The 284,843-nt window shown below is 38.5% G+C and overlaps 25 protein-coding genes, 5 long non-coding RNA genes, 4 other non-coding genes and 4 pseudogenes across 57 annotated transcripts; 21 read left to right on the forward strand and 17 right to left on the reverse strand.

Annotated features, from left to right (window-relative positions):
- Nucleotides 1-16,923: 16,923 nt before the first annotated feature.
- LOC126633907 (WAT1-related protein At2g39510-like) lies at nt 16,924-24,535 on the forward strand. Of its 2 annotated transcripts, XM_050304441.1 has the most exons (7): nt 16,941-17,262; nt 17,367-17,429; nt 17,582-17,698; nt 18,310-18,547; nt 23,007-23,168; nt 23,773-23,924; nt 24,284-24,535. In XM_050304441.1, exons 1-7 carry the CDS (start codon nt 17,063-17,065, stop codon nt 24,402-24,404), a joined length of 1,053 nt encoding a protein of 350 aa, XP_050160398.1. In that variant the 5' UTR covers nt 16,941-17,062; the 3' UTR covers nt 24,405-24,535. The 2 variants fall into 2 exon arrangements, with proteins under 2 accessions (XP_050160403.1, XP_050160398.1); XM_050304446.1 differs by lacking the exon at nt 23,007-23,168 and having other exon boundaries at nt 16,924-17,262.
- An 8,265-nt stretch (nt 24,536-32,800) lies between these two features.
- LOC126623410 (uncharacterized) lies at nt 32,801-38,042 on the reverse strand. 5 transcript variants are annotated; one of them, XM_050292306.1, is made up of 7 exons: nt 37,911-38,042; nt 37,494-37,703; nt 35,337-35,373; nt 33,835-35,306; nt 33,672-33,740; nt 33,153-33,351; nt 32,801-33,067 (listed from the first exon to the last, which is right to left on the reverse strand). In XM_050292306.1, exons 2-7 carry the CDS (start codon nt 37,494-37,496, stop codon nt 32,997-32,999), a joined length of 1,851 nt encoding a protein of 616 aa, XP_050148263.1. In that variant the 5' UTR covers nt 37,497-37,703; nt 37,911-38,042; the 3' UTR covers nt 32,801-32,996. The 5 variants fall into 5 exon arrangements, with proteins under 5 accessions (XP_050148263.1, XP_050148280.1, XP_050148289.1 ...); XM_050292323.1 differs by having other exon boundaries at nt 35,337-35,389; XM_050292332.1 differs by lacking the exon at nt 35,337-35,373 and having other exon boundaries at nt 33,835-35,290.
- Nucleotides 38,043-47,312: 9,270 nt separating this feature from the next.
- On the forward strand, nt 47,313-48,211 carry LOC126621550 (zinc finger protein ZAT12-like). Its single transcript, XM_050290105.1, has one exon. It carries the CDS (start codon nt 47,439-47,441, stop codon nt 48,027-48,029), a length of 591 nt encoding a protein of 196 aa, XP_050146062.1. The 5' UTR covers nt 47,313-47,438; the 3' UTR covers nt 48,030-48,211.
- Nucleotides 48,212-68,469: 20,258 nt separating this feature from the next.
- Nucleotides 68,470-69,186, reverse strand: LOC126628054 (uncharacterized). The gene is made up of 2 exons (XM_050297666.1): nt 68,968-69,186; nt 68,470-68,799 (listed from the first exon to the last, which is right to left on the reverse strand). Exons 1-2 carry the CDS (start codon nt 69,043-69,045, stop codon nt 68,710-68,712), a joined length of 168 nt encoding a protein of 55 aa, XP_050153623.1. The 5' UTR covers nt 69,046-69,186; the 3' UTR covers nt 68,470-68,709.
- Nucleotides 69,187-71,803: 2,617 nt separating this feature from the next.
- TRNAC-GCA (transfer RNA cysteine (anticodon GCA)) lies at nt 71,804-71,875 on the forward strand. Its single transcript has one exon. It is a non-coding gene; the product is annotated as a tRNA-Cys (tRNA).
- Nucleotides 71,876-71,997: 122 nt separating this feature from the next.
- On the reverse strand, nt 71,998-77,479 carry LOC126625400 (elongator complex protein 1-like). Its single transcript, XM_050294507.1, is given in 6 exon segments — nt 71,998-72,738; nt 72,839-72,937; nt 73,395-74,503; nt 74,505-76,438; nt 76,726-77,062; nt 77,181-77,479. Coding segments are annotated over 6 exon segments (3,954 nt in total). The 5' UTR covers nt 77,340-77,479; the 3' UTR covers nt 71,998-72,422.
- Nucleotides 77,480-79,898: 2,419 nt separating this feature from the next.
- On the reverse strand, nt 79,899-80,966 carry LOC126595389 (probable WRKY transcription factor 24). The gene is made up of 2 exons (XM_050261715.1): nt 80,396-80,966; nt 79,899-80,283 (listed from the first exon to the last, which is right to left on the reverse strand). Exons 1-2 carry the CDS (start codon nt 80,839-80,841, stop codon nt 80,103-80,105), a joined length of 627 nt encoding a protein of 208 aa, XP_050117672.1. The 5' UTR covers nt 80,842-80,966; the 3' UTR covers nt 79,899-80,102.
- Nucleotides 80,967-85,550: 4,584 nt separating this feature from the next.
- LOC126621360 (uncharacterized) lies at nt 85,551-97,769 on the reverse strand. Its single transcript, XM_050289801.1, has 18 exons — nt 97,302-97,769; nt 96,385-96,464; nt 94,786-94,836; nt 93,576-94,097; nt 93,185-93,442; nt 92,728-92,793; nt 92,465-92,644; nt 92,323-92,374; nt 91,932-92,213; nt 91,386-91,496; nt 90,914-91,105; nt 90,207-90,482; nt 89,286-89,909; nt 88,147-88,634; nt 87,792-87,852; nt 87,625-87,693; nt 86,253-86,878; nt 85,551-86,146 (listed from the first exon to the last, which is right to left on the reverse strand). Exons 1-17 carry the CDS (start codon nt 97,542-97,544, stop codon nt 86,792-86,794), a joined length of 3,642 nt encoding a protein of 1,213 aa, XP_050145758.1. The 5' UTR covers nt 97,545-97,769; the 3' UTR covers nt 85,551-86,146; nt 86,253-86,791.
- A 1,658-nt stretch (nt 97,770-99,427) lies between these two features.
- On the reverse strand, nt 99,428-109,645 carry LOC126632827 (enoyl-CoA delta isomerase 1, peroxisomal-like). 3 transcript variants are annotated; one of them, XR_007626845.1, is made up of 2 exons: nt 102,672-102,730; nt 99,428-99,798 (listed from the first exon to the last, which is right to left on the reverse strand). XR_007626845.1 is itself a non-coding variant. In XM_050303332.1 (2 exons), the coding sequence occupies exon 1, from the start codon at nt 109,535-109,537 to the stop codon at nt 108,821-108,823; it is 717 nt and encodes a 238-aa protein (XP_050159289.1). In that variant the 5' UTR covers nt 109,538-109,645; the 3' UTR covers nt 99,428-99,689; nt 107,982-108,820. The 3 variants fall into 3 exon arrangements, 2 of the variants coding, with proteins under 2 accessions (XP_050159289.1, XP_050159283.1); XM_050303332.1 differs by lacking the exon at nt 102,672-102,730 and adding an exon at nt 107,982-109,645 and having other exon boundaries at nt 99,428-99,689; XM_050303326.1 differs by lacking the exon at nt 102,672-102,730 and adding an exon at nt 107,982-109,645.
- An 803-nt stretch (nt 109,646-110,448) lies between these two features.
- Nucleotides 110,449-111,437, reverse strand: LOC126618897 (enoyl-CoA delta isomerase 1, peroxisomal-like). Its single transcript, XM_050287116.1, has one exon. It carries the CDS (start codon nt 111,290-111,292, stop codon nt 110,576-110,578), a length of 717 nt encoding a protein of 238 aa, XP_050143073.1. The 5' UTR covers nt 111,293-111,437; the 3' UTR covers nt 110,449-110,575.
- Nucleotides 111,438-112,141: 704 nt separating this feature from the next.
- Nucleotides 112,142-116,293, reverse strand: LOC126618869 (zinc finger protein GIS2-like). Of its 5 annotated transcripts, none has more exons than XM_050287074.1 (4): nt 116,148-116,293; nt 113,952-114,080; nt 113,001-113,093; nt 112,142-112,884 (listed from the first exon to the last, which is right to left on the reverse strand). In XM_050287074.1, exons 1-4 carry the CDS (start codon nt 116,153-116,155, stop codon nt 112,347-112,349), a joined length of 768 nt encoding a protein of 255 aa, XP_050143031.1. In that variant the 5' UTR covers nt 116,156-116,293; the 3' UTR covers nt 112,142-112,346. The 5 variants fall into 5 exon arrangements, with proteins under 5 accessions (XP_050143031.1, XP_050143038.1, XP_050143055.1 ...); XM_050287081.1 differs by having other exon boundaries at nt 112,142-112,866; nt 116,148-116,291; XM_050287098.1 differs by lacking the exon at nt 116,148-116,293 and adding an exon at nt 114,749-114,913 and having other exon boundaries at nt 113,952-114,147.
- Nucleotides 116,294-116,361: 68 nt separating this feature from the next.
- LOC126618863 (ACT domain-containing protein ACR9-like) lies at nt 116,362-119,512 on the reverse strand. Its single transcript, XM_050287063.1, has 6 exons — nt 119,253-119,512; nt 118,924-119,145; nt 118,697-118,802; nt 117,460-117,811; nt 116,910-117,194; nt 116,362-116,833 (listed from the first exon to the last, which is right to left on the reverse strand). Exons 1-6 carry the CDS (start codon nt 119,404-119,406, stop codon nt 116,687-116,689), a joined length of 1,266 nt encoding a protein of 421 aa, XP_050143020.1. The 5' UTR covers nt 119,407-119,512; the 3' UTR covers nt 116,362-116,686.
- A 599-nt stretch (nt 119,513-120,111) lies between these two features.
- LOC126618906 (histone H4) lies at nt 120,112-120,714 on the reverse strand. The gene has a single exon (XM_050287124.1). The coding sequence runs from the start codon at nt 120,639-120,641 to the stop codon at nt 120,330-120,332; it is 312 nt and encodes a 103-aa protein (XP_050143081.1). The 5' UTR covers nt 120,642-120,714; the 3' UTR covers nt 120,112-120,329.
- Nucleotides 120,715-121,040: 326 nt separating this feature from the next.
- On the forward strand, nt 121,041-123,150 carry LOC126618914 (uncharacterized). The gene is made up of 2 exons (XR_007621887.1): nt 121,041-121,907; nt 122,561-123,150. It is a non-coding gene; the product is annotated as an uncharacterized LOC126618914 (long non-coding RNA).
- Nucleotides 123,151-135,095: 11,945 nt separating this feature from the next.
- Nucleotides 135,096-136,920, forward strand: LOC126615178 (NEDD8-conjugating enzyme Ubc12-like; annotated as a pseudogene).
- A 341-nt stretch (nt 136,921-137,261) lies between these two features.
- On the reverse strand, nt 137,262-139,660 carry LOC126615098 (ankyrin repeat protein SKIP35-like). Its single transcript, XM_050282875.1, has 2 exons — nt 139,482-139,660; nt 137,262-139,387 (listed from the first exon to the last, which is right to left on the reverse strand). The coding sequence occupies exon 2, from the start codon at nt 139,102-139,104 to the stop codon at nt 137,500-137,502; it is 1,605 nt and encodes a 534-aa protein (XP_050138832.1). The 5' UTR covers nt 139,105-139,387; nt 139,482-139,660; the 3' UTR covers nt 137,262-137,499.
- A 1,352-nt stretch (nt 139,661-141,012) lies between these two features.
- On the forward strand, nt 141,013-143,009 carry LOC126633972 (ATP synthase small subunit 6, mitochondrial-like). Its single transcript, XM_050304478.1, has 3 exons — nt 141,013-141,230; nt 141,377-141,422; nt 142,770-143,009. The coding sequence occupies exons 1-3, from the start codon at nt 141,110-141,112 to the stop codon at nt 142,771-142,773; spliced, it is 171 nt and encodes a 56-aa protein (XP_050160435.1). The 5' UTR covers nt 141,013-141,109; the 3' UTR covers nt 142,774-143,009.
- A 506-nt stretch (nt 143,010-143,515) lies between these two features.
- TRNAK-UUU (transfer RNA lysine (anticodon UUU)) lies at nt 143,516-143,588 on the forward strand. The gene has a single exon. It is a non-coding gene; the product is annotated as a tRNA-Lys (tRNA).
- Nucleotides 143,589-143,668: 80 nt separating this feature from the next.
- On the forward strand, nt 143,669-148,220 carry LOC126621408 (methionine--tRNA ligase, chloroplastic/mitochondrial-like). The gene is made up of 11 exons (XM_050289923.1): nt 143,669-144,270; nt 144,453-144,602; nt 144,911-145,078; nt 145,364-145,488; nt 145,806-145,899; nt 146,268-146,366; nt 146,652-146,832; nt 146,934-147,049; nt 147,263-147,418; nt 147,651-147,779; nt 147,868-148,220. Exons 1-11 carry the CDS (start codon nt 143,833-143,835, stop codon nt 148,033-148,035), a joined length of 1,824 nt encoding a protein of 607 aa, XP_050145880.1. The 5' UTR covers nt 143,669-143,832; the 3' UTR covers nt 148,036-148,220.
- A 257-nt stretch (nt 148,221-148,477) lies between these two features.
- Nucleotides 148,478-152,068, reverse strand: LOC126621414 (UDP-glucuronic acid decarboxylase 5-like). Of its 6 annotated transcripts, none has more exons than XM_050289958.1 (14): nt 151,855-152,068; nt 151,437-151,472; nt 151,176-151,265; nt 150,956-151,042; nt 150,753-150,840; nt 150,288-150,379; nt 150,118-150,182; nt 149,948-150,036; nt 149,678-149,755; nt 149,477-149,570; nt 149,290-149,356; nt 149,122-149,185; nt 148,996-149,036; nt 148,478-148,888 (listed from the first exon to the last, which is right to left on the reverse strand). In XM_050289958.1, the coding sequence occupies exons 3-14, from the start codon at nt 151,254-151,256 to the stop codon at nt 148,706-148,708; spliced, it is 1,029 nt and encodes a 342-aa protein (XP_050145915.1). In that variant the 5' UTR covers nt 151,257-151,265; nt 151,437-151,472; nt 151,855-152,068; the 3' UTR covers nt 148,478-148,705. The 6 variants fall into 6 exon arrangements, with proteins under 6 accessions (XP_050145915.1, XP_050145894.1, XP_050145902.1 ...); XM_050289937.1 differs by having other exon boundaries at nt 151,176-151,268; XM_050289945.1 differs by having other exon boundaries at nt 151,176-151,268; nt 151,982-152,062.
- Nucleotides 152,069-153,371: 1,303 nt separating this feature from the next.
- TRNAH-GUG (transfer RNA histidin (anticodon GUG)) lies at nt 153,372-153,443 on the forward strand. The gene has a single exon. It is a non-coding gene; the product is annotated as a tRNA-His (tRNA).
- A 2,106-nt stretch (nt 153,444-155,549) lies between these two features.
- On the forward strand, nt 155,550-158,108 carry LOC126632668 (uncharacterized). The gene is made up of 2 exons (XR_007626786.1): nt 155,550-155,866; nt 157,914-158,108. It is a non-coding gene; the product is annotated as an uncharacterized LOC126632668 (long non-coding RNA).
- On the forward strand, nt 156,773-156,849 carry TRNAV-CAC (transfer RNA valine (anticodon CAC)). Its single transcript has one exon. It is a non-coding gene; the product is annotated as a tRNA-Val (tRNA).
- A 391-nt stretch (nt 158,109-158,499) lies between the features above and the next one.
- Nucleotides 158,500-160,280, reverse strand: LOC126632610 (CASP-like protein 4C2). Its single transcript, XM_050303044.1, has 3 exons — nt 159,675-160,280; nt 159,201-159,336; nt 158,500-159,061 (listed from the first exon to the last, which is right to left on the reverse strand). The coding sequence occupies exons 1-3, from the start codon at nt 159,878-159,880 to the stop codon at nt 158,840-158,842; spliced, it is 564 nt and encodes a 187-aa protein (XP_050159001.1). The 5' UTR covers nt 159,881-160,280; the 3' UTR covers nt 158,500-158,839.
- Nucleotides 160,281-162,466: 2,186 nt separating this feature from the next.
- Nucleotides 162,467-166,219, reverse strand: LOC126632614 (ubiquitin-conjugating enzyme E2 7-like). 3 transcript variants are annotated; one of them, XM_050303059.1, is made up of 6 exons: nt 165,947-166,219; nt 165,749-165,851; nt 164,995-165,092; nt 164,800-164,900; nt 163,488-163,565; nt 162,467-163,391 (listed from the first exon to the last, which is right to left on the reverse strand). In XM_050303059.1, the coding sequence occupies exons 1-6, from the start codon at nt 165,999-166,001 to the stop codon at nt 163,287-163,289; spliced, it is 540 nt and encodes a 179-aa protein (XP_050159016.1). In that variant the 5' UTR covers nt 166,002-166,219; the 3' UTR covers nt 162,467-163,286. The 3 variants fall into 3 exon arrangements, with proteins under 3 accessions (XP_050159016.1, XP_050159025.1, XP_050159032.1); XM_050303068.1 differs by having other exon boundaries at nt 162,467-163,364; nt 165,947-166,174; XM_050303075.1 differs by lacking the exon at nt 163,488-163,565 and having other exon boundaries at nt 162,467-163,364; nt 165,947-166,186.
- Nucleotides 166,220-166,347: 128 nt separating this feature from the next.
- Nucleotides 166,348-168,121, forward strand: LOC126632659 (uncharacterized). Of its 3 annotated transcripts, none has more exons than XR_007626784.1 (3): nt 166,348-166,469; nt 166,569-167,836; nt 167,912-168,121. It is a non-coding gene; the product is annotated as an uncharacterized LOC126632659 (long non-coding RNA). The 3 variants fall into 3 exon arrangements; XR_007626785.1 differs by having other exon boundaries at nt 166,569-167,460; nt 167,723-168,121; XR_007626783.1 differs by having other exon boundaries at nt 166,569-168,121.
- A 3,102-nt stretch (nt 168,122-171,223) lies between these two features.
- LOC126632630 (uncharacterized) lies at nt 171,224-172,032 on the forward strand. 4 transcript variants are annotated; one of them, XM_050303081.1, is made up of 3 exons: nt 171,224-171,457; nt 171,558-171,635; nt 171,737-172,032. In XM_050303081.1, exons 1-3 carry the CDS (start codon nt 171,301-171,303, stop codon nt 171,868-171,870), a joined length of 369 nt encoding a protein of 122 aa, XP_050159038.1. In that variant the 5' UTR covers nt 171,224-171,300; the 3' UTR covers nt 171,871-172,032. The 4 variants fall into 4 exon arrangements, with proteins under 4 accessions (XP_050159038.1, XP_050159042.1, XP_050159049.1 ...); XM_050303085.1 differs by having other exon boundaries at nt 171,227-171,442; XM_050303092.1 differs by having other exon boundaries at nt 171,242-171,457; nt 171,558-171,625.
- Nucleotides 172,033-172,998: 966 nt separating this feature from the next.
- LOC126632591 (uncharacterized) lies at nt 172,999-175,628 on the reverse strand. The gene is made up of 2 exons (XM_050303026.1): nt 175,505-175,628; nt 172,999-175,018 (listed from the first exon to the last, which is right to left on the reverse strand). Exon 2 carries the CDS (start codon nt 174,762-174,764, stop codon nt 173,268-173,270), a length of 1,497 nt encoding a protein of 498 aa, XP_050158983.1. The 5' UTR covers nt 174,765-175,018; nt 175,505-175,628; the 3' UTR covers nt 172,999-173,267.
- A 12,768-nt stretch (nt 175,629-188,396) lies between these two features.
- LOC126632601 (geranylgeranyl transferase type-1 subunit beta-like) lies at nt 188,397-191,550 on the reverse strand. The gene is made up of 11 exons (XM_050303033.1): nt 191,183-191,550; nt 191,021-191,096; nt 190,828-190,892; nt 190,550-190,689; nt 190,399-190,454; nt 190,227-190,303; nt 189,912-189,957; nt 189,425-189,549; nt 189,194-189,261; nt 189,026-189,113; nt 188,397-188,660 (listed from the first exon to the last, which is right to left on the reverse strand). The coding sequence occupies exons 1-11, from the start codon at nt 191,339-191,341 to the stop codon at nt 188,511-188,513; spliced, it is 1,050 nt and encodes a 349-aa protein (XP_050158990.1). The 5' UTR covers nt 191,342-191,550; the 3' UTR covers nt 188,397-188,510.
- Nucleotides 191,551-192,720: 1,170 nt separating this feature from the next.
- LOC126632653 (uncharacterized) lies at nt 192,721-195,221 on the forward strand. The gene is made up of 4 exons (XR_007626782.1): nt 192,721-193,123; nt 193,207-193,328; nt 194,091-194,149; nt 195,031-195,221. It is a non-coding gene; the product is annotated as an uncharacterized LOC126632653 (long non-coding RNA).
- Nucleotides 195,222-196,394: 1,173 nt separating this feature from the next.
- LOC126632587 (heat shock cognate 70 kDa protein 2) lies at nt 196,395-199,243 on the reverse strand. Its single transcript, XM_050303017.1, has 2 exons — nt 198,912-199,243; nt 196,395-198,325 (listed from the first exon to the last, which is right to left on the reverse strand). The coding sequence occupies exons 1-2, from the start codon at nt 199,123-199,125 to the stop codon at nt 196,590-196,592; spliced, it is 1,950 nt and encodes a 649-aa protein (XP_050158974.1). The 5' UTR covers nt 199,126-199,243; the 3' UTR covers nt 196,395-196,589.
- A 12,683-nt stretch (nt 199,244-211,926) lies between these two features.
- Nucleotides 211,927-214,388, forward strand: LOC126587884 (uncharacterized). Its single transcript, XM_050253014.1, has 4 exons — nt 211,927-212,264; nt 212,347-212,440; nt 212,527-212,607; nt 214,186-214,388. Exons 1-4 carry the CDS (start codon nt 212,261-212,263, stop codon nt 214,334-214,336), a joined length of 330 nt encoding a protein of 109 aa, XP_050108971.1. The 5' UTR covers nt 211,927-212,260; the 3' UTR covers nt 214,337-214,388.
- Nucleotides 214,389-219,645: 5,257 nt separating this feature from the next.
- LOC126625707 (uncharacterized) lies at nt 219,646-220,908 on the forward strand. The gene is made up of 2 exons (XR_007624452.1): nt 219,646-219,856; nt 220,304-220,908. It is a non-coding gene; the product is annotated as an uncharacterized LOC126625707 (long non-coding RNA).
- Nucleotides 220,909-223,151: 2,243 nt separating this feature from the next.
- Nucleotides 223,152-225,099, forward strand: LOC126623397 (dof zinc finger protein DOF2.4-like). Its single transcript, XM_050292322.1, has 2 exons — nt 223,152-223,522; nt 223,693-225,099. The coding sequence occupies exons 1-2, from the start codon at nt 223,469-223,471 to the stop codon at nt 224,671-224,673; spliced, it is 1,035 nt and encodes a 344-aa protein (XP_050148279.1). The 5' UTR covers nt 223,152-223,468; the 3' UTR covers nt 224,674-225,099.
- Nucleotides 225,100-242,542: 17,443 nt separating this feature from the next.
- LOC126606270 (CASP-like protein 4D1) lies at nt 242,543-243,634 on the forward strand. Its single transcript, XM_050273668.1, has 3 exons — nt 242,543-242,721; nt 243,120-243,240; nt 243,422-243,634. The coding sequence occupies exons 1-3, from the start codon at nt 242,543-242,545 to the stop codon at nt 243,632-243,634; spliced, it is 513 nt and encodes a 170-aa protein (XP_050129625.1).
- A 2,484-nt stretch (nt 243,635-246,118) lies between these two features.
- On the forward strand, nt 246,119-248,740 carry LOC126614527 (chloroplast envelope membrane 70 kDa heat shock-related protein-like; annotated as a pseudogene).
- A 126-nt stretch (nt 248,741-248,866) lies between these two features.
- Nucleotides 248,867-249,755, forward strand: LOC126630865 (heat shock 70 kDa protein 4-like; annotated as a pseudogene).
- Nucleotides 249,756-250,062: 307 nt separating this feature from the next.
- LOC126614536 (heat shock cognate 70 kDa protein-like) lies at nt 250,063-265,019 on the forward strand (annotated as a pseudogene).
- Nucleotides 265,020-284,843: the final 19,824 nt, after the last annotated feature.

Consider the following 284,843-nt stretch of genomic DNA (forward strand, 5'->3'; position numbering starts at 1 on the left):
GCGTCTTGCGATTGCGGCAGAGAAAGGAACACGTCTCGGCCTCTTGGGCTCTCGAACCTGAAGACAAGGTTACTATTCTTACGAAGTTCAATATCAAATTCGGCTTTCAATGTGCCGAATGTAATAACTGTAACACCTCACTTCGCCGAGAAGGCTGATGAGATGACCTCGACCAATAAGGATTTAGAAACCCTTCTCGACCGAGACTTGGATAGGTAATCAATCGTTCTCGCCGCAGTGCTGTTGATGCCAACGGAAGATACTGCGAGACCGACTGACTCTACGGTGACAGAGCTATCTATGCCGACTTAAGATATCACCGGTTGCTTCCACAGTGCTGTTGATGCCAACGGAAGATGTGTCAGCAAAAAAGAAAATGAAAAAAAATCTCAAGTTGTTGAGAGTTTGCGCAGGGCAATTTTGTATTGATTTGCAGGGGCTTTCCTTAATGCACAGCTTCCCCTATTTATAGCGCTGGTCCTCGAGCCCGAGTTACAATCCTATTCGGACTAGGTTTCCCTCTCTGGATCAACATCACCTCGACCAATCCTATCTCCACTAGGACTACGAATCTAGTCCTTAACTGAGCCAGATTCGCTTTCTGGATTACTGATCCCGTCGAGAGTCCCTATTGTACTAGGACTCGGCTTGCGTTCTGATTTAATCGACCTAGGCTTGGAAGCCCATGAGCTGAACGATCCATGGTCATTTCGCCGCACGGCCTCCCGGGCCGAGAGTGATCCTACCCTCGGCCCAAACTATTATTTTGGGCCCAAACATTGCCCCCTCGCTTCTGAGGTCCTCGGCCTAAATTCTTTGGCCGAGTTTCGGCCTTGAAGAAGCGAATCTACCACTCAGAACCTTAATGCCCGAGTTCCAAGGCGCATTTATTGAACATGATTGCACGATCTTGATCCTGCTAACCAAACTCGCCACGTGGCGTCCTCCAACACGGCCAACCCCAATGATGACGTCTAAGGCGTGCGGCTGCCTGAACCGTCAACTTAACCACTACCTCAATTCGCGAGCCACTATCTCAATCCGTGAGTCCACCTGTCATCGTGCAAGCGTCGAAACGTCTTCCGCCATTAATTTCGCCGTCACACGCGATCGTGCGCCCCTAAAACCTGAAACCTTCGGTCTTCTCAACTGCATTTCCCAAATGTTCATCATGATCAACGATTCCTTCGGTCGATTTTGCCCTTTGTTTTGAATTTCGAACGATTGCTCTTCCCTCCACAACTCTATAAATACCGAAATTCTCTCATTTGCACTTTACGCTCTCAAAATTTTCTGAAATCTCTTGCCCTTCTTCTCCAGCACATTTCTTTTTCCAGGTCTTCGTCTTCAAATCCCCCAACCCAGAAAACCTTTTACGCCGTGCTTCCTTCCTATAATGGCGTCTTTCATCTCCAAGCTTTCCAGGGAATGTGAACAGCACCAGAAAATCCTTGATCGGAGCTCGATCAAAACCATACGGTTTGAAAGTGACATGAGCACTGTCCACCAAATCTTGGGTCCTCTCTTCAAGGCTACAATACCGTCGACCATTACTGGCCTTCTCCAGGAGCACTGCCTAACACCCTTGTTCCAAGGGTTTGAATGGTCGAGATGGGATGCGGCGAAACCCCAAGGCTCCTGGCCCTCGACGACCACAACCTGGGCAGCCTGGGTCGTTCGAATGGAACGGCTCTTCGGCGAGCAGTGGAGAGCCCTCGGCATTTACGACGCCATCCTTCTCTCGTCAATGGATGTCATTCTCGACAAGGAGCTTCTCCTAGCCGCCTTGTGCTTCTGGTGCTCGGCCACCAACACCCTGGTTCTTCCTCTTGGTCCCATCGGTCCCACCATCCTTGATGTCACTGCCATTCTGGGGACTTCGGCAACCGGGATCCCTATCGACGCGGCCCTCTCTGGGCACCCGTCGAATATTGATCTGAAAACGCTTTTCGATCGACGAGCCTTCGAGACCTTGAACCGTGACGGTCAAATCCCGTCGAAAGAAGACATTCAGAAGCTCCACAAGAACTTCTTTAATTACAACACCCTCTATCTTCACTTCGCCGGCCGAGGAGAAGAGGACCTGCGAGAGGGAGAGCATGAAGCCTTCCTCTTCTATTGGTACAACAAATACATTTGTTGTACCAAGTCGAACAAGTGTTTGGTCGAGAACATGCCGGTAGCCGAAGCCTTGGCTAGTGGTCACGTCCTGGCACTGAGTTCCAACATTCTCGCCCATCTCTTCCGTTGCCTGGCCGAGGTGACCCTCCACAAGGTCGACCCACACCAGAATGGTCCCCTCTGGGTCTTCCAGCTCTGGTTACAAGTGTACTTCGCCTCCCTTCGGCCGGCCATAGCTGACTTCTCGCCAACGGAGGCTCTTGGACCTCAGCTGGCCTCCCGACCGACACCTCATCACCAAGCCGAAGAGGTATTTTAGTACCTCTTCGCTCTTGATGATCTCTCCAACGACGAATTCTTGATATGTCGTTGTCGGGACTATCCTTCCTCCATCAAACTACCTACCTCTGTGTGGGGCGCGGAGGAGGATGCCGAGCTTCGTCAGACTTGGGGGTCGTTTGTGCTCGCTCGCGACCTCCCTCTCGGCTGCGATGGGAAACGGTCGGGTTGGGAAGTGTACCATCCGAACTTCCTTGCCCGACAGCTCGGCTATCTTCAGGGCTGCCCTGTTCCCCTTCTCTCCTCCCGAACAGTCCTAAGCCGTGGACGTGAACCTCGTTCCTCGGAGAAGGAATGTAAAACTGCCGCGAGGGAGTTCCAAGAGTACTGCCAAAAATTCCGCCTTCGACCGGCCACCCCAGAAACCCTTTGCACCGACACCTTCGGTGAATGGTGGGAAAATTACACCCAGGAGTTCTTTGGTGCTCCGGTCGAAGAGGTGCTGAACAAACTCTTCGGTGACCGACCTAAGAAGGCCTCGGCCCCCCAATCTTAAGGTAATTGTTCATTTCTCCTATTTTCTTTCAACTCTGCATACTGATTTGCCTTGCTGAATTGCTTTTATCTTCTCAGGTAGTCGGCCTTCAAGAAAAGCGGATGCAGTTGCCGCTGCTACGGCCGAGAAAAAATCGGTCGTGGCCAAGAAGGACAACACTGCTGGTCGGGTCGTGCTGATCAAACGGCCTCGCCCAGAGGCCGAGCCGGCTGTCGAGTCTCCCCCGCCTGCCAAGCGGGTAAAAAACTGGCGAAGAAAGGTGCACGAGAGATCCACGTCATCTCCAGTCATACTACGGGGACGACGACTCCCAGTGCTTCCCCTTCTCCCGCCGCCAGCCATTCCTTGGTCGAGAAACCGCCAGCTTCGGTCGCAGAGATAGTTCAAGCGTGGCCTGTCTCTGGGGCCGGCGCACCAGTCGTGCCTCCCTCCGTCGTGGAGGCACATGTCCCACAAAAGGCGGTTTCTGCGACCGATGACACCTCCCCCAAAAATCCAAAGCCCTCGATCTTCGTTCTGGAAGAGAGTGAGGGGAGCGACGAGGTCCTGCTGGCACATCGTCCTCATACTCGCCGACAACCTCCTCCAGTGTCCGAGATGGCGGTTCAAGCCGGCCCCTCCACGGTCGATCGTGGCAAGCGTCCGGTCGAGGAACCAACGGCGGTGTCCGAACCCCTTGCTCCTTCTCAGGACCAGGGTGTTCCTTCCTCAGAAGCAGCTGTCCCGGTCGGCCCCTCCACAGCCGACCGTGGCAAACGACCAGTCGAGGAACCCGAGGCAACGGCGGAATCGCCCGTTCATCCTCAAGACCAGGGCTTCCACATTCCTCCGCAGGAGGCTACTTCGGACTTCGTAAGTATCTTCCACCGTCTTTCCTTGATTGCTTTTCCGCTTTAGAATTCTAAACGAGGAAAATACTAAATGTCAGGTGCCTGTACATTCTTTTCACCGACAATTCTACGCGCCGAAGGGCGTTATCTATATTTCTTGGCCGCCTCAGTGGCCATCAAACGTAGATAACCTCCATCGGCCGCGTGAACTGAGAAGCAATCTGAGACACTGGGCTCGGCCATTGAGTTCTTTAGGTTCGAGCAACGATCCTGGGGACATGGCCGAGGTCTCCTCTCGGCAGGTTAAAAAAACGAAACCTTCTTTGCTATTCTTGCCCTGCCTTCCTTTAAGCCTAAACTGATTTGTATGTGCAGGCTTCGTGGGAGGTCGAATTCAAAGCCCTCATCTCCAGCACAACTGCCGAGTCCGGCCCTTCGGCTGCTCCGACTGAGGCTGCCGATCCAACCGCTCTAACCCAGCTGCGAGAAGTTCTGTCGCTTTCAGCGCCGCAAGTACTCGAGCGCAACGGTCTTGATCTGCTTGGCATGTGTCTGAACGATCTTGGGGCCGACGGTCGCCTGAGCGGAAATGCCATCATTCGGGCATCGTCTGCCTTGGAGCGGGTTCCGGAGACATTTAGTGTCTTCCAGACCGCTCTAAAGGCCGAACAGGACCTGCAAGCTGCCACGGCCGTTCAAGACACTATCCGTCCGAAAATCGACGCTCTAAGGGCAAAAGGAGAAGTATTAGCCGAGCTCGACCGTCAGATGGTCGAACTAGCAAAACGTCGGTCGGCCATCGCGTCTGAGCTTGCTAGAGACTTCGAGTCGGGCAGAAAGGATCGCCTAACTGAGTTCGCGGCGACAACAAAGCGGGTCGAGCGGTTGAAGCTGGACAAGAAGAATCGGCAAGCTGAAGTTATCATGGCCGAGGTGCGGTGGTTGGAATTGAAGGCCCTTCTCGGCACCCTCTTACCTTCTTCCCCTTGAATGTACTTAGTTTTAACCTGACTGACTTACTTAGCTTGTACATGCTCATCAATCTTAATGAGATGGTTTTGTTTATTCTCGCATTTCCCACGTTACCGGGTAGTACTTTTTCAAAAACTTCCCGTTGATTGGTAATTTGTGAACTGAACCGGTCCGGTCTTGAAGATGATACGCCCCTTTTCCGTATACCTTATGTACAACGAACGGTCCTTCCCAATTTGGCGACCACTTGCCGAACCTAGGGTCTTTTAGCCCTACGGGTAACACCGTTTGCCAAACCAATTCACCTTCACCGAATGTTTTCCGTCGCACATTTTGATTGTATGCTCGTTCGGCAATCCGTTTCTGTGCCACCAGTAAGTTATAAGCATCAAGTCGCACTTCTTCCAAATCTTCTAATTCTTGTCTCATGGACTGATTGTATTCGACGCTAAACAAACTACTTTGTTCAATTAATCGCAACGAATTTATGCTTAACTCGACTGGTAACATTGCATCGTGTCCGTAGGTTAATGCGTATGGGGTTGTCGCGGTCGCCGACCGGGGCGTCGTTCGGTATGCCCATAATGCCTCGTTCAACTTCAAATGCCATATGCCAGGCCTTTCTTTTATTATTTTTTCGAGGATGCCGATCAACACTTTATTACTTGCCTCGGCCTGCCCATTCGCCTGTGGGTAGTACGGTGTGGACTGTTCCAGTCGAATTTTCAAATTTGCCGTGTATTCTTTAAACCTTTCGGCTGTGAAGATTGTTCCATTGTCGATTATGATCGTTTCCGGTACGCCGAACCGGGTCACAATATGTTCCTCCACGAAGTCGCAGACTTCTTTAGATGTTAGCTCGGCATATGATTTCGCTTCGACCCACTTGGTGAAATAATCAGTTGCGACTATTATCCATGCATGCTTAGCAGCTCCAGAAGATGGCGTGATTTTGCCGATTACGTCCATGGCCCATCCTCTAAACGGCCATGGCTTAACGACCGAATGCAGTGATTCGGCCGGGACCCTTTGTATAGGCCCATGGATTTGGCACTGTACGCATCCTCGAGCAAACTCGATACAATCTTTCAGTATTTTCGGCCAGAAATAGCCGTGTCGTCGGAGTAGCCATCGCATTTTCCGCCCGGATTGATGAGCTCCGCATATCCCTTCATGAACCTCTGTAATCGCCCGGGCACTGTCTTGGGGGTCGAGGCATAGTAGTAACAAACCATCTTCGCCCTTTCGGTACAACTCGTTCTGGTACATGACATAGTTGGTGGCGTGAACCCGTGTCCTGCGACTATGTTTCCCATTGGGGTTGTCAAGGTACTGCATAATGGGCTTCCTTCAATCATCTGGTATTACCTCGGCCGCACAAATTTCTATAGAGTCCTGCCGATCTAACAACGAAGGTAGGGACATGACCCTGGTGCGTATCACGTTGTCTCGTCGGAGGATTTGCTGATTAACCAAGGCCGGGTATAACTGTCGCAATACTGGTATCTCTCGGCCTAGCTTGCCCCCCAGGGGTTGTGCACCGGAGGCGATTTGAGCCAACTCGTCTGCGTCGATGTTACGAACCCGAGAAATATGCTCGAATGTAATACCGTCAAAGGACTCGGCCAAATAGCTAGCGACCATGTGGTAGGGCGCCAGAGTACAACTCATGCAGCGAAAAGCCCCATTAAGTTGGTTAATTACCAATTCTGAATCACCGAGGACGAGAGCGCGGGTGGCGCGCAGGTCAAGAAGGAGACCAAGACCAATGACAAGGGCCTCGTATTCGGCCTGATTATTGGTGCAGTCGAAATCCAATTTGAGCGAAAAATACCAACGATCGTTGTAAGGAGATTGAACGACGATGCCAACGACGGCCGAAGAGGAAGTGCTGGAACCGTCAAAATACATCGTCCAATAATTATCGCGAGTTACCACCATGCCGATTTCGACATCGGCCTCCCCGAAATCGTAAGGTGAAGGATGTTGAGCAAGGAAGTCGGCAAATGCCTGACCTTTAACAGCTTTCTGCGGCACGTATTGTAAACTAAACTCGGACAACACCATCGTCCACTTCCCAATTCGGCCCTTTACGATTGGTCGGGTGAGCATGTACCGGATAACGTCCGTCTGGGCAATGACTTGGGTAACCGACGGAAGCATGTAATGCCGAAGCTTGGATGCGGCGAAGAACACGGCGAGACAGAGCTTTTCAACGGTGAAATAATTGATCTCTGGGTGACTGAGATTGCGGCTAAGATAAAAGATAGCCTGCTCCCGTCCGGCGTCGTTATCTTGCGCGAGGAGGCAACCGATGGACTCTCCGGCCGCCGAGATATAGAGCTTAAGAGGCTTACCGCGCTGAGGAGGGACCAGGACAGGTGGGTTTGTGAGGGAGACCTTGATTTGTGTAAATGCCGCCTGATGCTCTTCATCCCACACAAATTTATCTGAGTCCTTGAGTTTCAAAAGTGTGGAGAACGCTTTCATTTTACCTGCCGAATTAGCAATAAATCGGCAGAGGAAATTGATCTGGCTGAGTAAGGACTGTAGCTGTTTCTTCGTCATTGGAGGTGGAACGTTGATGATTGCGCGTGCCTTATTCACATCGACCTCAATCCCACGGTGATGCACGAGGAAACCCAGGAAATTCCCGGCCGACACGCCGAAGGCACATTTGGCAGGATTCATCTTGAGGTTGTGCCGACGCATGCGGAGGAAAGCCTGTCGGAGATCATCCAGATGTGTCTGTCGGCGTTTCGATTTGATGACTACATCGTCGATGTAAACTTCGACGATGGTTCCAATTAAATCATGAAAGATGGTGTTCATTGCCCGTTGGTAAGTGGCGCCGGCATTCTTGAGGCCGAATGGCATGACAACCCATTCGTAAGTGCCGAGTGCCCCCGGGCAACGGAAAGCAGTTTTGTGCACATCGGCTTCGGCAATGAATATTTGGTTGTACCCGGCGTGTCCATCCAGAAAGGATAAGATCGCATGATTCGCCGCATCATCGATTAACAGGTCTGAAATCGGCATTGGATACTCATCTTTGGGAGTTGCCAGATTCAAATTTCGGAAATCGATGCAGATGCGTAGCGCGCCACTTTTCTTTAAAACAGGAACGATGTTTGCCAACCATTCAACATATCGAGCCGTCCGAATGAACCCGGCGTTTAAAAGCCGAATCAATTCGTCCTGGATGACGAGTTGCACTTCTGTTGAGAATCGCCGAGGGGGCTGGCGGAAAGGCTTACATCCGGGCTTAATACGTAGTTCATGCTCGACTAGAGTACGATCTAAGCCGGGCATTTCATGATAACTCCAAGCAAAACAATCTTTGAACTCTGTAAGCAAGGCATGCAACTCGTCATTCATTTGCTGAGGAAGTAAAGCGCTAACAAACAAAGGCAGTGGGTCATCGGCCGTCCCAACATTAATTTCTTCCAGAGGGTCCTTAACTTGGGGCCGATGATCCTCGAGCTCGGCCGGGGCGGCTCGGACTTTATCAAGGGATAGGACAGGACCATGATCTTCTTCGGCAAGGAACTCGACGAGGTTAACGCCTGAATTTGGTTGTCGAGATATAGTATACCAATGGGCCAGCAGTCGTTCCATCGTAGATGAAACCGCGGCCTTACGTTTATCCTGATCGGTGTCAGACATCAGACTCGGGGAGGAAATTGGCTAATCCGAGTCTCGCCGAATCCTGGTGGACAGTCTCGGCGCCAACCTCGATAGCTTTCTAAACCGAAATCTGAGTCGGCCGTCCGTCTTCATTGAAACCTTGCAACGTAATGTAGCCGACGTTATCATCATAATACCGTGCTTGGATCATGTTAGCTTCAAATGGCTGGCTATCGGCCGGGTGAACAGTGACCGAGTTGCCGTCCCAAAAGACAAGCACTTGATATAATGAGGAAGGAATACAGCTAGTTTGATGGATCCAGTCTCGACCGAGCAGTGCATTATACTCGGTTTTGGAATCAACCACGAAAAAGGCGGTCATGTGGGTGCGACCGGCAATATTCACAGTTAACGGAAGTACACCTTTGGTTTGGGATTTATCACCGACGAAACTACTCATTGTGATTCCTAACGGAATAAGCTCGTCATTCAAACGGCGTAAGGCTTTCATGATGTTCAGAGGCATGATATTGACGGTAGCTCCACAGTCGACAAAAACTTTAGAACTAGATATCCCTCGATGTGGGCCGTCACATATAATGGCTTTAAATGGTGAAGCTTGGCTGATGATGGACGAGGGAACAATTCGGCCAAGGCGGCCTTTAGACCATCAACTTTTGTTGTTGACTCAACTTCAGCAATCGACACAAAATCAACATGGCCGGGTTCTTCGGCCACCACATCTCCGTCGAGGAAATTTGGTTGAGCCGTGCTTGATTGAAAATCGGCCGGTAACACATGGACTATACTGATTTCCATATTATCCAAGACTGACTGGCCCATTGGGTCAATACCCTCCTCGCTCGGTTGGTCAGCGATTACGGACTCCGTTGCCGTCAGAGTCGGACAACGAGACGCTTCTGTTCCTTCTTTGATGGCTTCATTCGGCGGTGCTGCATCGGCGATTTGTTGGTCTTGCGTGACCGCCTCAGGTAAGGTTGAGATTGACGGTGCACTTGGGGTCAGAACCTGAACCTGCTCTTGGTATTGTAGCCGGGCATCCCTGGTGTCGAGATAAGCATTGAAACGTGCAACACGTGCGATTTCATCGGCCGTAAGGCCGAAGAGAGAAACAGCTGAAAATACTTCGAAGTGATATCGTAAATACTGAAGGTCCTCCGTTGAGAAAGGAAGGTCGGCTGCATCGATATCGGTGTACGGGTCAACTTCAAATCCAAGGACACGAGCTTCTCGTATATGCTGGAACCTTGCTTTCAATCCTGGATCTGAGGTCTTCTGAATGATTCGCTCGGCATCCGGACAAGTCAGGACTAGATCAATGGTGTCCTGGCATGCCTTCGGTAAACCATACAGATCGTTGGCCGAATGTTTCTTATGAAATTCTCGCATATATTCTAAAGCCTCCCCAAGAAATGGTGGATGCAAGTTCCGTCGAATTCTGATCAAAGGTTCTTGTATAGCTGGCGGAGGAAATTTGCTTTCGGCCTCTTGCCTGAAATGCTCGAGGCGTGCCTTCATCTCCCCTGGTCGAAAAAGAAGTTTGATCCGTTTATCAGCCTCTTCAAACGTGGTCTCGACATCTTGGTCGACCAGCCGTTTCCCTTGAGCCAACTCTGTCATAATTGCTGGAGGTGGTCGCTCATCATCAGTGGCAACTATGTTCTTCGGCCGCCACTTCGGGGCCGAAGTATCTTGGGCTGCTCGTCGGCGGGCCATGCAATCTATCCTTTGATGCCGGCGTTTTTGAGATTTGGACAACGCGGTGTAGACCCCCCTCGAAGAATGATATGTATACCAACGTTGATCTCTAGGCTCGGGAGGCTTGAAGGTCTTTGGGCTCCGTAATGATTCTGAACTGCTAGAATTACGCTTATAGTAATCATCGTCATAGAATGAAGCATCAAAATCGAGGCGCCGCCTGACTGGGGGTGTCTCTTCCATCTGTACTTTAGGACCGAGCCTCTCAAAGACCCCATGATGTTGGCCTTCATTGGCTACCTTTTGCCGAGTTGCGGCCACAGGTTGCGAAGAGGGCTTCTCATCTGGTTCACTGTCGACCTTTTCTCTACATTTCCTGCACAAAACCGCCGTCCCACTGTCTTCATCAGTGCTATAATCCATCATAGGTTTGACAATAGCGGGCCCCGTTAAAGCTGTAGGTGGTTTGTTTGAACGAAAATCGGCCATGAACCGTGGCCGAGAATTCTGATTCCGCAGGCGTTCAACCACTTCGGCCTTGCCTTTCCCTTTGTCCTTGGGTAGGTACGCATCGACCATGTTTACTGTTGCCGTGGGGAACGGATCAGTATCAACACTCATCTTCTTCTCGGGAAACTTCAGTTTGCCATTATCAATCCAGCTTTGGACGTTGTCGCGAAATACGACGTAATTGTTTGTCGTATGTTTGCTTGAATTGTGGTATTTGCAATACACCTTTCCTTTAAGTTCTTCGGCCTTAGGAATGTTGTGACCAGGCCGAAGCTTGATGATTCTTGCTGATAACAGTTGGTCAAAAATTGCGTCCGCCTTGGTAATATCAAAAGTGTAAACCTTTGACGGTTTCGATGTTCCTTCAGTGGCCGAGCGACCTTTGGCTTCTCTAGAATCAACCTGAGTCAATGCCTTGCAAACGTATGGCTTATCTATCACTATCTCAGCTGCATCCACACTAACACATTCATCCTCAGCTGATGCATAATTGACAGTAGGATTCTTGTAAATCGTCCCCCGAGTTGGAGCTTTCGAAGTCTTTTCCTCGCGGAGCAAATAATCATACTGTTCGACATGTTGGGCTAATTCGTACATATCCCGAAAGTTTGCCCCCAAGAATTTCTTTTTGTATTCGACGTCGAGGCCGTTCAAAGCAAGCCTGACAAATTCGACTTCGGGTAAAGGCACCCGGCACCAATTCCTGGCTGATTTAAACCTGGTAAGATAATCCATTGGTGACTCATCAGATGCCTGAGCCATCCGTGCTAGCGAAGAAACTGACATCTCCATCCCTGGCCGATAAAACTGCTCGTGGAATTTCTCGACCAACTCCTCCCAGTTTTGGACGGAATTAGGAGGGAGATTGATATACCAGGCAAACGCCGAGCCGGTCAATGAAAAGTTGAACAACCGTAATTTATGGAAATCACTATTAACGTCTCTGCATTGTGCGGTGAAACGAGCCACGTGTTTCAACGAAGACAGGGATGACTCACCGGCAAAAAGACTAAAATCTGGGATCTTGAAACCTTTCGGGTATCCAAACGTTTCCACGTAAGCCGGGTACGGATGAATAAACTTAGGAAACTTCGGCCCTTTCTTCATGGCCGAGTCGATCATCCGCTGAACTTCGGTCATATCAACAGGTGTTGCTTCGACCCTCTGGTCGGTTCCGTCTGACCTACTATTCGACCCTCCTCCTTTTTCCAAGTCAATTGGTTTGAGCTGAGCAGGAATAGGCTCGGTCGGTACAATTGGTATCGGATTGTTCCCTGGTAGAAAATGCTGAAGAAGGTCGAAAGGCCTGCTGCCACTGACTTTACTAACCAGCATCTCGAGCAGCCTGGTTTGTCGCTCATTGGAACTGAGTTTCACGTCATGCAGCTTGTCAATGCCTCGACTAAACGTCTGCTCGACTGACCAAGACTGCTCGTCTAGTCGTTTTCGAAGAAACGACCTTGTTGGTGGATCAGATCCTTCACCACCATCCTCGTCGCACTCCTCTACTATCCCTTCAGTGAGAACGCAGGTGTTCCTGTTAGGGATTTCTAGACCGCGTAGTTGACTGCCGAGATTAACTTCTCTCTCTCGGCGAGTCGCGCTCGTGGACTCAGGTGTCACAGCGCTAAGGGGATTCTGCGCCCGCGGCACACTTTGTCCTATGCTTTGATTCGGCAAATCGGCTGTCGACTTTCCCATAGTTGTTTTCTTTTTTACCGATCGTGTTTCCATTGGCATGAACTTCGTAGTTTAGCACTGGGTCCCACTGGGCGTGCCAAAATGTTGACCCTAAAAACTATAAAGCCTACGTGGCGCGCAGGCCGAATAATTAATGAGCTAACTACGTCCTTCGGTGAATGCGGGGCGTGCCAACTCGTCGGTCAAGCTTGGCCGAGGAGTAAATTTGTTGATGTTGCGTTGGGTCGCGCTACTGACTTCTGCGTCTTGCGATTGCGGCCGAGAAAGGAACACGTCTCGGCCTCTTGGGCTCTCGAACCTGAAGACAAGGTTACTATTCTTACGAAGTTCAATATCAAATTCGGCTTTCAATGTGCCGAATGTAATAACTGTAACACCTCACTTCGCCGAGAAGGCTGATGAGATGACCTCGACCAATAAGGATTTAGAAACCCTTCTCGACCGAGACTTGGATAGGTAATCAATCGTTCTCGCCGCAGTGCTGTTGATGCCAACGGAAGATACTGCGAGACCGACTGACTCTACGGTGACAGAGTTATCTATGCCGACTTAAGATATCACCGGTTGCTTCCACAGTGCTGTTGATGCCAACGGAAGATGTGTCAGCGAAAAAGAAAATGAAAAAAAATCTCAAGTTGTTGAGAGTTTGCGCAGGGCAATTTTGTATTGATTTGCAGGGGCTTTCCTTAATGCACAGCTTCCCCTATTTATAGCGCTGGTCCTCGAGCCCGAGTTACAATCCTATTCGGACTAGGTTTCCCTCTCTGGATCAACATCACCTCGACCAATCCTATCTCCACTAGGACTACGAATCTAGTCCTTAACTGAGCCAGATTCGCTTTCTGGATTACTGATCCCGTCGAGAGTCCCTATTGTACTAGGACTCGGCTTGCGTTCTGATTTAACCGACCTAGGCTTGGAAGCCCATGAGCTGAACGATCCATGGTCCTTTCGCCGCACGGCCTCCCGGGCCGAGAGTGATCCTACCCTCGGCCCAAACTATTATTTTGGGCCCAAACTATTATTTTGGGCCCAAACAACTACATATAGAGGAAAATTATGTAGGAGAAAGAAACAATGAAAAGGAGGGGGTTTGAAGGAATGATAAAACGTAGAGAAGAAATGCGTATGGAATGACAAAATGGAAGATCAAATATTAAAAGACAATTTTAAGTTGTTTTTACTTTCAAGATTTTGTTTTTATGTAATCTTCATTTAATTTCTCCCTCCAACCACCTCTCTTCATACTTTTCAATTCCTCATTTCTTTCGTACTTTTTCATTTATCTCTAGCATAAAAAATCAAAATTATAGCCTAAAAACAAAATAGTTATCAAATAAAACATAAGTTGTCACGTTGCGTATCTCTTATTTCTCCATTATCATAATGTGAAAATTTTTCTGTTTATTTCTCTCATCGTGTGGCTACCAAAAAGAGAGTGACATAGCCAAAGATCATGAAAGGTTTCATGTGTAGAGTATTTTCTTTCAAAAATCTAAAGTCAATACGTGTGCATGCATGCGCAGCGGCAACCTGCTGGCAACTACTAGTAGAGTTGGCAAAAGTATTTTATTTTAGTATCAATTCGATAAGGAAGAAAGCAAAGCACAAGCCAAAAGCAGTGCTTAATGCGCACGAATCTTTATGCATTTTAATTTGGACATTCTTAGCACATATTTTGGTTCAAGTGCTATATACTGCTATGTTACATGTATAATGAAGGACCTGGTGGTTGTCAAATGATCTAATAATTTAGAATTAGGGTTTTAAACTTTTAATCATTAAATTGCACACGGAAAATGCAAATGTGGAACTATGAGATGGACAGCATATGTATTTAGCTATTTAATAAAGTTTAAAGTAAAATATTATTTCAACACCAGCTACTACTTTAATCTAGTGCAAGAAATTAAAGAAATTTGCCATTAATTTCTTGCACTTAGCTCCTAAGCTCCGGAAAAGGATTCTCGTCGGATTCTTTTTTTGGGGATCCCGGATTCCCGGGGATTCCGTGATCGTGACCATTCATCGTATATTGTGTTATTAGTTTTTGTTAGATACTTTTAATACGATATACGATGAATGATCACGATCACAGGATTCTCGAGATCCCCAGAAAAAGGATCCAACGATGATCCTTTTCCCTAAGCTCCACGATTGGATTTTGGCCAGAATGAAATTAAGAAGTTTTTAAGGAAAACTAATGAAAATGGTTTGAAAACTTTAAGTTTTAATGATATAGACAAAATAAAGGGTAAAGTGAATGGTACCATAATTGACTTTTTAATGTAAAAATATAATTTTTCGTTAAAGTGAATAATACCGAATTTTTTTCGTTTATTTATTTATTTTTTAAATAAAGAAGCATATGTTATTAAATTAAATAACATATGTTGAAAAACAAATGCTTTTTTTTAAAAAAGCGAGTTCTAAGCTCGATCGTGCATAATGGAGGAGAATCAGAATAAGTCACTACTTCAAAACAAGGAAGCTTGTCAAATCTGATATCTGATTCGGGTAGTCTGGCAGTGATGGGATTCATCCCTGTTTTCCGGAACCGGATTCTCTCCGGATCCAAGGGAATTGAATTCAGTGATCAAATGATCTAGATCATTGAAATTTGATACAACGGTTATAATTATTATAATTTTTAGAGAGCTTATATTTTGTAGCCGTAAAATTAAATTTCAATAATCCAAATAACTTGATGAATGAGTTAAATTCCTTTGGTCCAGAGAGTATCCGGTTCCCTGTTTTCCATCTCGGCAAAAGTAATAATGAAAATGATGGCTTGATTGAGACATTGTGCTCGATTTGGACAATAAATTATTCTCCAATTACATATGCATCCATGAGATCCCTCAAAAGCTGGAGCGAAATAGGAGAGTAACATGATCGAATAAATACTATTTGTAGAGCAAAAAATATTCAATACGTGAATTTTTAACAAAAGAAGACAAAACTACTCTTAGGGCATATCAGGATTCCTATGCGTAAGCAGCAGACAATTATTCCCCAACCAAGTCAAAAGTACCCAATTGGTATCAACTTAAAACCTAATTTATTCATATATTTCCTATTTCATTATTTAGCTAATCAATTAGCTAAATACTATACTTATTTCATAATTCCTAAAACATTCCTTCTAAAATAATAATAAATAGCTATTTAATGGGTTAATTAGCTAATTATTCCCTTAATTAGCATTTAGACCATTCACTTTATCCTAACTCTCACAAAAAGGCCGGCCATCTTTCATATCCAAAAGAAATCAGCCTTTCCTTCTACCTTTTTCCTTGGTATGACAAATAATTAGCCAAGTTAATTAGGGAGTTATTTTATTTTGTAACTCCTAATTAAACCCAAAAAACCCTAGCTAGGCCGGCCACCTCCTATCCCTATAAATATACTCCCATTCTTACCAAAAAGCCAATTACAACACCTTGGCAAAAATCCCAAAATTCTCTAAACATTTTTTCTCTCTAAATTCTAACTTTGGCATCGGAGGTTCTTCGGCCAAAGCCCCCCCAATTCATCATGGGCGCGTGAGGCTCTTGGCCTTTAACCTAAGGTGTTAATTGTTTTGTAGGTGCAAAATTGTCCAAGATCAAGGAGGAAGAAATTTTCATCCACACTATCCACAAAGAAAAATATCTAAAGGACTACGAAGAGCAAAATTGTTGAGAATGAGTCTCACATTGATGAGAGGAGAGATCTTGCATGGACTTTTAAGAGGTTGGGATATTCCTTATATTACCAATTGGTTTTATAGTGGAATCCCAACTTTTTTCATGGTATCAGAGCTAGGTTGTCTTACGTGTGAAGCCAAAGGGTCACATGTCACATGTGAAGCCAGAAGGCCACATGTACTCCATGTCACCCCGTTGTGTTGTTCACGTGTTAGACTCATTGAACTACTCTTCATATTATCAATTATTTTTATGGTGGAACCCCAACTTTCTTAAAAAATAACCACGTAAAAATTTGCTAACGCTGCATATTGTAGTGCGCAAACGTCATAAGTAATCTTATTCATTTTTACCTAACTAATTGTAATTTGAATCTCTTATCTTACCCCATCGCAGGGTGAGGTCTCTCATCATTAAAGTCATTTCAGCAATGAGCGTGCTAGTAATCAAGAAAGATCAAGCTAATAGAAAACGCTTCTACGTAAGATACTTTTATAACGTGAAAACGCTTCTACAACAAAACTATACTATCGAGATGGAGTCTATAATAATTATGTATCAAACTCATCATAAATATATATTAAGTCTTCTAAGTGTAGTGAACATGATATATACATCCTCTAACAACTGGAGACAACTACCGCTAAGACCTAACCCTAGTTGGGAATTAAAGTAAATTCCATTTTCAGCACCTCTTGCTCTCTATACACTTTTGTGATATGAGTCACGTACGTTTAAGCCAAATTTTGACTTAATCACTTGGAGCGATGATTTAATTACTGCTTGCTTAGTAAGATATGAATCATATAATATGATAATGAAGGATAATATTCGATGTGTTGAAAAGAGGTACTACAGGTTTTGATGCTTAACTTGGTGACATATGGGTTCTCTTCACAGAAAGTTACCGTTTCAGCACACCTTATCGTGGAATCCTAAGAATACCAAGATTGAGATGTACATAATTTACTATGCCTATAAGTAACTGCTTCTGCTTCTCCATTTTTTCTCATCCCTGATCATCACTCACTAGCAACTAGTTTTAGAACAAGATCAACATGTCTAAGTGCTCCACGGCTCAGATGCTCATTCGGCTGATGCCGTTCATGGCTGTCACCTTACTGCAATTTGGGTTCGCAGGTTTGTTCATAATTTCAAAGTTTGCTCTAAACCGTGGGATGAGCCCGCAGGTCTTCGTAGCCTATCGGCACGCTGTGGCCACTGTTTTTATAGCTCCTTTCGCCATTATCTTCGATAGGTGCGTCTCCCTGTCACCCTCCTTTTCTGTATGTCGTAATCTTTTTTGCATTTGACATGTTGAGAGATGAAGAAAACTAATCCACTGAAGTTATTCTATTGCAGGAGAGTAAGGCCAAAGATGACCTTATCTATTTTTTTTAAGATTGTTTTGCTTGGCCTCTTAGAGTTAAGTACCGTGACCACTAAGTCACATATTTTTCAGCTTATTTCTGAGTTTGAAAAAAATAAAGTTTTAATTATATAGTACTGTTTTTCTTTTTAAACATATTGGAAAATCAAACTAATCAAGTGATGATCTCACTCTTAATTATTATTAGGCCTGTAATGGACCAGAACTTGGCCTATACCGGGATGAAGCTTACAACAGCAACTGTTACATCTGCTCTGTACAATGTCCTTCCTGCTTTTGCATTCATAATGGCTTGGGTTTTCAGGTATATTTAATTAACACACACACACACACACACACAACACACCGTATATATTATATATATATATATAGTAAATTGTAGCAATGGTCCATCAACTTTAATCAAATTGAAGCAATGATCCCTCAACTAAAAATCCATTACTATTGGTCCCTCAACTTATCAAAGTGTGTAGCTATAGTTCTTTTCATCAATTTTGTCAAAATAAGTTATGTTGAAATAACCATTTATATAATTAGGGTCCCTCAACTCATCAAAGTGTGTAATTATGGTTATTTTCGTCAACTACATCAAAAATTTTGTCAAAACGAGTTATGTTGGAATGACCGTTGCTACAATTGAGTTAAAGTTAAGGGACAATTTCTTTAGTTGAATTAAAGTTGAGGGACCAATGATAATGAATTTTTAGTTGAGGGACCATATCTACATGCTTTAATGAGTTGAGAGACCAATGGTAATGAATTTTTGATTGAGAGACCATTGCTCCAATTGAGTTAAAGTTAAGGAATCATAGCTACAATTTACTCATATATATTCCTACTGTATATATTGCTCTAATTTGTTTGCATAGTTCAGGAAAATGTGGAATTATTTAATTTGTCTGGTATTAATGTTAGGCTTGAGAAGGTTAATTTGAGAAGCCTGCATAGCCAGGCAAAAATATTGGGGACCATAGTGATGGTGGGAGGAGCCATGCTTATGACTCTAATTAATGGACCCATGTTGAATTTTCCGTGGACAAGAAGAAATCCCCATCACGAATCTACAGTTTCCACAGATCATCAAGATCATATAAAGGGAGCTATCATGGTTGCAGCGGGATGTTTCTGCTGGGCTGGTTTCGTCACTCTCCAAGTAAGTCTCTAAAGTTTAATGCAACTTTTTTTTAATCAACTGAGATTATCAGAATTCGAGCTTGAAATATCTTTCAACATTAGAAAAAAGTATAAGTAGATTGAGAGTTGATATTTTACTTGGAGTAACATGCAAGTAACAACCACGGCTATTGATGTGAAATCCTGTTCCTGAATTTTACAGTTATAACCTACGTATTTGTATTATTGAGATTTTATATTATTTTTCGGGAATTTATATTAATTTAGATTTTAATTAACTAGTTACGAAGTTTGAAGTTCGGAAATTAATTCTTTAAAATTTGTTGACCTTTCGAGGTCACAATTAATGTTTTCGAATAGATCTTGAAACCACGAGCGTATAGGCGAAAGCTGTTTGCGAATCGGGATTATAACGGAAAAGATACGGTTGTCCAAAATCGTTTTCTTTCTTTTATTAAATTTTAGACTAGAAATTAATTAAACTCCCACCTACTAGGAAAGAGGACCAATCAGCCTATTGTTTAAGGACCAATCAGAAATTAGCGAGGAGGGGGACCAATCAGGAAGGGAGAGAAAAGACATCCCCTTCCCGTCGACCCAGACACCTGCACCCAACCTGTTCGACCCGAAGTGGTTTCCAGCCACTTCCGCCATTTTTTTCAGGCCAAACTCACCAATCTACCACTTGCAACCTCTTCCACAACCTCCCCTCTACCATTCCCGCTCAAGATCGAAAGGTTTTAGGTCCAAAATCTCGAGGAACTTCATCGGAGCACCGGAGGTTTTTGACGGCGATCCTGCCGTTCTGGCGAGTTACACCACCCACCACCACCATTAATCAAATCCCTTTGGACCCAGGAATGGTAGGGGCATCGGAACACCGAGGAAGGAGAATCAAAGTTTACCCATATTCTAGGGTTTCCAACGAGTGCGAGCCAATTTGGGGTATTTTCCGACCAAATTGGACTTGGTCACATGTATAGAACTTTCTCTATGCATTGAGATCTTCATTTCTGTAAAATTTGGTAATTTTTGGAAATAGTTGAATTTTCCAGCTAGTCGAAGCGGCGCGTGGGCCGAGACCCCACTTGCCCTTCCTAGACTAATTTGGATACCCTTATTTCATATGTGACATTTGATTGACGAAATCTTGTCGTATGACTATAGTTTTGTTACAGACCGCCTCTTGGACATTATATGAATTGACAACCCGACCGTTGAATCATCACCAAACCTTGATACGTTATAGTACGTAATATTTGAGGACTATAGGAATTGATAAATTGGAAATCCGACATACGGATCTTCCCAAATTGAATTGCTAAGTTTGTAAAACCAAACGTTGATAGCAACTTAATTCTAGCAATTGGCAGAGATCTGACCGTTGAATTGTTCCGAAATTTTAGAATATTGTTCTAGAAGATAAATAAGACATTGGGAAGTTACATATCGGAAATCCATGGGCGAATGTTCAAGATTGACTTGTATAAGGTTGTGGACCCTACCTTTGATAGAGACTTGACTTTTGGCTAATATGCTACAAATTGATCTTTAATATTAAAAACCAATATTACTAGAGACTATGTAGGGCTTAGTGAGCCTTTATTGGTTAGTAGTTATCCCAGATTATATATACATCGATTTATGTGTATGAGACGTCATATTGTGATGTATATGTGTTTATTTATCTTCTTAATAATGTGAAGGCTTTTTAGCCAAAATGGTCCATGAGATTTGCATAACACATCACTTTGGTCCCTGAGATTGAAAATCAATATAAATGGTCCCTGAGATTGTCCACCATCCATTATATTGGTCATTTCGTTAAAAACTCCGTTAAGTATTCCAGAGCTTTTGGCTGGAAGTTTAGGCAATTTTCAAAGCTTCGTAACTCAATTGTTTCTTAACCAAATTTGACCCATAATATATCAAAATGAAGATAGGAAAGTGTAGAACAAGATTATACCTATTTCGAAGCCCAATGATTCTGGAGATGGCCGGAAAATAGCCTAAAATGTGATTAGTCTGCGGGGAGAATTGGAAAACTCGTTGGAAACCTGGTAAATTTTAAACGTTCATAACTTCTTCAATACTCAACGTAATCAAGTGATTCAAAAATGAAAATCATACTTATCAATAAGACGAAGAGAATGGTACCTTACTAGATGGTTAAATCACCGTGGTTTGGCCAGAAAACAGCTCGAAAGTGGCTAACTCGAGACCAAGACATCCACTTTCGAGCCATTTTTCGGCCAAACCACGGTGATTTAGCCGTTGAGAAAGGTATCATTTTATTCGTCTCGTCGAGAAGTATGATTTTTGTTTTGAATCACTCGATTTTGTTGAGTATTGAAGAAGTTATGAACGTTTAAAATTTACCCAGTTTTCGGCCAGTTTTCCAGTTTTCCCACGGACTAGTCACCTTTCAGGCTATTTTCTGGCCATCTTTGGCAACCATTGGGCTTCCAAATAGGTATAATCTTGTTCTACACTTTCCTATCTTCATTTTGATATATTATGGGTCGAATTTGGTTAAGAGACGATTGAGTTATGAAGTTTTGAAAATTGCCCAAACTTTCGGCCAAGAGCTTCGGGACACTTAACAGAGTTTTTAATGGAAGGACCAAAATAATGGATGGTGAACAATCTCAGGGACCATTTCTATTTATTTTCAATCTTAGGGACCAATGTGATGTGTTATGCAAATCTTAGGGACCATTTTGGCTAAAATGCCTAATGTGAATGATAAGTATGATAAATGTTATGACAATGTGATCCTAGAACCCTATTAGATGTATTATGTAGAACTTATATGCTTGTGTGACATATTTGTTGGTGGCCATGAGCAGTTGATGGTATAGGTGACTACGTTGCAACTCATAGGGGTTGAGGTATGGATAGGTGGTGTGTTGAATTTATTACACTATGTAGCAGTGGTACATGGATGGTCCTGCTTGGTATATTTGCGTTGGGGGACCATATGTATTTCAGGGGTGATCATGCTTGGTATTTCCGCATTGGGTGATCACTACATGCACGATGAAATTATGCTATGGTTCTGCTTGGTATATCCACGTTGAGGGACCATATGCTTTACAGGAGTGATCATGCTTGGTATATCACCGTTGGGTGATCACTACCTAGAGTTATATGATACAATCCTGCTTGGCATATCCTCGTTAAGAGACTGGTAGGGGTGATCATGCTTGGTATATCCGTGTTGGGTGATCACTGCCTATGCTATTAGATTATGCATATGGTTCTGCTTGGTATATTCGTGTTGGGGGACCATACGCATTCGAGGGGTGATGAGGATTAGTTGTACTTGGTACATTCCGATAGGCGATTATATTTCGGTGGGATTTCGTTGAGAGGTCCGGAACCCCTACTCTTGCTCATTTCCATAAAGTTAGTTCGACCCTAGATTCGAGTGAGTAGGAATTGCTCACAGTCGTTATGTGTATAAATTAGAATTATCATGTTATTACTTGGAATCCAAGTAGGGAATTATGTAGAATTCCTTTATTAAATTTTGTGCATTGATATGTGATCATGTTGACCAATTAATGTAGTTAAATGTTAATATAGTGCATCTCTGATTCTTAGGACTGATTAATTGAAGTGATTGTGGAATGATGTTGGATATGATTGTTATTAATACGATTAGATTAGTTGATCAATGTGACTAGAGAATAATATTGTGCTTTGTTGATTCTTTGATATATTACATGCTATGAATTGCGATTTTATGTTGAAACATAGTGATTTATATGATAGATGAATTGGAAATCTTGATTGCATGTGGGTTGTTATGTAGCCCTAAGTCTAGTAATTTCATGCTTGCCAAGTTCTAATAATTAATTGAGGAATGTTATGCCTTTTGGCTTCAACGGACTGTGATATATGTTGAATTCTAGTGAATGAACTACGAATGACTTGATTCTTGTTTAAGGTACGTAGGCAGTCTAATGAGGAGGTTAGATGCAACCATAAAGTATACGAAAAATTACTACGCTTTTGGATCGTGAGTTGTGTTTGGCCCATATCACGAAGGTGGGGTATGATAGACGGGTATTTGGTGATGTCTTGGGTTGATCCTGGACGTATGTCGGGATCGGGACGTGACAATTGACATAAGTAACTATGCTAATACATAATTATCACTCTCATTGTCATACTTGTTAGAGTATATGTTTGTAGTTATTATGATTGAGACACTTGTTAGAGTATGTGTGTAGTTATTAAGATTGAGACACTTCTTACAATTTTAGAGAATCAGTTGGTTGATGTACTTGTATTGTTGAAGACTATGTAAGTCTAACCTCATGTATTACTTCTTCACTAAGAGTCAAGATTGTTCTTCTTCATTCTCTCTCTCTCTCTGAAACTCTTTGCTGTTCTTCCTTTCTTTACAAAGATTACAAGTACAATATTGATCAGGGGATATAGCTTAACAATACTAATCACGGCTTTTGTAGGCGATTACACTAAAGTCATACCCTGCTGAGCTCTCCCTAACAGTTTGGATATGCTTGGCGGGCACGGTTCAAGGCTTTGCGGTGGCCCTAGCTTTCGAATGGAATAACCTTACAGCTTGGTCCATACACTTTGATTCTAAGTTGTTAGCTGTTGTTTATTGTGTAAGAACTTCGTAATTTAACCCCAAGCTTTCTGATAAAAAAATATTATTGCAGACTACACACTCGCGCACACACGCGCGCGCACACAAACGCACACATATACATATATATATGCAAAGGATCCCCATTGTTGAAAAAAAAAATGGGGATAGGTGTGGTGTCCACTTCACATCGAATTTAACAATCCGAACCATATATTTTGTAAGTCTTGACTCATAGATCATCCTTGCAAAAATTCAATTCAATCCGAATCATTTGTCTATTTAATTATCAAGATAAAATTTCATTGTTTCTTATAACAAAATATTCGTTGATTTTTTTGAACCCAATTAGATGTTTTAAATATTTATGATTTGGCTAATATTTTGCAAGGATGATCTGTGAGGTGCAACTTGAAAAATAAACGGTCCGGATCGTTAAAGTTCAATGTAGTTTGGACTCCACAACTAATCTCCGTTTTTATAAAAAGAAATGAAGAAGATCCATTCCTTTAAAGGCTCTCTCTCTCTCTCTCTCTCTCTCTCTCTCTATACACACACACACACGCATACATACATATACTTTACCAGTTTATATATTACAGCCTGAAGATCTTTTGATGCAGGGAATAATGTGTTCAGGGATCGCTTTTTACATTCAGGGAATAGTAATGAAGGAAAGAGGACCTGTTTTTGTGACTGCTTTTAATCCCCTAAGCTTGATTATTGTAGCCGTTATGAGCTCCTTCATTTTAGCTGAGATCATGTATCTGGGAAGGTAATTTCGCATCATCTCTCTTTTCTACTAGGAGCACCTTGCATTTATTTACCTTTTTCAAAACGAAAATACAAAATAAAGGAGAATAAAAGGGAAAATGAAATATGTACAAATGGAACTGCATTATTACAAACTTTCTAACAAACAATAGAATCAAGGGACACTAAACATACAATAATTAAGTGGTATGTAAATCGCGTGTAGTGCTACTTTTTTGCCTGGTTATTGTCCATGCGGGTTTAAACTATTAAAAGTGTTTCTTTATTCGAAGATTAAAAGTTTATAACTTGTTTAGTTGTGCATATTTTCCTACAGAAAAAAAAATGTGGAGTTAACAAAGCAAACTTGTATTTTGACAGAGTTATAGGAGCAATAGTCATTGTGATTGGCCTTTATATGGTTCTATGGGGGAAAAGCAAGGATCAACTTCCATCTGAGTTAGAAAAAAATGATAAAGTGGAATTGGATACGACTATTTAACAAATACTACATTCATGGAAAGGACACTGACTTCAGATATCTGTGGCCATTGATGTTACTAATAAGAAGCTGATATATTTATCTTAAGGAGGAAGAGCAAAACACTCTATAATAACTACTTGGAATTTGAATTTCCAATCTGTAACAAATTTCATGCAAGGCCAAAAGTTAATTTAGTATAATGTTACATCCCTTATATATATATGTATGTATCAAACCCAATATATGCATGATTGAGTCCATGATTATTTCATGTACAGCTGGCAATTTAATACCGATATTACTAAAGAATCAGTAATATCAATTTTACGTGATAAGAGATAAGCACACAATAGATTTTTTTCAACGAGTAGGTCAAGTCATGCTGAAGTGAATTGTTAGCACTGCTGGAACCAAAGGGCTCCTGATATAGATTCTCAATAGGCGCTGCAAATGCACTAAAATGTACAACAATAAACGTTAGTACCAGTTTTGGTACAATCAAATAGGAAGGCCTAACGGGCCACCGAAGGAAGAGTTTTATCCCAAATATATGAAAATGAGCAACCAAATAACCGACACTAGTTATAGCATCCGCTAGAAAATTGGCTTCCCTAAAGACATTGCTTCTAGCAAATGTCCTCAAAAGTTAAATGACTTAACTAATACTAATGATGATAGTTGATTTGAGACGACTAGCCAGTGCATTGGTGTTTGCTTGCACTCTTCAACAAGCAAAGCACAAGACCTATTTTAATTGCCAAAATTGTGAGGGGTTAACCAATCCAAGCTCCTAGGGATTCGACGGATTCTACGTAGTATTGCCTCGAAAAGTCGATAGAATTAATCCTCACATATTTACAACTTACAAGTAACTTTATCAAAGTCTAGCTAGTAGTTTGGTGTGAGACGATCAGAATCATAGTAGATAATGAGTAGTTTAATTGATTATGTAACAGGTGTATAAGAAACTTAGGGCATGTTTTTTTAACAGAATATAGGAATTGAAATGATTTTGATTCTTTAAGTTCCATGCGTTTAGTAAATATATGAGTATGAAAATTGATCATTTCACTTCTTTACTTTCCCTTTGCGTTCACCTAACACACAAACAATTAAAAAAATGTGTGAGATTCCCTAGTAATCAATAATCAAATATCAAAAAATAAGGATCACATCAACTAGGAGCTTATTTGATCCGACTTCCTACTTCCTATACTTCTAATTTCTCGGATTTTCATATTTGGAGGGTTGAAATCCATTTGTTAGGGGCGGGGAGGAAGCCGCTACTCACTAGTACAATGCTTGTACAACTTCTTTGTATACTATTATTATAGGTTGGAAAGCATAAAACCCAACTAAATCTCTGACTTGGTTGCCATAAATTGCTCAGTGCAGTTAACTTTTCTTCCCCACTAACAATGTTTTTGGACAATCAAAATTTGGCAAAGTGCCAAAACCCTACCATATTTTCCGATTTCGATGTTATGCAGAAAATGGAGTTATATCTTTCTTAAGAAATCGTTTTAGAATTCACTGCATCATTGAGTACTTGAATTTGAAAAAGGTCTCAGGCTAGGAGTCTATATAATGAATCGTTTATGGCCTCTACACCTTACATAGCTCATAAGCTTTTGTTTCGTGATTTGATTAGAGAGACAAAACCAGATTAGGACAATGTTTAGTGAGTCTTTGGTTAACCTAATCTGTTGGGCAAAGCTACTCATAGCTGTGATTCTCTTGCAGTCTGGCTATGCCGGTCAGAACGTAATTGCTAGTCTTGCTCTAAACCAGGGAATGAGCCATTTTGTATTCTTATAGTCTATACAATGGCTATTGCTGCTCTTATTTTGGATAGGTTTGTTTGCTCTCTCGATATGCATGCACAACAATCTTCTGTTGTTAGACAGTCATGTTTAGAAAATATTACCAATCGTCAAGATTAATCACCAAGAAATTGCGGCCGAACATGACCTCGCGAGTAAGATTCTTAACCGTTAAGCGTAATGTTAACGTTTAGCTAAGCGACTCTAAACGACCATAGTTGAAGTATCCACATCTGCCACGGCCACTGGTTTCTATACAGTTCATTTGAAGGAACAAAGTGAGATTGTACACAAAGCGGTACAGAAGGAGCCAATTGAGTTTCCCAGTTGAAGTCTGCCATACTTACCGAAAACCAAACAATGACGTGTTTATATATCTTCGTATAACACTGTCTGAATTTTTGTGTCCTCAACTTTTGTTGATTCAAATGGTGGTTTTTCACCGTGGTATGCCATGTAAGCGAGAGCGGCGTCTCGGAGAATAAGATCTCTTTGTTTCTTAATGTGGTGATCAAGTATTTTGAGAATAATGTCAAGCTGCTTTATATTAATGACACAAGGTTGGTTTGGCCATTCCGGATGATAATATTTTTTTTGGATCTGTTTTTTTTTTTGTTATTTCCCGCTATATATTATGATATAATTGAAATATTTGGTTAAGCATGATTATATTAATTCGAAGTTTTAAGTCTTGTCTTTTCCACTCCCTGAATTTCTTTAAATTGATGTCTTCGGCGGCATGTATCTTACACCAGAACAAGAATGTGATGACGTGCAAATGACTCGAGTAAGTTGCTCAAAAATAGGCATGGTTAAGGAGGTAAACTAAGGGCATGGTTAACAACAAAATTTATAGGGGCATGCTTAATGAGAAAATTTATAGGGGCATGTTTGATAATCAATTCGTTTAAATTTTAGTCTTCATTTTTATTTTTTTTTTTTGCTATATACATAGGAAAATCATTATAGGTTTAGGATCAAGAGAGGTATTTTTTGACACACATTTTGTAGTCTACTTCGTAGTTTTTTTCAACAATTTGAATCATTTAATATTTTAATTCATTATTCATAGTCATGCCTACCAAAAATCATTTAAATCCAAATTATATGACCCTTGAATTAAATGATCATCATTTTAGTATTTATTTTGCAAAATTGTATTTTCTTATTTATGCTATATACAGTGGAAAATTATGTAGGAGAAAGAAACAATGAAAAGGAGGAGCCGGGTTTGAAGTAATGATAAAATGCAGAGAAGAAATGCGTATAGAATGACAAAATGAAAGATCAAATATTAAAAGACAATTTTAAGTTGTTTTTACTTTCAAGATTTTGTTTTTATGTAATCTTCATTTAATTTCTCCTTCCAACCACCTCTCTTCATCCTTTTCAATTCTTCATTTCTTTCGTACTTTTTCATTTATCTCTAGCATAAAAAATCAAAACTATAGCTTAAAAACAAAATGGTTATCAAATAAATCATAAGTTGTCACGTTGCGTATCTCTTATTTCTCCATTTCTATCATAACGTGAAAGTTTTTCTGTTTATCTCTTTCATCATGTGACTACCAAAAGAAAGAGTGACATAGCCAAAGATCATAAAAGATTTCATGTGTAGAGTATTTTCTGTCAAAAATCCAAGTCAATCTGAAAAATCAAAATTTCTTACTACTTGTAGTAGTATACGTTTGCATGCATGCGCAGCTGCAGCCTGCAGGCAACTACTAGTGGAGTTGGCAAAAGCATTTTATTTTAGTATCAATTCGACAAGGAAGAAAGGAAAGCACAAGCCAAAAGCAGTGCTTAATACGCACGAATCTTTATCCATTTTAATTTGGACATTCTTAGCACATATTTTGGTTCAAGTGCTATACTGCTATGTTACATGTATAATGAAGGACCTGGTGGTTGTCAAATGATCTAATAATTTAGAATTAGGGTTTTAAACTTTTAATCATTAAATTGCACACGGAAAATGCAAATGTGGAACTATGAGAGGGACAGCATATGTATTTAGCTATGTAATGAAGCTTAAAGTAAAATATTCTTGCACTTAGCTCCTAAGCTCTAGAAAAGGATTCTCGCCGGATCCTTTTTCTGGGGATCTCAAGGATTTCGTGATCGTGACCATTCATCGTATATCGTACGGTCAATTTTTGTTAAATACTTTTAATACGATATATACGATGAACGGTTATGATCACGGGATTCTCAGGATCCCCAAAAAAAGGATCCAGCGATGATCCTTTTTCCTAAGCTCCACGATTGGATTTTGGCCAGAATGAAATAAGAAGTTTTTTTTAGGAAAACTAATGAAAATGGCTTGAAAACTTAGTTTTAATCATAAGGACAAAATAAAGGGTAAAGTGAATAGTACCAGAATTGACTTTTTAATGTAAAATTTTGATTTTTCATTAAAGTGAATAGTACCAAGAGCATGAAAAATTTTAATGTAAAAATTTTATTATCTCTATTAAAAAATTTTAATGTAAAATTTTTTAATGTAAAAACAAAAATACAAAATAAAGGAGAATAAAAGGGAAAATGAAATATGTACAAATGGAACTGCATTATTACAAACTTTCTAACAAACAATAGAATCAAGGGACACTAAACATACAATAATTAAGTCGTATGTAAATCACGTGTAGTGCTACTTTTTTGCCTGGTTATTGTCCATGCGGGTTTAAACTATTAAAAGTGTTTCTTTATTCAAAGATTAAAAGTTTATAACTTGTTTAGTTGTGCATATTTTCCTACAGAAAAAAAATGTGGAGTTAACAAAGCAAATTTGTATTTTGACAGAGTTATTGGAGCAATAGTCATTGTGATTGTCCTTTATATGGTTCTATGGGGGAAAAGCAAGGATCAACTTCCATCTGAGTCAGAAAAAAATGATAACATGGAATTGGCTACGACTATTTAACAAATACTACATTCATGGAAAGGACACTGACTTCAGATATCTGTGGGCATTGATGTTACTAATAAGAAGCTGATATATTTATCTTAAGGAGGAAGAGCAAAATACTCTATAATAACTACTTGGAATTTGAATTTTCAATCTGTAACAAATTTCATGCAAGGCCAAAGGTTAATTTAGTATAATGTTACATCCTATATATATATATATATATATATATATATATGTATGTATTGACACATCCCGACCCGTAATGTCTACTAGGACTCTGAATCGAGCTTTGCTGGCCGACACCTAGAAGGTGACGAAGCCATAAAGGATAGTGATGTAGAAAATGTGAATAAATTTGAACCTAAAAGTGCCTAAAGACAAGAGTGCGCTGTGAGTGGGAATGAACTCATTTCACACGCGATGTCAGAGCATAAGTAAATTACAGTAGTGTGGGTAAGGATCTTACCCTCAGAGGTAGCCACCTATATTGAGATTCGCCAAGAATCCTCGTCGATACAAACTTTCAGCAACTAACCTGGAAGGGCGAAAAACAGAAAACTTGAGTGGGCAAAAACAAAACTTTTTAAAAACATTTCTCTTTCAAAAAATAATAACCCCTCACCGTAAAACCTGTATAATTTTTCAGAAAATAATAATACATACGTATATAGAAATCAGGCTCGAAAGCAATGAAAACCAAAGTATGTGCCATGTCAAGTATCTCAATGATAAATATGTAAGCCAGGTGATGTAAATCAATATAAAATGATATATCAGTCGGAGTCACCTAATGTGACCTATACGGCTAAATCTATAGCTCATAACCAATTCCTGCACACGAGTTGGAACCACCTAATGTGGCCTGTACGACAGGCTGAGTGTAAATAAATACGCTCAAGTGCTACGATCACGTGAAGGCTGTGCGAAGCATCGCAAGTCACCTACGAGTCGAAACCACCTAATGTGGTATGTACGACAGGCTAGCACCTACCTTGGATCCAAGGTGAGCGTACAGTGCGGGAGGTGAACGATCATGTGAAGGCTAAGCCCTGGCCTCGGGCAGAGCACTAACATCGAGGTGCATGATAATGAACTCTAAATGCATCTACGCATAACCATACACAATGCAACCACTATCATCATAATGTACTCACCTGAAACTTACATGGGCCTCTGCAGCATCATTCCATATTATGCAAAACTATACTCATGCAAATACTAAGATATAATGCATCCTGGACATGGCATTTAATTCATAAATTCATTTAAAAATAGTTTCTGGAAATCGTAAAGCATATATACGTATATATAGAAAACAAAAGCCCACTCACCTGGAGTCCAAGCTACAACTCCCTAACATGAATATTGAGACGTCCCGAACGATCGGCACCTAGAACAATTATCAAATCTCATCTCATAATTCTTATTGCTAGAACATGTAACTTATGAAAAACATATCCCTAAGGGCGTTCTAGAATGATTTGAGATCCATTGACCAAAAGTCAACCGTCGGTCAACGATCGACGATAGGGTCCACAACCCTACGTAACTTGATCCGGAAGATCCGCTCCTCGGATTTTCATATAAATTGCTCAGTGCAGTTAACTTTTCTTCCCCACTAACAATGTATTTGGACAATCAAAATTTGGCAAAGTGCCAAAACCCTACCATATTTTCCGATTTCGATGTTATGCAGAAAATGGAGTTAATCTTTCTTAAGAAATCGTTTTAGAATTCACTGCATCATTGAGTACTTGAATTTGAAAAAGGTCTCAGGCTAGGAGTCTATAATGAATCGTTTATGGCCTCTACACCTTACATAGCTCATAAGCTTTTGTTTCGTGATTTGATTAGAGAGACAAAACCAGATTAGGACAATGTTTAGTGAGTCTTTGGTTAACCTAATCTGTCGGGCAAAGCTACTCATAGCTGTGATTCTCTTGCAGTGTGGCTATGCAGGTTAGAATGTAATTGCTAGTCTTGCTCTAAACCAGGGAAGGAGCCATTATGTGTTCTTAGTCTATAGAATGGCTACTGCAACTGTTCTCATTTCTCCTTTTGCTCTTATTTTGGATAGGTTTGTTTGCTCTCTCGATATCCATGCACAACAATCTTCTATTGTTAGGCAGTCATGTTTAGAAAATATTACTAATCGTCAAGATTAAGCACCAAGAAATTGCGGGCGAACATGACCTCGCGAGTAAGATTCTTAACCGTTAAGCGTAATGTTAACGTTTAGCTAAGCGACTCTAAACGACCTTATTTGAAGTATCCACATCTGTCATGTTCAATATTTTCCTGCAATTGCATTTGCCACACACGGACAAAACGCACAGTTTAAGCAGATGAATTTATAAGGGTTTTGCAGGCTTGAGAAAGTGAACATTAGGAAACTTCATAGCCAAGCAAAGGTAGTGGGGACTATAGTCATAGTTGGGGGAGCTATTATATTGACTCTGGTGAAAGGACCGAAACTTAATTTTCCCTGGACAAAGGGCAAACGTCTAAACTAAGTTCATCACCAATTGCGAAGTGATTCAAACCCTAAAGACCTCATTAAGAGTGCCCTCGTGACTGCAGCATCTTGTTTCTTCTGGTTTTGTTTCATCATTTTGCAAGTAGGAGCTCTTAAATCTACACCATAGATCGCATTTTTATCCTTTTCTGGAAACTGTTATTAGCATTCCAAAATTCTTCTTTTATTAGCATTCCTAAAAACCTCATTAAAAAGTAAAATATGATGGTGAATTCTAAGCAATGCATGCTTTTACGCTAAGATCATATCCTTGTGAGCTCTCCCTCATAGCTTTTACAAGCTTTTGGGGTCTGGTCCGATACTTGCCATTTTCATGGAACAGAAAACCCCTAATGCAGTCTGGTCTATACAATTTGACATCAAACTTTTAGCATCTTTTTAGGGGGTATGAAAATTTTTTTGCAACATTCAAAAAAAAAAAAATTTGAATCAATAAACTGTGATTTACATTCACAGAATTGGTTTCGCCGCAGGCAATACTCTCTGGGGATAATTATTATATCATGGGAGCGGTAAACAAAGAAAAGGGACCTATTTACCATTCTTCTTTTAACCCCTTAGGCACAGTAACTACTGCAATTATGGGTTCCCTTGTTTTAGCTGAGCAGATGTATTTCAAAAGGAGACCCATAAATTTCAGAGAGGAGACATAAGTCAAAGTAGAACGAATTTTAAGTTTCAGAGAGTAGAATGATGACTTTAGAGTCACAGGAGGCAAAGTAAGATCAAAATAGAGTTACAAAGATGTTTCTAAAAATAAGCCATAAAAGTATGTAATTGGAAAACTTTCATGCCCTTGGTCTGCTAGACCCAAAGTCACGAGTAACTAGTTTACCACTTAGCATAATCAGTTCACTTGTTATAACATAAGTGGACAACGAGTTTATACTTTAGGATGTCAATAAATATCCAACACACTAGTGTTATAACACGTGATATGAACCTCAAATATATTTAATTAATGGCAAGACTAAGATAACCCACAAACAATAGTTGGCCTCCACAGAGAGGCTGCATCATCTATCAGCCTGAAGATAATGCTTCTTCAATTGGAAAGCGGCCAACTCAGCGTGGTTTCTTAAAAAAAAAATTCAGAGAGCAAAACAGACATTCACACAATATCAAGTAATAGAGAATAAACTGTCCAAAATCCAAAATTCTATTTTTATAAGAACCGTTTCAAATAGCGAAAATACCTGTAAACCATCCACCAAATCCAGTATTTAAATTGAGGTGTCTATAACTTAGTAATTTACTATAATCTGTATGCTGCATTGCTGCTATGCACGATCATATCTTAATTTAACCCCAGAAAGTTGATGAGGAAGATTCCGATGTCAAGAAGGTACAGTGGTTTCATCTTTTCCATAGATACGCTGAAGTTCTCGGGTTGCAGCTTGATATGATGCTGAAAAAGGCAAAAATAGAGATTGTATGAGAGAAATTGTATTAAGCAGGTCACTCCAAAAAAATCATCTAAAATTATTCATCACCTTTCCAGATGCGGAAATTCTTCTGATTAATAGGAGACCCTGTCACGGTTTGAATGACCTCAAACAGCATGTCCTGAGGAGTGTTCTTCAGCTCTTGGACTACTGCATAAATGGTCTTTCCGTTCTCAAAGTAGATGTGATTATTGGGATGTTTGGTCTTGGCACCAGCATGACGCTCAAACTCATAAGCATTAAGAGACTGCATGATATAATTAAACGTTCGAGCTAAGTTACAAATCGCAGATTGAAAGCTAATTGATCAAAGTGGGAAGCTCCATTAGACCCATAGATCATGGAACAAATACGGTGGGAGGCCCAACCACCACACTACAAGTATAGACACAAACCCCCCTTACCATACGTGCGACTCTCACCGCATATGGCTAAATGAAACATTTTCTTTTTAATTTTTCTACACATGTTTATAAAGCACTTCCCTAAGTTACAATTTTGAAAGATATGAGGATAAATTCGTTGTGTCTTACTTCAAAGCAGTTGAATCTAACAAGAGTTCATTACCTTTGTGTGATTGCATTGATCGCAGGAACATAGATACCCGGCCCCTTTTATGGTTGCTTTGAGGTTTTTCTGCAGATAACATAAACAAGTCAAATCAAGGAATTATTACAGAAAATTAATCACCTGTCAAAAGAATCAGAACGATCAATAGTTATCAGCTTACCTCCCGTGACCAGGAAACATAATTCACCGGAACGCCATCAAACATACCAGTCGATAACAAACTTTTGACATTTGAAGGGAAGTTGTTTGGAGGAGCTTTCCTAGCAGTCCTTGGCTCTTTATTTTTTGGAACCGTATCAGTTTTAGAATCAACTTGCAGAGCTTCACCTACATTTGGATCTGTATGTGACTGAACTGGATCCTTCAGGCCAAGTTCTTCTGACTGCGGAGCCGTGTTCTGACTACTCGTCAGCAAATCATAGCTGCTGATGATCCCGCCAGAAGGATTTGTCTCGGGTTCATCATGGAAACTTCCAAAAGAGATGGTGCTGCTGTCATTCTTATTGTAATTATGACTCATAGAATTGGTAGCTCCTTTATCATAGGGAGGACCAATTGGTACAACATTCGAATCAGCCTTGTCATAGGTCGGACCCATTGATGTAATATTATCAGTCTGTTTATCATAGGTGGGAGCCATTGAGATGAAATTCTCATTTGCCTTACCATATGTTGCACCCATAGAAATAAAATTCTCATCACCTTTGTTGTAGGAGCTACCTAACGATATGAAACTGCTATCTCCCTTTTCACATGACTGGCCTATTGATATAAAACTTCCATCGTCCTTGTCAAAGGGCGGACCCATTGATAAGTTACTATTGTTGCCCTTGTTATAATTTTGAGCCATCGATATGAAATTCCCATTTCCCTTACTGTAGGTGTGACCCATTGAAATGAAATTGCCATCTGCTTTATTAAAGGCAGGCCCTATTGAGATTCTGTTCTCTTCGCCATTATTATAAGTCGGACCCAAAGATATGGTGTTGTCATTGCTCTTATTATATGCAGTACTCACTGAAATTGTATTGTTGTCTCCTCTAATGTAGGAGTGCCCCATTGACGCAGACATGACGTTCTCAGAGTCCCTAACTTCATTGACCTTAACTTTTCTGAGTCCACCAAAATTGAGACATGATGATTGGTCTTCAATAGAGTTAGACATTGACAAACCCACTGACGGATCATTTCGATATTGATTCTCAAAACCCTTTCTTCCCAAATTCATATGTCCATTTCCAACAGGTTGAATGTTCCTCTCACCTGGGTTGATTGTCCGTACTGGCTCAGATCCGAAAAGCCGATCAGAGAATGGACATGGAACTGACTGAAACCCTGAAGTATTTTCCCACGGCGAAATAGCCAAATGTGGAACTCCTGAAACTGGCCTGCCATTAGCAGCCTCCATTGCGTGCTTCTTGTTGTTGAAGAGCTCCACCCCATTGGAATCCACAAACCATGGGTGACCTTGCTTTGAATCTAATCTGGAAGGATTGTCATAACCCATCTCTGAAACTGGCCTGCCATTAACAGCCTCCATTGTTTGCTTCTTGTTGTTGAAGAGCTCCGGCCCATTGGAATCCATAAACCACTGGTGACCACGCTTTGAATCTAATCTGGAAGAATTGTCATAACCCATCTCTCCATCAGTTAAACAGCTAGAATCTCTCGGAGTCCACAAACTTTTGGGTTGGAAAGACTGACAAAGAAAATTACTGTTTAGATTGAATGACAAAATGTTAAAATAAGAACAGTAGCCTTCTAAACACAAGCATATTCATTAAAATAATAGTATCTGAAAACAGAGGAGACATGTATATGAAGACAGAAGGATAAACAGATCGTTCTGCAGACCACTTAATGTTGCATTTTAAGAGAGATCAAAAGAAATTACACGTGACTCATATCTTCCAAGAAGATACACACACGATTCACTAACAGCTTATTTTTATAGATTTTTGAACTCCCACCAGAGATGCTTTCCTAGACAACCAAATGCATTTTATCATTTCACATATCAGTGGATTTCACAAAATGGACTACCATAAAATTAATCCCGTTCAGAAGAATAGTGGCAGTGGTGCTAACAAACCAGGTCCTGGCTGTAACGATGAAAATATTAATAATTTCTTATGTCTGTCCAAATCAGTTATGCTCTGAAGCATTAAATCTTTTCCTCCATAATGCAAAAGGACTTGGAGAGAAATCATTTTATGATGGAAGAGAAAGAAAATTTTGCCTTACGGAGCTGTAGGCAATTCAAAGAGTCAAAGAACAACTTCCTAATATGCATGGTTTCCAAAACTAATTGTTACAAAAATCATTTTAAAATAACAATAAGAAACAACGTACTTGGTATTAATAACAACAATAGAGGCTGGATTTGGCAAAAAGAACAGCAAGTTGCTGTTAATCGTGGAAACTCTTCTAAGGAAATTATTAGGCATTTATTTGATAAAGCTTTGTATCACGTCGGTTCCCATTAGATAAAGCTTCCTGAGCTAGTATGATATACATCTAACCATGATTAGATTTCTTCACCGATATGCTAAGTAAAATAATTTGTTAAGAAAAAAACATAACCATCAAAGCATAAATATGCGCTTCTTAAGTAAATTATATTTCTTACTAGCTGTACTTAGCAAGCTATGAGAAGAAAATTCCTTCAAAAAGTAATGAAATGAAATATCAATAAATGCAGAAATCCTATGTTAGCTCGTATACTTTTAGCTAATAAGTACAAGACACTAGAATCTTGATACGAATTGATCTAATATACTTCTAATAATCCAATGTTAGCTCACTTTTTTTTAATTGTTTTTACAAATTTAACTATAGAAGAGGTAAATCTTTCAGCGCTTGATGTTGATCCCACACACTTAGCGGTCTAAGTTAAACAAGTTATTCTATAATCCAAAGTTGCAAGGATGCTTAACTGGTCACTGCAAATTTATTCTAGTATTCTGATCTTACTATTACTCAACATAACTGGTATCAAACTTAAACTCTTGAAAGCTGCTTTCTTCTTCAAAAAAAACTCTTGAAAGCTGCTAACTAAGTTCTTTTTTTTTACTTATAAATGACAATTTCTCTCAATAATGTTTTTTAATAAGTTTGACATTATAGCAAATTACAAAGAAACATTATGCAATTAACAGTCCGTAATAACCAATAATGTATTCTAGTAAGAGAACAGATGGTCATGGATAATGCATATCTAGTTCTTTTTGCTCGCCCAAATGCGAACGTTGAGGTCCAGAATCACTGGATATAGCTACTGACATACCCACCTTACCGTCACAAAAGAATCCATCCTTTAAATTGAATTCTATGAATGTAAATTAGTAAATAATATAGCAAGGAAATTAAAGATCATTTTCAGTCTGATCACCAAAAGTCAAGCGTGTAGAGATCAAATACCATAACTCTGTACAAAAAGCACATGGCTTTCCATTTGGCGTATAAGCCAGTCGTCATTTTTCATTAAAAATTTCACATTTTCAAACAATCAAAACAAGATTGGATTCCCAGATCAGATTGAAAATATGAACAACGCAAAGATACGATTATTTAATTCTCAAAGAACCAACGCACACGAAAACACCCATTTTACAAACACAAACAAGATCATTGACCGAAAATAGATAGAAAAAAGTAACAACCACACAGAGCAAAAAGCTGCAAAACAGGCAGCACCATGATTTATCAAAAGCCCGATACCTCTCAGGTGCAATTGTATCAAAAACCCCAAAAAAGATAAACCGAAAATTTCGACACGACATTGGCATCAAAAAGCTTCAATCAGAGTTCAGAGTCTACCATTTTTGAAAAAGGCTCACTGAGTCACCACAGCACAACTCAATGAACTCGCTTCCTCACTGTCCACCTCAGATTTTCCCACACTCCACTCTCTGTCAAACCCAAACCACCTTATACGACGCCTGTTCACCTGTAAAACGCCACTGATTAAAACAAAAAGCAATCCATGCAACTCCAAGCTCCAAGCTCAGGGCTCGACCAATCTGCACACTACAAAACAAAAACCCGAAAAAATTGAGCTTCGATCACAGAGAGCGCGCAGCGACGACACAGAATGAGAAAAATACGCAGAGATCAAAGCGATCAAATTGAATTTTCAATAACCTATACATACGCAAATTATATGTATACAAGCACGATACACAGAAAAATGGGGGCCAAAACCTAGAAATTGAGAAGAATGAGAGGAAAGAGTACCTTCGCCGGTGCGATTTTCCCGCGCCGGAACACAGAATTTCCTTTTCTTTTACTTTTTTTTCTTCTGAGAAATAAGAGAGTGAAGGACTGGTGGGGGGGTATGAGAAATATTGGTGAGCTTTGGGTTTTAACTGTGGCAATGTCTACTACGGAGCTCTCTACCGTTATGTTTATAGCCCTGTTATCGTCACCGTACACGTGGCCAGTTTGGCTCCTGATGGGTTTTCTCCGCGAGCTCTCTGTTATTAGGGGACGTTGGATATAGGGTGTCAACGATGCGGATGAATAACGTGCACATGGTTGCCGGATTTGTCATATCCACTATTTCTTTATTTTTAGCTTTAAATTGAATAAATGGAACGAAAATCATCAATATAAATAGGATAATGTTAGGGAGATTCAATTTGAAAACTAAATTTGCAAAAACTAAATGATGTGTTACCAATAGAAATAAGCACGTTTATCAACATTTAAGTAATAAATCAATCATCAATTTTCATGTATTTTAATTTCCAAAACTTTGTCTATAAATTTAATCTATCTAGCAGTACTCATATAAATAATACAAAATTCTTATCCCATTTGTATTATATTCTAAGAGTAAACTGCTGATTTTCTTGTTGAACTTTCACTTAGCTTTCGATTTCCTCCTAAACTTTTAAATTGGAAAATTAAGGACTCAAACTAGTTTTTTTTTTGCCAATTTCCCCCATGCTGTTAACTTTTCATTCATTTCATTCAAATTTATGTTAAATGGAAGTATGTGCATAACATATGAGGGTAGTCTGGTCGCTTTGTTCTTTTAAATAATTGAAAACCTTATATTTCTAAAATATTAACCTGTGCAAATTTGTGTAATTATATAGCTTCTATATTTAAAGGTCTAGTGAAGTGACGTTTTTGTCTTCAAATGAGAGTCATGTGATGTGCATATGATAAGAGATAACGATAATTTGAATGGAATATATGTGAAACTAATGGTAAGAGTAAATCGGCAGTTTACCCTATTTCTAATAAAAATGAGACTCACATTTATGTTAGTAGGCCCTCTTTTATTAAAGATGCAGTATGAAAATTGTAATAAGTGTAGTATTACTTAATTAAATATAAATGTAATAAAAAAATATAGAGCTTGTTTATTATTTTTCTTCTCACACATATTCATCGGGTATTCTTGATAGCCATGCTAATCGAAAACCATATTTCCCATCGATTAACGGGAGACTATGATTAAAAAAAATATATCGTTTATTAAAGTATCAAGATATCCACGTCTAAGAATAAAAGATATGATTAGGGAAAACAATTAGTATTTAAAAAAATATATTTACATTGTGAAGTCAGACTTCCACTTTGAGTCGGATGTTTTTGGTTTCCAAAACAAATAAATAAATAAATAATATATATATTTCCTTGTTTGGAAATGCTGTGAAGGTCAATAGCATTTCTCTAATGAACAGTCGTTTATTTCCATCCCATATTTGTTTGTGTAGTAAAGAAGAATGAAAGTCTGTTCGACTTTCGAATATTTTCCTTAAGAAAAGGAAACACCCAGAATATTTAGGGACAAAGTTGTAGTTTTTAGTACTTAATCAGGACAATTAATGATGAGATAAGAAGAAAGGTTAGCTACTCAAGGATGAGTAAGAACTTCTACTCAAAACTCTTCATGTCTAAATCATAGAACTTTGTGTTTATGATCAAAACCGTTCATATTATGAATTATACTGTAAATATCATATATGCAAAAAAATGAATTAAAATTAAGGTCATTTAGTCAATCTTTTATACCAAATACATAGACCATTTATTATACTTTTACAAATTCCGTTCATCTATTTTTGTACAGTTCGATGTCTAATGACCTTAGTTTTAATTAATTTTTTGTAGAAACAATCTTTATAGAGTGATTTATAATATGAACGATTAATTATCATAAATACAAAGTTCTATGAGGGTGCGTTTGGTACGTGGGACGGGACGGGACGGAACGGGACGAGGCGTTCCGTCCCGCGTTTGGTGCGCCAAAAATGGGTGGAACGGGCTGTTCCACGGGACAGATTTTGGGTGTTTTTGCGTCCCACCTCCCCCCTGGAACGGGTTTGTTCCACGTCTGTGGAACACAATGTTTTACCATTTTAAGACAAATATACCCCATGTCTTTTTCAAAAATTACACCTTCGTTCCGTCCCGTCCCGTCCCGTTCCGTTCCGTTCCGTCTGCGTACCAAACGCACCCTGAATCCACAACGAACAATATTGAGTAAGAACTCCTACTCATTCTTTGGGTAGCCAAATATTATTCATGAGATAAATCAATAAATGGTTTCAGAGGTAAGGAATGAGGAATTTTTGAATATGTCAAGAACATTATCCGGTATCCTAAGTGTCATAATACAATTAGTTTGAGTTTTTTTTTTATAAGTTTCCAACCAATTGTATTATACTAGGTGTACCATGCCGTATTCGTAGCACACTAAAAAATCTCTCATAAGGGACAAGCGAACCCCCAAGGCCGGGGATTCAAGGGAATAGAGTTTCATACTCATTTCCAAGGCTCTAATATGCGAAGATGTACTCCATTGCAACTTAATTGCAGGTGCTGAATAGTATTAAATTACCCAGTTATATGTTAAAATCCTAGGGTTTTGGCTTGCCAAACAATCAACAGAAAAATTGCTAATTAGATTGAAGTCAGATACACAGCTCATCTCATTCTTTATCACAGAGGCTCCAAAAGGATCAGAAAGTAGATGTCTTATTTGGTGCTAAAACAAACATATACTGATATGCAAGACAGAAAGAATGAGATCAGCTGAGGGCCAAGTGCCAAAGGAAACCCTGACACATCCTACAAAAGAAACACAACCATCACAAGGCATATCCATCGTTATAGGATGCCAAATCAAAATTTTCTAGCTAGAAAGCTATTCATAAGATATAGAAAATTGATCGTTCCTGGTGGGTAATTAAGCGGAAGAAAGTATGAAAAAATGTCCTAATGCCCTCGATATCCAGTTGCAGAATAAGGGCTAGTCCGAGAATAAAGAATGCATGCTCTTTGGCGTTTCCTTTCTTGCGGCTAGAGGGTGTTCCATGCTGAAAGGAAAACAAAGTGCTAACTCAAACACTACACAGATAGATGTTTAAAGAGAGAAACATATAGCAGCTCAATCAAAGGAACGGCCAACAGTGTAATTCTACTGACCTAATTCTACAAACAGGAAACTGCTTCCTCTCTCTCAATGAAATCTGTGCAGGAGTTCTCTCAAACAAAAAAAAAATTGTGCACAAGTAAGGGAATTAATTAGTGTAACTTACTAAAAACCTATGTTCTTCCCAAGGATTTCGTGAATGGTTATTTTATGACATGAATCAGGAAGTTACTTGTTTTCTTGATTTTTCAAATTTATTTACTCGTAATTGACCAAAACCCCAACCCTAATTAAACGCCCAAGAACTCCACAATTGAAACCCTAAAGCTGCACATCGAAAAATATTTCCAAATACCCATCTTTCACCAACGCATAATCATATCCCAAAGCCTCCAACTATTGACACAAAGCCACTTCGCCAGCTGGTTGGATTGCGGCTGCAAGGTTTGACGAAAGTGAGGGCAAGATTAGAGAAGCGAGACGATTGATTCAAGAAGGGGTCGAGCAGTGCCCAATAGCGAGGATGTGTGGTTGGAGGCGTCTAGGCTTGCGACGAGCCGCGAGGAGAAGTGGCTTGCTGCGGCCGTGACTGCTACCCTCGAAACCCTCCAAGAAGCTTATGCCGCCACTCCCAATTCTAAAGAAATTTTGCTTCCTGCTTCGAAGCTTGAATTTGAGAATAAAAAACCTGAGAGGGTTCGAATGCTTCTTGTCAAGGCGCGACAAGAGGGAGAGGGGGAAAGAGTGTGGATGAATCATCAATTGTGTTGGGAGAGAATTAGGGAACTTTGATGAGGAAAGGAAGTTTGTGGACAAAAGGGTTGGAGCTCTTCTTCGTTCTTCAAGTTGTGGTTCATGCATGGATAGCTAGGGGAACGACTTGATAATTTGGGAAACGCCAAGGAGGCTTGTAACTTGCATCTCAAACAATGCCCCAAGTCTATACCGCTTTGGCTTTCTCTTGCTAGTCTTGAAGAGAGGACGAACGGGCTGAGTAAGGCAAATGCATGCAGTTCTTACCATGTCCCGGAAGAAGATCCCTAGAATCCTCAACTGCGTCTTGTTGCCGTTGGCACTGAATTGAGGCATGGCAATCACAAGGAAGCTGATATTTTGATGGCAAAGGCTTAATTTGCAGGAATGCCCCAATAGTGGTACCTTGTGGCTATTGAGATGGTACTGCGTACCCAAAGAAAAACCAAGAGTATGGATGCTCTCATGAGATCTGATCGTGATACGGTTTGTTGTTGCTGCTGTGGTTAGTGGACAAAGCTAGGGATTTATACTAGTTTGAACTGTAGCAGGGGAGAACCACAAGGATGTGGTTAAAAGATGTGTTGCGGCAAATCCAAAGCATGATATGAGAAATGGCAACCTGTTTTGAAAGCCGTGGAAAACGCTCACCAACCGACTGAAGCTCTCTTGAAGAAACTGGTGGTTTCTCTAGACAAGGATATCAATAGAGTGCAGCAAAAAATGGTAAAACTAATTCTTCAACTGGCTTCTCTTTTTTCAGAATTCAGGTTATGCCACAAAAGATTAATTTATTTACCAATGGCTTATATTGTTTCACTTGTTTTATTTTCAACAATTATCTAGCACATGTTGCTCCATTATGGCCTGGCTTTGCTCAGTTTCCTTCCTTTCATTTCCTTCATGAAATATATCATCAGTGATTTCGATAATGAAACTACCAGTATTTACTATTCATCAATTCTTTTTATTTTTGTTTATAATTATTTGTTTAATTTCAAAAAACTAAAATGAACACAATACTTTGTAAGTTTCTTTTTTATTCTTGCGAATTAGACAGAAAAGAATAGGTTGACTAGAAAGGTTGGGGGAATGATGATAATTTTGAGGAAATGGGAAGAAAGGTGTTTATGAAGGGAAGGGTGAAGTGGAACTTAGCAAGTACGGAAAGATTGAAGATATTGGTGGGTTTGATGGTACGTCGAAAGTGTAGGGGAACTGAGAGACTAATGGGGTTGGTGAGAAGGAGGAAAAGTCGAGGAGGAGTATCTAAAGGGGTGGAAAGCAACTGCATGTGAGGATGGGAACTAGGGTACAGGCAGGAGATGAACAAGTAGTAATTAATTCTGATGACACTGGTAATTAGGAGAAAGAAAGTATTGGGAAGAAGTAAACAGTGGTCATTAGTGCTATAGCCATAGTTTGTTCATATTGTAGCCATACGCCATTGTTCAAGCATAAAGTTCTTCAAAAGCAGGAAGAGCCAAAGTAAACTAGCAATCCAAAAGATAAGAAATTTGTTACTCTGTTTATACATTTTGTTATCACTGTATATGTGACTTATGTACTTGCTGACTGTGGTCTTTAACAGTTTGTTGATGAGCTGTCCTTGATGTGCCATCAATGCCAGAAGAGAAGAGTGACAAGGAGGTTCGCTGCAAAATATGTAACGGGAAAGGGATTTTCTGTTCCTTCCATATGGAACTGTCATGCATTTATCTGCTCACACTTATTCATTTCTGGTTGCTAACTTGTAGAAGATGTTAGATTTGTTTGACTAAACCCACATCAATTTATCTGAGTTTATCCCAGTAAAATCCAGAAAAGTTGTGATCTTAGATTTGATTTTGAAAAGACGGAGGGGGATAATGTGATTTCCTTAATGTTTTTAATTATACTAAAGGGCTTTGAACATTGAACCTGTCCTGATCCTAGTTCATCGCCCCACCCTCTTTCACGGCCTCCCCATTTGCACGAACCTCCCAAGGGTTTAGGTACCCTCTCTCCCGTCGATATAATATATATGTTTCTTTGGCTACTAGATATGTTAAGAAATTGCTCTAATGAATATAGTAATAACTGAGGCATGTGCCAACATAAAAGAGTGTACGGATCATCAACCATATATATATCCCCATTTTTTTTTAAAAATGGGGATCCCTCCCCTTAAGCAATTCCATATATATATATATATATATAGGATTTTTAGCCAAAATAGTCCATAAGATTTGCATAACACATCAATTTGGTCCCTGAGATGGAAAATCAATACAAATGGTCCTTGAGATTGTCTACCATCCATTATTTTGGTATTTTCGTTAAAAACTCCGTTAAGTGTCCCGGAGCTCTTGTTAGGAAGTTTGGGCAATTTTCAAAGTTTCGTAACTCAATCGTTTCTTAACCAAATTTGACCCATAATATATCAAAATGAAGATAGGAAAGTGTAGAACAAGATTAGACCTATTTGTAAGCCCAGTGGTTACCGGAGATGGCAGGAAAATAGCCTGAAAGGTGGCTGGTTGGCTGGAAAACTTGAAAATTAGCAGGAAATTGGGTAAACTTTAAACGTTCATAACTTCTTCAATACTCAACGAAATCGAGTGATTCAAAAATGAAAATCATACTTCTCAACGAGACGAAGAGAATGGTACCTTTCTAGACTCTAATTGGCCGTGGTTTGGCCGAAAAAAGGCTCAAAAGTGGCTAACTTGAGACCAAAACAGCCACTTTCGAGTCATTGTCTGGCCAAACCATGACGAGTTAGCTGTCAAGAAAGGTACCATTCTCTCCATCTCATCGGGAAGTATGATTTTTTTTTTGAATCACTTAATTTCGTCGAGTATTGAAGAAGTTATGAACATTTAAAATTTACCTAGTTTCCGGCAAGTTTTCCAGTTTTCCTGCGGACCATTAGCCTATCAGGCCATCTCCAGCCACCATTGGGCTTCCAAATAGGTATACTCTTGTTCTACACTTTCCTATCTTCATTTTGATATATTATGGGTCGAATGTGGTTAAGCAACGATTGAGTTACGAAGCTTTGAAAATTGCCCAAACTTTCGGCCAAGAGCTCCGGGACTATAACGAAATGACCAAAATAATGGATGGTGGACAATCTCAGGGACCATTTCTATTGATTTTCAATCTCAATGACCAAAGTGATATGTTATGCAAATCTCAGTGACCATTTTGGCTAAAAAGCCTATATATATCTGGAAAAAAAAAAACCTTTATACATATGGAGATATTATATAAATACTCCAAATCGATTATTGCCAGAGTATTTAGATCATTGGTGTGTCCAATTGACCATCAGATTGGGATAGACTTCTAAAACGCGTAAAGCTAAAAAAATAAAAGAAAAAAATTAAAAAAGAAGGGCAAGTGTAATGCATATACTGGAAGTCTGAGAAAGTAAAAAAATATATTTCGTAGTTGACTGGCCGCCGGCGGTTTATTTTCTGTTTATTGGCATGGTCTTTGAAAATTAATACAGCACTAAAAAAAAGTAGTTAAAATTTGAAAAACACCTTTTCAGTCACAGACTGCATGCCATGCAGCACGAAATTTTCATGACAGGAAAATTATTTGCAAATTAAGCACCATTAATTGGAGTTTATTTAGCTGAAAGCAACGGTCATCTTTCTTAAGTTTCACAGAAACAATCTAACAATCCCCCCACAACAACTACTCCATTGTGGCTAGGGTTTTGGTCATCAGAGAAGACTTTTTATATTCTCGTATTATGAAGAGATAAAGTTTCCGCAAGTTGATCAACTTTGACACCTCTGCATGCATATAGTCAGTCAGTCAGACTCATGGGATTTGGCTTTCAGTTCACACAATTTCCCAGTAATTGAGTATATTTAAGGCGATGTTATAGCTGATATATCCATTTGTGTTTATATCTGCAGCCACGTAAGCAGATGACATTGGCGGTTTGGCATATATTTCCCCCTAATTGCGGGACACGTATGTAAAAACAGAAGAGAACACTCTTTACACGATAAGCCAACCTCAACACTAAGTTAGGGATGATGACTAATTAACAACCACATTAAGCTAAAGCTAAAGAATTTCATATATATCACCTCAACCTTGACATAGAGTCTTGAGATAAGCCCAAATACAAAGAACCGCGTGCAGATTACTCATATTAATTAGATATTAACCATGTGTGAAACGATTTTTTATCAAGCATATTTTAACTACACTGAATAAGAATAATTGTATTTAGAGTAGCTATATGAACATGTTGAATAGTGAAATAAGTAAATAGTTGGTGATGCACATTATGCACATTAATTAGATACTAGCCACGTGTGAAGAAACTTTCTTACCATACATATCTTGATTACAATGAACAAAATTAATATATTTTAATTGCAGTGGCAATGTAGAACATGACATACGTGAATATATTAGTCGCGATGGGTGAAATATGTCTTTTTATTCCTTACAAAATTGCTTAATTGTTTTAATTTTATTGGTTTTACCTTCTTATATAAATGGTTTACTCTTGACATTTTAATTAATCAGATGCATTTTAAGTGTCTTTATTTATTTATTATTTTTGTATTAGACGATAGTAGCAGGGGAGGATGAAATTGAACTCAACACCTCGAATGCAATAATCTTCTTAACCAATTGAATTTTTCCCCTTAAATTTTATGATATTACGAAAATCTAATCATAAATATCCTAATATATGTGAATAGATTTTAGTATGCAATACTCTAAAAAAGCATAAGCAAGATACATGTGGAGTATGAAAGGCACTTGCGATTTATACATCATATATTGATTCACGCATCGACAATTATTTATTCGGTTTATTCATCCAAACATGAACATGCATCTATTTATGTAACATTTCCACTACTAAAGATGTATCAAAATGCAAAGTTACCAATTAATTACCAAGCCCAGATACTAGTTATAATTATCGTATAAATTTTAGTCCTTTTTTAAATTTATAATTGTCATTAATTAATTTCTCAGACTCTTTTTCATTGTTCTGGATTTTCTCTGCTGACTCAGGCTCATCGTGGATGCTTCATTTTTCTTACTATATAACCAAAAATACAGAGAAAGCAAGAAATTTGCCAGAATCTTCTAGAAGTTGAAGGTTCTAGGAAAGACACGTATGTGTGGCCGTCACTGCAGACTAGTTCTCTGCGTACTTCTTGCTATATGTAGTCATGCTTACATGGTCAGTTACGTCGTTCTATTTATAATCCATATCCTGCTAGCTATCTCCTTTTCACACCAAACCACTAATTAACCCATCACGAAACTTTTAAACCCAATATTTTTATTTCCTCAATTCCCCATTACTCTACTCTCCTCTTTGTTTTTAGAAGATTTCTTATCCAACAAGGAACAACGACTTTATTTTCACTATTCTGAATTGTCAACCACATATATCAAAGTCAAAAATTCATCTCACTGATCAACTTACATACCAACTAGCATACCCAACAATATTATAAATACCAAACCCCCTAAACCCAAAAAGTTCCATTCCTTTAATTTCATTTTTGATTATCCAATCATCACCAACATTCCAAAAAGTTCATGCCCTTTTGTTCAATCATCTCGTTTTACACAATCTCTTGTGCATGAACATGAAGAGAAGCATCACAGATATGAGAGAGCTTGATCACGGCCTAACCATGGCCAACTGTTTGATGCTACTTTCCCGTGGCATCAACTACAACGCTAATCAATATGACTCCTTCTCTGTCTCCCCTAACCGGGTTTTCGAGTGCAAGACCTGCAATCGCCAGTTCCCTTCGTTCCAAGCGCTTGGAGGTCACCGTGCCAGTCACAAGAAGCCCAGGTTAACCGGATCATCAGGAGAAGGAAACAGCAATAGTTCTGATCAGAGTCTGTCACAAGGTTCACCACCAAAACCTAAGACGCATGAGTGCAACATATGTGGCCTAGAGTTTCCTATAGGGCAGGCCTTGGGGGGTCACATGAGGAGGCACAGGGCAGCCTTGAGCGGTAGCAATACTACTAGCAATGTTCATGAGCGATATTCAAGTTCGAATAGTCTAAATCCTCAGCCTGCGCAAGTATTTCAAGTTTTGAAGAAGACGAATAGCGGTAGGAGAGCTATGTGTTTGGATCTGAACTTAACGCCATTAGAGAATGACTTGGAGACTCTTCAGCTAGGGAAAGCAGCTCCACTTGTTGGGTTTTTGTAATTATATATACAGAGATGATCAGTGCGTTAATTCATCGGCATGATTGTAATTAATCACGTAGGGTTCGCTGATGAGGTTTTACCACGACTCTTCTCTTTTTGGTTACACCGATAGGTCGATCCATCAGTATTTGTTCATTGTAGAATTTATATTTCTATAAGATATATCCCTTTGTTTTGTTATTGGTTTTTTATTTATTTGAGAAATGATTTCCAAACACTTTATTTCTCCTCATGCACACCACTCTTTATTTTTGACTTCTGATCGAATAAAGCAAAGGAAAAAACAGAAGATCAAAATAGACAGGAGTACGCATATGATCATTTCCCTATTATTTATGAAATTTATGAGTTTATGGATGAACAAGACAAAAGAAAAAAGGTATTGAGTAGGACGATCATTATCAGTTGATCAAAGCATGTTAATTTCCTCACATAATTTGATCGATTACCAGAATTACTTGGCCTGATCTCTTGAACATATTGATCAATGTGTAATTTCTGATATGAAAACTATTTGTACCATACTTGACAAATCCTGAAACTACTGAACACCGGTCAACGTTATACCGTCAAGGACTCAGAAGAGTTTCCCTCCAACCAGGAGGCCAATCATAGCGCGACATGTGTCGACATCAGAAGCCAATCATAGCGCAACACGTGTCAACATCAGAAGCCAATCACAACACGACACGTGTCAATGTCAGAATGAAACTAGAAACTCTCTTCTATAAATAGAGATCATTCTCTCACAATATTTCCTAATGTCATTTGTACTAAATCATTCACTAGTACTCACTAAAGGAGAGCTTGAACCTATGTACTTGTGTAAACACTTCACAATTAATGAGAACTCCTCTACTCCGTGGACGTAGCCAATCTGGGTAAACCACGTACATCTTGTGTTTGCTTCCCTGTCCCTATCTATTTACATACTTATCCACACTAGTGATCAGAGCAATCTAGCGAAGGTCACAAACTTAACATTTTCTGTTGTACCAAAGTCCTCACTGATTTTGTGCATCAACATTTGGCGCCGTCTGTGGGAAATGACACTTATTCCCACTCTCTTCAGCTTTGTCAAGCTGGTTTCCACCATTCGTACACTCTATTTTGACCAGGCATCCCTCTCCAACATGGGGAGCGAAGGAAGCCACAACACATAGAATGGCACCCCTCTTGCACCTAGTGCGAAGCAACGAAAGAAAGAAGGAAAGAGGGTTGCTCTTCAAGCTAAAGTCAATGAGCTAGAAGCTCAAAACAACAAGATAGCAATGAAGAATGAGGTCCTCCAGGAGCAGTATGAGAAACTCTTTGAGACGCTCCATGAAACTATGCGTACTCAAACATGCGAGCTTGTTGCCCCTATGGACATCAACCATCATCTGGGTGCCCGCCAACATGGAGGGTCACCTTCCTTTGACATGGATATCCCTGATGAGGAGCGAGCTAATCATCAAAACATTGATCAACATGAGACTTCTCTCAACCCAGCTGCTTCGACCCAAAGCAGGAGAAGTGGAGGAAGACACCTCCTTGCAGAAGGGTTGGAACAATCAAAAGCCATTTATCGTGACTGCCGAGACTTCCTAAAGCAACGTCGAGAGAATCCTCTCCACATATGCTCGAAGATCAATGACCCAAGGGTTAATGAAAGACTCAGTCCCCTCCTACGACCCAAGCCAGCTGCCAATCTAGGGAAGGAACGACATGTCCTAGAAGAACATGAAGGTACAGGGGACTCTAAGGTATTCCGACAGACTCGCCTTAGAAGTCAGTACGGCGAGTCCAAGGAAAAATCACATGCCCTTGCTCAAACTTTCCTACTTCCAAGAGGCGATGGAGACTTACAAAAGAAAATCCCAGTGGTACATGACTTCACTCAAGATCCCCTTGTCCTACAGCTCCTTAAGGAAGTAAACAAGTTGAAGGTCGAACGTCAAGCCGAGATACCTGACTGGAACCAACCCAGGCCTGGCCCTCTCACAAGGAGGATCCTCGACACCCCCATTCAAGCGAAGACAAAACAAAAGCTTGGTTTACAACTCTATACTGAAAGGGAGGACCCAATTAAACACCTTAACCTCTTTGAGTCCACCATGGCATATCGGATGCACACCGACGAAAAGCGATGTCTTCTCTTCCCCTCCACCCTCTCTGGCGGAGCTCTAAACTGGTATTGCTGTTTTCCACCTGAAACAGTAGACTCATTTGAGGAATTGAGAAAACTGTTTGTCTTTCAACACATCTTCCAGACCGATCGCTTGCATTCTGTAGATGACTTGTACACTATTCGCCAGAAGCCGGACGAGTCACTACGAGAGTATGCTGGTCGTTTCAGCAATGAGTATTCTCGCTGCGCTGAGGCAGATGACAAGACCGCCCTCAAGGCCTACGTGATTGTTTCTTTAAGTATATGATCAATGCCAACACTTGGAAGACTTACTCTGAGGTGATGGCACAGGCTTACAACCATGCTTCCGCCGAGGCAAGGACATATCAAGGGAAACCCCCCACAACCACCCCTTATCAGCAAGTAGGGAGTGGAAGCCAAATCCAACCAAATGAGAAGACCTCGACCTTCCAAACAGTAGCAGTGCCTCCCCCTACCTTACTTAATACTTTGCCAAGTCAACATACATATCAATCTCAGGGCAAAAGGAAAGATTTCCATCCTCACCAGTCTCATTTTAGTAAAATGAGTAAGGGACACTACCACGATAACCAAGGGTATCGCCATGATAATCCCCGACCCCAGGCAGTCAACACAGTGGGTCAAGCACGTGTTAAGACAGCCTCTACCCCGAGGTATGAGGCATACACACCTTTGAACGCCAGCATAGCACACTTGATACCGAAGCCAAAGCTAAGGCACCCAGATTACAAGCCCATGAAGAACACGGGCACTTTTTGCTGCTACCACGAGCATAACGGCCATGACGGTGAGAAGTGTATCACCCTTCGTGATCATATTGAAGCTTTGGCACGTAAAGGAAAAATTGATCAATTCCTTCTTCACCCTCCAAGGGGTAACTGTAACCAACGCCAGGTAAATGTGATATATTCCATAAGTGGTGGCATACCCATATTTAAATCTTCCAACAGGGCCATGAAAAATAGTGAACGAGCTTTAAGGTCTGGCCACCAAGTGTTTCACGTGGAAGACATCAGGGGAGGTAAGTATCAAAAGCCTAACTGGGATCCAATATGTTTCTACCCTGAGGAAGAAAGAGGTATCATCCACCCTCATAATGACCCACTGATCATGAAAGCTCACATAGCCAACTTTGAAGTACAACAAATCCTGGTAGACACGGAGGCTTCGGTCAATATCATGTTTGCTGAAGCTTTCAGGGCATTTAATGTAGCTGAACACTTGCTCGATTGCTCAATTTCCCCTCTGATAAACTTCTCCGGTGATATCGTGCAACCTTTGGGGAGCATACACTTACCTTTCACCATTGGTACAGACCCTTACACAGCTACCATTACCACTAACTTCCTGGTGGTTGATTGCCCAACGGCATACAATGTCATCTTCGGACGCACATGCATCAATGATCTCAAGGCCATGGTATCCACACATATGTTGTTGATGAAATTTCCAACCCCCTACGGCAATGGTTACATCAGAGAAGATCAACTTAGTGCACGATCATGTTACAACATTTCGGTCAAGCAACAACACCTGCATGTGCCCAAGAAAACTCTTTCTATACATGATCAAGTCATAAATACCAGCCCAGACGAAGCCAACTTGGATCTTCACGGTGGCAATAGTCAACCCGACGATCCTCGAGATGACTCTTTCACCCAGCAAGCACAACCCGGTGAAGAGTTGGAGAAAGTCTCTATCTCAAAATATTATCCGGATCGCATGGTAAAGATTGGCACCACCTTGTCACCATTCATTCGGTTGGCATTGATCTCGTTTTTGCAAAAAGAACACTGAGGTCTTTGCCTGGTCATACAAGGACATGCCAGGCATCTCTCCCGATATCATCTGTCATCGCTTAAGTATTGACCCCAAGACCACGCCAGTGAGATAGAAGCGAATATCTTATAACGCTGAACGATACAAGGCAATGAAGACAGAAGTTGAAAAACTCAAAGGCATAGGCTTCATCCGCGAAGTCAATTATCCAACGTGAGTAGAAGATGTTGTCCTTGTTAAGAAGAATCCGACCAATGAAAGTCTCCTACTCCAAAAGGTCTTGTGGAGAATGTGTGTCGATTACACCGACCTAAACAAAGGATGCCCGAAAGATAGCTTTCATCTTCCTCTCATAGACAGACTTATAGACTCTACGGCAGGGTGTGAACTCCTGAGCTTCATGGATGCTTACTCAAGATACAATAAATCCTCATGAACCCTCCGGACCAAGAACACACAGCCTTCATTACTGACAGGGGACTATATTGCTATAAAGTCATGCCCTTCGGCCTAAAGAATGTATGAGCGACTTATCAGAGACTGGTCAATTCAATGTTCGCCGAACAAATTGGGAAAAGCATGGAAGTTTACATTAATGATATGCTAGTCAAGAGCAAACATGCTGACCAACACATCACCAACCTATCTGAAACTTTCACCATTCTGAAGAGGTATCGAATGAGGTTGAACCCCAACAAATGTGCCTTCGGCATAGGCTCTGGCAATTTCTTAGGCTTCGTGATAAGCCAACGAGGCATTGAGGCTAATCCTGAGAAGATCAAAGCAATTCTCGACATGAAGGAACCGGTAACTTCAAAAGACATCCAGAGCCTTACTGGCAAAGTGGCAACCTTAACTAGGTTTATCTCTAAGGCCACCGACAAATGTGCTCCTTTCTTCAAATCACTTAAGGGAAGTAAGAAGTACATTACATGGACTGATGAATGTGTTGAGGCATTCAAGAACCTCAAAGACTACATGCGTAAAACCCATTTGCTCTCCAAACCTGAGGTTGGTGACACTCTCATTATCTATCTATCGGTATCGGCTTCAGCAGTAAGTTCCGTTCTCATTCGAAATGATGGTAATGTTAAACGGCCTGTCTACTACGCTAACAAGGCCTTACAAGATGCGGAGACACAATACTCCAACATTGAGAAATTGGCTCTAGCATTGGTCATGTCCGCTCGAAAACTTCGCCCTTACTTCCAAGCACACTCCATCATCGTGCTTACCAATCATTATCTTCGACAGATACTCCAAAGTCCTGACACTTCCGGGCGAATGATCAAATGGGCGATAGCATTGGGTAAGTTTGACATCTCCTACCAATCAAAGCCAGCTGAGAAGGGCCAAGCAATGGCAGACTTCATCGCCGACTTCACATATCTTGTTGACATTGTTTATATGCCTAAAGAAGTGGTTTCATTACCCTCGGAAGCTCAGAAAATATAACCAACAGCCCCAGCATGGAGTCTATATGTTGATGGCTCGTCCAACCAACAGGGTTGTGAAGCAGGACTAGTCCTTACGACCCTTGACAAAGTGGCGATTGAGTATGCTCTTCGTTTCAAATTCAAGGCGTCGAACAATGAGGCCGAATATGAAGCCCTCCTAGCAGGCTTACGTTTGGCCAAACACTTGGGGTTAAACGAATTGATATCTTCAGTGACTCCCAATTGGTGGTTAACCAGGTCACCAATAACTTTGACGCTAAGGATAGCTCAATGGCAGCATATTTGGCACAAACATAATTGTTGCTCAAGCACTTCCACTACTAGATCACCCAAATTCCTCGAGCGGCAAACAGTCATGCAGATGCTTTGGCTTGCCTCGCTTCAGCGGTGGAAGACAAGATTGGGAGAAAAATTCAGGTCGAATTGTTGGCAGCACCAAGCACCATGGCTGAGGAAGTGTGCAACTTACAACAAAGAGATAGTTGGATTACCCCGATTTATAGATTCCTTGCTCATGGCACCCTTCCAAATGACAAAGTCCAAGCTAAGCAGATTCGATACAAGGCTACCCGTTACTTGATCATTAATGACCAACTCTACAAGCGGGGTTTTAACCTACCATACCTAAGATGCCTTACGCCCGCAGAGGCAGAAACTGTCCTTCGAGAAATACATGAAGAAGTCTGCGGAGATCATGCTGGATCTCGATCCCTAACACACAAGGCTTTTCGCCAAGGATATTACTGGCCAACACTCCACCAAGATGTCATCAGAATATCCTGATTATGTGATAAGTGTCAACGCTACGCAACTATTCCTCACTCTACTCCCGAGCCGCTCACTCCTATGATCAGCCCTTGGCCCCTCGCTCAATGGGGACTTGATTTGATCGGCCCAATGCCTACAGGGAAGGGCAAGGTTCGCTATGCAATCGTTGCAGTTAACTACTTCACAAAGTGGGCCGAAGTAGAACCCTTGGCAACCATTACTGAGGAAAAAATAGAAGACTTCGTATGGAAGAACATCTTTTGCAGATTCGGCATTCCCAATGCGATAGTCACTGACAACGGGCGATAGTTCGACAACAATAAGTTCAAGATGTTCTGCTCTATGTTCAACATCAACTTATGTTTTGCCTCCCCAGCTCATCCCCAGTCTAATGGACAAGTTGAAGCCATCAACAAAATAATCAAGCGAACTTTGAAAACTAGCTTGGACAAGGCTAAAGGTTGTTGGCCAGAATTTGTACCCCTAGTTCTTTGGTCATACCGCACTTCGTATCGGACATCAACAAGAGAAACCCCATTCTCACCTGTCTTTGGTACAGATGCAGTTGTCCTAGTTGAGTTTGAGCAAGCAACGTTCCGAGTCCAGAACTACGTGCAAAGCGAAAATGACAAACAACTTACCCTCCACTTAGATCTAGTCGAGGAACATAGAAACCATGCTCACTTGAGGAATGTCGCCTACAAGCAGCGCATCTCCAACTACTGTGACTCAAGGGTCAAACCTCGTTCTTTCAAAGTGGGGGACTGGGTATTGAAGAAAAGATTACTCTGCGACAGAGTCCCAAGTGAATGAACACTTAGTCCAAACTAGGATGGACTGTTTGAAGTTGTTAGCATCAGTCGCTCTGGCTCCTACAAGCTTAAAAGCTCCGATGGCAAGACTCTTAGCCATCCATGGAACGCTAATCACTTGAAGTACTATTACAAGTAAACTCACATTGTACAAGTGTTAAGCTTCAGCCATTCAGCATCCTATGTAACGAAGACTGTTTGGCATGAATTCAATAAAGAGGTGATTTAGACAACTTGATCCTAATCCTCTTACATTCCTAGCAATGAAACACTCGGGTTCAAAACTTCAACATGAATGCTTCTAAAAACAAAGTATAAGTGTATGTCAACAAGACTATACAAATAAATGAACAGCTTCACAGTATATTTGTTCAATCATACATTCTAACACATTCATACATAAGCCAACTGTGCTTTGAAAGGGTTCAACATATTTTGTCTCATTCGACACTTGCTACAATGTGCCTAGACACCTTGCCCTTATTCTCACCAACCAAGTGACGAAATGTGAAGAATGAACTAATCTTCATGCCACCAACCAGGTGATGAAATGTACAACCCGTACTCTCCTTCATACCACCAACCAGGTGATGAAATGTACAACTCGTACTCTAATATCATTTGGCAACTTGCCACTCATGCCACCAACCAGGTGAAGAAAGAACTCATCTTCATACCACCAACCAGGTGATGAAATGTACAACTTGTACTTTCCTTCATGCCACCAACCAGGTGATGAAATGTACAACCCGTACTCTAATATCATTTGGCAACTTGTCATTCATGCTACCAACCAGGGGAAGAAGGAACTCACCTTCGTACCACCAGCCAAGTGATGAAAGCAACTCACCATTCATTCCACTTACCAGAAGACGAGTGGTACAACTTGTACATGTGAACTCCTAGCAATCATAAATAATAAAAAAACCCTCAAGCTTGACAACTCAACTAGAGGAACACTTATGCCAAACAAGATTTATAGTCACCAACAAAGTCTTATTGCAAGCCAATAGCAACTTCAGTGCATGGCATACGAAGATCAAGCTATTCAACTCTCTTGCATCTGCTTCAAACATTTCCCCTCTGTAACAATGCAAACACTACAACTCGTAGAAAGCTTCACACACTCTTGATCAAGACAGTGTGAAGCAAATCCAATTTATGGTGCTAACAAGAGCTTCATCAATAGATGGCAACCACAATTCTCAAAAGCTTCACACTCTTAATCAAGACAGTGTGAAGCAAAACCATATTATGGTGCCAACAAGAACTTCATCAATGGAGAGCAACCACAATTCTCAAAAGCTTCACACACTCTTGATCAAGACAGTGTGAAGCAAAACCAATTTATGGTGCCAACAAGAGCTTCATCAAAGGAATTCAACCACAATTCTCAAAAGTTTCACACACTCTTGATCAAGACAATGTGAAGCAAAACCAATTTATGGTGCCAACAAAAGCTTCATCAATGGAGGACAACTACAAATTCTCAAAAGCTTCACACTATCTTGATCAAGATAGTGTGAAGCAAAATCAATTCATGGTACCCAAAAAAAAGCTTCAACTCCAAAGCTTCACCTACAAAGCTTCAACTCAAAGCTTCACCTACAAAAGCTTCAACACAAAAGCTTCACCCACAAAAGCTTGACTCACAAAAGCTTCACCTACAAAAGCTTGACCCACAAAAGCTTGACCTACAAAAGCTTCACCCACAAAAGCTTGACCCATAAAAGCTTGACCCATAAAAGCTTCACCTACAAAAGCTTCACACTATCTTGATCAAGATAGTGTGAAGCAAAATCAATTCATGGTACCCAACAAAGCTTGACCTACAAAAGCTTCACCCACAAAAGCTTCACCCACAAAAACTTGACCCACAAAAGCTTCACCAACAAAACCTTCACCTACAAAAGCTTGACCACAAAAGCTTGACCCACAAAAGCTTGACCCATAAAAGCTTTACCCACAAAAGCTTCACCTACAAAAGCTTAACCCACAAAAGCTTCACCTACAAAAGCTTGACCCACAAAAGCTTCACCCACAAAAGCTTCACCTACAAAACTTCAACACAAAAGCTTCACCTACAAAAGCTTCATACTATCTTGATCAAGATAATGTGAAGCAAAATCAATTCATGGTGCCCAAAAAATCTTCAATCTCAAAGCTTCACCTACAAAGCTTCAACACCAAAGCTTCACCTACAAAGCTTTAAAATATATATATATATATATAATTTTTTTTTTCGGAAATTCGAAAATTCAAAAATTCGGAAATTCAAAAAAAAAAATTTGCCTAGACCTCCTCTTCTTTAGGCCTAACAACTTTCATAACAAATATATATGAAGAAGGAGTTTTGGGCTACCACTTAAAAAGGAAATGCCTCATTCGTCAACTCCCTCGACCGGAAACTTGGGGGACTCCTACCATATGCTACTGCACCTTGATACTCGGAAGTCTCACGACCACTCAGTGACTTAGATTTTTCAAGTCTCCAAACGAGAAGTTTTCCTCACTCGATAAAGTAAGGGAGCACTACCTCAACCTACATGCTTCACTCACAAAGTTTCAACATACAAGCTTCAACAAAAGAAAAAATTCAAAGAACTTAGTGAAGAAGGTCTTGGTGTATTTAACACAATACGTTGAAATGAAGCAAAGCTTGTTTATTGATATCTCCGATAAGTTACAAATATGTACATATACATGAATCAAAATAAACAAACAAGAGGGAGCCTTCACAAAGGTTGCTCAGGAGAAGTCTCAGCAGTCGGCAGAGCCCCAGATCGATGAGGCACCAGAGGGTGATTATTCGGAGCCTCAGTACTAGGCAGAACCCCAGAAGGAGGAGGCACCGAATGTGATCATTTGGAGCTTCATTATGCGGTACAGCCCCAGAAGACGAATGCAATAAATGCCTTTGGAACAAACCCACAAACCTCTGATGATCCAGTAAAATCTGATTATCAGATTCCTGCAGCTGGTCAAGCTTCCTCTTTATGTTTGTAGCATAGTCATGTACGAGTCTGTGCAACTGTTTATTCTCATGCTTGAGCCCTCTGATCTCCTGTTTGAGACTTATCACTTCAGCTCTAATTATTCAACTTGGTGGGTTCGAGCAAATAGGTGTTGGGCCATATTAGACACAGAACCTGCACACTGAACACTGAGAGCCAGAGAATCCTTAACAGCCAACTCATCAGACCGTTTGGAAAGTAGTCTGTTATCTTTGGGAGTAAAAAGGTTCCTGGCCACCATCTCAGCAGTCATATCATTCTTCATCACAAAGTCCCCAACGGTAAGGTGACCAGTAGGGGATAAGAATGATGGGCGCCATATGTTGTCTTCAGAAGGCATGGCTGCATCTTCACCAAAGTTCAAGTCAAAACGACAGTCGGATGGACCAGACATTCTCAGAAATGATGAAGGAGAAATGAGGTGCAATAAATCTCTGAAGTAAGGGGAAAATTCCTACAAGCAATAACTCTCTGAATGTACTCCTTGCACACAATTGGTGCCCTTATAAAAGAAATGACAACAGGGCCGTTGATTCAAAAATCGAAGTGGCACCACTATCTGGATTCCGAAGAGGCATCACTCTCCGGATTCCGAAGAGGCACCACTTTCCACACGCAACATCAGCTCCTCGGGTACCACAGATAACTTTTCCAAAGATCTCTAACAAAGTTTAGACACATAAATTTTGAAGGTCCAGCTACCCTACTATTACCTACAAAGGTAAAGGAACAGCACCACTGCTTGATAACTAAAAAGTCCCAATGTGTGTTAACCTCTATGCTCCGTGGCAAGGCAGACTGGTAAAAATGCCCAACCTTTACTCACATTCGAGAAAACACTCCCAACAGGATTGCTTTCTCAAAAATCGAAGAGGCACCGTTCTCTGAATCTCGAGAGCCAAATCCCCGACAGGATTGCTTGTTCAAAAATTGAAGAGGCACCACTCTCCGAACTTCGAGAGCCAAATTTCCTTGGATAAAGCTTGTCTGTAATCTTCACACGCAACATCAGCTTTCCAGATACCACATACCATTTTTTCAAAGCACTCTGACAAAGTTAAAACATGTGAAGCTTGCAGCTCCCACTACATTACTATGACCAAGAAGGGTAAAGGAATAACATTATTACTTGCTCAAAAATCGAAGAGGCACCACCCTCCGAATCTCAAGAGCCAGACTCCCAACAGGATTACTTTCTCAAAAATCGAAGAGGCACCGCTCTCCGAATCTCAAGAGCCAGACTCCCAATAGGATTACTTTCTAAAAAATCGAAGAGGCACTGCTATCCGAATCTTAAGAGCCAGACTCCCAACAGGATTGCTTTCTCAAAAATCGAAGAGGCACTGTTCTTCGAATCTCGAGAGCCAAATCCTCAACAGGATTACTTGTTCGAAAACTGAAGAGGCATCGCTCTCTGAACTTCGAGAGCCAGATTTCCTTGGATAAAGCTTGTCTGCAATCTTCACACGCAATATCAACTTTCTAGATACCACATACCACTTTTTCAAAGTGCTCTGACAAAGTTAAAACACGTAAAGCTTACAGCTTCCACTACATTGCTACGACCAAAAAGGGTAAAGGAATAGAATTACTACTTGTTGTTAGGGAGACTTCTATAGACAGGCAGACTTGCAAAAATGCTCAACCCTTCCTCATATCTGAGAGGGCACTCCTAACGAAACCTCTCGAAATATTCAGCTTTCTTCCCCCCCCCAATAATACCTATGCAAACCAGCCACACCAGAGCAAGAGTATCTCATATCATCAGGGTTAAAAGCAAGAGTATCCCATATCATGCTTTTTCCTTGTCTTTTCTTTGGCCTTGTTCTTACCTGCAAGAAAGGAGAAAGAGAGCAATCAGTCAGCACTTGGAATTAAGCTTCCAGTCAGGAACTGACTACCTGGAACCCCTTGCCAGATTACTTACCTAGCATTGCTCTCGAGTACTCATCTTCAACATCTTATGCTTCCAGAGACGATACCACATCTGCCTGAGGAACAGATAGGGCATATAGGGCAAGTAAGAATGATACAAGGAAGCATGTGGAGACAAGCATAACAGAACACGTGCCGATACATCCACTACTTTGTCAAAAGCAAAAGTATCCCATATCATCAGGGTCGAACGTACTCTAGACTTGATGGACTTGTTTTGACCCTCAAATTCTTGAGTCGGCCTTATACTCTAGAGGAAACCAGAAAACCCTCCAGCCCAGTTCAAGAATAAGCCTGTGGAAAGTTACTTCTTCATAAGCAAAAGTATCTCATATCATCTCTTCTCCATTTGCTTCTCCTTATCCTTGTTACTGTTTACGACACAAGGAGAATGAGAAAAATCAACCGGAAGCCGAAGTCGAACCTCCGATCCAGGTTGCTTGCTTGGAAGTCTGATTGCTTACCTTGTCTGTTACCTCTTTCGGCAAATCTCCTAGCTCGGCGACTTAGGGGACTCCTACTATAGGGTTTTGTATCGCACTTGACCAAGCCCGAAACTACAAGTAAGCTTCAAGTGAAATTGATACATTACCTTGTGCATCTTCATCGGTTAAAGATACCACCCCTGGATGGAGGAAAAGTACTTCCAGAGAAGATGCCACATCTACGTATGAGACAGATAAGGCAAGTGAAAATGATACCACACTTCGGTACTTAGAAGTTTCGTGATTACTCAATGGCTTGGATCTTGCAAGTCCCCAACCAAGGAGCTTCCCTCACTCGGGAACTTAGGGGAGCACTGTTTGTACCATACTTGACCAATCCCGAAACTACTGAACACTGGTCAACGTTATACCGTCAAAGACCCAGAATAGTTTCCCTCCAACCAGGAGGCCAATCACAGCGCGACACGTGTCGACATCAGAAGCCAATCATAGCGCGACACGTGTCAACATCAGAAGCCAATCACAACACGACACGTGTCAATGTCAGAATGAAACTAGAAACTCTCTTCTATAAATAGAGATCATTCTCTCACAATATTTCCTAATTCACTAGTACTCACTAAAGGAGAGTTTGAACCTATGTACTTGTGTAAACCCTTCACAATTAATGAGAACTCCTCTACTCCGTGGACGTCGCCAATCTGGGTGAACCACGTACATCTTGTGTTTGCTTCCCTGTCCCTATCTATTTACATACTTATCCACACTAGTGATCGGAGCAATCTAGCGAAGGTCACAAACTTAACATTTTCTGTTGTACCAAAGTCCTCACTGATTTTGTGCATCAACAAAAACAATCAGAGTAATAAATAAAATTTTGTTAATTAGTTCAATATTGTTTAAGGCATACCTATAGTACATACACATGTATCAAAACTGATTCAAAAAAGCTGTTGATGCACTACATCTGGTATTTATTGGTTGAGATTCTTTCTTCAAATAATCAATTATTCGTGTCTAAAGCAGCAGCCATTTTTTATGTCGTAAGTCCCAAATTGTGAGGATGTGAAAGTAAAAGAGTCTCACATTGATAAAAGGAAAAACTTTGTAAGGGCTTATAAGAGGTTAGGCTACTCCTCATATTGTTAATTGGTTTTATGGTGGAACCTCAACTTTCTTCATGGTAGTTCACATGCTTCACATCACCCAATTTGTGTTGTCCACATGTTTGGCTTGAAAATTCTTCACACGTGAGGGGGTGCATGAGGATGTGAAGGTAAAAGGAGAAACCATGTTGTCCACGTGTTTGACTTCAAAATTCACTACATGTGAGGGGGCGTGTGAGGATGTAAAGGTAAAAGAGTCTCAAATTGGTAACGTGTTTGACTTGAAAATTCACTACATGTGAGGGGGCGTGTGAGGATGTAAAGGTAAAAGAGTCTCACATTAGTAATTCACCATACGTGAGAGGGCGTGTGAGGATGCGAAGGTAAAAGAGTTCTACATTGGTAAAAAGGAAAAACCTTGTAAGGTCTTATAAAAGGTTGGACTACTAAAAGAGTCTCACATTAGTAAAAGGAAAAACCTTGTAAGGGGTTATATAAGAAGTTAGACTACTCCACTGCCAATTAATTTTATGGTGAAATCTCAACTTAAGCGGTTAAGAGCATTCTGTATTGATCCATAACTCTTCCATTTTAACTGGTAGTAGGAAGCAAGAAATTCTGAACCCATGTCGCTTCTCTAGAAGTTAAGTAGGAGGATTAAGTTTCAAAAAAGTCAAACCATGATGCCGTATCAAGAGATATATAAAGGAAATATTCTTATCTTAGGGTTCCTTTCGTGCAAGTCTTTTTTAGGATCGCTTCCTATTGTCGACACATTATTTCAACATTAATGATTTGCTTAACGTTTTAAGAAGATAAAGAAGATTTTTTGTCTCGTATAATTAATATGGATTTCCGAAGAGCTTCTAGAATTTGGAAATTTTACTGGGTGCCTTTTGTTGAATATGTATAAGATTTTCGATATATGCGTATTGTTCTTAATTATTTGAGTTGCATATTCTACTTGAATAGTAATTTAGTGCATGCACATGAATTTGTTTATAAAATAATACTATTCCAATATATAGTTGTTCTACAAGAAAATGTATCATATTAATTAATTGACTGCTACATCTACTAAATGCATGGATGCGTGTAAGTTTTGCAAATAAAGCAGTACCAGAGTCAAGCTTACCAAGAATTGGAAAACGAGCTGTCGATGAATCCCCCCAAACCCCCCACCCCACCAAAAAGAAAATAAGAAAAACGAGTAGCACTTCAAAAATATTACTTCCATCACATTTTTTATACCACATTTTAAATATATATGAGACTCATATGTATTGGCAGACGTACCTCTACTAGAGTGGTGATAAAAATATAGTATGAAAATGTGATAAGAGTAGCATTACTTGTAGCACTTATTAATGTTTGATGACTCCCCCTTTCCTTGGTACATAATAACATGGGCAAAATAGTCTAAAGGTTCTTTGATAAGCTGAGCTTACTTGTTAGACAGTATGAACAATACTTAATTGCCTTTGACGACTTCGCGTAAAAACAAATTGTGTCTTCCATCATCACTAACCTCACTTTCCATCTCCCATCACTGTCATCATTCTTCATTATATAGACCTCAAAATCTGGTCACGTAAACTATAAACTCCAAGGAGAAGAAGTTACTTTGTTCTAAGCCCATGATCTATTAGTATTAAGAGAAGGGCTAGGATCACCGGCGTAGGTGGAGGTTGATTATGGCCGTTCTTGGGTCTTACAAGCATGAATACTAAAAAATCAATCATGTGATGAGTTAATCTTAAGGCTCATTTGATAATCATTTTGTTTTTAGTTTTAGTTCACTTTTATGTGTTTAAAATATGAAAAAGTACATGAGTGAAGGGATGAAAAGGGTGATAGGAAGAACTAAATAAGAATGTGAATGATAGAAACAAAATTTTGAAAGTGAAGGATAGATTTTGGTTTTTAGTTTCATTTTGTATGCCTTTCCCGATACATTTCTTTTACATCTGCTACCATCCTTCCTCCACTCTTCTATATCCCTCATTTCTCTTATGTAATTCTCTTATATTTACACTATAGGTTGGCCAAACTTAGTTCTCTCGTACTAGAATTGGCTCCTCTCAATTGTACCTTTAATAAGAGTAAATAAAAGAACATATCTATTTCACGATGTTCTAAACTCAACTCATGTACTACTTGAATTAGAAGGATACAACACAAAGAAAAAAAAATGCAAAGAAAAAAAAAATGATCATTTAAAGAGCCTTAGCATTTCTCTAATATTGATGTTATGTTTTAACAAGTTTTCCCACGCAAGTCAAGTTAAAACTTAATTTCTAGAATGGTGATGAGGATGGTAGCTCAATAGTTGGTGCAATTGGAAACAATTTTGGTCCAACTTTTCCAAACAAAAGAAACGTGTCGAATATGTGTGCAAGACTCCTACTAGACCTGCAGTAAGATTGGATCAGGTTGAAATTCCTTAATTGGTGTGAACTTGATTTGATTTAGGTAGCAAACTTTTTTTGGAAACATTTAGGTAGCAAACTTTTTCCATGCATATATCTATAGATAATCTGCCAACAGTCTACAATATAATATTATGAGTAAATTTGTAAATTTGAATCACATATTCAAGGAAAATGTAATCAACTTAACGAAGTGTCTAGATCACTAACATACGTATTTTAATATTACCTAACAGGGAAAAAAAATTGTCCTTATATACAAGTATATAACAATACTATGTGTGTGAGCTACATGCGGGCATATTATATAACTTTATTTGCAAAAGAATTCTACTTATATAAAATAATCTGACCAGAAACAATATGCAAGGAAACATGTTAATGGAGTAAGTGATGACATATGCGGAATATATAAATGAAATTCTAATGTATTATGTATAATACATGTAGTGTCAAGATTAGTTGCAACTCAATTCTAAGCACACCAATACTGACATAACTTAACGTACCGTCCGAAAATGTTTGGATTTTATTAAAAAATACCTCAATACAATTTATTTTGTTGAGTTTCCGAACATAAAATTTCATTCTTCAACGCATAGTTGGCCAAGTCTACAAGTAATTGGTAATTGAATTTATAACCTTATAGTCGCCATGGTGACGTCCCGAAAGTTAATCCTCAAGTGCACTGCATAATTAAGTTTTACATCGTTATCCAGTCGAAATTTCCATTTGAATCTGAAACGATCGAGTGCACTTCAAAGTCTGCATGTACAATAACTTTTATGAAAACAATTTGAATAATTAATGGAGAGGAAGAGAGGGATACATAGGAAATTACTTAATAAATTAACGTATAAAAAATTCTCAGAAGTCATATTCATGTATTTATCAGAAACGGTCCTAACACTCTGATAGTGTGTAAATTGGACTGGGATAGTATTGACTTAAGAAACCGAAATACTAGACTGACTGGCGCCAAATATTGTAAATACTGCATGTCTCTTTGTCATGCTCAAAGGTTGGAAATATAAAGGTTGGACTAATAGTGAGTGAGCTCATGAAGCATGACTTTTATTCAGGTCTCCTTCGAACCAGAAGTTTGGAACAGTAAAACCAAAATCTCAGTTACATTTTATAATTTATCCTGGCTCTAAGAATCCCAGCTCCTGATGACATCATATTAATCTTTATTTCTTTATTTTTAATAATAAAGGAGGCGTAAAAGAAAGCGGGAACAACTTCTTCATGCTGACTTTTTTTCTTTTTGGACTTTTTTTTTTTACAATAATGTCATATCTTAATATGTTATAATACACAAGAAAGAAGATTCAAACTTAATTGCAAATGGCCCAATACTACTTTATCAACTAACCTAACTCAAGTCTGCGCTGATTAAAAACATTGTTGACTTAAATTAGTGAGTATTGAATAACTTGATCATATATGAAGGTTTTTATTGAATGTATTTGCTACTGTTTTTGCTAAATGTCAACGTTTATATAAACCTCTTTGAGTTTAAAGTTGCCCAAGTACATAACTTGTTGTACAACTTTAAAATTAAGTAATGTGAAATTATTGCTCAACGATTATACACTAACTAGGTCAAATTATATACTGATTAAGTAATTACAGTTGCCAAGCCAATGGTTAAGTTGTTTAAATATACAAATAAATAAGTCTGCTGTGAGCTCTCCACACAACTACGTATTTTTTTAATCAGAAAGCTACTGCTTTCCCGGAAACAGGTACTAGGGTTTGGATAATACTCATCTACTCTCTTATTGCATGAGTGAAATGGCCGCCTTAACCTAGCTAAGGCCTCCCTTGGAGAAATTTTTGCAAGTGCCCCGATATTCAAGCAGGTATTTCAAGTGCCATAAAATACTCTCTCATCACAACACGCATGAATAAGTTGTGCGATAAGAAAAACTCATAAATGTATAAAGCGTATACAATTAATGATAAAACAGATCGTCTCCTTTTAGAATTATTGAACAAGAAACAAGTTCAAACTTCAAATAAACTCCATTAAGTGTGAATAATGGTTTGGGTAGCTGAGCAATTGGTGCAACTCTAATACTCGCTTGACTCTGACCTCACCTAACAAGAGTGCAATGAATAAGAAGAACCCATTTTACACTTTTCTTGAACTGGATGTAGCTTTTCGGGTCAAAATCTTATGCCTTCCATGTTGACTTCCCCCGCTTGCCCATCCTCATTGTTAGAACTGAACAAGTTGGGATTTGAGAATTTCGATTTGATTTGATTACATGAAAAGGAAATAATTTTCGCACATCCTGTCAGCATATGTTTATTTTTAATTTTTAAACATTAAGTTAAAAAAAATCAAGAGACATTGATGAATATAAAGAGTAGATATGCATAAAATATTAATGTGCGGAAATCATTCTTTATCTGAAACTGAATTCGAGGATGACAGATAATATTATATATGATGCACTTATATTCTCACATCAAGCAAGGTTAGACTTGGGCAAGAAAATCATATTATGCTTCTGTCAAAATACCTAAAACCGCTGACCAACATAAACTTGAAGACTAGTGTGGGATTCTAGATGATCTGCTGCTAAGATGACATATTTTGTTTCCTCAAGCTTCCATGCAGTCATTTCAACAGTTTCCCAGATTGTAACTTCCTTGAAATTCATGTCTTAAAAAAGTTTAAAATAAAATTAAAATTAAAATTAAAAAAGGCAGAAAAGGGGAAACTTTTATCTGGGTGATGTATTTTGATCTCACATTCGCATGATGACACCATGAATATTCATGAGTCATCGATGACACGGATGGAAATTTGTTATCTTATCCCTAATCTACCAAGAAAACGTGAGAAGTTTACGACCATGCCGCAACGCGGATTCCTCCACCATCCTGCCATCTTACCCCACGTAGGGATAGGCAACGATTATGGCGGACGGATAACCGCAGTTATTTACTCATAACCGTTTATGCTCATACTCGCATAACCGTTTACCCGTTGGTTAATTGCCTAAACGGTTATATCCATACCCATAACCGTTTATAAACAGTTAACCATACCCATAACCGCATACACATTTAACCGTAACCGTTTAATACCCGTTTACCCATTTATTCTTTTTAACCCATTTATCTTTCTTTTTTTTTACCATTACCCCTTTTTCACCCGTCTACATGTTTTTTAACAACTTGAAAATTTAAAAAAAAAATTGTCATAATTTTTTTTTGACAATTAAACAACATTATAAGTACATTCATCATACATTTCCATATTTTAATTTTTTAAGTTCTTATACCATTCCAATAATTGAAATAATAGTTTACGGACGATATTTTTAACTGTTACCAATAAAGATAAATATAATATTTGCTAAGTATTATTGGGTTACAAAAATTGTTTAGAAGACATTTCTGTCAAAGCATTTATGTCAATTTCACGGTTACCCGTAAGGAATTTAAGTTAATTTGGCCAATTCCTTGATTATGAGAATCATCATTCCTGTAGCAGTGTTATTGAGAGAATGACCGATGAATTCCTTGCTAATTTATTGGGTGCTAAGTATTATTAGATCGAGAACATGGTTTGTGTTAGTTTTACATATATAAAATAAATGGGTAAATGGTTACCCGTTTATAACCGCGGTTAATAGCCATAACCGTCTATTTAAATTTTACGGGGAAACGGTTATACCCATACCCATAACCGTTTATTTATCTAAACGGTTACCCATAACCGTAACCGTTTAATTTAAATGGACGGGTAATCGCGGTTACCCATAACCAATGGGTATTTGCCCATCCCTAACCCCACCCGAGGAAGAGAGAACAGTTTCTAACAGAGGAGTTCTAGGAAGTCTTAAACAGTCTGATGCAGGCTTATCTAACGGCACCAACTCCTTCTAATTCAAGGTTTACTAGTTCAAAGCATCGTCACTGCCATTCAATCTATGTCAATGCTAGCTACGGGTCCTACATGTGCACATCAACATACTACGAACTACTTACAACCGCACTAGAAACTTGCGGGCAAGCAGAAATGACAACACTAAAAACTCTCAAAATCTATTGGATTTCTAAGATATGTGATCCATGTTCGGACTTAAAACAGGAAAATGGCAATCTCAAGGATGCCCTGATTACTCATGGTTGTAAAAGCAGCAGGTAACCTTCATGTTAAATGCTGGGAAAATTACAACTTCATACAGGCAAAGCTTGTCACCATTTGTTATCCCCAATAGAAAAATCACACATGTTTTGGGCAGCAACCTCTGTTATTAACAAAGAAAACAAACCAACGACATACAAGTCAAAGCACATTGGATTTCTAATTTTGCCTTTCTTCTTTTCTATCAAATCAACAAAATTCATAAATAAATAAAACCTTTAATCGTACATCAAAGACGTGCTCAAGATAAACTCAACATGACTGCAAAAACAACTATCCAAAACGCAAAATTAAGGCAGTAAAGTGGACAAAAACCGCAACAACAACCATCCAAAACACAAAATTAAGGCAGTACGGTGGACAAAAACAGCATAAACAACTAAGCAACAACCCGAAAATGAGCTTTGCCTTTAATTTATACACCACAATCACTTTATTTCTTTGCATATCACAATGCATGTCTACAAAAAGTTTCACATTTCAGTCAGATTACTAAAAGTGAAAGCTCCCAAGCTACACAACAGAACTCATAAAAAAAAAAAAATTAAATGGGATTTGTTTTGTTTACATACAAAATTTGATGTGCTTTCAAACAAATCTGTCCTGTTTTCTTTACTCTTCGGCATCACTGGTTTCGGTTTCGCTGAGACTGCCAAACTTTTGCTTGAAGGATTCCTGTCTCTGCACCCACATCATGTGCCCCTGAAAACTCACAAAAGCATCCAACTTGACTTCCACATCCAGTTCATAACTATAAGACTTACATAGATTATAATACATACATACATATATATATATATATATATATATATATATATTATAACACTAAATGTGCAGTCTCTGTGTGTGAAGAAAGAGATGTTGGCGTACCTGGAGAGCAGCAGCCCAAGCAATGAGGAAAGATGCGACCCAGAATTTCTTGTCGTTGAGGAGCTTCCTGGCTTCCATTTCCCAAAACCCTAACCCCCAAACTCCAGAGACCAATCTGGGTCTGATTCAGAAAGTGAACCTTGAGGAGGGTGGCGAGAGAGATGATAAAGTTGGGCCTATTGGGCCTACATCAAATGTAGGTCTCTCAGTATTATGTGGGCTCCAGGCCTAAAAGACTTCCACTTGAAACTACAAGTCTACAAGTCACCTGAGGAGCAAGCTCAAGGTGTTCCATGAATTATGGTTGTTTGTAGAGGTGACATTTCAACCCATCGGGTTGTTAATGGGTACATATTAAGACCCATTTTGTTTAATTTCACCTTACACCGTCATTACCACTACCAATCTCACATCTATATTATGGTGATATGTACCCAATAACAACGGTAATAGATTGATTTGCCAGCTCTAGTCGTTTGGAATAAAGGCTGATGCAGGAACCACGGTGGGTTTTATTTCCGCTTGTAGCATACTAAGTGACCTAGATCACGGTGAAGAGCAAGTTACTGTTGTACCTGTGTTCATGGACAGATTATAAAGAATGGGTGCGAGGATGATGTTGCTGTCAAAAATGCTCTTATTGGCATGTATTGCAAATGCTGTAACATATCATCAGCTGACATTCTGTATATCTGAACCGAATTTATGAAGGATGTGGTATCGTGGAATGTGATAATTTCCGGGTATAATTTAGTCACATTTGTTAGCATCCTTCCTGCAGTGGCATATCTGGAGTGGCGGACTTAAGTGAGTTCTGTCCAAGTTGATTCTGTATCATTCATCAGTGTTATGTCCGCTTGCAGACACGCAGGTCTGGTAAAAGAAGGAAAGAATATTTTTCAGGCCATGCATGGAAAGCACAATCTTGAACGAGAGTTGGAACATTATGCTTGCTTGGTATCTCTTCTAGGTCGTGCTGGTTTATTCGATGAAGCTTTAAACTTAATTAATACAATGCCAACCGAACCGTATGCTGGAGTCTGGGTGTCACATCCTGAACCGGGCTCGATTCCGTCGTAGCATGATATTGTCCGCTTTAAGCTCCGACCACGCCCTCACGGTTTTGTTTTTGGGAAATCATACGAGAACTTCACAAGAAGTCATCCATCTTAGGAATGCTCTCGCCCGAACTCGCTTAACTTCGGAGTTCCAATGGAATCCGAAGCCAGTGAATCTCCAAAAGGCCTCGTGCTATATGGAGATGGGTATGTGCATATAAGGCATAGATAATCTACTCCCCTAGACGATGTGGGATCTAACAATGGGGAGCTTTATTAGGTGCATATGTAGGGTGCATTCTAATGCGGAGTTGGGAGAAATTGCATTGAGTCATCTTGTTAAGCTTGAGCCTAGAAATGCAGCGAATTACATAGTTTTATCTGATATACGTGCTCATTCTTCTAGATGGGGTGATTCTGGCAAGACAAGATCAATGATGAGTGACACGGGGTTGAAGAGAACTCCGGGATGTAGTTGGGTAGAGGTTGAAATCAGGGTCCAGCCCTCGGGTGGGTGACTACAATTACCCATCCCCAACTTGAGAGCTGAGAACTTGCATAGTATGTGAAATAACTTACTTAAGACCTTGACGAGAGTTGCACAACCCCCATCATACAACTTTAAGCAATCACAACTTCAACAAACAAGATTTTGTTCTCGAAGCTGCGAAGTCTGCTCACTGCCCCCTGCAGTGAAAGCTACAGATTGTATGGAAACAACCAGATTGAACTGAGAACCACTCCAGTAATCACCTTTCCTCTCTAACTTGTTGAACATTTCATTTTTGTTGCTTTGGTTCTTCTAATTTATTTGCTCGAATAATTGGTTTCGACCTTTGTCACAACGAATGCTGCATCAATTGTTTTCGTTTCGTGTTGGCAGGTTTGACAGATATTGGCCAAGGACGAGATGCCTAAGAGTCACAGCTTGCTGCTGAAGTTGTATTCATTGCTCTAGTGAATGTCACCAAGGAATAACAATGTTCCTTTTTGTCCTGGTGAAAGAGATTTTACTAACCACTTGGAGGATGGTGATATTTGGAGGAGGCTTGTACCAATGACACCAGTCTGAAAAAATGGACTTGAATTGAGAAGTGGTTTGCTAAGACATAAAAAAGGGAGAGAAATTAACATGGAGCAGAGATGCTACTGTGGCGGTATGTCAAATCAATAAGTTAATTTTTTTGTGGAGTATTTTAACTTTCTCACGTGACAGTGCATGATTGGTTTGAGATTAGTAGTATTATTGCAGGGAAGGCCTCTTATCCATTGTTGTTGAGATTGCGCAATTAGAACTACTACTAAGGTGGTGAAATATGATTAGAGAAAAGATTATGTACCTAACAAAGAATTGGATGAGAATTTTTTTATAGTAATGAAAAAATAATCTAAAAAAAATATTCCGGTGCCAGGAGTTGAACCTGGAAACTCTAAACCATGAGATGTAGTGAGCTACACCGGATGATTTTCTAATGTGTGAGGAAATCTTTATTTTAACTTTATTTTCTCAGGTGTACGTGGATGCCCTCTCACGTGAAATATACAATCACCGGTTCAATTACATACTACATGCTATTAAGTATTTTAAGTGAAGTTCTTTTCTTTCTAAGAGATGAAATAGAATAATCCGGTTGAAGTGTAATGATTGGGTTATTGCTGAGTTTCGGGTTTAATACCGATAGCAACAAATCCAATAAATCTAAGCATAGTGACAAAACTAGCTTTTTATGATTACCTTTGGATATATAACTAAACATGGCAGATATATGAACATCCAAGGGTCCATAGCTCAGTGGTAGAGCATTTGACTGCAGATCAAGAGGTCACCGGTTCGAACCCGGTTGGGCCCTTTTTTTTATGATTTTTTTTTTTAATTTTTTGCTAGAAATCTGGTGAAAATCTTTTTCAAAGCAAACACTTCACCGGCGATGGCATTGTAAAAAACAGAACATACACGAATTCCTCCCAAGTAAAAAAAAAGAACCCAAATTTTTAACGAATTTAGTTTAATTACACTTGAGAAAAACATAATCAAGTATCTGATACAAGATCCAAACAATGAAAAACAAAATCGAGAATCACTTGCTTCTCTGATGAAATTGCCTTTCCTTACCCCCCCCCCCCCCCCCCCCCCCCCCCCCTAACTCGTTTGCTTCCTACGCCTTTCGCCAACCAGCGTCTAGAGAACAGCATGCGCCAAACTCCGCACAGCAAGCAGATAACAGTTTTCTGTGTATCGACAATCTGGAGCCTTTCCAGTGCAAGGGATGTCAAATTTCTCCGGCTTCAAACAAGCTACCATCTACAGGCATCGCATGGACATTTCATCCATGCAAGGAGCCTGACCAAGCTATGTCTCGAAAGATTTTGTTGTTAGAAAGTTACCAAACTCCCTTGTTAAGGGGAAAGAAATACTTTACATCGCCAAAAGAAAGCCTCGGAGTTCTGCACTTCACTTCGGATAATTTGTGTGTAATGATCCAAAGTCTGCGTATGCTCATCTGTGTTATCACTGGATATTGTATCTTCAGTTAGTTTGACTGCTGCCATATGAGACAGTTGAAGGTTTTCCCCAGCCCTTTGCAGCTTCCTTGCGATTTCAACCTCGCCAAGCATCACAAGCGAAAGTAACAAAGACTTTAGCTCTTGCAAAGCTCCAGTCGTTAGAGACATTCCCTTCAAGTGGTCTGCCAGAGCCAGTTCCTCACCAGGACTAAAATGTCAAGTGGTTAATTTATTACCAATTGTTAGTGACCAGGAACAGTAACAATATTGGAAAAGAATCTCTTAATCTTTTACAATAACAATCATACCTGCCGGGGCGGATTTTTCCTCTTTTTCTCTGGCGCCTGGCATCTCTTGCCTTGCTGGCTGCCCTTGATCGGGTGGAAGTACCAGAGCTACCCCTGGTCCTGCACACGAGATTGGAAACCAATTAAAGACTGATGGTACAAACTACAGGCATTGAACTCAATGTGAGAACCATCCTCCACAATACGATCTTTGAAGAAATAGCTAAAAACTAAACTGAAATGCAATGTTCCAAAGAAGTAAATGTAAGAAATAATGGAAGGTGGAAAGAAGTGAGGGGAGACAGCAGCTGTGACCATCCTCAACAAGACGACATTGGCTGAAACAATATATTGCATACGCAAGAACGAAACTAAGCTATTGATTGAGGTATAAATTAATAAAAAGTACAGGGAAAGGGTGCCACGCCATTTGGGTCCGGGCACAGAAGTGATAATCAACACATTATGACCCTCTGATGGAGAACGTTAGCTACACAACTAGAAAAGAAAAAAAAACAAGATGCAAGATCTAGCCAAAGAGGAAAAGATATATGACAATAAGATGTAAAATACATACCCCGTGGTGTAAGCACTCATTCCACTGAAATTACTGCTAGCTTCTGAAGCAGTATCATCGTCAAGATCGTCCATTGACCGTTCCTCTGACTGGATTTTTGCTGCAAGAAGTAACCTTCTTTGTCTTAAAGCCAAGTATCGAGCCAAGTACTTCCCTACTTTCTCCAAACCTTCCTCGTATTCACCAATGAGCAAGCTTGCACATTCCAAGGATGCATTCTTCACATCAGAGACCAAATCCTGTCTATTGTGCATTAAAGCGACTCTCAAAGCCTCCTCCCAATCCCTGGCGCTAATCAACAAATTCATCCCATTGTTAACGTCACCACAATACTCCAGAGCAATTTTGGCTGCTTCCCTTGGTTTACCAAGTGCTTGAAGTTCTTCACAAAGCTCATGAGCCATTTGCATGATCTCATCTTCACTCAGTTTTAGAAGCCCAGCAACTGTAAGCACCTTACTCCAATTACCACAAGCACGGTATGACTTCAAAGCCTTCTCCAAACTGGAACAACACAAATAAGTGGCAGCAGCATCATCGAAGCATTTTTCACCACTAAGATAATCTCCCCAGGCCTCAAGGACTTGCTTCTTCTTGGCAGGATTAGCAATCAATTGATGTCCCAAGGGGAAAAGTTGAGGATTTTTCCTCATCAGATTCAGAGAATCTGAGTAACAAGCGTCTCCTGCAGAAACAATGTGCTTGAGCGCTTTCTCAAACCTGTGCAGCCTAAGGTCAATGTTATAACGCATTAAAGTAACTGGCATCGATTCCAATTGTTGAAGAAAAGGAAGGAACTCTTTAGGGTCCCGCTGAGAGTTCAATGCCACCATAGCTGCAAGGTTCAAATCGTAAAGGCCTAAAGCAGCCTCATACACAGACTCAGAATCAGATAACCACAGGAGATGCTTCAAAGCCTCTTCAGCAGAGGGGTACGACATTCTCCTTTGGTCATTGGAACCTGACAATTCCATTTCACGGATAGCTTTTATTCTCTCCAAAGCCTCATCAAGTGCAGGGGGGTCACTACGAGCTAGAGTGGTTAAAATGCAAAGCTCCCTTGCAGGAACTTCTGGTGAATGTTCCTCAAGAGCCTTCCTTATGGCCCAGAAGCACAGAAGGTATCTTGTTATTCGAATCAAAACCCTTGGAGTCATCTTTAGCTTCTTTCGGGAAGGGTAGAGAAATAAATTTTTTATACAGTGTCTCTATAATGTTTTCGTTGTTTATGGCACAAACAAACTCAGTTATGTAGTTCAAGTTATTAACCTGCTTGACAAATTCTGAAGCTGATTGGAGAAACACTTGCCAACCACAATAGTCAACAATGACATTGAAATCTATCCTATGCCGCCTCACCATGAGAAGTGCGTCTCTGAAGCGCCTCTGTACCAATGCATTGCAAATAGAGGCCAGGACCAATTTTCTTGGATACATGGATTCTAGGTTCCCCCGAGTTGTTTGCAAAATAACAGCAGCTTCGTCTCCATGCAGGACTCCAACAACTTTTGCACCTCTTTCCCATATGTTTATGAAGTCTCCATGATCTTCTCGTTTCTTGTTACCAGCTTGGATGGGTTTCTCATATTTTATTTCCAACTCTCTATGAAATATATCTGTGATGTCAGCAATAAAAAGGCAATCCTGCTTAGTTGCCAAAACTATATGCGTGATCACTTGGTCATCCAAATTTGAGTACAGAGAGAAACTGCTGCAGTTGTTGCATATTATCTTCCCATTGACGTGCAGCCTACAGCTCTCATCAAGTCCAAAAATTAAAGGTTCCAATGACCCACTGTTTCCAACTAGAACCACACTCATAGAAGGGCAAGTTGATGAGAAACTCCAATCATGTTTTGGAACTCCTCTAGGAATACCGAACTTTGGGACATACTCGCAAACCTTTCCACCATCAAATTGGACAAATGCCGAACCTTTTCTAGCAGGATTAGGAGCAATTGAAATAATCATCTCTTCTAGAGAGTTTTGGCCAGCAACTTTTGCATGCCAGCCTGAGCATGTCACTAAACCAGGGACATGATTCTCAGAACATACAAGCTCAACTTCCTGCAAATAAAAGCCGGCGCCATCCTCACTTGATGTAGTTTGAGATAAGTAATTACTATGACTGAACCCGTAGTGAGAAACAGCAAGAATTTTATGCGGGTCCAACCATGTCATATGCAAAAATGAACCAAATGGTGATTCAGAAATGGATGCTTCAGCAGCAAATTCTTTGCCTTCTAATTCTTCCCAAGTATCAGTGGCAGGAAGCTCAACGACACATAAAGAACCATCTGACAGAAAAGCAGCCAAACAGTTCTTAGAATTCTTGGAATAGAAAGCAAAGTCCCGGACAGCACTCAGGAATTTAAGGCTGAATAAGTACATCGGAGGTGGCATTATGTATAAAGAAAGAGGCGTTACAAGTATCTTGGAGTCATCAATTACTAGCGCAGTAGAGTCATCCATCACAGCTGAATTCCATATGAAGTCGTACGATGTAATCTGGCCACCAAGAGTCCAACATAACAACTGCAGTGACTTCGTTGGATTCCAGACAAACCTCACTCCATCCTGTCTTGGGTATCTAATTTCAGATTTCAAGTACCAGTGGTTGTTACTGAAATACCAAACCTTGACGCAGTCATAGTTTTCACATCGGACAACGGCAGCAAGCAGATCTGAGCTGCAATTCCACTTGAGAAATTCTATGGTTGCATTTGTTTGCTCATTGATGCTAAACAAGTTTCTTTCTAACCCATTCCTCTCAAAGAAAACTATTGAGGGGCACTCATTTTCCGATTTCCTATCATAAACAGCTGCAATTTTTGCTCCACTGGGCATCCAGTCCACAACTGATCCCATGAACGACTTTGATTCAGATACAGCATGTACTGCTCCTGAATGTCGCTCCCAAATTTTAAGCCTCTTAAGCATGGATGCCAAATCCTGCACCTCACTTAGGGTGACAAAGTACTTCCCATCACCACGCCAAGAAATAGGGCTTTCAAATGTGAACTTAGAAGATAATTGCTGTTCACCTGAAACCATAGTTTTTAACAGTCACTAAATTTCCAAATTAACCAAACCCATGTCATACACAAACGATAAGTGGACACCAACAGAAACCACGGAAATCCTCCAAGTAAGGAGGTCATGTGGCCAAATTAAAATGACCAAACTACAAGTTAGTCCTAAAATCTGATTCATAAGATTATCTTTTACCACACATTGGTATAATGTTATTTCTCAAACAACTAGCAAAAGATAAGCACAAAAGCAAAACTGAAATACCGAAAATCCACGAATAATGGAAAGAGGCCCTTACATACGTGGTTGCCATCTTCCGGTAGATCCTCAAGCGCAGTCTCGTACAACAAATCCCAATCCTGAGTCATCACCAGCACCTGCCCAGACCCAGTAGTTATGGCAAGAAGGTCACCATCCGGACTGGGGGCAATGCACTTGACACCGCCATCCACACCACCAACGACTTGGGTAGCATTAACATCCACAGAATGCAGCAGCAGAAGCCCATTGCCAGTTCCCACCAAAAGCGCCTCTTTCTCCATGAGGTAACTAAATGAAGTGATGAAGTCCTTGGGATCCAATTCGATTTGATTAACTTGCGCCGATATCGAGGTTTTGCTCCACGCCCTTTCATTCTACACCACAATCAATTATCAAAATTAGGGTTCCAATTAGAACAAGAAAATCAAACAAGCATGCATACAAACACACACATACATACATACATATATATACATACATATTTATATATACCTGGATGGACGAGAGGTGAGTGGCGTAAATGTTATTGTCGGAGGAAGCGAAGAACAAGCGATTCTGCTCGATGTCGAAAGCGGAGAAGAGTATGAGCTCCTCCTCGGATTGTAAGTGGAGATTCAGAGAGACCTCCGAGTAGAGCTTCAGATTATTCATTTTTTCCCCCAAATCTATGGAACTCCTAAGAGAGAGAGAGAGTGGGAGTTGTGCCCTAGCTAGTTACCAGCTATGGTTGCAGTGAAGGTTTTGAGGGTTTAGGAAGTAAACATCCCTCGCAGGGAAGACACGACAAACGACGTGTCGTGGTTTCGGAGAGTTTTATACTTTGAAGAGAATATAACTCTTCTTTTTTTTTCTTTTTTTTTTTTTAAGGAGGACTAATTTATATTAATTTATTCATTTATAAGGAGGGGAATGGAGGCAGATTGTCTGCCATCCTGTTTGAATGTCTTTTTCATCCTCTCTTATTTTGTGCTGTCACGGTTAAGTCACGTCAACATTTTATATTAATTTTTTTATAGTGATAATAAGACAAAAAACAATAAGAATATAAAATGTTGACATGACTTAATTGTTACCGCACAAATAGAAGGGGATGAGAAGGGCACCCAAACAGGAGGGCTGACAATCTGCCTTTGAGGGGAATTCGAAATTGGGTAGGTATTTGCTCTGTTTGCGACTCTTCTATAAATTAATTTATATTAAATTCATGAATATTTATAACACAATCTCCAACTTATGGGATAAAGTTTAAAATATAAGCTTTAAAATAAACTTTAAAATCCTTCCAAACCATCTCCAATCATTGGGCTAAAAGAAACCCCGGAGAGAATATATCTTTAGGCTAAATTTCCCTCAAGATTTAAGCATGGCTTAAATTATTCTGGACCCACCAAACTGTCATATTTCAAACTTTTTTTTATTTGTTACTTATAATCTAACAACTTGATCAAATGAGATCAAATCTAATGGTAAAAAAAAAAAAATTGACGGCCCAAAATTAAATCTAACGTCTAAAATTATTTAAGAAAATTATTTAAAACTTTATAAATACCTATGCATTTGTATGATTTTTAATTACTTATCGAAATTTAAATATTTTTAGATTAAAATGTTCATAAAACACTACTTGTCGAAATTTAGAGTAAATTGTAGTAATAGTCCCTCAACTAAAAATCTATTACCCTTGGTCACTCAACTAAAAATTCATTATCATTGGTCCCTCAACTTTAATCCAACTAGAGAGTCCATCAACTTTAACCTAATTGAAATAATGGTCCCTTAACTTTAACCTAATTGTAGCAATGGTCCATCCAACATAACTCGTTTTGACAAAATTATGACGAATTTGACGAAAAAGACCATAACTACACGTTTTGATAAGTTGAGGGACCCTAATTGTATTAATGGTCCTTCCAACATAACTTATTTTGACAAAATTTTGACGAAGTTGACGAAAATGACCATAGCTACACATTTTGATAAGTTGAGGGATCAATGGTAATGGATTTTTACTTTAGGGATCATTGCTCCAATTTGATTAAAGTTAAGGGATCATTGCTACAATTTACTCCGAAATTTAAATATTTTAAGATTAAAATGTTCATAAAAATAAATTAAAATTAATAACAGATATTTTATTTTAAAAAAAGTTACCAAAAAGAAAAAATTAAGCTAAAATCATTTTTTAATAATTTCAGACTAAAATTTTAAGATTTATCCCCAAGGATTAGGGATGGTCTATGGTGGAGAATTCGAAATTGAGAGTGTATTTGCTTGTTTCCGACTCTTGTATTTTTAGGTTTAGCTATTTTATTTGTTTTGACAAAACAATGTTTTAAATTATTCCAGTACATAATTAAGTGTATATAATAGAGTTAAAGAGCTACTAGACCCATCTCATTGTTCTATTTTTCCATCCAAATTATAATATTACCCACCATAAAAAGTTAAAAATTGAAATGTTATTTTCCACCCACTATTATCCAAAATAGCCTGTAACTATTATTCTTAAAAGTTGAAATGCTATTTCGCCAACAATGAAGTCTTCGATGACGATAATCTACCAACAAATGAATAACCCTCCAAATGCTCTACTATTGTGATTATGCACTTCAATAATTATCATCAATATTTAATCATCATCAGTTGATAATTGGAAAGAACATCCACACTTTTTTGTTCTAGAATTCCTTCTATCCTCATCATTTATGTCTAATATCTATTCATTTCACAACCCAATGTAAGTATAGGGCTCATGTCACTTTTTCGCATCCAACCTATTATTATTCTATATCTTTTAAGGTTCTTATCGGTTATTTTACAGATGGGCGAACTTGTAATTAAACATTTTATTTAAAGTGGATGGGGAGATAAGACACTAGGGTGAAAACAACATCACTATAGAGTTATGCAAGTTTCAAATTTCAAATCGGATTCAGAGTACTAAATACATTCCAATTCCTATCCAATTTTTTTTTCGGATTTCAAAATTTCAGTTTTGGAATTAAATCAGCCGAAATATTTTGAAATATTTAGGCTCAAAATCAACAGGAATCGAATATTCCTAGCTATCCGAGTTGCACCCCTAGGCGGGACTATCCAACAAACGTCTCACCAACTTCTTTGCCCTTTGAAAACATTGTCATTAGTCAATAAATAAATAAAAATCACACAGCCTATCATATATACCATGTAATACAAGAACAAAACCAATGAGGATCATCTTTCGTTAGCATTGATGATTTGGTACATCTTTCATTCCTTATCTCTTTAAGTTAAGGGATTAATGATAGCCACAAGTTTGCCAATATAAAAGCGATGCACTTTACATGAACAAATAAATATGATTATATATACATATGATATATATATATATATATATGTATGTATATACTGAGTACAGAAATCATTGATTCATTAGAACCTAGCTGAGAGGAACTGCATTTGCTTGAGAAGAGGAGTTAGGGTTTCCATGAGTTCTTCACATGGATGATTGTGAACTCCTTCATACGTTGTGACGACGATGCTTGTGTCGTTTGATAGCCTCTGGACCTGCTTCTTCACACTGCATGTGTTATGTGTGCATCGATAGTAACTCCTACACAAACACACACGCACGCATGAATATATACATGTTAAATGTTAATTAAATAATAAACTGACACAATAGAAAGAATTAAACTAACTGAACCAGAATAATTAAAGTAAACCTGGGACATAAGGTGTTCTTGACGGCTTTCTGTCCGTACTTTCTCCAGCGGAAGCCATCATCAAGAATATCATCCGTGCTTCGAGTATGGAATGCAACCCTAGGCCGGCTCGATCTTCTTGTATAATTCCTACTACTCCCACCGCCTTTCCTTCTATTCGAACCCCTTATTTCTTCCGCACGATCACCCGCTTGATCATGATTATTATGAGTAGTAAGTAGGTCACCTGCAGGTTGATCACCAGAGAGGAGGCTGATCCAATCAATGTCAGGTGGAATCTGGACTTGGTGATGATGAGGATCTGGAGGAGAATGAGGGTTGTCGAAAAGGTTGATGGAGAGAGATGATGATGAGGGTGTAAAGAGGTTATTTTGGGGTGGGAATTGATATGTTGGTGAGGATGATGATGTTGCTGCAGCAGGAGATGGATAATATTGGTTTTCCATACATGAGAGAGAGAGAGGGAGAGAACTGAGAATGTTTGGTGATGGAACTTGGATACTTACATATAAGCTTTCAACCAACGTTGAAAGGTGGGGGAGGTGAGAAGAGGTTGGCTGACCCACAGTACTACTCTGCGTATGAGAGAGAGAGAGAGAGAGAGAGAGAGAGAGAGAGAGAGCTGAAAGTTGGACAGAGGAGGCTTAATTAGCTAGCTAGCTTAATAAGGGTTTGATCAATCTCTAATTTTTCCCTGTGAGTGGGAGGGGTAATGTATGTGTAAAGCCAACTACATCTCAACTACTTCTGTTGAGCTGCCCTTAATTAATCTCATTCAAAGGAGAGAGAAGCTAGAGAGAGACGTGCCTTAATATACATATCGTTATCATCAATGCTTTTCATTGCATGCATATATTTGCACTTGCATGCTTCTCTCTCTCTCTCTCTCTCTCTCTCTCTCTCTCTCTCTCTCTCTGGATAGGCACATGCCCATGCATGTCATGAGTAATGCAGTGGTTGCGTTGTGGTTCTACCATAAAATTAAAGGAAAACTAACTAAAATTGTTTGAAAACTATGAGTTTTAACGATAAAGACAAAATAAAGGGTAAAGTGAATAATACTAGAATTGACTTTTTAGTGTAAAAATATGGTTTTTCGTTAAAGTGAACAATACCGAGAGCTTTTCGTTAAAATTTCCTAAAATTAATTGGGAGAGTAGCCCAACTTTATTTATAAGTTCATGCAAGGTCCTCCTCTCATTAACAAGAGATTCATTTTAAACATGTCTTCTCACGTGTGGGATTCATTCTCGTTTACCTATTTCCAATTTTTTTCTTTTTACCGTAGAAAATAGTAAAAACTGCTTGATGAACTTTTGCAATGCTCATAAATCTCCAGTCCTTAAATTTTTTTCGAGAGAATCCCCGTCTGGGTCCATTCAAGTGCATGCATCTCCTCAATTTCCTGCGCTTAAACCATTGAAATTTTCTCGGGAAACAATTAGGCTCACCAAATACATCTGACTTTGAACAGAATACCTAAAAGCTTGTCCACGATATAACTTAATTAAACTGGGTTTTGGATAACAGTGATGATTCAAGCTCGGCAATGCAGGTGCTCAAATGGGCTTCCCTGCAAAAACGGTTTAATCACATTGCTATACGTATTTTTTGATTGTTTTGCAACTGGGTTTGGCTGGAAATATGGAGGAGATGGAGGGGTTTTGTCAAAATATGCTGAAGGATAGGTACGCACCCGGTGTCGAAGAGGCACTTTTAGGCCTTGGCACTGATTGATGTGTTTATTAGATATTGCAGGCTAAGTAAGGCAGTAGGGTGCTTGTGAATTTGAAAGCACAATGCCCTTGTTCTGTCTGGAAAATGAACCGGAGGTGGGAATTAGATTGTTCGAAATGATGAGAGTTTCTTAATTTGCACCGGATTCATTGGTTTATGAGGTTCTGTTTAATAACCATGATTGCTTGATTCTTTGACACTTGTCAAAATCTGATGAGATGAGTTAGTTCTAGTTAGTTGCAAATAGGAGTGAGTTAGTTAAAGGGTAATTGAGTAATTGTGATGTATTAGACTACCATATAATACCTTGCAAGAGACTTTGAGATAATATATATATATATATATGGTAAATTACATAGTAACCCCTCAGATTTGAGGTCTATTGCAATCTTATACAACATCTTTAAAACATTTCACTTTCATACCTCACGTACTATTGTCTATTGCAATCTTATACAACATCTTTAAAACATTTCACTTTCATACCTCACGTACTATTTTATTTCAATTTCATACAACCGTTACATTTTCCATCCATGGATCTGTTAAATGCTGACGTGGCTGCCAAATGTCTGCCATGTGGCAAATAAAATAATTTTTTAATTTTTTGCCAAATGTCTGTCATGTGGCAAATAAAATAATTTTTTAATTTTTTTAAAAAAAACATGTCTGCCACTTTCTTCTTCTTCTTCTTCTTCCTCCTCCTCCTCCTCCTCCTCCTCCTCCTTCTCTTCTTCTTCCTCCTCTTCTTCTTCCTCCTTCTCTTCTTCTTCTTCCTCCTTCTTCTTCTGGGTTGCAGGGGGTTCGATATTTTTTTTTTTTCTTCTTCTTCTTCTTCTTCCTCCTCCTCCTCTTACTTCTTCTTTTCTTCTTCTTCTTCCTTCTGGTTCGGTCCCTTCCTTCTGGTTCGGTCCCTTCTTTTTTTTTTCTTTTTTTTTTCTTCTTCTTCTTCCTCCTCCTCCTCCTCTTTCTTCTTCTCTTCCTCCTCTTTCTTCTTCTCTTATGGGTTCGGTCCCTTTCTTCTTCTTTTTATTTTCTTCTTCTTCTTCTTCTTCCACCTCCTCCTCTTTCTTCTTCTCTTCCTCCTCTTTCTTCTTCTCTTCTGGGTTCGGTCCCTTTTTTTTTTTTCTTCTTCTTCTTCCTCCTCCTCCTCTTTCTTCTTCTCTTCCTCCTCTTTCTTCTTCTCTTCTGGGTTCGGTCCCTTTCTTTTCTTTTTTTTCTTCCTCCTCTTTCTTCTTCTCTTCTGGATTCGGTCCCTTTCTTTTTTCTTTTTTTTTCCTTCTTCTTCTTCTTCTTCTTCTTCCTCCTCCTCCTCTTTCTTCTTCTCTTCTGGGTTCAGTCCCTTTCTTCTTTTTCTTCTTCTTCTTCTTCCTCCTCCTCTTTCTTCTTCTCTTCTTCTTCTTCCTCCTTGTTCTGGGTTCGATCCCCTTCTTCTTCTTTTTTTTCTTTTTCTTCTTCTTCTTCTTCCTCCTCCTCCTCTTTCTTCTTCTTCTTCTTCTTCCTCCTTCTTCTTCTGGGTTGCAGGGGTTCGGTCCCTTTTTTTTTCTTCCAATTTCAGGTTTTTTTTAAAAAAATTAAAATTTTATTTTATTTGCCACGTGGCAAACATTTGGCAGCCACATGGCATATATGTGGCAGCCAAGTCAGCATTTAACAGATTCATGGATGGAAAATGTAACGGTTGTATGAAATTGAAATAAAATAGTACTTGAGGTATGAAAGTGAAATGTTTTAAAGATGTTGTATAAGATTGCAAATAGACCTCAAACCTGAGAGGCTACTATATAATTTACTCATATATATATATATATATATATATATATATATATTTTTTTTTTTTTTTTTTGCCTCAAAGTTCGTCTCACTCCAGCATTGCTACCATGGGAAGAGATTTTGAGGAGAATTTATTGATAAACAAGAAAAATACAATATGTCAGGGGGGACATGATGCCAAACCCAGACCATTAAAGAATTCATAACAACAATTCAAAACCTCTTTCAGCAAAACCTATAACAAGGAAGCTTATAAAGGTTGTGAGAATAAGCAGCTGCAGCATAAGGAGGGCATGAATCCCACCAATGGACACCGGGGTGATCAACACCATAATTGGCCATACAATCAGCAACTTGATTACCCTCTCTAACAATATGAGAAATCTGAACCTGCATGGAGGATAGTAAAACTCGACAGTTATGCCAACTGACCAAAAGCCTCCAAGGGATAGATGTCAAGGAAGATGAGGACGAAGAAAGAAGAGACTTTGAGATATATCATTGTGTAATAATGGCTTTACATCTCTCTCTCTCTAAAACCCTCTCCTGTTACTCAAGTGTTCTTTGATTTCTGTTGTTCTTCATATTTTCCGTAGTGTCATCACTGTTACAGTGTTTATGCAAGAACCTTAGATTAGATGATGTGCTAAATGTTTTGGGTATGGTGGAAACTGGATTGGTAGTCTGTTTCTTCACAAATTATAAGATGTAGTTCATGGGGTTTTCACATACTTTAAATTGTTCCCTTTTTTAATTTTTCGGGTTGCTACACTTATATTTCACTCATAATTTTTTTTTCAAATTTTCAATTACTTGAAGATATCTTTGAATGTATTTAACTGGGATGGTTCGTTAATCGTCACTGCATGTTCAATTTAGACAACGCTCCTCAACATCACCAAAGCAAAGATTTTTAATTATTTGGCGGTCATCTGCTTTCTTCTCAAAGAGGCCCCTTCAAGGTTCTAGATTTCTCTCAAATACGAAAGAATTTCATCAAATTATGCACTTTGCTAATGAGCAATGAAGTTATGAATGAAGAATGAGCAATGCATACATAAGTGATGAAATTAGGGTTCCATCATAAAACCAATTGGCAATATAGGAAGTAGCCTAAGATCATATACGCACATAGCAAACCTTGTCCCTCACCGATGTGAGACAACTCTCAACACGTCACCGCACATGTGGCGGATTTTCAAGCCTACACGTGGACAACAACTGGATGACATGGAGCGCGTGTGGCCGTTTGGCTTCACACGAGGACAACTCACTTTGATACCATGATGAAATTAGGGTTCCACCATAAAACCAATTGGCAATATAGGAAGTAGCCCAAGATCATATAAGCACATAGCAAACATTGTCCCTCACCGATATGGTTGCATTCCGACAAACATGTAGGAGATTAAAAGCCATGTTTTTTTTTTTTAATTACGAACAAGAATTATCTACACTAAAAGGGAGGGGGGCAGGCTTAGCCTCACAAATGGCTAACGATAATGTAGTTCAAATTCGCGTTTGACAAGAATCGAACTTAAAAACTCACTTACAAATAGAGAAGAACGCCATCAAAACGTAGTACTAAGTAGCTTGGGCAGTACCCCATTACTTGAAAAGCCCTTATATGAGAGCACTGGATGAATACCAATCGAAAGGCGCACAGCACTCGGCCAACCACGTTACTTCCTCTCAAAAATCGATCAATCGAATCGTCATACACGAAAAACAAAATTTCTTCTCAAAATCCAAGCAAAAAAAAAAGGACTCAATTTCTCTACAGCCATTTTACAACAACCAACAATTAGTTGAAGGAAACGGGGAAAAAGCAGGAATAAAAACAGAGAAAAATCAAAATTAAAAACAATTCACATATTTACAAAGTCAAAAATAAACCCTGAAGACTCAAAAATCGTACCAGACACACTTCGGGATGCCCTGAAAAAAAAGAGACACCCCTGTGATCTTACCCTCTAGTACCTCGGTTACTCGGTCCACCAAACATACAAAGATCAATTCTCTTCGCGTTGCTGTCAGGAAGACGAAGCTCTATGAGTTAACAAATGTTGAAAACTTACACTGCCCATGTATGCCTTTCATAAAAAGCCAGCATCAAGATCGCCTTCAGGAATTACCAAAATATAACGAAGGCTTGGACGAAAATGGAAATCCCGATTCTGTACAGAGTATATTTCTCCGAAAGTTTCCCACGAGGTCTCTTGGCATTATAATGCTCACTAACTGCATGCACACAGCATAAAATGTATTATACAAACAAATCTCAGCATAAAGTGTCGTGATCATGCCACAATAACGCACAAAATTCATTGAGGATAGGTGGCAGTACCTGGAGATATGGCTACAAACTTTTCCAGAGCTACTTGTGCTCTAAGTACCCTTTTCTGACGAGCCCCCGCCATAATCCTTCAGCTGAACGTCAACTCCATGTATTTTACACAACAAAGGCGTCCCCCAACAATTCATTACATAATTGTACAGTATGGAGAGGAAGATATGGGAAGTAGATATCGATCTGGCTCACCATTTTCTAATAATCTGAGAAAGACAACCACAAGGCACTGATTGCTGATATTGGGGCACTGTGTTCTGTAGGAAAGACTTTTCAGCATTATCCAACATTTGAATGCATCTCCTGCCCACTGTTTACTATTTTCCAATCAGAACCGCATAAATTTGTCTTCAACTCCATATCTTAGCCACTTTTTAGTACTTTCAGAAATCAGACTCCAAAGATATAGGTTTTTAAAACATGCCAAATAGTGGTGTTCGAGGATTAGCATAAGCGTCATAGTGATGGCATGAAGTTGAGCTTCGAAGCATTGTTCTACAAGTCAAGGGCAACATCTACAGATCTGCATCACCGGATTACAACCCAGTTCCAAGATCGTTAGCCAGCTGAAGTATGCCACGCATCTGAAGATAGGGATTTTCCAAGAGCTTTTCATTGTTGCTCTGCACAGAGTAAACATGGTAGTGAGTCACCATCCTTCCCAAAGCTGGCTGCTATATTATGATAGTAACTGAGATGACGCAAGACTTAAAAGCAAAGACAAGAATAATACTAGAAAGAAGGGCAACAAAGAAAACAATAAGTTCCAAAGGATTTGGAATGCAGCTCTTCCAACAGGGGATTGTACACAAATTTACATCCTCAAAATCTTAGCAGTTAAAAACTAGCCAACAATAAATCGTGACCCTTATGAAGAGAACTAAATGAGGTTATTGGAAATTTTGGAATGTAGCTCCCAAGCATGTTAATCAGCAATACAGACATAAATACAAGGATGAGTAGTTCGCTACAGATAATTCGATATACTTAGGATACGGCAAGGTTGGTTTCAGAATAAGGCTCAGTCCCTACAAAATAATATTTCATGTCTGTGGCTCTTCTGACAAGGAATAAATATCCAGTAGTTGAATGCTATATTAGTTCCTTATCAGGCTGCTGCCTAAAACTATCATATTTCCCACCAATGTTATCTAAAACACAAATTTACAATGATATATTGCTCCTACAAAGAAAGCAATCCTCAATAACCTATACTCTAATGTTTCTTCCTAAAAATTTCTATATTTCAAGTACCTTATCAAAGTTGAGAAAATATGATAATATAAATGCAAAATATGACACATTATCTTTTTCAGGAATCATATGTGAGAATGTGCAACGGCATGCAAAAAAATAAAACAAGGCCCACCTGCTGAGCTCTAACAACAAGATTCTGAAGCATGTGCTGGTACTTTTCGGGTTTTTCTGTCATCATTCGCTGTAAAGCACAAATTAAAATTGTTAGTAGGACAAACTTCACCACATACTCAGCACACTGTAATTTGTTTGTGGGAAGAGGAGAAAAAGCGTTCTTGCCTTCAGAAGAAAAGCTGATGAGTAATATGCCACCCTCGAGTCTGTGTCATCCAAGAGTTCCCTGAATTTAATACAAAGTAATCATATATCATATATATGCACACATAAAAAAGGTCGTACCCAGTGCACAAGGCTCCCGCTTTACGCAGGGTCTGGGAGAGGTGAATGTCGGCTAGCCTTACCCCCATTTTATGGAGAGGCTGCTCCCAAGTCTCGAACCCGAGACCTACCGTTCATGAGCGAAGGCACTTGCCATCGCACCAAGTGCGACCTCTATATATATGCACACATAACAAAACAAAAAACAGTAAGCTAATTAAGCTAATCCAGTAGTAGCATGGAATTGAAGAATCACCTAAAAAATTCTTCCCCGTCAACGTCCTGGAAAGTAGCAGAATCTGCAGTACATTTACCAATTAGAAGTAACAAAAGGGTAGCCCGTATATCAGATATAGCACCAGGAAGGTTCCCTCTTCCTTTGCTTCCAACAGCTATACCCAACGCAATGTTGTCTGTTGCTGCACCAGCAAGTTGAATCAATGGCCAATAAAACAAAGCAGCTGGAACTCGTGTAACCAACTGCATGGGAACTATGGCCTGTCCTCGGAGAAGCAGTGCTGCCATTGATTCTGTCTCATGATCTAGTGGATTGTTATTACTGAGGCCAGATCTGGCACTGGATTCTTCCATACAAACATCTTGGCGAGAACTCTCTTTCTCGTCAACTATTTTACCTCCATCCATCCGACTAAGAACCCTACCAAGCTGTGCATCATCTCCAAAGTCTATTGTATTTGCAGATGGAGCTCTCAAGCATAATTGAGAGAATAGAATGTCACACATCTGTTGACAGAAAACCAAGGAAAATAGAGATACTCTGTACAAATCAAAAGTCACACAAGAAAATTCCATAGAAACATGAAACATAAATGAACCTTGGAGGAAAATGAGAATGCACTTTGCAGCAACCCAAAGCAAATTCTCCAGTACCATTTGAAAACATAGATTTGCACTGGATGTACTCAGTTTGATTTTTCATTTATTTTTTCTTACATATAATCTATCGATTAAAACTTCCAGCCAGTAAATCATTTAAATAAGAATGTATTATGTCATGACATCCAGCATTATCAATATTACACCAATAATCTGAATAGATAAGGTCAAGAAACATTCCACAATACTGAATATTATTATGTGCAAACAAAACATTTTATACTCTCCCAGACCCTGCGTAAAGCGGGAGCCTTGTGCACTGGGTACGACCTTTTTTTTTTTTTATTTGACCCTACAGCAAGACTAAGTTGAGAAAACTTCACAGTCCCTATACCATTCAGAAGTGGTACACCTTATGCTTTTTCAAACAATCTCAAAGGTAACACTCACAGTCCATAGATCAAAACTTAAAAGTCGTATAATTAAAGCTTATGCATTTCGGTGCGTCATATTTTCCTGCATTTAGTAAAAGAGATTTACCAGTTCTAAGCAAATTACCTTCAAAATATTAATGCGATCTGTTTCATTAATCTGAAAAACCAAGGACAAGGCACTACTCATGATGTCTATCACTGCATTAGCTTTTTCAAGGCGGCTATCTTTCCGTACATTGCCAATATCACTGCCATGTGATTGCTGGACTTTATTTTCATTTAACAAAATCTTACACCTCATGAGAAGCCTTTCAAGAACATTCAAAAATCCCCATCTGATTGAGTTGTGCTTTGATTTCAAAAGTCCACACATAAGCCAAATGGGCAAAGGAACATCTGAAGCAACTGAAGAATCATAAACACCTGCTTGGGCAATTTTTTGCTGCATGGTTTTTATATTTGACCATATACTTGAATTCCTTTCTTCACTAATTTCTGCAATAAGCAGGTCACTTAACCAGATATACGCATTCCGACGGTATGCAATTCTTTCTGAATGAAGAAGGGAATGTAAAAGAGCCCATGAGAGTTTCGCTTTTTCGCCAACACCATTTCTCAGAACTGCACCTTCAATGCTATCCAGAGACTTGTAAGATTTGGTTATCTGCATCATGTGTGAGAACTCCGTGTCCAAATGAGTAAATGAGCTTGTTGTCGCACCAAGTTTCTCCATTACACTGTCCAATAGCTGTAAAGTTAAAACAAAATTCAGATAGCAGCAACTTTGATAAAATGTTGCAATTAATTGACTTATCCAATATCAAAGAAAATATGGAACCACAGAAAACTCCCTAAATTCTGAAACTGGCAAAAATTCCACTAAACAAAAATGTGCAAAAATAGAATAACAAAATGTTCACTGAATTTGCATACAATATAGTCTGGACTCTTGAAAATTTGAAAAGCATGGGCTACCCACACCGCATGCACAAATACAATTGTTTAGAACGAATGAACAAAACATGCACACTGACTCACACATTACCATATTGAGCCGTTCACTGTTTGGATATCTAGACAATGCATCTGAAATAGAACTCCTCAAGATTTCCCCAATGCCTACCAACCCAAGCTTAACAGATATATAAAAAGCTTCGGGCGCATCAGCCAGATTGAGCAGGGCAACAAGAGGCTGAATCTCATCATCGCTATACTCAGTGACTCCAGTAGCTATGCATATTTCATTTATTTGATGCAAAGCATAGTCCAAAAGAACCAAAAACAGATTTCTCCTTTCCTCCCTTGATTTTGCAAGTGAATACTGTATTGCAAAAAAGTTATACTTTCGAATCAGGAAACTTTTTCGTAAAAAGAAACCTTCAATGCAAAAGCACTTGTATATTAGTTCCAATAATAACAAATAAACATTTAGGTAAAGCTTATCTCAAATAACAGGCCTGTCTCCATCTTCTACTAAGGTGATTTTTACAATATCTAGATCACCAAACTTGCTTTCCCGTCCACAAAGATTAGGATAAGCACATACCAAATGTTATATCAGACAAACGCTTTACAAGACAAAGACTATAACAGGATTGTGATTACCAGGGTTCTTAGCTAAATGCTAGGAATCAACTAACTACCCAAATTTCTAAAAAAGCTAATCTTCAGAGTTCAGCCAAAAAAGGAACGGAAAAAAAATCAACAAACCTTACTATTTTATTCCAGTTTCATGGTAAATTACTAGCATACCTCAACAAAAATAAACTCTATTCCACCAATCAGATCAACTTGCTCCACCAGAAATAATTGGGTACTTGAAACAGCCTTGTTGATTCCTTCAGGTACTTGATAAAACATGTTTGCTAACATGCTAATAAGCTTGCAATGAACTACTTCTGCCCAAGAATTCTTCCTACTAATTTCTAGTAGTGCCTTTAAAACCTGACAGTAGGAAGTGAATTAAAACCAACATTAAACTCGCTGATATGATAGAAAAGGAATATCAAGTGATTTCTTAGATTATGGAATTATTTGGTACAAACTGGATATATAAGATCATAAGCTGCTTTATTCACACATTAGCCTTATATCTTATAAAATAGATGGTATTATAAAAAATAAAAAAAATACATTAAAAATATAGGAAAAGTTGCTAAGAAAAACTTGTCAAATATTTTCAATGCTTACAGCATTGATATACAAAACTGCATAAATATCTCACCCTTATGTCAAGTCCATTTATCCGGTTTCTCAAGATTTTGCCTCTATCACAGACAAAATATAGCAAACAACTAAGAGCAGAAGCCCAGACAGATTCCTCCTCCTCTTCTATCTGTATGAAAGATAAGAGACTGGTTGGTTAAGAATGATGTCAATAATTTCCACGCTATATGGAGCTAAAACATTTAAAAGAAAAATAGTATAGTTATGTGTCCTAACATGCTTGTTTGGGTGGAAAGAAACCACAGATTTTTTAAAATAAGAAGGTGGTGGATTTTCAATGGAAGAGGAGTAGAAGTTTGCTCTCTTTGTCTAAACATTATACGGAACATTCATTTTACATTCATTTTAGACTGATAACTTTTTAGTTGAACACTGATCTTAATGGACCCACACTAGTTTGTAGCTTGTTTGATGTATCCTTTTTTTTTTTTTGGTTGGAGAAGGGGCAGGGGTCAATTATTTTGCGTAACCTAAAAACTAAAACAGAAAAATAACATGCATCCAAGATGAAAGTTCTATATCGAAAATGACAGAGAAAATATACCTGGACAAGAAACAGCAATATCTCATACAAAATATTCAAAATCCAAGTTTCAAAATTATCAATAGCTGAGGAAGTGCCCATGATAAGAGAATCTGATCTTCCCACTCCTTGTGTTGCAAGCTTAGATTCACTGTCAAAATATGATTCTTGAGAATACTCTTCTTCAATCGTGGAATCGTTATCGGCTACCATTGGCTCTAATAAATGAGCATGAACTCCAAGGTTCAAAATCAAATCAAAAGCACGATTCCTACATGCTGCTCTTGGAGAATTAAGCATTTCCTGAAAGGTAATATCAAAAAAATTTGTAACCTAATGAAAGAAATAAAAAGGGAGGGGGGTGGGGAAATGGATAAGAATCATGAAAAATTAGCATGTAGTTGACCATCACCTCAAGCATAGACAGAGTGAGAGGGGCAGCAGTCCCTGAATCCAAAACATACCTACAAAATAGGGTTTCAACATACAATGAGGCAGCAAAAGACAGGGAATGTGAACTGTAATGAATACTGGCCAAATGCATAACTACATACATGTCAATAACAAGTTTGATAAGGACGCTCACTGCCGCATCCATTGATGGTTTTCCATAGTTATTAGTTAATCTAGATGATACAGTCTTCACATTAGCATTCTGTGAAGATGCCTCAGAGCAAACTGCAGCAATAACCTCACAAACCTCAGCAGGATTCAATCGCAAGGGTTGTTGTTCACTGATACACAACCAAAATATGGTGAGAGACAGAGAGAGAGAGAGAGTAATTGATAATAAACAACATAATTGATTATTTGTTACCTGTAGTGACGATACTGGAATAGTGGCTTCGCCCGAGGACGAAATGTGCTCACCGGAGAATCATCCCTGAAATTTGGATGTACAATGTCAAAATAGCACTTGGTTGTTCAATATTGTATCAAAGTTTTAGAATCAGATCAGATAACGTATGACTAATGAGTACAGGTTTAACAAATATGCATCAGAAAACTGGGATTAAGAAGAGATTAGCTTAAATGTAAATCCCTGGTGGTAAAAGAAATATCTGCAAAAGGCAGTGAATTTAAAAGAAATATCTTCAAGTTTTTTTTTTGCCAGTCATAGAAACATCTTCAAATTACATGATTCTATTCTGTTGTAATATTCAGAGATATGTGCCACAAATTTGAAGAACCAAATTTCAACACAACATTTTTTAAAATGCTGTAACACAGTTGACCGAGATGTAACAATAGTTGAATAAGAGGTAAGAGCATACCATATTTGATGAGGGCCAGATTTAGTACGTTTAGATGCTGTGATTGCTCTCAAATGGGAACGTGCAGTGGCAGAATCAGTTATCGCTGTTACCGGTGAAGGTTGCAGCAGTTGGTCAAGATAAGGCATATCAGCAGTTCCAAAATACTTCCACGGTTGACCTCTCATTTTAGCTTCCATATCTCCTACAAGTAGAGCTGCTGCACCTACTTCTAGAAGACTATGTGTTCTCATATCTTGGGGATTTACAACACGATCACTTGATAGGGTTAAGCAGTCAAGTTAGTTTATTAAGCAACAGGAAAAATATGAGATATTGACCAAAAAAATTGTGAACTACAAAGAAATAGACCACAAGAGATTAGAAGCTAAACACAAGTATATGTGATTACCTTTCAGTCCCCAAGGATGATGACTGCTGTTCCCCAAGCCAGCGCCACTTGAAAACGTCCAGTGCAAAGTATTCAAGATCTCCCATTCCATCAATCTTTCCAATGTTTGATAAGTTCAAAATGGACATAGTTGTAGCATCTTTATTCTCCAAAGGTTCTCCACTATGTGCAGGGCTTAGTTGTGAATTAAAGGACCTGCTCAACAAAGAAGACAGACTCGGAAGAGACTGTCTAGTTGCAGAAGGGGCTCCAGAGAAAGCAGCCGGATGGAATGACCGCTTTGGAAGATGTTGAGACACAAGAGACCGCACATAGTTCAATGACTTCACAAGTGCCTCGGACGCAAAACTAGGTACAGATAAAGGAACAACATTTGTAGATGCCGTTGATATTGTTGATGTTATTGATCCAAACGATTGAGACCGTGGAGACAATCTCCGGTTTGGACCAATGTCACATTCAACAATGGTGTTTACACAAAAGCGATCTATCTGCAGTAATGTCTCTTCACTAGGTTTGTACCTACAGAGAGAAAAAAAGAATGTATAGCCATATTAATCAAAATTGCCAGAAACTATACTTGTAGGAAAGATGTTTCTCCCTCCTTTCAGACCATAGAATGGGCATCAGTGTAAGGGCCTACTAGGTAACTTTAACGACAACATAAAAGATATTCAAATCAGTGTCAGTATGGCAGGTCTCAAGCCCCTGTTAAAATTAACTGCAATGCAGTAAATGGAAGATGAGAAATTAAATATACAAATGAGGATAACTTGTGCACTGAGAGTGAGATAAATCACTTCTCTAAAATGCCTTATTTATTTTAATTTCAATGAAACCAGTACAGGTTTCTCCTTATAAATTAGTATCCTGCATTATCTTCTTTCCCAGCTTAGGCTTTGAGAGGAGATTAAAGAAAATAACCACAGAAGAAAATCAGGCATATCAGTCCCTACACTACACGTGTAGTCCCTACACTACACGTGTAGTCACCACCGACAGCTTCTAGACAAAGGAAATTACAATAATGACCACTGGACGGATTATGAACAAATAGAAAACAGTGAAGCCCATTTCAAGCAAAAATATAATAATTAAATGACAAAATGCAACTAGAAGAAATGAGTACAAGACTGTACAGCCATTACATAAACAACTCATACATCAAGTTATTAGAATCATTAAAGATCTCATGATATGTAGAACATACCTTAGAAGGTAGCGTTTCAAAAGTGCCACACACCTTGCAACAACTGCTGGGCTGGCATAAATAAAAGTAACATCAGGTAAAGGATCAACACATATATCTATTAATCTCTATGAATTAATGAAACCCTCTTTGTCAACCAAAAGAGGGTGAATAGACTACTTAGTCTTCTATCACACAAAAAAAATTATGGACAATAATGTAATTTCACAAGTCCAAATTTTACTGTTTTTTTATTGAAGCCTCACCTACAGGTGATGTTAAAATACCTCCAATATTAAAAATTAAAAAAAAAACCCCGAAAACAAAAACCTCCCACTCCCCCCACTTTCTCTCTCTCTCCCTCTCTCCTTCTCATTTTCTAAAAAAATGTGTTCATGCACACAAAATGTGTAGGCAAATGCTAGTTGTCCTATAAATCATGATACAGCAAAATAACCCTCTTTGTCAACCAAAAGAGGGTGAAAAGAATACTTAGTCTTCTATCACACCAAAAAAAAAAATGATGGGCAATAATGTAATTTCACAGGTTCAAATTTTACTGTTTTTTATTGAAGCCCCACATACAGGTGATGTTGAAATACCTTCAATATTTAAAAAATAAAATAAAAAAAAATTACCAAAAACAAATACCTCCCACTCCCCCCACATTCTCTCTCTCTCCCGCTCTCCTTCTCATTTTCTAAAAAAATTTGTTCATACATACAAAGTGTGTAGGCAAGTGCTAGTTGTCCTATAAATCATGATAGAGCAAAATCCATATTAAATAAAAATGATAATGATTTGCAAGTAGGTGCAAATGGAGATAATTTACATGCACTTCTAAAAACACTAAATGTACATACACATACATGCAGAGACGCATATTTGTGAATATATGTCTACAAGGTCCAGTACTCCAGTGTACCACTATGCTTCTAATCTAAAAAATATTCCTTGTGTATGTTAGTCAAATAGTTATTATAATTCTATCCTATACATATCTGCTATCACCTTTTTTGATTCGTTTGATTGAAAATGCTCCTTTCTTTATTGAATTCCATATGCATACTTATTTACCATCAACTAGAAGTCATAAATGTTTACTCCTCGCCTTCTATTTTAGGGTTTCTAGTATCAATACCTATTTGATAAAACAATCACCTATATTTACCACAAAGCTCTTATGAGTATTAAATATTATTTCTATACGCAACTTACTTGCAGTTATAATGGTTTGCTGTTACAGGTATTCCCAAATTTACCCTTCCTGACTTTTGATTAATAGGTTACTTGAACTATATTTTACAGCCCATTCAATCTTGTGATGCAGGTCTGGAAAGCACACAGCGAAAACTAGTTTTTATCTAAACAATTGCCAAAGCTGGGCTCTTTTTTTCAAATGAATCGCCAGAGCTGGTTTTGACACCAACTCACACTTGTTATCATTCCTGAAATGTGTGAAGCATAAGTTTCTTCTTTTGTATTGATTACATAGAGACTTGAACCTAGGATCTCTACCCTCTTCCCAGCCATCCCATGTCACTTGAGCTAAGGCTCATGAGCAAGTATTTAAGTCAAATTAAGGAATGTAAAACCTACAAGAGTATATATAAGATTTACCTTCGCTCCCTCTCAGCAATGGTATGTTCTAAAATCACATTGTAAGACAAGTCCATCGTCGAAGGGGCTGCCAGATAGTCCTGCCAGTCATAATAAGTTTAACTTGCGAAATATGAACTGAATCTCATTCAAGTCAATCAAATAAGAGGATACAGAGCACCGTTAATCATAGGTCAGATACACTGATGTGTGGATAACTGAATAATCGCCACTAACCAGCAGCAATAAAGTCTCGACATGTTATTCTACTTCAAGCCAAGACCGCCAGTGAAATATAGATATGCTCCATAAGCAGTAAATTCGAAAATCAGCAATAAAATTCCATTTCAACTTGCCCCATTATGTATAGTTAAATAGAGAACCACTCAGAAAAGAATACTCTTTTGAGTGCCAACCGAGCAACAAATTTGTTATAAACGCCAGATTAATTCAAACACTTGTAACTATGTATAAAGAGCTTATAGCCCAAGGACGACTATAATTAAAGAAGCGTTTTCTTTCAAATTTAAATATTTAGTGATCCAAGCAAGGACTTTTTTTATTTAAGACCAATCACAGAGCAGGGAAAACACATTAAATACTCCCTCCAATGCAAACTCAAAACGTAAACACACACACACACTACGAATAACCATTTTCAGCACTCATGCTCTGTTCGTTGCTAATTGCTAAGAGAATGTAGCAAGCTAAAAACACTCTATAAAACTCACTGATAACTTGCTTTGTACTATAAAGAAGATTTTCTCAGCAACCAAACAGAGTTAAAATCTCGAATTCATTCAAAATCCACCAATTAAAACACAACGCACAACCAAGAAGACCTAGATTCCAGAGCATAAACCGGCATTTCAAAGATCCAAAAATCCCGGAGCTAAATCACAAACCAAACAGCCATAAGCAAGACAATTTTCACTCACCCGAAGAATTCGAGAAGCTTCGGAGAGGAGCACGGTGGAGGAAGTGGTCACATGGTGGGAGGTAGCCGCGGCGGAGGAGGACAGGCAATCGGCCACAGCTCGGCGCAGCGGCTCAGGCGGCTTCTTGAGCAACGAAGATCTCAACCTGGAGACTCCTCCTCCTCCTCCTCCTCCTCCGCCTCCGCCCAACTGAAGCCTCGAACTCCCGGGGCTCCGAGCCGGACTGTTGTAGCCCGAAGACATCGGGTGCTGGGGTCGGGTCGCCACCCGAATCTCTCAGACTTTCACCTCGCACGGCGGAAGAAAAACTTCGTTTTTTTTTTTTTTTTTTGCTCTGTGGAGAGCTCGACTCTTACATTTGAGCAAAATCTGAAAAAAAAAAATAATGTTGTGCTCGAAATGCAAACCAAGTCTGCGAGAGCGAGAGAGAGATTGCGAAAATGGTTTTTATTTATTTGAATTTTGAATTTTATGGATTTAATTACTAAAATAATTAAGTAATATTTTTGGGAGATTCTTAAACATCGGTGTAATGCTGTGATTAGCTGGAGGGATAGGCGTAGTTTTATGAGGGGTGATTAGCTGGCATGCGCTAGAATTTGTCCCTTTTTTCTTCCAAAAACGACATTTGGGAATATAAGAGAGAGAGAGAGAGAGAGAGAGAGAGAGAGAGAGAGAGAGAGAGAGAGAGAGAGAGAGATTTTATTTATTTTTCCTTTATTTTCTTTTTTATTTGTGTTTGATTTTTTTTATTTATTCATTTATTTTTTCGTATGAATTTTTTTTTTTAACAAACGATATTATCTACGTCAAGGGAAGATGTGGGCTTAACCTCACAATAGGCTAGCAATAATGTGGTTTAAATTCGTCTTTAGATTGTACTTGTAGGGGCAATGTGGGTAAGTTTTGGAAACTAGAATTGAGTAGTACAACTCAAATTCCCATAAGGAAAGATATTGCTAGATTTTTTTGTGTGGCTTCCTTGTTGGATATAGGTTGCTACATTAGGAAGAACTTTCCTAAAACATCAATGTCTATCCTCACAACATTTCAAACTTTAGGGTTTTCCCACTCTTATCATGAATTATTTTGGACAAAGCTTTGAGTGTGTAAGTATATGGTAATGTGCATAGAGAATGAATGCATTTATTGAAGGAAAAAAGTTGTGAGGCTAGTGCTGGTCATGCATTGTTTTGGAACGGCTAGACGCGTTTTCATACAACAAAAGGCTATTTCCAGCAACATTTAGAAGGCTATATATGCTTTCCCACAATCAAAAACCTTTATGGCAACCTTTGGAAGGTTAGGCAAGTTTTCGCACAAATAAGGCATTCTTTGCTCTGTTAACACGCTTTCAGACAACCAAAAGCCTTCTATGACAACTTTTAAAAGGATATACACATTTTTACACAACCAATAGCCAGTATAACAAACTTTGCAAGGCTATACACGTTTTCACCCAACGAAGAGCCTTTCTGGCATTCTTTACAAGGCTAGACATGTTTTCGCACAAAGAACAATTCTTATACTAATATTTAGTAGTGTGATTATCCCCATCGCCTCAATCACTGATAAAATGACTAAAAATTTGTTTTGCAATATATTATATTTCTTTAGTATTTTATCGAGGAAAAAATTGATTTAAATAGTTTACGAGACAATGAAAACCAAATTGGGATTCCGCTTTTTTGGATGACAATAAGGTACCGTTTGGTACACAGACGGGATGGGACGGGACGGGACGGGCCGAGATAGGACGGGACAGAACGGAGATTCCGTGTTATGTTTGGTACGCGCAGGACGGAACGGAACGGTTGTTCCATTCTGCATTTGGTACGCGCTGGACGAAATGGAACCAAAAGATTAAATGACTAACTTACCCTTGTTCCGTCTGTTGTTTGGTACAATGCTTATGCGTGGAACAGGACGGGACAAATTTTTATTTTTATTTTTTTGTGAACTTGTTCATATTTGAACACATATATGTTTATCTATGATATATTTTTTACAGTAGCACATGGCTAAAGATATGTTACGCGATAATATATGTTATGCCATTTCTTGACTGAAGACATGGCAGAAGAAGCAAAACGAAAAACAATGGCAGAGAATTTAGAGAGAAAAAGTGAATGACTAAAGATTGTATTCCTTGAACAATGAAGGAATTCCAGAGAGAGGTGTTCGTTATTTATACAAGTATTCTTTGCTTCACTCATAAGCTACTAACCAACTTTCTTATCCCTACAAATCCCAACAGACTAACAACATTCCTACAATCTCAACAAACTAACTGCCTCGCTGATGTGTGCCTTGCTGATGTGTAACCTTCATGATGATGTGTCTGTAGAGCCATACTGATGTGTACATATCAGTCAACATACCCATGGCCTGAAGCAATAACTTTATGTTTCTTGAGTATTCATCTAATAAAAGGCTATTTGGGACAAGACTGGATCTTTAAGATAATCTAATGTGCTACAACAACATACATGGGGACCTAGAAAACAAAAAGCAAAGAGCATTGGTAAGTAATAATAAAACAGAAAAAGGACACAAATTTATCAGCAAGCCATGAATGACCAATCTTGTGATAATTCCAAATCATGTTTTTTTTTTTTTTCAAATGGTAATTCATTCAACACGATAAAACTCCCGTATACAAGGAGGAGAGATAAGCATATGAGAACACCAAATAAACTTCAACAGACCATCTTTTACAATCACGCACACTAGTAAAACTACTTGCAAGTCACAATATTTCACATAATTTTTCCTAAACCCCATGCATGCTTCACTCCTAGCAAAGCAATTACAAACTTACATGATGTCTGACATGGTTAAAGACAAGGGCAACTTTTACAAAAGAAAAGCACCAAGTAATCAACCACAGAGCATTATCGTGTCCATCATGTCTCACATGTTTTGTACATCCTAAATAAGGGTAAATTACACAGTAGCCCCTCAGGTTTTAAGGTCTATTACAACCTCATACAACAACTTTAAAACATTTCACTTTCATACCTCAAATACTATTTTATTTCAATATAATACATCCGTTAGATTTTCCATCCATTAATCTGTTAAATGCTGACGTGGCTGCCACATTTGTGTCACATGGCTGCCAAATGTGTGCCACGTGGCACAAAAAATAATTTTTTAATTTTTTTTAAAACCACATGAATCTTAAAAAAAAAAAAAAAACTAAACTAAACCGAAACCCACCTCCCGCAACTCCCCACCCCCGCAAACAAACCCAGAAACCTCACCCTTCCCCCCCAACCCACCTCCTTCTCCTCCATTCTCTTCACCTTTCATCTCATAAAAAAACCCAGCAAACCCCCACCCCACCACCACGTTCCCCGATCCTTTTCTTCTATTCACCCCACCCCATTTCTCCCTTCTCTCATCTGCAACCCCACCCACCCTTAGCAAACCTAATTCCATTTTCAGACCACCACCAACCAAGCACAGAAAAAATTCAAAATTTGAAAGGACAAAATTAAATACATACCTAATTGTCAGAGTCAACCAATAAGCAGGGTTCGAGTTGCAGAGAGGAGAAAATAGTGGGTGAAGGGATAAAGGGGGTAGGCATCGGGTTCTGGGTGAGGAGGGTCGCGAGCGCGGGGGGGGGGGAGAGGGGGGCGAGGGGAGGATGAGGCGCGTCGAGCGTGAGCAGGAAGGGGGGCCGAAGGAGGGTGGCGGGTTCTGACTGAGGTGGGTCTGGAAGGCAGGCGTAAGGCCTCTGTGGGTTGGGTGGGTGGGTGGGTAAGGGTGGGGGAAAACTGAACGGATCTGGGTTGTAGGGTGGGGAAAAGAGATCTGGGTTTTGGGGGGGGTTGCGGGGAGATGGGATAGGTTTAAGTTTTTTTTTTTTTTTTAATAAATGAGAAAATTCAGGTTTTCTAAAAAAAAAAATTAATATTTTGCCACGTGGCATACATTTGGCAGCCACGTGGGACAAATGTGGCAGCCACGTCAGCACTTAACGGATCAATGGATGGAAAATGTAATGGATGTATTATATTGAAATAAAATAGTACGTGAGGTATGAAAGTGAAATGTTTTAAAGTTGTTGTATGGGGTTGCAATAGACCTCAAACCTGAGGGGCTACTATGTAATTTACCCCCTAAATAATGAAAAAGCATTATCATTCAATTCCATCTTTAGCAGCTTTGGCCTTATGAAGAATCGCAGCTGCTAAAGATGCTAAACATGGAAAATCAAAAGCGTCCAACAATGAATATAAAGTGGGATAAAGTATGCAACAAGAAAATAAATCACTAGGCTGGGGGAGGAAAAGAAGTTGGACAAAGGACATGATTTTACAACAAAAAAGATATCCGATAATTTGGCAACTGATTGCCAACAAACAGGTTCTAACAACGAAAAATAATGACACCACTGATGCACAAGGACAACTTGCTTCGCATACTATGACCATACCTTCCAATATACAACAGCAACTAACAAGAAAAAGAAGCACAATGCAAAACAAGAATCGAATAGAAAACTAAGAAAAATGTTAGCCAAAACCTATATATTTCATCTCTCCCTTCCCCCTAAAAGAAAATACTAATAAGGAATAAGAAGATCCCTGGCAGGCAACGTTACATTGTCCCTTCAACCCCTTTTCCTACCAAAATATTTCCACCCATAGAGACACCTCTTTGACTATCTATGTTAATTGTTACAGTCTCAGGGAAATGCTCTAAAACCCACAGTGATGCAGCTTTCCAATATGGATGAGTGACCGAGGGACATTTCAAACCCATTTTCCAATCTAGCCTACGTATTTTCTTACGATTTCACCACGCAAGAAAGGCTTCTCAGTGTGTGTTTAACTCCCAGTACAAAGGGTTATTTATGCCGAACCCAATTTTTGTGAAAAAAAATATGGAATTTGCCAAAACCCCTAAAAAGGCCAAAAGAATTTAGCTCAAACACTTCACAAACGATGATTCTACACTAATTTTACGACCCCAAAGCATCTCTTCTTTCCTAAAACACAATTTGGGTCAAAACCCAAATGTATCAAAACTCAATTATACACACTGACCAATAATCAGTAAAATAACCATTAAAATGCATCAAACTGATTAACATTTCAGCTGACCAAATGCAGAAAGAACCATCTTTTTCCATCATACAAAGCCAAGCTCACAACCGAACCCACTAAATCGCACAGCTCAGAACCAGATCCAATTCTTTACAAACCAGAATCGTAATAAACCTTAGAAATCAGACTTTGTTCTTTTTCCCAAGCACAAGTTAAACCAGAGAAACCAAGAAAACTAACTTATTTTCTCATAATCATCATATTTTCCCAAAAAATTGAAATTTTCCATGGAAAAATCAAGAAAACGAACCTGAAGATGCAGCGGCTACGAGAGAAGACCGAGATTGATGGGCCCTTACCATTATTCACTGTCTCCAAGTTGTTCCCTCTGAATTGTAATGGCATTACTTCTTATGGTGACTCAGCACCAAACCTTTTGTCTGTAGTGGATAGTGGATATATATTTCCCTTTTGTAATCCTTGAGGGGGAAGGAAATGAATTAACCTTTTAAACTTTTCCTGCATTTCCCTTTATTCTGAACCTTTTCTTCTCTGTGCGGCTGGAAACCTAACAATTGGTATCCAGAGCCTCGTTCACTTCTATGGGCAAAAACAAAGCCTCGGTGACAGTGGCAAATGTCACGGAGGCAGAAGAACTCCAGGAAATTCAGCGACAACAAATATTCAACCAGCTCCATGAATTTAGTGAAACAATGACCATGATAAATCTCCGCCAAGATGATCTACAACACCATATATCTGATCTGCAACAGGCTCTCGCAGATTTGTCGGTGGGTCGAGCTCGGCAGGAACAATTTCAACAGACAGTGATCGAAGAGCTTCGTTCACTCAAAACCCAACCCACAAACCAGAACGTTTCTCAGATCCCTATCGGTTCCATACCGGTTTCTCTTGGGTCTACCCCCCTTTCCACCGTTCATACAACCCTTCCCCAAACCACATGGGGAAATTCCCCTTCCTACCCCATTTCTACCACCCATCCATCCACATCCCATGTTGAACCTGGACCCTCCTCTTTCTCCTACGCCACACCAAACGTACCCCCATTTTCCCCTTCCCTTACCCTTGCCCCCACCAACCGATATCTTCCTCCATTTACTGGCGGATCCGCCTTACAACCACTGGAACCCCATCTCCATTCTCCCCACCTTTACACACCCTCTTCCCTCACCTTCCATGGACCGAAACATTTGAAAATTGAGCTTCCTCGCTTCTTTGGGGATGATCCATATGGTTGGATTGCAATGGCTGATGAATTTCTCGATTATCATGAGATTGAGGGCTGCTGCCGTGCCACAGTCGCTGGTCTACCCCTCGGTGGGGATGCTGCCCATTGGCTGAGGTGGTTCAAAATGCGTTTTCCCCTGTCTTCATGGGCAACTTTCACCACTCAGTTGCTGCAACGTTTTGGGCCTACAGATTCTTTGAATTTTCACATGGCCCTTTCTCATATGGCCCTTTCTCATTTTATTAGACTTTCATGTCGAACTCCGGATTGGTCCGATGCTCAGCTTTTAGGAGCATTTTTAGGGGGTCTCAAAGAGGAACTACAAGATGATGTGGTGGCCCAAAGGCCGTCGTCTCTCGCCAGTGCGATTGAGCTAGCTCGCATTTACGAGACCAAACAGGGCCGGCGGTCATCCTTGCGACCGGGTTTTTCCCGTTCGCCTAACACCTCTTCTAAACAGGTTCCGTTACCTTCTGCCCCCCACACCATGACACCTTCCCTGTCTCGGCCTTCTCAACCCACACCTGCCTCAACCCCTACTAAGCCTGTACTTCGCCTTACTCAGATGGAAATGCGGGCACGTCGCGAACAGGGTCTTTGCTTTAATTGTGATGATCAATATAGACCAGGTCATCGTTGTCGCCAATCCCATATTCTTATGCTTCTTGCTGAGGATGAAGTTCTCGATCCGTCGCCGGTGTTCGATGAACCTGTTGCCCCCGCTCCGAATTTGGTTGAACAACCTGAGCACCCTATTGCTCTCCATGCTATTTCTGCCTCTAAGCGCTCTCGCGGCAAAGCTATGCGACTGGAAGGGTTCATACTAAATACCCCGGTTCACGTCTTTATTGATTCGGGAGCTGACCAAAGTTTCATCAACCCTCAAGTGGCAACCCGTTTGGGTTTGGCCATTGATTCCTCGCACAGTATGCCTGTCATGGTCGCAACAGGGCGCTATTTTCGTACCAAAGGCTTGGCTTCCAATGTTCCAGTGTGGTTACAAGGTTATGCATTCAAGAACAATTTTCACCTCCTTGCCGTCATGGGTTGTGACATGGTGCTTGGTCTCGACTGGTTAGAGACATTGGGCTTTGTTGGATGGAACTTTCTTCTCAAGATCGTGGAATTCTCTGTGGATGGAACAAATTATCGATTGGTGGGCACTTCCATTATTCCTTCCACATTGTTAGCAATATCTCGGCAGGGGAACTCTTCTCTTGATGCTTCGGTTAATGTGCTTCATCAGATCTCTAGTCTCAGTTCAATCATCTCTATGGCAACCTCTGCACCAGCTATTATTCAAGCCCTACTGTTTCAGTATGATGACCTTTTCCTTCCGCCGACCACCCTACCACCCCATCGGGCTATTGATCATCGTATCCGTTTGCTTCCAGGCACAGGTCCTGTCAATGTGAAGCCTTACCGTTATGGTCATGCCCAGAAAGCGGAACTCGAACGGTAAGTTGTCGAAATGTTATCGGCTGGTATCATACAACCTAGTCTCAGTCCCTTCTCGTCGCCGGCACTGTTAGTTGCAAAAGAGGCGGACTCTTGGCGCTTTTGTGTCGACTATCGGGCCCTGAATTCCGTCACCATTAAAGACCGTTTCCCAGTTCCCATTATTGATGAATTATTAGCCGAATTAAAAGGTGCTGTCATATTTTCTAAATTAGACTTGCATTCGGGCTATCATCAGATACGAATACACGAGGCCGATATTCCCAAAACTGCCTTCCGGACACACGAAGGCCACTATGAGTTCACTGTCATGCCTTTCGGCCTTACCAATGCGCCCGCCACCTTTCAAGCTTTGATGAATTCTATATTCAAGCCACTGTTGCGTAAATCTGTCGTCGTCTTTTTCGACGATATTTTGGTGTTTAGTATTTCGGCGGACCAACATGTGACTCATTTAACGACGGTGTTTCAGATTTTACGCCACCATCAGTTGAAATTGAGGTCTTCCAAATGTCTTTTTGGCCAACGTTCGATTGCATATTTGGGGCACATCATCTCAGCAGATGGAGTGTCAGTGGACTCTACTAAAATCTCGGCCATTGCTGATTGGCCGCCTCCCTCCACCATTCGTACCCTTCGGGGGTTTTTGGGACTCGCAGGCTATTACCGCAAGTTTGTTCGTAATTTTGGGATTATTGCTCGACCTCTTACTGACTTACTCCGTAAAGACAACTTTTAATGGTCCCCTGCAGCCGACAACGCCTTTTCTGCCCTCAAAATGGCGATGTCGACCACACCAGTTTTGGCTCTTCCGGATTTCACCAAACCATTTACTATTGAGTGTGATGCTTCCAATCACGGTATTGGTGCTGTGTTATCACAGGACCACCACCATATTGAGTTTCTTAGCAAGCCATTGGCACCCAAACATCAGGCACTTTCTGTGTATGATAAAGAAATGCTGGCAGTGGTGTTTGCAGTTCAAAAATGGCGGCCCTATTTGATTGGCCACCCATTCAAGATCCTTACGGACCACCAGACTCTAAAATACTTTCTTGACCAGAGAATCACTACTCCGGCTCAACAAAAATGGTTGCTTAAGTTGCTTGGGTATAACTATACTCTGGAATATAGACCCGGCACTTTGAATGCCGCAGCCGATGCTCTGTCCCGCCGTTCAGAGATGCTTACCTTAATGGGTCTTTCTCAGCCCCTTTTCGATTGTATTGCAGAAATTCATGCGGCTTACGAGTCGGACTCTCACACTTCTGCACTTCTCACGGCTTTAAGGGAAGCTCCTGCAAGTCGGGCTCCTTTCACACTCCAAGGAGATCTCCTTTACTACAAAACTGGTATTTTTGTTCCGGCGTCCTCTGCATGGCGGACTCGTCTTCTCCATGAATTTCATGCTTCACCCGCAGCTGGCCATTCTGGGTTTTTACGTACTTATAAACGTTTAACCAACAATTTCAATTGGCCGGGCCTGAAAAAGGAGGTGAAAACTTTTGTGGCAGCTTGTGACACTTGCCAAAGGATCAACTATGAGTCCATGAAACCCCCGAGACCATTGCAGCCCCTTCCCATTCCCACCCAAGTTTAGTCAGACATTGCGATGGATTTTATTGAGGGCCTTCCATCAGTTCATGGCCGCAATGCCATTTTGGTCATAGTGGATCGCCTTTCCAAATATGGGCATTTTATTGCTATTAAACACCCATATTCTGCCCCCAAGATTGCCGAGATCTTTATTCAGGAGGTTTTTCGTCTTCATGGCATGCCGGCCTCCATCGTCAGTGATCGTGATCCCATTTTTATCAGTGAGTTTTATACTGCCTTCTTTAAGCACCAAAACACCACTCTCTGCAAGAGTTCCGCCTATCACCCACAGACGGACGGACAAACGGAAGTATTGAACCGCACACTTGAGCATTACTTGCGTTGTTTTGTAATGAACAAACCACGAGACTGGATTCAATGGTTGCCTTGGGCCGAATGGTGGTACAATACCACATTCCAATCAGCCATCCAACTGACCCCTTTTCAGGCACTTTATGGGTACCCACCTCCCACAGTCTCGACCTATCTTCCTGGGGCTTCTCTGGTTCATCTCGTTGACATCACTCTTCGTGATCGTGATGCCTTGCTCAAGTATTTACGTGAGAACTTGCAGCTGGCACAACACCGAATGCGCCAACACGCCGACAAACACCGCTCTGAGAGGACATTTACAATTGGCGACTGGGTTTTTCTCAAACTCCAACCCTATCGGCAGACTTCAGTGTCCAAAATCCACTGTCCGAAGTTGGCTCCTCGCTACTATGGCCCCTTCCAGGTCCGCGCTCGGGTTGGCAATGTTGCTTATACACTGGATCTTCCATCACCGTCACGCATTCATCCTACCTTTCATGTGTCCTTGCTCAAACCCAAAATTGGTGACCATCAGGTAGCTTCTCCTACCTTGCCTCCACTCTCTTCTGATGGTGTCTTCCTTTGGTCCCTTGAAAAAATCCTTCAACGTGGTATGTTCAAGCATGAAAATCGCGCGGTCACTCGTTGGTTAATCAAATGGGACGGTCTTCCAGAGCATGATGCCACATGGGAGGATGCTGATTCTATCTTGGATCGGTTCCCTGAATTTGTCGCCTGAGGACAGGCTCTTTGTAAGGGGGTACCGTGATGGGCCCTTACCATTATTCACTGTCTCCAAGTTGTTCCCTCTGAATTGTAATGGCATTACTTCTTATGGTGACTCAGCACCAAACCTTTTGTCTGTAGTGGATAGTGGATATATATTTCCCTTTTGTAATCCTTGAGGGGGAAGGAAATGAATTAACCTTTTAAACTTTTCCTGCATTTCCCTTTATTCTGAACCTTTTCTTCTCTGTGCGGCTGGAAACCTAACAGAGATTGAACCTAGAGATGTAGCGGCTACGAGAGAAGATCAAGATCGAACCTGGAGATGCAGCTACTGCGGGAGAGGATGAGGAGGAGGGCTACGGGAAAAGGCAACGGCAGGCAGAGAAGATGGAACGAAGAAGATAGAATTTTAGGGTTTGTTTTTTGGATGATGTAAATATTGAAAAAAAGAAGGGGTATTTTTGTCTTAAAATGTTATGAATTTGTGTTCCACAGGATGGAAAAACCCGTTGCAGAGGGGAGATGGAACCAAAATCTAACACATTTTCGTTTCGTGGAACAGGCGTTCCATATAATTTTAACGCACCAAACATGGGACGGAACGCGTCCGTCCCACTCTGTTCCATCCCATCCCACGTACCAAACGCATCCTAATGGAATACCATACCCTAACCACGGTACCACCCTACTTATGAGTTGAAGTGATACCTACAAAATACATTTTCAAAACGCAGAGCCACAGTATATCACGTCTCAACCACCAACGAAACTTGATCATGAACAAATTTCAAACTTTCTAGAAAAGCCTACTACTTAACTAGTTAATTTATGGTTTGATTTTTCCCCTTCGGGTTAAACTAAATGGAAATAATTTGACTTACAAATTTTTTTTTTGTATAATTTTTATTTATAACATTAAAAATATGTTTCGAGCCTAAAAGAAATTACTCCCCAATCACAAGAAACTTTTTCTTTTCTGGGGGGTGGTCAACATAGTATGACAAAAGAAGTGGCAAACAGCGCATATTGGGCCAAGATACCAGCCCAGATATAGTGAGTCCAACCTAAAGAAACTATTGGGCCGAGAAGCCCACATTCCTATCCGACCCATAAACCTACAGCCGCGCTCTACTGCCGGTATTATTCACGCGGATATCATCCAGTACTTCAGACAACAAGTCCTTGCGAATCTGAGCGTACACGTGTCCGTTCCATTTCCGCGATACCAACCCCTCTCCAAGTCTAACCGCGGCCTCGACCGTCTCCTCCGCGCTATCGTGCGCCGAGTCGATTATCCCCTTCGCCACTGCCACGTCCGCCGTCATCTTATCGGCTCTCAGCAACAAATCGCGCCGAGCCGCCGGTGAGCTGATTTTGCGATCGAACAGCGCCACTAACCAAGCCGGGAGAAGGAGCTCGATGTCGAGCTCACTCATGTAGATGAAGCCGCGGTCTCGCCTCATGAGGAGGTAGTCGTGGCTGCGAGCGAGAATGAATCCGGCGGCGGAAGCGTGGCCGGAAACGGCGGCGACGGTGGGCATGGGGAGGGAGATGAGGTCGGCGACGAGGGACCGGACCTTGGAGCGTATGAGCTCCAACCGGGACTCGGAGGACTTGGCCCAGGAGAGATCGTAGCCGTTGGAGAAGAATTTGCCATGCGCGGTGGTGATTAGGGCTGAGGGTGATGATGACGTGGCGGTGGTGGTAACGGCGGTTCGGATTTGGTTGAGGGCGGACCGGATTGAGTCGATGAGAGTGGGATTGAGTCTGTGCTCGCCTGGGCCTGTTAGCGTTAGGATGAAGACGTTGCCTTTCCTCTCTAATGTGCACATCTCTCTCTCTCTCTCTCTCTCTAGAATTTGAAGTTTAAGCTTTGGTTATGGAGGATCGAATATTCAAGGACTTTGCCTTCTTCCCATGGATTGGTCAAATTGATGCATCATTTGTGACTTCATAATATTATAAAATGTTGTCCTCTTTTGTTTTTTCTTCTGTCTTCAACGAACATGTCACATTCAATCGAGAAATACTTTCATGCAATTAAGGCGGCATTTTAAAAAATGGTTAAAACATATAATAATGTTGGATTAACTTTATGGATTTGTTTTTAATAATGTTTGATTAACTTAATGAATTTGTTATCGACAGCCATTTCATCAAATAGTTTGATTGTTGTAAACAATGAAGATTTTTCAGAATCAATTTTTGCTTTTTATCTTTTAGATTTTGATTGGTTTTGAACCATAGAACGAAAATTATAACTTAGATAAGGTGGTATTGAAAAAGGTTGGGGTGGTGCCATGAAGAGCTTCTTACTCACAACTCAGATTTAAACATACATGTTACTTGATATGTACATGAATGAGAATGATATATAATTATTGTAAAGTATGTGATAAACTACTTATTTGAGGTTATTTAGGTACAGAATAATACGGGAAGAATTGAATTTTTATTAGGAATAATGTTTGCATTCCTTCATTGGAGGATGAGCTAGTTCTTTCTTACGAATAACGTATTTAGACCGTATAAATTTTATAATCGAAATTGTTTAATTTTTTTAATCTTCGTTAGAAGATTACCACTGCAAAAACTCATTTAAATGTATAGAATAGCTTTTTTGTATAGGTTTAAAGTAATATCCTCGTGATTTGAATGATTTTTTGTAATTTTAACCCTTATACGAAGATTAATAAATTGAATGGTTCTAATAACTGATTTTATTCGATCAAGATCTTGAGAATATGCTAATCCCATCTTTTATTGGTAACATAAAATGACAGACAAGTGAAAAATCCAACCCAACAAAACTCACATCAATTTTCGGCCAATCAAAACAAAAACAGACCCGACCCGAACCAAATTATCACCTACAGTCGTGATTTTCTGCCAGTAGTATTTCTGCGGATCTCATCCAGAACATCAGACAACAAGTCCTTCCGAATATGAGCGTACACGTGTCCGTTCCACTTCCGCCGAACCAACTCCTCCCCCAAATTAGCCGCGGCCTCGACGGTCTCCTCCGCGCTATCGTGCGCCGAGTAGATAATCCCCTTCGCCACTGCCACGTCGGCTTTCACCTTATCGGCTCTGAGCAACAAGTCGCGCCGAGCCGCCGGCGAGCCGACCTTGCTCTCGATCAGCGCCAAGAACCAGCGTGGCAGAAGGAGCTCGATGTCGAGCTCGCTCATGTAGATGAAGCCGCGGTCCCTCCTCATGAGAAGGTAGTCGTGGCTGAGAGCGAGGATGAAGCCGGCGGCGGAGGCGTGGCCGGATACGGCGGCGATGGTGGGCATCGGGAGGGAGATGAGATCGGCGACAAGGGACCGGAGCTTGGCGTCCATGAGCTCTATGCGGGATTCAGAGGACTGGGCCCAAGAGAGATCGTAGCCGTTGGAGAAGAATTTGCCATGTGCGGTGGTGATTAGGGCTGAGGGAGATGATGACGAGGCCGTGGTGGTGACGGCGGCTCGGACTTGGTTGAGGGCGGATCGGATGGAGTCGATGAGAGTGGGGTTGACCCTGTGCTCGCCTGGGCCTGTTAGCGTTAGGATGAAGATGTTGCCTTTCCTCTCTAACGTACACATCTCTCTCTCTCTCTCTAGAAAATCTCCCTTCTTTCTGTCTCTCTCTCTCAAGAAAATGCTTATACTTTGAAGTTTCAAATTTGGCCAAGATCGAAAAAATATAAAGCTGCGGGCTATTGATTGATTGGTGGATTGAAGCCACCATTTGAGAGTTGACTTCAAACCACAAAGTATTTGAAGCCGGCATTCAAAGTAATCGTATTTTCGACGAAGTTGAGGTTTCATTTGAAAACAGTACCCGAACGTTTTTTTTTTTTTTGAAGATTAAAAAATATTTAAAAATTTTAAATCTTACAATTTAAACTGAACAAAAAATCAAAAAATAAGGGTATGAGAGAGAAAGATGATAGAGAAGAAAAAAAAAAAGTAAAAGATGATTAAAAAAAAGAGAAAAAAATTATAGGATCAGAAGAGATAGAAGGGAAGAAGAGTGAAAAAAAAATCGAGAGAATAAAAAAAACAGATTAGAAGAAAGACGAAAAAAGTAAAAAAGAAAGAAAGAGAAGGGCGAGAGAGAATGAATAAAATAGAGATAAATTTGGAGTGAGAAGGGAGGAGAGAGAAAACAAAATGAGTAAATTTAAATTTAAAATCTCTAAAAACTCATTTTTGGTTTTTTTAGAAAATAAATTATATTTTTTAATTAGTCTTGAGTTCAATTTTTTTTAAATAATCATACCAAACAAGTTTTTAAGGCCTAAAATTTAAAAATTATTTTTAAGTTTAAAAATTTGAATTCAAGTAGAGTATCAAACAGGTTTTGAATAATTCATAATTTTTTCAAAAAATAGGAATGCTATCGTACCATCTTAAGCCCTAATTGACAATAGGAGAGTAGGCTGAGGACTCAAAAGTTCTTACAAAGTTTCATAACATTCACACAAAGGATTAGGTTTGAGATATTGCCATAACGAATGAACGTCTGACTAAAAGCCCAGTACATTTACTACTCATAAGACTTGGGATAAGTAAAGCCATAATTACTGTAGTGTAACTTGAGAAGCAAATCCTACATATGAAACCTCCGACTCCCTACTCATTAGGTGGTCAATACTCAATACCTTCGTAGGCCGCGACCGTAGATCATCAACGCAGAAGGGCACTCATAAGCTTGGTGACCCATTCCACCACAATTGTGGCAGATGACAACCGATATGCACTCTCGGCTGATATGGCCTGGCAGCCCACAGTTACAGCACGTGATGTCGCGGAAAGGGCCTCTGATGTCTGGGGCTAGGCTTGACTTGGCGCAATGGCGGGCCACGTGACCTGATACGTTGCAGGTGTGGCAAACAGGTTCGTTGGGGCAGTCACGGGCAAGGTGTCCAGGTTTCCGACAGTTGTTGCAAGCCTTCTCGTTTGTGCAATAGACAGCAATATGACCCGGTTTGTAGCAGTTGTTGCAGAGCCTAGCATCATGGGATGAAGGACTAGGGTACGAGCAATCGCGAGCCAGGTGGCCTTTCTTACTACATATATGGCAGACTGGATTATTGGAACATTGGTTTGCAAGATGTCCAGGCTCCTTGCAGTTCCAACACATAGTTGTTGAGTTGCATTCAGCTGCAATGTGGCTGATAAAACATACAGCACTTGAATATGAAAAACATTTCACAGACGAAAATCAGGATTTGCAGTCCTCCGTGCAACCTATTTTCTATAACTCTTAAAACCATATATGGAAAATGAAGGGTTCGGCAGAACTCACCCTGGAAGTCCACAGTTGTTGCAGACAGTCATATTCGGGCAATCCCTTGCAAAATGCCCTGGCCGTTTACATTTATTGCAAAGACAATCTTGCCTGAAAAATAACAGAATAATCATTACGACATGAAATTGAAGATGTAGGAAGATGTAGCAGCAAAAGATTATCTCAGTTTTGATAAACATATGGAGTCCAAATACCAAGAGATCAGTTTGCGTGCGTTATACATAGCTACCTATCGAATTATTATCAGAAAGGAGGACTTCAGCCAATGGAAATTAAAGTCAACTTGAACAGTTAAAACAAAATTTCTTTGAGTATTAAATGTTACAGGCACACGAACAGAGCGAAGTTTTACAGGATTTTTCCACTTTAAACCAGTAATACAATACACACGGGGAAAGGACAAAACACTAGCACCAGATTTGATAGTTCCTGAGGAGAGTCGATGAAAATTCAGGTTAGAATCAGCATTTTTGTAGTAGGTTACCAATAATTATGAACAACACCAAGCGTAAAATGAGACGAAGCTTGGAAGTACCTAACTCTTAAGTAATATGAAGTATTTGGTTTTATTGTTCCAACTTATTAACTTTTCAAATTCAATTCGCATCCTGTCTCATAAATTTGCTAACTTTTAACATATTGTGATGGCAGCACTATATCTCCATTTCAATTTCTTGTCTAGCAAGTCATCTGTCTCAAAAACTATGTGGATACTTTTATAATTTAATTCTTGACGTGTAATAATCTACATACTAAAACAACGATCTAGATCCAAAAGATATAGAATAATAAATGATAGAAAATACACAAAACTTCACCAAAGCTCATACCAACACAAGGGATGGCTACATAATCATCTCAAGTTGCTCTATGAGTACCACAGAGCGAGAAAAGACAAAATGAAACCGAAAACACTGGAAACAAAGGTTAGAACGTTCAATGAGATACCTATAACTGCGGCGTTCACTAGGATATGGAGCATCATGGTAAGATGCGCGTTCTCTGCTGCGGTATCTCTTGGCTTGTTCTGGGCTTTGACTTCTATTCACACTCATGTTGGAGACCACCAAGCAAAACCTTCAACGAAATATCCTTATAAGAAAAGAACCGAAACAAGAACAAGCTAGCGAGCGCAGCAACCTGCCTGCCAGAAGAAGTATTCCGATTGCTAACATGACCACAAAAACCAACTACATGAAACTAGAACCATATCCAATTATCCCAACAAAATGTTAACCATCACTCAGTTTCCAAAAACACGGAACCAGTGGAACTCCGTGTTTAGCCAAAAGAGCTATAACTACACCGGCAACTCAAGTAAATGAAACACATCCAAATGCAAAGTTCCCAAACATGTTTACAACTACAAACGCTTGACAATGTATACAAAACTTAAACGTTCTTAAACGCCCGCGTCTCCGATTCGATTCGAGACTAACAACCTAAGTCCATGAAAGATATATTCTCAGTCTGATGTATTCTCAGACCGATGTATTCTCCGTCTGAAGCATTCTCAGTACTTTAAATTCCAAACAAATAAAAAAATAAAAATCAGTAGTTTAATTTATTCTCAGTCTGCTGTATTCTCAGCAACACGAACGAACAGAAAATAAATCATATTCTACATACACATACAAATCGATCAAATTCGTGAAAATTCAATGACAGAGCGATTTCTTCAAAACTCAAAACCAAATACATACAGTATGTATATATATTTATATGCGTAAGGGAAGAGTGATTACCTAGTTCGTGTGAGGTAAACGTTGAGATGCAAGAAGAAGAAGAAGACGAAGAGGAAACCCTAAGATTGAAGAATTTGGGGATTTGAAAGCAGAGAGAGCAGAGCTTATTTATTGCTTCATTTCTCGACGAGGATGAGCGTGATTTGTACGACGACACAGTTTACCGCCATGTGTATGTTTGGTCAAAGTAAGGCTGTGTTTGGCCTTATGTTTTCAAATTGCCACTTCTCCAAAAAGCCAATAAGCCAATAAGCTTTCTTTTTTTTTTTTTAATAAAGGCCAATCAGTAAGGATAGCATCATAAATATATGTTCTTTTATGCCACCTGACGTCTACTTGACAGACATTTCGCTATTGGAATGTGATATCCACACATATCATTATCATTTTACTTATCACATATCTTTTTAATTTTTGATCATTGGATCAAATGAATTTAAGAATATCAATGGATAGAAATTATCAAGGAGTGTGTGAGAAGTAAAATGAGGTGTGTGTATAGCACACCCCTTCGCTGTTTCGAATTCGGATCTTCTCCAGATCCTTTTTGTGAGGATTCCAGGGATCCATCATTTTAAATATTTTTATTTAAAATTAAACACAAATAGTAATTGACAAAAATTGATCGCACAATGTACGATGAATAGACATAATTTACAAATCCCTAAGATCCTCACCAAGAAGATCCGAAAAAGATCATGTTTGCGCTATTTCGATAAAGTAAGTCTCATTCATGCCACGTCAACATAGTTGTAGAAATCTTTCAACGGATTTGAACGCTAATTAGCAAAGTGTGACAACAGAATGTGTGGTGAGTCATGAGTGATTAAGTGAGCCAAATCGAGTTCGAAGAAGCATTATGGGCTAAAAAATTAGATGGAATTTGAAAGAAATTCTAAAGTTACTTTCAACTGAACCCATTTTTAACTCACCACATGCATAAGGATAATGTTAGAAAGGCTAAATTTAGAGACGAAATTTGCAAACTAAATGATGTGTCACTAATAAGAATAAGCACGTCTATCAATGTGTAAGTAATAAACCAATCATCAACTTCCATGTCTTTTAGTTTTCAAAATTTTGCCTACAAATTTAGTCTCTCTTATATTATTACTTCACGCATAAAATACAATATCACTCAGTGTACTAAAAACGCCAATGTGGCTGTACCCTTGGGCTTGTTTAGAAATGCATTTTTAAAAATTACTTCTGCATATAAGCACGTCAGTAAAAGCACTTCTATTAAAAGCACATTGAATTTTTTTTAATAAAAATGCAAGTGATCCATGAAAAAGCACTTGAGGTGAAAGCATACAACAAGCGTAGGAAAAACCTAAAAACTTTGCAAGCAATTGGGTGTGATAAATAGAAATATGAATGCTAATAAGAATATGCTTACATTTCCATTCCATATAAGCACTTCAAGATGAAAATACCAAAGCGGCCGAAATAACCACTTTCAGATGAATGGCTATCAGCAGTTTCAGTTCCGTTTCATACAATTCAAACGGCCCGAAAGCAAGGTAGCACAAGAGGTGGCATTTCTATATATGCACCTGCACATAACCACCAAAGCGGCCGAAATAATCACTTTCAGATGAACACACACCATGTTACTACGAAAACCAGAGTACATTTCCATTCGATATAAGCACTTCAAGATGAAAATACAACATACGGAGTACATATATGTTCGAAATTTTAAGAAAACATAAGTTGCATATTGACGGCAAGCTTTGCGAGCTAAAACATAGTTCTGCAGTCTCACAGTAGTCTTAGTACACGACCACGAACTTCCTCCTAAAATAGTCAGTAGAGATTCTACACTCTACTAGTGCAGATAACCATAACTATTTGGACGGAGCTGCTGTACAGCACACTTACAAGATGGAAAGAATTCGAGGATGCGATCCTCAAAAGGGGAGCAAATGTAACAGCTCACCAGCCCATGAGGGTTCTTCTAACTCTCTCTACAATATTACTCCTATTTTGTTTGCTTACCAATGGAAATTCACGACTATCATCCAAAAGAAATCGGTAGATTTCCCACTGGCAAACTGAAGTTGAATTCCTTACAATTTCAGCCTGCAAATCAACAATGAAATAATGAGAGAACGCAAGAGGGCATGCCACAAAAAGGAAACTCACATCAAATTCTTACCGCAAAAATAGATACTCCCAATTGTTTCAGTGCTAGAGTAACATTGTAGAATACGAGGGGCCTCCCCTTTCCAGATAACTCAACCGGATTAGCAACTAAGAGTTCAGTTTCTGGGCCCCTGTTGGCAACGATCACTCTCAGTGGGTGAACCATCTCCTCCTTTAAATGATTACACAATGCAACCTGAACTTCAGGATCAACAAGCTTTTTTCCATTTGTCTGCTGAATAAATAGGTCCAAATTTCGGAAGCCTTTCACAGGTGACGAGAATCTACCATACGCAATCTAAATGAGAAACAACAGACTTGCATCAGTAAACTGCTAATTGCAAATATAATAGCAAAACACAAAAGTCATATCCAATGGGAGTTATGAACGCTAAAAAAGAAAACTGAAGATTCTTTTCCTTAAATATTTACAGGTGCAAGAACCAACAAATGGTACTCAAGAAACATAGAAGAAAGTGGCTGTCTGACTGAAATCTGTCCTGGTATATCGAGGCAGCCAAAATTTTTGGACAACAGAATTTCAAGACATCATGAAAAAGTACCTGAATATTGCAGTCCTTGGAAGTCCTCATAATGTCATAAAAGAGGCCATTCCGATCAACACACTGTATTTGCAGCACCGTATGAACAGGGCTCAATGAATTATCCACTGTAATACTGGTCTTGTTCACCGTTCCCATGTTCTGGGAGATAGCTTTTGGATAAGCCTCGTCATCCTTCAGCTGATAGCTAAATAATTCGTCAGCAATGGCTGGTGGAAGAGAAGAATTCCCCTGCAGACTTTCATACTCAGGTCCAGGCAACTTAAGCTCACAGGTGATGCAATACTCTCCTAAAGCAGCCATCAGATGCTCACATATGTCGTCTCTTCTCTGTTTTGTGTGTAACAACTCCCTGAAAGTAAATGGTACCAAATAATGGGGGTTAATAAACGCTCCAAGGTATAACCAACACTTATGAGCAATTACAACTCTTCACCACATTGTGTACTCTCTGAAACTAGTCTTATGAAGTGAATGCCGGGACATTAGATTGGTATTAAACTCAAAAGAATCAGCCAAGTTTGGGAAGAATGATATCCAAAATTCAAAGTACTAACAGAAGAAATGAAAAAATTGACAACCCAGAATACATACACAGTTCTCCCAGTTAAGAGCATCTCCAACCGAGATGTCAACTGCCACAGTGGACAGAAAAAGGCTAGCTTTGGCATAATAATTACTCCCATCGATCAGCCAAAGCCAATGAGGATTAAAGGGACAGCATTTCATTAATTTGAATTGTTAACTGGGGTCATTAATGCAATTTCTTTTGTTAATGTGGGCTACTTTAATACCAAACTATGTAATAAGGAAGATAAAAAAAAAACATAAGTAAAATGAATAAATAAATTTTGACATATAAGGTGGGAAGTTATGTAATATCCAAATCCAAATTGCCACATAGGCCATCAAATTCGCTTATGTAATTTGATCAACAATACAACCAGATCAGATAATTCGCCCAATGTATTGCCAACCGAATTCATCTAGATTCCTTTAAAATATGGGATTAACTCAAAAGGGTCATAAACCAACACGAGAATTTAAGACTGGCAGCTGGTTCCGATATCTCGAGCGTAATTAGCAAACCAGACAACTATTCAAAATCAATCATGGACACCTGAATGTGAAGCATACTAAAGTAAAAATTATATTGTTGAAGTAAAAGTGGATAGTTCTTAAGATTAATAACCACAACACCAACACGCAATTTTCAAAAGGCGCACGAAAAACTCACAAGCAATCTGTGATGAAGAAGAGGTCCAAAACTCGGCCATCCGGGGTCGGCATCACTTTCACTCTCTGAATCAGAATTTCAAGCTCACAGAGCACTTTGGTAACATCTACATTTACACAAAAAACAACCATAACTTCTTCATTACTCAACCATATGAACAAAACAAACAACAGTCGAGAACAAAATCGAAAACCCAATAAAATTAATGAAGAAGTTGAGATTTTGACCGTGGAGTGAGCCGCTCTGGTCGTGGCACCAAAACTTCAACAGATAGACCGGAGAGGGTGTTGGGACGTTGGAGAATTGATTGAGATAAAACGAGAAGAAGCACGACGACGGGCACGCGGACGAGAGCCGATCCTTCAACCTCTCCCAATCGACCTTCAGGGATTCGTGGTGGGGGACGACCCACAGCACTATATAGCACCACCTTCCATCCGTCGAGAAATCTGCAACAAAAACACCCAAAAATCTCAAAATCTCAAAAACCCAGGTGCCAAATTGAGGAATTCGAAAAACCCAGGTGCCAGAATTTGAAATTGCAGATTTGAATTACCTCCTTTGGTAATGGAGAGGCCGAACTGGAGGATGATTCGGCAGAGGTCGCAGCCGAGGCCGGCCTTGTCGGGACAGTTGACGGTGAGGACGGAGGGCTCGTCAGGAGCCTTCCCCGGCTTGATAACGACGATGTCGTCGCAGGGAATGCCCATGGCGGAATCAGGGTAATCACGAAACTACCCCTGGGAATCGTTGGCCTTTCGGGGATGGCATAGGAGAGGTTGTGGCGTCCCGACCGACTTTAGTGGGATTGCAACTCGGGTAAAAAGATTCAAGTGCCGCCAACGATGGTGGGGTGAGGTTCTGTCGGATTCGTTATTGGGGCCCACAAAATGATTGTGCCACGTCAGAAATTTTTAGCGGTCACACGGCAGCCGAGGGCCACATAACAGCATTTACGGTTTTTTTTATCTTTTATGCCAACTGATTATTGTCATGTTTTGGCCAACAGAATCCTTTCCAGATTTCTTTTGTTTAAAATTTTGATGATGTACAAATCATAGTCTTTTATCGTATATCTTATAATTAATTTTTATTCGATATTATTTTTGTATATAATTTTAAATAAAATATTAAAATAATTTTTAACCGCACAATATATAATAAACATATATAATTCATAAATTTTCGAAATCCTAACCAAGAAAATCTAACAAAAATCCAAATTCATTTTTTTGTATTTATAAAACAACTTAATACTACAATTTAATAATATTCTTCTTTATTTTCATGTAAAAATATTTAAATTTGATTCTTATAAAAACAATGTTAAACAATATTATTACTAACACATTTTGAATTAACACACTCCCCCACACAATTAAAATAAAAATTTTGTATGTTAAAAAGAAAAAGAATTTTAAATTCAGAATTTTAAATAATTGCCGTAAAAATGATTTAAATAACAAAATTAATTCAGGTCGCTGTTGAAAACGACAAGCCAACAACAGCCGAGTACTACTTTGCTAAATCCAAAAAACCAAAGGATCCTTTCAATTTCCAAACTTTTGCGACAAATTACAACCCGAATCTAAAACTCCGACCCATTCGAAACCCGAGGATTGAATTTACAAAATTAACCCCCGAATCCGTAGAGGGTCCTACCCTGCCTCTTGAGAGCATAGACGACGTCCATGGCGGTGACCGTCTTCCTGCGGGCGTGCTCGGTGTACGTCACAGCGTCACGGATCACGTTCTCCAAGAAGATCTTGAGGACGCCTCTGGTCTCCTCGTAGATTAGCCCGCTGATTCTCTTCACCCCGCCTCTTCTGGCCAGCCTCCGAATCGCCGGCTTGGTGATGCCCTGGATGTTGTCGCGGAGGACCTTACGGTGCCGTTTCGCTCCGCCCTTGCCCAGGCCCTTGCCTCCCTTTCCGCGTCCTGACATCTTCGATGATTACGGTGCCGTTGTTAGAGAGTTTGGTGAGAGAGTGGAGTGTGCGGTGAGCTGTGGTGCGAGACAGGTAAAGTTGCCTTTATAGCGGGGGAAGGGTGAGAGCTGACGATCCGCGGCTTTGAGTTTGGATGATTTTGAGACGTTGATGAAGTGTAGATCGACGGTGCGTGTTGTTTGGGGATATGCGTGACGCGGATCGTTGTTTTGTTTTGGGCGGGATTTGAATCGAGAGATCTGGAAATTTTGAAGCGAGTTTCCCGCTATTTTCAAATTACCGTTTTGGCCTGCCAAATAATTGGCGGTAGGCTTATAAATTTCGTGTAAATAGCTACTAACTATAAATTTGAGCTGATTATAATTGTGTAACGTCACAAATTATATGTCTTGTTGTAAATATTATGTGGATGGTCCACATGAATAGTTTGTTATTATTTATGCACAGTATTTTCACTATTTATTTGTGGAAAATTTGTAAAGTGAATAGTGATTTCTTTTGTTTATATAAAGGAAGAATAGATAGATGAATGAGAGAGTTCACGGGAAGGAAAGAGAGGAAGGAAGGAAGAGGAAGAGAGAGAAGGAAGAGGAAGAGAGAAAATAGAGGAAGATGAGAGGAGATAATAGAGAGAGTTATCTTTGTACTCCTATTATTTTAAATTATAATGAAAGCACCACTGCTGCCCCGAGGACGTACTCTAGTCACACTGACTGTAGAGGAACCTCGTAAATTTTGTGTCTTGTTTCATTTATTCCACTGCACCCATAGTCGATTTTACAACACGTTATCAGCACGAGAAGCTCTCATGTCAGTGGAAAGCACAACGCCACAAATCATGTTCATCTCCTTCAGCTGGAATCTCACAGATAAGAAACAATTTTCATTTCATCTTCAAATCTCAGTACAATTGATTTTCTTGAAGCAACTATATATATTGTTGTATGACTGTATATCATCCTTTGCAGAAGCAAAAGAGTACATACTCAAAATTCGTAAAGAATTTGACAGCCACGTAAACAGCCTCTGAACTCCAACTTGCGGACCTCGGATTAAAATACTTTCTTCTTGAAAGTTGTTCGTCTGCTCAGTATCTACAACATATCAAAATTTCAGAAAATGTTAACGGTGCGATCGTCGCAGATGTCTGAAATACCAAACCAGTTTCCAATTTCCGCAGAAAATTGGGCAGCCACCTTATGAGTACCAAAACTCCATTTCGGTAGCTCAAATCGAAATTGTTTCTTCACGAAAGTTGTTTGGTATCCTCTTATCCATATCATACTAAATTTTGAACTAAATCTAACGGTTTGATATTCTCATAAGTTGCAGACACTCTTGACTCCAAAACTTATGGGAACCGTTTCGACTTTTTCGAAACTTACCGGAGGAGGAACACCAATTGGAACTTATTGTTACTATTATTTACTGAGTAACCAAAATGACTTCGAACTGTGAAATAATAATAAAAATAAAAGGGATGAAACAAAAGAAGTGGCAGACCAAGAAAATGAAAAAGCAAAACATGAGGACTTAATCATTGCATTTTCTGTTTTGACATATTTATGTGCATGGTGTTGGTTTAAAGCCCATGTCACAAATTCTACTTATTTAAAGCAATTTATTTACAGTGGGTAGAATTATTACCCTTTGCTTTAAAGCTTTGATATTTATGTGCATGGTGTTGGTTTAAAGCCCATGTCACAAGTTCTATTTACTTTAAAGCAATTTATTTATCATGGACGGTTTTACCACCTACTGCTTTAAGTTTTGATTTATGTGAATGGTGCTGAATTAAAGCCCTTGTCACAAGCTTTATTTACTTAAATGCAATTTATTTACTATGATTGGAATTACCGCCTATTGCTTTAATTTATTTATTGTACTTATCTTTTGTTACTATGAGTATATACAGGACCTGAAGTTCCTTGATCAGATCAGAACCTGCAGTTTCTTGATCCTCATCATATAAAATGATTGGACCCGAAGTTCCATCATACAAAAGGATCTGGCATGAAGTCCCTTGATCCTGAAGATCAGGACATGAAGTTCCTAGATGAGTACCGTAAGTTTGAAGTGCCGCAGTGCCTTAACTTAATTGTAATAAAAGCCATAAGAGTCTCAGTTTACAGACTATTAAATAAGGACCAGAAGTTCCTTATGTCCATACTCAAAATGGTTTAGCAGAAGCCTTTATTAAGCGAATGAAATTAATTTCCCGCGCTCTGCTCATGAAAACGAAATTGCCAATTTTCTACATGGGGACATGTAAACTTTACATGATGCATTATTAATTCGGTTGAGACATGTTACCGACCATCAATACTTCTCAGTACAACTCGGGTTTGGAACCAACCAAACATTATACATTTACGAGTTTTTGGTTGTGTTGTCTATGTGCCTGTAAGACTGCCACAACGTACTGAAATGAGGCATCATTGCAGATTAGGCATTGATGTTGAACACCATCTATCATTCAATATTTGGAATTCTTGATTGGGGATATGTTTACCGCATGGTTTGCAGACTGTCATTTTGATAAGACAATTTTCCTGCCATTAGGGGGAGAAAATAATATCGTTCCAGAAGAACGATGAGAAAATATCATTCCAAAAGAATGATGAGAAAAGACCGTTCCAGAAGAACGAAGAGAATTTGTCTTATTTTGATTCACGAAGCAATCAATGAGAAAATGAAATATGAATAATTGAATGATGCAACGAAAGTGATGAAATCATATATACTTACTGCAAATGTGCCTACAAGAATTGATGTCTCTGTTGGATAAAATAATGAGACAGTAAATGATTTATCTGTTGCACGCCTGAAGCGTGGCAGATTTTTAGACTCAAAAGGTTCAGTTATTCGAAAGAAGAATAATATGGCACTACTGAATTATTGCATTCCCGAAGCATAACTGTTGCATGCCAGAAGCATGACAGTCGCCGCATGGATACACGTCCCAGATAGGACAATCCGTAGACATGGGAATGTTGATGTCTCATACATGAAGCATAATAGACATATAGGTTCCAATGACTCAACTCCCGAAAGTGGAGATTAAAATCCAAGCTTTATAACGCTCAAGAGGAGGTTATGATCCACATTCTCTAAATTATGACTATCCTGGAAGAGATAGCGTCATGCCCTTGAAGAGGCAATGGATATCCAAAGAAATGAAAAGCTTTTATGCATGCGCATGCACATGAGAATATGGGATCACAGATTGATGATAACCAATGGTAATTTTGGTTTTTACAAGTAGCTACTAAATTCATCAATGAGCTGTGTTAATATTGAGTCACGTTCTTTTGTTCGTCGACAAAAGAAAAATTATTGGCCAAAATGGAGAAAGGCAATTCCATTACAATTTTGTAAGAACGTGGGCAAATGAACCTATATATATTTGAATACAATACAAATAGCCAAAAGATGTTGAACCCAGGAGGTTACATTGGGCATTTGTAATACAGTGAAATACACTCACATGATATGACACAAGGTTGTAAACAAGTTCATATGAATGGAGAATTATATACGAAGGGTTGTGAGTCGCCCACATTATATCTTCATAAGTAAATCCCTCAAGTATACATGGGAGCAAATTGCTCTGTATAAATTCCAAAGGAAAATGTGTCATGAAGTGTAGAAAATCCTTGAAGGATTCAAATTGCTTGAAGTAAGCCCCTGAAGGGTAAATCATAAAATATATACTCAATATCAATGGATGATATAAATTGCCTTAGTGAGTACTATCAGTATGATATTGTTGCAACATACTAAAATCTCTTGCAAGAGTCAATGACATTAAATTAGAACTTTTGAAGAGTTGATGATATTAAATTGGGACTCCTGAAGAGTCTAGAAAAATTATAAAGTGTTAAAGGAATTATTGTCTCGAGCTGCAGATCGAACAATCTACCAACACGAATCTTATCCATGATGTTTATGATATTAAAAGAACCATATGGATTGAAGATTATGAGTTGAATACTCATATGATGAAGACACTAAGAATAATAATTTATCTTCGTGAGGGTAAAGATAAATTAATATTTGGTCCAGAAGTACCACATCTTAGTGAAGTATATGCTTTATTGTATTTGGCACAATACATTGAATGAAATAAAGCTTATTTATTAATATCTCCAAGAAATTACAGATATATACATACACATGAGTTAAAACAAACAAACAGGATGGAGCCTTCACAAAGGTTGCTCATGTGAAGCCTCAGTACTCGGAAGTACCCTAGAAGGGGGAGGCACTGGAGATTGATCATGTGGCACCCCAGTACTTAGCAAAACACCAGAAGGGGAAGGCATCAGTTGCTTTCGGAATCTAGCAACAAACCTCTGGTGATCACTTTGAATTCGACTTTCAGATTCCTGCAGTTGGTCGAGCTTTCTTTTCATGCTCGTAGAGTAACTATTTGCAAGCACGTGTAACACCCTATTCTCGTGCTTGAGCCCTCTGATCTCTTGTTTAAGACTTGCCACATCTGCCATCAATAATTCAACTTGGCGAGTTTGAGCAAGTAGGCGTTGGCCCATATTGGACACAGAGCCAGCACACTGAACACTGAGAGCCAAGGAGTCTTGAACGGCCGACTCTTCAGACCGTTCTGAAAGGATCTTGTTATCCCTTGGAGTGAGAAGATTCCTAGCTACCACAGTAGCGGTTATGTTATTCTTCATCACAGAGTCCCCAACCGTAAGAGGACCATTCGAAGATAAGAAGGACGGGCGCCGTATATTATCATGACGCTGCTCGTCTGTATCACTCCTAAGACTCAAATCTAATCAAATGTTAGATGGGCAAGTCATTTTTTAGAAATGATGAAGGAAAAACAGAGGTCAAATAAAATTTCAGAAGTGCAAGATAGAGGAAATTTCTACAGGCAGCAACTTTCTAAGCATACTCTTGAACACAATTGATGTCTCTATAAAAGAAGAGGCAGCATAACCACTTGTTCAAAGATCGAAGAGGCACCGCTCTCCGAATTTCAAAAGCCAGATTTTTCTGAATAAAGTTCGTTGGCATTTTTCAGACGTAATCCTAGCTTTTTCAGATGTCGCGTGCAATTTTGTCAAAGATCTCTGACAAAGTTGAAAACGCGTAAATCTTACTGTTCTATTTACACCACAGTTGCTGACAAGAGTAAAAGCACAGCACCACCACTTGCTATTGAGAAATCTCTATATATGTCGACCTCTGTTCTCCATAACAAGGCAGACCCGCAACACTGCAAGAATACCTAACTCTTCCTCATCTCCGAGAATGCATCTTCAACATAGCATCTCGAAATACTCAGTTTTCTTCCTCTCCGAGAATACCTCTTCAAACATGTCACACCAGAGCAAGATTATCACATATCTTCAGGGACCAGAGCAAGATTATCTCATATCATGCAATCTCCCTGTCATTTCCTTTGTCCTTGTTCTTACCTGCAAAGACAAGGATAAAGAAAGCAGTATGTCGGAACCTCCACTCAAACTCCAGGTAAGGAACAAACTGCTTGGAACCTTTCCCGATTGCTTACCTAGCTCTCGAGTAGTCATCTTCAACTGTTGTTGGAACTGGGTCTCCAGTCACCAAGAAGTGATGAACCATCCAAATGCAAGGGTTTGCATTCCACTTCTGCACCAGGGGACAAATCCTACAAGAGAAGATGCCACATATGCATGGGGGGGAAAAGCAGTGAAAATACTACTTAAGCAAGGGGAGCAAGTAAGGAAAGTGAAAATGATGCATTGAAGCATGTGGAGACAAGTGCAATGAACATATGCTGATTCATCCCCAACTAAGCCGAATATTACTTGTCACGTGAAGCTCCTCATGGTCCAATTTCATTCAAGATCAAGCTTCGAAGGTCCTTGAAGAAATCACAAGTCCGATTCAAGATCAAGTGTTCATTACTCTTGAATCAAATTCTGCTCCAAATAAAAGGAGTAAATTCTGATCTTCGATGCTAGTCTAGCAGACAGTCCTACAACCCAGTTCAAGAAAAAGGCTGTGGAAAGTTAACAATAAGTAAAGCAACTCTTTTAGCAACTCTTCTTACTAAGAGACTAAAGCAGAACAATCAACGATCAACCTAAATGATTTGAAATCAGGGGGAGATACTCATCAGGGGGAGCATCCAAGACATATCAAGATTTTAACGAGTCAATCGAAGACTTGTGGCCATCCAAGGGGGAGTGTTGTAAATATTATGTGGATGGTCCACATGAATAGTTTGTTATTATTTATGCACAATATTTTCACTATTCATTTGTGGAAAATTTGTAAAGTGAATAGTGCTTTCTTTTGTTTATATAAAGGAAGAATAGATAGATGAATGAGAGAGTTCACGGGAAGGAAAGAGAGGAAGGAAGGAAGAGGAAGAGAGAGAAGGAAGAGGAAGAGAGAAAATAGAGGAAGATGAGAGGAGATAATAGAGAGAGTTATCTTTGTACTCCTATTATTTCAAATTATAATGAAAGCACCACTGCTGCCCCGAGGACGTACTCCAGTCACACTGACTGTAGAGGAACCTCGTAAATTTTGTGTCTTGTTTCATTTATTCCACTGCACCCATAGTCGATTTTACAACATGTCTATTTATATAAATTTCATATTAATGGAATTTTCTTTGTCAAACAAAAGATGATGAAGAGATTATTTAATCTTTTGTCATAGAAAAAATTATAGACAATAATTTAATTTCACCAAAACTAAATTTTGTTTTTTTTATTAAAACTTCACTTATGGTCTAAAATATCCATAATATCCCGATATTTCAATTGAAATTTCCGTGTTTTTGGACTACCGATATTTTTTTGGACTATTGATATTTCTGATATCATCGATATTTTTTGACCTTGCTAAGTCACTCATGTATCTTACCATGCAATGTATAAAGTGTAAAATATTGTACTAATTCATTATATATAAATGATTATAGTGTGTTTAAATTTCTTTTATTAATTACTACATATTTTCTACACTCACAATGTTTGCCAGCTCTCTATATAATCAACTTAAATCAGTTATATCTATCATGCAATACATTTGCTTCCAAGTTTTTGTGATAAACTAATAGATAATTGACTAAATAAATATTCTGCAAAGTTTCAATAAAAATTTCCAAGTTTTTCTTATAATTTCCGTGGTTTTTATTCAATTTTTATCGATATCGATAATATACCGATATTTCCATCGAAATTTTCGTATTTTTAGACTACCGATATTTCCGATATCATCTGTAACATCCCAGATCGCCTAGGGAAGTGATCCTTAAATGTATATTCTCATCCTTACCTAGCACAATGCCTTTTGGGAGCTCACTGGCTTTGGGTTCCGTAGGAACTCCGAAGTTAAGCGAGAAGGAAGCCAGAGCACTCCCAGGATGGGTGACCCACTGGGAAGTTGCTCGTGCGTTCCCAAAAACAAAACCGTGGGGGAATGGTAAGCCTAAAGCGGACAATCGTGTTACAGTGGTGGAACATGCTCGGGATGTGGTGGACTCGGGCCGGGATGTGACAGAATGATATCAGAGCCAATCTCTAGGCGGAAGTGTGCCGACGAGGACGTCGGGCCCCTAAGGGGGGTGGATTGTAACATCCCAGATCGCCTAAGGGAGTGATCCTTAAATGTATATTCTCATCCTTACCTAGCACGAAGCCTTTTGGGAGCTTACTGGCTTCGGGTTCCGTAGGAACTCCAAAGTTAAGCGAGTAGGAGGCCAGAGCACTCCCAGGATGGGTGACCCACTGGGAAGTTGCTCGTGCGTTCCCAAAAATAAAACCGTGGGGGAATAGTAAGCCTAAAGCGGACAATCGTGTTACAGTGGTGGAACAGGCTCGGGATGTGGTGGACCCGGGCCGGGATGTGACAGAATGATATCAGAGCCAATCTCTAGGCGGAAGTGTGCCGACGAGGACGTCGGGCCCCTAAGGGGGGTGGATTGTAACATCCCAGATCGCCTAAGGGAGTGATCCTTAAATGTATATTCTCATCCTTACCTAGCACGAGGCCTTTTGGGAGCTTACTGGCTTCGGGTTCCGTAGGAACTCCAAAGTTAAGCGAGTAGGAGGCCAGAGCACTCCCAGGATGGGTGACCCACTGGGAAGTTGCTCGTGAGTTCCCAAAAACAAAACCGTGAGGGAATGGTAAGCCCAAAGTGGACAATATCGTGCTACTGTGGTGGAACAGGCTCGGGATGTGATGGACCCGAGCGGGGATGTGACATCATCAATATTTAATACCTTACATGTGATCAGCATATATCCAATATTAAAAAACAAGAAAATAAAAACTTTTATTTCCACTCCCACGTTCTCTCTCTCTCTCTCTCTCTCTCTCTCTCTCTCTCTCTCTCTCTCTCTCAAAACACAAAAACAAAACATTTCACACACACAAAGTGTGTAAACATGTTGCTAGTTACGTATGAATAAATGGGCTTTCGAAATAAGTGTAAAAAGAAGTTTTTCGAATTATTACCTTCGAGCACCCTAGGAATTTGAATCATTTTTGTGCCCTCTTGTTAATTCTCTTTTATTCCTCCCATCATTACAACAAAATATCATATTCATGTTCTTCAAAATATTTTTATTATGCAAAATCTATTATAATTCGTATTTAAACATTTGTAATAAACTATTTAAAAAATAAATTTAAACATATTTGAACCTTTTTTTTTGTTTTGATAATTTTTCTTTTACCTAAATTTAAACTACATATTAAAAGAATCCTACTTGTCAATCAGAAGACGATGAAAGACTATTTAACAAAACAAATTTTTGCTGTTTTTTTTTTTAACCACAACAACATGTGATATTTACATCTCTAATTTAAAAAAGAAAATTAAAAAATATACACTAAATATACATTTTAACATCTCTATATTATTCACTAATTTTTTTACTTTTGGGTTTAAATATTCTACGAAATATACACTTGTTGCTCAGTAAATCGTAAATCCGCTTCCAAATACATTATAAAGATTTCCTTAATGCTCATGGAAAATATTTTTCAAAAATAAAAAATTTGCATTTCTTACAAAAGAAACGTTGCTAAATATTCACGGTTTTCAATCGATTTTGCACATTCGTACATAAATCACTGTTCAATCAATTTATTGTCACATTCGCCTCATTGTGAAGTTTTGAAAATTAACCAATGCTTGTGGTTCAAGTGGTAAGGAGTTTGTTCCCCTTAAGCAAGGTCTCGAGTTCGAGCATTGTGAATGAAGCAGCCATCATTGGAATAGCTTGCCCCGCGAATGGGGTCCGACCCAGCTTGAAGGATTAGTCCTCACCTACGTGCGGGGGATACCCTGGACTCATAAAAAAAAAAAAGTTTTGAAAATTAAGGTGAGACTTTCCGTTGAGATTCTTGAGTGCAGAACCCCATTTGACAATGTTTTAGGCCTCACTACTATGTTTTTAACTTATTTTTTTAGTTTTCGGCTTAAATATTCCACTAAATATAGATTTGTTGCTCAATAAATTGTAAAACTACTTCCAAAATCCTTAAAAAGTTTAAATAAATGCTCGGGAAAAATATTTTGTGAAAATAAAAAATTTGCATTTTTGTGAAAAAATCTCATATCCCGACCCGAGGTCCACCACATCCCGGGCCCGCTCCATCGCTGTAACACGATATTGTCCGTTTTGGGCCCCGACCACACCCTCACGGTTTTGTTTTTGGGAACTCACACGAGAACTTCCCAGTGGAACACCCATCATGGGAGTGCTCTCATGCGCTACCCTCAACTTCCGAGTTCCGATGAACTCCGAAGTCAGTAAGCTCCTAAAAGGCCTCGTGCTAGGTAGGGATGAGAATATACATTTAAGGATCAATCTCATGGGTGATGTGGGATGTTACAATCCAACCCCTTTAAGGGGCCCGACGACCTCGTCGGCACACCACGACCAGAGTTAGGCTCTGATACCATTTTGTCATATCCCGGGTCCGTTCCACCACCGTAGCACGATATTGTCCGTTTTGTGCCCTGACCACGCCCTCACGGTTTTGTTTCTGGGAACTCACATGAGAACTTCCAGTGAGTCACCCATCATAGGAGTGCTCTCATGCGCTACTCGCTTAACTTCCGAGTTCCGATGAATTCTGAAGCCAGTGAGCTCTCAAAAGGTCTCGTGCTAGGTAGGTGATAAGCTCATGTTTATATATATTTTACATCAAATTCACTTGTCTTTTCTTAGTTAGTTCCTTGTATTTTTTAGCTATTTACTTTGTTTTTGTGTTTTGTGGGATGTGTCAAGCAAATAAAAGTAAAATAGCACAAGTGGGATTTTAAGTAACAAATTCCTTAAAAATGCCTGTGCAGATCAGCTGACTTTGGAAGCAAGTTGTGAATAGCTCATAATGAATTAGAGAATGAGCCTTATATGCTTGGAAATCTACGGATGTCTATTTTCTGGAGCATTTCACGGATTGTTAATATCATTTTTTCTAGAAGACGTTATGGCCGTTTTAACACTGAAAGGTTACCAAGAGGCTGAGCAGTTTGTAACTGCAATGAAAGCAATAAACCCAATAAATCTAATAGCCAAAGTTGATGCAGCCAAGAACAAGTCAGCTGATACCTATTCAAATATAAGAGGAAATGGAAAAAAAGATGAGAATTAAGTGGGAGTAATTGGCATAAAGGCTACCCAAAGAGTTACAATTGTTTTACAATTTCCTCTCACTTGTTGTCATCACTAAATGGCTATTAGCGGGTGAGTTAAGGAGAAGAAAAGGATGCAGCAAGAATTGGTTTAAAAGCAGCGTTAGGGAATGAAGGAAATAGAGGAGGAGGCCTCGGTTGATTTCTTTCGGTTCTATCTTCTCAAACTCATGTCTATCTTTTATTTTAACTTAAAGATTGTGTGTAACTAAATTTTTAGTAGTTAGGGGCTGTTTTGAAGCCCCGAATATGATTGCAAGTTTGTTATGACATTTCATTTGAACTTTTATGAATGGACGAAAATTGGTTCACTACTTGTCTCATTGATGAATTCTTTATTTGTTTTCTATGGATGCATACGTAGTAAGCATATGTAGGATTATAACGCTATGAATATGTGTGTGTCTGCCCTTGTCGAATGAAGACCTACATATGTTCTAGAGTAGTACTTGTTAATTGCGATTAACATGTGAACCAATTTCTAGAATAAGTAAGACAACGCCAGTACTTACGATGCCTTGTGATGACTCAAACTCTTTTTGTTCTTAATGATTTCTACTTGTTAAATCTATGAACACGTTATAGATTGCATGCTAGGGACTAAGTTAAGTTGAAAACACCATTCTCTTAACATATTACATAAGAAAGAGTAATAGGTTGAGTTCTAAAATTGAGCCAACTTGAGCATCTTCATCCTGGAATAAAAGGAATTTGAATAAAACATAACATGTTTGCATGATTATTTGGTGGTGGATAGCAATTCCCCTAACTCGTTTTTCTTAATTTGTGAACTACCTAAAATCTATTTTTGTCCTGTTTTTGTTCGATTTAATTTAAATAGCAAATCAACTCCAAAAATCCCAAAAATTTGTAAGTGTAGATCTGTGTGTCTAGTATCTTCATATAAAATTTCATAGACTTTAGATAAGTGTAAGTCGGTCTAATAATTATTTTTCGGTGGCTGGTCAGTAGGGACAACAACCAGTTTTTGTGACATTTTAAATAGTTAGATAAAACAATCTTTTGCGGGAAAGACCCTTATTTTCATATGCTACAATTGACAAATCTTAGTGTTAATAAGGAAAATAAATAGGACATTTGTGTGCTACTTTGTGGTGTGCCTTTAATCCTATCAAATTTTTGGCGCTGTTGCCGGGGATTGTTATTTCTAATTACTTAGTTCTCTATTGTTTTCTTTTCTTGTCTAATTAGTGTTTTTGTTTTTATTTTTGTTTTTGTGTCAGGTACTCTTCGTAGTATATGCATACTCGAAGGTCCAAGAACCAGCTCTATGTCAAGATCTTTTGCAGAGCCAAGAACCATCTCTCCTTGGATGATTACTCTTGGTACCGTCCGGCTGCGGATGTAAAAGCAAGCGCTTATTGGGAGGCAACCCAATATTTATACTCATTGTCTTTTTATGTCATTGTCAATTTTCCATTTGTTTTTGTTTTCTGAATTTTCTTGCATGCTAAACTGAATATGATAGTTTGTTGTAGTGGTAAGAGAAATAACAAAAATGATTGAAATTCTTGGGGCTAACTTTCCTTGCCCATCCTTTTTCGAATGATTTAGTGTAATTGATTGTCACACTCTCTCTAGACCCAATCACATGGTAAACCCGACCACGGTAATGAGAATGGTTTTCCTCTCTTATGAGATTTTTTTTTTTTTCAACCATTGGAGCTAAAGATGTGCCTTCTTCCTTGTTCACAAAAACCCTTTTCTAAAGAGCAAAGAGAACAAAAGCAAGAGCAGCTTGACTTTCTGGCACCCTAGGAATTTGAATCATTTTCGTGCCTTTTTGTTAATTTCTCCTACAATTACAACAAACTATTATATTCATATTCTTCATAATATTTTTTTTCGTGCAAAATCTATTATAATTCGTGTTTAAACACTTGCAATCAATGATTTAAAACATAAATTTAAAGATATTTGAACCTTTTTTTTTGTTTTGATAATTTTTGTTTTACCTAAATCTAAACTACTTATTAAAAGAACTCTCTTTGTCAACCAAAAGATTGTTTAACAGTCGCCATTGGACATGAAAGGCTCTCTCCTTGAAATTCCATCTACATCTACTGCGTGCAAATCGAATGATGATAGGGCCCAAGTCCTCTCTATGAACATCACCTATCACCTCCTTTACCAAGTCATGTTCTCTCTTTCAAATTTGATTCATATCTTCACCATATTTTTATAATTATAATCTGTTTGTTGGAAATTCAAGCAATTTGGCATTTGGGCCAACGTCAACTAGCTTCAAATCGAGGCCGTTCGACTAATGATGCAGTTGGGGTGAAAAAAAAAATGGATTTAGATATTTGAGGTTATTTTAGGAATAATTGGGGTGGATTAATAGGATTTTAGTTTTTTAATTTTGGGAAAATTAGGTTCACATCCTTCTTTTTGTTACTCCATTGATTAAAATCCTATTCATTTTCAATTTTTGATCAAGGTCCTTGGGTATTAATAACATCATTAATTATTTGAATAATAAAATATTTTTATTTTTAAATATATTCCTTTTGTGTTAAAAATATTACAATTAGTATATTTATATTTATGGCTAAATTTTTTATCATATATTTTTATTTTTAGTTTGTACCAATTTTTAATTTGCAAATATTTTTTAATTTGTACCAATTTTCTTTTCATTTTTAATTTGTACCCATATATTAGTTTCTTTTTGTGCCCATATTTTTTAAAGTTTTATTTGTGTTTGTACCCATGTGTATACCATCACGTGACATTGTATATTTAATCAATGATAGAAAAATTACATATGGTATATTTATGTTTTTTGCCTAAACTTTGTATCATATATTTATATTTTTAGTTTGTACCCACTTTTAATTTGCAACATTTTTTTTTTAATTTGTAGTATTTTCTTTTTAGTTTTATTTTGTACCCATTTATTAATTTCTTTTAGCACCTATATTTTTAAAAATTCATTTGTACTCATAATTTTTAATCTTTTATTTGTATCCTAATTTATTTATAATGTACCCATTTCTTCTTTATTAATGTACCACTTTGTTATATGTGAAATGTACCAATTTTTTTAACACTATGGATACATTCTTTTGCCATTTATTATTTCTTATTTTTACATAGTTTTTATCCATTTATTCAATTAAAATGTTTGAATTTTTTTATTATAACCATTTCTAATAGTATTAAAATGAGGGATTTTAAATTTATAGGATTATAAATCTCCTAAAATATCAAACAATTAATGTCAAAACTATAAGAATATAAATATTAATAGTAATATAATGAGGTGTACAAAGTCAAGGGACCTTGATCAAACTTTGAATACTATTAAGGTTTTAATCAAAGAATGTTAAGAATTAGGGACCGCAATCAAATTATCCCTTTAATTTTTTATGGTGGGTGAGATTATAATGTGGGGGTGTAGAAATAATTAAAGTGTTAAAACGCACCTATCTTAAACGATGATATCATTGGGTAGATTATCTCCATTTTTTCAGCTTTCATCAACTTTGCATGTAGTTAAATATTAAGTGTAGAAATAAAGTTATAGACTTAAAGTGTCAGTATTTTAGACGTAATTAAATTAGACATGCAATTTGCAAAAATAAAAAAAAAAAATAAAGTGTTTTTTGTTTTCCAGATACAGCCAACGACATGTCGTTAATATGATTTGTATTTTGGAAAGGAAAGCCTGTGGCCACGAGAACAAGTAGCAGGAAGACAAGAATAGAGAAGAAAGGAAGACTATAAATCCGTTTCATTCCTTGTCCGTCTTCATTGTGTCTCTCCCGTCTTTGCTTTCCCATTCCATTTCCTTTGCTTTTGCTTTTCTGCGGCATTTCGTCGAGCAGGTTTTCTTCGATGTTTTTGTTCACGAATTGTTTACACATACAACAGACATGTATGGTTCATCTTCTTATCCGTTTTAAATGTGTGCTTTTCTTTTAATTACAGAAACCATGATTAGGTTGTTTAAAGTGAAAGAAAAGCAAAAGGAAACAGCTGAAAATGCAAAGGAGAATGGTCTCGTAAAGAAGCAAAGTGCAGGAGAATTGCGTCTTCATAGAGGTAAATACGATTTTAGGACGTAAATATGTTATGATTTGCTGCAATGTGGTACAAAGTTATACTTTTGCATGCATGTTAAGTTCCTAAACACACGTTTAACTCCAACGTACGTAAAGGCAAGGTTTCGGTGTTTATTTTAATTCCTTCAACCAGTCCTTCAATTGTATTATGACACAGAACCGAGCGTAGCCGACCCCACTTAGTGGGAAAATGACGCATGTTAAGTTCCTAAACACACATTTAACTCCAACGTATGTAAAGGCAATGTTTCGGTGTTTATTTTAATTCTTTCAACCAGTCCTTCAATTGTATTATTACATAGAACCGAGCGTAATGACGTTTTAGGATTCATACAGCCGACTCTACTTAGTGGAAAAATGCTTTGTTGTTGTTGTGTTGTTGTTGTTGTTTGTTGTTGTTGTGAGTTGAACATGCCATAAGAATGCAAAATTTCATTCCCCAATGGAAAGGATGATTTGATGGACTTTGAGTTGTTGTCGTCGTCGTCGTCGTCCTTCAATTGTATTAAGTTGTTGTCTTGTAGATATAAGTGAGTTGAACATGCCAGAAGAATGCAAGATTTCATTCCCCAATGGAAAGGATGATTTGATGGACTTTGAGATCACCATTACACCTTATCGGGGATATTATATGTAAGTAAACTTTGATCCGAAGCTTAATTTGGCTCTCTATACGTTGTTTGGATTTTGCAACTTCGATGTCATCTTGCTGAATCCGACATTTTGTACCTCTTTTCGTAGGGGTGGTGGGTTTGTCTTCTCATTTAAAGTTCCCGCAGTCTACCCTCACGAGCCTCCGAAGGTCAAGTGCAAAACCAAGGTAACGAAACCTAAGTTATATCGGAACTTAACTTTCGAGTCTATTGGTTACGAACTTACGATCCAAACCATAATATATATATATATCTGGTGTTGTATAATGCATACCATCTGTGCAGATCTACCATCCCAACATCGACTTAGAAGGAAACACTTGCCTTAACATTCTTCGGGAAGACTGGAAACCTGTCTTGAATATAAACACTGTTATTTACGGATTGTATCACCTGTTCACGGTATCTCTAATCATAACACAAAATATTTGGTCACCTCATCCGTTTTGTTGTTACGAGGTTTTATTTGGATGTGTACCTTTTGTGGACTCAAATCCTACATTTCTTTATGCAGGAACCTAACCATGAGGACCCCTTGAATCAAGAAGCAGCAGATCTTTTGAGGGACAATCCAAAATTGTTCGGATTGAACGTGAGAAAATCGATCGAGGGAAACATATGGGTGGGAGGCGCCCATTTCCCTGGGTGCAAAACGGGCGACTTCTACTGATTCGGTTTATCTAGGGTTTCGCTTCTCCGTGGTCCAACCATGGTTGTATGAGGTTGAAGGGGTTTGTGTGTTTCTGGGGTGTTTTCTGCATTTTAGGTGAGTACTTGGTGGGGGATTGTCTTGTAGCAGGAGAGTGTGTACTAGTGTAATTTTGATCTTCCTTCCATTAATAACATGGCATCATGTTAAGGCTTGGTTTTGACTTTACTATTTCAATTTAATTGAATCAATGTCGTGATCGCTGTTTGTTGATGGTTAGATAATTTGGAGATGCAGTTATTAATAAAACAACAATTCAACCCCAATCATTTACGATCTTATCCGCCAAACAGGGCATGTATAAAATCATAACTATTATACACATGATTTAGAATTTTGCTCATTCGGAGTATCAGACAAAACTTGTGAAAACATAAGAATCCTACTCCTCACTCTGGAACACCATAGAAAATCCTCTCTTCAAAGATGATGTTTAAAACCTGAATATGTGTGAAACAAAAAATTAATAATAATTCATGTGTTGTACCGGGTTGTAAAGCATTCGAAATATGCACTGAAATTTAAATTGCCACGAGAAAGAGTGAAACTCTAACAGGGAGAAGGAAACGTGAAGATATACTTAAATACAAGGCAATCTTATATGTTGCAAAGAACATTTGGAACCTCCTAGCTTTGTACCCTGACCCTAGCTAAATTTGTTGTTAGATACTACCCACCACATACTTCCGTTGGCGATGAAACGAGAATCCGAAAAAAGTACAGATCTTGCTAATTAAATTGAGGAAGACGCCTCTCCAAAACAGCTAAGAGCTCCCTGCACTGGTTCACCCCATCTAACACTCCACCACCAAGCCTTATCACAGCTTCAACAAGCTGCCCTCTCAACCTTTGCGACACCAAACGGCTGCCTGCTGCATTGACACACTCCCTATATAGTGGCAGGTAAGCAATGGCTACCCTCAACTCGGGAGGTAGAACAGCCAAGCAGATGGGAGATTCACCCCACTTTAAAACCCTCACAATGTTCATGTAATGTTCTTGTCCTTGCTGTATTCCGTCTGAGAAAGCTCTTTCTGACCAATGCTCCTGAAGAAACGCCCTTAGCTCAGGATTGGCATCATCATCATCGCCAGACCCAGCAAATGTGTCTGCAACAGTATAAGTAGTTGCAGGGTCACCTAAGAAATCAGAACCAAGAAGAAATGCAACACCTTTAAGAGAATTAACACCGCCTACTCTACCAACAGCCTTGAGAATATTAAAGCTTCGTTGTGCAAGAAGATCATCAGGAAGTTGATGAAGGAGATAGGCTGCAACATCAGCTTGGTTGCTAGAAGTTGCAGCTACCAGAGCAATGCACAGTTCTGTGTCCCGGCAACCCATTTTTACAAACCACTCAACCACTGGCTTACAGCCGCTCTTAGCAGCTCCCAACAGAGGGGTCCTGAAATCCACGTTATTACCCTCTTCCACAAGACATTCCATAGTACCAAACCTAGAGTACAGGCAAGCAAAATTAAATGCCCAGTCAGCATCGACGTTCAGGTTGTTAATTCGGGCAGCCTTCAATATGATGCGCACAATCTCTGTATTCCCAAAACTAGACGCTTGAACCAAAGAATAATTGAAAATGCCACTCTCCACACCCCCTTTCACCAGCATACCAAACAAACCTGGTATTGCAGTAGTTTCCCAATTCCCAGATGTGCAACCCAGATCGAAAGAAGTAGAGGATAAATATAGGGGAAGGCAAGCAGCATAGAAGGCCATTGAGAAGTCTTTTGATGTAAGCTGGTTACCAGCAAGATCTAGAAAGGTTTTCAATGCCGATAACTGAAGTTGGATCTCATCAGCCTGTACGTTGTAATTAGCTCTATCCTTACTACCCCGATGACCACTAAAATTGAAGCCTGGCCCTATCCATTCAATAAACTCATGAATTTCCTTAGCAATAGGTTCTCCCTCTAATAACACATGACCATCGCATTCCAGGACAAAATCACGTAACCTTTGAGCCATTTCAGTGACTGCACATGCAATAGTACTTGTCGTTCGGCCATGAAAAGCTTGAACACACGATGCCATAAATGAAGTCCTCACAACAGCTGAGCCGAAGTCATGTGCACCATTGGCGACGATCTTCTCAATCAGACCCATGATTGCATTGCTTTCTTCCTGGGTGCTTAAGAACCATACTGAGTCCAAGGTGATGCACAAAGCATCATTCAGAGCTTGTGGACCAGCTAACAGAATCAAGCTCTCTGATAGCTTCCAATCATAAAAACTCACCGCACGCTGAAACAAGTTGTCCCACTCATTACTTTCTTGCGTTGTGAGTTTCTGTACTGGCCTAAATGTCTCACTTTTCTCCATATTATCGACCACAAACAAATCTACTCAAACTATCACTCAATTTTCACAAACAGAACCATCAAAGAGGAATAAGACGATAACGAAAGAAACCCATTTGCTCCATTGCCTCATTGCCGAATTTCAATTCCACCAAACCCAATTGATTAAATCGATCAAAAAATGCATAAATCACAAGCTGGTTTGCAAAAGATTATTTATTCCCTATTGCTCTTTTTTCTCCTTCGAGCATTACTCCAAGTTAACAAATTGAAAGCAAATTTCCCAACCGGCAACAGCAAAGAACCTAAAATCAAACCCTAAAATTCATGAATTTCTAAGCATGCTGGTGTGGAGAGACCACCCAAACCAAGCAAATCAGAGACACGAGTTCGAATTACCTGGCAATGGTTGGAGTATCACCGGAAAACTTATAAACCCTAATTTCGGCGAACCAAACCCAGACGTCGATAAACCTCCTACTCTGATTGATTGTGGTCGACTAGACTGCGACGAGAAAGAGCTTTGTCAATACTGGGTGTTTCATGGTTTCCCTCCTTATTGAGTCAAAGTATGTCATGCCTTGGTCTTCGGAAAGGTCCTGTATGTTATAAAGCTAACTTTTGCTAGCCGGTGCAACGTATCACATTGTTTAATTTCGTAATTATAACATAAAATAATTGCACTTAAAGAGAGACAGAAAGATATATTGATATTATTGTTTTCACTTCTTTTCTTTTATGTGTGTTATGATCATACATGAAATGTTTCTTTTATAGAGTTATATCCGTGAAGAATCATAAAAGTGAAATGCGTGACTTTTTGAAAAATATCATACAACAATAACAATGTTATTATTCTTAAGTCTTCCTTACTTTTCATCTTTGGCTAAAATATGTAGACATTCACTCCCACAACTTTTACGACACTATATTAGTATTATGATTTCACTAACATTACATGTATAAAAATAAAAAAGTAATCTTATGACATGTTTGTTGAGTCGTAATTAGAACTGAATCTATGTAAAATCACAGTCCAATTTTTCATTAAAGTTGTTACAAGATAATTTGGTATCGAAATATGAGATCTATTGACTTATATAAGCTGTTTACTAATTTTAACACAATCGAAATTTAAAACCAATTTGATTAGTAAAATGCCCATGAGAATACTACCCGGACGAAGAGACCAATTCCTTTAAAATGAGGAGTAGAATTCTCTAGCTTGCACAGACTCTGTGTTAAAGGTGGGTTTGACCGTGCTTGGGCCGACCCATTTACAGTCACCCACGTGGGTTTGGTCACGTTTGGGTAGCCCATTTAATAAACGAATTATGTTTTGTTTGGCCCACTTAATACAACATTAAGTCTAGCCCCGCCCGCGGCCCTGATCCATTAAAACCGGGACCATGCTGGGTCAAGTCACTAAACGGGCCAACTTTGACAAAACAAACTTTAGTTATTTCAAAAAATCTTATTTGAACATGTTATTAAGATAAATATCACTAATATTAAGTCTTACTAACCTTAAAATGTATGTTTGTAATTGAAAAAAATATGAGTAAGTGAGATTATTCAAAATGGGTTAGGGTCGCAGGTCGTACTCGACCCATGATGAGCCCGACGGGCTATGGGCTAGTCGGCTCTTTGGACCTAAATTTTAGGCCTACATTGCTCATGTCTTACAAATCGTGTTGTGATGTGCCTTATTTAAGTGATGTACTGCATTTGTGCCGACCCACCCGTTTGACACTTTTAATGTGTGTTTTGATTTATCCATAAATAATAAATACATAAGTAATCTGTAGTTAAAATATAATTTTTCATTTCTTATTACGAATTAGTAAACGAGGCGAAAAAAGTTTGAAATATTAACCAAAAACCCAAGCCTACGGGGATATAAAAGTCATTTTGTCACACACCCCAATTAACCTTTGCCTTCGTACCAAAACATCCGGTTTACAACCAGAGTTAGCGTTTCAGCTCCTTCCTGTTTGGTTAGAGAGAAAAGAAAGGAAAATAAAAAGATGCGAAAGTTCGATCCATGGTCGGTGTTCTTCAAGCGCGAGTGGAGACGGAACTGGCCGTTCCTGGTCGGTTTCGCCATCACCGGCACGCTCATCACCAAGTTCTCTCTCGGTCTCACCGGTACTCCATCTGACCCTTTCTATCTCTATCTGTGAATATATACACATATATAGATATAAAGATATGTATGTATATTTGCATATGTATATGCATTTCAGTAAGCTGGATTTTGTTTGGACTGATTTGGGGCTGTACAAATTTTGCAGAGGAGGACGCGAAGAATTCTCCGTTCGTGCAGAGGCATAAGAAGAAGTACGCATCTGAAACCCTAATATCTTCAAAAATTTCACCCTAACTTAAGTTTAGTATAATTAATTTCTCAATCAGTCATTGATCAAAAAATCTGGTAATCCCTGCTAGTTAATTTGTTACTTGTTTTTTCACTGATTTTCTCACTTGCTTGTGTATGTAATGTGGATTTTGAGAAGAAATGTGATTATTTAGTAATTGAGGTTGAATTTATGAACGACAATGTTTCGGTCAGCATTGATATTTCGTGGTTTTGGGCAATGTTTGGAAATTGAACTAAGTTTTTTGTTGTTCAATGAGTCATTCATGTTCACTTTAGCACAATGGATGAATGAATTCGGGACTGCTATTATATGAATCAAACGAAACTCGATAGAATATCGGGTCAGTATTTTTTCTTTTGTGAGTCTGCCCTTAGCAATGATTCATCAGCACAAAGTAGGGCGAGATGATGTATAAATTTGCTTGAGTTATATAATTAGTAGTGCTTGATTTGTATAAATGGTTTTCCTTTTGAGTTGGTCAATCGGTTCATAGTTGTTAATATCTTTCCGAGTTCTCATAGATAAATGTATAGATTTCATGATAGCAAAAGCAAGAAATCAAGTTTTGTTTAGTAGAATAAGGTTAGCTATCCGTTTACTCCCACACTATTGTCTTTGATGTGTGCTGGATAGTGGTTTGAGATAATGAGTCGTAGTGGATAGTTGCATTGAAGACTCTATTGGATTACTTTCGAACAATACGTATAGAGTGAGGCACCCCTCATTGTTGTTGATTGCATTGACTTACCAATAGCTCGCAGTCATCTGAAATGTCGTTCAAGAATCACGTGTTTTGTTAAAAAATTACCATCTCATTTGTCGCTGCCTTCAAACAGTATATTTGTGGCCAATAAACTGCACAGAGATGAGCTAGCTTGAGTGTGCATGCTTGAGTTGAACAAATCGGCTAAGCTTTGCTGCAGATTATGTATTATCAATCAACTCATAGTTTGTAGGAATTGAGTTGAGATCTTTTTTATAAAGGAAAACTAAGGAAAAAGACTTGAAAACTTTGAGTTTTAACGAAAATGACAAAATAAAGGGTAAAGTGAATAGTACTATGATTGATTTTTTAGTGTAAAAATGTGATTTTTCGTTAAAGTAAACAGTATCTGAAGCTTTTCGTTAAAGTTTCCTTTTTATAATGGTTATACGTTACCACCTGACTACACACAGAAGCAAGATCGCCTATGTGCTATTGTTATTGTGTTCCATTGATATTTATTTGCAGGTTTTTGTTTATCTGTATGTGATTGCCAAGGAAAGAAAGTTACTAATATTGCGCCCGTATTTGTTCTGCTTTCAGGTGACTTAGCCGGGCACCCAATGTAGGTCAGCACTTCAGTCGGCCAGACGACGAAAGGCGTTTAATAACTATTTTATCTTGGTTCTTTTCAACCTAGCACGGTTCATGATGATGTACACATAAGTTTTTAGAACAAGTCGTTATGCAACATTTGCTCTAGAAGAAAACCCTGCGTGATTTGCTTTAGTTTGTTAAATGCACGCTGCTTTTCGACGGGGAAATTCGGTCTTTTCGCCTTAATTACGGCCTCAATTGTGTCCCCGATGTCTTGCTTGATTTTGGTTAACTATGTATGGTTTTGGTAATCACATTTGGATAAAATATATAGCAAACACTTTAGTATGGATGCTGATGAAATTTTAAATTTATAGAATTCCTTATGGTTCGACCGGTAAAGTGTTACAGGTAACAATTCATTTGAAATCAATTATATTCAGGGTCTATGAGATACGAGATTTTTCATGGATAATCCAAAATGATTTGCAATGGATAAATTTAATGATGACTTCTATCGATTTTTTCGGAATAACCCAAAATGATTTATAGGAGACAAATAGAGTAATTTTGTAAAGTGAATTAGCAAGTTGTCATTGAACGATTACAAACTTTAAGTGGGTCACAATTGCAATTTACCTGGAAATTAGTACTGAAACAACTATTTTGCCTTCTACTTTCTTTTCCGTTTTACGATTTTACCACCAAGTGAAGCAAATTAATCTGCTGGAATTAACATATCTAGCACAATGGCCGTCTTAGCTCAGCTGGTAGAGCGCGTGGCTTTTAACCACGTGGTCGTGGGTTCGATTCCCACAGACGGCGTCTCATAGTTTATTATAATTTTACTTATTTATCCATCATAATTTTATTTTTATCTTTATTTTATTTTTTTTTAAATTTTATAACAGTGATGAACCATGTCTGAATTCTGATTATCGCTGAGATTTTTGCTTCTCCAAAATTTATCCACCTCACCTGCAACTCCAAACCCATAAACTCCGACGATGAACCGGGCCCACCTCACCTGACTAACCAATCCCTCCCCGAAGCGCTTCTTCACACAAAAATGGCGGCGGCGGCGGCAGCAGCGGCGAGAATAAACCTCTTCTTAAACCCCACAAACCCCCTCAATTACAAAGCCACCGCCCATTTCAGAACCCACCTCCGCTTCCAAAGAAGAAGAACCAAAGCTACGTCTTTCTGCACCCGCGCCTCCGCTGCTCCCCGCCACGACGATGCATCGGGCGCCGGAGGCAGTGACCCTTTTGTCCTCACCACTCCGCTCTATTACGTGAACGCCCCTCCCCATTTGGGTAGCGCTTACACCACCATCGCCGCCGACGCCATTGCTCGCTTCCAGAGGCTTTTGGGTAAGAACGTCATTTTCGTCACCGGCACTGACGAGCACGGTGAGAAGATTGCCGCTGCCGCCGCTGCTAATGCAGCCGCCCCAGCTCAACACTGTGACCTCATTTCACAATCTTACATTTCGCTCTGGAAACAGGTCATTTTATTTACCCTCCATTGGAAATTTACCGCTTTGTTGGATTGGCGTTCAAATTACAGTTCTTTTTTTTTCTTTCTTTTTTTGTGATTGCAGTTAAAAATTTAGTAATTTTGTTGAATTGGTGTTCATATTACTGTGCTTTTTCACTTTTTGATTCCGGGTGTTTGTGGTGATTGCAGTTAGATATATCTTATGACAAGTTCATTCGGACTACCGACCCCAAGCATGAGGCAATTGTCAAGGAATTTTACTCCAGAGTTCTTGCCAATGGAGACATTTACAGGGCTGACTACGAGGGACTTTACTGTGTTAACTGTGAAGAGTATAAGGTCACTTTCTGCATCTGATTTCGATATGCCTTTTGTTTCACTAACCCTCAACTTAAACTGACTCAATTAAGCTTATTCGTAATGAAACTTTCTTCTGTTTAGATGGCATTTTTGATTACTTGTGTTTTTGGTAAAATGAAGTTGTGCATCCTTGTGCTAATTTGAAGAAGTTGGCGCAATTGCTCGAAGAATGAAAATTTGGCCATTTGAATACATTGTCTGCATATCTACTGAGCTGTTTTCTCTGGAGTGCTTCTGTTGTGTCTTTAGTTAATGGTCTGATTTCGTTAGTTGTAAATGTTGCACAGGATGAGAAAGAACTGCTTGAGAACAACTTTTGCCCTACGCACCTAAAGCCATGTGTTGCACGAAAAGAGGATAATTACTTTTTTGCATTGTCCAAGTATCAAAAATCGTTGGAAGAAACATTGGCAACAAATCAAGAATTTGTACAGCCTCCATTCCGTCTTAATGAGGTTAGAAACAAAGTACATTGGTTTACTTTATTTTGTTATTTTCTTTAGATATGAAAATGCAAATGTAATTCAAATACCCACCATACAAGCCATTTGAGATGTCTTCTGCCTGCTGTGCCAATTACCGTTTCTTTATTTGTTTGTCACACTCCATCCTGCGAGTGCATATACAGTTATATTAGACTAATAGTTATTAGGGGGCGTGAAAAACTTAAATTGGGGTGCTGATAACGGTACTCGTATAGTTTTATAAGTAACTAATACATGTTTTACCTTTTCCTCAAGGTTCAAGGTTGGGTTAAAAGTGGCCTAAGAGACTTTTCCATTTCTCGAGCATTAGTGGATTGGGGCATCCCCGTTCCTAATGACAGCAAGCAGACAATATATGTTTGGTTTGATGCTCTACTGGGGTAAAGTTCTTTCTTCATCCAGTCCCCCTTCCCTTGTATGGCTCATACTCGTGGTATTTGTTAGGCTATGAGTACTCCTCCAGTATAGTCTGTTTTTATTTTGTCATATAAATCCAAATATATGGCTAACATAGATTGATAACTAAGTTCTCAGACAATTGTTTGTTTCTTAGTAAATAGAAGATTAGTACTAAACCTGTTTTATCTTGTCACTAGATGTTTCTTTAGAATCTTTACTTCTGGTTTCTCTATTGTTTTTTGTGAATACTCACTAGACTATTTTTATTGGATATATATGTTTCAAAAAAAATTAACAGTTATATATCAGCACTATCAGAGGATATGGAGCAACCCAATTTGGAAAGAGCCGTCTCATCAGGGTGGCCTGCCTCACTACACTTGATTGGCAAGGTATGTTGATTTCTATACTTTGTAAATAAACTTGTTTGTTCACCTGTATGCTCCTTTTAATCAGCTAGTCTAATTAGTTTTATATCATTTGGTTAAACTTATGAATCTCAAACTTCCAAATGTTTGCATGAAGTGATACTATCTGTTCACTTTTAAACCCAACTAAGTGTTCCTGGACAGAGGAGGAGATAACCTAGGATGGTACTCAAAATAAATATGCTCATTTTACATTCCCTCAATTTTTTGACTAGCTTCATGTTCTTTCCATTGACTGTTGTCAAAGGCACTAAAAGAAGTGTTTTATTCTTATTTCTGACTTTCATATAGTGGATTCTTTATTATAGTTGATATTTCGTATTCTTCTGCAGGATATTTTACGTTTCCATGCAGTTTACTGGCCAGCTATGCTTATGTCTGCGGGACTAGATCTTCCTAAGATGGTGTTTGGTCATGGATTCTTGACAAAGGTATTTGAGCCTAGTATATATTTATGGTTTCTTCTAAAACTAGATATACTTGTATTGGTATTACAAAAAGCCCAATTGTTTGTTGTGGATTTTTTTCAGGCCTCTTGTTAACCTTAGCTACATGCACTGAATTGACTCGTGAATTCTGCATTTAAAAGCATAATTACAGTGTACTGCATACAAGTTAAAACGATGACTGTAATAAATGCTAGTCCATTTTGAATTTTCATCTCATATATGTAATTTTATTTCATGCAGCAATGTTTTTTACCTTTTAAATTATAGGATGGTATGAAAATGGGGAAGTCGCTAGGGAATACGATTGAACCAAATGATTTGGTTCAGAAATTCGGGTCTGATGCAGTGAGGTACTTCTTCCTAAGAGAGGTGGAATTTGGAAATGATGGGGACTATTCAGAAGAACGTTTCATCAATATTGTCAATGCTCATCTTGCAAATTCAATTGGTATCTCTATTCATCGTGTCATTAAATTCTCTTTGGGTTAGTCATTGGTAGCGTCTTAGCATTTTTATAATCTTGAGAAATTAAGTTTCTATTCTTTGCAGGAAACCTGCTTAACCGTACCCTGGGACTTCTTAAGAAAAACTGCCAATCAACTTTGGCAGTTGATTCAAGTATTGCAGTTGAAGGAACTACATTCAAGGACACAGTGGAGAAATTGGTAAAAGTTTCATGACATTTCCAATACCATTGTTTTTTTTTAAGCATGTCAAATTAGGGGAATCACTTTATTCGAGGTGCTTTAGATTTGCAAGTCATTTAAACGATTTTGACATTGCGATTTGTTTGTATGGAATTCAGGACATCATTATCCTTTATATAACTGCTTGAGACCTTCTAACCTAGGTGTCCCAACTTTTCCATACTTTTATAGGTTGAAAAAGCTCGGGTTCATTATGGAGACCTCTCTCTGTCATCAGCTTGTGAGGCTGTGCTAGAGATCAGCCATACTGGAAATTTATACATGGATGAGCGTGCACCATGGTCACTCTTTAAGCAAGGGGGTGCTGCTTCTGAAGCTGCCGCGAAGGTTCTCATAACATACATAAATGCATAGGGTTGTCTGTTTGTCTTATTTAGCGTTTGCATATTTCCTTCAATAAGGAGGTCAATTCTTGACTCTCGATTCTACACTGCTGTCTAATCATACATATCAGCTGAACTCAAGTACTCGAATCAATATTCACGTCGATTCAAAGTTAACTTTGTAGTTGATGGCCAATACATATTGCCTTTTATTGAAAGCTGGAGTTTTCGCGCAGGACCTTGTGATAATACTAGAAACAATGAGGATTATAGCAATTGCATTATCACCTGTCACGCCGAGCTTAAGTTGGAGAATATATGGACAGCTTGGCTACTCAAAGGATCAGTTCGATGCTGCTACCTGGGTCTCTCTCAAACACTTCTATACATGTATGCAGGTCTGACTTCCCCAAACACTAGTTTTACGAACTAACTTGCACTTTTGTACTGCAGAGCGACACCAAGTGGGGCGGGCTAAAGAGTGGTCAGGTCATGGCGCAGCCTAAACCGATCTTTGCAAGGATTGAAAACCCAACGGAAGAAGAAAACGGGAAGGAAACACCTAAAAAGGCGGTAAAAAAGCAGAAGCTACCCCAAGACAAACGGGCAGTAGAAGCTTAAAGATTCATACTTGGAATGCCTTCTCTACCCCTCATGCCATTTTAATTTTCGCATACAAATCGTGAAGGATCACGTATTGCTTTGTACCTTTTTTTCTCCAAGGATTACAATTACAAACTTTTTGTGTATGATCATATTATTTTTCAAATACGTGTAGTTTTCAATAAATCGTTTTATCTTTCAGATGTGCAAAAACTTATAGCCTTCTTGAAGTTGAAAAAAAAGAAGAAATTTGTATAGTTAAAGACGAGAAAAACTTTCATGGGTAGGGCTGACGTAGTATGGACACAACGGGTATTTGGAAACAACCGCACTATGCCATTCGTTAGCCCTACCCAAAATTTTCTCTGCATCATCCCACATAGTTCCACCTAATTTCTGCAGGGGGGAGAGGCAGGAACAAGAGGGGGAACCAACAACAAAGAAAAATGGAAGCTAAGTGTTATGGAAAAGGTAAAGCTTCTTGATATAAAACTCTCAAATACCATCCAAATTGTTCAAGTAAAACCGTCACAAAAACAAAATAGTAAAACCGTCACAAAAACAAAATAGTAAAACCACTTATTCTTCTACTTGAGAAACATATGGAATAGAGATGTATCACACGGTGGAGGCAAGCAAATCTACAAAAATGCGCCGCCACCCCTCACATTCTATGCTACACCGTCGACTAACTTTTGAGGACGCCAAGTCTTGCGCGGAAATCATCCTCCATGAGGGGAAGACCATCGCGCAACTTAACCTTTGGTTCCCATCCCAGCAGCTCCTTTGCTTTCGAGATGTCAGGCTTCCTCTGGCGAGGATCATCAGGTGTGTTTTCAACCATTATGATCTCTACCTTAGGATTGATAAGCTGCAAATCACATGATCAAGTAATCAGTTACCCGTATAAACTTCATGGTAATAAGCAGTTTGAAGACTATTGGAAGTTCGGGTTCTCAAGAAGGAATACAAACTTACCTCCTTGACATTCTCTGCAAGTTCAAGCATTGTAAATTCACCTGAAAATGGAAGTGTTAATAGCGTCCACGAAATAATGCTACAAAGCTAAATTGCCTCCCTGTTACTCAGACTTCGAATATTAACCTGGATTGCCAATGTTGATCGGTCCGGTGTTGTCTCCTTGCATAAGTCGAATGAGGCCATCAACCTTCAGAATTAAAATGTAGGATTAATTTGTTGTATAAACACCAGATGGAGACCAAAATTAATTGTCTGCATGAACATGAAGTAAAATAATAAAATCGTCCTTACCATGTCAGACACATAGCAGAAACTCCGTGTCTGAGTCCCAGGCGCTTGAACAGTCAAGGGATCATTACTACAGAAATAGGCACAAATATTTAAGCATTACATCGGCAGTGCAAGCAACGTGAAAACTCCACTGGTTGTGAGCCTCTGATAGGTGTAGAGGACCAAAGTAATGTTCAGTAGCACTTACCGGATAGCTTGGGCGATGAAATTACTGACAACACGACCATCATCAATATTCATGCGAGGCCCATAAGTGTTGAAGATCCTAGCAATCCTTATCTCTGTGAAGGACCGTTATTTAGCAAGAGAACAAAGAAAAACAAGTTGAAGCAATACATCAAACAAAAAGGAAGCATCAAAGGAATAGAAAAAGGAAAGGAGAGCGGACCTATGCCATGCTGCCTGTGATAATCAAACATCAAGGTTTCAGCAACTCGCTTTCCCTCGTCATAGCAACTCCTAACTCCTGTTATATGTTTACAAACACAAGCAATTAATATGCGCCACGACTCTCGAGTTAGTCCAATTGAATGTTTCCATTACAGAAATCGTTTAAAATAGTTGTAAAGAGGGCAATGAGAAAACATAGATCACAATATGTCTCCGGATAAAGAAGATTACAATTGATGAGACAAAACTCTAATAGACAAAGGCATACCGATGGGATTCACATTTCCCCAGTAGCTCTCAGTCTGAGGGTGGATAAGAGGATCTCCGTACACCTCGGAAGTAGATGTAAGCAAAATCCTGAATCAATTTCATAACATGAGAAAAGAAAAAGACATTGGAAGATGGATAAATCAAAGAAGACATAATGACAGTCTCAACCTTGCTCCGACTCGCTTGGCAAGTCCCAGCATGTTCAATGTACCGATCACATTTGTCTTTATTGTCTGTTACAGAAGAAGGTATTTCGCCACTGTAATCTTAGTTCCCGCTAACACTATCTTCGATTCTTCACTTTTTCTCAAATACACATGAAACACTGTTAGACATACCTTTACAGGATTGTGCTTGTAGAAGATTGGAGAAGCAGGACAGGCAAGATGGTATATTTGATCAACCTCAATTAGCAGAGGCTCTGTGACATCTGCACGAAAGAAAAGAAAAAAATATTACCAATTAAACAAAGTAAAGATAATTACGAAATCTAAACTTGTTTATACGTCTACAATAGGACATTGTTTAAGCATAATGAGTTACAAAAGTACTAAATTATGCCAATATGAAGAAAAATATTTTTTTTAAATACAGAAAAAAACACAAAGATAAGAAACAAAACACCAGTACTTATCAAATGGATTGCATGTGCTGGGCTAATTTAGTGTTTGTTCGTTCTTGACAAAACGAGACATGCGGCACTGTGATTCTTTAACACTATAATGCAGACACACACGCACGCGCGCACACACAAGAAGCTTCATTTTGTTTCTCATACTGAATACACAGATTAAAAGACATACCATGACGAATGAGTTCAAATCTTGGATGACCGATCCATTTCTTCAGGTTGTCCTTGGAGCCAGTGAAGTAATTATCCGCAACAATCACCTAAAAACAAAACACCATAATTAATCATATCATATCAAATATGTTGGAACAACATAAACACTCCGACTGTTTCCAACGTAAATTCCAACTCTTTTTATAGACAATAGAATCCCACCTCATTCTTTTCGTTTTCCATCAATTTGTCCACTAGGTGAGAGCCGATAAATCCGGCTCCTCCAGTAACCAAAATTCTCATATTGGCCTGCCATCAGATGAATCAAATCTTGAATATACGAACATTGTCACGAAAAACACCACTAATCGTGGTAGATCAGTAACTCTACAGAAAAAAACAGTCGAAAACAACAACGAAACCAAACGGGTAGATATGCTACCTGGAAAAACTTGGCATTTCTCAAAGGAGAGGGGCTTGGAGGTGGCTTTGGAGTACTTTGCTTATCCCCATTTGTAGCCATCTGTTAAAACTTCTGCACCACAAACAATTAAAACTTCCACATTTCAGATCAAATTCACAACACACCAACATATTCAGATTCGAAAACGAAATCGAAACTTGACAGGCAAAATTTAACATCCAAAAACCATAATTCAAAAGAAAAATTCACAAACTTAACAACAAATCAAGCTCAGATCACCTGGATTCTGAGAGCAAAAATTCCCAATTCTTCAAGCTGTTAATATTAAGTGAAAGTGCGGTTTGAGATAATGTGAGATAGCATTTATATACAGAATGCAATGGTGTGAAAATTAATTAAAAACAAACAAACAAATAAACAAATATTTAGAATTAATCACCAAAAAAGGAAAATTATTTTAATTTAGCACCAAACTCTACCAACTGGAGAGAGAGAGAGAGAGAGAGATGAGAGGATGCTTCAAAAACAATCAAAGTAGGTAGTCATCGAAAGCATTCTCCAAAACTAGAACCCCACAACTATTATTCCCAGATCTGCAAAATCCAAATCTCACACAAACCCAACAAATATTTTCACCCCAACAAATCAAAAAATACCCAAAAACAATAAATGGGTGGTAAAAATCGATGTAAAATACCTCAGAAAAATAGAAAAAGACTGGAGCTTTTCTCTTTGTCAGTGAAGCGGAAGGAACCTCAAAGGTGTGAAATTTTTTGTTTTTGATGTTTATTATTTCCTAGACTGCATCGAAGATGAAGACATACATTGTGATTTGTTGTGTTTGTGTTCGAGTGGTCGCCGAAATTCGCGGTTTTTCGGAAGATTTTTGGAAATTGCAGAAATCACTGCATGCCACGTCACCGGGAAGTAGGATGCTTTCCATGGATAAATTTTTTATTGGATAGGAAACCAAGTAGTACTTCAGTTTTAATAAAAATAATAGAAAATTTTTATTTTTTAAGTTATTAACTTTTTAGCATATATATCTCATCATTTATATAATGACATATGATGTATCATTCAGTGTATCGATCATACTAAAAAATCTCTCATTTCCATGTTTCCTACTCTGCCCTCACCTCTTTACATTCGGTTCAGGTGTGACGAGACACATGATACAGGCGGGAGGAACCAATGATTAACTACCATGTCACGAAATTCAACGACTCTGATTTTGTCCATCAATATAAATCGAATATTATTTTTTTTAGAAAAACCTTGAGCTTTTCTTTTTGTACCAAAGGCTTATTCTACTAATCTGAAATAGACTTTTTGGTCTAAAGTACTTTAAGGTTTTTGGTTTTGTCACTAGATTTTTACTCGATGATTACTTTTATTTTTTTTTCTTTTAAAAGAATACTAGCTAGTGGCTTCGACGTGTTACCATCGGTTGCGAGAAAACTCACATAAACCTTTCATTATCTTTATGATCATCATCGTATGATTCATCAGCCAACTCTTAATAGACTTGGAAAGTTTTGTCGATACGCTACTCCTAACCAAGTCAAGCTAATCTTTTACCCAATCGAACCATGAATGAAAAAAAAAAAAAAACATAAGATTGTAAATTGATATTCAAAAAGAAATTGCACACCCCTATTTTTACTGATTTTTATTACTTTTTATTGGCTTATTATTTTTGTAAATTGTTAATTTAAGATTGGGAGGGGTTATCATAGTGTCCGTGGTGTGTGAAACATGTGATTCCTGCTCTGTTTGATGAGGTAGATAGAAGTACAATGAGAGTAAGAATTTAATATGCCACGTCGGATAGAGATAAAACTGCAAGGGTTAAAGTGACGTACAGGAAAAGTCCCTGGGTGTTCGGAAGAATAATTCTCTTTTTCTTCGATTCTTTCTCATTCTTTTTTATATTCATTAAATAATTACGATTAAATCACGTTAATTTTTTATATTAATTTTTATACAAAGACAATAAGATAAAAAGAAGAGTGAAATGAAAGAGAGAAGGAGATGCGAAAAGAAAATGAAAGAATCCTACTCCTCAAAAAAGTAATCCTCTGTGTCAGATTCAACGCTTGATTAGCTTGCAATCGTTCTTCATCGGACGACCAAAACAATTGATCAAAAATAAAAGACGACCAAAACTAGTTTTCTACCAAATACATTTGTTTTGCAGAAACAGACAACCTAGTGGCTGTAGTTTAGTGGTAAGAATTCCACGTTGTGGCCGTGGAGACCTGGGCTCGAATCCCAGCAGCCACACTCTAGTTTTAAGTTTTTATTTTACCAATATTTATGGTTTCTCAAAAGGAGTAAAATTCTCTCTTCTTTTTTTCCCTTCCTTTTTCTCTCATCCTCTTTGAACGATCACGGTTAAGCCACGTTAATATCTTATATTAATTTTATATCGAAAAATAAGACAAAATAGATAATGTGAGAGGAGGAGAGAGAATCCTAGTCATTCTTGAAAACCATATGAGAGAAGGGTATTTCTATTCACACACACGTTTTTTATCTCTTTCACACTTTTGTTAATTTTTACTCATTGATCTTTTTCAATTTAGTTGATCCGACAAACGAGAATTAAGAAGGGAATTTTAACGAAAAGCACCCGGTACTGTTCACTTTAACGAAAAACCACATTTTTACACTAAAAAGTCAATCATGGTACTATTCACTTTACCCTTTATCTTATCCTTATCATTAAAACTCAAAGTTTTCAAGCCCTTTTCATTAGTTTTCCTAATTAAGAATGGTGTGTGAAAAGTAAAAATCCATCAAGATGTCAAACGGTAACAGACATGAAAAAGAAGTTTAAGCTAACATGGTCGTTAAATTTTTCTAGGTACCCGGTACACCAAACAGCTGGTGTTCCCTACAAATGAACACCTGACACTTGGCCTGGGTTCCATCTTTTTGACACGTTGCCATTTGAGTTATCATCTTCCCATTTAATTCGTAAATTTTCTGGAAAATAAATTCAAATAAAAACAAAAAAAAAGTTAATTAAAAAAATTGAACCCATATTTTCTCTTGGAGTCTTCGACTTCCGGCCCTACCCCAACCTATCTCTGCCTTCCCATCAATCCTTTCTCTTTCTATCTCCTTCTCCCTCCCTTACATCGGAGAATGACACTATAAACTGGTATCGACCACCCATGGGCTTTGATCGGAGTCAACGATAGTAGATTTGAAAGTTGGAGTTGTCATCGATCATCCTTGAGCTCCATGACGAGGTATGAATGGAAGAAGAGAAAGGGAAGAGTACGAGGGAGGGAATTAATGGGGTGTCACCGGTGAAATTATCACTATCGATGGAGGTGGGTCGTTGTCGAAAGTTCATGGTGGTGCATAGTGGGTGGTTGCTGTGAGTTATTGGCAGGGATGAATGATATTTCCGAGTTTCTGATTCACTTTTGGGCATTGTGATCGACAAATTGGGTTTAGTTTTTGTTTAATTGATTTTCTTAAAAACTAAATCAGACAGATTCTTTAATGGGAAACGTGGCATCTTCCGATTGGATGGGTACACCGACTGTTCATGGTGATGTGGGTTCTTGTCACCCCAAAAAGTTTCTCGACATGGACAAAGAGATGTTAAATTTGAAGTTGCCTTCAAATTTGATTTTTGCTATTTTCAAATACATTCCACTTACCTTACCTTAAATGTTAGTATATGTAAGTATTATTTTATTATTTTTAAACCAACACCAACTCAATTATTATTATTTTTGTTTAAAAAAACATAAATGAAGCAATAAATCGTGGCATACCGAGTGAAAGAAAAATATTGACAATATGTCAAATTACCAAGTCAGCCATCAAATTTAAATTTAATGTTTTGATTTTCACGTCTCTTTTGGAGATACTCTTATGTCAAGGAGAACTTATTTTCTTTTCATTAATTAAAACATTTCATATAATTATGAAAGTTTCAATATAGTTCCTTATCAATGCCATTAATCAAAATAAATCCTTCTAGACAATAACTCACAAATGAATCTTTCAAGGGATTATGCAAGTTTCCGTACCTGATACCTATCGAATTAATTTCAGTACAAAAGAAGGTGGCTTCAATTGTATCTAACATGGGTGAAAAAAAAAATTGTATCTAACATTCAGTAATACATGTTTACTGTTTGATTTCATTTTCATAACTTTTTGGATCTTTGTTACTAATATTTTTCTTTCTTTTAAAAGGATGATAACTGGTGGCAAACCACGATCATCCATTACTATCAAGCAGAAAGGCTAAGGAGAATTTCATCATGTCTCTGACCACAATCAAGCCGACTCACTAGTTCAGAGCATCGAACTTGAAACCTCTCACATTATTTTTGTTTATTGGAGAATAGCAGAGTGCGCCATTACCACTAGACCACTTATAGTGGTTTTTGTTATTAATATTACATACAACTTAATACTAGGCATTGACGAAGAACAGTTACAAAATTTAACCATAAACAACATTCAAACTTCAATAAAAGAAAGAAAACCGTAGAAACATTTTTCAACGGCCTACATTGTAGAAAATTGACTTATTTTGCTGTTTCGGGTCGGAACGAAATGGCGAATAAAAGGCGGTTCTTCTTGCTCCACTTCACTATCGTTTCTTTTCGTTTTGACATTGATCACCTCCTCGCTGCTGCTTCTGGCGTTTTCGCATTCGATCTTCGCCGTTGAAGGTACCGTCTATCTTTCTCTCCAATGCAGATCATAGATGTAACGTTTCTGACGGTTTCCGCTTTTTGGATCGTAATTATTTTCGAGCATGTATTCTGCAATCGCGATTTGTCTGTGTTTGTCGGTGTAAAAACCCTAGACGTTTGGTGTTCCTTTTTGGGGCTTTTAGATCTAGGTCCCAAAATACATATGGTTTTTAGGAGTGAGTTAAGTTATCTAATTACATGTTTTTATTTATTTTATACTCATTTTATATTTTTTTTAAATATTAAAAATCAATTAAAATCTTCTAATATTATGCATTTTTCAACTCCAAAAAATCTAATTAATATCTTATAAAAAAAAACTAATATACTAACATAAATTATCTACAAAACGTTCTACCTTAATTCAAGTAACAAATATATGAATGTATATTACACTTGTAAGCGAGATATGAAACCTAATTAAAAGGTAGGGAAAAAACATAATATACCTACAAGTAAGATACATTAATCTGTGACACGTTGATTATAAAAAAGAATCTGTCATATAGATACATAAAATTAATTAACTTGTGATATAGGTTGATTATAAAAATTAAAAATAAAATCTATAAATGGGGTTTAAAGCAGGAGGTAGAACAAGAAATAACAAAAATAAATAAATAAAAATAAATAATCAAAGAGATAATTAAGAAGAAATTTGATTTTTATAATAAATCTCATCATTGAATAGATAATTATTGGTAATAAAATAATTAAATTTAAAGAATTTGACTTATTTTTATAAATTGGACTATTCATACTATTGGTTAAAAAAATTGAACTTATATCAAGTTTTTCCTTTTTTTTTTAATCCCATCTTTTTCTGCTTGAGAATTGTATTTGTAGAAAAACCGTTTGCTTTGAGCTGAATAAATACGTGATGATCGCATAGCGGAGCGGATATTGCATTAGACTCACGATCTAAAGGTCGTGGGTTCGAATCCCACTGCGATAGTTCACCCCTTATGCATTTCCCAATTTCTGTTTTTTTTTCCCTTCTCTGTGAAGGGTTTTGGATACTGGGTAGAAAAATTGGACAAAGACATTGCTAATTACTGCTGACAAGTGACATAACTCTCTGTGATTCGTATACTTTCGAGGATCGGAGATTACGGTAGTGCCTATATTTTAAGGAAATGGAAGATAAAATGTTTGATATGAGATTCTAGTTGCCAGTGCCACCAAATTATTCTGGATATGGATAATGTCACATTGAAAATATGCTTTAGCTCCATCAACAACGATGCCACAGCAGTAAGGTATCCGGAGACAGCGGTACTCTGGACGTGTTGATGCTCGTTAAAGAGAAAAGATCGCGTGAATGTCAACCGAGGATGGGCGGGGTTTCGTGGATCTTACGTGCCATTTCTAAGCTGGACACGGAGGGGTTTTGTGGTCGGGATCAGTTACGACTGTAGGAATCCACTCTGCATGGAATTATTCAAACGTGTAACATACAGAAGGATAATACAGGAGAGGATATGATTGGATTTATTCTCGAAAAAGAAACCCGATAGAGGAATGTATTCCCGGTGATCGAAGATGCTTCTGCTCGTCGTGGTCTGAGGTTTCTGCGAAGCAAAGTCCCTTTCGTACCCTATCAAGTTTTGTGTAGAGAGATATGCAATCAGTTCTCGGACCTCATTTGGTTTGTATATCTTTGTGTAAATGGGCGTTAGTAGATTCATATGAATCGTATCCATAGTCCATACACACACGGTTAACACGTTCCTAACCTTTTGTTTGTAGTTCTGGCGGTGTACATGTCACCAAAGCATCGGAGTTTATGTTTTTCCGGTTGACTACTGTATTTTTGGCGGTCATGATTTGTTGTGGAATTCGTGGAAATTCTCTGTTTGTTACAGCGCTATTAGACGGCGTTTGCGTGCAATATCTGTAGATTATTGGTGTATTTGTGTGCAATAGATTGTGCTGTAAAGCGTGAAAATGTGCATTGAAGGAATAATACGACACTTTGTGGTGTGAGAGACTAATTCATTCGATTCTATTTGTTTTCCGACAGATGATTGACGATGAAGGCCTGGAGATTTATGCCAACTTACTTGGCATGTTCATATTTTTTCTACTCATTGTTTATCATTACGTGACGGCCAACCCGAACTACGAGGGCCACTGAAAACCTGAGTTGTGTGTGTTTATGGAGAGACCATATGGCACCCCCAGAAGAAAACATAGATGATACAATGTAGCATTTCAATTTTGTTACATTTTGGTGCCTGGAATGGTTGAGTTCAAGTGAGTTTTGTAGAGTCTACCTCTCGTGGTAGGACTTTTAAGACACAATATGTTAAATTGTTGACTAATTTTAATTGATTTAGTCCAGACCGGGCCATCAAACATGCATGTGGTTAGCCCGACGTAGTATTTGCACGTTGTAAGTTGTTCATGCAAAGAACATTAAGAACTTGTGTAGCGAAATACATCAATGACTCATAATCACCCAAACAAAGATTCTTGTGCAGCGAAATTCGTGTCATGCCACTCGATGCCCTTTTGTGTGTGCTACGAGAGCTTCTTTTACTCCAGCATTTCTGCACTAAGACGTTCACAACTATTGGTTGGCCATAAAAATTAGTCTTTTGACGATGTTTTGTAGAAATTCGTAAAACCGATCAAATATTTTGATAAGTTCCAACATAACTTGTAACTATAGCTTTGCACATTGAAAGAATGCTAAGCAGAAATTAAGTAGTAGTTAGCAAAGCATAAAGAATTCATGATTCTCCTATACACAATACGTCGTCGTCACGCAAACAAACACACACACACAATGAAAAATAAGCTACATCCGAAGGGCCCACACCTCTTATCTCCATCACATCATCAGTCAATCCCGTCTGAAAATCAGAGTACGGCCGCACAGTAAAACCTCAGCACCTCCACCTACCAAATATTCCCTCCGTTTCTTCTCTCTGTCTCTGTCTCTGTCTAAAGATGAAAACGAGATCCCTTGATGATGAAGCAGGCGATCCGAAAGCCCGAGAGGAGAGATGAGAAGCCCAGGAACAGGAACCCCACAAAGCCCAAAGCGATTGCGATGTCCACCTGTATGCAGAACGCGTTCCACGCCTTACACGTGTCCATCCCTTTTAAAACCCTCGCCAACGCCGTTCCCGCCGAGTCTGCAGACAGCAACAGGTACGCGAACGCCTACACGATCGCGCCTCTCTCGTTAATCCTTTTTCTTTAATTTACACTAATTAATTAATTTTAAGCTTAACCGTATTTTTAAAAGTTAATTAAAATAGTTAGAGAGAGAGAGGGGGGGAAGAGTGAGAAAATGGAGGACCTGGTCGTGGCCGAAGTCGAACCAGAGCTGGACGACCTCGGCGAAGAGAGTGGATTCTCTGGAAATTTCCCAGACGGAAGCCACCATTTCGAAGAGAGAGTAGAGCGCCACTATTGCATTCGCTCCCACTACGAATCTGTTCTTTCCAATTTGACCCAATCAGTTTCTCTGGTGGAAAATATCTGGCTGTTTGGTTACTCAGAAAGTGCAGGAAAATCGAACCAAAAACAAATTCCAATTGTTTGCTTGTTTTTTATTTTTTGGTCAAACAATTGTTTCCTTGATTTAGAGGACGAATTAAAGTTAAAAGTTTCAACTTTGAAGGAAATTTCGAAAATTAAGCCGAATAGCGCCATAATTTTAAAAAAAATTCAAACTTTTTTCGTAATTTCGAACTCCACTGCATTTTCTCAGCGACCAAACAAACAGAGCGAAATTTAGGAAGAAAATTGGAGGTAAGAGTGAAATTGGTACCTGAAGGCGTCGAAGTGGTACCAGCGGGGGGAGTTGGCGGCGGCACGAGAGGTGGAGAGCATGAAGACGAAGGAAGCGAGGGAGGAGCTGAAGGAGGCGAATCGGAAGACGAGGATGAGGTAGTTGAAGCGCCTCAGCTTCCGGAGCGAGACGGTGGAGTGGAAGGGATTGTCGCCGCCGTTGCGGTGAGGCTGAGGAGAGCGCATGGCGGCTGTGTTGGGGTTGATTTGCCGGGTTGCTGGTGCTGCTGGAGGAGGAGAGTGGGAGGTTTTTGAGAGGGCGAAATCATGAGGGGAAGAAGTTGGTGGTGGTGAGGAGAGGAGTCACGGGTGGAGAAAGGCTATGAGTGAAAAGAGAGGATAAAAAATGAGTGGGAAAGTTTGTGAGAGAGAGAGAGAGAGAGAAAGCTAAGAAAAGCTAAAAAGGATGTGTTTGAGAGAGAGAGAGAGAGAGAGAGAGAGGAGCAGGGAGACATGAGAGACAGGAAGCAGAAGGAGGAAGGAGGGAGGCAGGAAGAGTGTGTGGGTGGGGTAGTGGTGTAATGTGGGGGGCTTTCAAGCTTTGCTTTTACTTTCCCTCTATTCTTTGTTTCCTCTTTTCTCTCCTTTTTGGTTTTACTTTTCTTCATAACTATCCTTTTGGTTTTGGGGTCTCCATCCATACTTAATAATATAGATACTTTGTTACGGGAATGTCTCGTGTCAGTAAAATAAAGATATGTGAGTTTTTTTTTTATACACGTCTTTATTTATTTAAAATGAGATACATCATGCTGTGTAACAGGGTACATATAGAGTAGGATTTACCTACTATCCTCATAAATCGTTGTGTTTAGTATCTAAAGTCAATTACACAAGGCTTGTTTGAGGTTGTTTTTGTAAGAAACATTTTTACTCAAGGCACTTAGAAAAACATTCGAATTTGTTTATTCAAGAAGCACTTGGAAAATGTAGTCAGAAAGTAGTTTTTGAATGTCAGAAACTCATTTAACCATGCAAAAAGATTAGAATGGATGACAATGCGTAATTAAATTGAGATCATATCACAACCTATCGCCTCTAAAGGAGATTTTTTTTTTTCATCGCGAGATATGAGTCGTTAGTCGATTTTTACATTAATTCAGAGAATATAATCTTCCCAGCCTGCTGCAACCAATATTTTTACAGTTTCACGTACAAATATTTTCAAATCAAACCAATTCCAATCCTTCCTTCATCATTGTGGCATGCAATTGCAACCAGAAAACCTAAAGACATCCATGGAAATCCCGTGACCATCTTTAAATTCGAGACAGACACCATTTTTCACATGATTTTTTTTCTTTCTCCATACCATCTATCATCTAGAGGTCGCACTTGGTGCGATGGCAAGTGCCTTCGCCCATAAGCGGTAGGTCTCGGGTTCGAGACTTGGGAGCAGCCTCTCCATAAATGGGGGTAAGGCTAGCCGACATTCACCTCTCCCAGACCCTGCGTAAAGCGGGAGCCTTGTGCACTGGGTACGATCTTTATACCATCTATCATCTGTCACCACCACTCAGGTGTCGTCTCTCACATTCTTCCCCTTGTCAAGAAATATGTGATTCCATATCTCTCAGGCTGCATGGTTATCATGAAGGAGGGTTCTCTCCCCTTCTAATCTCTCTCCCTTTTTCACCCCTTTTACTTGAACGGTTATGGTTAAGTCACGTCAATATCTTATATTAATTTTTTTTTATAGAGACAATAAGACAAAAAATAAAGTGTGAGAAGAAAGGAGGGAAGAATATGAGAATAGAAGCGGAGAGAATCCTACTCCGATTATTTTGCGAGTAATTGTTCGTTCGCTTTTAGATACAAGCATGGGAATGACATGGTATTATAAGTGACAGACTGGCAAACCTTCTTGCCACATCAATTAAGATTTTGTCTTACTTTGTTTATATAGGTCACTGAAAAGAAAGATATAAGGCCATCTACAGCTAAGGGCATAGACTTTAAAAAAAAAGGGCGAACCTAAGCCAACATGGCTCACTGCTTTGCGAGGGTTAGGGGCAACGTCAATCGTATGCAGCCATACTTTTGTTATGCATAGAAACTATGTTCCACAACTTGAACCCGTAACTTTTTAGTCACAAAGAAGAAACTTTTTCATTGCACCTCCCTGCTTTGCCAAGGCTATTTCTGTTGCGCCAAGGGCTATAGACTACTTTTAGCTAAAATTTGCGAAATATCCATCTCTAGTCAAAGATCACAATGAATCTGCTAAAAAGAATCGAATTTAGCCAAAGATTGGCCCTTGGCAGGCCCTTACATGTGCATCACAAGTTAAGATATAAAGATTTGGTCCTGCATCGTTGGAGATGAAAAAGTTTAACCTTAAGAATTATGTAGAACTTAATTTTTGAAGAGCTAAAATGTAACCGAGAAATATATTTAGCCTTCATAATTGAAGATGGCCTAAGAAAAACGGAAGAGGCATGAAACTCTTACTCGTCATGACTTGTTGAGTATAGCATTTGTTCAAATTCGATTGTTATTTCTCAACAACTTCATATGTTTTTATCTATTTTTGTGTCAACACATCAACAACTGCTTTTGATTTTAACAGTCTTCAAATATTTGTCAATGCTCATCATTTCCAATGGTCCACATTCAGGTAAAGTTTTCAAAGACGTATCGGCTGAGAGATCCATCCCTGATGGCAATATCACAATACGACATGTAAGTTTCTCTTCACATGACATATAATTGACACGGAACGTCACAATGAGTACTTGTATCATGAAAGTTGGTCGGTGGGGATTCCAAAACTCACATTGAAAACCGTTCACTTGTTCATTCAATCTCAATCATGATTTCATATTGGCTTTCCAAACAAAGTTACTTTTTTTTCCTACCGGAAAATATGTAAATGTAACAAACAGTTTGAGACTTCCAAAACAAAAACAAAAAGACTAAATTGCTAATTTGCCCTTGAACGATCACTTGACTTTCAATTTCCCCCCTGAACTTTTTAATTAGAAAATTAAGGATTTAAACTTTTTTTTTTGGCCGATTTCCCCTCTACCGTTAATTTTTCATATATTTCATCCAAATTAACGTTAACTCGTATCATATGTACACCACGTGACTCTCCTTTGTGGACAAAAGCATCACTTCGCTAGACCTTTAGACACAAAAGCTATAGAAGCACACATATTTGCATAGGTTTATATTTTCGAAATCTAAGGTTTTCAATTATTTTAAAGAATGAAGCGACCGAACTACCCTTACATGTTGTGCACATGCTTCTATTTAACAGAAATTTGGATGGAATGAATGAAAAATTAACAGCAGGAGGCAAATCGGCCAAAAAAATTAGTTTTAAGTCCTTAATTTTCCAATTAAAATGTTCAGGAGGCAAATCAAAAGTTAGGTGATAGTTTAGGGGGCAAATCGGCAGTTTACTCAAACAAAAACAAACACAAAAACCAAAAACAGACCCTCAAAGACGGAACCTGAACCCAGTTGCTAGCAACAGCAGTTTCATCGGACGCAAGCACGGTCTTGTTGCAAACAGCTCCATTTCCTCAAACAGAACAAAACAGAAGTATATCTGGCTGCATGATATCTATCTGTTTATGTAATGAACTCATAACATTTCTTGAGACTTTCTGACACACCGCCCTACTCTCTTCCGGAACTCCTCCCTACTTTCTCTCCATTGTTTCTGCAAGCACGCGGAATTAACATTGAACTCCAATGTCCAATCCAAAGTAGTGTCAAACAAATAATACTCAAAAGAACTGATCATGGAATCAAAACATAAAGACAATGAAAATACAACACGTACTGCAGCATCGACATTCGCAGGAGATTCATCATTAGGACTTGAAAGCATTGAGATTATACTCAAAACAATGCTCTCAACCTGCAGAAAAACAAAAAATTTGTCAGTAGATCCTCAACAATACGAACACGCTAACTACGTTCATATAATAGTATGGATGCATAAAATATTAAACAAAATGCCTGGGATGTGTGTAAACCAGAACCAAAACTAACAATTTACATTCGATAACATAGCACATCCACAACCGTCTCCAGTTAAAGACATCCCTCAGAGTCATATATAAACAAACATTTTACGAGTTCACCACAACTTTCAGTATGTACCCTATATTTAGGGCACAACTTCACCATCACTTCTCCAACAACAATAGAAGTAAAACTTGTGGTTTCCTACAGCCATTCCAAAGTCAGCGTCACAGATCTTCAACTTGCAACAAGCCCACTTTTCAAACAACCGATTCCATTGCCTTGTAAAAGACGGAGTTGGTCCCGACATCAGTGCCAACTTTTCCATAAGCACCTAAAACACTAAGTAGAGACAACTTGAAGATTAAATCATATGTACTGTATCATCAACTCTCAAGATTTTGTCACTATACTGCAAGCTTGTCTCGTCTCATACGGTTCCTCCTCAAGACAAAGGAACAGGAAGCAAACAAACATGAGGTTCATGGTGCTAAGCTGCTAGCACATACAATAATGACTAATGATTAGGACTTTGCCAATCGAGCGATGCACTAGTTTCCAATGCATCATGCAGGTAAAAAAAAAATGTACTGCACAATATAATAACAAACCCGAACCCAACTCAAGCAATCTTGTCTAAACTAGAGTTGTGCTAGGGTTTAGGAACAAGCACCTCAATACTGGCTTAGGATGAGACCCACAGGGCTATTGTACAATTCAGTCCTGTGACGATCTCATTTCAATCCTTACAGTTAGCCACCACCAAGTTGCACTGCCAATTATAACTGCCATCAGATAATCAGTGTATTAATGACACACACAAACTTGATCAGTTACATATCTGTAACTCTCCAAGTTTCGACTCTTTATCCAGAAACAACATGTCATCCAAACACGCACAGCCTTCCAATATTTCGTTGTTATATACTTGAAACAGAAAGGGGAAACCACACTACAAAATCCGCTAAGTAATTGATCCGGTGCTTATAACCACACAATGGTAATACAGTTGCAACTTGCAAGCCAACACTGAACACTAAAATCTTTAGGATTATGGCTACAACTAAACAAGTGAACCCATCCAATCACAGAACAATAATATAGTAAATCGACAAATAAGTACATACTGTATGGACTGGATTCCAGCGCTCAGTTGCAAGCTCGTAGCCATTTGGATCGTCACCAGGGGGATGAAGAATTGAAATACAAACCTTTCCATCGGCGTAAACTGCAAAAAACATGGAAGCTTGATCACGATGAACTAAAGGCGGAAAAGAAATATGCAAAAGTTACTTCAGAAAGACTATACAGAAGACAGTCACCATTGGGGTGCCACATCTCTGAGGTAAATCTCACGACAGGAGGGTTGCACGGATAATCCTCGGGGAAACTCATGATGGCATTAAAGAAACCGCCCTCACTACAACAAATAAAGTATAATGAACCAGGTCAACTAAAGAATTCGGTTCCCCAAAAATAATCCGAAATCCTTTCTTGTCTTCGCTATCGAAACAATGCAATAATTAGCTTCTAGTAACATCTGCCGAACACTGAAAAATCAAACGACACTTAATCCAATCATGTCAAAATCAAACAAACATTTGAAACCCTTTTTCGTCTTCATTATCTAAAGAACGCATTAAATTAGCTTCTAGTAACATCTGCCGAACACCGAGAAATCAAACAACACTTAATCCAATCATGTTCAAATCAAATAAACATCCGAAACCCTTTTTCATCTTCACTATCTAAAGAACATATTAATTAGCTTCTAGTAACATCCGCCGAACACCAAAAAAGCAAACAACACTTGATCCAATCATGTTCAAATCAAAAGTTTCATGCTTTAGGCCAAACCGTAAACTAATCATCACAGTAAAAGATATGAACTTTGTAACCAATTCCATCAAATAATCAGAACCCAAAACTAAACACATGAATTCAAACAAACCCTTATAGTCATATCAAAAGAAAAACCTGTTAAAAGAACACACACATGCACCAAAACAAAAGACATAAACTGAATTTCGATAAAAACCATGTTTCAAAGAACGGGAATGACATCGAATAACATACTAGAAAGTATCGGGTGGGCCAATAATCGTGACACTCCATTCGAAGATATTGGCTTCGTTCACCAAACCGGCTGAGAATCCATCAACTGGGTTTTTGCAGAGATCTACATAAATATTCAGAGAAAAAATAAATAAAACAGAGTAAAATATTTAAACAAACGAGAACAGAAATATATATGGATTGAGGTTAAGGTGTAACCTTTGAGTTGCTTTTGGAGGAGGAGGCTGGCTTGGGAAGCAGGAGTCGTAGCCATGGACAACGCGCAGAGAGAGAGAGAGAGAGAGAGAGAGAGAGAGAAGATTTTGGGTTGGATTTTTATAGATAAAGGTGTGGGTTTTGTGTCATATATAGAGATTAAGAGTTTGTACTCAACTTGTTTTTCGAATCAAACCGAACGATAAATTCAACCTATCAATAAATTATAACTTAACACTTATGCCGATGCCATTCCCGCCACCCCAACTGGTAACAGTGATTTGACGGACTTTTCCTTACGTTGTACAGTACATTTACTAATTTGGCCCTCAGGTTGTTGGTCATCGTGGGAATGTAAAAGCTCGGCTTTTCCATTTGTTTCCACAACGAAGCTTTTCCATTTGTTTCCAGATGAACCTCTCCGGTTCACTCTCTCTTAACTGCGAACCACAACATCCTTCTCCGTTCGACGGCATCTCCTCCCTTCTCCTCCGTTGGGCAACATCTCCTCCGCTCCTTCTCCTGGGTATTTTTTTATGTCTATATTTCCTCAGATCCCTCTTGCCTTTACCAATTATTGACTAACGAGTTGACCATGTGTTTTCAATTTTGCAACCAAACCCAGGTCTAAAAAGAAAAGAGCTGCAAATTACGGTGGCTCAGTTATCTCCTCCCCAATGTCCGTCGTGTCAACATCACCCTTGAAGAACAGGTACATGTGGAGCCAAAAAATAATCAAGAGGCGACTTGTCAATTTTTAGGTGCATATAGCAAAATTACTCTTGATATACATTGAGTTTTTCACACGCGAGCAGTGAAAAATCATCCATCAATTGAGTCAAGAGTATCCAAAACAGGTAACAAGTTCAAATTTATCTTATCCATCTTTACTTCATTTCCTCTACAAAAAAAATCATTCTATAACCTTCAAAATCTTCTATATAAATTAAATTAATTAGATTAATTAATAAATTAATTCCTAATTAATCCATTAATTACCAAAAAAATTATCATTACAGCTCAAAAAACATCCAAGGGCCGGCCACTCTCTCTTCCAAAGAGGGCCGGCCATGCTATATAACTAAGACTCCATTTTCTTTTAAAAACTAAGTCCACACTATTGCAAAATTCTAAAAACTCTCTAAATATTTTTCTCTTTCTAACTTTGGTATCAGAGGTTCTTTAGCCAAAACGCCCCCCATTCATCGTGGGCGCGTGAGGTTTTTGGCCTTAACCAAATGTGTTAATTGTTTTGTAAGTGCAATTTGATTCAAGATCAAGGAGGAAAAAAATTGCATCCACAGTTCTGGTTCTTGAGCTTCACCCTCGTTGGGGTAACAGGTAATTATACATAATCATCATCAAAACATATGATAAATAATTATTCTAATTGCATGCATGAACATTCGAACTTTGCAAGTACCACCCTGCTTTTCCCCTTACTCAATCTACTGTTCCTCTGCCTAGAGAGATTGGAAATTGGAAACCCCAAAGTTGAAATTTCTCGCTTCAAATTGGTATGTTCTATACCTTTGTTCGAATTCGTATGAAAAAGTAGTGAGTTATTTGTTGGGTTTTGTTGCTCTGAGCTTGCCGATGAGTGGTCATGTAAGCTCATTAAAACTTTTGAGTTTTGGGTTTTGCTATAATTAATTGAAGATTTAATAAGGACAATTTCTTTACAATTCTAGAGTTGCCCATTTGGGGAATTTGTGGAATTCCATTTAAACCTTAGAATATGTTTTTTTTCTCACATTTGATGATTTGGGTGTTGAGCAGCAATGCATTGATGGATACTCTATAAAAAAGGAGCGATTTTGGATGATAACAGAGGAGTTGCCACAATGCTTGAGGTCGCCAACCCCAAGATTGGAGCTGCTTCAACCTGAAAAGGTTAATTATTTTACAAAATAAGTTCCAATTTCTTGGTAGTTTGGCTTAACAGTAAATTCCAAGTGAATTTTTCAGGTGGCAAAGTAGGATCAAAATCGAGTTTCAGGAAGTAAAGTGACGGCTTTTGAGTTTTAGGAGACAAAATTGAATCCAAAGCAAATTCCAAATAACGTAGCTAAATAAGCCTTATTGAAAACTTTCACGTGTTCGCTAACATTGTATACCATATTATAACACTCATTTGGATGTGCAAATTCAAAACAATGGAGATTGGATTAATTTCTTCTCATTTAGTCATCTCAAATGAGGTGGAGGATCTTCTTTTTTTACGCGGAAATTATATTATGCTGTATCAGTTAATGGTTCAAGGAGACCTAAAATTCTTAGCACATGGAGCTCATCATAGTCCATACTAGTCCACTATGCATGTGTGACTAGTGTCCTAGGGACCTAGTCTCCTCACAGGAATAAAATGGGGAGCAGATTGTCTGCCCTCCAAAGTCTGCCCTCATGTTTGGGTGCCCTTTCCATCTCCTCCTATTTATGCGGTCACGGTTAAGTCACGTCAACATTTTATAATTTTATTACTTTTTGTCTTATTATCTCTATAAAAAAATTAATATAAAATGTTGACGTGACTTAATTGTGATCGCACAAAATAGGAGGGGATGAAAAGGACAACCAAATAGGAGGGCAGACAATCTGCCTCCATAAAATGGACGGTGGTGTTTCAAAAGAGGTAATTTCTCACGCGGATCTTATACGAGTGCAATGTACAGGGTCAACAGATAATAGTCTCGTACATGATCAGTGATTTAGTTGGTCTAGTAACACTTTATTTTAAGGGTGAGTTTGGTACGATTACCGTATTATTTATCATATCAAATTGTTGGTATGGCAAATTTAGTACCATTATCATGCCAAGTTTTCTATATCGTCGATATTGATTTTGGATACCAATACCATATCAAATATCTTCGGTTTAGGACAATTACCGTACCATTACTATATATCGTTGGTTTTTCAATCGTTATACATATTCACAACACTTTTATATAAAAGATTAGGGTAAGTTACACAAAACTACTTCAACTATGGGTCGTACCATAATCTCATACCTTGTGTTTTAAACATTACAACGTCATACATCAACTTATGAATTCATTGCAATGTTAGACATCCGTTAATGATTATGTTAGATTAGCTGTTAAATGATGATTTGGCAAATGGAGGGTCCATATATTTGTTGACGTGGCAGTCAACTTGTGGCATTAAAAAATAAATCAATAGATAAATCATTTTAAAAATTAAATAAAAAGGAGTGGGCCCCGCCCCTTTCAAATCACAAATCCATCGTCTTCTCTGACGCTCTCCGCCCTCACCGACTTCCCTTCTCAGTCTCCGACCCCCCCAATGTGCGGTGCAAAAGCCGCCTTGTGCTTCTTCGTTTGCTTAACCTGCTGCTACCTCGCAATCGCCTCCCTCAGCGACTTAAACAACCCCCCCCCAAAAAGGGTGTTCACGTACGTGAATCCGCAAACCCCCAAACCTGAATCCCCAAAACCCATCTCATCCTCCAATTCCTTGAAGTGGGTATGTTTTCTGCGTATTCAAGGATCAACTGTCGCGGCATGAGGTGGGAGTTGAAGGTCTCATGAGAAAACCCAACAGAAAGCAGGAAAAAAGAAGGAACATTTTCAAAGATTTCATGTGGTCGATGAAGAAAGATTGCAAATTTGGGTGAATTAAAATTAAACTCTACAATGGGCTTTTGATGGTTAAGGTTTTGCTTCCACTCCCTTTCAAATGTCAGATTTTGTGCAAGGCAAATTGGTATCTGCAGTGGAGTTTTGGGGAGGTCGGCAAGTGCGAAGGGCATTGGAGAACACGATGGATTTTTGTGATTTGAAGGGGGCCCACTCTTATTTTTTTAAATGTTTTTATCTATTTATTTATTTATTAATGGCACAAGTTGACTGTCATGTCAACAAATATATGGGCTCTTTATTTGTCAAATCATCACTTAACGGCTAATTTAACAGAATCACTAACGGATGTTTGACATTACAACGAATTCATAAGTTGAGGTATGACATTGTAATGTTTAAAACACGAGGTACGAGATTGTGGTACGACCCATAATTGAGGTAGTTTTGCGTAATTTATCCAAAAGTTTACGAAACACTTTGATACTGCTTTTTGGACACAAAGCACTTTTGCAAATCCAATTTATCAAACACCTAACTGTTTTATTTCACAATTAATTATTCCACAGCACAACATAAGTAAATTTTTTTTTAAGGAAAACTAATGAAAATGGCTTGAAAACTTTGAGTTTTAACAATAAGGACAAAATAAATAGTAAAGTGAATAGTATCAGGTTTAACTTTTTAGTGTAAAAATATGATTTTTCATTAAAGTAAACAGTATCGCGGGTTTTTTTTGTTAAAACTTCCTTCTTCTTTTTTATGTACAACAATACCATCCTAGTCCACTAAGCCAATTGCCAAAGGATGTGTGGCAGAGTAGCAACGTGGATGATTGAGTGCGTCAAAAGAGAAACTTACACATTACTTTGTAACATAAAAACATAATGTCATGATTACAGTACACGTTATCTAAGTCAGTTACATGTAATCATGTAAATAATTAGTCGGCACTCGTTAGGGTCCACATAAAAGACCGAAGTGTGGAGCACCCGAATTGTGCTCAACCTTGTTCTTTTAGGAAGAGGATCCTCTCCTGAGCTCAGGATAGGGATTCTCCTGACTAGTATATCTTAACCGTTCAAATTTAATCAAACGACTCTAAACAGAATGATCATTTAAAAGTTATAATAATTATAATCGTTGAATTAAATTTGAACGGTCAAAATAAGCTGTTTAAGAGAATTCCCATCCTAAGCTCAGGAGAGGATCCTCTTCCGTTCCTTTCTGGTTTAATAATCACAAGCATAACAGGAATAGCCTATGAAATAAAGCTACATCGGAATCTAATCATGAAGTCAACGAAGGCATGAAACATCATTTCTCTTGAGAAAAATCTTGTCCCTTGTGGAAAATTCCCAAATTAATTCTCTTGCAAATACTATTCTACTTCATGTAACAACTGTCTCTGATTTGGAATATAAATCGAGCAGCGTTTTCTTGTCGGACTTATGTTTTTAGAGACTTGATGGTATTGCCATGTTTCCTAATCGTAAATCTGAACCTCAAAATCAGAAGATTTCGACCTAATCAATGATTCAAATTCACAGTCTAACAAAAGAACGTTTTTCGGAAAATCAATAATTATTAGTGTCAATGTTGCACAGTGGATGAGAAGTCAACATACAATGACAAGCTGCTCATTAACACTAAAGATGTGGCATTGGATTCCCAGACATGTTTTGGAGGGCATTCCATAATTTTCAAACCAAGTTATGATTAACGAACAAGTAAACCCAATTATAAATCTAATCATGCATGCTTACGAGACCCCCACACACTCCAAATCCTCCCATGCAAAAAACCAGTCACCTTCCAAAGATGAAGAGAGAACAAGCTGCTGTGTACCTTGTTTTTGCCCTACTCATGCTTAGAGCTCAAGATGCAGATGCAGAGCTAGGCAAGTCCTCAACTGGTAACTAAAACATTGTTTTGTAATCCGATACGCCGATTCTGAATCGAAAAACCGGATTAATGCATGCTCATGGTCTGTTTCCTTTCAATGCTTTCTGCAGGGCTTGATCTCGAAACTTCTCCGGCAAGGCAGAGTTTGGTGGCCACAAGATTCATGTTAGCAACTTGGGTAAGCCCTGGTACTGCTGCTTCTCTTTTCTTGTCGTTTAAATTTTGTTCTGCCAAATGTGATCGTTGTTCGTTTAGTGATGAAAGAACTTTCTTGTTTCTGTGATAACAGCTCAAATCCAGAAAGCTGGTCAAACCTCAAGTTGTTCAGAAACATCCGTCAGGGCCAAACCCTATCGGAAATCAGAAACCGCCACCCAGACACGGTTGAGATGTTGGCGGAGCACGCAGGCGAGCTCTAATTAGCAAGCTGCAGAAGATGCAGTTTTGAGATTAGATCAGTTATCAGTTTGATGAATTTTCCGGATCCGAGTTTAATGTTCATGTTTCCTAATTTGCTGCTGAATCTGGTTTCAGAGCAGCCATAAAGAAGCAACAATGACAGAATTCCGGTGTTTTATCTTTAAATCGAATCCAACCTGCTCGTAAAATCTGATCGAAAAACCGAACGAGTATTTATCAAATATAGCAAAAAATTAATTCTTAATTTCAAAAATGTCACTTTATATAAAATCTTTCAACTATATCAAAAATTTCATTTAAATAGACACAAATATTCTCAAATTTAACAATTAAATAAATTAAATTCTTTTTAGCTACTATCATCTCAAGCTCCGGTCCGATTTCACCTTCGCTTCTGCACTCCACCACCACAACCATATTCCCTTCGACCCCCTCATCACCAACATTGAGGGCCGCCGCGGTTACTGCAAGTGGGAGTAGCAAAATTTCAATCATGCTTTCAACATCTTTTTTCTTACTAATATCATTTTTAGTTTTAAATATAATAATAGTTTTTAAAGTTAATCCACATGTTGATATATTATTGTATTTGTGAGATCCACGTGGTGCCACATCATCACACTAACAAGGCAATTGACATATTTTTCATAAAAAAACTAAAATGATCACAATGTGCAAATTCAAAGAAAGACTAAAATGATTAATTATAAACAAATTCAAGAACACTACTATTGATTATCATTAATTGTTAAGGACCAGATTAAGAAGTTACGTCAATATCACCAATCATTTTGGTTAAAAAGCCTTTAATTTATTTGATTGTTAAATTTGAGGATATTTGTGTCTATTTAGATGAAATTTTGGATATTTTTGAAATATTTTATAAAAAAGTAACATTTTTAAAATTCGGGATTAATTTTTTACTATATTTGATAAATACTCAAACCAAACTCCGAGCGAAAACAATAAAATTTCATGCAGAAGAAAATAGGTTACGTAAGTTATTTCCTTTATACAAAGAACCTTCAATCCGAAACATAACATGGGAATGCAAACTTTATAATAACGTCGAACTCCCGAAACCGCAATGCACGGCGAGTTTTAGTGCAGAGCCAGAACGAGCAAAAGGCATAGGGCCAAATAAAGCATAAGATACACAGCGGTCTTGACATACATCTATAAATCAACATATCAATCTGATAAATTGTATGAAAAGAAAAGAAGAAGGAAGGCAGCTATCTTTTTTTCTTAGGGTGGGGGTTTAAATACCTAAAGGGGGAGGGAGAGGAAGAAAAAAAAAATCAGATTTAATTCAATAGATTTCCTCGGCGGAATCAAGTTAAAGAAAAACAATGAAACAGTAAAAAATGTTTCTTGCATCAGTCATCTGAATGCCTGCTTCAGGTCAACAGATGCTCCCTTTCGTTCCAGGGAGAGGGGCGAAGGCACACACGGACCTCGTGTTCTTCTGGTCCCACTCGACGTTTGGGCACCATAATCTCGAGCATTGTTCCTGTCTCATCGCAGTACGCTTCCAGTTTAGCATCTTCTGGAATGTGGGTGGGAAGCTCAATTTCCCTCACGAATTCCCCACGAGGGCAGTGCTCCGGCGTTGGATCTGTTAGCTGAAATGTTCTATCACGTCTCTTAATGGATGGCAAACAAGCTGTACTCACACAAGATATCTTTACTATCCCACGTGAGGGAGTATTCCTCCAAGTAACTTTTACCCTCTGAAGATCTACAAACGGCAAGCTGACAATGATCAAAAACCCTTCCTCATCCTCATAAATTGTTTTTGCGGCTGTAACAGGGCCGGATGCTTTCTTCATCACCCCACTGAACTCATTAAACCAATGTGACTCAACTGGGTGGTCTTTGCCGGATCTGTCGAAATGTGGGTTATTAGGCAAACAGTCATTGTCATTCCCATGGGGGAAAAGGTCCTTCTTCCGCTTATTGGAGACCGGTGACAGGTCCATCCCCTCGTTGTTGACATGCTCTGATGGCTGAGTTGACAAATTCAAACCCGTGCCATCAAGCAATTTTCTTGGTTGTGAATTTATGTTGTTCTTTGGAGGGGCAGGCCGTTCAAGCTCCAAATCTGTGTTCTGAAGGTTCCTCCAGGTACCAAAGTCACTTGCTTCAGGTGGGATTGAGAAATTTATATCTCGGCCTGTAAGCTCTGCCCACCTCTTCCTCTCTTCGTCATCAAGACACATGAGGTTGGGTGACCGAACAACTTCTATCCCGTGAACACACTGCGGGTTAGAAAGACCCCTGTAATGCTTCCTCTGCATACGATGAGACCGAACAAAGCCCCTGTCCGCACTAAATGGGAATGGGCGTTCTCCTTGGCGAGAATGCCCATTCATGTAGCTCCTCAGCTGCATCTTCCCCAATGCATTTTCAGGCCTATCCTTGAAAACCCACATATACATGTTCTCCATATCATGCTGAACCAAGAAAGCATCTAACTGTAAGTCTGCCTTGTTGTACCCAGACACCCCATTACTGTCCCGAATGATCTTACACTTGGACTTCTCATTCAAAACAGGCTTGAAGTAGAAGCTGAAGAAGAACCATGCACCCCAAATGCTATCAAGCCTCTTGTTGCATTTCCTTGCAACTTTGGGGAGAGTGATTGTCGCCTCGGCCTCATAAACTTGAGACCCAAGGCCTACATCTAAGATGTCACATGAATCATTCCAAGTTTGAGGAGGTGGGCTAGGCTCAGACAGTAGCGGAAGATTGATATCAGGAGGACGAGAAAGTATGAAAGTCCTATTCATCTCTCTTTCCAATTCATCATGTGAAACAGAACCCGAATCCATAGACAATAATGTAGACAAATGAGAATTCTCTATGGACAGGGTAGTCAGAAGAGCTTCCCCCATGATTTCCCACAACGTTTCCCTTCTCTCCTGCTTCCGGGTTTCAATCTCTAAACCCGCTTTCCAATAGAATCACCTCACAAACATCTCAGCATATCGAAATGAGCCAATAAAGATCGCAGATCCATCACAAATTCCACAAATTAAACTAATCCTTAAGATTCACACCCACAAATAGATCTTCCAAATTTTTGCAGGCCCATCAATCAATCCATGTCACATTGAACTACAATTATTGTTCTCAAAACAAGAACAACCTGAAAGCCATATCATAACAGTTCAAATCAATCAGGACTATTACTCACAAAACTAATACCATTATATGCAAGAAATTAACTTCAGAACAGCTTATCCCTTGTTTGGTTTCTGAGAAAATTGAGTGGAAAATAAAATTAAACATGATTTAAGCTTAAAAAATTCCTCTAATCCCTGCTCAATAAATTCCATTACTTTCACAAAACCACACATCTCAGCTGCATCAGAGCTCAAATTTATTCAGAATCCCCACTACCCGAATCAATATTTTCCCAAGATCCAATTTTTAGCATATTTTATTTTCCTACACTTTCTCAGCCACCAAACAAGACAACCCAGAATCAGAAAAAAAAACCCTAGAATCTCATAAAATGTACCAAAAATTTCAATCGGTATAAAATATCCCAACGGATAAAATCAGGCACAAAAAAAAACCCTAGCCCAGTGAAAAAAAATTCCCAAATTAAATAGAGGATTCTTTAGTTTACCTATAACGGAAGGCCTCAAAACAACAGCTACAGAGAGAACTGCAATCAGAGCCCCAATTTTGAGAAAGGAGAGAAATAGAGAAGGAAAGGGGGGGGAGAGAAAGAGAAGGGGGAGATAACGGAGTCTGTTTAAAGAGACGGAGTTAATGAGAAAAGACCTCCACCAGTTAACATCACACAGTGTTAACCAAACGGCGTTTGTTAACGGTAGCTGTGAATTATGTTTCCGAGGACCGAGTTGGGTCAAAACAGGCGTCTATTGGAGTTGGACCCTTTGTGCTTTGTGATGGACGATTGTGCATTTGACCCGGACCCGGATAATCTTGAACCGGGTGAAGCCCTACTTTGTTTCAGCCGATCTTGACCGTTGAATCATGGTTCAACGGCTCTGATGGTGCCACATCAGATATTACACATTGATTGTATGCTTTTTATCTTTTGAGTAGAATTGTTTGCTTCTTCTTTACCTTAAAATTATTAAACCTGAACTTTTAGTCCGTGGAGTCTCGACTAAGTTCTACTGTGGTAATTGTAGTTTTAATAAATGCGATTTAGCATTTACAATTACTTCATTGCGGTGTTTTTACTCCTTTAACGGTCCAATTTACCGATACGTAATCTTTGAAAAATAGTAATTATGAGAATTAAATCACGATAATTGAAGTTACGGAGACTAAAATCATAATTTGACCATACTTATTTAATAAATTGTGTTGGACTGATTGAAAAAATTAACAAGGGTATTGATTCTCACAATCACGACCAAATTAGAACTTTGATATTCTTAAACTTAATCATTTGTTGGTCTAGCTTTTTCTTCTTTTTTTTTTCTTCCATTTAACGAGTTCAAGTGTATTCATATCACGTTCTTGAGAAGTTTTTTGTTGATGATGTGTGAACTAATATATGTCACTTTCAATAACGCGTGAAAATTTAAATTCGTTAGCATCTCTAATGCAGATGTCAAAAAATAAATGTTAATCGTTAATTTGATGGTTGACATGACAATGTCATATTTTCTTTTTTTCCCACTGATATGTTTTTTGTTATAAATGATATTTGTTGGACCCATTTTAAAAAGAAATCAATTAAAATAAAATTTTCAAGATCTATAATTGGTGCATTAATGAGACGCACACAATAAAATAATTAAAAATTATTTGACATATGAAAACTCATATGTCAATTCATATATAATTGACATATCGGTTTGAGCTTGGTTATACCTTCAAATTTGATTACATGACTTTCTACTTAGGATTTGACATCTCTTTTAGGATGGTCTTATAGGCTTAGTAGTTTTATACCAACTTTTGTCTTACCTATTAAAATTTAGTTGTTTTCATGATTTTTTTTTTTTAATTTACCCTAAAGAATGTTAGGAGGAGGCTAAAAATTCAAACCCCTTCTCTATTAGTTAAGAGAGAAATTCTGACTTGATGAAGAAAAAATAGAAAAACTATGTTTTCTTTTAGTACAACGATATATTTTATGCTAAAGGAAGGGAGTGGAAGTTAGTTAGCTAAAGGGAGGGGAAATTCGGCAAAACCACATAAGGGACAATCTAATTTGATGTTGAATTCGTTATTCAAAAGATTTAAACCTTAAACATCTCATTTACAAGTGAAAATAAATCATACCAGACTGGTGTACTGAGTGACGAAAAACTATGTTATAGCTTTAGAGGTATTGTAAAGAAATGATAAGGTTAGGTGGGAAATGGAATTTGGCATCCAAAAAAGAGGTGGGAGTTTCATGTTTGACCTATTTATACTTACGACTACCAGTCAACAACATTGCCGTTTCGGAAATAGACGGTGTGTGAGTCAGTGTGACTGTGAACCCCCAATGTCCTTATCTAGCACATGAAAATTGGGAAATTTATAAACTTATCAAATTATCACCATTCACACGTTACGCTTATTGGCTTTCCATTTCACACGTATCATATATAATTGTCAAGGATGCCTAGGTGCTTCTTCTTGGAGCCAACGCCGAAGCAATTATAGAAAAAGCAGATACATTGATAAGCCATTTCATGTATTTTTTTAAATAGTATAATATTAATAAGAGTAGACGTCTGAATTGATATGTTTAACATTTAGAGCACATAAATCAAAATAAAATTACATTTATCTATTTAAATGAAAAATAATATCACGCATTTAGAGCACATAAATCAAAATAAAATTACATTTATCTATTTAAATGAAAAATAATATCACGCGATTATGTTTTTTTTATTTAAAAAAAAATCAATTGATGGTTTTGTTAGGACAGTTCATCTTTCCAGGGTTGAAAAAACTCATTGAAGTATTTCAACCTCTTCTTTTCACCATCATGCTATTTACCAGCATCATAAATTGAATCCAGAATGTACCGTATAAAATAAAGGCCTGAAATTCGTCTATGATGCTTTGAATACACCGAAAGATTGCAACAAAAAGAGAGTTTCATGCACGTGTGTGCACAAGACGATGTTTCTCTCACCTTTTTTTTTTTTTTTTTTTTCTGGGAAGGCAACGATGCTTCTCTCGCTTGGGCTCAATGAGCAATGAGTCTCAAGTTTACTTAGTTGAATATCAGAGTGCACATACCACAATGAACAAACAAACGGATTACAAAACTAAAAATATTATTGATATCAAACAGAGAATGCTGAGACGGCTACAAAAACCCTAGAGACTACATTGTGACTAACTTGTTAATTATACAAGCTACAAAACACCATATATATAGAGAACTAACATAACCCTAATAAGCAAGAAAACGAAACCCTAATACTAACGGGCTAAGCCTAGAAAACCAAACATTAAAGTAAACCTAATATTTTCCAACATACTTACCATCAAACCCAACCTCTTATTTGATAGCACCTGTTGGCTCTCATCACCACCTGAACTTGTGCCTTTAAAACCGTTCATCTTGGAGCTTGCACATTGAACCAATCTTTGATCGAAATAAGTTGTGGTTGTCAAATTTTCAAAGAGACATCCACTCGTCTGCTCTCAATTATACTCTTGCTTGATTATTTTAGTGAGTTTAAAAATCGCTCATATTCATAGGAAACAAATAGTTTGCACTTTGAACCAACCTTCGATCAAAATAAGTTGTAGCTGTCAGATATTCAGCATCTTGCCACCTACAATCCTGCATAAGATGGTATGTGCAGGGGTTTTACACCAAAGGCTTTAGCTGCAGTAAGAGTGAAACTATACACTTATACATTGTATTTTATTTTTTTAATGTTTCGACGTGTGACATATTCGACACACTCCCATGTGGGAACACTATATAATGGGCGACACATGAAATCAATCCCTCCTTGATCATTAAGCGTAGAAGCATGGTCTTACATTAAACGAGGTAAATCGGTCACGGCACAACAAAGACCCACAGTCAAACTTGCTATAATAACATGTCAAATATTGAAAGAGATGGGTACTAACCACACCGATATTGTTTCCCAACTTTCAATGTAAGAGATACATTCAACGGTAGCAACTCAATATGTTTGTTGTGCGAGTTTTTAATCTCTGTTGTTGTGAGAATATGTAGTTTAAACTGTGTTTGATGATGTTGATAGTGTTTGGTTTAGCCAAGTCTTTTCACTTTATGCGGCATATCTAAATTCATTGTGATTGTAGCTCTAGATGTAGTCGACACATTCGTTGTTGTATTAATCTAATCTCTAGAAGTTCACTCAGTAAAAGATTAAACAACATTGAACAAATTAGAATATCATTAATCAATTGTTTAATATTATATTATATTCGAACTGGGGTTGTAAGGTTCATTAACCCTCCACTAAACAGCCTAATTACAAGCACTCAAACATCTGGCCAAGAAGAAATATGATTGTTTATGCTCTATGTTACCAAACGAAAAGAAAGAAAGAAGCTGTCATTTTTGTCATGGATAACACCTTCCCATCAGTCGAGACGTTTTTTTCTGTGGAGGCTGTATCTCGGCCCTTGTTTAGTCCATTGGTGTTTAATTATTGAATTGACACCATTGGATGTTATTTAATTGAGAATCTTATCATTAATCATTGACTAAAAGGAGATAAGAGTGGCTGATACAGGGAGAATTTGGAGTTCCATATTAGGATAAATCCTAACAAATTTGGTGAGTTAATACAACATTAACTAGTTAATTGAGCTCACTTCACAGTTTGATTTCGTTTGAGTCGTTAATAGACTCGTTCAAATATTATACTTACAAAAATCCACATAAATCAGAAATTATTAAGCCACTTAATTATTGTTGTGAACTTTTACTGTTCATCAACAATATTATGTTTAGTAAACTGTTCGTTTGTTTAGTTGTCACAAGAGATGACTAAAATTATGGTTTGACTGAAATATTACAGGAATCAGGTTTCAGTGATGACTAAAAAAATAATCAATTCAGATTATGAGAAACTATTGAGAATGAATCTCGCATTGGTGAGAGGAGAGACATTTCATGGGCTTATGAGAAATTTAGCTACTCTTCATATTGCCAATTGGTTTTATGGTGAAACTTCAACTTTTCATGGTATTAGAGCACTTCTAGCGTTGAGCAATCTCCTTGGTGATAAGTTGTTTAATGCCCTAATCCCCCGACAATTGGTTCTATCCCAGTCCAATCGGTTGGGCTCTAGGCGAGCTCGGGCTCTTCACCAGGCGGAAATCCACAAGCCCACAGACTGTGACACAAGGCTGGCGTCAGTCACTAATAAAAAAAATAAAATATTAATACAAAAAACAAAAAAGAATAATTAAAAATACAAAAAAGTTCGTACCACGTGACAGGGCATGCTGAAAATGAATCTCACGTTGATAGGAGAATGCCCCTTGAATTGACTTATAAGAAATTAAACTACTTGTTGTTAACTAATTTCATAGTAGAACCTCAACTTCCCTCAGAAACGTTGTAAGGTCAGTCCAAACAAGTATATAATGTCTTATTAACTGATTAATACTTAATTGTGTGAAAATTCCAGTCGTAATATTTTTATTTTTTATTTTTACTTTTAAGTAGAAGACCTTATGTTTGATTCTCGACAATAAAATTTCAAATCAAATGATTATGGTTGCTCATTATGTGACGTAACTCAAATCTTACACATCTCGATGTAAATATATAATTATATTCATAAAGTATAAAAATTAAAAGGGAATTTTAACGAAAAGTTCTCGGTACTGTTCACTTTTTACACTAAAAATTCAATCATGATACTATTCACTTTACCATTTATTTTGTCCTTATCGTTAAAACTCAAAGTTTTCAAGCCATTTTCTTTAATTTTTCTAAATTAAGAAGCAAATAACCCAAGAAGTGGAAACAGCTAGTGTTAGATGCATAGGACTCGACGTTCATTTTTTGTGCTTAGCGACCGAATTAGGCGCATAATAAGACAATGGTACCCTTGTTATAATCGCCTACTCTATATAGTTCCAATGGCTATTTTAGCCAATTCAGAGCCCTCTCAAAGTTCAAGCTCTAATTTTTACCATGAATTCCTTGTTCACGTCTGACCCCTTGACTTTTCTACTTGCTTTCGGCGGGTGTTTGCTTGCGATGATCCTCATTGGTATATGTTTCAGTGGCCGGAAAATCGCGCAAGAAGAACTGACACGGCGTCGTCTGGGTCCTGTAATGCATGAGGCGCCGGCAGCAAGCAGCTTGGAAGCCCAAGTCAATTTGGCCCAACAAAAGTGTCGAAAGGTTGTGGGCCTAGAGTTGGTCGGAGATGGCACGTGTGCCGTGTGCCTAGGCGAGTACGAAGAAGGCGAAAATTATCGTACCTTGCCGGAGTGCAACCACTCGTTTCACGTTCCATGCATTGAAATGTGGCTCTATTACCATACGACTTGCCCCGTTTGTCGGGCCAGTGCAACGCCGTTGACGGTAGTCGTTCAACATTTGTAGAGTTTTGGGTTCGGTGAGCCGGAAGGGTCTTATGATGGTCAAGAGTTTTGCAACAAAAAAAAGTGGTGTGGTTGTAAATAATATCGTTTGTTAAAAAAAAAAGACATGGTTTAGTATGATGTATGGTTAAATAGAAACAACATATAGGATGTTAGGATACCCTAATAGATGACGTAGTTGGACACCATTATTCAAGTTTTTTTTAGCCCTTGAGACCAACTCCAATGGTTGGGCTAAAAGCCAAATTTTTTAGTTTGAAAAATTTAGCTTTTTGCCCAGAAACATCTTTTCTGCTCTAACCGTTCTAGGCTAAAATTTTAGTCCGAAATTATTACAAAATGAACTTAGGCTATTTTTTTTCTTAAATTAAATTTAAAAAAAATATATATATGTAGACTATCGTAAATTAATTTTATGAACATTTTAATCTAAAAATATTTAAATTCCGATAAATATTGAAAAAAAATAAATTTGTGTGAATGTTTGAACAAATACATAGGTATTTATAGAGGTTTTAGGTGAATTTTGAGTTAAATAAAATTTTTAATTATTTTAGCCGTTGGATTTAAATTTGGGCATTTTGGATCTTTTTTTTACCGTTAGATTTGATTATATTCGATCTCAGCCATTGGATTCAATGTATTTTAAAATAACATATTCTAAAAAAATAAATTTGAATCTGGATCGTTGGATCAACCAACGATCCTTAAACCCCACCCATTGGATGTCAATTATAACCGTTGGGATGATGATGCTAGCCGACAACCAGCTAACTGCGGGGCCCGCCCCTGTCAGGAAAGCATTGCAGGCCCAGTACGTGGGGCGCGTACGCGTGTGGGTGGGCCGAGAGTGGCCCAAGTTCCAACGAGTCCACTTGCATGGGGGGGGGGAATTTGGGGGGGTATTTGGCTCAGCTTTGGCATTTGGCTTGGGTTGGAGTAGGTTTGGGGGGGGGGGGGGGAATTGGCATTGGCATTTAGCCCATTGTTATAGATGGTCTGAGAGCCAATAGTTTTTTTTTTTTTTTTTTTTTTAAGCATTTCAACCTCTTTAGGTTCACTATCGCGCGATTCACCAGCAATAAGAATCGAACTCAGGACGTGTAGTGTGAAATACGGGTCTAAAATTATTCCCCAACTACTGGGCCACCCCGTGGTTAGGAGCCAATAGTTTTTAGGAAACTTTAACGAAAAACTCCCGGTATTGTTCATTTTAATAAAAAACCACATTTTTACACAAAAAAATCAATCATAGTACTATTCACCTTACCCTTTATTTTATCCTTAACATTAAAACTCATAATTGTTAAGTTATTTTCATTAGTTTTTCTTAGTTTTTAAGGACATTGTAGTTTTGCGATCTAGCAGGATGTGATAGTGAAATTTTCTTATTATTGATGTAATGATTGAGCCAGGAAAATTGGTGAATGCTCAATTGAGCTTTATGTTGGGCTGTCTCTATGGGTTTGAATAGGATGCTGTAATAAACGGGCCCTTAATTTGTGGGTCATTAACCCAAAACACAAAAAAATTGTTAAAACAAGAGTCCCCGTAAATCCAGCTTCCAGGGTGCTCTAATTGGTTAAAAGATGTAGTTAGTCCCCAATTCATATAATAAAAATGTTTGAGAGACTAAATTTTTAGACCTTGTTTTGTAATTGTAAACCATATAATGTGCCTGTTAATGGTTTAATTTCTTCTTTAAATCATTTAAAAATAACCTAACTATCAACCATCACATCATGTGACCTCTAAAAAATGTCTTAAAAATTTGATTTTCCTAACATCACTCTTCATATAACTGCTACATCACATGTAAGTATTTTGGAAGGTTACATATATTCATGAGTATTTTACCTCCATTAAATACTGAAAATAATGTGTCTACTTGTGAGAAGACCCAAAAAAAAACTGAAAATAATGGTTGATTTATTAGGTTGGTGAATCACACGAGAGTACCCATGAAGAGGCTAAAATGTCTCTATGAGTCTTTCCCCCCAGAGAGAGTCTGTTGTGGCGAAGCTACCAGCATGACGAATCTCGACAAGCATTAGTCCATGACCATCATTTAAGATACTAGTATTATTAGCACTCTAATAAGATCACATGTAATTCTTTTTCATAACAGATTAGAAGTAGTACGTATGAAAGAGTGCAAAACAACATTTTTTAAGTGACAGTGATAATTGTAGAAGATAAACACAATATAGTCTAATTGAATCAAATCCATATTTTAATGCTCTTTGATATAAAAGCAACTTATATAAAACAAATTCACATGTAACGTACTAATTTAATAATACAATGAAACGTAGAGGCTTCTTTACCTAGGACGCATATGGAGTTGGACTTGAGAATAATTTATGTGCTTCAAAAGAGGAAAGGGAATATGCATTTGTCGGAAGATTAATCTCAGCGAGCTCTGCTAATTATTTAACCGTTAACCGAGCTCTGCTAATTATTTAACCGTTAACCAAGTTCTGATTTAATCACAACCACTTGGCCTTGGAGTCAGAGTCAAAGACAGAATCAATCACACAGCCAGCCTTGCTCTATATAAATAATATGGCAGTGTTTTCCCCCAATTTTGCAAATTGAGATATGAAAAAAGCTGCTTTTCCTGTGAGCAGATTTGGCATCTAACAAAAAACGACACGACACTTTCTTTGTCTTTGTGTTACCATGTGAAATTTCTCTCGAACAACGCCACTCCTCTCCTCTCCTATCAGCCCATATTTGCCTATTTTCCGACTCTCTTCCTCGGCATTTTTACCGCTGTTTTTGCAGAGCTTCCCAGTTATTTTGTTTGTCATTTCTTTGTTTTAATCCTCTGCAATTTGCCAATTTTCTGTGATTATCCAAGTCCGGGTGGGCAAATTGTATTAGTGGGTTTCAAAAGCACTTTTGTCATCATGCTTCATGATTTAAAGGGTGATTTTCTCAGAAAGACAAAGCCTTTGAGAGAATTTTTAGCCATTGGGCATTTGGGCAATTTAATTTTCCCCTGAAATAGCAAGCAAGGTAAGGAGTGTTTAGTTACTGAGTTCCCACTATCTGGGTTTTTGGGTTTCTCCTGTGTTCATGGAAAAGTATGGAACTTTTTCAGAAATTCCCAGAAAATTAACCTTTCCCTTTAGTTTCATGAGTTTATGGTGAATTGGGCAATTCCCAAAATTAACTGTGGTTAATTTAAGCTTGCTTTTTATTTTTATTTTTTTGGGTAGTGTTGATGTGAAATCAGTAGCTTTCTGATGAGATTTGATGACAAAGATGAAATCTTTGAGCAGTGTGGGACTTGGGTTAAGTGTGGTTTTTGGATTCCTTTTCTTAGCTCTGATTGCAGAGCTTTACTATTTACTGTGGTGGAAGAAGAGGTTTACCAACAGAGAGATTGACAATGGCTACAGCAGCAGCCCACAGAAGGAAATCTTCTACATGTTCTGCTGGAGAAGAAGCACTTGCACTTCCTCCCAAAACCCCACAGATATCTGTGCTTCATTGAGAATGTCAGAAACCCTAGTCCATGAGCCATGCAACAGCAACAATCTGGTGCGCAAATCGTATGAGGAGGATGATTTGGATGCTGAGCTCATGAGGCTGCAGAATGCTGGTGGGGGCCCACCAAGGCATCTATTCACAATTGTGGAGGAAACAAGGGAGGATTTGGAGCAACAGTCAGAGGATGGTGGGGGGAGGAGCCAGAAGTGTTCTAGGAGTAAGAGTCTGAGTGATTTGCTTGTGGGATTTGAGACTCCATATCTGACACCTCTTGGCTCTCCAACACTTTTCACACCTCCTCTCACTCCTCAGCAGGGATTCAACCCACACTTTGAGTCAAAAACTGATGCAGAATTCAACAGGCTGAGGTCCTCTCCTCCTCCAAAATTCATGTTCTTGCAGATGGCTGAGGAGAAACTTAGAGCAAAATTGAAGGAAGAAGCTCAGAAAATTGATGGAAATGTTGAGGAAGATGGTTCTCTTATCACAATAATTATTGACAAGAACAAAGAAGAGTGCCATTCATCAAGCACTTCACAGGTTCTTCCCAGATCAACAATTGGGAAGAAACCAAATTTACATTAGAGTTTCCATGAACCATTTTTTTTAATTATGTTTTTGGATAGTTTGTTAAATTTGATTAGTAATAGAGGTTAATGTAGAAAACCCTGGAATGTTATGAGTTTTAGTGGTGAGGGGGACATATTTTCAGGAACAGGATGGTGAGAGATGGGGTTTTCTGTAAGTGGGGTACCTCTGACTGTGAAGTTCTTTTGTTTTATTTAGTCGACTAGGATTCTCTTCCATCCTTTAAATTCTCTATTTTATTTTTATTTTTATATAAAAAATTAATATAAAATGTTGACTTAATTTAATTGTGACCGTTCAAATAAGAAAGGATAAAAAAAAAAGGGAAATAATCCTACTCCTTCCCTAAGTTGTCTCGTACTTGTAATCTTCTTGTAAGTGATGATGCTACAGAACTGGTGTTCTTGTCCTCCTCCACATAAAAATGTGTCGGTATTTCAAACTAACTATACAATATAATAATTTGTAATTACTTGAAATACCATCACAATGAAATGAGAGATTTCACAACACGCAGTTGCTTAATATACCGCTACAATGGAGAGAAATCTACATGCACCTATAAGACACCACTTTACTGGTTTGGACCAATAATATAATGAATGTGAGAAACTTTGAACACCTAACATTGTATATTTACCCAAAAATATACATTGTAAGGCCATCCATGGTCCAAGTAAGTGTGATACCTATATATAGGAATTAGGTATTTTGCGTTTAATTTCTAAACATGACTGCTACACTAGTGTGAGTTCAATGTATTAGTACCACACTCTCAAGTTTGATATATTGGACTTTGAGTCTAATATATTGAACTCATGAGTTCAATAAATTGGTATCACACTCAAATTTTTCGACTCACTGTAGAAGTGTGATTCCTATATAAATTCAATATATTGGTATCACTCTCACTTTTTATGACCAACTGTAGAAGGCCTAAAAAATGTATGTAAGCCCTTTCCCGTTGCAGAGATATCTCGTTTCATGGAAGTCATTCCCACCCTCTGAACAATCATTGTTGCCATCCAATGTTTTCTGGCATGTTTACGCCACTTGTTTTGGTCAGTCTCAATTTCTAGGTCCAGTTCAATATCTTACTACAAATGTGGATAAGATTACACATGGATTTACCCTTTTTCAGCTAAAAAAACATGGAATTAGCAAGTAACATGACAATTAACCGATTAAGAAAGCATTACCTTACCACCTCCACCTGTGAGGTGATGTCTTTGGGCATTTTCCCAAACAACAAGGAGAAGCAAATTGCCCCGTGAAAGTTACTTGTGGGAATTTGCCGAAAGGTGCAGCTCTTGCTTTTTTACTGTCCCCTTTGTAATCTTCTGTGCTGACAGATTCGTGGCTTAAATCATGACCCTCCAATGTATACGTACTCAAATACGAAGAAAAAAATCACATGTATTTATTCATCGTTTGGTTCTCAAACTTTATGCGTCCATTAAAATATGATTAGAAGAATTAGAATTACTTAACTTTCATGTGTCCTTACTAACACATGAAATCGACAAAAATAAGATTTTCCCCTTTTACTTTTACGTTGATTCTTTCACTTTCTCATTTTCTTAGACATAATCTTAATTCATTGCTACAATCATTCTCTTAGCAAGAAAATCTTATCTTAGAGATAATTTACCTTGTAACCAGTTCTATAACTTATTATGTCACTTTTTAATCACGTGACACAAGATGTACAAAATAGAGAAAATTAGAAATCTCTCCGTCATCACCTTTTTATTTTATTATATTTTATTTTTATATAGAAAATTAATCTTTCGCGCTCAATTTTTTTTTTTCATATACTACTCTCTTTTTATTAGGTATTCGAATAAAATAAATCAAAGACGAATGGAAAAACAAGAAGAGCAGTGAATTTTGATTTCACAACTTTGTGGTTCAACTAATGAACATAAAACTTACTTGATGGAAAGTTAAAAACGTGAGATGATGATTAATGGAAATGCTAATCACATGCTAAAGACCGAGTCACTTCGAAAAAAAATTTACCACCCACTGCATGTGGCCAAGTAATTCACCTTTATTTGTATCATTTTTTAAAAAAGGTAGTGCTATCTACACAATTTTTTTTTTATCTCTCACATTCTTATTAATTTTTAATAATTGATTTTCTTCAATTCATACGAATGTTGAAAATTGAAAGGAGTGTGTTGGAGGTAAAAATTGGTATGTGGATAACACTATCCTTAAAAAATGTGCCTAGGCGCCTTTGGAGGTGAGACCGTGGTGGAAATGCCTCTGCCAATGAGAAAAGGCTTAAACTCACCTACATGTGGTCGAGGCGCGCTTGAGGCGTTTTCCTGGGCGTTCCTAGATCTCTTTATCAATTCGAATTCTTGCTTGAAATTTTCTAGGAACCCTCGAAGTTGAAGGTTGGGATGGCTCTATCTTGTGTAGCGATGACGTCTTCACAAAGAAGAAGAATTTTTTTTTTAAATTTTTTCATTTTTTTAGGACTTTGGCCCAAAAAGACGTCGTTTTGGCTAAGTCTTCACCGAATCCCCAATTTCCCAAATCCTCAAACCCTGAATTCTCCCCATGCCATATTTCAATTTTACCCCAATCACATCCCTCAATTTGTTTCAAAATTATTCACACCATCACAATTTGTTTCAAAATTTAAGTAAGTTTTTTAGTATTCTAATTTTAATTTGGTCACTACTCAATTTGATTGCCCGTATGATTGTTGATTAATTTGTTTCACAAAGTTTTATATTATATACAATATATACTTAAAATTTAGGTCCAGTGAGGCTTTGCCTCACGCCTCAAGACTTTCGCCTAAGCGGAGCTATCCATGAAGCGTCTCGCCTACGCCTTCGCCTTTTAAAACATTGATCTGTATAGAACTTGCAGTAAAATGAAGGGGGGGGAAATTTATTTATATTTATGAAGAACACGAATGGATACATGGAAAAGCACCAAAAAATAAAAAACAAATACAGAGCCAACGTATATGAAAAATTATCAGGTCAGATTCCAATGGCAGCAATGGCAGACATTCCCAGCTCAACACAGAGTGGTTTCAGGCCGGGTTCTTCCAAGAGGCTGAATGCGGTGAACCCGTAATAGGAGTGATAGAGATCTGGATAATCCCCCGGAAACTTGCTGAAACCACCGTACTGATGAAAGCACAAAGACAAAACATCAAAGTCAGGAGTCAGGAGTCAGGAGCAATACTGGCATTCCTCACGTTTACAAAAGATGCTGTTGCCGAAGAAATTAAGCACAAAGAAATGTATATTGTCTGCACTTTATTGGTCCGTTCTTTTTCCTAAGAACAAGGACTTGCACTTACATCCAAATGTGTTCCTAGTTTCTATCATCATAGCCAAATGATCTATGTTTATGGGGATTAATCAAATAAAATCGTAAATTTGTATGCATGACCGAAGTAATAACAGATTTTCCATGACAAATCTGAAAGAAACTTCACATTCTCCCCTATCGTATCATACGTTAATATGAGGAAAGATGAGAAAAGCACCTCGGACTGACAAGTCAGCAAAAAACCATGTAAAGCTTTCTTGTCAATGAATTTGTGGCCCCCTAAAACCTTCAAAACTGATGCAATCCTGCACAAGCAAATGTTCATTGTTAAGGTACGAAATTTCACACACGGTATGAAACTTCCAAAGGATGTTCATCCACCTACCAGAACGCGTAACATGTATCACTAGGCTTGTTGGGTCTACCTTGAAATCCACCATCAGCTGCCTGACGCTGCAGTTGTACAAAAGAATGAGAGAAATCTTTATTATGGGATGAGAACATAAAATTGCTTATCAGAATGCAAAGTCCGGGACCATTGTTTCAGATGCATCTACTTATTTGGTAGTTTCTAAGGAACTGGTCATGGTTGAAGAGATTAGGTGAGGAAATAAACCTGCAAGCACCAATCCAGCAGCAATGGCACATTTATTATGGAAGACTCGGCATCTTTAGAAAGAATATCATCTTCAATGAGTCCCATTAACTGGAGAGATATAACACCACAATATGTTGCACCGCCTGTGTCACCAAAATGGATATTGTATCACCGGAGAAAAAGAATTTCAAACTTTTGTACAACACATGAGCCAGTGCAAGAAGAAATTACACTCTTTTCCTCTTTAGTAAATACAAAATAAAAACCGAGTAATTTATTAACAAACAAGCAACATATATGCCCTGACCATAGGATGGGGTAGCCTCCTTCCCTCTCCCTAAACTTTTTTTGTACCGAAAAGAAAATACAAAATAACAATAAAATATTAACAAGCAAGCAACTGGTCAGGAAATCGGAAAAAAATTGGGACACTTCATAATAGTTAAACAAGTAGAACTAACACATTCTTACAAAATGGATCACATTGACTGTAAAAAGAACTCACCATGAGATTCTGAACCAGGAGTCAACCCAAAACCTCCGTCGTATGACTGAAAGAACAAGGTCACTTCTGTATAAGTATATGGGTAATGCTTGGAAGACCAAATTTCTAAACCAAATTTGCAAAACCAAATGATGTGCCCCAATAGGAAATAAGCACGTTAATCAACACTTAAGTAATAATCCAATCATTAACGTCCACATCATTTGGTTTACAAAATTTGGTTATATATCTATGCAGTGATGTCTAGAATTTGGAGATTTACTGATCAAATGGAAAATATAATTCTGCGAGGATGATTTCATTTGCCATACAGACCTGGCAATTTAATATGTACTCCTTGGCTTTCTCCTTGTCCATGCCACTCCAATTTCCCAACATATGACTAATAGCCGCTGGTACATCAATCAGCTAAATTGATGCTAAATTTTCAAGTATATTGAATTAAACGGTATAAAAGGTACGTAAATAAAAGGTTTCACCGTCTTACCAGCACAATAGATGAATCTAAGATCAGTCTCGGCCCCTGTATGTATAGGCATAAAACTGCCAAAATCAGTCGAAAATATCAGGAAATTGGTCCAGCTACCTCATAACATCCCCTAAGAAATGGCTATAAGTTTTCATGGAAACCACAATACCTTCCATCAGGCTGTTGAAGATTTCTCATTGACATCAGTATCGACTCGGAGTCAATACTGGACAAGTCATAGCCGATGATTTTAAGTATAGCCACGGCACAATACGTGCTGGCCAAGTTACTGACACTGCAACTCAAAGCCTACACGAAGATCATACTAAAAAATTACTAACAGGAAACAGGAAAAAGTAAATCAGATGTGCTTAAACTACCGAACCGGATAAAATCCCAAATACAGTTAAGCTAATACAATACGTAAACTAGTTCATTGCTTCATACCCCATTGTCATTATCCTCTGGAGGAAATTGGGCAGCTCTGGATCCATAAAAACCATAGAATCGTCCTACAGCAAGTCAAAAGATTAATTCTTTATTAATTTAAACTAGATTCACACTTAAATGTAAGCAAATTCAATTCAATTCGATTCGATCCTACCGAATTCGAACTCAAAATCATAATTTCACCATTTACCATTGTTCAATTCGGATTTGCTTCTCGGGTGAGCTTGCAGTGACAGAACCCAATTGGCAACTGCTTCCTTGTCAACCTACCAAATCAAAAGATCGCAACTTTCTCAATCATTTATTTCAAATTGGAACTTCAACAAGGAAAATTGACTAAACGACGACGTACGAGGCGATCGGGGGCGGCGAGGAGGTCGAGGCCGGAGATGACGAAGTAGGCGAGAGTGAGGCGGTTGATTTCTTGGGACTGGTAGGGGGAGGGCAGCAGCTGGTACATCATCTGCAGAAACGTCAAGTGCCGGTCACGATCGAATACCTCCGAAGCCATGGCCCGATCTTATTGGTCGGAGAACGAGGAGATGGAGTTCGGAGATCCTACTGGTACTTGGGCTTCTCTAATCAGCTTTTGGCTTTTACTTGCGGGGGAGTACGACGTACGAATTCGACGGCTGAGATACGTTGCCCGTTTTTAAAGCGTTTTCGGATGTCGCCGTCTACCCGGAATGAAAATCTCAGCCTTACTTTTAGCGACGGCTCCTATATAGGGATGGGCAATGGTTACGTGGGCGGATAACTACGGTTAATTTATCCATAACCGTTTACCCGTTGGGTAATTGCCTAAACGGTTATACCCATACCCATAACTGTTTATAAACGGTTAACCATACCCATAACCGCATACCCATTCAACCGTAACCGTTTAATACCCGTTTACCCATTTATCATTTTTAACCCGTTTATCTTTTTTTTTTTACCATTACCCTTTTTTCACCTGTCTACATGTTTTTTAACAACTTGAAAATTAAAAAAAAATTGTCATAATTTTTTTTTTGACAATTAAACACAGTTCTAGGTACATTCATCATATATTTCTATATTTTAATTTTTTAAGTCCTTATACCATTCCAATAATTGAAATAATAGTTTACGGACGATATTTTTAACTGTTACCAATGAAATTAAATATAATATTTGCTAAGTATTATTGGGTTACAAAAATTGTTTACAAGACATTTTTGTCAAAGCATTTATGTCAATTTCATGGTTACCCGTAAGGAATTTAAATTAATTTGGCCAATTCCTTGATGATGAGAATCATCATTCTTGTAGTAGTGTTATTGAGAGAATGATCGATGAATTCCTTGCTAATTTATTGGGTGCTAAGTATTATTGGATCGAGAACATGGTTTGTGTTAGTTTTACATATATAAAATAAATGGGTAAACGGTTACCCATTTATAACCGTTGTTAATACCCATAACGCCCATTTAAATTTCATGGGTAAACGGTTATAACCATAACCGTTTATTTATCTAGACGGTTATTCATAACCGTAACCGTTTAATTTAAATAAACGGATAACCGCGATTACCCATAACTAATGGGTATTTGCCCATCCCTACTCCTATATCACTATTTGATCTCATTTTGCTTTTGTAGAGTCCTGAAATTCAAATTTTTTTTCATTTATCTTGTAGAATTTTTTTTTCTCTTTGAAACTTATAGGTCATCCCATAAACATACGAGGGACAACACAATCAATAAAATTATGATATTGTACAATAAATTTTCAGGTGTATTCAATTAAGAATTTAAGAGATTTTAATGGATTTATAAATTTATGGATTTTTATGAAGTTTAACTGATTTGTAGAAATTCCATGTAAAATTTTGATTCAATTCATTTGAAATCTTATGAAGATGTCACAGCCCGTTCCAAAATATTACATTCGTGGCTGTGAATGGACGAAATTGCCCTTAAGAAATACTAAGTATGTGAAGCTCAAGTTGATAATTATCTAGGTTCCTAAGTTTTGAAAATAAAATGAAATTTAATAAGGATGGAACTTAGATTTTTAGGTTAAAATTTTGTGGTTTAGAGTTGGGGATTGGAAAAGGACCACGTGGGATCCCCATTCCTTATTTCCCTCCCCATTTCCCGTATACTGTCCTTCATACTCTCTTTCTCTTCCTCAGACCTCACTCTCTCTCTCTCACCCTCTCGAACACACGGGCAACCATCAAAACCACCTAAAACTATTACCAACGCCGGATTTAAAACCACCATTGCACTCCTGAGGACTCCACGATCACGTAGGTACCAGTTTAAGGTAAGTTTCACTTCGAAAACCCTAGTTTCTAAAGTTGCCGTGAATGTGTACTGTTCATGAGCTTTGAATTGGTTGATTTTTAGGACAATCCAAGCTCATAGTGAGCTTAGTGAGGTCCCAAGGAAGCTCGGAGTGCTTCGTTGGAAGGATTTGGACGTCGGGATCACGAGGGTTAAGTTTGGCCGGTTTTGCTTGGATTTTTCCGGTGCGATTTAGTTGTTTTTGAAGCTTAAAAGTAGTATATTGTGATTCTACATGTTGAGGGCTTTAAATTGATATATTATACGAAGAAAATGGTTGAGAAACGAAGGAGAACGAAGCATTTGAAAATTCCCCAGTTTTCCGGCCACCGGAAAAACCAGTCCGGCGAACCCGCGAGGAAGAAGGTGCGCGTGGGCGCGCGTGGACCCGTGCCTTCCTTGGCGCGTGGGGGTGCGTGCTACAGTAAAAAATTATTTTAAAAATATGTCGACGTCCGTGACGTCGAGTAGATCACTGTGGTATATTCATATACCCAAATTGAGCACCGTATGAGAAAGTTATTAAGGATTGTTGGTTAGGTGTTCGAATAACGTTTTATAGTTTTCGCATTAGGTGAAAATGTGAATTGATGATCCGACCGTTGGATCGTTACCAAACTTTAATACGTTGCAATACGTAATGTTTGAGGATTATTGGAACTTACGGATTGGGAATCCGAGTTACGGATCTTCTGGAATTGGAGTTGTAAGTTCATAAAATAAAATGTTAACCGTCACTTAGTTTTGGAAATTGACGGAGATCCGACCGTTGGATGGTAATGAAATTTTAGGATGTTATCCTAGAGATATATTGTGGACCTCTGGAAGTTATGGATTTAAAATCTGAGTGGTGGATCTTCCGGATTGAACTACGTAGTGACGTATTTTATATAAGTTATATATTCTATCGATATGAATTCTGAGGTTGGAATTGATTATTGTTTTAGGCGCCGATCGTCATGACGCCTTGGCGTATTGTGCTAGGGAGTTGTAGGGCGAACTCCAGGTGAATGGGCAGTTTTGTTTTCCGTATATATATATACTTGACGTTTTCCCAGAAATTGAAATTGAATGAAAGTATGCTTTAAATGCAATGTATAAAATTATATGAAAAGTATATTGAAATGTGAATTGAGATGCCATGCATAAAAGTATATGAAAAGTATATAGAAATGTGAATCGAATTGCCATGCATGAAATGATATGAAAAGTATGAAATTGAGATATGATGCATATGAATGAATGGTGCGGCGGACGCACATGTGAGTATCAGGTGAGTATTTAAATACTGATATGATGATGTTAATGTATATTGAGCTCAAATCCTGCACCATGGTTTAGTGCTTATAGTATTCACCGCATCGCACGCTCGCCTTGGATCCAAGTAGATGCTGGTCGCACAGTCCACGCGGAGTGGGTGCGACGGGCCAGTCGAAGAGTGTTAGTGAGATTTCGACTAGTGGGTGACCTTAGATTATGTGCACAGATGATTGATGAGAAAACACTAGAGCGTAACTTGTGTGCAGAAGGCCGGACAGGTCACAGAGGTGACTCCGGCAGAGTGAGAGTGATAGATTTTGAGCTCTAGGTTCAACCGTACATGGCTATTAGAGGGCCTCCGGTTGATTACTTTCTTGCACCTGATATGATTATTGTTGATGCATCCATACTTAACTGTTGAATTAGACATGGCATGGCATGATTGATAAAGAAAAATGTTGAGATAGTAAAAATGAAGTTTGAGAATATATATGTATATTTATATTTTACATTTCTGGGAAAGTATACAGGTTTTACGGAGAGGGGTTACAACGTTTTGAGAAATGTTTGGATTTGGAAAAGAATTGTTTTACTGACCCACTCAATTTTGGTTTTGCGCCCCTCCAGGTTCAGGAATCACAAAGGTGTGGTGACTACGAGGAATTCGACGGTGTTCTGACAGATTGGACAAAATTAGGACTCACCTTCGGGTGTATCAACTTATAAATTGTATCTTAAAGCTTCCGTACTGTGCAAATGGTCACGTCACTCTCACGTGACGGCCAGCATGCCCTCCTTCGGGACGGGGTGTGTCAGAAGAGATGTGAGATTTGTGGATGCTTTTAAAATACACTACAAAATCTCTCAAATTCCCTCTAATTCCTCAACTTTTCCAAATTCTTTAAATTCAAATTCTAATTGAATATACCTGAAATGTTATAAATTTCTTTACAATTCTAATTGAATACACTCAGGTTTCTAAGGATTTTAATAAATTATCTTAATTGGATTTATAAATTTATGGATTTTTATTAAGTTTAAATGATTTGTAGAGATTCCATGTAAAATTTTGATTCAGTTTCCTAAAAATCTCATGGGGAATGCTACAAAATGTCTCAAATTCCCTCAAATTTCTCAAATTTTCCAAATTCTTTAAATTTAAGTTCAAATTGAATACATTTGGAATGCTATAAACTTCTTTAAAATTCTAATTGAATACACCTAGATTTATAAAGATTTTAATAAACTATCTTAAATTCTTGATTGAAAACACATTGAATTTCAGAGAATCACTTAAAATCCTAATTGAATAACCCTTAATTCATTAAAAGAATTAAAACCCCTCAAAATCCAAATTGAATACATCCATTATATGTCAACATTTTATAATTAAAATATTAAGTTTAAAAGAAAAAAAATAAAAAATAAAAAAGAATTGATTAGCCTGGCTGATCCAATCAAACTAATATAAAAAATTAACAGACCTAAAACAGTAAAATTTGAGTTTTATAGGAGGGTAATGTTGAAAAGACCAAATTTGTACACTAAATTTTGTAAACTAAAAGATATGAATTTAAAGTTTCAAAGGGCAAAATAAACCAAATCGAATTCCAGGGAACAAACTGCGGAACCCTTGAAGGCCAACAAGGCAACCGTCTCGACATTTCCCGAGAAATGCAAGGCATTGATATCCCCTCTGTTTTTCTCAATCCATTTTACTTCTCATGGTTTTGTTGGCCCAAGAATCTCATGACCTAGAAACAATTGCAGAGTATACTGTCTTCCAACTGGCGAGGGCAAACTCAACACCATCAAAGCTGATGCTAAAGGAAGGTATAAAGGAGGTTTCGGGCCACAGTGGTTTAGCATGAACATGTTTCTAGGCATGGCAGAAAGATTTCTCGGCTGTTCCAAATCATTTATGCATTACTTGTTTCTCTAATGAATCCTATAGTTCGAGGAGTTCTGGCCTTGTAACCACGAGAGAGAAATTAGAAAGAACATAGGCTTCATTGGCCAAATATAGCAATCGATGTTCAACAAAACGACCAAGATCACCAAACTTCCTAGATCTTGGATTTTTAACTTGAATCCCAAATCATACAACTACAAACAAAACAACACTTAACTAGCTTCACCTCCACCGCTTTCTTCAAAACACACAACTTGGATCAACAAAAACCAGCTTAATCGACTTCTTCAATCTTGGGACCAGCACCGCTGCCACCAGCAGGAGGAACATCATCATCCATGCCGCCACCGACATCAGGACCACCAGCACCTTGGTACATCTTGGCAATGATCGGGTTGCAGATGCCCTCGAGCTCCTTCATCTTGTCCTCAAACTCGTCTGCCTCTGCAAGCTGGTTTCCGTCGAGCCACTGAATGGCCTGGTCAATTGTATCCTCAATCTTCTTCTTGTCAGCTGCATCGAGCTTGGAGGCAATCTTGTCATCCTTGATCGTGTTCCTCATGTTGTAGGCGTAATTCTCCAGAGCATTCTTGGCCTCCACTTTCTTCTTATGCTCCTCATCTTCCGACTTGTACTTCTCAGCCTCTTGAACCATCTTCTCTATTTCCTCCTTGGACAATCTTCCTTTGTCATTGGTGATGGTAATCTTGTTCTTCTGCCCTGTAGTCTTGTCCTCGGCAGAAACATTCAAAATACCGTTGGCATCAATGTCAAAGCAGACGGTGATTTGTGGAACGCCCCTTGGAGCAGGAGGAATGCCGGAAAGCTCGAATTTGCCCAACAAGTTGTTATCACGGGTTCTTGTCCTTTCACCCTCATATACTTGGATCAAGACACCAGGCTGATTGTCTGAGTAGGTAGAGAAGATTTGCTCCTTCTTGGTTGGAATGGTAGTGTTCCTCGGAATCAAAACAGTCATCACACCTCCAGCGGTCTCCAAACCGAGAGACAGAGGAGTGACATCAAGAAGCAACAGATCCTGAACCTTCTCGTTACCCTCACCGCTCAGGATTGCAGCCTGCACAGAGGCACCATAAGCAACGGCCTCATCTGGGTTGATACTCTTGCAGAGCTCCTTTCCATTGAAGAAGTCTTGCAACAACTGCTGCACCTTCGGAATCCTAGTAGACCCGCCCACAAGCACAACATCATGGACAGAGCTCTTGTCCATCTTTGCATCTCTTAAACACTTCTCAACTGGCTCCATACATTTCCTGAAGAGATCCATGTTAAGCTCTTCGAACCTAGCACGGGTAATGGTAGTGTAGAAGTCGACACCCTCGTACAAAGAATCAATCTCTATGGTGGTCTGAGCAGTGGATGAGAGAGTCCTCTTTGCCCTCTCACAAGCAGTTCTCAACCTCCTAAGAGCTCTTGGGTTTCCAGTGATGTCCTTCTTGTGCTTCCTCTTGAACTCTTGAACAAAATGGTTCACCATTCTGTTGTCGAAATCTTCTCCTCCCAAGTGGGTGTCTCCGGCAGTTGCCTTCACTTCAAAAATACCCTCCTCAATGGTGAGAAGAGAGACATCAAAAGTGCCACCACCAAGATCGAAAATCAACACATTCTTTTCACCAACACTGGTTGCCTTCTTGTCAAGACCATATGCAATAGCAGCAGCAGTGGGCTCATTGATAATACGCATCACATTAAGGCCGGCAATGACCCCGGCATCCTTGGTAGCCTGACGCTGAGAGTCATTGAAGTAAGCCGGAACAGTAACAACGGCATTCTTCACAGATGAACCCAGATAGGCCTCCGCAATCTCACGCATCTTAATGAGAACCATGGAGGATATTTCTTCAGCAGCGAACTGCTTTTCTTCGCCCTTGTATGCGACAACAATCATGGGCTTGTCACCGGGTCCTGGAATGACCTTGAAAGGCCATAGCTTCATGTCACTCTGGACAGAAGGGTCAGAGAATCTCCTACCGATCAACCGCTTGGCATCTGAAAAATAAACAAACCTCGCTTAGTAACACGAAACAAAGTATAATATCAAGCTAAAATTATTAAGGCTAATCAGAATAAATAATTAAACAAACCCAAATATAATTTTGAACACAGTAATTAAAATACAGAGCCTTGACCACCAATGACAATATTTCATAGTCTATTAGTATTAAGTAAACAAATCCTGAAAATAACAACAAAAATGATTCTTTTATTTTCTTTTTACATTAAAAATCCATCTTTTCTTTAATTCGCTATATAAAAGATTAAAGGCACACAAATTAAACAACCATAACATGAAGAGATTTGTGCCGAAACACGAATGGTATTATACAAAAAGATAATAATTCTAAAAGAAAATGAACTTTTCGTCATTTCTTCTCATAAATTCAAGTAATAGAAATCTAAAAACAGCAAAATTTAGACAAGCAGCAAATTTTGCCAGTGAAATTGATAAAATCAGCCATTGGAGCAGAGATCAAGCGGTACACAGCAAAATTGAAGTAAAAACCCTAACATGCAAAGCAAAAAGAGATCATAACATTTATAAATTCGCAAGTTAAGAAAGGACTTCGATTCTTACCGAAGACGGTGTTGACGGGGTTCATCGCGACCTGGTTCTTGGCCGCATCGCCGATCAACCTCTCGGTGTCAGTAAAAGCCACATAAGACGGCGTCGTCCTGTTGCCCTGATCGTTGGCGATGATCTCCACGCGATCGTGTTGCCAAACACCGACGCACGAGTAGGTCGTTCCGAGATCGATCCCGATCGCCGGACCTTCTCCCTTTCCCGCCATTGCAACCGCAGAGAATCAATCAAACAAGCAAAGAAACGCAGAGAAAATTGAAGAGCTTTTGAGATATTTTTTAGGTGATAAGGTTTTTGGAGTCACAGGTGGTGCAGCAAGAGTGGTGAATGGGGGCTTTTATACAGTAGGACGGGCGGAGAGCTTGTCTAGAATGTTCGTATCGGGAACTTACGAATTTTGGTGGGAGGGTGTCCAGAATGTTCCGTTTAATTAGGGCCGTTGGATTTGAGTATAGTGGACGGTGTTGATGGTGGCGGTTTCGTTGCGTCTTCTGATTGGGCCTTTTACGCGTCTGGCTTTTGGTATTCTCGTTGGTCGTTGGAAATTTCTCTTCGGTCCTTTTCGTTGTTGAATTTCGTCTCAAACGACGATGGCGTTTTGTGATATTGGGCTTTGACTTCAACTTTGGGCTTCTGAAAAGGTTTTTAATTCAAACACGACTGCAATTCATATGGGTTGGTTTAGAACTGGTTACATGCATATAAATTGAATGAGATTTTTATCACAAATGGTCATTGAGATTGATCAAACTCATCATTTTGGTTCCTTATTTTCAAAATCAATCAATGTTGTCTCTGACATTCATTACCGCACACCAATTTGGTTATTCCTTTAAGATTTCGTCAACTATTATGTTAATTTGTATGTGAGACCCACAAATCCAATGAAATGGTGACACATGTATTATATAAATTAAGGGTTTTTATCGCAAATGATCTATGACATTGATCTAACTCCTTATTTTGGTCCTTAAGTTTCAAAAATTGATAAATTTGATCCCAACTTTCAATACCGCACATCAATTTAATCCTTCCATTAAAGTTTCGTTAATACTTTTTGTCCCACTAATCCAATCATATGGCACCACATGAATTAACTATAAGAAACTATTTTTTTTAAGATTTAAAACTAAAAGTAAAATAAGAAACTAAAAGAAAAAAAAAAAGTCATCGTCGTCTTCATCAGGATGTGCTCAAAAGGAAAAAGAAGGCGCCATGACATTGCTAAAGCATTTGGCCTTCTGAACTTACTCCTCATTCTCTCTAGTTGGTTATAATCCTAAATCCTATCAAATTTGAATTGAATTTGGATTCGATTTTATCAAATTTAGATTGAATTTTTTTTTCCAATTAAGGTTGTGGGATGCGAGAAAAATGACAGTGTGGAATACTCTTCTTTTGGTTCTCTTAAAAAAAAAATAGTTTCTTATAGTTAATCCCACTGTTCTAAAAATCCTTGTCTAGCGCCGTCTAGGCGCTAGGTGGTTGGCCACCGTCCCGATTAATGCCTAGGCGTTTGAAAATTTAGAAAGGGCGCCTAGACCGCCTAGGCACGTACCTGCCTAGCCTGCCCAGACCCGTTTAGACATCTGCCTAGGTTACGACTCACTTAGACAGAAAATAGATAACTTTCATTTTGTATAATTTTTTTAATAAATTGTAAGATACTTGTTGAATACTTAAATGAAAACACATTATATGCTTGTGTCCCCATGTTTTCATTATGTTTCAATACTTCATAACATATATGTCATTCTATTTTGTAATTTATGATGTAAGCATATATATTTTAAGTATAAACAGACACTTATTTACACAAAATATAACAGATTTACTTAAATACGTCTAGGCGCTAGGCCCTAGCCCACTGCCTAACTAGCACCTAGTGTCTTTTAGAATCTTAGTTAATCCACTTTGAGCTATATAATTGGATAAGTAGGACAACATTAACGGAGGGCATAAATTGATGCGCGGTAGTGAAAGTTAGGGACCAAATTTATCAATTTTTGAAACTCAGAGACCAATATGAGGAGTTGGATCAATGTTAGGGACCATTTGCGATAAAAACCTTATTTTGTGTAATCCACGTGTCACCATTTGATTGGATTTGTGGGTCTCACATACAAACTAACAGGATAGTTGACGGAATCTTAACGGAATGACCAAATTGATTTGAGGTAGTGAATGTCAGGGACGACATTGAATGATTTTGAAAGTGAGGGACCACAATGAAGAGTTTGGTCAATCTCAGGGACCATTTGTGATAAAAACCCAATTGAATGAAAGATTTTTTTGGAGAAAGTGTTTTTGGATACCAAAAGGTTTGTGCAAATATGTAATAGGTTGGTTTAGAACTGGCTACATGCATATAAATTGAATGGAAGCGTTTTTGGTGAAAGTCTTTTTGGGTACCAAAAGCATTAGTGCATTTTGGAAAAGAGCACTGGTTATGTGCTTCTTTCTTCCAAAGAGCACTTCAAGTGCTTTTCCAAGATTCACTTGCATTTTTACTAATGATTGGTTTCAAAAACACTTTCATAAAAAACACTTTTAATTATTTTAAAAGGATTTCCAAACACACTTGTAATTTTGCTCATGAGCGTTCTTAGAAGTGCTTTAATAGAGGAATATAAAAATTAAAAAAATTCAATTATTCCTAGAAATTCACTTGAAAGTGCAAATAAGCATAAATTGCTTCTATGAACCCTAAGCACTTTCAAGTTTTTGTCAATGTGCTTTTGTTTAGAAGAAAACGCTTTTATCGATTCTAGAAACAATTCCGAACATGTTAGGTGATTAATGCTAGTCTTGTTAATTTAAATATTTCTATCATTTCGCTAAAAGGCATAGATCCTTGTATGTGATGGTCGTAAAATATTTGTCTCTCACATTAATTGATCATGCATTACTTGCACAATAAAATGATTGAGAAGGGAATGCACATACATTCCAAACAAAGACATTTCTCATTAAGGGGTTATGATGTTCATCATGATTCTGTTGACCCTAAAAACTACAAAGCCTACGTGGTGCGCATGCCGAGTAATTAATGAGCTAACTACGTCCTTCGGTGAATGCGGGGCGTGCCAACTCGTCGGCCGAGCTCGGCCGAGGAGTAAATTTGTTGATGTTGCGTTGGGTCGCGCTACTGACTTTTGCGTCTTGCGATTGCGGCCGAGAAAGGAACACGTCTCGGCCTCTTGGGCTCTCGAACCTGAAGACAAGGTTACTATTCTTACGAAGTTCAATATCAAATTCGGCTTTCAATGTGCCGAATGTAATAACTGTAACACCTCACTTCGCCGAGAAGGCTGATGAGATGACCTCGACCAATAAGGATTTAGAAACCCTTCTCGACCGAGACTTGGATAGGTAATCAGTCGCTCTCGCCGCAGTGCTGTTGATGCCAACGGAAGATATTGCGAGACCGACTTACTCTACGGTGACAGAGCTATCTATGCCGACTTAAGATATCACCGGTTGCTTCCACAGTGCTGTTGATGCCAACGGAAGATGTGTCAGCGAAAAAGGAAAAAGAAAAATCACAAGTTGTGAGAGTTTGCGCAGGGCAATTTTGTATTGATTTTGTCGGGCTTCCACAGTTGTTGAGTGTCTTGTATTTATAGTAGCAGCACATCGAGCCCGAGTTCCAATCCTATTCGGACTAGGTCTCCTTCTCCGGATTAACATCCCCTCGATCAGTCCTATCTCCGCTAGGACTACGAATCTAGTCCTTAACTGAGCCAGATTCGCTTTCTAGATTATTGATCTCGTCGAGGGTCCCTATTGCACTAGGATTCGACCTCTTGCGTTATGACCTAGCCGACCTAGGTTTGGAGGCCCACATACTGAACGATCCGTGGTATTCTTGCCGCAAGGCCTCCAGGGCCGAGAATGACCCTACACTCGGCCCAAACTGTTATTTTAGGCCCAAACAGATTCTTAAAACAAAAAGGCACTCAACCCCCCAAAATGATTTTTCCCTTCCCATTTTGTTATAGTGGATGGAGGGAATTGAATCCTTGGCCTAGTTTGTTAATGACTAATAATATACCAAACCCGTTTCCTTTTCATCTTTCCTCCCACTGTTATATGTTGAGATCTAGATCGTTAGATTGTTGTGTCATTGTTCAATTGTGTTAATAAGTCATGATTATGACATTGTCTTTCGTTATTCGGGTAGTTACCATATGCACTAGAGAAATGGTAAAGAAACTCTTAAAAGTAGGACTTTTTATGAACCATATGTTATCTCACAGTTTAATGTCAATTCTTATGCAAAAAACATAATATGGAAGAGAATTCGTAAAGAGTCCCCCTTTTGAAAAAATCTTCTTAATATTTCTCTACACACTATATTACGTTTCAGCACAGGAGGTGGATTGTCTGCCCTCTCATTTCCATACCCTCCCCATGCTCTCCTGCGATGTGTGGTCACGGTTAAGCCACGTTAATATTTTATATTAATTTTTTTATAGAAATAATAAAACAAAAAGTAATAAAAATATAAAATGTTGACGTTACTTAACCGTGACCACACAAACAGAAAAGGATGGAGAGAGTATGGAAATGGGAGGGCAGACAATCCACCTCCAAATCATCCCACACCAACGAAAGTTTCTTATTGGACTTGAAAGCTAATGGGCCCTTTCAAGGTATGAGCCTATGAACAGAGCAGTTATCTGCTAGGCATGTTGAAAAACCCCTAGTTCCTCAAGTAGCTCTTGTAAGACCAGATGGTGCCCCAAATTTGTGGCCCTAAAACCATGCAAATTCATTCATTTGAACCACTCCACATTCACTTTTGATTCGGCAGAAGTTGTGTGTTAAGGAATAATTTTATTTTTTTTGTCAATTGGAATTCCATTAGCGGTAGGTCTCGGGTTCGAGACTTGGGAGCAGCCTCTTCATAAATGGGGGTAAGGCTAGCCGACATTCACCTCTCCCAGACCCTGCGTAAAGCGGGAGCCTTGTGCACTGGGTACGACCTTTAATTGGAATTCCATTAAAAAAGCAACATGCAGAAGAAAATACAGAAAGATTCCTTAAAAAAGGAGAAGATAAACACAACCCTAACATAGAGCAGGAACATACATGTGTTAAGGAATTTCGAATGGTCATCATTGCAGAAATCTGGAATACCAGAAATACTGAGAGAAACTTTTGTTTTCTAAATTTTTTTGAATGAAAAGATAAACCAAAATACAACCTTTAGGACACTTAAATAGTTTCACAAAACCCTAACAACAAAAGGAAATAAACGAGAAATAAATTAATATCCGAAAATAACAAAACAACTCGAAATGAATTAACATCTGTTTTGATCCTCCAAACATCCTCGAATCCCCGAAATCCATCATACATCATGACAATGCGATGCGTTTGAATCGGCTTATTGTTCTCTTTTCGAAAAGGTATCGTCGGGCCAAATCGAACACAGAAAACTCAAATAAATAAACTCTTCCACGCTGGATTACTGTTCATGTTGGGATTTACTGCGTCTAATCTTACGTCAACTTTAATCAAAATTAGGAAAGCCATGTAGATTGCAATGCATAACATATTGGACCACTATCTTTAAGCCGAAAAAGCTAAAGCACGTTAGCAGATCAAGGTTGGGATTTGTCTGCTTCTTAATCTCAGATTTACCCGTTCTCAAATCCCTCTCCTTCTGACAAAACCCATATTATATAATTTGTATACCAACAAGGACATGATAAGCATAATTATTATACAAATTCAAATAAGAAATTACAAAACCCCATGTAATTTTAATAGGTACATGTGGGAGGAAGAGGTGACAGCAAGTGAACATGTAATGGAGGCAAAAGCTGCAACGCTATAAGCTTTCCTTTGCATAACTGTTACAGTGAGTACCACTGCTTTTTCTGCCTGAAAATGAGTTAAAGAAATATTCTGCAAAGATTGATTAGATAGGGGAATTAGATTCCTACACCACCACCAACCTTAAAATTGTACTCATTTCCTAAATCTGTCACATGCTCTCGTGCAAGAGATGGATGATAAATAAAAGTCAATGAGATCTGATCCACATATAATATAGTTGGAATGTTGCATGCATAAAAGCAAAATACAAGACTAAAATATACATAGAGGTAAATGTCGTACTCAGTGCACAAGGCTCCCGCTTTACGCAAGGTCTGGAAGAGGTGAATGTCGGCTAGCCTTACCCCCATTTATGGAGAGGCTGCTCCTAAGTCTCGAACCCGAGACCTACCGCTCATGGGCGAAGGCACTTGCCATCGCACAAAGTGCGACCTCTACAAGACTAAAATATACATAATTTAAAAAAAATAAAGCAGGCACTCTTCAACTTTTTTCTTCATATACAGTCTGGAATTTGCTGCGAATTTGAAGTCCGGCGCGGGCAATCGTTTTAACATAAGGGTTAAAGGGTATACGCATTCAAATTGTCGTTGTGACAATCCATCAACAAATTTCAGCAGTTAAAGCTTGATTTGTGACTGGTTTGGGGCTGTAAATTGTGGTTTAAGTGGTTAAAAATATTAACATATGTATGCATTCAAACATCTACCAAAGTTTAACAGTTAAGCTTGAACGGTGACTAGCTAAGGCTATAAATTGCAGTTTAAGTGGTTGAACGTATTTATTTATGCATTGAGTTTTTGTATTCAACTCAGCCTTTTTTTTTGGTTAACAGTGCACTTAAAATAGAAAATCTAATTTATGACTTAATGAATATGACAATTCCATATATATGTAGATGAATTTGTGACAGAGCTTAGACAATGAACGTAGGTTTGAAGGGCATCTTTCAGGGGTCAATTTTTGTAGCCGTGTAAACAAAGGAAAAGAAGCTGTTATATGTTAAGTGTTCTTTCCATGTTACTCTTTTATTCTGTGATACCCCATTTTCCACAACATTATATTTAGACTAAAATTAGAGTAATTAGTACTTGGCATGCATGTTCCCTTTTAACCTTTAGCAAAAGTAATCACTTTATATTGAGCTTCAATCAGCAAAGCCCTAATGACTAGCTACAGACTAGGTTGTTAAGCCTGTGGGTGAAAGAAAAGGATGCTCATGTGCTCATATATATATAAAATACACTCTACATGTTTCAAACTTACAACATTCATCTCTCGCTTATCTTTGTACACTTGTTCTGATACTATGTTAAGTTCATGAGACTTATTCTTACAAAATTGGCTTACATTTCTCCAAACCATGTACCTTAGGGGAAGGGGTGCCCATATTGCAAAGGAACCAAGGTACCGCCATATGGAACTATAGAGTGAGGGTTGTGCAAGAATCTAGCTAGCCTTGAAAGCCCTAGGTAAGAATAATAATGAGAGTGAATGAGAACAATGATGAGTACTCTATAAACTTGTGGCCCTAAATATTATGACTGAAAAATTAAGAATATGTATACGCGGAATGTCAAGGTCGATCGCTAGTAATCACTGGGCACTTTCTGCCCTTCTTGCCCTAGCTAGCAGATAATATTATTAAAAAAATGGAAATCCCAGAGAGAATAGACTGTGTCAATATCATGCTTTAATTTCACAAACAATAAGTTCGAGTCTGGCTAGGGTGAGGAACCAAATTATATTAATTAAAGTGCTTAATACTATTTTCATGTTCACATACAAGATCTGACCACTACTGAAATTTATGGAGGTCCCAAAATCAGTAAGTTTAATTTCTTAAGATTGAATTGAAAATATGGGTTTGAGTCTGATGAACATTGCTAAAAAGCTAAGAAAGCAAACTGCCCCATGCCCTGATCCTTTTCATAAGAGCACATGACTTGGGGTCCATTGTGCAGCCTGAAAACATAAGATGCTGCACCTTAATCATGCAATGTAGGAAAACCATGAATACATGTACATATGGATTTTCAGCATATAATCAGTAGGCCTGTAGCTTGTATATATAAGGCCCCAGCTAATTTTTGTAATTAAGGATTCAAATTAGTTCACTAATAATTCAAATCCCATCACACATAGATATCAATGTCTATAATGCTAGATGGTGAACCACCACATTCATGTGAGATTAATACTAAGTTCATGTGTGACATTGACGGTTTTGTGCGAGGAATTTGTTGAGAGTATGAAATCCACATCGGGGAAATAGAACTTGTATGTGCTTATAAGTAATTGGGATACTTCTCATATTGCCAATTGATTTTATGGTGGAACCTCAACTTCCTTCATGATATTAGAGCAGGTTGTCCCATGTGTGAAGCACAATGGCTACACGCGCTCCACGTAACCCGATTTGTGTTATTCACATGTTAGACTTGAAAATTCACCACACATGAGGGGGCTTGTTGATGAATCCCACAATGGAAAAAAATGAGAGATCTTGCATGTGCTTATAAGTAATTGAGCTACTCTCCATATTGCCAATTGGCTTCATGTGAGATTAATACTAATTTCATGTGTGACATTGACGGTTTTATGCATGGAATTGATGGTAAGGACTAAAGTGAGACTCGAATATCTTGACCATTACTACAATAAGCTCTAACTAGGAATATGGTTTAGTGACTATACTTTTCTTTTTCTTGGTATTACATAATTGAAATTTTGATTATCCGTATGCACTCATGCCTTATATATATATATATATCATCCTTACAAAAATTCAATTCAATTTTAAATCATTTGCCTAATTAATTATCAAGATAAAATTTCATTATTTTTTATACAACAAAGTATTCGTTAATTTCCTCAAACCCAATCAAATGTCTTAAATATTTCTAATTTGGCTAATATTTTGCAAGGATGATCTATAGGGTGCAACTTGAAAAATAGACAGTTCAGATCGTTAAAATTCGATATGGTATGAACCCCACAACTCATCCTCATTTTTATAAAAAATGAGGATTCATTCCCTTAAAGGCTTCTTTTATAATATATATATATATATATATTATATTCCACTTTGGAATCATAAGTGTATTATATATTCAGCTTCTACTTCAAGTTGATGTTCATTGCAGTTGTTGTTTGGACCATATGAGCTAAGTAGCTTCTTTGTCAATGAAAGAAACTGGGACAGCATTGTCTTCTTTTCAGACTTATCATGATATAAATGTATCCATAAATGTAACAATTAATGAATAAATCAAATATTTTTCCCAAAAATGTGTGTGTGAGAGAGTGAGAGTGCTATTTTTTTCTATATTTGAAGTAAACACATGCCCCAAGTCGATGTTTTTAAAATGAGAACACATACCCCAGCTAGCTAGTCCATCAACTTAACCACGTATCCTGCATCTCAGCCAGGACTTATATAAAATAGAATATTATTATGGAATTTTCACATATATGTTTAATAATTTTATTGCACTTAATTTTGATGTGGTAGCTAGGGTTGGGATTAATAATTATTATATTTAATAATAAAATGAATTCGAAAAATCTTATTTCTGTTTGGAAGATGACAAGAACTTGGTGGTGGAGACAAATTTGGGACACCTTTAAGATTAGGGAAGAAAAAAATTCATCAATTAGATGATAAATAGCTAATTGAGGGCATTAAAGTGAGCAAAAATGATTTGATTAAATTATAAAAGAAAAGTCTGATAACTATTATCTAAACTACATATTAATAGAACTCTTTTTGTCAACCAAAACGAGGTGAAACGACCATTTAGTCTTCTATCACAACAAAAAAATGATGGGCAAAATTATAATATCACATATCCAAATTTTACTGTTATTTATGAAATCCTTACCTACTGGTGATGTTAAGATATATCTAATATTAAAAAAAAAAACCTCCCACTCACACCCACGTCCTCTCTCTCACTCTCTCCTACCCATTTTTCTTTTTAAAAAAATATTCTTACACACAAAATGTGTAGGCAAATGCTTGTAAAAAATAAATTGAGCTACTAGATCCACCCAATTGATGAAAAAACCCCCTAGTTCTAATTGATTTTAGCTGTGAATAAGTGTTTTATCTTTTGATGTAATTTTTAAGTGTGATATATATATTGAGAATATTACTGTTTGTGTAGAGTAAATTGTAGCAATGGTCCTTGAACTTTACTCAAATTGGAGCAATGGTCCCTCAACTAAAAATCCATTACCATTGGTCCCTCAACTTATCAAAATGTGTAGCTATAGTCTTTTTCATTAATTTCTTCAAACTTTTGTCAAAATATGTTATGTTGGAATAACCATTTATTTAATTAGGGTCCCTCAACTCATCAAAGTATGTAATTATGGTCATTTTTGTCAACTACGTAAAAAATTTTGTCAAAACGAGTTATGTTTGAAGGACCATAGCTACAATTGGGATAAAGTTAAGGGACCATTGCTCCAGTTGAATTAAAATTGAGGGACCAAAAGTAATGGATTTTTAGTTGAGGGACCATAGCTGCACGTTTTAATGAGTTGAAGGACCAATGGTAATGGATTTTTAGTTGAAGGACCACTGCTCCAATTTGAATAAAGTTCAGGGACCATAGCTACAATTTACTCGTTTGTGTAAACGCGTAATTAAGGGATAGGTAAAATATTGTTCCTTCATTTTGAATGGAAATCAAATTATCAAGTGTCTCTTTCTTTCCATAATTATGCACGTGTTCCATCTTATGATCATCATCAGTTCAGTCGCCATCCATACTGATGGGTTTAGCTGAGTGTATCAGCATTGCTAGCAAGCTAGCTAGGTGACTTGATTTATATATTTAAGAGTCCTGATTAATGATAATGTGTTTCTGTCACTCCAGCTGTTCCACGTTTCCTTGTCAATTCTCTCTTCCTTGTCCTCATATTTATGTTCTCGATTAAATATTCTTGGCCACCCCTTCCTGGTTCCTACATGTATCGGTTGTGGATGGAATTATTAATTAGGGATGTGATTGTGTAAACTTAAAAGTAGAATCCTAATAGAATTCGGAGATCAAATTCTAATAGATTTGTATTACTTGCAAGGAAAGAAAATCCATCATGAATAATATAATATAAATAAAGATACAAGGTCAAGGTGTAGGACACAATTCTTAAACGCCTGAGTCCTCTCTCTGTCATCCCCTCTCCCTTTACCCATTTTTATAATTAGTTTCACAACATGTTATCAGCACAACAAGTATTTGCAAGAAGGAGAGGATCCTGAAGGAAACCCCTCGAAATCTTTTTCACCATCTTCATCAACATCCAAGTAATCCTAAACCCTAATCTATTTGATTTCAATTTAATTTATGCCATGGTTACTATGATTATTGTTCTACGTGCATGCAAGTTATATGTTGATGAATATGTGATGGTACATCGAGAAAGAAAGAAAAACGAAAAGATGTTAAAATACTAAATCGCAAAAGCCACGCCTGGAGTTGCGACTGCATTTTGAGCTGAGCCACACAAGTACTAAGGCGCATTAGTCCCCAGCCCAAATCCAGATGACATGTCTTGACATGCCCGATTCTGATATCCTTCATAAAACATCAAGGTAGGCACGTATTGGTTGACACCCGAAGGTGACAGTCATATTAACATACACGTAAGTTATGAAGAAAGAATGAACGTAAATAAAACACGTAAATTTTACTAATAAAAAATATGCAAATGTGGGAAATGTGTTCAGAGCATGCAACTAATCAAGAAGAAGTTTAAAAGAAGAAGTTTATGGTACTCGATGGAGGGGATGGTGAGTTGGGGGGTCTTGGGCCTCAGCTTAACAGAGAAAAAGAAGAAGTTTAAAAGAGTGAGGGGGAAAAAAAGAGAGTGTCGAGAGTCTGGGGGGACACGAGGCAAGAAGGGATGAGAGGTTGAGTGAGATGCAGGTCCCACATAGCACACAAAACAAGCCCATAAAAGATAACATGAAACTATCTCCTACACATGAAATTACCAATTTACCCTCGTTCCAAAATCTGTAAAATTCAGGACGGGTCATTACATGTCTTATTCTTTCCAACTTGGTCACTGCCTCCTTGCCTTCTGCAGTCGTGAGGAATGCGATCCTAGGCCACCTCTGATGACTTTGGTCTGTTGAGCAAAAATTGTACATAATATGTAAACAAATAATTCACTCGACACAATTTCACCCTCGTTCATTTTTTGAAGAGGGTTTTATTAATTCGAGTTCGACCCATTCTAGGCTATGCGCCTATTAATTACAACCATTCTTTTAGGAAAGGAATACCCTTTGATTCTAATTCGAATAAAATGTAACTTGAGGATTTTGGTGTTTGTTTGATTTTGTGACTGTACCTAGGTCGAATCCTAGATTGCCTACGTACCCTCTTGAGGGATCAAGTCACTCGTAGTTCAAGTATTTGTTGAGATTTGATGCCTTGTGCAATTTCAACTCGTGCAGGCAAGGAGCATAATGCCTTATGCAGTTTCAGCTCATGCGAGCGAGGAGCATTTTGAAAATTTGATATGGCTTCATGCCATTTGAGACTTTTCTTCAGCTTTGTGCCATTTGAGACTTTGATACGGCTTCGTGCCCTTTGAAAACTGTTCTTCAGCTTCGTGCTATTTTGGTATTTGATAGCAGGAGTGAATTTAGTTTATATAAACCAGGGATTCGTTTCGATTTCACGGTTGCGTCTAAAATTTGATATTAGACTACCTACGTATCCTTAACGGAATCAAACCGGCGTAGTTCGTTAATACTTGATTTGGGTTTGCATTCTTGTGTTCAAACTTGGAAAAAATGAGAAGTCAATCGGGTATTCAGACTTGTTTGAAACCCATACATGACCTTTGGTAATATTCAATAGATCTTTGTGAAATGGGACTTTATTTTCGTTTGACTTTTCCTCATGGTTTTGTAGCAACTCCATCCTATTTGAAATAGGACTTTTTGAAACTTTAAGAGAATGAAGGGCCGGACCCCCCCCCCTCCTTTTTTAACTTTTCTTTTGAAATTTCAAACCCATTTGTCATGGGATTTTGACCCATTTAATCCAAGACCCAAGTTTTCATTTAGCCTGACAGCAGGCTTTGCTTTCTTTTTTTTTTATTTATTTTATGTGTTTTTAAGGCTTCAAGTTCTAGGACTTCCAATTTCAACCACTCTTTTTTTTCTTCACGTGAGCACTCCCATGTGAGGTACAATTTTCACTTTTTGTTTTTGTGGCTGAGACTTGAAGGCGAAGTGGGTCTTCAATATTTACTTTCTTTGAGCAGACTCCCACGTGAGGGGTTCAGTTAATTCACCCCCTCTGCTTGCAAGATGGTTTCAAAGGAATCCTCTTTTTCCTTGGCTCTTGACGCACAGTGTTCTTCTACCAGAAGCTAAAGGCAGCTCCACAATTTTTGAGCTCCCGTTGATTTCGCCATATTTTTTGAAATTCCTTTTGGATTTGTCAGCCGTTGATTTCCAAACGAAGATGGGTAAGCTCGGTAGAATTCAAACTCTTTTGAATTGTTCTGATTTATCTTCTTTTCTTAAACTGTAGAGACCTTTTTTATGTAGGTCTCGGGCTCTCTCTTCTTTCTGCTGTACCATCTTGTTTATGCTTCTCTTGTGTACCGAAAATTCAAAGCGAAAAGGAGAAAATAACCAACAGGTCATTCTATTTTCGTTTTCTATTTTCTGTACTTGATTTGGGGTGGGTTGAAGCTGCTCTGAACTGTGAAAAAAATTTTTGTGTAGGCGTCGCAGACTTTGTTTGTTGGATATACTATTTGCAGTACCGAGTTCGTTGAAAACAATTGTTGATTCATGGCTCCAAAGGTGGGAATTACCCCCCCTGAAATTTGTAGTAACGCACCCATTTCTTCTTTTTTTTTGTTTCTATTTGTATGTTGCCTTCGATGCTTTTCCATTTGAATGTCATGTGAGTGGTTTTAAAATAGCCATGCTCATGGTAGTCTGCTTGTTTTTCTTTCTCATCAACATTAGTCATCCATAACTTTTTGTCCTCAGTACCCATGAGTAAATATAGTTTGATATTTGAAGTATTTTACACGGCATGTTTCTTCCAACATGGCTGCTCCTTTTTTCAAACATGACAGCTACCTTTGACATCTTAGTCAAGTATAGCTAATGTCAGTACCCGTGAGAAAATATAGGTTGGTGTTTGGATTGTTTTACACGGCATGCTTCCCTAAATATAGCTGCACCATTTTTCCAAACACAACAGCTATTTGTCCCATGCTTTAACTTTTGTTTTGGTGAAGTCCCATGCTTTTACTTTGGTCCACCTTGGAAACACTTGAACAAACATCATCAACTTTGCTGGAGCTTTATAAATATAAAGGGAAATATCCTCTTTTCTGACGTTTCCTTTTCCTTGGACTCTTATCCCCAATGGTTTTCATAGAGTTTTTAGCCAAAGCCATCCTCCATGTTTTGTACCCGTGGGTAGCAAAAACAAAAACACCAAATAGAATAATTTCTTCTCTCTTTCTTGAGTTGCATCTTTGTATATATTGACTCCTTGCTGTCCTTTCTTCATAGAGACCAAATATGAGTCGGTCAAGGGGAGCAAAAGTTGTATTTTGCTTCTTTTCCCTTGTTTATTTGTCCACAAATGCATCTGTTTTGGACTGTAAAGAATGAGTTTCCTCTGGCTTTATGCAACACGGCATTTGCCAAACCCATCTATTTCAAGTCGCATAATGTACAGACGACAGGTATAGGTTACTTTAGACTTTGATTGGAACTTCACGGGGTGGTCTAGGCCACCCTGAAGAAATTCATGGGATTCTTGGAGATTATCTCTGCTGCTTGTTAGTGGGGAACTGGTAGATTTGTTCAGAGTCTCCACCTCTATCTGTTTGGTGCAGGAAAATACCAGACAAAGAAACAAAAGCAAAAAGGCTAAAAGAAAGATTAGGAAAAACAAATCATTTGCCGTGGACCTCTGCATATTCTTCCCCTTTCTTTTATTTTTGCCTTCTATTTGTTTCTCTATGGTGGTCTATGCCGCAATGCTTTTTGCGTTGCTCTGCTTTTGTTCTTCCTGCAACGAAACAAGAGACAAAGAAAATAATTTAAATAGAACTTGTTTCATACCTGGTGATGAATATTCTTCTTTGGTTCTTGACTTGAAAGCACGAAGGTTGAACTGCTTGCTCTCTTTCCTGGCAGCACCTTGTTGCTTTTGGTATTTTCTCTAAAAGTTGCTCTTATTTTCGGCAGAGTTTCCCCTCTTTTTTTCTGTCCTTTTTTTTTGTTGCAGCTGATGCCCATTTATAGGCATCATAGGAGGGTTCTAGAGCTTGTTACGTGGGGAGAAGATGGAGGGCATGACTTCCTGCCACTCTCTCTTAACCCCTCTTAACTGACCCCACGTTTTTTTTGTTGCAGGAAAGGAGGAACCTGTTTATTACTTCCCCCTTTTGTAGGAAATTTTTCCTTATTATTTTTTATTTATTTATTTATGGATATTTGGTTTGTATGTAAAGCCCATTCTTATCTTTTGGGCTGGTTTACATCCTTGTTTTGCCTTATAGCCTGACCCAATTTGTATGGACTATATTTTTTTTATGTTGTATATTTTTGTTGTTCAACATGGTCGTCGTTAATCATGATGGTACCTATCTCTGACACATGTAGGCGTTGAGGTTGTGATGGAGGATCACCCATAATGACGGAATCAAGAAGATTCCTTAAGAATCTTGTCGAAACCTCGGACCCAAATTCTATCAAACCACTAACGTCGTCTGTCATAAAAGATGACGACATCGTAGATAGGTCTATAGACCCTAAAAATGTAGACCATGGACCACTTGTTGCCCCAAAAACCCCAAAGCTTGAACCTGACCTAGAAACCACGTCCCTCGATATAACTGAGGTTGATGGTGAGTTCTAAAGCCTCTAACTCAACCCAAAAAACCCTAGATGTTGCATAGAATGGCGGGCCTGGTTATTCCAGCGAAATAGAGGTTATCCTAAAGATTTGGCTGAGAGGTACCCACAGTATAATTTTTTTTATAAGAAAACTAATGAAAAGGGTTTGAAAACTTTGAGTTTTAACGATAAGGACAAAATAAAGGGTAAAGTGAATAGTACCATGATTGACTTTTTAGTGTAAAAATGTGGTTTTTCATTAAAGTGAACAGTATCGAGAGCTTTTCGTTAAAGTTCCCTTCTTTTTCTTTCGGCAAAAGTCTAACGAATGACCCTTGACAACTTCGGTTGTGATGTATAGAATGACTTACTATGCTAGGGATATACCAATCAAATTGCCTGAATTCAATATGAGTCTTCTGAATCACACACCCAACTTTCAGCATAAGAGTACCAAACAGATCCATCCCTCATTCGTTTCGACACTTTCCTAACCCGTCTTTGGATATGTACCCCATCCCTTTGGTTTTGGAATGATTTTAAAGTCCACACATACCTGTGTTTCGATACCTGGGCAGTGAGCATGAGTCTCATACATACCCAATGACAAGTCTGAAAGACTCCCCACACATAAGAATTTGAAGTTGTTTAGTTTATGTGCTTTCATATGCTATTGCAATGTTATATCTGTTTGTGTTGCATATTTATATATGTGTGCGTGTATGGTTGTTATGAATACATAGGGAGTGACCTTGGAGTTCATTCCAATCTCAAACCCAATGTTTCGAGCATGCCATAAAAAAAACTGAGGGTTTTCCTAAAGAAGCACACCAACCATGTTGAGAACTTTTATTCTCCATGATGTAAATCTTTTAAACCAAACTATGTCCCAAGAACTTATGGTTCTATCTATGATGCTTGTGAATTTTACTTAAGGGAATAATTCAAGTTTTGGTCATGTATAGAATGTCGAATGTCGCTAAGATCGATTTCACTGCTTCAGAGGTATCTGGAAGAAACTATCTCAAGTGAAATTAAGACGTGAAACTCCATTTAACTGCAAAGTGTATTAGAGTGAAGTCTTAGGTTCAACTTTTGAGGGGGCGAACTCAGACCAAACTATTATGGTTGACCAATTGTGTAACATCCTACATCGCCCAGAGGAGTGATCCTTAAATGTATATTCCCATCCCTACCTAGAACAAAGCCTTTTGGGAGCTCCCATGATGGGTGACCCACTGGGAAGTTCTCGTGTGAGTTCCCAGAAACAAAACTGTGAGGGAGTAGTGGGGCCCAAAGTGGACAATATCATGCTACGGTGGTGGAGCAGGCCCGGGATGTGTTGGACCTCATGTCGGGATGTGAAAAATTGGTATCAGAGCTAATTCCTGGCGGATGTGTGCCGACGAGGACGTCGGGCCCCTAAAGGGGGTGGATTGTAACATCCCACATAGTCAAGGGGAGTGATCCTTAAATGTATATTCCCATCCCTACCTAGCACGAGGCCTTTTGGGAGCTCACTGGCTTCAAGTTCCATCGGAACTCCGAAGTTAAGCAAGTAGTGGGCGAGAGCAATCCCATGATGGTTGACCCACTGGGAAGTTCTCGTGTGAGTTCCCAGAAACAAAACCGTGAGGGCGTAGTTGGGGCCCAAAGAGGACAATATTGTGCTACGGTGGTGGAGCGGGCCCGGGATGTGGTGGACCCCGGGCCGAGATATGATAGATTGTGTGGTGTAAACTATATCTCCCGCCCTTTAGTGTAAATGATAATGTTGTATGGTTTGGAAAAACTACTTTTTAAGACTGATTTATAATATTACAAAGCGACTCTCTTTACATCTTGTATGCTTCAAAACTTAAAGACCTTCAAATCATAAGTTTAGTTGCCCAAAGAAAGTCTAATTTTGTTCTTCTCATCTAACATGAAAGGACAGAGCAAGTAGCCTCAGTGGGGCAACCAACCATAAAAGGATTTATGTATCGTCACTGATGCTTGCAATAAGACCAATTGCATAATATCTACTTAAGATCATCCTTTACAAGACCGACCTACTTGGAAGAGTAGCAAAGTGGGCAATTCTGTTAGACTTTATAAATTTCATAAACAACTAAAAACACTAACCTGAAAGTAAGGTATAAAATATCGATGATATCGGAAATATCGGTAGTCCAAAAACACGAAAATTTCGATGGAAATATCGGGATATTATCGATATCGATAAAAATTGAATAAAAACCACGGAAATTGTACGAAAAACTTGGAAATTTTTATTGAAACTTTGTGGGATGTTTATTTAGTCAATTATCTATTAGTTTATTACAAAAAATTGTAAGGAAATGCATTGCATGATGGATTTAACTAATTTAAGTTGATTATATAGCGAGCTGGCAAACATTATGAGTGTAGAAAATATGTAGTAATTAAGGAAAGAAGTTTAAACACACCATAATCATTTATATATAATGAATTAGTACAATATTTTACACTTTATACATTGCATGGTAAGATACATGAGTGACTTAGTACCACATAGAGTTCCTATCAAGGTCTAAAATATCGATGATATCGGAAATATCGATAGTCCAAAAACACGGAAATTTCGATGGAAATATCGGGATAATATCGATATTTTAGACCTTGCCTGAAAGAATTTATAAATTATGCTCAATTGATAAAGTACTCGAAGTCAACGTGGCATGTAGGAAAGATGCACCATCTTTGACAGAATTGTGCAAAATAGGCTCAACCATGGACTTCTCATTCTGTGGAAATCGTATTGGAATCCTGCGGAATAATATGTTAGTTGACCAAAGTCTTATGTATACTCAAGACTCCTTTATACTTGAACTAATGGGGCATTCATATGAGTTTATGTGTGTTGTGAGTAGTGTTCTAAAAATCGGCCTAGGTGGCCGCCTAGGCGCTGGGCGGTGGCCAACCATTAGGATTAATGCAAAATCGAGAGCAAAATTGGGACAGGGATTAGGTGGGCACCGAGGTGGCCTGAGTAGCCCTTGGAAGGCCTAGGCAGGCTACTGGGTGGCCTAGGCGGTCTGGAAATTTCAATTTTTTCTGTGTTCGAACTTGAGAAAAGATGAATGCAGATTAGCTGTGTTCTGGTTTTTCTGGACTTCATGAGCTTCTGGTTTGTGTTCTTGTGAAGAGGAAGAAGATGAGAGAAAATTAGTTTCTCTCTCTTCCTTCCACACCCACATGATCACTTTCAAACTATTTAATATAATTTTTGTTTTTGTTTTTGTCCATTCAAGTTTGGACAGCTAGCATTTTAACTTTTCTGAAAGAAAAAAGGCTGTCAGTCCATCTATAGCATTAAGTGCTATTAATTTTTTTTCTCATTAAAAAAACATAGATTGTCAGGTTGTCAGTTCATAGCATCAAGTGTTATTGATTTTTTGGACTTGTTAGAAACACATTTTATCATTCTTTTACTATTTTATTCAGGGATTTCATACAAGTATAATTTTTTGTAAGTGTCAGTATACACTTATTTACAAGATATATAAGAAATTTACCTAAATCTGCCTAGGCCGTCTAGGCGCCCGCCTAGACTCCTCCTAGCCGCCTAGGCGCTAGGTGCCATCCCGCCGCCCGACTAGTGCCTAGCGTTTTTTAGAACCTTGGCTGTGAGTAGGGACTTTAGCCATGTATTTATATGGACTTAACCCTAATGAATCTTCCAATAATAATGTCATTAGGATTCCTTGCAGTCCAAGGATAATTGATACTCCAATTCTCATTCCAAATTGGATAGAATTAGGAGCCCTTATTTTATTAACTTTACTTGGGGTACAAGCTATAGCTATCAACTAAATCCTAATCTTATTTATATTTGCAATCCTTAAATTAACTGTGTAGACCTATTAACTTTTGGATTATGGTGCAATGTCCAACAAGTTCAGCTAGGCAAGTTCGCCATTCAATACGAACTACGAACAACAGAAAAAGGTCAAGCACTAGCCAGCTTCCTATTAGATTTCCCTGTAAAATCATATATTTGGGGCGACTATTCCATAAATGAAAAGTCTACCTCTATGTCTAGGCGAAAAGACAAGGATCGTTTGTTACACGATTTATCCATTTAACCAGCTAGCCTTGTGAACGATTTCATTTGGTTGTTATCCCCTGCTCTTGAAGGATTGGATTCGGTAGAATATTTGGGTTTAAAAATTTTCGTTGTTCTTGGCTGTTTCAATCTTTCTTTTTTGGTCGAGAGCAAACTACTTCTCATAACCTTACTTCCTTGGCTTTCTGGAAAGGATTTCATCTCTTCCTTAGCTTTCACATTAAACAACTAAACCTATTCCTAAAGTGGAAGGATTCAATCCATCTCCGAAAGATAATTTCTATTTTATTTTTATCCCATATTTTATTTTTAGCGTGAGTTGATGTATATCTTGAGTTAATAGAGCCAACCAAAGCTTTCTTACTTAGTGTATAAAGATACATCTCCGTATGATACCGGGCACCTGTGAAAGTGTCTGCACTCTCCTCATTCTACTTAGAAAGAGCTCCAATTCCTATTGGTTTTGTCAGAGGCAAGAAAGAAAGAAGCTAGACTTCAATCAAAGATGAGATTGCTTAGTCGTATATATATACAGTGGCGAAGCCACGTGAGGACGAGGAGTGGCGACCGCCCCTCCCCTCGCCGGAAAACACAGCTGAAGCCGAGGTTTCGCCGCTCCCCTCACCAGAAAACCCAGCCCCTCCATCTCTGTTTTGGCACAGGTGAACTGGTTTTGCTGCTGCGTGCAGCAGCACTGGTTCTGTTTTTTCCTTTTAAATTAATAAAAATTTTAAAATCTGGCCCACATGTCCCAAAGTTAGCCCCTCCATGTCTTTCAAATTAGTGCCCTCTCCACGTGAAACTTTCAATGTTTGAAAAAAACCAAAAAAATATATATGTATAATGTATTGGGGGGACCGCATGTCCCTCATTCCTTCACTTAGTCAGCCCGCATGCTTTACCATTCCAAAATTCTCCCTTCCCAATCAGAGAGAGAGAGTGCAAAGCTTCTCCCAAAATCTCAGCAGCTTGAGCCTGCAGCCAACGCCCAACCCCAACGAAACGGAAAATAAATCCCCATTGGCTGATTTCTGTTGGCTTTTTGCTGCTAACACTAGCCACTCCAGCCGCTAAGCCGACTTCTAGCCTTCAATTTCAAAGGTAAATTTTTTAATTCCTAAATTTATAATCCCTAACCCTAATTAATTATTTAATACGAATTTTGTTTAATTAATATAGAATCATATGGTAATGCACTAGTATGGTTATTGATTATTGATTATTGATATGATTCTATGATTATTGATTGATATGAAATTATGAAATTATTTTTTAGGGTGAAAATTAAAATTTGAATTTTTGATTAGTTGTATTCATATGATTAGTTGAATGAATTTTTTATTTATTTAATAATTTATATGCTTACTGGTATTGATTAATTGAATTGTTGGTTGGGTTATTATGCATATTAGTATAGACTATAGGATTAAGAGTCTAAGATTTTTTTTTCTTTCCATTTTACAGTTACGTAATGGAACGGTACTATAAGAAACAATGCTTAAATCCTCCTTCAAATATTCCAAGTAGTCATCCGCCTGGAAAATCAAGGCGTAAAGCTCCAAGACTCACAAACTTCCATTACTATCGTGTGGACCTCTATTTTCAAGTCCTTGATACACAATTAAAGGAATTGAATGATCGCTTCAATGAGGTAAACACCGAGTTGCTTCTTTGTATGGCATGTTTGAGTCCGGTGAATAATTTTGCATCTTTTGACAAAGCAAAAATTGTTCGTCTAGCTCAACTTTATCCTCAAGATTTTGATCGTATGGACCTCATGAATCTTCCAATTCAACTTGACAATTACATTCACGATATGAAGATGCATAGTGAGTTTTCATCACTGAGAGGAATTGGTGATCTTGCAAAGGAGTTGGTGGACTGGGAGGTGTGCAAGCTATATATTAGTGTATAAGCTTCTTACATTGGCTTTGGTGTTACCGGTTGCAACCGCTTCGGTGGAGAGAGCTTTTTCTGCTATGAAGATTGTGAAAACACCATTGCGTAACAAAATGGGAGATCAATGGTTGAGTGATAGCATGCTTGTTTACATAGAGAGAGATGTATTTGCTTTTATTGATAATGAGCCTATTATGCGACGTTTTCATGGTATGAAACGTCGTCGGCAACAATTGTAACTTTTGAACCTTGCACTCTTTTAACTTCGCCCCTCCCCCCGTCAATTCCTGGCTTCGCCACTGTATATATATGTATATTAACATTCTCATAATGAACTGTCCATTATAATTTGTTTGATACATATAAAAGACTAATAACTTACCATTTGATTGAACTTTCCAAAAAAAAAAAAAAAAGTCGATTACAACATTTTATAGAGTTAAAAATACATCAACTAAATTAAATGGACAACCCAATTTGCACAACAAATACACATATGTTCCTCTTTACTTTGTAAACCAAATGATGCGTCATTAATAAGAAATAAGCATGTTAATCGTCACTTAATTAATAATCCAATCATCAACAGTCAAATAAAAGAAAAAAAAATTAAAATCATCATCAAGACATAAATACCACGCAAATCGTCAAGAACATGCATGCATGTCCAAAAATAGATCCGTACCTAATTAGGGCCAAATGTATACACGTAACACGGCCACCAATAATATTGATTGGGTACATTCAACAAATTAGTGCCGATCGGACGGTCATAATCTGGTCCTCAAGATGAAGATTTGATGCTCATTACATGATCAATAACATTTCTTGGTTAAGTGAAAACTTCGACCGTTGGGGACTTTAAAAATTAGATGATGAGGTTGCTTTTCTAGCGACCCAGCCGATGGAGAAAAGAAAACCCTAGAGAAATAGACAAGAAGGTGGGTATGGGACCCACTGATATCTGACGTGGCAAATTGGATATATAAAGTAAGAATCCTCCGACCGTGAGCATCTGATGACGACCGGAATATCCACCCCATAACCGCGGCCAGCTAGGCCACCACCATGGCACCAACCCCTAGTCTTTGTTGATTTACTTAGGGATAGGGTAATGTTAATAAGATTAAAATTTTAAATTAAATTTGTAAACTAGATGATGTGTAATCAATATAAAATAAACATGTTAATCAACAGTTAAGGAATAATCTAATTAGCAATCCCTACAATACTTTTGTTAATGAGGAGGCGAAATTCAAAATGGAATTGTTCTTTTGGTTGAAAAAATGTTTATTCGAAGAAATTCATTTACAAGGGAAATATAATTATATTGTTAAAAACTTCCCTCAAACTCTTTTCATTTTATAAAATTTATTTTTATTCTTGCAAACACCAGGGCATCAATTTCGTTCATCAAATAATGCGTCAGATTGGCATTTATTTAAATCTAAGATTTAGTTTGTTTTTAATAAACCTGTGAAACAAGTTTGCCACTAGTCTCAAAGTTACCTGGTTAATGATTAATCATACAGAAGATTTCAAAAAAGCCTTATTAGTACATTATTTTCATAAAATAGTTGGCACAAATCATATGAATTTAAAGCCATAAAATTATGTCAAATTAATTAGATTGATGAAGAATCTACGGCTAGAATAGTACTAATTTCTGATATATAATTTTGAACGGAATTAAATATCCTAAAAGCTTCCACAAGCATATTGAATTTTGGCAAGTTTAGTATACACTTCCCATCAATTTCACTTCAAGCTTTTGGTATATGAAGCATTGTGAAGAGCAAGAAGGGAAGCGTATATATTGATTTGAATCTGTATTAATTAGTTTGCATTTACACACTCATTTTTATCTCTGACATATCTTTGTTAAATTTTGCTATGGATCTGATTTAAATATTCATTCGATCTAACGACCGAAAATTATAAGGGTGTGTGATAAAAAAAAATAAGAGTACGTAGATGCCACTATCCCCAATAATACTTCAATCTCTTTTTCACACTTTTGGCAAGACACTGTTCCTGCGTAGGCATAAGCTTTTTTTTTTAATTTTTTTTTTTATGGGATAGGAGCAAGCTTGTAGCATCCCGTATATCTTAAAGATTTTACTTTGGTTACAAATTCCAAAACCCTAATTAATTATAATAATCATCCAATAAAAAGGGTTTATACAGAAGGATACATTCATTCTTTCTTTTATAATAATCTACGTAAAGGTACCCAGAAAAAAAATGATAATAATAAAGTTGTATACTATACATTTCCATGCATAAAAAAAAAAAAAAAAAAAACCTCTGCAACTGCAAGGAACAGATAGGAGAAACAAAGGTACATTCGATGGTGACGCTTCCACCCAAGACACCCCCACAATCACCCACCTTTTCATTATTAATTCCATATCAATATTATATAATTGTGTACCCCATATTATATTCATATTATTAAAGTTCTACTAATTAGGGTTTCTCTCTCTCTCTGCATGGCCATTGGTCACTGATCTTTTTGGGTTGAGCAGCGTCAAAAAGAAGCTTAAAGACTAAGAAAAATGGTTCCTCACCTTCGAACCCTAAAAATTTAATAAAACAAAAAGCAAAAGAGAGTAGTGGGCGGATCGATGGGATGAGAGAAACAAGGAACAAAATAAATAAACACCCACCTCTTTATCTTTCCATCTCCAATTCTGATCTTTTTTTCCTCCCCTTCTCTCTGCAGCAGCAACTATCTCTTGTGGATGTGATTCTCCAATAATATTACATCCTGTAAAAACGCACATCAAACTTTTACAAAAGAGAAAGCTACCCATGGTTTTCTCATCCGTTCCCGTCTATCTGGATCCACCCAACTGGCAACAACAGGTAAGGGTTTAATTTCTGCAACCTTGTATTTTGTTCCTTCCATAGCTAGCTTCTTCACCAAAAAAGTTGATTCAAAGATAAATATATTCCTACCCTTTTTCAATCTATATCTCTTGAATATACCAGTTATTGATTTATTTGAACTTTTTTTTTTCCTTATGATTTCATAGCAAACAAATCATCAACAAGGAGGTGGATGTGATCAGAATAATCTTCAGCTTCCGCAGCAGCCGTCTTCAGAACCTAGGTGCACTTCAAGAGATGGCAGCGGCAGTTTGGGCTCGATCAAACCTGGGTCCATGTCTGATCGAGCCCGGCTGGCCAATATACCACAGCCAGAGACGGCACCGAAATGCCCTCGATGTGAATCCACAAACACAAAGTTTTGCTACTTCAACAATTACAGCCTTTCCCAGCCTCGCCACTTTTGCAAGACGTGCCGGCGCTACTGGACCAGAGGAGGAGCCTTGAGAAGCGTGCCGGTGGGAGGAGGCTGCCGGCGAAACAAAAGAAGCAAAGAGGGCAACAGCAGCAGGTCAAAATCACCAGGCGCAGCTGGTAATTCAAGCTCAAGTACAGTCAATTCTTCCAACAGCTGCAGCACTAGTGATAATATCATAGGCCGTTTGATACATCCACCACCACCACCACATCAATTGCCCTTTTTGCCCTCCTTACACCATCTTACTGATTATGGTTCCGGGGACATGATAGGGTTGAATAATTTTGGGGGTATTAATCAACCCGGTGATGTTGAATTCCAACACCATCAGTACGGTTCGGATCGGTTGAGTGCCAGGCCAAATATTTTAGGCATGAATAATATGAGTATTTCTGAGCATTGGAGATCATCACTACTTCAGCAACAATTTCCTAATTTCTTGGCTAATTTGGAACCACCACCTAGTACTACTCATGGGATGTACCAATTGCCGTTAGATCATTCGGCGGGTAACAGAGTTACTACTACTCAGATGGTTAATGTGAAAATGGAACACAGTCATCAAGCACTGAATTTGTCAAGGAATTTTTCGGGAAGTCTGGGAAATGATCACCAATACTGGGGTACTAGTACTGCTGGTACTGGTGGCAGTGTTTGGACTGATCTTTCTGGTTTCACATCTTCTTCTTCTACCACCCATCTCTTGTGATATTTGATCATTGTCACTTGTTTTTCATTGAATTATTACAGGTTCAAGAGAAAATGATCAAGTACTCTCGAAGGTAATAAAATTTCAACCAATCGATCAACCAATGCTAACTTCTCAAGGGTTTTGAAGGTTCAAGTCCAAAAGTATGTGTGAGATGAAATGGGAAGGTGGAACAATCTCATCATATTTTGTCAAAAGAAGCTTAATTAGATGAAATGGTAGGATTTTAGTTTGGAATCGTTTGTTGTTTTTTATTGCTTTAGTTTTTGGGAGAGTTTATGTAGCTTAGCTATGTGCTTAATCATGTTTCATGGAGACTTGGAGTACTTTTGTATCTGACATTTTGAAGGGCCAAATTGTTATCATTCGTCAAATGAATGCTATGTGTACCAAGTTTCCTTCACTAATTTTAAAAGTTTTGTTCAATCTTTACTCTTACTCATTATTAATTAATTCCAGTGAAAAGGGTGGAAAGTTATATTAGAAGATTAGTTGTCAGTTCCCACACTCTCTGTATGCAACTAAGATTTAATCTCATAGTTTATCACTGTCCAATACATGCTTGCCACATGTACTCAAAAAGTACACTAGGATTGTTACGTGATGAATTGATGAATTGGTAACATGAGAGAGACTATCATGTACTGGACTTGAAAGTACACACGCTGCCTGTCGAAGAAGCAATAATATCATTTCGATTTTAGGCAATATTGCAACCAGACATTCTTGAGTCTTGTTATCATAGTATCTCAATTGTTGGGTCATTTCTGTTTGATATTTCAGGACATGAAAGAATGTTCACCATATCTCCCCACTATCAACTTGATCAAATTTCTTTTATTCATAGCATTAACTGCAGATATTTTGAAAACATACTTTTGGGGATCTTTACCTCTTGCTAGTTATTGCCCTAAAGCTAGTTCATGGCCTTGTTTTAAATTTTGACCAACATATATGTGTATATATGTATGTAGAGAGAGAGAGAGAGAGAGAGAGAGAGAGAGAGAGAGAGAGAGGATAGAAGGGTTTAGTGTAATCAGAAGATCGATGTACTTACTTCTATCTAGTGCGATGACTAAAATGATTATGCAATTATAAGAAATTGTCCAAAACGAGACTTACTATTTTGTTGGATGTGGTTACAAAGAAAATAAGAGAAACGCCAATATCCCACTCAAAACCATGCATGTATAAAAGAGAGCAATGAGTCCTTGGAATTTTGTTGGAAAATACTAACCTAGAGACTCTAGGACCATACTATTATACTCATATCACTCAAAAGCATACCAAGGAACCAAAAAAGATGAAAAATTGGAGAGCCTCTTTGACACTTTGTATCAGTACCAGTTCATCCCTTTACCAAAACAAAGTAGAATAAATAGTGATTACTATTTTTAAGAGAGTGCAATTAGCTGGGTTTGGGATTTGCTTTTGCACTAACCAAGGTGAAGCAAATAAAACCCTCAAAAAAGCTACTCCATCTGTCTTTCTCACTAGAGTGCAACAGTCAAGATTGTATTTTTGGTCGGCAGGACAGTGATGTTCGAATTTTATTTGGAAAACTCACAGGTAACTTAATTTTCAAATTATTTTCAAGCTTTAGTTTAGAACTTGTCTTGTTCTAATTTCACTCAATTGGTTACTTGTTGTCCATTAATTGACAATCATTAGGCTATACACTCATTCTAGACATTATTAATGGAAGTTGGGGGATTCGAACTCAGAACTTCGGTGTAAGAAAAAAAACTCTTAAACAACCGATGAAAAATATATCCTAGGTCTCAAGCATATTAGTTATTAGTTATTAATGGAGAGAGTACTGTAACAACTAACAAGCTAGGAAAGTAGTATCCTCATTGTTTATAATCGATCGGAGTAAGAAGGAGATGAGAGCAGAAGAAGAAGAAAGAGAAAGGGAGAAAGACGGGTGCGTGGCTCGGAAATCCAAGCTGTTACTATGTAAAAATGTTGATGGCCACATCACATGTGATAGGCGTGAAGAGGTTCTCTCTGTTTCCATGGCAGCTTTCCCTTTTATGTCGCCCTTGTCCTCTCTCTCTCTCTCTCTCTCTCTCTCTCGTCAATCATATATATGGACCGACGCCTAGGCAGAAGCTCAGATTCCAATCCATATATGCTTCCTAAAATTCTTGGATACAATACAAACCTCACGTTCTCCCACATGTGCTCAATCATATATGTGTGCTAGATTCCTGTTCAGTTCTAGATAGAATCTCAATAGTAAATTTATTACACAATTTGCACGGACCGAACAAACATTATTCTTAGTCCTATTAAATAAGTACTAGTGTTAGATAGACTTGGCATTCGTGTCGTGTTTTCCGTGTTCGTGTCGTTTTCGTGTCATACCTGATATCTTAACGGGTCGTGTCGTGTAACACCCGTTAAAATAAACGGGTAAAATGACCCGACCCGAAATCGACCCGATAATATTAACAGGTAATATGACCCGACCCGTTACCCGTTAAGGAAAATATATTTTAAACCAATAAATAATCAAATGAAAAACATAATACTAAATAAGTATATACATTCCATATTATCACATCCAAAACATAAAAACACAATTTTGTTTTAAGTATATTTTCGCTTACTTAAAGTCTTTAATAGTTTTTTAATTAATGTAGAAGTGTAAAAAAATATAGAAAAATATATATAAACACTCGTAATGACAAGCTTTATAACTTTCATGAAGAGCTTAACTTCGAAATTCGCCACTATAATCATATAATTCATAGATCAAAATTTAACCGTTGATTGTTGTTTACATTTATGCTTCATTGTTCTCATCAAATTTCGTTTTTTTAGATTTTCTTTTTTGAAAACATGATCTATTAGAGGGTGCAGGTAGATGAACGGTTTAGCTCGTTGATATTATATTTAGAGTTTTACGGTTAGTGAAAATATTACTTGATGTTTATAAAGTTTCTACAAATTATATGACATTGACTCATATTTCAGTTAACCATAAATATCGAAACGTAATATCATCTTCTTACATCCGCCAGATGATCATGTTTTCAAAAAATAAAATTTTAAAAATGAAATTCAGTAAGAAGAATAAAGCGTAAATGACAATCGACGGTTAAATAAATTTAAGGTTTCACTACTACAAAATTATCTATTGCTGGCGGTCCAATAACTTTTTTCAACGATCCAACCGTCAAACTTATTTGTACACATTCCAAGATTGCATACGTAAAAAATCGTAAAAAAAAAACATTCAGATATTACGTAACGGAACAAAAGTTTTCGACGGTTATAAACGAAAAATGACAATTTAATGGTTATTTTATCTCTGATTTTGATACTTTTTTACAGATAGACTCCTCGACCTATAAGAATGTAATGAATAAATTTGATCTTTAATTTAAAGTATTTACAATAGTGGATACCACAAAAACTTATTTTATACTTAATAGAAGTATAATATTAACTCTAAGTGTTTGTTTAATCTACCGTTTTGACACAATATGCATTCTACGAAATTTTTTTCAACGATCCAACCGTCAAACTTATTTGTACACATTCCAAGATCGCATACGTAAAAAATCGTAAAAAACAAACATTCAGAGATTACGTAATGGAGCAAAAGTTTTCGACGGTTATAAACAAAAAATCACAATTTAATGGTTATTTTATCTCCGATTTTGATACTTTTTTACAGATAGACTCCTCGACCTATAAGAATGTAATGAATAAATTTGATCTTTAATTTAAAGTATTTACACTAGTGGATACCACAAAAACTTATTTTATACTTAATAGAAGTATAATATTAACTCTAAGTGTTTGTTTAATTTACTGTTTTGACGCAATATGCATTCTACAAAAAATATTTCAACGATCCAACCATCAAACTTATTTGTACACATTCCGAGATCGCATACGTAAAAAATCATAAAAAACAAACATTAAGAGATTACGTAATGGAACAAAACTTTTCGACGGTTATAAATGAAAAATCACAATTTAACGGTTATTTTAGCTCCGATTTTGATGATTTTTTACAAATACACTCCTCGACCCTATAAGAATGTAATGAATAAATTTGATCTTTAATTTAAAGTATTTACACTAGTGGATACCACAAAAACTTATTTCATACTTAATAGAAGTATAATATTAACTCTAAGTGTTTGTTTAATCTACCGTTTTGACGCAATATGCATTCTACGAAACTTTTTTCAACGATCCAACCGTCAAACTTATTTGTACATATTCCGAGATCGCATACGTAAAAAATCGTAAAAAACAAACATTCAGAGATTACGTAATGGAACAAAAGTTTTCGACGGTTATAAACGAAAAATCACAATTTAACGGTTATTTTATCTCTGATTTTGATGATTTTTTACAGATACACTTCTCGACCCTATAAGAATGTAATGAATAAATTTGATCTTTAATTTAAAGTATTTACACTAGTGGATACCACAAAAACTTATTTTATACTTAATAGAAGTATAATATTAACTCTAAGTGTTTGTTTAATCTACTATTTTGACGCAATATGCATTCTAAAAAACTTTTTTCAACGATCCAACCATCAAACTTATTTGTACACATTCTGAGATCGCATACGTAAAAAATCATAAAAAACAAACATTCAGAGATTACGTAATGGAACAAAACTTTTCGACGGTTATAAACGAAAAATCACAATTTAACGGTTATTTTATCTCCGAGTTTGATGATTTTTTACAGATACACTCCTCGACCCTATAAGAATGTAATGAATAAATTTGATCTTTAATTTAAAGTATTTACACTAGTGGATACTACAAAAACTTATTTTATACTTAATAGAAGTATAATATTAACTCTAAGTGTTTGTTTAATCTACCATTTTGACGCAATATGCATTCTACGAAACTTTTTTCAACGATCCAACCGTCAAACTTATTTGTACACATTCCGAGATCGCATACGTAAAAAAATGTAAAAAAAAACATTTAGAGATTACGTAATAGAACAAAAGTTTTCGACGGTTATAAACGAAAAATCACAATTTAACGGTTATTTTATCTCCGATTTTGATGATTTTTTACAGATAGACTCCTCGACCTATAAGAATGTAATGAATAAATTTGATCTTTAATTTAAAGTATTTACACTAGTGGATACCACAAAAACTTATTTTATACTTAATAGAAGTATAATATTAACTCTAAATGTTTGTTTAATCTACTGTTTTGACGCAATATGCATTCTACAAAACTTTTTTCAATGATCCAACCGTCAAACTTATTTGCACACATTCCGAGATCGCATACGTAAAAAATCATAAAAAAAAAACATTCAGAGATTACGTAATGGAACAAAAGTTTTCGACGATTATAAACGAAAAATCACAATTTAACGGTTATTTTATCTCCGATTTTGATGATTTTTTACAGATACACTCCTCGACCCTATAAGAATGTAATGAATAAATTTGATCTTTAATTTAAAGTATTTACACTAGTGGATACCACAAAAACTTATTTTATACTTAATAAAAGTATAATATTAACTTCAAGTGTTTGTTTAATCTATCGTTTTGACGCAATATGGATTCTACAAAAACAATTTCAACGATCCAACCGTCAAACTTATTTGTACACATTCCAAGATCGCATATGTAAAAAATCGTAAAAAACAAACATTCAGAGATTACGTAATGGAACAAAAGTTTTCGACGATTATAAACGAAAAATCACAATTTAACCGTTATTTTAGCTCTGATTTTGATGATTTTTTACAGATACACTCCTCGACCCTATAAGAATGTAATGAATAAATTTGATCTTTAATTTAAAGTATTTACACTAGTGGATACCACAAAAACTTATTTTATACTTAATAGAAGTATAATATTAACTCTAAGTGTTTGTTTAATATACCGTTTTGACGCAATATGCATTCTACGAAACTTTTTTCAACGATCCAACCGTCAAACTTATTTGTCCACATTCCGAGATTGCAAACTTAAAAAATCGTAAAAAACAAACATTCAGAGATTACGTAACGGAACAAAAGTTTTCGACGGTTATAAACGAAAAATTACAATTTAACGGTTATTTTAGCTTCGATTTTGATGATTTTGTACATATACACTCTTCGACCCTATAAGAATGTAATGAATAAATTTGATCTTTAATTTAAGGCATTTACATTTTTTTATATATGAGTGATTGTATATATATATTTTTACATTTTTTACACTTCTACAATAATTATTATTAATTTTATTAATTTTGCCCTCAAATAAAAAACATTATTCATGAGGGTTTGAAGGATTTTAAAAATCTAAACGATAATATAAGTGTAACAATTATCTATTCGTAGAGGAATAATGATAAATCACAAGTGTTTATATATTCTTTCACATTTTTCATACTTGTATGTGTGTCTTCTTAGTTCTTGCATATACAAATACTATACTAGTATATTTTAATTTTGGACAAGAATATGTTATGTAAAATTTATCCTAGTAATGATAATAAGGAACTCTCATAATAAAAATAAATAATGACTAAAACTTTTTTTTTAATTTTTTTATAATTTATATAGAACGATAATACAAAACTGTATATTTAATATAGAATATATTGTATATACTAATATGACTATTGTATTTTATAATAAATCTTTTAGTAATTAAACTTTAAAATTATTAAAATAATTTTTTTCTTAACGGGTCGAATCAGGTTACCCACGTGTTACCCATGTGTATACCTGTTAAGAACCCGTTATTAACGGGTTCTTAACGGGTCACCCGATAGTGACCCGATAAGTTATCGTGTTGACCCGAAACCCATTATTTTCGTGTCGTTTTCGTGTCGTGTCACCGTGTCGTGTCAAAAACTGCCAAGTCTAGTGTTAGATCATCCCTCAAGATGTTTTTTTTTTTTTTTTTGGAAACTCCTTCAAGATGTTTTTTCTTTAAATTTCTGTTATATTATATGTTGGATTTGGTTCGTCAAGTACATCATACACGTATGCACGTTACTGCAGTTTTTTTTATATGGCATTTAATGTATGTGTATAATACATAACACACCTATAAGAAGTTTTCAATGATGGTATCAGATATTCAGAGAGACGGGTCACTCGCCTACTCCTAACCATATCAATATTGTCTCAACTTAATCACTTATTGCTAGATATTGAGTTTTATCACAAAAAATTTCGTTGTTATTAAGAGTGAAATCATACATTTATATTGTATTTTATTTTCTCAAACCCAATGTAAAACTTATATTCATACACATCTCTTGGCGGGGATGGTATCATCGTCTATGGTAAAGAAAAAAAAAAAATCTAACCTTATAGCAACTGTGGAGCAAAAAATAATCAAGAAAATTATAGAGGCAACACGTGGACTTTTGGGTGAAAAAGACAAAATTGCCCTTAAGGCACACTGGGATTCCCACGCGCATGCAACGGACGATAATGGCTCAATCAAGGAAGAGTCAAAGGTGATCAAAATGGTATTTATTCAAAACCCTCTCATCACTCCTCATCAAATCCTCACCCACAAGGTAACTCCCAATTATTCTATTTAAATTGGGATTGATTACCAAGTTAATTGCAATATATTATTTCACATAATATTTTGCAATTAACCTCATGAAACCACCATAAGTGGTCAGTCCCTATTCTCCAAATAAGGCCAGCCACACCCCTATATATAGTCCCATTTTTTCTCCAAAAGTTAAGTTCATTCTCTCTACCTAAAAATCCCTAAACACTTTCTCTCTAAAATTCTAACTTTGGCATCCGAGATTCTTCGGCCAAAGCCGCCTCCCCCATTCATCATGGGCGCGTGAGGCTCTTGGCGTTAATCTTAGGTGTTATTACTTTACAGATGCATTTTCGTCAAAGAAGAAAAATGCGGAAATTTGTATCCACAATTACTCTTTGTAAAAAAATTCAGCTTTTGAAATCTTGATATAATGTAAATGACTCTAAACTTTGTTGCAGGTATTATTGGATTGATCATGATTGATAATAGAGAGAAAAAAAGGATTTGGAAAACAAGCAAATAACCTTGTTGATAAGGTAATCCTAAGAGAAGTTCGAGAGCAGTTTCTTTTGCCCATTATCATGAGTCAAGAGCAGTGAAGAAAATATCGATAATATCGGTGAAATATCGCCGATATTATCGTTTTTTTGGGACCCCGATATTTTATTAACTATCCAAATTGTTTTCGTCAAAATATCGCGATATTATCGATATTATCGATAATATCGCGATATTTTCGAAACTATTGCGATATTTTGTATTTGCTCAAATCGGAGAAGAACGCCGGAGCAAATAAACCGGATCCCTAAATCCCCAAATTCGAATTCAAAGCAAATGAACTGAATCCCTAATTCCTAAATCCCTAAAATTGATTTCAGTACAAAAATGGTGCAACATGCAGAAAAATCGCAATCTGTACAAAAATTGTAATTTACAAGCCGAGAAGAACGCTGGAGCAAATAAACCGAATCCCTAAATCCCCAAATTCGAATTCAAAGCAAATGAACTGAATCCCTAATTCCTAAATCCCTAAAATCGATTTCAGTACAAAAATGGTGCAACATGCAGAAAAATCGCAATCTGTACAAAAATTGTAATTTACAAGCCGAGAAGAACGCCGGAGCAAATTAACCGAATCCCTAAATCCCCAAATTCGAATTCAAAGCAAATGAACTGAATCCCTAATTCCTAAATCCCTAAAATCGATTTCAGTACAAAAATGGTGCAACATGCAGAAAAATTGAAATCTGTACAAAAATTAAATTAAAAGCTGAGAAGAAGAGAAGTAGGAGCCTGGGAACGTCGTCTTCCTCACGAATCCAAGACGGCTGGGACAACGCCGTGCTCCTCACCGACGACTACGATGAATTCCGGTCCATCTCCATGGAACAAGGTGGTTTAGAAGGCGGTTATCGAGTGGTGTCGACGGCTGGGTTTAGGGCGGGTGAGATGGGAGGAGCAGAGGGAGACGCAGACGAGGAGGATCGAGAGATGGATCGAGATTCGAGAGATGATGTCTGTGTGTGTGTGTGGAAGAACTGGAGAAGGGGGAAGGGAGAAGACTGAGAACGAAGACTCAGAGAGAGAAGAGAGAGAAGAGAGAGATTGAGACGGTTCGAGAGAGAAGGAAGGAATGATCGAGAGAGAGACTGAGGTCAGTCTCTGTGTGCTGTGTGGTGTGCGTGTGTGGTGTGGTGTGGGGGGTCTCGAAGTGCGTGTGTGGTGGAGTGTGAGTGTGAGTCATTTTTGACTGTCTGTGGTGGCGTGTAAGAAAAAAAAAGCATCCAATGATCCAAATAATTCAAAACCTATCTCTAGCTCTCTGATCCAATGATCCAAATAACTTTTTGCAATTTCAGACCATGGACAACAAATAATAGTGCTTTCATAATGAAATCGTGTGACAGTCCGTAAGATTCTTTCACATGCAAAACAGTGTGTCAATGTCTGTTATATACTTACATTCTTTCACCTTATCAGAGGTGGAGTATCAGAGGCATTCACAGAATTTTCGTTTCTTCTTCTTCCCATACCATTTTCAAAACCATTCCAGATCCATTCCAAAGCTTGAACACAAAGGGTTCCATATTTAAGGTAAGTTTACAAACTTAAATTTATATTATTGTAATTTATACAACAACAAATAAATTTGTGTGGACTCGTATGTTAATCTTTTTAAGTAATTAATACTTGCATGTTAATTTTTGTAAGTAATTAAGTAATGTTAACCATTACATGTTAATTTTTTTAAGTAATTAAGTAATGTTGTATAATTATTCCCTAGGATAATTTTAATATGTTTAATGTTATTTATTATTTTATTTCCCTTACCATTTTCATTATCAAATTGGATTATTATTCATTAATATTAGGTTTTTTTTTATTATCAAATTGGATTATTATTCATTAATATTAGGTTTTTTTTATTATCAAATTGGATTATTATTCATTAAATTGGATTATTATCAAATTGGATTATTCATTAAATTGGATTATTATCAAATTGGATTATTATTCATCACCATGTTTTATATTAGGATTATTTTTTTTATCAAATTGGATTATTATTCATTAAATTGGATTATTATCAAATTGGATTATTCATTAAATTGGATTATTATCAAATTGGATTATTATTCATTAAATTGGATTATTATCAAATTGGATTATTATTCATCACCATGTTTTATATTAGGATTATTTTTTTATCAAATTGGTGGATTATTCATTAAATTGGATTATTATTCATTAAATTGGATTATTATCAAATTGGATTATTATTCATCACCATGTTTTATATTAGGATTATTTTTTTATCAAATTGGTGGATTATTCATTAAATTGGATTATTATTCATTAAATTGGATTATTATCAAATTGGATTATTATTCATCACCATGTTTTATATTAGGATTATTTTTTTATCAAATTGGTGGATTATTCATTAAATTGGATTATTATCAAATTGGATTATTATTCATTAAATTGGATTATTATCAAATTGGATTATTATTCATCACCATGTTTTATATTAGGATTATTTTTTTTTTATCAAATTGGTGGATTATTCATTAAATTGGATTATTATCAAATTGGATTATTATTCATTAAATTGGATTATTATCAAATTGGATTATTATTCATTAAATTGGATTATTATCAAATTGGATTATTATTCATTAAATTGGATTATTATCAAATTGGATTATTATTCATCACCATGTTTTATATTAGGATTTTTTTTTTATCAAATTGGATTATTATTCATTAATATTAGGTTTTATTATTCCATATTATTTGTATAATTACTTAAATTTTTACAATCATTTTCTTTACTTTGTATTTAATTCTTCTGTAGAATAACTTTATTATTTAGGTTCTCTTATTTTATCAAAAAATAATTGTCTAATTTTCATGAAAAATAAATATAGGTACGTTTAAGATGTCCAGTAAACGTGATCCAGCTTGGGAACATGGAGACCCAATAGACGGAAACAAACATGGCACAATTTGCAAATATTGTGGTCGGGTAATGAAGAGTGGCGGAGTGACACGACTTAAGTACCATCTTAGTGGATTAGATCCATAAAAAAATGTCTAACGATGCGATAATGTCCCCCCAGAAGTGAAGGCATTCATCAGCACATTATTAAAAAATAAAAAACAGCAGAAGGAAAAGATAACACATGGAATGGAAAATATTCGAGTTGGGCTACGGGGAGAAGTCTATGGCCAAGCGGTTGACAGTGATGATGATGACGATGAGGACGAATGTGATGATGACATGGGACCTGAAGAACGACGCAGTTTGAAACAAGCATTACGTGCCTCCAAACAGTCAGCATGGGAAAGAGAACACCTTCATAAAATTCCTAATAGAGCACAAGGTTCCGGGACAAGTGGTGGTGCACAAATGAGACGGGGAGGCAGTCTTAGAGAATCACAACCAACACCACCAATAGCCCCAAGTTTATATAAGTCATCCAAAGCACGTCAAAAGAGTGTTTGGAGTTATTTCACTGGAGGTAATGTGAAGGAGGGAATGGGGCGTCTAATTAGCAAGTTCTTTATCTATGAAAATGTCCCTGCTGCGAAGGCATCATCACATCATTTCAAAAATATGGTAGTGGGATGTCAACAGGCCGGTGTTGGAGTACAACCTCCCACTCCCTATGAGATAAGAAACAAATATTTGGATATGGAGTATAAAGACATTGGCGAGTATGTTAACAAGTTGAGGTCAAAGTGGGAAACTAATGGTTGCACAATCATGTGTGACGGATGGACCGGCCCGACCAGATTGTCTATCATCAACTTCATGGTATACTCCAAGGGAAAGACAATTTTTTTGAAGTCTGTTGATGCTTCAGACCATATAAAGAATTACAAGTATATTTACAAATTATTGAGGGATGTAATCATGGAGGTGGGAGAGCATAATGTTGTCCAAGTCGTGACCGACAACGGTTCTGCATTTGTCAAAGCTGGAAAAAAGTTAATGAAGCATCATAATGTGTTTTGGACATCATGTGCAGCACATTGTATTGATCTCATGTTTGAGGCAATGGGGAAGAGAGAGAATGTTGCTACTGTGGTCAAAAGAGCTAGAACGATCACAAATTATATTTACAATCACGGTTGGTTGTTGGCAAAGATGCGTGAATTTTGCAAAGGAGAAATTATTCGTCCAGCTACCACTCGATTCGCCACCAACTATATTGCATTAAACAGCCTACTCAAAAAGAAAGCAGGGTTGAAGCAACTATTCACTAGTGATGATTGGGCCAACCACAATTTCAGCCGCTCAAATACAGGTCGTATGGTGGAAAGTATAGTGCTTGATCATGCTTTTTGGACTCAAACAGAACATGTGTGTCAAGTGTTTGAACCTCTTTACAAAGTTTTACGGATCGTTGACACAGAGGTGTATCCTACTATGGGGGCAGTATATGAGTTGATGCGTGTAGTGAAGGATGAATTGGAAAGAAAACATGGTGCAAGGTGGGTCATAAAGATAATTGAAGACCGATGGTATAAAACATTATACCACGATTTGCATGCAGCAGGTATAAATTATGTCATAATTTTGCAATTCGTTTCTTTAGTTGCATAAGTATTATTTCTCTTATTAGAGTATGTGTTTCTTTGAACAACATATTATTTGAATCCCCGATACCAATACAGACCCGGTGTTGGAGATGATGGTAACCTTATACGTGCTGTACATAATGTATACTCTAAATTAGACCCTGCATCACCAGCAGTTGGCCAATTTGGAAATGAGGTAGACAATTACTTAAATTATAATAATTACTTTGTTGGATTAAACTAACACGATTTATTGAATTCAGCTAACATGGTTTAAAGATGCAAGAAGAACTTTTGGAGAACCAACATCAGTTGCTGCTCGAACAAATATGTCTCCTAGTGAGTATAAACATATTTCACTATAAGTTTATAATAGAATTTGTTGGAGTTATTAGGCTTATCAACATTGTTTTTCATTGTAGCTGAATGATGGATCATGTATGAGACCGATGCACCAACTGTGAGAAAGTTAGCAATCAAAGTATTATCACAAATAGCTTCCTCATCTGCTTGTGAAAGAAATTGGAGCACATTTGCACTCATATACACAAAGCAAAGAAATAAGTTGGCTCATAGTAGCTTGGAAAAATTAGTTTATTGCTACTACAACATGAAGCTTCAAATTCGAGATAAGGAAGCAGAAATAGATCATGTCGACCGTGGGGACCCACTAGATGTGTTTGATATTGTTGGTGAAGATGATGATACAGAGGGTAACCAACTTTTTCAATGGATTAGACCTCTTCATCTAGATGATGATGAAGGCAACCCAGTTCCCAGAGTTGCTGAAGAAGCACGTAATGAAGGGATAAATGTAGAAAGAGTATTAGAGGAGGAGGTGGGGTCTAGCAGCGCTGACTCTTTGGACGAACTTTTGCGCCCAAGACCAAGAAACACTGGAATTCCACCTTCTTCCAATCCTACACAACCACAACATCGTGCTGATACTAATGATAGCTCTAGTACAAGATCAGGAGACTCACCTACCACCGGAGGTGGGAATGATGAAGGACATAGTGGAGCTGGAGGTAGTGGAGCTGGAGGTAGTGGTGGTGGATATGGAAACTATTATGGACCACTACCTCCCGGATATATGAGCCCTTTCACTGGTGAGGCAAACTTCACGCATGCAACACAGGATGATGACCATGGCAGTAGGCGGGCAGGACCAGGAATTGGTGCCATAGGGAAGGACTATACTCGCAGAGAAAGAGGCAAGGGGATTTTCTCAAGTCAAGAAGATGACTCGTTATCTAGAACTTCAGACTCTGTTGGATTGGGAAGTAGTAACTATGGTTATACTGATAACCAACCATTTCCCTACCCTTCATATCCCATTCCTGTTGGGATGGAATCGAGCGACTCATGGAAACAATCCCAGACTCAATCTTCAAATGATTTTTCTTATGGACAACCTCAACCAATCTCAGATCCATATGGGTGGCATGTTAACAATTACATGCAAAACTATTTTGGGGATTTATCATTTGATAACTACTCTTCACAATACACTCATTCTACACGTAGAGATGATGAAGATAGTGAAAAATTTGAACCTCATAGAAACTCTATGTGGTACTAAAGTGTAAAATATTGTACTAATTCATTATATATAAATGATTATGGTGTGTTTAGACTTCTTTCATTAATTACTACATATTTTCTACACTCACAATGTTTGTCAGCTCGCTATACAATCAACTTGATAATGTTAAATCCATCATGCAATGCATTTCTTTCCAATTTTTTGTGATAAACTAATAGATAATTGACTAAATAAACATCCTACAAAGTTTCAATAAAAATTTCCAAGTTTTTCTTACAATTTCCGTGGTTTCCATGTAATTTTTATCGATATCGATATTTTACCGATATTTGCATCGATATTTCCGTGTTTTCGGACTACCGATATTTCCGATATTTTCTTCCTTGGTCAAGAGGAATGAACCAATGTGCAGGATGACACAGAGCATAATTATTTTGTTAATAAATTGGTGATTGATTGATTGATTGATGTTTTACTCCTTGCATTTTTCTTTGATCATTACATCATCTATACAATAGAAATTTAATAAAATAAAATAAAAAACTTTAAATGTAGTTTCAAACCATCAATACTTTTTGAAACATTATTGGTTTTTAGTTTTTCATCAAAGCACCCAATATTATTATATTTGCACGTTAATTATTATATTTTTAACTTAAAATTTAAAATTTCTAGTTGCCTATGTTAATGATTTTAAATAAATTCATTATTGTGGGATTGAAAAGATTAAAAGATCAATTATACTTCCCACCTCGTTAATAAAAATTCAAAATCGATAGAAAATCAAGTTTTTCCATAAAAATAAGTACATATATATATATATATATATATATATATATATATATAAACATATTGTATACGTACATACATACACACATACATACATATAAACGTGGGCATATACATCAATATTAATTAAAATTATTAATTACACCATAAAACATTTGGTAGATTCTTCAAACTCAGAACATGGGTTCAGTCTTCTAAACCACACAACAAAAAATTAATAATCTAAGCTTAATAACTTTAGTAAAGTTTTTCGAATGCACTTGATATGGATACATTCTCAAATCAATGAAAAAACTGTACACCTATAAGTTTAAAAGGATTATAAAAGAATTGAACGAATTTTACATAAAAAAATGGATACACTTTACACTTAAAAACAATTGGTATATGTTGGAACCAAATTCACTCATACCCGCGGATGGAGGCAAAACTTGGTTGGAATTTGTTGATGCACAAAATCAGTGAGGACTTTGGTACAATAGAAAATGTTAAGTTTGTGACCTTCGCTAGATTACTCCGGTCACTAGTGTGGATAAGTATGTAAATGGATAGAGACAGGCAAGCAAACACAAGATGTACGTGGTTCACTCAGATTGGTTACGTCCACGGAGTAGAGGAGTTCTCATTAATTGTGAAGGGTTTACACAAGCACATCGGTTCAAACTCTCCTTTAGTAAGTACAAATGACATTAGGAAATATTGTGGGAGAATGATCTCCTTTTATAGAAGAGAGTTTCTAGCTTTGTTCTGACATTGACACGTGTCGTGTTGTGATTGGCTTCCGATGTTGACACGTGTCGCGCTATGATTGGCTTCTGATGTCAACACGTGTCGCGCTGTGATTGGCCTCCTGGTTGGAGGGAAACTCTTCTGGGTCCTTGACGGTATAACATTGACCAGTGCTCGGTAGTTTCGGGATTGGTCAAGTATGGTACAAACAGAATTCTCCATGATCTATGGCGAGGGGAGAATGAGGTTGATTGGCGGGTGTGTTTGAATCCGGATAGGTTTGCCTACATATCTCTAGGAAAGAGAATTAAACCATTGGTGTAGTTATAAGAAAGAGTGGTGTGATGTGCAATACATTGTGAATCATCTGTGATGATTAGTATATGACAGGGCGTAAAGGCGATGGGTTCTCTATGAACACATGTCTATATATGCATATACGGTGGCATGTATACATGATGAGTCTCTGTTAGGCGTAGAGAGAATATGTGTGTAGTAGTCTTGTAGAGAAGATGATGAATCACCGAAGGTAAATTACATCACACTGTTCAGGTTTACGCTCAATGAATCTATAGGTTCTAGCTTGATTTTCATACTTTTGTTTTTTCCTTCTACACTTTTTTTATTTTTGTTTTTGTTTTCTTTAACTTATTCAATCCAATGATTAAGAAATTAAAATAAGATGAGTGCATAGAGAGACAAGAAATTACGAAATGACTTCATTGGTTATTGATATTATTACGTATAGCAAACGATAAAATTTTTGTCCTATTGATACCATAGTTAATAAATTCCGTATCATACACGTATGTACATATTTTTTTAAAATACTTTGGTTATCCTAGTTCGGTCAAAAACGGGTTGGATTTCAGTGGAAAGGCATTGGATATGAAGCTTGATGCTCTGGTTCGGGGAAGGAGGGGGAAGAGGGTGGATATTGAAGAGGAAGGGGGAAGAGGGTGCTGGAAAGAGGGAGGGGGAGGACAAAATAATTTTTATTAATTTTTAAATTTTAAATATTTAATTGGCCCATATTGATACGTGACCTACTCATTGTTCACGTAGGTGTCACGTCATCATTTAACAGAGGTTCTAACGGAAAATTTAATGAATGCATGAAAGTGTCCCCAAATTATAAACTTAGATACCAGACTGTGACAAAAAAAATTTGATGTATAAAATATTAAAAACTAAATTTTTTTATAGTAAACTGAACCCTAAAAAATATGTCCATCGACAGTGCATTAAGTTTTTCTTAATTAGAGATTCTTTTGTAGGTGCCGTCCTTCCTCACTGTGGGTTAATGTTTTCTCCAACGGTTCGATTTGGTACGTGGAGCCCATTAGAAACCGCGTGAGTCCACTTGATTAAGAGCGAAAATAGCTGTTCTCCAAGTGTTGCATGCATGGATTTGCAAAGCTGTAGTGAGCCAAAAGACACTGGTAGTAGAAGTTAATTACTTAAAACAACGCTCCAACTTTTGGATTTTGCAACCTAATTAATTTCGTGTAGTTTATATATAATTACACAACTCAGCTCAAACGTCACGCATGGATCATACCATAACCATCAATCAGTAGCTGCCACCATGTGATAATTTACCAGAAATACTGTAAATATTCAACAAATTATGCTAAAATACTAGGCAGTCTACATCCACAACAGATGGCAAAACTTTGTTCAAGTCACCCCCACAAGAAGGTTAATTAAGCTAATGACGCAGGAAAATTACATTTCTATCTTTTCTGCTGTCATTTTACCTTTGTCCGACGCTAGCTACCATGAAACTCAGGTGAATCAATACGGTAATGCCGAAAAAAAGAAACAAAACCAAATATTATTTTGGTTTACTTTGACATTGACGAAATGAAAAGGACAATATGGGCATGCAGGCTTGAGTTTTCGAGAATTTTTTTGTTGTGACGGGAACACGGATGGTACATCATGTGTTTTTATGTAAGTAGTGGGAAATTTTATTTTTTAAGTTATTAACTTTTTAATACACATATCCCATCATTTGTATAGTGACATGTGGTGTACCACCTCGTATGCCGGTCACATTGAAAAATCTCTCTGAGTTGTCAAGTAGTTGACTATAAAACGCCAGCACCAGTAGAGATTAATTAAGATACTAATTAAATTACTTTACTAATTATAGTTGTGCTTGCTTTAGTAGCAAATTAGAGATGGAATCACAAACACCAGCACCAGCACTCCCTTCTGTCAGAGCTTCCCAGTTTGTCATTCTTGGGTTGAGGGTCCTCACCTCCATTTTTCTAGTTGTGTCACTCGCCATCCTCCTCTCCAATGTTTTGTCTGGAGATCAAGATCACAAAATACACTTTTATGACTACGTGCCATACCGGTGTGCATGCATTTCTAGCAATTAATTTAATTTATAGTCCAATGTATGATACAAGTTAGTACATTTTAGGGCCGGTTTGAGAATGTTTTTGTAGGAAGCAATTTTGTTCATAGGCGTTGAAAGTGTTTTTTGAAGATAGTTGTTTTTCCATAAAACATTGGAAAATGCTTACTATTGATAATACTTTTCAATTTCTTCTCCCAAATTGTCAAAATCGGTTTACGTTATCGGAAAGCCCTTTTAGCGCCCTTCTGAAAAGGAGAGAGATTAGTAAATGCTATTCAAAATCCCATTTTTAGTCTTTGACAACTTCTGTAAAATTTTCTCTCTTTATATTAATATTTAGTTTTCAAACTAATCGTACTTTTTCTTTTCATTTGTGCTGTGATTAATTGCAGATACATGGCTGCCGCAATTGTTATTGGAATTGCATATTCAGTCTTCCAAACTGTAGTTGCAGTTATCCGCATAAGAAGAGAAAATCATAGGAGCATGTTACTCGACTTCTATGGTGACAAGGTACATATAAAAGAAAACGCTTGACGATCGAATTTTGGTACTTTCGGATCAAAAGTATTCGTTCATCAATCCTTTTGAAATTCTGGTTCTGTCGTTGTATATAAATCATTAATTGCTGCTACTACTAGTGAATGGAAGATCTTTGAATGTGATAAAAAATAAATCAAACTAACTTGTGCAGGTTATATCAAATGTAGTAGCTACTGGAGCTGTTGCAGGATTTGTTATGACCGCACAACTACAGAAACAATGGGGCGACATAGTAAAGATTGACATTGTCCACAAATATATCAAAAGGTCACATGCAGCAGATGGACTTGTCTTCCTTGCCTTCATCTGCACTTTCATATTATCCGTCCTCTCTTCCTATGCACTTCCCAAGAAGGTTTACTAGAATTAGATTTTGCAGCAGCATCATCAACAGCTGGCCAATATTTGAGTGTCTTGCCTTTTATTTTAGGATTTTTTAACTTTAATCCTTTAAGAAGAATGGAATTTAAAATAAACCTGATGTTAGATTACATATTGATTATAATCCCTTGATGTGTCCTTAATCCAAAATAATTAATGTGCAATTTATTTAATGTCTCCCATTAAATACTTAAATTTATTAACATACAAATTTTAATTTATTTTTTGACTGAAAAAAAAGTTTTTTAATTTCTTAATTTTATTTAACATTCTTCAAACTTGAAAGACTCAATTAATGTACCTAAATGTTAGTATCGAAATGTATTATATTGAACTAATGTATTTAAAGGTTAGTACTGAAATGTATATGTACCGAAATATATGCACCGAAATGTATTATATTAAATTAATGTACATAAATGTTTATACCGAAATGTATTATATTGAATTAGTGTACCTAAATGTTTGTATCGAAATGTATGTACCGAAATGTATGTATCTAAATGTATACACCGAAATGTATTATAATAAATTTAATGTACCTAAATGAAGAAGAAAAAGTAAATCGAAATATATTATATAACAAAAATTAGTTTATCTAAATGTTTACAACAAAATATATTACGATAAATGAAATGAAAATGAAATAAAATTAAGACATTAAAAATTAGGAAGAAAAAAAAAGAAATAATTAAAAATCAAAATATAATTAATATGGGACTAAAATTAAATTTTGATCTTAATCATGGTTTTAATCTAAAAGTCATCTTTGTCAAGGATTAAAATGAACTATTTATTTTATGATCTCCCACTTGTATGTGTATATCATGATCTAGCTAATTGATTAAAAGTGATGTTAGTTTCTCTAAGAGTTGCTTTCATCACATGAAAAATTTGAAGGGATAGGTGGTTCGGGACAGGATCCCAAACCGAATTCCAAACCAACCTCTTTCGGGATAAGATTCTGAAAATCGAAACTGAACTGAAATTTTAATATTCTCGAAAAATTTTCAGTATTTTGGTACGTTTCAGGATCCCAAATCAAAGCAAAACAAAGACAGATCCCCAAATTCCCAATTTGTAAATCTCTAATTCGAGTCCTAATTCAAAACCAAGATACCCTTAGTCCTTAAACTTCCTCCAAAATAACATGCTGCAGCAGTTGCACCACAAATTCAAACTCTTTAAGGGAATAGAATATGACTTACTTTTTAAATTGGTAGAACAATTTGGAAATGGAGGGCCTGACATGACATAACTTGCATAAAGCATTACCATATGGCTGAGAGGAGAGTTGAGAGAGAGGTGTGTGAAAGGAGAGGAAAGAGGTGGTGAGTCCAGTGTTGGTGGTGGAACGATTGAGAGAAAGAGAGAGAGTTTGAGAGAGAAGATTCAACTGAGTGAAAATTGAAATCGAGAGGAGAGAGATGAAATAGCATAAATGAAAAGATGGTAATCAACTAGGGTTAATGAAAAATGTTATGTATGAGTAACTAATAGTTATTAAAATCATGGGTTCAATTTCTTACGGCCTCATTTTTGAGGTACTTATCTAAATGTCGGTTTGGTGCGGGTTCGTGATAATAACCGAACTAAAAATATTCAAAAATCGTAAATTTCAGGAAAATTTGGGTTGATTTCAGTTCGGGTTCGGTCAAGATCAGGATTTTTGTGACTTTTTTCCAGTCCTAGATGTGAGGATTGGTAATTTACATATATATATATATATATATCTTTATTTTTTGGTACTACTATATAGTCTATATTTATTAATGGATAGTGTTAGGGAGACCAAATTTGTAAACCAAATAATATGTTATCAGTAGGAAATAAGAACGTTAATCAATGTTGAAGTAATAACCTAAGGGTAATGCTGGGGAGACCAAATTTTTAAACAAAATTTGCAAACCAAATGGTTTAAAATTTTGGTTTCCTTAGCATTTGGTTTAAAATTTTGGTTTCCCTAGCATTTGGTTTAAAATTTTGGTCCTCCTAACATTTGGTTTACAAAATGTAGTTTAGAAATTTGATCTCTCTAACATTACCCTTTATTAATTTGTAAGTTGCCAATTAATTTAATCCAAAAGACAAAGGTCGAATAACTTTGACATTCTTTTGTATTATTTCTAATTTTGAATTTAATCTAAACGGAAATTTTATTGACACTCTATAAATAAAAATGTCGTGCACTCTCTATGTTATACAAGAAGGAAGTGATTTTCGATTAGTTCTATTTTCTCCTGTGCACTCCTCAATCAAATGAGAATTAAAAGACAAAAGTAAGAGAATATGAGTGCAGAAAAAAAACCAAGAGCCTAAAAATCACTACCCTTACATAAACACAAAGAAGAAAGAAAAAAAGTTGAAAGTCTTGGGTCCGCTAATATAGTAGATGAGTAGCAGCTCCTAATTCTTTATGCTATTTTGGGGAACAATTAAACTCATGATTTCTCTAAAAACAGAAACGATGGCAATGCAGACACAGGGTCCTAATCAATCTGTCTTGTTTCTAAAATTTAAAAGTGTATTTCATATATGGCCATGAAATTGGAACAAACTTTGGCTCCAAAGGCCAGGACCCGGCACGCAGACACAGAGACCTTGATAGTGCTGAGGAAGCAAAGATGGGAACATTAATGTAACATCCTACATCGTCCAGGGGACTGATCCTTAAATGTATATTCCCATCCCTACCTAGCACGAGGCCTTTTGGGAGCTCACTGGTTTCGGGTTCCGTTGGAACTCCGAAGTTAAGCGAGAAGGTGGTCAGAGCACTCCCATGATAGGTGACCCACTGTGAAGTTGCTCGTGAGTTCTCAGAAACAAAACCGTGAGGGTGTGGTCGGGGCCAAAAGCGGACAATATCGTTCTACGGTGGTGGAGCGGGCCCGGGAAGTGGTCCGCCCTGGGCCGGGATGTGACAATTAATGCTTTCCTCCAAAACTGCCCGGATTATTACTCTTGTATTGAGGGTCCTGACCCTTGTCATACTGGTTACGTCTTTCGCGATCCTTGCCACCATTAATCAGGAAGTATATAAGCTCAACATTCACAGAGAGGTTCAGGGAACTTGGACGATGCGCTTTTATCATGTAGTTCCTTATCGATATGTTTGGAGTACTCTTTTATTCAATCACCTTTATCTTTCATGATGAGCAACTTATAATATCATGCATACATTATTCTCAACGGGAAGCGATTTTTGCACATTATTCTTCACATTCTGCACACCTCTCTTTATTCTTCACATTGATTCTCTTTAAATTTGTTCAATTTAATAGCTAAAAAACGAAGAAGTATGCAGAGATCATATGTGGAAGTAATTGCAGATACACGGGTGCAACGGTTGTAATTGGAGCTTTATATTCAGTCTTCCAAATCGTATGTGGAAGTATCCGTTTAGCAAAAGAAATGACGGGAACGTCCTGTTAGATTTCTACGGTGAGGAGTAGGTGTGTGGAATTCCTATCTCATATCAAATTGTTTGCAATAATTACGAGTTATTTCGTTCAGAACTAATCTTGCCTAATCCTCCATTTGAATAAAAAGAAAATTCCACCTCTGAAATTTCAAGCCTTTCCTTACATAAAAGACAATAACTCTATTTAGATCCACATAATTGACCTCATTGTGCTGACACGCACACCCTTTAATAGAAGTGAGCCCTATATCATTGTATGTGAGACTCATATGTATCAAAGAAGGTGTCGGCAATGAGGTCAGGTTTCTAAATAGCATTACTCCGTAATGTAAATCTTCGACCTCACCCGTTATCAATTGGTTTTGGGTGGACGGTGGACGCCCTAATTCAAACATACTATTTGGCCGCCCGGAATCAAGAACTGGAATGGCAGTTGATTTCCCATTCCATTCCAAAAAATCAAAGAAAGGGTTCAATTCCTATTCCTATTCTTGCATTCTGATCAACGCTAATTTGGGCATATATACTGCAGGTTATGTCGAAGTTATTAGCTTCAGGAGCTGTTGCAGGATTTCTTGAGACCGCAGAACTAATTAAAACATGGGATGACAACGGTTCAGATAAACTAGCCCTGAACGTGTTTATGAATAAGACATATGCAGCAAATGCACTTGTCCTCCTGGCTTCTTCTTCAGCTTTGTATTATCCATCTTCACTTCATACGCACTTGCTAGGAATGTTTAGAACTTACAGGCTTAATTCGTTAAAGAAAACTAGAGGCCAATTATAATAAGCTCAGAAGGTTAGATGGAAGCGACATAGCATTTTATAAGATGTTTATGCTGCACACGCATAACTTCTTAGTCCTGCGGCTCGTGCTCTACTCTGTCTTGTACAAATACTGGGGAGGAAAGTATAGACAGTTATATTTTTTTCAATATAGAATGTGTAACCTATCTCATCGTTTTTCGGTAGCATACGGTAATTGATATGGTTTTATGCTGCCCTAACATAGGACTTGCTTTTCCTATGATATGTGTTTTCTAATTCCGCATCAATTTTCAGATACAAAGTATTTAATAGAAAGGATATATAGTGATCCTTCTCTTCAAAATTATATGAAGCTGCGGCCATTCAAGGTCACTGAAGGTCCTGCTGAGAAGCCCATGTTTGTGGTTACACATGAAGATCAATAAGAAACAGTTTCCTCCTGAAGAAATATCATCCATGGTTATGGGAAAGATGCGGGAGATTGCTGAGGTCTCGGGCCTCTCGGCTCAACTGTGAAGAATGGTGTGATCAAAGTTCCTGCTTACTTTACTGACTCGCAGCGTCAGGCTAGCTACAAAAGATGCTGATAACACGGTTGGTCTAAATGTCATCCGATCATCAAAGAACCAACTGCCGCAGCCGTTGCTTTTGCACTTGACAAGAAGGCCGGTTGGTATAGCAAGAGAAACGTCATGATATTTGATTTGAGTGATGGTACTTTAGATGCGTCTCTACTTACTATAGGGAATGGGGTGTTTGGAGTGAAGGCCGCCGCTGAAGACACTCACCCTTGGAGGTGAAGACATTGATAATATAATGGTGATTTACTCTGTTGAGGAGTTTACAAGGAAACATGGTTTGGCATCAATGGAAACTCGAGAGCAATTGAGAGGTTAAAAAATGCTTGTGAGAAGGCAAAGAGGAGACTCATTTACGTCTTTTGTAGAAGATGAAATTGATTGTTTGTATCAAGCTACGGATTTCTATATAAATATCACCTGTGCCAAGTTTTAACAACTGAACATGGATATCTTTAAGAGTATAGATCCTGTGGAGAAGTGTTAGAGGGATGCTAAAATGGACATAACCAGTGTCCATGACGTTGTTGTTTCTGGTGGCTCTTCTAGAATTCCCAAGATGCAGCAGCTTTTACAGGAGGTTTTCAAGGGAAAGGAGCTTTGCAAGGGCATCAATCCGGATGAAGCGGTGGCCTATGGTGCCGGTGTTCATGCTGCTGTCTTGTGTGGGAATGGAACTGGGAAGCTTCAAGACTTCACTCTATTGGATGCCACCCCTTTAACATTTGGGATAGAGACTTTAGGAAAACATGTCATGGGAGTTGTTATTCCAAGAAGCATGAGAGTTACCATGGAGAAGAAGACGACTTTAGTTACTATCTGTGATAACCAACGTACCATCACCTTCCCCATTTATGAGGGCGAGAGCAAAACAACTTTGAATAATAACTATTTGGGTGAATTTAAACTCCATGACATTCCTCCAGCCCCCAAGGATGTTCCTAAATTCGACGTTTGCTTTGAAATTGATGCAAATGGTGTGTCCTGGCTGTCTCTGCTTAGGACACGCCCACTGGCCAAAAAAGAAATTAAGGGATTACAATCAACAGTGACAGAAGAACTTTTGAAGGAATTGAGAAGCTGAGGTATGAAATAATTTGCGTTATACCAATTTGATAGTTACTAATGCCAGGTGAGCTGAAGCCTCCATCATGCGCAGGTTGTATTGCTTTGAGCTAAATCAAAATTGGGGGAAGGAGGCAGTTGATAGGAAAATGTTTGCTAGCTGGTCGTGCTTTATGACATTGATATGATATGCTGGTTATTTTGACAGAGATAAAATTGTTCTTTCTGTCCTGTTTGCAACTCCTGAAAATGCTCGTTCCTTTATAAGATCTTCATTACTCTTTTTTAATATATTGTAATTCAAACTCCAAGTTGTTTGTTTCAAACTCCATGTTGTAATTTCTTCTGAGCCATGGCAATGGCGTTGGCCAGTGATTAGAGGAACCCCTAGGCGTGGCTCAAAATCGAGGTGACATTGACGGCTGAGTGTAAGGGATTGATTGGAGGAACGGCTTTGTGGAGGATGAACCTGATTCTGAGGGAGAGCGAGAGAGAGATGCATAGTTTTCGGGTAATGACACTTGTGCACAATTAGAAAAGGTGTAATACACTTTACCATATGTAGCTTGAACTGTGATGGCCACAATGCTCCCCAATGGAAGAATGAGTGATCCGTTCCCCTGCGGATCATGAGAGGACGCACCCATTCCAGAATCCACTTTAATCAAGAGTGATGTGGAGAGATTAAAGGTTCAAGAAAAAGCTGAAGAACCCTAAAGGTAAGGCCAGAAGGGAGTAAAAAATCAATAGAAAAAATCCCTCCCCGGTCTCAAGAACTCGAGCGGTCTTTACTGAAAACTCCGAACAATTCCCTCTAGCCAGTCTTGGTAGCCACTGTGCTAGAGTGACTGAAAGCTATATAGTGACAGAATTCGGAATAGTTACAAGTTACAACACCATTTCCTTGTTACATTTCCTTATCGGTCTTTTTTTTTTCAAATTTTGCATCAATGTTCTTCGGATGCGAAAAAGTTAATTAGTATGAGTTTCTGGGATGAATGTGTTCAAAATGATATGAAGCATTGGCAATTCAAGGTCTCCTTCTGGTAAGCCAATAACCGTTGTTACCCACAACGGCGTAGAGGAACAATTTCGTGCTGAAGAAAATTCATCTATGGTTCTTGTGAAAATGCAGGATATTGCTGAGGCCTACCTGCTTGGTTGAACTGTGAAAAACTCAGTTATAACAGCGACAGGCTACAAAAAAAGGCAGGTGCCTCTGCTGGCCTAAATGTAATGCGTAATCATTAATGAGCCGACTGCTGCAGCAATTGCTTATGGACTTGGCAAGAAGTCTGGCTGGTATATATAGTGTTGTTTTAGGATAGCACCAAACCCGTTGGAACCAACTCAAGCTAACACACATGAAATATATCAAATGGAATGCAAGAACAAAATATAAAAGACACCAAGATTTTAACGAGGTTCCTCAACAGTCAGTGTAACTGGAGTACGTCCTCAGAGCAGTAGGAGCTCACCCAATAATTCACTATCAACCAAATAAGAGTTTTACAAAGTGTTGGCAATCTCACAACCCAAAACCCCAATACAACCAATAACTCTCACACACCAAAGAAACAAATAGAGAAGGAAATATTGTGAATAATTTCCTCTCTATACGAAACTCAAAGCTAATACAACAAATACAATTTTGATGAATGATTACTAACCAAAGAGAAGAGCACCTTCTTCTTCTCTTCAAAGTGGGGCTGCTGCACTTCTAATTTTCTAATCTGTTTTTCTGGTGCACACCTCTATGCTCTCTATCCTCACTCCAAAAATACAAGCACTTGTCTTGCTAAGAAAGAAGCCGAATAACCCAATAACATCTGCCTTTAAAAAAAGCCAAAGTAAAGGAATAATTATTCCTCTACAAACATCATCATGACCTTCTTTTTTCTTTTCAACAAACATAATGATGTTGTCTACCTCTTTTTGTTTATTTTATTTAGCCAAAAGTTGGCCACTTGGCCACTAATTCAACAATCTCCACCTTGGCCAAGTTTCGAAAAGGCCATGACAAGCCAAAACAACATAATTAACAAAAATTACTCCCAAACACTAGCAAAAGAACAACTCATGCTGAGCCAAATGCTCTAAAACTCCTACTGCTCAATGCCTTCTTTATATAGGCAAAATGTGAGCCAAGTTCAAGCAATGAACAAACTTGGCTACACCAACAACCTTAGTCAACATATCAGCGGGGTTGTCTTTAGTTGGAATCTTCTGGAGAATAATCTCTCCTTCACCAACGACTTCACGCACAAAGTGATAATGCACATCTATGTGCTTGGTCCTCGCATGATGAACCTGATACTTAGCCAAATAAATGGCACTCTGACTATCACAATGTACCTCCACCTGCTTCTGATCAATCCCCAAATCTTTAATCAGCCCATGTATCCAAATGGCCTCTTTTATAGCTTCAGCAACTGCCATACATTCAGCCTCTGTAGTAAACAAGGCAACAGACGACTACAAAATGGACATCCAACAAACTGGCCCTTTAGCCATAGTAAACACATAGCCTGTAGTAGACTTTCTTCCATCCAAATCACCTGCGTAATCTGAATTAACATAACCAACTGCAAAATGACCAATACCAGAGTCATCTCTCTCAAAGCATAAACCAACATCTCGAGTACCATGGAGATACCTAAATATCCACTTAGCTGCTTGCCAATGCTCTGTACCTGGATTATGCATATATCGACTCACCATGCCAACTGCATGAGCAATATCTGGTCTAGAGCATACCATTGCATACATCAAACTACCAACCAAATTTGCAAATGGTATATTTTTTGATTTTCAGCTTCTCTTTATCAGTTTTAGGACATTGTGGAAAACTCAATTTAAAATGAGGAGCCAAAGGGGTACTAACCGGTTTGGTTGAATCATGAACTCCAAACTTCCGAATCAACTTCTCAAGGTATTGTCTTTGATTCAAACTGACCAAACCCTTCTCTCTATCTCTAGTGATCTCCATGCCAAGGATCTTCTTCGCTTCACCAAGATCCTTCATCTCAAACTCATTCTTCATTTGCTTCTTCAATTTCTCAATCTCTTCGACATTCTTTGAGGCAATCAATATATCATCAACATATATCAACAAATAAATGAAAGACCCATCTTGCAACTTCTTGAAGCACACACAATGATCATATTGACTTCTAGAATAATTTTGGCCTCTCATAAATTTATCAAACCTCAAATACCATTGCCTTGGAGATTGCTTCAAGCCATAAAGTGATTTCTTCAATTTGCAAAACAAATTCTCCTTCCCTTTCACTGTATACCCATCCGGTTGACACATATAGATCTCTTCATTCAAATCACCATGTAGGAAAGCCGTCTTCACATCAAGTTGCACAAGCTCAAGATTATATTGTGCAACAAGAGCTAACATAATGCGAATTGAGGAGTGCTTCACTGTAACACCCACCCCCTAGTTATAAAAATTTATGTATGTAATTACCCCAAAATGTTTTAAATATATCATTTTGGTCCTATTTTGACTACCAATCAGAAATTAAAGCTTTGGATTCCATTCTTTCTAACTCTGCCACGTGGTAGCACCCCAATTACCCCCCTCACTTCTCTCTCTGTCCCCCCCGGTGAACCCCCTTTCCTTCTCCTTCTTCCTCTTTTTGTCTTTCCCGTCTCTCTCTCATATCTCTCTTATCTACACCGTAAACACACACGCACACCATCTCCCCTGCGTGAGGAAGACCCATATCCTTCATCATCTCGTCCTGCTCTCTCTCTCTCCCTCTCGTTCCCGCGACCCTAGAAAATCGAAAAAGGAGCTCCGGCGAGACCAGGCCGGTTCCAAGCAAGCGGGCCTTAGGCCCGTGTGGGGAGTCAGGCCCAAACCCTAGCCCAGTTTAATTTTAATTTTTTTAATTTATTATTTGTGTTAGGACCCCAAAAGGCCTTCGGGCCATTAGAATTAGGGCCCGTAGCCCAATAGTCCAACCCAAAAACCTTTTTAAGGTTTTTATTTAATTTATTTTCTGTTTTAGGAAATAAGGCCTTGGGCCAATTATAAAGTGGGCTTTCAGCCCTTTTCCCAAATCCCTTTAGTTTTAGTTAAAAACCCTTAAGGCTTTTCAGCCCAACCCAATCCAAGCCCAAGTCTGACTTTGACCTTTGACCAGTTAACTTTGACTGTTGACTCGGTCAACGGTCAACGTTGACTCGGTCAACGGTGACTCGGTCAACAGTCAACATTGACTCGGTCAACTGTCAGAATTGACTTTGACGTTGACTTTGACTTTGATCGGTCAACGGTCAACGGTCAACATTGACTTTTTGAGTTGACTTTTCGGGATTTCATCCAGGACCTCTCCTAGGCTAATTTCGATGTCTTGGACTCGTTTTTGAAGTCCGTTTTCCCAAATTCAATCGTTTGAATAGAGTTTGACTAAAGGTACTCCTTTATGTGAATAGGTGCATTTATCAACGGTGATTCCGTTAACCTTTTTGGTACAGCTTTGCACCATCGGTGTACTGTGAGTGGACCCCTTCTAAAAATGCATGTTTTAATAGTAGAAATGCATACATGGAAAAGCATGATTTAATGATTATGTTCTATGAAACGCTTTGAGATAACATGCTTACTAAGGCTAGTTTGAATTATTACTATTTTTCCTATAACCCATGTTCTTATAGAATATCCGATGGATAACGATATGATATTTAGAACATGTTTCGAACACCTCTTTATAGTATAGATGATGGATGACTTTATACTATGAAGTTGCTTTTATATATATATGTTCTGTGGTTTTGTACCTACCTAGTGGTCCTTTCCGCTACGGGACGTAGGGATATATTCCGGTCCGTCCCGGGCGACGGTTTGGTGTTGGCATAGGGCCTGGAGTGTGTTTCCTCTGGCTATTTAGCACAGGGACAGGGAGCCGGCATGGGGCCTGAAGTGTATTTTCCTCTGACTGTCTACTCAGAGACGGGGAGCCGACATTAGGCCTGGGGGTTATCGGACAAATCACTAGTGTTTATTACTTATACAAGTTATGATTTGAGATACTGTACATCATGCTAGGTTTCGGAAAACCTATGTTTTACATTATATATGTGTTTTCATAAAACCTGGGGGTTAGTATGTTGATAACTGTTTTACTATTTATATATCAAATTGGTCCACTCATGTTTGTTTTGTGCCCCCTTCAGGACTTAGAATCGAAGCATACAATCCTAACATCCAGGCATTTCTGCATCGATATCTTCGAGTCCTCTTGGTGTAGGACCCATTCCTTGTTCATTCAAATTTTATATTATTTCTTTTAGTATTCTAGTTAGTTGTATGCTCTGAACACGTTCCTGAAATGCATAATCATTAGACTTTTACATTTATAAGTCTTAATTATTCCTTATTTTCATCTTTTGCACTCAATAAATGGCTTTCGTCACCCTTGGGTGTCGGCCAGCACGTGCCTATCCTGGTATTCGAGGAAATATTGGGATCGGGCCGTGTCATTCACAACCGGAGAAAAGATTTCGTTATAGTCAATGCCCTCTTTTTGTGCATACCCTTTAGCAACTAATCTTGCTTTGAATCTCACATTGCTTTTCTTATCAGCACCTTCCTTCTTAGCATACACCCATTTGCAACCGATAGCTTTATTGCCCTTAGACAATTTAGCTAACTCCCAAGTCTTGTTCTTCAAGAGAGAATTCATCTCATCACCCATGGCATTGCACCACCTCTCATTCTCCCCACTCTCAATGGCTTCCTCGAAATTGGATGGAATATCATTAATGATAATAGGAATAGCAAAAGCAACATAGTCACTATACCGAGCTGGCTTAGTAATTTGTCTCTTTCCTCTGTTCTTGGCAATAGACTTTTGAGGTGAAACTTGCTCTTCAACTTGAATAGAATCTTCAAGTTCAACTTCTTCAACATCCTCATGGTCTCCAACTTCTTCACTTGTAGTGGCTTCGACATCAGCGGAAATAGGATTTGAAGTACCAGATGCAACTTTCTCAAGCTCCACTTGTTGGACATCTTTCACATTCTTCTCAGAGTCTTTATACATACTTTCTTCATCAAATGTCACATCTCTACTGATTACAAGTTTCTTCATCTCTGGGCACCACAACCTGTAACCTTTGACACCACTACTAAAACCAAGAAAGATAGCCTTTTTGGCTCTAGGATCAAGTTTATTTTCAATTACATGAAAATATGCAGGAGAACCAAAAATATGAATATAATCATAATCAGTAAAAGGTTTCCTAGTCTATACCTTAATTGGTGTCTTACCCTGAATATCAGTTGAGGGTAACTGGTTAATAATGTGACATGCATAAGTAACTGCCCCTACCCAAAACGACTTGCTCAAACCCGACTGAGATAACATGTATCTAACCTTCTCAAGCAAGGTTCGATTCAATCTTTCTGCAACTCCATTTTGTTGTGGAGTTCCCCGGACACTAAAATGTCTCACAATCCCTTCCTCTTTGCAAACTTTAAAGAAAGGGTCGGATGTGTATTCTCCACCATTATCTGATCGTAAAATTTTAATCTTTCTCCCAATCTGGTTCTCAACCATTTTCTTCCAACCCAAGAAAATGCTCAACACCTCACTCTTATGCTTCATAGTGTAGACCCAAGACTTTCTTGAATAATCATCAACAAAGGTCACGAACCAATGTCTATCACTCAAAAAGGGAGTCTTTGTAGGACCCCAAACATCCGAATGCACATAATCAAGAATGCTATTCATCTGATGTACTGCAGTACCAAACTTCACTCTAGTTTGTTTCCCCAAGACACAATGCTTGCAAAAATCAAGCTTACAAGTCGTGGCACCTTTTAGAAGACTTTTTTTCACAAGCCCTTGTAGAGCTTTCTCACCGGCATGGCCTAATCTCATATGCCACAGTCTAGTAGTATCTGAATCAGATGTGCCCATATTTTCTAAGACTACAGACGCTTCACCTGTCACCGTGCTTCCTTGCAATAGATACAAATAACCACATCGAGGAGCTTTCATCATAACAAGTGCACGATAAGTAACTTTCAATGTCTGCCCATCTGAATGAAACCTGAAGTCCTTGGATTCTAAAGTGCCCAAAGAAATAAGATTTTTCTTCAAATTCGGTACATACCGAACACCTGTCAACTTTTTAACCATGCCATCATGCAACTTCAAACGAACTGTATTAATCCCTTTTGTTGTACAAGGATTGTCATCTCCCATGAACACAACACCACCATCAAACTCTTTCAAGCTTGAAAACCAATGCTTGTGAGGAGTCATATGATGAGTACAACCAGTATCCAACACCCATTTAGTAGCACAATCAAATGATGATGAAGTGGTTAAAGCGAAATCAAAAAAATCTGTTTCAACCTTAGCAACATTGGCTTCAGAACTTTCTTTTCCTTTGGTCTTCAACCTAGGACAATCTTTCTTCCAATGGCCCTTATTATGACCAAAGGCACATTCATCCCTTTCCAAGGTTTTTCTACCTTTAGAGTTTCCTCTAGGTCGAGAGTGTGATTTTTTTCCTACTAGAAGATGACCTCATTTCCGATGATCTACCTCTAACAAATAAAGCTTCAGAGCTTCAGAGGCACTTCTTGGGTGGATTTCACATCCATGACATTCCTCCTGCTCCTGCCAGAGTTGCTAAATTGTATCCTGAGTGTCTCTGCGGAGGACGTGCCCACCGGCCAAAAGAAGGTGATTACATTCAACTGTGACAGAAGAACTTGTGAGGGAATTGAGACATTGATATAAAAGTCGGTTGACTACTGTAAGAAATGTTCATTTCTAGATTTTTCTATGGTCGAGCTTCTCACTCATGCTCTGGTGATCTCATCCAACCTCTTTGTTATTCCGTTATGATAGAGCCGTTGGAACAATAACAGAAAGTATGAGAATAATAAAATAATTCTAATGATGATAATCGTAAAGAAATCACAATCGCTAATTATGTACAAGATTAATGTAAATAACTAGAGAGAAAGTAAGAATGACTACAAAGAACATGTTCTAAATAGTACATCGTCATCCATCAGATATCCTACAAAGAACATGGGTTTGATAGAAAATATGGTATTCCAAAATAAGCTCAGTATAGCATGATAATCAATTTCTCATAAAACGTTCACAAAACGTAATCAGCAGATCATGCTTTTCATGTATGCATTTTTACTATTAAAACATGCATTTTAGAAGGGGGTCCACTCACAGTACTTCACTGTCGAAAAGCTGCACAAACTAGTGAAGACAGAACGCCGCAATATATGCACCTAAGCACATAAAGGGTCCGATTAGTCAAACTCTTCTTAAACGATTTAATTTGGGAAAATGGACGTCATAAACGAGTCCAGGACGTCGAAATTAGCCTAAGAGGGGCTCCGGACGAAACCCGAAAAGTCAACGGTCAATGTTGACTAACCAAAGTCAACGGTTCTCATGTTGCATCAGTACGCAACCCAAACCTGACAGAGGTGCATTAGTGTAAATCTCAAACTCACCACGTCGTCTGGAAAAACAAGGACATGAGCCTGAGTAAGACGTCGTTTAAGCTCCTGAAAACTCTGTTCACAATTCTCATCCCATTCGAACTTGACCCCCTTACGAGTCAACTTAGTGAGAGGCAGGACGATTGCTAAGAAGTCCTGCACAAAACGTTTGTAATAGCCAGCCAGACCTAGAAAACTCCTCACTTCAGTAACATTCCTCGGTTGTTCCCATGTCGGCACTGCTGAAACCTTCTGAGCGTCCACGCTAATTCCCTCAGTAGGGACCATATGTCCAAGAAAACTGATCTGGTTTAGCCAAAATTGACACTTACTGAACTAAGTATAAAGCTGATTGCTTCTCAACCTTTCCAACACCACTCTCATATGTTTCTTGTGCTCGGAAACACTTTTAGAATAAATTAGAATGTCGTCAATGAATACAATCACAAACCAATCCAGATACAGTCTGAAAACCCTGTTCATCAAATCCATAAATGCTACAGGAGCATTTGTTAATCCAAAAGGCATAACACGGAACTCGTAGTGTCCATACCTAGTGTGGAAAGCAGTCTTCAACACATATTTTTCACGGATCAGTAACTGATGATAACCCGAGTGAAGATCGATCTTAGAGAATATATGTGCACCCTTTAGCTGGTTAAACATGTCATCGATCCGAGGTAGAGGATAACGGTTCTTCAACGTCACTCGATTCAACTATTTATAGTCGATGCAAAGTCTCATCGACCCATTATTCTTCTTAACAAATAAGACAGGAGCACCCCAAAGAGATATGCTGCGTTGGATGTAACCTTTATCCACTAACTCATAGAGTTAAATCTTCAATTCTCTCAACTCTGCTTGTGTCATTCAGTACGGTGGTAAGGAAATGAGGTTTGTACCTGGAAGTAAATCGATAGTGAATTCAATCTCCCTTGCAGGTGGTAACCCTTGCAAATCTTCTGGAAACACATCGATGAATTTCTTCACTACTGGCACATCTCTAAGACTTAACAATTCATCCCTTATCACTACGTGGGCTAAGAATCCCACGCATCCTTTATGCAACAACTTAGTCGCTTGGATAGCAAAAATGATACTATTAGGAAGGATTTGTTGCTCACCCTGAAAGGTGACTGACGATTGTCCAGGCCGATTGAACGTCAGAAATTTCTGCCTACAAGGATAACCAATACATTCCCAAGATGATATCGAACTCTGCTAGGTTAAAGGGAATTAAATTAGTCCCCATAAGTTCCCCTTCAACTATCACTGGGCAATCCCTATACTCCCACTGTGCACAGAAGAGATCTCCATGTGCCACTTGTACTAACATATCAAAACCATCGGTGTAGGTTGTGAATTTATAATCTGTGTGAATGATGGAGATACAAATGAAAAAGTGGCACCTGGATCAATCAGAACCCTTGCCGGATTACCACAAATGAGTAACGTACCAATAATGACTTGGGGGTTCTGTTCAGCCTCTTGCTGAGTTATGGCGTTAATATGCCTATGGACTTGGCATCCTGCACCACTGTTATGGCCGTCACGAGTCCTGGGACCCTGGTTGTTACGGCCTGCTCTATTCCCCTGGTTACGGTTGCCTGAAGCTACTCCTGTATGTTATGGCTGTCGTTGGGTAGAAAACTAGGTACTCTGACTACCACTGCCACTGCCGCTATAACTATGACTACCACTGCCACTGCCGCTATAACTCTGACTACCACTGCCACCATAGTTCTGTGTACTGCCATAACCCTGAGTATTACTACTCCCACCATAGCTCTGAGTGTTCGGATGATTGCTACCACTGTAGCCTGAACCAGTAGCATAATCCTCAGATAGGCGTGGAGTACCGCAATCACGGGCAATATGTCCAATGCCGCCACACGTGTAACACACATTCGATCTAGCTGTGCCTGAATCAAAGTGACTGAAAGATCATCTCCCCAACTCACTACCTAAACCGTCACTAGATGATCTCGAACCCTGGTCCGAACGCTTGAATGAATGAGAGTGTTTAGGGCCAATGGGGTTAGAAGAGTTAGCTGGTTCCCTCATACTCCAAGATCTGAAACCTTGACCCCTCAGATTCTGATTCTGAGGTCGATTTTGTCTCTGGGATAGGTTCTGAATCTGAGGTTGATCCTGAATAAGACTGTCCTACCTTGTCTGTTCGATATTCAAACATGTCTCGATCATCTCTTCATAAGATATATGCCTCTGCGCGGCCACAAGCTCGCTATAGTCCGGGTTCAGCACAATTAGCACTTGAATCATCATCTCCAGCGGATTCCTATATGTTCCATCATGATGTCTCGACATGCGCCTGAAAGTACTATTAAACTCTGTGATGCTTAGATCGATTTGACAATACTCTAGGAACTTCTATTTTTCCTTAACTGATAGCTAGGGCTCAGAAAGTGTGCACTGAAAAGTCTTTTAAAAGTAGCCCATGTCATAAAAGAACCAGGTGGACGAGAGTTCTTCACTGTTTTCCACCAAGACCTCGCATCCCCCTGTAGGAAGTAACTAACTATATTCGCCCATCATTCATTGGGCATTTCATGGCCTCTAAAGGATCCTCTATTTCCTCTAGCCAATCTTCAGCCTCCTCACAAGCTTCAACTACCCTTAGCTTCGAAACTCTATGGCTACGAGCTATCTCTATATATGTGCGGCTCAACTTGCTACTGCCAGGAAACACATTTCACATAGCGTCAGTCAATTGCCGGATTCCCCCCATTAAACCAGAACGAGCTCATCGAGGCACATTCCCATCAGGATTATCCATGATTCTGATAAGAAACAAACAAGATTTAGAAGGGTTGAAGATTATGGATACAAGAAGGATTATGATTACCAAATGGAATAACGAAGTCCTAAGTATGCTCTGATACCAATCTGACACGCCCCGATCCCAATGCCCTCGGGACATCGAGATGGCCACGTGCTGGCCGACACTTGAGGGTGACGAAAGCCATTTAATTAATGCAAATGCTGAGAACCTGTGAAACATGCACCTTAATTGTAACAATATAATAGAATGTGACATAATTAATATTCAACTGCTAACAATGAATTCACAAAGATAATGCATGGCATGTTCAGAGCATATTCTAAATCAGATTACAAATGGAAGGTGCTATTACAAGAGTAGTCAAGCAAAGAAGATGGTAGGATGTCACTGGTATGGGAATGCCTCGTACGTCGGATCGTAATCCTCGTTCCTATGTCCTGAAGGGGGCGCAAAACAAACATGAGTAGACCAAGTTGATATATATATATATATATATATATAATAAAACAGTTATCAACATACTAACCCCTAAAGTTTTAGGAACATTAATAATATAGTATGTAATATGTTTTCTGAAAACCCTAGCATGCCATGAAACCTTTCATAAAACGTATCTCGTATATAGTGTGCTAACTAGTGGTATCAGTGTTGCCTGAAGGCATATAGAACTCTTCTTTTAGAAACTTCCTTCACAAGTATCAATCGCACGCATGCTCCTACAACACCCACCCGAAGGCATATATAGTATCAATTGCCCGAAGGCTCTTATAGCACTCACCCGAAGGCATATATAGTATCAATCGCCTGAAGGCTCCTACATCACCCACCCGAAGGCAATATGTGTCCACTAGCTACGCACAAAACCATTGAATATAATCTTTCCAAACATAGGTACATATATCTCAAAATCATCTTCATAGTATAAAGTCATCAATCATCTATACTATAAAGAAGTGTATAAAAACATGTTCTAAATAATATATCGTCATCCATCAGATATCCTATAAAGAACATGGGTTCGATAGAAAATATGGTATTCCAAAATAAGCTCAATATAGCATGATAATCAATTTCTCATAAAACGTTCACAAAACGTAATCAGTAAATCATGCTTTTCATGTATGCATTTCTACTATTAAAACATGCATTTTAGAAGGGATCCACTCACAGTACTTCGCCGTCGAAAAGCTGCACAAACTAGCGAAGATAGAACGCCGCAATATATGCACCTAAGCACATAAAGGGTCCGATTAGTCAAACTCTACTCAAACGATTTAATTTGAAAAAACGAACTTCATAAACGGGTCCAGGACGTTGAAATTAACCTAGGAGGGGTTCCGGACGAAACCCGAAAAGTCAACAGTCAATGTTGACCGGTCAAAGTCAACGGTCAATGGTCAGCGTTGACTAGTTCAAAGTCAACGGGTTGGGTCAACCTGGGTCAAACTAGGTCGGACTGGTTTAGGGTTGGACCGGGTCAAGGGTTTGGATCCGGGTTGGACTTAGGGTTTAAATGGAAAATGGGTTGGGCCGGTTAGGGTTTAGGCTTAGACTTAGGAGGCTTCGGGCTTGGGGTTTAGAGGGTAGTGGATTGGGCCTAGGGTTTAGGCCTTGGGGTTATCTGGGTTTAAGGTTTTGTACTTAAGGCCCGAAGGGTTTAGGGTTTAGGATGAACGGGGCGAAGGTCCTGGGCTGCACAAATAAGGGCTTGGGCTTGAAAGCCCGGCCAGAGGCTTTTGGGTTTTTGAAAGAAAGAAATAATTAAAAATAAAAACTAAACGGGTTAGGTTTTGGGTCTAACGGGCCTAAGGCCCGAGTGCCAAACGGCGACGGCCTCCACCTAATAGGGTTTGGATCTTGAGCTTTCGAAGGGCTTAGGCCTAAAGGCCTCGGACCTTCGTTTCTTACCAAGGAAGGAGGATAGAGCCTCTCAAACTCCGGTCGAAGGCGATCAACCGATTTAACCTCCGATCTAAGTGCCAAAACGAAGATAAAGGAGAGAGGGAGAAGGTGATACCTTTAGTTCGTCGCGAAAGGGGTCGGAGGTGGCCGAAATCTGGGTTTGAAGCTCGCGGGTGCATCGGGGGTTTTTGAGTGGATTCTAGGTGTCCCTATGCTTCATGGAGATGAGGGAGAGTGAGAGAGAGTCCACGATGGTGATGGTGGTGGTGTTGTTGACGTCGGGGTGATGATGGTGTCTCGGCGTGCATGTGTGGGTAGATCGGGGAAGAGGGAGAGAGAGAGTACTGATAGTGAGAGAGAGTTGAGCTAAGAGAAAGGGAGAGTGGGATATTCGAGAGAGGGATTGGGGAAAGAGAGAGAGATAGGGTTGAGGGTTAGTGGACTGCCACGTGTCAGCGTGAGGGAGAATGAGAATCAAGATGGAGGGTCTATATTAGATTAGGATAAAGGACTCAGTCGCACAATTTATATAATTTCAGGGAAATAGTGAAAATATAAATTAATTTGGGGGTGGGGTTTCACATTGTATACTAGCGGTCGTTTGTCAAAGTTTTGTAGAACTAAATAAAGTTGTAAAGTTTTCTCAGATAAAAAAGAAGGTAAAGTTACAAGGTAGTAAAGAAGGTAAACTTGGAAATGTAGTAAAAATAAAGTAACGTAGCACGAAGTTAAAGGATTACAAGTGTAATTCTTTGAAGAATCAAAAGTCTGGAATCCATAGAGAAACCCTAAAGGTTGTGTCTGATTTTGATTGAAAGATGATTACAATTGAAGCAGCTAATGACTTAAATAATTTGGTTACAACTCCTACTCAAAGTCTTAGGTATTTAAACGAAAGCCAAATGACATTAATTAAACGACAAACGAAAAGTTCAATTTTTATTACAGAACTTAAAATGCAATTTTGAACGGCGTTCTTTTCTTTCCGAAAAGGTATCATGAGCCCAAATTGAAGCTCAGACGCCAAAACTGCAAATTTCCATTGCGTCTATGTCTTCCGTCGATCCATTTCCTCTTCAATCCACTTGGCCCTTTGTTCTACATCATAAAGTTATAAGGTATTAAAGAAGGAAGGTAAAGGTGGAGGAAGGGACAACTTCTCTATTAGAGAGATAATATAAATGTGGTATGAAAAATATGGTAGAGTAATATTTAAAAAAAAAGTAAAGGTAGTAAAGTTGGAAAGGCATTGCACGCCAAAAGGTTTCAAAATTTGTGCTTTGGTTGATATACTTTAATTTGGAGAGATTTTTCAATGTGCTTTGGCCTAAATGTCATCCAATCATCAGAGAACCAACTGTGGCAGCCATTGCTTTTGGATTTGACAAGAAACCCGGTTGGTATAGCAAGAGAAACGTCAAGATATTTGATTTGGGTGGTGCTACTTAAGATGTGTCTCTACTTACTATAGGGAATGGTGTGTGTTTGAAGTGAAGGCCACCGCTGAAGACACTCACCCATGGAGGTGAAGACTTTGATAATAGAATGGTGATTTACTCTGTTGAGGAGTTTACGAGGAAACATGGTTTGGCATCAGTGGAAACTCAGGAGCACTTGAGAGGTCAAGGAATGCTTGTGAGAAGGCAAAGAGGAGACTCATTTACGTCTTTTGTAGAAGATGAAATTGATTGTTTGTATCAAGCTACGGATTTCTATATAAATATCACCCGGGCCAAATTTTAACAACTGAACATGGATATCCTTAAGAGTATAGATCCTGTGGAGAAGTGTTTGAGGGATGCTAAAATGAACATAACCAGTGTCCATGACGTTGTTGTTTCTGGTGGCTCTTCTAGAATTCCCAAATGCAGCAGCTTGTACAGGAGGTTTTCAAGGGAAAGGAGCTTTGCAAGGGCATCAATCCGGATGAAGCGGTGGCCAACGGGGCCGGTGTTCATGCTGCTGTCTTGTGTGGGAATGGAACTGGGAAGCTTCAAGATTTCACTTTATTGAATGCCACCCCCTTAACATTTGGGATGGAGACTTTAGGAAAACATGTCATGGGAGTTGTTATTCCAAGAAGCATGAGAGTTACCATGGAGAAGAAGACGACTTTAGTTACTATATGTGATAACCAACGTACCATCACCTTCCCCATTTATGAGGGAGAGAGCAAAACACTCTTTTGGGTGAATTTAAACTCCATGACATTCCTCCAGCTCCCAAGGATGTTCCTAAATTCGACGTTTGCTTTGAAATTGATCCAAATGGTGTGTCCTGGCTGTCTCTGCTGAGGACACGCCCACTGGCCAAAAAAGAAATTAAGGGATTACAATCAACAGTGACAGAAGAACTTTTGAAGGAATTGAGAAGCTGAGGTAAGAAATCATTTGTGTTATACCAATTTGATAGTTACTAATGCCAGGTGAGCTGAAGCCTCCATCATGCGCAGGTTGTATTGCTTTGAGCTGAATCGAAATTGGGGAAAGGATGCAGTTGATAAGAAAATGTTTGCTAGCTGGTCGTGCTTTATGACATTGATATGATATGCTGGTTATTTTGACAGAGATAAAATTGTTCTTTCTGTCCTGTTTGCTCCGACTCATGAAAATGCTCGTACCTTTATAAGATCTGCATTACTCTTTTTTAATATGTTGTAATTCAAACTCCAAGTTGTTTGTTTCAAACTCCATGTTGTAATTCTTCTGAGCCATGGCAATGGCGTTGGCCAGTGTGTGTAGGAACCCCTAGGCGTGGCTCAAAATCGAGGTGACATTGACGGCTGAGTGTAAGGGATTGATTGGAGGAATGGCTTTGTGGAGAATGAACCTGATTCTGAGAGAGATCGAGAGAGAGATGCATAGTTTTCGGTAATGACACTTGTGCACAATTAGAAAAGGTGTAATACACTTTAGCCACTGTTCTAGAGTGATTGATGTTAACTACATTGGAAGAGACATGAAACTATCGAAATTACAGAGAAGAAGAAGATGAAGGTTTAGAAGGAAATCAAAGCTTGTATTTGATAGTTGAACAAAATTACAGAAAATGAGAGAGAATTTACAATTTATACTAGCCTACAAAGTAACTAACTCTAATCTTCTAACAAACTCTTCCTAGACCAATCTCCACCATTCAATCATAAACCAATCTCCACCATACATCTATTAATACTCCCCCTCAATCTCAACTGGGGTATCCCAGGTTGAGATTGCAGCAAAGTGAGCATGAGATAAACTGTTGAATACTGCAATTTGAGACATCTGCGTCTTATTGATCTTTGCAATCTCCAAAGTGGTCTGCCCTGCACTCGGTCCAGACTCCAGTATATGACTCTTCTGCTATACCTGCCAATCATGTATCGAAGTTTTGGCACTAATGTTGATGCACATTATCATTTTCTTCTAAGCAGACAACCACAGTGGGGTAGCATCAATAGAAATGAGAATTTCCATAAAGCACAAAACCCAAAACCTCCATCACTTGTGAATACTCCAACTTGTTAAACAATGCATCACTATCTGAAACAGAAAGCACAGACAGAGCTAAACATGCTATCAATGTCATTAGACTCATTTTTTGTGTCATCAACCATATCATCTTTTATATCAACAACCATAAATCATATAGTTTCCTCTTTGTGGACAGATCATTCTGCAAACACTTGTAGCTGTTGACTAAAAAACCTCTGTCTGTCAGTCCAAATTTCTTCCACTGCCTTACAAATAAAGACACCCTGTATTCCTCTGCCTCTATCAGGAGTTTTACACAAGAACAACCTTCTATAAAGTAGTTGTAGCACACCCTCATGCCGGTATAACAACTTCTTACGGGATTACCCTTCGTGGGATTCACCGTCAACAATCTCATTCAACTTGGCTTTGGCCTTTAATATTTACAAAAAGAGAAAATGAACAAACTATAGTGTGGCATCGGCCTTAACTATAGCACCACGGGATCGCCCTTTGTGGATTTTTCCAAAAACAACTTCTTTGAACAATGGCATCGGCCTTCACAATTTCAACAACTGAAAATCAACATCTATGTAGGATTACCCTTCGTGGGATTTACCTACTCAAAACACGGGATTACCCTTCGTGGGATTTACCGTTAACACCTTCTTCTACCCTTTGTGGGATTTACCTATTCACATCACGGAATTACCCTTCGTGGGATTTACCATTTACAACTTCTTCAAACTTCATCGTATAACCGGACTTACTGTAGATTCATGCTAACAATTGAGTTGGTTAGACTCTGAAATTATAGGCTAAGATAAGGGAAACATACTGCACACACTCCTCAATAAGCACCTTCACATGAAAATTTTGAGCTGGGCATTTCGACAGACACATGAATTGCGCATAGGCCTAATCTTTCTTTCATAGCAGAGAACAGAGTACAATCAAAGAATTCAATCACACAGTTCTTCAAGCAATTAAAATCCAACTTTCAATTCTTACAGACTTATCAGACATCTTGATTAACAATTTCAACTTCAAGAGTAACAATATTCAACACTGGAATCTTCAGAACATCAATCCATTGGCATCAGCCTTATCATTCAATTAACAAGAACTCATATTTCATCATCTTTCAACATATGACATCGGCCTTCACACTTAATCATGCATAAAATCCCACAATATATGTCCAAGACATTTTCACAAACACCATATACGCAGAAAAGGATTAAAGATACAGAAAACAATCTGAACCCCGAAATCGACGATCTTAGACCCATCAGAGTCAACCAAGATGTTTCCGAGCTTGATGTCGCCGTGGAAGCGTCTGTGGCCATGGAGATACGACATGGCATTTAGCGTCTCTCTCAGGACGACTGCAATGCTGGTACCCAAATCAAATCGCCAAGCGATTCTGCTTCCCGAGAGATCAAACTTGAAGTCTTAACAAATCTGAAGTATACGGCTATTGGCCTTGACACTTCCGAAATTACCAAGAAAATTCTCACTGAGACATTATCATAAACAATTGATATGCTGGAAAGAAAACCAGTAATTGAAAACAAAACCTGAGAACTTGAATCTTGAAAACCCAGAAAACGCATTCGAACATCCAAGCTTGTAAGAAAACTCGCTTCTTCAAACCAGGAAGCTCTGGGAAACCCAACTGTGGCTGTGCCGTTGGTGGAGGGCGGTGGGGATGAAGACCCATAAAACGGATCTGGAATGGGAATCCGAGTCGGTGTCGAAGAACCCGTCGTCGATTCCAAAAATGATGAGGAACCCATCGTCGAGTGATCTCATTGAGGCACTCGTTCAGGACCTTCTGTGTTGATTACAGTCGTATTGCTCATCTGTTGGAGAGCGGAAGCACCGAAGGGCTTGACGGAAAATTCAAGAAAATCTGAAGAAACAAATAAGAAAAGAAGTAAAACTAGAAATAGACGAAACTAATGAGAAGTAGAACCACTAGAATCCATGGCGTGAGCCTGGTGGCTCTGATACCATGTTAACTACATTGGAAGAGACATGAAACTATCGAAATTACAGAGAAGAAGAAGATGAAGGTTTAGAAGGAAATCAAAGCTTGTATTTGATAGTTGAACAAAATTACAGAAAATGAGAGAGAATTTACAATTTATACTAGCCTACAAAGTAACTAACTCTAATCTTCTAACAAACTCTTCCTAGACCAATCTCCACCATTCAATCATAAACCAATCTCCACCATACATCTATTAATAATTGAAAGGTATATAGTGACAGAATTCGGAATAGTTACAAGTTACATCACCATTTCCTTGTTACATTTCCTTATCGGTCTTTTTTTCAAATTTTGCATCAATATTCTTCAGATGCGAAAAAGTTAATTAGTTCGAGTTTCAGGGATGAATGTGTTCAAAATTATATGAAGCATTGGCAATTCAAGGTCTCCTTCTGATACGCCAATAACCGTTGTTACCCACAACGGTGTAGAGAAACAATTTCGTGCTGAAGAAAATTCATCTATGGTTCCTGTGAAAATGCAGGATATTGCTGAGGCCTACCTTGGTTCAACTGTGAAAACTCAGTTATAACAGCGACAGGCTACAAAAAAGGCAGGTGCCTCTGCTGGCCTAAATGTATCGCGTAATCATCAATGAGCCGACTGCTGCAGCGATTGCTTATGGACTTGGCAAGAAGTCTGGCTGGTATATATAACAAGAGAAATGTGATGATATTTGAATTGGGTTGGGGTACTTTGGCCGTTTCACTACTAACCATAGCGTATAGCGTTTGTTAAGTAAAGGTCACTGCTGGACATATACTCATCTCCGAGGTAAAAGCTTTGATAAGAAAATAGTGAATAATTGTGCTGAAGAAACTAAAGGAAACATAATGTCGACATTAGTGGAAAATGCATGTGAGAAGGCAAAGAGGTTGGAGGGGAAGGAGATGTTGGAGGGGAAGGAGCCGTGCAAGGCATTTATCCAGATGAAGCTGTGGCATATAGTTCAGCTGTTCAAGCTGCCATGTTGAGTGAGAATAATGAAAATGGGAAGCTTCAAGACTTTGCACTCTTGGATGTCATCCCTCTATTACTTGGGGTGGAGACAACTCAGACAAGGTGGGAAAGTGGTTCTGACGATAAACATTTCATGCTAGTTGTGATCCCAAGAAACACCAGAGTTCCGGTAAAAGAGAACGTTACTTTGTTTACTTCGGTTGACAACCATGTTGTGGCCAGATTTTCAATTTATGAGGGCGAGAGTTCATCAACCTTAATAACTTTTTGGGTGGATTTCACATCCATGACATTCCTCCTGCTCCTGCCAGAGCTGCTAAATTCAAACTTTGCTTTGATATTGATGAAAATGGTATCCTGAGTGTCTCTGCGGAGGACATGTCCACCGGCCAAAAGAAGGTGATTACTGTCAACTGTGACAGAAGAACTTGTGAGGGAATTGAGGCATTGATATAAAAGTCGGTTGACTGCTGTAAGAAACTTTCATTTCTAATTTCTCCAGCATGCTTCAGACTGAATAGACATTGGATTACAGGGGAAGCGTATTTTCTATGGTCGAGCTTCTCACTCATGCTCTGGTGATCTCATCCAACCTCTTTGTTATTCCGTTATGATAGAGCCGTTGGAACAATAACAGAAAGTATGAGAATAATAAAATAATCCTAATGATTATAATCATAAAGAAATCACAACGCTAATTGTGTACAAGATTAATGTAAACAACTAGAGAGAAGGTAAGAATGACTACAAACTTGGAGATTGAGACCTGCACAAATGTGATGCCCTAAAGACAAAATTTCGCTCTTGTGCTTGTAGTTCGGTAAGCGTCCGTCTCCTAGGATTCAAGAATCTATAATACGAAGTTGAAGCACTGCAATTTTCGGACTCTCAAGACACGATTGGAATTTGACAAAGAAAAAAAGAGAAAAACAGAATCGGGAAACTCCTTCTCTTGATGCATATCTCACTGCTATACTGACTTGGGTTTATATCAAACCTAAGACAATGATTGACTAAGAGATGAAAACATACATCTATTAAACGACACCATTTACTAGGGAAATGCACTGATCTGTGTAGAATAATCTTTTCAATTTGAAAAGGTCCATACACAATGTACTGCCACTTTGTATAAGAATGCACCAATTGTATAACATATCCATTTGATACAAACGGTTAAGAATTTTTCATTCTAACAAGAGCTTCTCATCCATCCTCCTGCTTTCAACTTGGAAATTGCAACTTCATGCTATGTTGTTTGTGTAACATATGAACTAGTATATATATATATATATATATATATGTGACTGGGCATAAAACCACAGTTGTTCTATCATTTCTCAGCTGGTAGGTGATAACGTTCCTCTGCACGCTCCGATAAAGCTTATTTTTCTATCTACCAATTTTACAAAGCTGCTTTAAAAGGTCAACGAATCAGAAGAATTCTCGGGGGAGTACGTAGCTACTGAGATCTGTGCTAGGTTTCTATGTGCAACACTGCAAGTCCACTTCCGCTTTCTGTATGTGTAACTAATCTGCCGTTTTGTTTTCTGGTCATAGTTCAGTACACAAATAAATGTTAAACTCTGTAACTAGCTATCATTTGTCGCAGTTTTGTAGAACTAAATAAAGTTGTAAAGTTTTCTCATATAAAAAAGAAGGTAAAGTTATAAGGTAGTAAAGGTAGTAAAGGTTGTAAAGAAGGTAAAGTTGGAAATGTAGTAAAGATAAAGTGACGTAACACGAAGTTGAAGAATTACAAGTGTAATTCTTTGAAGAATCTCTTAACAGTAGAGATGAATTCCATAGAAATCAAGAAATACACTGAAGAAGAAAGCTTAGAGGAGAAGTCAAAAGAATTACAATATATTTCTCTAACTGTTTTAGGTATTACAACATTTTACCAAAATAAAGGAAAGGAAAAGGTATTTATACTATTCTATCTAGTAAGTCATATGTGCACATGTTTTGCACGTGTAGTGGTAATGACACATCCTATATACTTATCCAATACCCCCCCTCAATCTTAGCTGGGGTACCCAAGCTTAAGATTGAAACAATGGCGTAGAAAATCTGGTCCATGCAGTCCCTTTGTCAACACATCAGCAATCTGATCCTTGGTACACAGATACTCCACTGATAAATCTCCCTTTTGAACTCATTCACGAATGAAATGAAAATCAGTCTCTAAGTGTTTGATCCGAGAGTGCTGAACTGGATTTAAACTCAATGCTATAGCAGATTGATTATCACAATATATCACTGGATGAGAAGGCACAAATTTGTGTAAATCCTTGAGTATAAGCCGGATCCAAGAAATATCAGCAGTGGTATGTGCTAAGGCATGATATTCGACCTCCGTTGAACTCCTAAAGACAGATGACTACTTTTTAGATTGCCAGGAAACAGGATTCTACCCAAGATAAACAACATACCCAGTGATAGATCTTCGAGTGTTCAAATCAGCTACCCAATCGGAGTCACTATATGCAGTGACCATAACTGGACCTTCAGAAATATATGTTAAGCCACAATGAAGAGTACCTTGGAGAAATCGGAGTATTCGTTTAACCATAGCAAAATGAATGTCAGTGGGAGCATTCATTTATTGACACACATTATTCACAGCAAATGCAATATCGGGACGTGCAAAGGTGAGGTATTGTAAGGCTCCAACCAAGCTACGATATAATGTGGGATCTGATAGTAAGGTACCTTTGTTGATGCACAAAATCAATGAGGACTTTGGTACAACAGAAAGTGTTAAGTTTGTGACCTTCACTAGATTGCTCCGGTCACTAGTGTGGATAAGTATGTAAATGGATAGAGACAGGGAAGCAAACATAAGATGTACGTGGTTCACCTAGATTGGCTACGTCCACGGAGTAGAGGAGTTCTCATTAATTGTGAAGGGTTTACACAAGTACTTAGGTTTAAGCTTTCCTTTGGTGAGTACTAGTGAATGATTTGGTACAAATGACATTAGGAAATATTGTGAGAGAATGATCTTTATTTATAGAAGAGAGTTTCTAGTTTCATTCTGACATTGACACGTGTCGTGTTGTGATTGGCTTCTGATGTTGACACGTGTCACACAATGATTGGCTTCTGATGTCGACACGTGTCGCGCTATGATTGGCCTCCTGGTTAGAGGGAAACTCTTCTAGGTCCTTGACGGTATAACATTGACCGGTGCTCAGTAGTTTCGAGATTGGTCAAATATGGTACAAACAGTGCTCCCCTAAGTTCCCGAGTGAGGGAAGCTCCTCGGTTGGGGACTTGCAAGATCCAAGCCATTGCGTAATCACGAAACTTCTAAGTACCGAAGTGTGGTATCATTTTCACTAGCCTTATCTGTCTCATATGTAGATGTGGTATCTTCTCTGGAAGTACTTTTCCTCCATTCAGGGGTGGTATCTTTAATCGATGAAGATGCACAAGGTAATGTATCAATTTCACTTGAAGCTTACTTGTAGTTTTGGGCTTGGTCAAGTGCGATACAAAACCCTATAGTAGGAGTCCCCCAAGTCGCCGAGCTAGGAGATTTGTTGAAATAGGTAACAGACAAGGTAAGCAATCCGACTTCCAAGCAAGCAACCTGGATCGGAGGTTCGACTTCTGCTTCCGGTTGATTGTTCTCCTTCTCCTTGTGTCGTAAACAGCAACAAGGATAAGGATAAGCAAATGGAGAAGAGATGATATGAGATACTTTTGCTTTTAAAGAAGTAACTTTCCACAGGCTTATTCTTGAACTGGGCTGGAGGGTTTTCTGGTTTCCTCCATAGTATAAGGCCGACTCAAGAATTGAGGGTCAAAACAAGTCCATCAAATCTAGAGTACGTTCGACCCTGATGATATGGGATACTTTTGCTTTTGACAAAGTAGTGGATGTATCGGCACGTGTTCTATTACGCTTGTCTCCACATGCTTCCTTGTATCCTTCTTACTTACCCTATATGTTCCTCAGGCAGATGTGGTATCGTCTCTAGAAGCATAAGATGTTGAAGATGAGTACTCGAGAGCAATGCCAGGTAAGTAATCAGGCAAGGGGTTCCAAGCAATCAGTTCCTGACTGGAAGCTTGATTCCAAGTGCTGACTGATTGCTCTCTTTCTCCTTGTCTTGCAAGTAAGAACAAGGCCAAAGGAAAAGACAAGGAAAAAGCATGATATGGGATACTCTTGCTTTTAACCCTAATGATATGAGATACTCTTGCTCTGGTGTGGCTGGTTTGCATAGGTATTATTGGGGGGGGGGAAGAAAGCTGAGTATTTCGAAAGGCTTCGTTGGGAGTGCCCTCTCAGATATGAGGAAGGGTTGAGCATTTTTGCAAGTCTGCTTGTCAGTGGAAGATAGAGGTCGACATATATAGAAGTCTCCCTAACAACAAATAGTAATGTTATTCCTTTACCCTTCTTGGTTGTAGCAATGTAGTGGGAGCTGCAAGCTTCACGTGTTTTAACTTTGTCAGAGCACTTTGAAAAAATGGTATGTGGTATCTGGAAAGCTGATATTGCGTGTGAAGATTGCAGACAAGCTTTATCCAAGGAAATCTGGCTCTCGAAGTTCGGAGAGCGATGTCTCTTCGGTTTTCGAACAAGCAATCATGTCGGGGATCTGGCTCTCGAGATTCGAAGAACTGTGCCTCTTTAATTTTTGAGAAAGCAATCCTGTTGGGAGTCTGGCTCTTGAGATTCGGAGGGCGGTGCCTCTTCGATTTTTGAGCAAGTAATAATGCTATTCCTTTACCCTTCTTGGTCATAGCAATGTAGTGGGAGCTGCAAGCTTCACATGTTTTAACTTTGTCAGAGCACTTTGAAAAAGTGGTCTGTGGTATCTGGAAAGCTGATGTTGCGTGTGAAGATTGCAGACAAACTTTATCCAAGGAAATCTGGCTTTCGAAGTTCGGAGAGCGGTGCCTCCTCGGTTTTCGAACAAGCAATCCTGTCAGGGATCTGGCTCTCGAGATTCAAAGAACAATGCCTTTTTTATTTTTGAGAAAGCAATCCTGTTGGGAGTCTGACTCTTGAGATTCGGAGAGCAGTGTCTCTTCAATTTTTGAGAAAGTAATCCTGTTGGGAGTCTGGCTCTCGAGATTCGGAGAGTGGTTCCTCTTTGATTTTTGAGCAAGCAATCTTGTTGGGAGTGTTTTCTCGAATGTGAGTAAAGGTTGGGCATTTTTGCCAGTCTGCCTTGCCACGGAGCACGGAGGTTGACTCATATTGGGACTTTTTAGTTATCAAGCAGTGGTGCTATTCCTTTACCCTTGTGGGTAATAGTAGGGTAGCTGGACCTTCAAAATCTATGTGTCTAAACTTTGTCAAAGATATTTGGCAAAGTTATCTGTGGTATCCGAGGAGCTGATGTTGCGTGTGGAAAGTGGTGCCTCTTCGAAATCCGGAGAATGGTGCCACTTCGATTTTTGAATCAACGGCCCTGTTGCCCTTTATTTTATAAGGGCACCAATTGTGCAAGGAGTACATTCAGAGAGTTATTGCTTGTCAGAATTTTTCCCTTACTTCAGAGATTTATTGCACCTTATTTCTCCTTCATCATTTCTGAGAATGTCTGGCCCATTCGACCGTCGTTTTAACTTGAACTTTGGTGAAGAGGCAGCTATGCCTTCTCAAGACAACATATGGCGCCCATCCTTCTTATCCCCTACTGGTCATCTTACCATTGGGGACTCTGTGATGAAGAATGATATGACAGCTGCGGTAGTGGCTAGGAACCTTCTCACTCCCAAAGATAACATACTACTTTCCAAACGGTCTGATGAGTTGGCTGTTAAGGATTCTCTGGCTCTCAGTGTTCAGTGTGCAGGTTCTGTGTCTAATATGGCCCAACACCTATTTTCTCGAACCCGCCAAGTTGAATCATTGGCGGCTGAAGTGATAAGTCTCAAACAGGAGATCAAAGGGCTCAAGCATGAGAATAAACAGTTGCACAAGCTCGCACATGACTATGCTACAAACATGAAGAAGAAGTTTGACCAGTTGCAAGGATCTGATGGTCAGATTTTGCTTGATCATTAGAGGTTTGTGGGTTTGTTCCAAAGGCATTTATTGCCTTCATCTTCTGGGGTTGTACCGCGTAATGAAGCTCCAAATGATCAACCTTCGGTGCCTCCTCCTTCTGGGGTTCTGCCCAGTACTGAGGGTCCGAATGATCACCCTTCGGTACCTACTCTTTCTGGGGCTTTGCCGACTGCTCAGACTTCTCATGAGCAACCTTTGTGAAGGCTCTCTCTTGTTTGTTTATTTTGATTCATGTATATGTACATATTTGTAACTTATCGGAGATATCAATAAACAAGCTTTGCTTCATTTCAACGTATTGTGTTAAATACACCAAGGCCTTCTTCACTAAGTTCTTTGAATTTTTTCTTTTGTTGAAGCTTGTATGTTGAAGCTTTGAGAGTGAAGCATGTATGTTGAGGTAGTGCTTCCTTAATTTCCCGAGTGAGGAAAACTTCTCGGTTGGAGCCTTGAAAAATCCAAGTTACTGAGTGGTCGTGAGACTTTTGAGTATCAAGGTGCAGTAGCATATGGTAGGAGTCCCCCAAGTCTCCGGTCGAGGGAGTTGACGAATGAGGCATTTCCTTTCTAAGTGGTAGCCCAAAACTCCTCCTTCATATATATTTGTTATGAAAGTTGTTAGGCCCAAAGAAGAGGAAGCCTAGGATTTTTTTTTTTTTCGAATTTTTTTTTTTTGAATCTTGAATTTTCGAAATTTTTGAATTTTTTTTTTGAATTTTTGAATTTTCAAATTTTTGAATTTATGGATTTCCGAAAAAATATATATATATATATATATATTTTTTAAGCTTTGGTGTTGAAGCTTTGTAGGTGAAGCTTTGAGGTGGAAGCTTTGTTGGGCACTATGAATTGATTTTGCTTCACACTATCTTGATCAAGATAGTGTGAAGCTTTTGTAGGTGAAGCTTTTGTGTTGAAGCTTTGTAGGTGAAGCTTTTGTGGGTCAAGCTTTGTAGGTGAAACTTTTGTGGGTCAAGCTTTTATGGGTCAAGCTTTTGTGGGTCAAGCTTTTGTTGGTGAAGTTTTTGTGGATGAAGCTTTTGTGGGTGAAGCTTTTGTAGGGTGAAGTTTTTGTGGGTTAAGCTTTTGTGGGTCAAGCTTTTGTAGGTCAAGCTTTTGTGAGTCAAGCTTTTGTAGGTGAAGCTTTTGTGTTGAAGCTTTTGTGGGTGAAGCTTTTGTGGGTGAAGCTTTTGTGTTGAAGCTTTTGTAGGTGAAGCTTTTGTGTTGAAGCTTTTGTGGGTGAAGCTTTTGTGTTGAAGCTTTTGTAGGTGAAGCTTTGGAGTTGAAGCTTTGTAGGTGAAGCTTTGGAGTTGAAGCTTTTGTTGGGTACCATGAATTGATTTTGCTTCACACTATCTTGATCAAGATAGTGTGAAGCTTTTAAGAATTTGTAGTTGTCCTCCATTGATGAAGCTTTTGTTGGTGAAGCTTTGGAGTTGAAGCTTTGTAGGTGAAGCTTTGGAGTTGAAGCTTTTGTTGGTGAAACTTTTGTTGGTGAAGCTTTTGTTGGGTACCATGAATTGATTTTGCTTCACACTATCTTGATTAAGATAGTGTGAAGCTTTTGAGAATTTGTTGTTGTCTTCCATTGATGAAGCTTTTGTTGGTGAAGCTTTGGAGTTGAAGCTTTTGTTGAGTACCATGAATTGATTTTGCTTCACACTATCTTGATCAAGATAGTGTGAAGCTTTTGAGAATTTGTTGTTGTCCTCCATTGATGAAGATTTTGTTGGTGAAGCTTTGGACTTGAAGCTTTGTAGGTAAAGCTTTGGAGTTGAAGCTTTTGTTGGGTACCATGAATTGATTTTGCTTCACACTATCATGATCAAGATAGTGTGAAACTTTTGAGAATTGTGGTTGCCCTCCATTGATGAAGTTCTTGTTGGCACCATAAATTTGTTTTGCTTCACATTGTCTTTATCAAGAGTGTGTGAAGCTTTTGAGAATTGTGGTTGAACTCCTTTGATGAAGCTCTTGTTGGCACCATAAATTGGTTTTGCTTCACACTGTCTTCATAAAAAATGTGTGAAGCTTTTAAGAATTGTGGTTGCCCTCCATTGATGAAGCTCTTGGTGGCACTATAAATTAGTTTTGCTTCACACTGTCTTGATCAAGAGTGTGTGAAGCTTTTGAGAATTGTGGTTGAACTCCTTTGATGAAGCTCTGGTTGGCACCATAAATTGGTTTTGCTTCACACTGTCTTGATCAAGAGTGTGTGAAGCTTCCTACGAGTTGTAGTGTTTGCATTGTTACAGAGGGGAAATGTTTGAAGCAGATGCAAGAGAGCTGAATAACTTGATCTTCGTATGCCATGCACTGAAGTTGCTGTTGGCTTGCAATAAGACTTTATTGGTGACTATAACTATTGTTGGGCATAAGTGCTCCCCTAGTTGAGTTGTCAAGCTTGAGGGTTTTTGATTATTTGTGAATGCTAGGAGTTTACATGTACAAGTTGTACCACTCGTCTTCTGGTAGGTGGAATGAATGGTGAGTTGCTTTCATCACTTGGTTGGTGGTACGAAGGTGAGTTCCTTATTTCCCTGGTTTGTGCCATGAATGGTAAGTTGCCAAATGATATTGGAGTACGGGTTGTACATTTCATCACCTGGTTGGTGGCATGAAGATGAGTTCCTTCTTCACCTGGTTGGTGGCATGAATGGCAAGTTGCCAAATGATATTAGAGTACGGGTTGTACATTTTATCACCTGGTTGGTGGCATGAAGGAAAGTACGGGTTGTACATTTCATCACCTAGTTGGTGGCATGAATGGCAAGTTGCCAAATGATATTAGAGTACGGGTTGTACATTTCATCACCTGGTTGGTGGCATGAATGAGAGTATGGGTTGTACATTTCATCACCTGGTTGGTGGCATGAAGATGAGTTCCTTCTTCACTTGGTTGGTGGCATGAGTGGCAAGTTGCCAAATGATATTAGAGTACGGGTTGTACATTTCATCACCTGGTTGGTGGCATGAAGGAGAGTACGGGTTCTACATTTCATCACCTAGTTGGTGGCATGAATGGCAAGTTGCCAAATGATATTAGAGTACGGGTTGTACATTTCATCACCTGGTTCGTGGCATGAAGGAGAGTACGGGTTGTACATTTTATCACCTGGTTGGTGGCATGAAGATAAGTTCCTTATTCACATTTCATCACCTGGTTGGTGAGAATAAGGGCAAGGTGTCTAGGCACATTGTAACAAGTGTCGAATGACACAAAATATGTTGAACCCTTTCAAAGCACAGTTGGCTTATGTATGAATGTGTTGGAACGTGTGATTGAACGAATATACTGTGAAGCTGTTCGTTTATTTGTATAGTCTTGTTGACATATACTTAGGCTTTGTTTCATGTTGGAAGTATTCATGTTGAAGCCTTGAACCCGAGTGTTTCATTGCTAGGAATGTAAGAGGATTAGGATCAAGTTGTCTAAATCACCTCTTTATTGAATTCATGCCAAATAGTCTTCGTTACATAGGATGCCGAACGGCTGAAGCTTAACACTTGTACAATGTGAGTTTACTTGCAATAATACTTCAAGTGATCAGCGTTCCATGGATGGCCAAGGGTCTTACCATCGGAGCTTCTAAGCTTGTAGGAGCCAGGGCGACTGATGCCAACAAATTCAAACGGTCCATCCCAGTTTGGACTAAGTGTTCCTTCACTCGGGACTCTGTCGCAGAGTAATCTTTTCTTCAATACCTAGTCCCCCACTTTGAAAGAACGAGGTTTGACCTTTGAATCATAGTAGTTGGAGATGCGCTGCTTGTAGGCGACATTCCTCAAGTGAGCTTGGTTTCTGTGTTCCTCGACTAAATCTAAGTTGAGGGTAAGTTGTTTGTCATTTTCGCTCTGCACGTAGTTCTAGACTCGGAACGTTGCTTGCTCAAGCTCAACTGGGACAACTGCCTCTATACCAAAGGCAAGTAAGAATGGGGTTTCTCCCGTTGATGTCCGATACGAAGTGTGGTATGACCAAAGAACTTGGGGTACAAATTCTGGCCAACAACCTTTAGCCTTGTCCAAGCTGGTTTTCAAAGTTTGCTTGATTATTTTGTTGATGGCTTCAACTTGTCCATTAGACTGAGGATGAGCTGGGGAGGCAAAACATAAGTTAATGTTGAACTTATAGCAGAACATCCTGAACTTATTGTTCTCGAACTGTCGCCCGTTGTCAGTGACTATCGCATTGGGAATGCCGAATCTACAAATGATGTTCTTTCATACGAAGTCTTCTATTTTTACCTCAGTAATGGTTGCCAAGGGTTCTACTTCGGCCCACTTGGTGAAGTAGTCAGCTACAACGATTGCATAGCAAACCTTACCCTTCCCTGCTGGCATTGGGCAGATCAAATCAAGTCCCCATTGGGCGAAGGGCCAATGGCTGATCATAGGAGTGAGCGGCTCGGGAGGGAAGTGAGGAATAGTTGCATAGCGTTGACAGTTATCACATGAGCGGGATATTCTAATGACATCTTGGTGGAGTGTTGGCCAGTAATATCCTTGGCGAAAACCCTTGTGTGCTAGGGATCGAGATCCAGCATGATCTCCGCAGACTCCTTCATGTATTTCCCGAATGACAGTTTCCGCCTCTGCGGGCGTAAGGCATCCTAGGTATGGTAGGTTAAAACCCCACTTGTAGAGTTGGTCATTAATGATCAAGTAACGGGTAGCCTTGTATCGAATCTGCTTAGCTTGGACTTTGTCATTTGGAAGGGTGCCATGAGCAAGGAATCTATAAATCGGGGTAATCCAACTATCTTTTTGTTGTTAGTTGCACACTTCCGCAGCCATGGTGCTTGGTGTTGTTAACAATTCGACCTGAATTTTTCTCCCAATCTTGTCTTCCACCGCTGAGGCGAGGCGAGCCAAAGCATCTGCATGACTATTTGCCACTCGAGGAATTTGGGTGATCTGGTAGTGGAAGTGCTTGAGCAACAATTGTGTTTATGCTAGATACGCTGCCACAGAGCTATCCTTAGCGTCAAAGTTGTTGGTGACCTGGTTAACCACCAATTGGGAGTCACTGAAGATATCAATTCGTTTAACCCCCAAGGTGTTTGGCCAAATGTAAGCCTGTTAGAAGGGCTTCATATTAGGCCTCATTTTTCGATGCCTTGAATTTGAAACAAAGAACATACTCCATCGCCACTTTGTCAGGGGTCGTAAGGACTAGTCCTGCTCCACAACCCTGTTGGTTGGACGAGCCATCAACATATAGACTCCATACTGGGGCTGTTGGTTTTATTTTCTGAGCTTCCGAGGGTAATGAAACCACTTCTTTAGGCGTAGAAACAATTACCACAGGATATGTAAAGTCGGCGATGAAGTCTGCCACTGCTTGGCCCTTCTCAGCTAGCTTTGGTTGGTAGGAGATGTCAAACTCACCCAATGCTATCGCCCATTTGATCATTCGCCCGGAAGTGTCAGGACTTTGGAGTATCTGTCGAAGAGGATGATTGGTAAGCACAATGATAGAGTGTGCTTGGAAGTAAGGGCGAAGTTTTCGAGCAGACATGACCAATGCTAGAGCCAATTTCTCAATGTTGGAGTATCGTGTCTCCGCATCTTGTAAGGCCTTGCTAGCGTAGTAGACAGGCCGTTCAACATTACCATCATTTCGAATGAGAACGGAACTTACCGCTGAAGCTGATACCGACAGATAGATAATGAGAGTGTCACCAACCTCAGGTTTGGAGAGCAAAGGGGCTTTACTCATGTAGTCTTTGAGGTTCTTGAATGCCTCAGCATATTCATCAGTCCATGTAATGTACTTTTTACTTCCCTTAAGTGCTTTGAAGAAAGAAGCATATCTGTCTGTGGCCTTAGAGATGAACCTAGTTAAGGTTGCCACTTTGCCAGTAAGGCTCTGGATGTCTTTTGAAGTTACCGGTTCTTTCATGTCGAGGATTGCTTTGATTTTCTCGGGATTAGCCTTAATGCCTCGTTGGCTTATCATGAAGCCTAGGAATTTGCCAGAGCCTACGCCGAAGGCACATTTGTTAGGGTTCAACCTCATTCGATACCTCTTCAGAATGGTGAAAGTTTCAGATAGGTTGGTGATGTGTTGGTCAGCATGTTTACTCTTGACTAGCATATCATCAACGTAAACTTCCATGCTCTTCCCAATTTGTTCGGCGAAGATTGAATTGACCAGTCTCTAATAAGTCGCTAGCATTCTTTAGGCCGAATTGCATGACTTTATAGCAATATAGTCCCCTGTCAGTAGTGAAGGCTGTGTGTTCTTGGTCCGGAGGGTTCATGAGGATTTGGTTGTATCCTGAGTAAGCATCCATGAAGCTCAGGAGTTCACACCCTGCCGTAGAGTCTATAAGTTTGTCTATGAGAGGAAGAGGAAAGCTATCATTCGGGCATCCTTTGTTTAGGTCGGTGTAATTGACACATATTCTCCACAAGACCTTTTAGAGTAGGAGACTTTCCTTGGTCGGATTCTTTTTAACAAAGACAACATTTGCTACCCACGTTGGATAATTGACTTCATGGATGAAGCCTATGCCTTTGAGTTTTTCAACTTCTGCCTTCATTGCCTCATACCATTCAGCGTCATAAAATCTTTGCTTCTGTCTCACTGGCTTGGTCTTGGGGTCAATACTTAAGCGATGACAGATTATATCAGGAGAGATGCCAGGCATGTCCTCATATGACCAGGCGAAGACCTCAGTGTTCTCTTGAAAAAAAGAGATCAACGCCAACCGAATGGGTGGTGACAAGGTGGTACCAATCTTCACAATGCGATCTGGATAATCTTTTGAGATAGAGACCTTCTCCAACTCTTCAGCAGGTTGTGCTTGTTGGGTGAAATAGTCATCTCGAGGATTGTCGGGTTGACTATTGCCACCGTGAAGATCCAAGTTGGCTTCGTCTGGGCTGGTCTTTATGACTTGGTCATGTATAGAAAGGGTTTCCTTGGGCACATGCAGGTGCTGTTGCTTGATCGAAGTGTTGTAACATGATCGTGCACTAAGTTGATCTCCTCTGATGTAACCATTGCCATAGGGGGTTGGAAATTTCATCAACAACATATGTGTGGATACCATGGCCTTAAGATCATTGATGTCTGTGCGTCCGAAGATGGCATTGTATGCCATTGGGCAATCAACCACCAGGAAGTTAGTGGTAATGGTAGCTGTGTAAGGGCCTGTACCAATGGTGAAAGGTAAGTGTATGCTCCCTAAAGGTTGCACGATATCACCGGGGAAGCTTATCAGAAGGGAAATCGAGCGGTCAAGCAAGTGTTCAGCTACATTAAGTGCCCTGAAAGCTTCAGCAAACATTATATTGACCGAAGTCCCCATGTTTACTAGGATTCGTCATACTTCAAAGTTGGCTATGTGAGCTTCCACGATCAATGGGTCGTTATGAGGGTAGATGATACCTCTTTCTTCCTCAGGGTAGAAACATATTGGATCCCAGTTAGGCTTTTGATACTTACCTCCCCTGATGTCTTCCACGTGAAACACTTGGTAGCCAGACCTTAAAGCTCGTTCACTATTTTTCATGGCTCTGTTGGAAGATTTAGATATGGGTGTGCCAACACTTATGGACTATATCACATTTACTTGGCGTTGGTTACGGTTACCCATTGGAGGGTGAATGAGGAATTGATCAATTTTTCCTTCATGTGCCAAAGCTTCAATATGGTCACGAAGGGTGATACACTTCTCGCCATCATGGCCGTTATGCTCGTGGTAGCAGCAAAACATGCCCATGTTCTTCGTGGGCTTGTAATCTGGGTGCCTCGGCTTTGGCTTCGGTATCAAGTGTGCTATGCTGGGGTAAATGGCCACGTATGTGGAGTTCAAAGGTGTGTATGCCTCATACCTCGGGGTAGGGGTTGTCCTGACACGTGCTTGACCCACTATGTTAATTGCCTGGGGTCGGGGTAGGGGATGTCCTGACACGTGCTTGACCCACTACATTGGATAGAACCTGATTATGAGGTTTGCAGGGTGTAGAACATGGTTTACAGTCGTCCATTCCAGCCTTGTGAATCAAATCTTTAGTGTACTTGGCTTGATTAATAAACAGGTCCCCATTAGATCTATATGTAATTTGAAGCCCGAGGAAATAAGCCAATCGCCCCATATCCTTAAGATCAAATACTGCATTGAGAGTTGTGATCACAGATTGAATCATTTGAGAATTTGAACCTGTAATGATAATGTCGTTTACGTAGAGGAGTAGAATGACAACATCAACTCCATCAGTTTGAACAAATAAACTAGAATCTGACAGAGAGGCGTCAAAACCAATTGCTTGCAGATAACTAGTAAATTTATCATTCCAAGCTCGTGGAGCTTGTTTTAAGCCATAAAGAGACTTAACCAATTTGCAAACATGTGTAGGAAATTGAGGTTGAACAAAGCCTTGAGGTTGCTTCATATAGACTTCTTCCTGCAATTCTCCATGAAGAAATGCATTCTTCACATCGAGTTGTCTAAATTCCCAGTGATGTGTTGCAGCCAATGCTAAAACTAAACACACTGTAGTAAGTTAAACAACTGGACTGAATGTATCTGTATAATCCAGCCCCTTTTCTTAGTTAAACCCTTGAGCCACCAGCCGAGCTTTATATCTTGATATAGAACCATTACTGTTTCTTTTAATTTTATACACCCACTTGCTTCCAATCACATTCTTATCACAAGAATTAGGAACAATAGTCCATATGCCTTGAGATTGAAGAGCATCAAACTCTTCTTGCATTGCCGATTGCCACTGAGGAATAGAATAGGCTTGTTTGAAATTTGATGGTTCAGAAGCATCCAAAATATCAGCAATAAATGTGAAACCCCCTGAAAAATGAGCATCATCTGCAGGAGTTAAGGATGCCACTTCTGGAAATATAGTAGTCAAAGCGGAGTAGTTATTTTTGGTAATTGCACCTGTTTTCAATCTGGTCTGAATACCTTGTGATATAGACACATTCTATGTGGTAGGAGAAATAGATGAAGTAATAGTAGGTAACTCCACTTGTAACTGTTGTGATGGAATGACAGGCAACATAGAAGTAGGGCTAGAAAGAGTAGCAGGTGAGGCAGAGTTTTGTGCATTTTCCAAAGAACCTGAAGAACCAAAAGAAATAGAGCTGAGATGTAGAGCTGAGAGGTTGTGAAGCTGAAATATTATGGAAATCTTGATGATCATCATCATTAACACCATGTGCCATTGGAACTGATAGCTGAACAAGAATAGGTGTCACATGATTATTTGAACCAGAAGAAGTTGTAGTTCCCCCAGCTATATTAATACCATCTTTGTAAGGAAAAATAGTCTCATCATGATAAACATGGCGAGAAATGAGAACTTTCCCAGTTGACAAATTATAACAGATGACACCTTTATAACCTTGTGGATATCCCAAGAAAACACACTGAGTGGATCTGGATTGCAATTTATTAGTATTATATGGTCTGAGGTAAGGATAGATTGTAGAGCCAAAGATCTTCAAATTCACTAGATCAAGTTGCTTGCCAAACAATTTTCCAAATGAGGAGTCCATATGAAAAGTCTTGCAGGGCATCCTATTAATCAGAAAAGCAGCATGTGCTACGGCATAAGACCAAAACTTTTGAGGTAACTTAGCAACATATAACAATGTAATTGCTGTCTCAATTAGG

This window comes from Malus sylvestris, chromosome 1 (assembly GCF_916048215.2).
Source record: "Malus sylvestris chromosome 1, drMalSylv7.2, whole genome shotgun sequence".
NCBI lineage: Eukaryota > Viridiplantae > Streptophyta > Magnoliopsida > Rosales > Rosaceae > Malus > Malus sylvestris.

Excerpts from the sequence above, each read along its gene's own strand:
- LOC126633907 (XM_050304441.1), top strand. The coding sequence starts at position 17,063 with ATGTCTAAGTGCTCCACGGCTCAGATGCTCATTCGGCTGATGCCGTTC. Across the intron at positions 17,263-17,366 it reads TTCGCCATTATCTTCGATAG|GAGAGTAAGGCCAAAGATGA; the intron begins GTGCGTCTCCCT and ends ATTCTATTGCAG. Across the intron at positions 23,925-24,283 it reads GAGATCATGTATCTGGGAAG|AGTTATAGGAGCAATAGTCA; the intron begins GTAATTTCGCAT and ends GTATTTTGACAG.
- LOC126623410 (XM_050292298.1), bottom strand. Across the intron at positions 33,352-33,671 it reads ATCAATGCAATCACACAAAG|TCTCTTAATGCTTATGAGTT; the intron begins GTAATGAACTCT and ends TATATCATGCAG. Across the intron at positions 33,068-33,152 it reads GAATTTCCGCATCTGGAAAG|CATCATATCAAGCTGCAACC; the intron begins GTGATGAATAAT and ends TGCCTTTTTCAG.
- LOC126621550 (XM_050290105.1), top strand. The coding sequence starts at position 47,439 with ATGAACATGAAGAGAAGCATCACAGATATGAGAGAGCTTGATCACGGC.
- LOC126628054 (XM_050297666.1), bottom strand. The coding sequence starts at position 69,045 with ATGGAAGCCAGGAAGCTCCTCAACGACAAGAAATTCTGGGTCGCATCT. Across the intron at positions 68,800-68,967 it reads CTTGGGCTGCTGCTCTCCAG|GGGCACATGATGTGGGTGCA; the intron begins GTACGCCAACAT and ends GTGAGTTTTCAG.
- LOC126595389 (XM_050261715.1), bottom strand. The coding sequence starts at position 80,841 with ATGGAAAACCAATATTATCCATCTCCTGCTGCAGCAACATCATCATCC. Across the intron at positions 80,284-80,395 it reads AAGAACACCTTATGTCCCAG|GAGTTACTATCGATGCACAC; the intron begins GTTTACTTTAAT and ends GTGTTTGTGTAG.
- LOC126621360 (XM_050289801.1), bottom strand. The coding sequence starts at position 97,544 with ATGTCTTCGGGCTACAACAGTCCGGCTCGGAGCCCCGGGAGTTCGAGG. Across the intron at positions 96,465-97,301 it reads AAGCTTCTCGAATTCTTCGG|GACTATCTGGCAGCCCCTTC; the intron begins GTGAGTGAAAAT and ends TATGACTGGCAG. Across the intron at positions 90,483-90,913 it reads TAGAGTTTATTTTTGTTGAG|TATTCACTTGCAAAATCAAG; the intron begins GTATGCTAGTAA and ends TTTGCAATACAG.
- LOC126632827 (XM_050303332.1), bottom strand. The coding sequence starts at position 109,537 with ATGTGCACATTAGAGAGGAAAGGCAACGTCTTCATCCTAACGCTAACA.
- LOC126618897 (XM_050287116.1), bottom strand. The coding sequence starts at position 111,292 with ATGTGTACGTTAGAGAGGAAAGGCAACATCTTCATCCTAACGCTAACA.
- LOC126618869 (XM_050287074.1), bottom strand. Across the intron at positions 113,094-113,951 it reads AGTGAACGCCGCAGTTATAG|GCAAGATTGTCTTTGCAATA; the intron begins GTATCTCATTGA and ends GTTATTTTTCAG. Across the intron at positions 112,885-113,000 it reads AACAACTGTGGACTTCCAGG|TGCTGTATGTTTTATCAGCC; the intron begins GTGAGTTCTGCC and ends TTCATATTCAAG.
- LOC126618863 (XM_050287063.1), bottom strand. The coding sequence starts at position 119,406 with ATGGGCATTCCCTGCGACGACATCGTCGTTATCAAGCCGGGGAAGGCT. Across the intron at positions 117,812-118,696 it reads TTCTTCATCACAGATTGCTT|GGAGTTGTTACACACAAAAC; the intron begins GTGAGTTTTTCG and ends ATTTACTTTCAG. Across the intron at positions 116,834-116,909 it reads TGGGAGTATCTATTTTTGCG|GCTGAAATTGTAAGGAATTC; the intron begins GTAAGAATTTGA and ends GTTGATTTGCAG.
- LOC126618906 (XM_050287124.1), bottom strand. The coding sequence starts at position 120,641 with ATGTCAGGACGCGGAAAGGGAGGCAAGGGCCTGGGCAAGGGCGGAGCG.
- LOC126615098 (XM_050282875.1), bottom strand. The coding sequence starts at position 139,104 with ATGGAGAAAAGTGAGACATTTAGGCCAGTACAGAAACTCACAACGCAA.
- LOC126633972 (XM_050304478.1), top strand. The coding sequence starts at position 141,110 with ATGCGAAAGTTCGATCCATGGTCGGTGTTCTTCAAGCGCGAGTGGAGA. Across the intron at positions 141,231-141,376 it reads GTTCTCTCTCGGTCTCACCG|AGGAGGACGCGAAGAATTCT; the intron begins GTACTCCATCTG and ends CAAATTTTGCAG.
- LOC126621408 (XM_050289923.1), top strand. The coding sequence starts at position 143,833 with ATGGCGGCGGCGGCGGCAGCAGCGGCGAGAATAAACCTCTTCTTAAAC. Across the intron at positions 145,489-145,805 it reads TGGTTTGATGCTCTACTGGG|TTATATATCAGCACTATCAG; the intron begins GTAAAGTTCTTT and ends AAAAATTAACAG. Across the intron at positions 147,419-147,650 it reads CTTCTGAAGCTGCCGCGAAG|GACCTTGTGATAATACTAGA; the intron begins GTTCTCATAACA and ends GTTTTCGCGCAG.
- LOC126621414 (XM_050289957.1), bottom strand. The coding sequence starts at position 151,256 with ATGGCTACAAATGGGGATAAGCAAAGTACTCCAAAGCCACCTCCAAGC. Across the intron at positions 151,043-151,175 it reads GAAATGCCAAGTTTTTCCAG|GCCAATATGAGAATTTTGGT; the intron begins GTAGCATATCTA and ends ATCTGATGGCAG. Across the intron at positions 149,037-149,121 it reads GATCAACATTGGCAATCCAG|GTGAATTTACAATGCTTGAA; the intron begins GTTAATATTCGA and ends TTCCATTTTCAG.
- LOC126632610 (XM_050303044.1), bottom strand. The coding sequence starts at position 159,880 with ATGCGCTCTCCTCAGCCTCACCGCAACGGCGGCGACAATCCCTTCCAC. Across the intron at positions 159,337-159,674 it reads TACCACTTCGACGCCTTCAG|ATTCGTAGTGGGAGCGAATG; the intron begins GTACCAATTTCA and ends TGGAAAGAACAG. Across the intron at positions 159,062-159,200 it reads TCGACTTCGGCCACGACCAG|GCGTTCGCGTACCTGTTGCT; the intron begins GTCCTCCATTTT and ends GCGATCGTGTAG.
- LOC126632614 (XM_050303059.1), bottom strand. The coding sequence starts at position 166,001 with ATGGCTACGACTCCTGCTTCCCAAGCCAGCCTCCTCCTCCAAAAGCAA. Across the intron at positions 165,852-165,946 it reads CCTCCAAAAGCAACTCAAAG|ATCTCTGCAAAAACCCAGTT; the intron begins GTTACACCTTAA and ends ATATTTATGTAG. Across the intron at positions 163,566-164,799 it reads GCTGGAATCCAGTCCATACA|GTTGAGAGCATTGTTTTGAG; the intron begins GTATGTACTTAT and ends GTTTTTCTGCAG.
- LOC126632630 (XM_050303081.1), top strand. The coding sequence starts at position 171,301 with ATGCTTACGAGACCCCCACACACTCCAAATCCTCCCATGCAAAAAACC. Across the intron at positions 171,458-171,557 it reads GCTAGGCAAGTCCTCAACTG|GGCTTGATCTCGAAACTTCT; the intron begins GTAACTAAAACA and ends TGCTTTCTGCAG. Across the intron at positions 171,636-171,736 it reads AGCAACTTGGGTAAGCCCTG|CTCAAATCCAGAAAGCTGGT; the intron begins GTACTGCTGCTT and ends CTGTGATAACAG.
- LOC126632591 (XM_050303026.1), bottom strand. The coding sequence starts at position 174,764 with ATGGGGGAAGCTCTTCTGACTACCCTGTCCATAGAGAATTCTCATTTG.
- LOC126632601 (XM_050303033.1), bottom strand. The coding sequence starts at position 191,341 with ATGGCTTCGGAGGTATTCGATCGTGACCGGCACTTGACGTTTCTGCAG. Across the intron at positions 190,893-191,020 it reads CAAATCCGAATTGAACAATG|GACGATTCTATGGTTTTTAT; the intron begins GTAAATGGTGAA and ends GACTTGCTGTAG. Across the intron at positions 189,262-189,424 it reads TGCTGGATTGGTGCTTGCAG|CGTCAGGCAGCTGATGGTGG; the intron begins GTTTATTTCCTC and ends GTACAACTGCAG.
- LOC126632587 (XM_050303017.1), bottom strand. The coding sequence starts at position 199,125 with ATGGCGGGAAAGGGAGAAGGTCCGGCGATCGGGATCGATCTCGGAACG. Across the intron at positions 198,326-198,911 it reads CCCCGTCAACACCGTCTTCG|ATGCCAAGCGGTTGATCGGT; the intron begins GTAAGAATCGAA and ends TTTATTTTTCAG.
- LOC126587884 (XM_050253014.1), top strand. Across the intron at positions 212,441-212,526 it reads AAGGAGAAAATAACCAACAG|GCGTCGCAGACTTTGTTTGT; the intron begins GTCATTCTATTT and ends ATTTTTGTGTAG. Across the intron at positions 212,608-214,185 it reads GTTGATTCATGGCTCCAAAG|GAAAGGAGGAACCTGTTTAT; the intron begins GTGGGAATTACC and ends TTTTTGTTGCAG.
- LOC126623397 (XM_050292322.1), top strand. The coding sequence starts at position 223,469 with ATGGTTTTCTCATCCGTTCCCGTCTATCTGGATCCACCCAACTGGCAA. Across the intron at positions 223,523-223,692 it reads CACCCAACTGGCAACAACAG|CAAACAAATCATCAACAAGG; the intron begins GTAAGGGTTTAA and ends ATGATTTCATAG.
- LOC126606270 (XM_050273668.1), top strand. The coding sequence starts at position 242,543 with ATGGAATCACAAACACCAGCACCAGCACTCCCTTCTGTCAGAGCTTCC. Across the intron at positions 242,722-243,119 it reads TATGACTACGTGCCATACCG|ATACATGGCTGCCGCAATTG; the intron begins GTGTGCATGCAT and ends GATTAATTGCAG. Across the intron at positions 243,241-243,421 it reads TCGACTTCTATGGTGACAAG|GTTATATCAAATGTAGTAGC; the intron begins GTACATATAAAA and ends TAACTTGTGCAG.